Consider the following 288,358-nt stretch of genomic DNA (forward strand, 5'->3'; position numbering starts at 1 on the left):
AAGCCCCAGCCGAACCGAGGGTTGTGGTAGCGGGACCAGCAGCATGCAGAGGGGGATCAAGCCGATCCTCGGCTTGTGCATTATGCCTCTTCGACCGGCTCAACGCCCACAAGCTTGTTTCATGGGTTAACTTAGGCAAATAGAGTTCATTCCAAGTCTAAGATCGAGTTGGATCGAGGGTTATGGCAGCAGGATTGACAGCACGTAGGGGGGATCGGGCCGGCTCAATGCCTGCACGCTCGTTCCGAGGGTTGGCTTAGGCATACAGACTTTATTCCATGTCTAAGCATACAAAGTTCATTCCCAGTCTAAGATCAGATCGGACCGAAAGTTGCGGCAGCAGGACCAGCAGTAAGATTGGCAGCAAACAGGGGGGATCGGGCCGATCCTTGGCTTGCGCATTCTGCCTCTCCGATCGACTGAGCGCCCACACGCTCATTTCGTGGGTTGGCTTAGGCATACGGAATTCATTCCATGTCTAAGCCCCAGTCAGACCGAGGGTTGTGGCAGTAAGACTGGTAGCAGGATCAGTAGCACGCAGAGGGGGATCGGGTTGTTCCTCGGCTTACGCATTATGCCTCTCCGACCAGCCTCTCTGGTCGACTGAGCACCCGTACACTCGTGTCATGGGTTGACTTAGTTATGCAGAGTTCATCCCCAATCTAAGCATACGGAGTTCATTCCCAGTCTAAGATCGGACCAGTTTGAGGGTTGCGGTAGCAGGATCGATAGCATGCATGGGGGATCAAACCGATCCTCAACTTATGCATTCTGCCTCTCCGGTCGGCTGAGCACTCGTACGCCCGTTTCGTGGGTTGGCTTAGGCAAAGGGAGTTCATTCCATGTCTAAGCCCCAGTCGGACCAAGGGTTGTGGCAGCGGGATCGGTAGCACCTAGAGGGGGATCGAGCCGATCCCCGGCTTGCGCATTATGCCTCTCCGGCCAGCTCAGCGCCCAAATGCTCGTTCCGCGGGTTGGCTTAGGCATACGGAGTTCATTCCCAGTCTAAGATTGTACCGGACCGAGGGTTATGGCAGTAGGATCGACAGCATCCAGGGGGGACCAAGTCGGTCCTCGGCTTGCACATTCTGCCTCTCCGATCGGTTGAGCGCCCGCACGCTCGTTTCGTGGGTTGGCTTAGGTATACAGAGTTCATTCCATGTCTAAGCATACAGAGTTCATTCTGAGTCTAAGATCAGACCGGACTGAGGGTTACGGTAGTAGGATCGGTAGCACGTAGGGTGGATCGGGTCGATCCCCGGTTTACGCATTCTACCTCTCCGATCGACTGAACGCCCGTACGCTTGTTTCGTGAGTTGACTTAGGCATACAGAGTTCATCCCTAGTCTAAGCATACGGAGTTCATTCCCAGTCTAAGATCGAACCAGACCGAAGTTTGCGACAGCAGGATCGGCAGCACACAGGGGGGACCGGATCGATCCACGGCTTGCGCATTCTGCCTCTCTGATCGGTTGAGCGCCTGTATGCTCGTTCCGTGGGTTGGCTTAGGCATAGGGAGTTCATTCCATGTCTAAGCCCCAGTAGGACCAAGGGTTGTGGCAGTCAGATCAGCAGCACACAGAGGGGGACCAGGCCGATCCTCGGCTTGCGCATTCTGCCTCTCCGGCCAACTGAGCGCCTGCATGCTCATTTCATGGGTTGGCTTAGGCATACGGAGTTCATTCCATGTCTAAGCATATGGAGTTCATTCCTAGTCTAAGAGTTTGAGCCATGATGCACATGCTGGGCTCAGGCATGTGCTGGTGCCGCTATTTTTTAGCCCGGGGCACCATCATCGGAGCATCGTCGGAGAGCCTAACCGACGGCATTGGGGGTTCCGACGATTTGGGGGCTGGAGGGGTGGGCGCACATGATGTGCGATGGGTGCTGGTACTTGGCCCTTATATTGGCCCCCTATCCCTCATCAAACCTCGAGAACTTACACCCCCTTAAAGAGCATTTGAGATTTTATAGGTTTGCTACCAGTAGCCATTAAAGTGTCTGAAATGGTGACACTTTTTTCAAACGGTCACAAAATCTTCTCCACTTCGAGTGTTTAGCTGAATTTTTTTATGCATGCCAACAAAAATACAAGGATCTCCTCTACCAAATTTGGGGACAAAACTCTTTATAAAAAATTTTAAAAAATCTTGAACCGCATAAAATTTCAAAAATCATGAAAGATAGAAAACGATCGTCTTGCCATTAAAACTTCACATGAAGGCGTAGGGGACCATTGTATGAATTTACAAGCCATAAAAATGGCATTGGCAAGGCAGAAATATAAAGATGTGCATGAACCCACCTACCACCCGTTCAATCCCCGACTTACGCATCCTGCCTCTCTGGTCGGCTGAGCGTCCACATGCTCATTTCATGGGTTGACTTAGGCATATGGAGTTCATCCCTAGTCTAAGCATACGGAGTTCATTCCCAGTCTAAGATCGGACTGGACCAAAGGTTGCGGCAGCAGGATCGGCAACACGCAGGGGGGACCTTGTACATTTTACCTCTTTGGTCGGTTGAGCGCCCACAAGCCCGTTTCATGGGTTGGCTTAGGCATAGGGAGTTCATTCCATGTCTAAGCCCCAGTCAGACCGAGGGTTGTGGCAGCGGGATCGGCAGCACGTAGAGGGTGATCGGGCGATCCCCGGCTTGCGCATTATGCCTCTCCGATTGGCTCAGCGCCCGCACGCTTGTTTCATGGGTTGACTTAGGCATACGGAGTTGATTCCCAGTCGAAGATCAGGTCGGACCAAGGGTTGCGATAGTAGGAGGGTCCGACCGGCTTACGCATTCTGCCTCTCTGATTGGTTGAGTGCCCACACGCTCGTTTCGTGGGTTGGCTTAGGCATACGTAGTTCATTCCATGTCTAAGCATACGGAGTTCATTCCCAGTTTAAGATCGAACAGGGCCAAAGGTTGCGGCAGCAGGACCAGCAGCAGGATCGACAGCACGTAGGGGCGATTTGGGTCGATCCCTGGCTTGGGCATTCTGCCTCTCGGTCAGCTGAGTGCCCGCACGCTCGTTTTGTGAGTTGGCTTAGGCATACGGAGTTCATTCCATGTCTAAGCCCCAGCCAAACTGAGGGTTGTGGCAGCAAGACCGGTAACAGGGTCGGTAGCACACAGAGGGGGATCGGGCTGATCCTCGACTTATGCATTATGCCTCTCTAACCAGCTGAGTGCTCACATGCTCGTTTCATGGAATGACTTAGGCATACGTAGTTCATCCCTAGTCTAAGCATATGGAGTTCATTCCTAGTCTAAGATTGGACCGAATCGAGGGTTGCGATAGCAGGTTCGACAGCACGCAGGGGAGATCGGGCTGATCTCCGACTTGCGCATTCTACCTCTCCGACCAACTGAGCGCCCACACGCCCGTTTCGTGGGTTGGCTTAGGCATAGGGAGTTCATTCCATGCTTAAGCCCTAGTCAGACCGAGGGTAGTGGTAGCGGGACTGGCAGAATGTAGAGGGGGATCGGGCCGATCCTCGGTTTGCGCATTATGCCTCTTCGGCCAGCTCAGCATCCGAATGCTCGTATCATATTTTGATTGAGGCATACAGAGTTCATTCCCAATCTAAGATTGGACCGGACTGAGGGTTGCGGCATCAAGATCGATAGCACGTAGTAGGGATCGGGCCGATCCCCGACTTGCACATTCTACCTCTCCGGTCGACTGAACACCCACACGCTCGTTTCGTGGGTTGGCTTAGGCATACGGAGTTCATTCCATGTCTAAGCATACGGAGTTCTTTCCCAGTCTAAGATCAGACCAGACTGAGGGTTGCGACAGTAGGACCAGCAGTAGGATCGACAGCACGCAGGGGGGACCGGGTCGATCCTTGGTTTACGCATTCTGCCTCTCCGACCGGTTGAGCACCCGCACGCTCATTTCACGAGTTGACTTAGGCATACAGAGTTCATCCTCAGTCTAAGCATACAGAGTTCATTCCCAGTCTAAGACCAAACCAGACCGAGGGTTGCAGGTGCAGGATCGGCAGCACGCAGAGGGGACTGGACTGATCCCGACATGCGTATTCTGCCTCTCCGACCGACTGAGCACTCGTACGCCTGTTTCATGGGTTGGCTTAGGCATAGTGAGTTCATTCCATGTCTAAGCCCCAGTCAGACCGAGGGTAGTGGCAGCGGGACCGGGAGCATGTAGAGGGGGACCGGGTCGATCCCCAGCTTGCGCATTCTGCCTCTCCGACCGGCTGAGGGCCTGCACGTTCGTTTCGTGGGTTGGCTCAGGTATATGAAGTTCATTCCATGTCTAAGCATAAGGAGTTCATTCCCAGTCTAAGAGTTTGAGCCACGGTCACATGCTGGGCTCGGGCATGTGCTGGTGCCACATTTTTTTCTCTCGGGGCACCATCGCCGGAGCATTGTCGGAGAGCTTAACCGGCAGCATTGGGGGTTTCAGTGATTGGGGGGCCGAGGGGGTTTGCACACATGATGTGTGATGGGTGCTGGTACTTGGCCCTTATATTGGCCCCCTATCCCTCATCAAACCTCGAGAACTCACACCCCCTTAAAGAGCATTTGAGATTTTATAGGTTTGCTGCCAGTAGCCATTAAAGTGTCTGAAATGGAGACACCTTTTTCAAATGGTCACAAAATCTTCTCCACTTCGAATTTTTAGCTGAATTTTTTTTCACATGCCAAAAAAAATACAAGGATCACCTCTAACAAATTTGGGGGAAAAAATCTTTCTAAAAAAATTTTAAAAAATCCCGAACCGTAAAAAGTTTTAAAAATTGTGAAAAATAGAAAATGGGTCGTCTTGCCACGAAACTTCACATGAAGGCATAGGGGACCATTGTATGAATTTACAAGCCATCAAAATGGCATTGGCATGGAAGAAATATGAAGATGTGCTTGAACCCACCTACCATCCGTTCGATCCCCGACTTACGCATCCTGCCTCTCTGGTCGACTCAGCGTCCGCACGCTAGTTTCGTGGGTTGACTTAGGCATATGGAGTTCATCCCCAGTCCAAGCATACGGAGTTCATTCCCAGTCTAAGATCAGACTAAGGGTTGCGACAGCAGGATCGATAGCATGTAAGGGGGACCGGGCCGATCCCCGGCTTGCGCATTATGCCTTTCCGACCGGCTGAGTGCCCGCGTGCCCGTTTCATGGGTTGGCTTAGGCATAGGGAGTTCATTCCATGTCTGTGCCCCAATCAGACCGATGGTTGTGGTAGTGGGATCGATAGCACCCAGAGGAGGATCGGACTGATCCCCGACTTGCGCATTATGCCTCTCCGATTGGCTCAACGCCTGTAGGATCGTCTCGTGGGTTGACTTAGGCATACGGACTTCATTCCCAGTCTAAGATCGGACCGGATCGAGGGTTGCGGTAGCAAGATCGATAGCATGTAGGGGGGACCAGGCTGGTCCCCAGCTTGCGTATTCTGCCTCTCTGGTTGGCTGAGCACCCACACGCTCGTTTCGTGGGTTGGCTTAGGCATACGGAGTTCATTCCATGTCTTAGCATACGGAGTTCATTCCCAGTTTAAGATCGGACCGAACTGAGGGTTGCAGCAGCAGAATCGACAGCACGCAGGGGGGACCAGACCGATCCCCGGCTTGCTCATTCTGCCTCCCCGATCGGCTGAGCGCCTGCACGCTCACTTCGTGGGTTGGTTTAGGCGTATGGAGTTCATTCTATGTCTAAGCCCTAGCCGGATCAAGGGTTGTGGCAGCAGGACCGATAGTGGGATCGGTAGCACGCAGAGAGGGACCGAGCTGATCCCCGGTTTACATATTATACCTCTCCAGCAGGCCTCTTCGACCGGCTGAGCACTCGTACGCTTCTTTCGTGGGTTGACTTAGGCATACGAAGTTCATCCCCAGTCTAAGCATACGGAGTTCATTCCCAGTCTACGATCAAACCAGACCGAGGGTTACGGCAGCAAGATCGGTAGCATGCAGGGGGGATCGGGCCAATCCTCAGCTTGCGTATTCTGCCTGTCCGACCGGCTGAGCGCCCGCACGCCCGTTTCGTGGTTTGGCTTAGGCATAGGGAGTTCATTCCATGTCTAAGCCCCAGTCGGACTGAGGGTTGTGGCAGCAAGACGTGCAGCATGCAGAGTGGGACTGGGCTGATCCTCGACGTGCACATTATGCCTCTTCGATCGGCTCAGCACCCGAATGCTCGTTTCGTGGGTTGTCTTCGGCATACAGAGTTCATTTCCAGTCTAACATCGGAGCGGATTGAGGGTTGCGGCAGGAGGATCGACAGCACGCAAGGGGGGACCGGGCCGATCCTCGGCTTGCGCATTCTGCTTCCCCGATCGACTGAGTGCCCGCACGCTCGTTTCATGGGTTGGCTTAGGCATACAGAGTTCATTCCTTGTCTAAGCATACGGAGTTCATTCCCAGTCTTAGATCGGATCGGACTGAGAGTTACGGCAGCAAGACCAGTAGTAGGATCGATAGCATACAGGGGGGACCGGGCTGATCCCCAGCTTGCACATTTTGCCTCTTCGGCCGACCTCTCTAGCCGACTGAGTGCCTGCACGCTCGTTTCATGGGTTGACTTAGGTATACGGAGTTCATCCGCAGTCTAAGCATATGGAGTTCATTCCCAGTCTAAGAGTTTGAGCCATGGTGCACATGCTGGGCTCGAGCATGTGCTGGTGCTGCATTTTTTTTGCTCGGGGCACCATCGTCGGATCATCGCCAGAGAGCCTAACCGACGGCATTGGGGGTTCCAATGATTGGGGGCCGGGGGGTGTGCGCACATGATGTGTGATGGGTGCTGGTACTTGGCCCTTATATTGGCCCCCTATCCCTCATCGAACCTCGAGAACTCACACCCCCTTAAAGAGCATTTGAGATTTTATAGGTTTGCTGCCAGTAGCCATTAAAGTGTCCGGAATGGGGACACTTTTTTCAAACGATCACAAAATCTTCTCCACTTTGAGTTTTTAGCTGAATTTTTTTATGCAAGCTAACAAAAATACAAGGATCACCTCTACCAAATTTGGGGACAAATCTCTTTCTAAAAAAGTTTAAAAAAATCCCGAACCGTAAAAAGTTTCAAAAATCATGAAAAATAAAAAACGGGTTGTCTTGCCACAAAACTTCACATGAAGGCATAGGGGACCATTGTATGAATTTACAAGCCATAAAAATGGCATTGGCATGTCAGAAATATGAAGATGTGCTTGAACCCACCAACCACCCGTTCGATCCCCGGCTTACGCATCCTGCCTCTCTGGTCGGCTGAGTGTTTGCATGCTCGTTTCGTGGGTTGAGTCGAAGCATACAGAGTTCATTCCCAATCTAAGATCAGATCAGACCATGGGTTGTGGCAGTAGGATCGATAGCACGTAGAAGGGACAGGGCTGATCCCTAGCTTGGGCATTTTGCCTCCACGGTCGGCTGAGCGCCCGCACGCCCATTTCGTGGTTTAGCTAAGGCATAGGGAGTTCATTCCATGTTTAAGCCCTAGCCGGATTGAAGGTTGTGGCAGCAGGATTGACAACACGCAAAGAAGGATCGGGTTGATCCCCGGCTTGTACATTATGCCTCTCCGGTCGGCTCAGTGCCCGCACGCTCGTTTCGTGGGGTGACTTAGGCATATGGAGTTCATTCCCAGTCTAAGATTGGACCAGACTGAGGGTTGTGGCAGCAGGATCGACAATACGTAGGGGGAACCAGGCTGGTCCTTGGCTTGCACATTCTGCCTCTTCGACCGGCTGAGCGCCCGCACACTCGTTTTGTGGGTTGGCTTAGGCATACGGAGTTCATTCTGTGTCTAAGCATAAGAGTTAATTCCCAATGTAAGATCAGACTAAAGCAAGGGTCACGAAAGTAGGACCAACAGTAGGATCGACAACACGCAGGGGGGGATTGGGCTGATCCCCAACTTACGCATTCTGCCTCTCCGACCGGCTGAGCGCCTGCACACTTGCTTCATGGGTTGGCTTTGGCATATGGAGTTCATTCCATGTCTAAGCCCCAGCTGGACCGAGGGTTGTGGTAGCAGGACCGACAGTGGGATTAGCAACATGCAGAGAGGGATCAGGCTGATCCCCAGCTTGTGCATTATGCCTCTCTGACCGGCTTCTGCAACCGGCTGAGCGTCTGCACGCTCGTTTTATGGGTTGACTTAGGCATACGGAGTTCATCCCCAGTTTAAGCATACAAAGTCATTCCTAGTCTAAGATCAAATCGGACCGAGGGTTGGGGTAGCAGGATTGGTAGCACGCAGGGGGGACCGACCGATCCCCGGCTTGTGCATTCTACCTCTCCGGCCTACTGAGCGCCCGCACGCCCGTTTCTTGGGTTGGCTTAGGCATAGGGAGTTCATTCCATGTCTAAGCCCCAGTCAAACAGAGGGTTGTGGCAGCGGGACTGGTAGCATGCAGAGGGGGACCGTGCCGATCCCCGGCTTGCGTATTACGCATCTTCGGCCAGCTCAACGCGCGCAAGCTCGTTTTGTGGGTTGATTTATGCATATGGAGTTCATTCCCGCTCTAAGATCGGACCGCATCGAGGGTTACGGCAGCAAGATCGACAGCAAGCTCAAGATGTGCTTGAACCCACCAACCACCCGTTCGATCCCTGGCTTACGCATCCTGCCTCTCTGGTCGACTGAGTGTTTGCATGCTCGTTTCGTGGGTTGAGTGTAAGCATACAGAGTTCATTACCAGTCTAAGATCGGATCAGACCATGGGTTATGGCAGCAGGATCGATAGCACGTAGAGGGGATAGGGCCGATCCCCGGCTTGGGCATTCTACCTCCACGATCGATTGAGCGCCCGTACCCTCGTTTCGTGGGTTGGCTTAGGCATACGGAGTTCATTCCATCTCTAAGCATACGGAGTTCATTCCCAGTCTAAGATTTTGAGCCACAGTGCACATGCTAGGCTCGAGCATGTGCTGGTGCCACATTTTTTTCACCCGGGGCACCATCGCTAGAGCATCGTTGGAGCATCGTCGGAGAGCCTAATCGGCGGCATTGGGGGTTCCGACGATTGGGGGGGCTGGGGGGTGTGCGCACATGATGTGCAGTGGGTGCTGGTACTTGGCACTTATATTGGCCCCCTATCCGTCATCAAACCTCAAGAACTCACACCCCCTTAAAGAGCATTTGAGATTTTATAGGTTTGCTGCCAGTAGCCATTAAAGTGTCCGACATGGGGACACTTTTTTCAAACGGTCACAAAATCTTCTCCACTTCGAGTTTTTAGCTGAATTGTTTTGTGCATGCCATGAAAATATACAAGGATCACCTCTACCAAATTTGGGGACAAAACTCTTTCTAAAAAAATTTGAAAAAATCTTGAACCGTAAAAAGTTTCAAAAATCGTGAAAAATAAAAAATGGGTCGTCTTGCCACGAAACTTCACATGAAGGCTTAGGGGACCATTGTATGAATTTACAAGCCATAAAAATGGCATTGGCATGGTAGAAATATGAAGATGTGCTTAAACCCACCTACCACCCGTTCGATCCCCGACTTGCGCATCCTGCCTCCCTGGTCAGCTGAGCACCGCACACTCATTTTGTGGGTTGACTTAGGCATACGGAGTTCATCCCTAGTCTAAGCATGCAGAGTTCAATCCCAATCTAAGATCAGACCGGACCGAAGGTTGTGACAGCAGGATCGATAGCACGTAGAGGGGACCGGACCGATCCCCGGCTTGCGCATTCTGCCTCTTCGGCCTAGTTGAACGCCCGCACGCCCGTTTCATGGGTTGGCTTAGCCATAAGGAGTTCATTCCATGTCTAAGCCCCAGCCGGATCGAGGGTTGTGGCAGCAGGACCGGCAGCACGCAGAGCGGGACCGGGTCCATCCCCGGCTTGTGCATTATGCCTCTCCGGCCAGCTCAGCGCCCGTATGCTCAGTTTGTGGGTTGACTTAGGCATACGGAGTTCATTCCCAGTCTAAGATCAGACCAGACTGAGGGTTGCGACAGCAGGATCGACAGCACGCAGGGGGGACCGGGCCGATCCCCAGCTTGCGCATTCTGCCTCTCCGGTCGGCTGAGCGCCTGCACGCTCGTTTCATGGGTTGGCTTAGGCTTATAGAGTTCATTCCATGTTTAAGCATACAGAGTTCATTCCCAGTCTAAGATTAGATCGGACCGCGGGTTGCGGCTACAGGATCGACAGCACACAGAGGGGGACCGGGCCGATCCCTGGCTTGCGTATTCTGCCTCTCCAATCGGTTGAAAGCCTACACGCTCCTTTCTTGGGTTGGCTTAGGCATACAGAGTTCATTCCATGTCTAAGCCCCAGCTGAAATGAGGGTTGTGGTAGCGGCATTGGCAGCACGCAGAGGGGGACCGGGCTGATCCCCGGCTTGCGCATTATGCCTCTCTGACTAGCACCCGCACGCTCGTTTCGTGGGTTGACTTCGGCATATGGAGTTCATCCCCAGTCTAAGCATATAGAGTTCATTCCCAGTCTAAGATCGAACCAGACCGAGGGTTGCGGTAGCAGGATCGATAACACGAGGGTGGACCGAGTCGATCATCGACTTGCGCATTCTGCCTCTCTGACCGGTTGAATGCCCGCACGCCTGTTTCGTGGGTTGGCTTAGGCATACCGAGTTCATTTCATGTCTAAGCCTCAGCCAAACCGAGGGTGGTGGCAGCGGGATTGACAGCACGTAGAAAGGGATCGGGCCAATCCCCGGCCTGTGCATTATCCTCTTCAACCGGCTCAGTGCCCGTACGCTCATTTTGTGGGTTGACTTATGCATATGGAGTTCATTCCCAGTCTAAGATCGGATCAGACCGAGCGTTGCGATAGCAAGATCAATAGCACACAGGGGAGACCGGGCCGATCCCCAGCTTGCACATTCTACCTCTCCGGCCGGCTAAGCGCCCGAACGCTCATTTCGTGGGTTGGCTTAGGCATACAGAGTTCATTCCATGTCTAAGCATACGGAGTTCATTCCATGTCTAAGCATGTGCTGGTACCACATTTTTTTCGCCTAGGGCACCATCTCCAGAGCATCGCCGGCGCATCCCCGGAGAGCCTAACCGGCGGCATTGGGGGTTCTGACGATTGGGGGGGCCGGGGGGTGTGCGCACATGATGTGTGATGGGTGCTGGTACTTGGCCCTTATATTGGTGCCCTATCCCTCATCGAACCTCGAGAACTCACACCCCTTTAAATAACATTCGGGATTTTATAGGTTTGCTGCCAGTAGCCATTAAAGTGTCTGACATGGGGACACTTTTTTCAAATGATCACAAAATCTTCTCCACTTCGAGTTTTTAGCTGAATGTTTTTGTGCATGCCAACAAAAATACAAGGATAACCTCTACCAAATTTGGGGACAAAACTCTTTCTAAAAAAATTTTCAAAAATCCCGAACCATAAAAAGTTTCAAAAATTGTGAAAAATGGAAAACGGGTCGTCTTACCATGAAACTTCACAAGAAGGCATAGGGGACCATTGTATGAATTTACAAGCCATAAAAATGGCATTGGCATGGAAAAAATATGAAGATGTGCTTGAACCCACCTACCACCCGTTCGATCCCTGACTTGCGCATCCTGCCTCTCTGGTCGGTTGAGTGTCCGCACGATCGTTTCATGGGTTGACTTAGGCATATCGAGTTCATTCCCAGTCTAAGATTAGATCAGACCGAGGGTTGTGGCAGTAGGATTGACAGCACATAAGGGGGACTGGGCCGATCCCCGGCTTGCGCATTCTGCCTCTCCGGTCGACTGAGCGCTAGCACACCTGTTTGTTGGGTTGGCTTAGGCATAGGGAGTTCATTCAATGTCTAAACCCCAGTCGGACCGAGGGTTGTGGCAGCGGTATCGACAGCACGCAGAGGGGGATTGAGCCGATCCCCGGCTTGCGCATTATGCCTCTCCAGTCGGCTCAGCACCCCACGCTCGTTTCATGGGTTGACTTAGGCATACGGAGTTCATTCCCAGGCTATGATCGGACCGAACTGAGGGTTCTGATAGCAGGATGACAGCACGTAAGAGGGGACCAAGCCGATCCCCGACTTATGTATTCTGCCTCTCCGGCCGACTGAACGCCCGCACGCTCGTTTCGTGGGTTGGCTTAGGCAAACAGAGTTCATTCCATGTCTAAGCATACAGAGTTCATTCCCAGTCTAAGATCAGACCGAACCAAAGGTTGCGGTAGCAGGACCAGTAGCAGGATCACAGCACGCAGGGGGACCAGGTCGATCCCCGGCTTGCTCATTCTGCCTCTCCGACTGGCTGAGCGCCCGTACGCTCGTTTCATGGGTTAGCTTAGGCATACGGAGTTCATTCCATGTCTAAGCCCTAGCCGGACCAAGGGTTGTGGCAGCAGGACCGACAGCGAGATTGGTAGCACGCAGAGGGGGACCAGGCTGATCCCCGGCTTGTGAATTATGCCTTTTCTACCGGTTGAGCGCCCACACGCTCGTTTCATAGGTTGACGTAGGCATATGGAGTTCATCCCCAGTCTAAGCATACGAAGTTCATTCCCGGTCTAAGATCAGACCAGACCAATGGTTGCGACAACAGGATTGGCAGCATGTAGGGGGACCGGGCCAATCCTCAGCTTGCACATTCTGCCTCTCTGATCGGTTGAGCACCCGTACGCCCGTTTTATGGGTTGGCTTAGGCATAGGGAGTTCATTCCATGTCTCAGTCCTAGCCGGACCGAGGGTTGTGGTAGCAGGACTGGCAGTACGTAGAGGGGGATCGGATCGATCCTCGACTTGCACATTATGCCTCTCCGGCCTACTTAATGCCCGAACACTTGTTTTGTGGGTTGACTTAGGCATACGGAGTTCATTCCTAGTCTAAGATCGAACCGGACTGATGGTTGCAGCAACAGGATCGACAGCATGCAGGGTGGGATCGGGCCGGTCTCTGGCTTACGCATTCTACCTCTCCGGCCGACTGAGCGCCCGTACACTGGTTTCATGGTTGGCTTAGGCATACAAAGTTCATTCCATGTCCAAGCATACGGAGTTCATTCCCAGTCTAAAATTGGATCGAATCGAGGCTTACGACAGCAGGACCAGCACCAGGATCGACAGCACGTAGGGGGGATCGAGCCAATCCGCAGCTTGCGCATTCTGCCTCTTCGGTTGGCTGAGCGCCCGTATGCTCGTTTTGTGGGTTGACTTAGGCATACGGAGTTCATCCCCAGTCTAAGCATACGAAGTTCATTCCCAGTCTAAGATCATACCAGACCGAGGGTTACGGCAGCAGGATTGGTAGCACGCAGGGGGGATCAGGCCGATCCCTGGCTTGCGTATTCTGCCTCTCCGACTGGCTGAGCGCCTGTACGCCCGTTTCATGGGTTAACTTAGGCATAGGGAGTTCATTCCATGTCTAAGCCCCAGCCACACTGAGGGTTCTGGTAGCGGGACCGACAGCACGCAGCGGGGGACAGAGCCAATTCTCGACTTGCACATTCTGCCTTTCTGGCCGGTTGAGCACCCGCACACTTGTTTCATGGGTTGGCTTAGGCATACGGAGTTCATTCCATGTCTAAGCATACGTAGTTCATTTCCAGTCTAAGAGTTTGAGCCACGATGCACATGCTGGGCTCGGGCATGTGCTGGTGCCGTATTTTTTTCACCCGGGGCACCATTACCGGATCATCGTCGGAGAGCCTAACCGGCGGCATTGGGGTTTCTGGCGATGGGAGGGGCCGGGGGGTGTGCGCACATGATGTGCGATGGGTGCTGGTACTTGGCCCTTATATTGGCCCCCTATCCCTCATCAAACCTCGAGAACTCACACCCCCTTAAAGAGCATTTGAGATTTTATAGGTTTGCTGCCAGTAGCCATTAAAGTGTCTAAAATAGGGACACTTTTTTCAATCGATCACAAAATCTTCTCCACTTCGAGTTTTTTTTGTGCATGCCAAAAAAAATACAAGGATTACATCTACCAAATTTGGGGACAAAACTCTTTCTAAAAAAATTTTAAAAAATCCCAAACCGTAAAATGTTTCAAAAATCGTGAAAAATAAAAAACGGGTCGTCTTGCCACGAAACTTCACATGAAGGCATAGAGGACCATTGTATGAATTTACAAGCCATAAAACTGGCATTGGCATGGCAGAAATATGAAGATGTGCTTGAACCCACCTACCACCCATTTGATCCCTGGCTTGCACATCCTGCCTCTCTGGTCGGCTGAGCATCCGCATGCTCATTTCGTGGGTTGATTTAGGCACACAGAGTTCATCCCCAGTCTAAGCATACATAGTTCATTCCTAGTCTAAGATCGGATCGGGCCGAGTGTTGCGGCAGCAAGATCGACAGCACGTAAGGGGGACAGGGCCGATCCCCGGCTTGCGCATTTTGCCTGTTCGGCCGGCTGAACACCCGCATGCCCGTTTCATGGGTTGGCTTAGGCATAGGGAGTTCATTCCCTGTCTAAGCCCCGATCAGGCCGAGGGTTGTGGCAACGGGACCGACAACACGCAGAGGGGGATCGAGCTGATCCTCGGCTTGCGCATTATGCCTCTCCGACTGGCTTAGCACCCGCACGGTCATTTCGTGGGTTGACTTAGGCATACGAACTTCATTCCCAGTCTAGGATCGAATCGAACCGAAGGTTACGATCGTAGGATCTACAGCACGTAGGGGGCCCGAGTCAGTCCCTGGCTTACGCATTTTGCCTCTTCGGTCGACTGAGTGCTCGCACCCTCGTTTTGTGTGTTGGCTTAGTCATACGAAGTTCATTCCATGTCTAAGCATACGGAGTTCATTCCCAGTCTAGGATCAGACCGAACCGAGGGTTGTGGCAACAGGACCGGTAGTAGGATCGACAACACATTGTAGGGGACCAGATCGATCCTCGGCTTGTGCATTCTACCTCTCCGACCTGCCGAGCACCTGTACGCTCGTTCCGTGGGTTGGCTTAGGCATACGGAGTTCATTCCATGTCTAAGCCCCAGCTGGACGAAGGGTTGTGGTAGCAGGATCGGCAGCATGCAGAGAGGGACCAGGCTGATCCCCGACTTTCGCATTATGCCTCTCCGGCCAGCTGAGCGCCCACACGCTCGTTTTGTGGGTTGACTTAGGCATACGGAGTTCATCCCCAGGCTAAGCATACGGAGTTCATTCCCAGTCTAAGATCGGATCGGACCGAGGGTTTTAGCAGCAAGATCGACAGCACACAGAGGGGATCGGACCGATCCCTGGCTTGCGCATTCTGCCTCTCCGACCAGCTGAGCTCCCGCACGCCCATTTCGTGGGTTGGCTTAGGCATAGGGAGTTCATTCCATGTCTAAGCCCCAGCCGGACCGAGGGTTGTGGCAGCGGGACCGACAGCACACAGAGGGGGACCGGGTCGATCCCCGACTTGCGCATTATGCCTCTCCGATGGCTCAACACCCGAACGCTCGTTTAATGGGTTGACTTAGGCATACGAAGTTCATTCCCAATCTAAGATCAGACTAGACCGAGGGTTACGGTAGCAGGATCGACAGCACGTATGGGGGGATCGGGTCGGTCCCCGGCTTACGCATTCTGCCTCTCTGACTAGCTGAGCACCCGCACGCTCATTTCGTGGGTTGGCTTAGGCATACGGAGTTCATTCCATGTCTAAGCGTACGGAGTTCATTCCCAGTCTAAGATTGGATTGGACCGAGGGTCACGGCTGCAGGACCAGCAGTAGGATCGACAGCACGCAGGGGGGACCGGGTTGATCCCCGGCTTGTGCATTCTACCTTTTTGACAGACCTCTTCGACTGGCAGAGTGCCCGCACGCTCGTTTGTGGGTTGACTTAGGCATACGGAGTTCATCCCCAATCTAAGCATACAGAGTTCATTCCCAATCTAAGATCCAACCAGATCGAGGGTTGCGGCAGCAGGATCGACAGCACGTAGGGGGACCAATCTAATCCCCGGCTTGCGCATTCTGCCTCTCTGGCCTGCTGAGTGCCCGCACGCCCGTTTCATGGGTTGTCTTAGGCATAGGGAGTTCATTCCATGTCTAAGCCCCAACTAGATCGAGGGTTGTGGCAGTGGGACTGACTGCACGCAGAGGTGGACCCGACAGATCCCTAGCTTGCGCATTCTGGCTCTTCGATCGGCTGAGCTCCCGCACGCTCGTTTCATGGGTTGGCTTAGGCATACGGAGTTCATTCCATGTCTAAGCATACGAAGTTCATTCTCAGTCTAAGAGTTTGAGCCACGGTGCACATACTGGGCTCGGGCATGTGCTGGTGCCGCATTTTTTTTGCTCGAGGAACCGTTGTCGGAGCATCGTCGGAGAGCCTATCCGACGGCATTGAGGGTTTCGGCAATTGGGGGGGCCGGGGGGTGTGCGCACATGATGTACGATGGGTGCTGGAACTTGGCCCTTATATTGGCCCCCTATCCCTCATCAAACCTCAAGAACTCACACCCCCTTAAAGAGCATTTGAGATTTTATAGGTTCGCTACCAGTAGCCATTAAAGTGTCTAAAATGGGGACACTCTTTTCAAACGGCCACGAAACTTCACGCGAAGGTGAAGGGGACCATTGCATGAATTTACAAGCCATGAAAATGGCATTGGCATGGCAGAAATATGAAGATGTGCTTGAACCCACTTACCATCCATTCGATCCCTGGCTTGTGCATCTTGCCTCTCTGGTCGGCTGAGCGGCCGCACTCTCGTTTCGTGGGTTGACTTAGGCATATGGAGTTCAGCCCCAGTCTAAGCATATGGAGTTCATTCCCAGTCTAAGATCAGACTGGACCGAGGGTTGCGACAGTAGGACCGACAGCACGTAGGGGGGATCGGGTCGATCCCTGGCTTACGCATTCTGCCTCTCCGGCCGGTTGAGTGCCCGCATGCCCGTTTCATGGGTTGGCTTAGGCATACGGAGTTCATTCCATGTCTAAGCCCTAGCCAGACCAAGGGTTGTGGCAGCGAGACCGATAGCATGCAGATGGGGATCGGACTGATCCCCGGCTTGCGCATTATGCTTCTCTGACCGGCTCAATGCCCGCACGCTCATTTCATGGGTTGACTTAGGCATACGGAGTTCATTCCTAGTCTAAGATCAGACTGGATGGAGGCTTGCGGCAGCAGGATCGACAGCACGTAGGGGGGACCAGGCCGATCCTCGGCATGTGCATTATGCCTCTCCGGCCGGCTTAGTGCCCGCACGTTCATTTTGTGGGTTGACTTAGGCATACGGAGTTCATTCCCAGTCTAAGATCAGATCGGACCGAGGTTTGTGGCAGCAGGATTGACAACACGCAGGGGGGACCAGGTCAATCCTCGGCTTGCACGTTCTGCTTCTCCGACCGGCTGGGCACCCGCACGCTCGATTCGTGGGTTAGCTTAGGCATATGGAGTTCATTCCACGTCTAAGCATACGGAGTTCATTCCCAGTCTAAGATTTTGAGCCACAGTGCACATGCTGGGCTCGAACATGTGCTCATGCCGCATTTTTTTCACCCGGGGCACCATTGCCGGAGCATCGTCGGAGAGCCTAACCGATGGCATTGGGGGTTCCGACGATTAGGGGGCTGGGGGGTGTGCGCACATGTTGTGCGATGAGTGCTGGTACTTGGCCCTTATATTCGCCCCCTATCACTCATCAAACCTTGAGAACTCACACCCCCTTAAAGAGCAATTGAGATTTTATAGGTTTGCTGCCAGTAGCCATTAAAGTGTCTGAAATGGGGACACTTTTTTCAAACAGTCACAAAATTTTCTCCACTTCGAGTTTTTAGCTGAATTTTTTTGGGCATGCCAAAAAAAATACAAGATTCCCATCTACCAATTTTGGGGACAAAACTCATTCTCAAAAAATTTTAAAAATCTCAAACCGTAAAAAGTTTCAAAAATCGTGAAAAATAGAAAATAGGTCATCTTGCCACGAAACTTCACATGAAGGCTTAGGGGACCATTGTATGAATTTACAAGCCATAAAAATGGCATTGGCATGGCGAAAATATGAAGATATGCTTGAACCCACCAACCACCCGTTCGATCCCTGGCTTGCGCATCCTGCCTCTCTGGTCGGCTGAGCGCCCGCACGCTCGTCTCATGTGTTGACTTAGGCATACGAAGTTCATCCCCAATCTAAGCATATGGAGTTCATTCCTAGTCCAAGATCAGACCGGACCGAGGGTTACGACAGCAGGATCGGTAGCATGCAAGGGGACCGGGTCGATCCCCGACTTGCGCATTCTGCCTCTCCGGCCGGTTGAGCACCCGCACGCCCGTTTCGGCGGTTGGCTTAGGCATAGGGAGTTCATTGCATGTCTAATTCCCAGCCGGACTGAGGGTTGTGCCAGCGGGACTGGCAGTACACTGAGGGGGACAGGCTCGATCCTCGACTTGCGTATTATGCCTTTTCGACCGGCTTAGTGCCTGTACGCTCATTTTGTGGGTTGACTTAGGCGTACAGAGTTCATTCCTAGTCTAAGATCGACCAGACCGAGGGTTACGACAGCAGGATCGATAGCACGCAGGTGGGGATCGGGTCGATCCCCGACTTACGCATTCTGCCTCTCCGGCCAGCTGAGTGCCCGTATGCTCGTTTCGTGGGTTGGTTTAGGCATACGGAGTTCATTCCATGTCTAAGCATACGGAGTTAATCCCTAGTCTAAGATCGAACTGGATCGAGGGTTGTGGCAGCAGAACCAGCAGCAGGATCGACAACACGTAAGGGGACCGGGCCTATCCCCAGCTTGCGCATTCTGCCTCTTCGGCCGGCTGAGTACCCGCACGCTCATTTCATGGGTTGGCTTAGGCATACGGAGTTCATTCCATGTCTAAACCCCAGTCGGACCGAGGGTTGTGACAGCAAGACCAGAAGCGGGATCGGTAGCACGTAGAGGGGGACCAGGCTGATCCCCAGCTTGCGCATTATGCCTCTCCGGTCGGTTGAGTGCCCGTACGCTCGTTTCATGGGTTGACATAGGCATACGAAGTTGATCCCCAGTCTAAGCATACGGAGTTCATTCCCAGTCTAAGATCGAATCGGATCGAGGGTTGCGGCAGTAGGATCGGTAGCACGCAGGGGGGATCGAGCCGATCCCTGGATTGCGTATTCTGCCTCTTCGATCGATTGAGCGCCTGTACGCTTGTTTCATGGGTTGGCTTAGGCATACGAAGTTCATTCCATGTCTAAGCCTCAATCGGATCGAGGGTTATGGCAACAAGACCGACAGCACGCAGAGGGGGACCGGGTCGATCCCCGGCTTGCGCATTATGCCTTTTCGACCGACTCAGCGGCCGAACGCTTATTTCGTGGGTTGACTTAGGCATACAAAGTTCATTCCCAGTCTAAGATCAGACTGGACCGAGGGTTGCGGTAGTAGGATCGACAGGACGTAAGATGGGATCGGGTCGGTCCCTGGCTTGTGCATTCTGCCTCTCCGACCGATTGAGTGCCCACACACTCATTTCGTGGGTTGCCTTAAGCATACAGAGTTCATTCCATGTCTAAGCATACGGAGTTCATTCCTAGTCTAAGATCGGACTAGACTGAAAATTGCTGTAGTAGGACCAGCAGCAAGATCGACAGCACGCAAAGGGCGACCAGGCTAATCCCCGACTTACGCATTCTGCCTCTCGGACCGGCTGAGCGCCCGTACGCTCATTTCGTGTGTTGACTTAGGCATACGAAGTTCATCCCTAGTCTAAGCATACAGAGTTCATTCCCAGTCTAAGATCTAACCGGACCGAGGGTTGCGACAACAGGATCGGTAGCACGTAGGGGGGACCGGGCTGATCCCCGGCTTGCGCATTCTGCCTCTCTGGTCGTCTGAGCACCCGCACACCCATTTCGCAGGTTGGCTTAAGCATAGGGAGTTCATTCCATGTCTAAGCCCCAACCGGACTGAGGGTTGTGGCAGCGGGACCGGCAGTACGCAGAGGGGGACCGGACCGATCCTCGACGTGCGCATTCTGCCTCTTCGATCGCTGAGCACCCGTATGCCCGTTTCGTGGGTTGGCTTAGGCATAGGGAGTTCATTCCATGTCTAAGCATACGGAGTTCATTCCCAATCTAAGAGTTTGAGCCACGGTGCACATGCTGGGCTCAGGCATGTGCTGGTGCCACATTTTTTTTGCCCGGGGCACCATCACAAGAGCATCACCGAAGCATCGTCGGAGAGCCTAACACCGAAGCACCACTCTGGTAGGCTTGTTTTATGGGTTAACTTAGGCATACGGAGTTCATCCACAGTCTAAGCATACGAAGTTCATTCCAAGTCTAAGATCGAACTGGATCGAGGGTTACGGTAGTAGGATCTGTAGCACGCTAAGCGCCCGCACCTCCGATTCGTCGGTTGGCTTAGGCATAGGGAGTTCATTCCATCTCTCAGCCCCAGCCGAATCGAGGGTTGTGGTAGTGGGACCGGCAGCATGTAGAGGGGGATTGGGCCAATCCCCGGCTTGTGCATTCTGCCTCTCCGACCTATTAAGCACTCGCACGCTCGTTTCTTGGGTTGGCTTAGGCTTACGGAGTTCATTTCATGTCTAATCATACGGAGTTCATTCCCAGTCTAAGACTTTGAGCCATGGTACCAGGATCGACAGCACGTAGGGGGGACCAAGCCGGTCCCTGGCTTACGCATTCTGCCTCTCCGATCGACTAAGCGCCTGCACGCTCGTTTCATGGGTTGGCTTAGGCATACGGAGTTCATTCCCAGTCTAAGATCAGATCAGACCGAGGGTTACGACAGTAGGACCAGCAGCAAGATCAGTAGCACGTAGGAGGGGACCAGACCGATCCCCAGCTTGTGCATTCTGCCTCTCCGGCCGACTAAGCGCCTGCACGCTCGTTTCATGGGTTGGCTTAGGCATACGGAGTTCATTCCATGTCTAAGCCCTAGCTGAACCGAAGGTTGTGGTAGCGGGACTGGCAGCACGCAGGGGGGGATCGAGTTGATCCCCAACTTACGCATTATGCCTTTTCAGTCGGTTGAGCACCCGCACGTTCATTTCGTGGGTTAGCTTCGACATACGACGTTCATTCCATGTTTAATCATACGGAGTTCATTCCCAGTCTTAGATCGGACTGGACCGAAGGTTACAGTAGTAGGACCAGTAGCAGGATCGACAGCACGCAGATGGGGATCGAACCGATCCCTGGCTTGCTCATTCTGCCTCTCCGGTCGGTTGAGCGCCCGCACACTCGTTTTATGGGTTGGATGAGGCATACGGAGTTCATTCCATGTCTAAGCCCCAGCCAGACCGAGGGTTGTGGCAATAGGACTGATAGCGGGATCGACAGCACGTAGAAAGGGATTGGGCTAATCCTCAACTTATGCATTATGCCTCTCCGACCGGCTGAGCCCCCGTATGCTCATTTCGTGGGTTGACTTAGGCATACGGAGTTCATTCCAAGTCTAAGCATACGGATTTCATTCCCAGTCTAAGATCGGATCGGACTGAGGGTTGTGGCAGCAGGATCAACAGCACGCAGGGAGGACGGGTCGATCCCCATCTTGCGCATTCTACCTCTACGGCCAGTTGAGCACCTGCATGCCTGTTTCGTGGGTTGGCTTAGGCATAGGGAGTTCATTCCATGTCTAAGCCCCAGCCGAAATGAGGGTTATGGCAGTGGGACCGGTAGCACGCAGAGGGGGACCGGGCCGATCCTTAGCTTGCGCATTATGCCTCTCCGACTGGCTCAGAACCCGAACGCTCATTTCATGCATTGACTTAGGCATACGGAGTTCATTCCCAGTCTAAAATCAGATCGAACTGACGGTTACGCAGCAGGATCGACAGCATGCAGGGGGGACCGGGCCAGTCTTCGCATTACGCATTGTACATCTCCGGTCGACTGTGTGCCCGCACGCTCGTTTCGTGAGTTGGCTTAGGCATACGGAGTTCATTCCATGTCTAAGCATATGGAGTTCATTCCTAGTCTAAGATCGGATCGGACCGAGGGTTGCGACAGTAGGACCAACAGTAGGATCGGTAGCATATAGGGGGGACTGAGTCGATCCCCGGCTTGCGCATTCTGCCTCTCTAGCTGGATGAGCACCCGCATGCCCGTTTCGTGGGTTGGCTTAGGCATAGGGAGTTCATTCCATGTCTAAGCCCCAACCGGTTCGAGGGTTGTGGCAGTGGGACCGATAGCATGCAGAGGGGGACCTGGCCAATCCCCGGCTTACGCATTATGCCTCTCCGACTGGCTCAGCGGCCGAATGCTCATTTAATGGGTTGACTTAGGCATACAGAGTTCATTCCCAGTCTAAGATCAAACCAGATCGAGGGTTGCGACAGCAAGATTGACAGCACGCAGAAGGGATCGGGCTGGTCCTTAGCTTACGCATTTGCCTCTTCGGTCGGTTGAACGCCCGCACGCTAGTTTCGTGGGTTGGCTTAGGCATACGGAGTTCATTCCATGTCTAAGCATACGGAATTCATTCCCAGTTTAAGATCAGATCAGACCGAGGGTTACGGCAGTAGGACCAGCAATAGGATCGACAGCACGCATGAGGGATCGGGTCGATCCCCGGTATGCACATTCTGCCTCTCCGGCTGACTGAGCCCTCGCATGCTTGTTTCGTGGGTTGGCTTAGGCATACGGAGTTCATTCCATGTCTAAGCCCCAGTCGGACCGACGGTTATGGCAGCAAGATCGGCAGCGGGATCGGCAGCACATAGAAGGGGATCGGGCTAATCCCCGACTTGTGCATTATGGCTCTTCGGCCGGCCTCTCCGACCTCCTGAGTGCCTGCATGCTCATTTCGTGGATTGAGTTAGGCATACATAGTTCATCCCCAATCTAAGCATACGGAGTTCATTCCTAATCTAAGATCAAACTGGATCAAGGGTTATGGTAGCAGGATCGTCAACACGCAAAGGGGACTGAGTCGATCCCCGGCTTGCGCATTCTACCTCTCTGGCCGGGTGAGCACCCGCATGCCCGTTTCGTGGGTTGGATTAGGCATAGGGAGCTCACTCCATGTCTAAGCCCCTGTCGGATCGAGGGTTATGGCAGCGAGATCGGCAGCATACAGAGGGGGATCGGGCCGATCCCTGGCTTGCTCATTTCGAGGGTTGGCTTAGGCATACGGAGTTCATTCCCAGTCTAAGATCGAACCGGACTGAAGGTTACAGTAGTAGGACTAGTAACAAGATCGACAGCACGCAGGGGGGATCGGGTCGATCCCCGGCATGCATATTCTACCTCTCCGGCTGACTGAGCACCCGCATGCTCATTTCGTGGGTTGGCTTAGGCATACAGAGTTTATTCCATGTCTAAGCCCCAGTCGGACCGAGGGTTATGGCAGCAGGACCGACAGTGGGATCGGCAGCACGTAGAAGGGGATCGGGCTAATCCCCAACTTGCATATTATGCCTCTCCGGCTGGCCTCTCCGACCTCCTGAGCGTCTGCATGCTCGTTTCGTGGGTTGAGTTAGGCATACGGAGTTCATCCCCAGTCTAAGCATACGGAGTTCATTCCCAGTCTAAGATCGAACTGGATTGAGGGTTGCGACAGCAGGATCGTCAACACGTAGAGGGGACCGGGTCGATCCTCGGCTTACGCATTCTGCCTCTCTGGCCGAGTGAGCGCCCGCACGCCCGTTTCGTGGGTTGGCTTAGGCATAAGGAGTTCATTCAATGTCTAAGCCCCAATCAGACCGAGGGTTGTGGTAGTGGGACCGACAGCACGTAGAGAGGGACTGGGCCGATCCTCGGCTTTCGCATTATGCCTCTCCGATCAGCTCAGTGCCCGAATGCCCATTTCGTGGGTTGACTTAGGCATACGGAGTTCATTCCTAGTCTAAGATCGGATCGGACCAAGGGTTACGGTAGCAGAATCGACAGCATGCAGGGGGGATCGGGCCGATCCCCGCTTGCACATTCTGCCTCTTCGACTGGCTGAGCACCTGCACGCTCATTTCGTGGGTTGGCTTAGGCATACGGAGTTCATTCCATGTCCAAGCATACGGAGTTCATTCCCAGTCTAAGATCGGACCTGATCGAGGGTTGCGGCAGTAGGATTGGCAGCACGCAGGGGGGATCGGGTCGATCCCCAGTTTACGCATTCTGCCTCTTTGATTGGCTGAGCGCTCGCACGCCCGTTCCATGGGTTGGCTTAGGCATAAGAGTTCATTCCATATCTAAGCCCCAGTCGGACCGAGGGTTGTGGTAGCGGGACCGGCAACACACAGAGGGGGACCGGGTCGATCCTCGACTTGCTCATTTCGTGGGTTGGCTTAGGCATACGGAGTTCATTCCATGTCTAAGCAAACAGAGTTCATTCCCAGTCTAAGAGTTTGAGCCACGGTGCACATACTGGGCTCAGGCATGTGCTGGTGCCACATTTTTTTTGCTCGGGGCACCATCACAGGAGCATCACCGGAGCATCGCCGGAGAGCCTAACAGGCGGCATTGGGGGTTCCGACGATTGGGGGGGCCGGGGGGTGTGCGCACATGATGTGTGATGGTTGCTGGTACTTGGCCCTTATATTGGCCCCCTATCCCTCATCGAACTTCAAGAACTCACACCCTCTTAAAGAGCATTTGAGATTTTATAGGTTTGCTGCCAGTAGCCATTAAAGTGTCTGGAATGGGGATAATTTTTTCAAATGGTCACAAAATCTTCTCCACTTTGAGTTTTTAGCTAAATGTTTTTATGCATGCCAAAAAAAATACAAGGATCACCTCTACCAAATTTGGGGACGAAACTCTTTCTAAAAAAATTTTAAAAAATCCCGAATCATAAAAAGTTTCAAAAATCGTGCAAAATAGAAAACGGGTCGTCTTGCCACAAAACTTCACATGAAGGCGTAGGGGACCATTGTATGAATTTACAAGCCATAAAAATGGCATTGGCACTTTAGAAATTTGAAGATGTGCTTAAACCCACCTACAACTCATTCGATCCCCGGCTTGTGCATCCTGCCTTTCTGGTTGACTGAGCATCTGCACGCTCGTTTCGTGGGTTGACTTAAACATACGGAGTTCATCCCCAGTCTAAGCATATGGAGTTCATTCCCCGTCTAAGATTGGACCAGATCGAGGGTTGAGATAGTAGGATCGGTAGCACGCAGGGGGGACCGGACCGATCCCCGACATGCGCATTCTGCCTCTCCGGCCGGCTGAGCGCCCGCACGCCTGTTTCGCGGGTTGGCTTAGGGATAGGGAGTTCATTCCATGTCTAAGCCCCAGCGGGATCGAGGGTTGTGGCAGCGGGACCGGCAGTACGTAGAGGGGGACCAGCCGATCCCCGGTTTGCGCATTCTACCTCTCCGACCGACTGAGCGCCTGCACGCTCGTTTCGTGGGATGGCTTAAGCATACGAACTTCATTCCATGTCTAAGCATACGGAGTTCATACCCAGTCTAAGAGTTTGAGCCACGGTGGACATGCTGGGCTCGGGCATGTGCTGGTGCTGCATTTTTTTCGCCTGGGGTACCATTGCCGGAGCATCGCCGGAGAGCCTAACCGACGGCATTGGGGGTTCCGGCGATTGGGGGGGGCGGGGGGGTGTGCGCACATGATACGCGATGGGTGCTGGTACTTGGCCCTTATATTGGCCCCTTATCCCTCATTAAACCTCAAGAACTCACGCCCCCTTAAAAAGCATTTGAGATTTTATAGGTTTGCTGCCAATAGCTATTAAAGTGTCTGAAATGGGGACACTTTTTTCAAACGGTCACAAAATCCTCTATACTTCAAGTTTTTAGCTGAATTTTTTTGTGCATGCCAACAAAAATACAAGGATCACGTCTACCAAATTTGGGGACAAAACTCTTTCTAAAAGCATTTTAAAAAATCCCAAACCGTAAAAAGTTTTAAAAATCGAGAAAAATAAAAAACGGGTCGTCTTGCCACGAAACTTCACATGAAGGCGTAGGGGACCATTGTATGAATTTTCAAGCCATAAAAATGGCATTGGCATGGCAGAAATATGAAGATGTGATTGAACCCACTTACCACCCGTTCGATCCCCGGTTTGCGCATCCTGCCTCTATGGTCAGCTGAGCGTTTGCACGCTCGTTTCGCGGGTTGACTTATGCAAACGGAGTTAATCCCCAGTCTAAGCATACAGAGTTCATTCCTAGTCTAAGATTGGATCAGACCGAGGGTTACGACAGTAGGATCGGCAGCACGCAGGGGAGACTGAGCTGTTCCCTGGCTTGCGCATTCTGCCTCTCCGGTCGGCTGAGCGCCAGCACGCCCTTTTTATGGGTTGGCTTAGGCATAGGGAGTTCATTCCATGTCTAAGCCCCAGCCGGATCGAGGGTTGTGGTAGCAGGACCGGCAGCATGTAGAGGGGGACCGGGCCGATCCCCGACTTGCGCATTCTGCCTCTTCGGCCGACTAAGCGCCCGCACACTCGTTTCGTGGGTTGGCTTAGGCATACGGAGTTCATTCCATGTCTAAGCATACGGAGCTCAATCCCAGTCTAAGAGTTTGAGCCACGGTGCACATACTGGGCTCAGGCATGTGCTGGTGCTGCATGTTTTTCACTCGAGGCACCATCATCGGAGCATCGCCGGAGAGCCTAATCGGCGGTATTGGGGGTTCTGATGATTGGGGGGCCGGGGGTTGTGCGCACATGATGTGTGATGGGTGCTGGTACTTGGCCTTTATATTGGCCCCCTATCCCTCATCAAACCTCGAGAACTCACACCCCCTTAAAGAGCATTTGAGATTTTATAGGTTTGCTGCCAGTAGCCATTAAAGTGTCTGAAATGGGGACACTTTTTTCAAACGGTCACAAAATCTTCTCCACTACGAGTTTTTTGTTGAATTTTTTTGTGCATGCCAACAAAAATACAAGGATCACCTCTACAAAATTTGGGGACAAAACTCTTTCTAAAAACATTTTAAAAAATCCCAAACCACAAAAAGTTTCAAAAATCGTGAAAAATAGTAAACGGGTCATCTTGCCACAAAACTTCACATGAAGGCGTAGTGGACCATTGTATGAATTTACAAGCCATAAAAATGGCATTGGCATGATAGAAATATGAAGATGTGCTTGAACCCACCTACCACCCGTTCGATCCTCGGCTTACGCATCCTGCCTCTCTGGTCGGCTGAGCATCCGCACGCTCATTTCGTGGGTTGACTTAGGCATATGGAGTTCATCCCCAGTCTAAGCATACATAGTTCATTCCCAGTCTAAGATCAAATCGGATCGAGGGTTGCGGCAACAGGATCGACAGCACGCAGGGGGGACTGGGCCGATCCCCGGCTTGCACATTCTGCCTCTCCGATCGACTAAGTGCCCGCACGCTCGTTTCGTGGGTTGGCTTAGGCATACGGAGTTCATTCCTTGTCTAAGCATACAAAGTTCATTCCCAGTCTAAGATCAGACCAGACCGAGGGTTGCGACAGCAGGACCAGCAGCAGGATTGGCAGCATGCAAGGGGGACCGGGTCGATCCCTGGTTTGCAGATTCTACCTCTCCAGTCGGTTGAGTGCCCACACACTCGTTTCATGGGTTGGCTTAGGCATACGATGTTCATTCCGTGTCTAAGCCCCAGCTAGACCGAGGGTTATGGCAGCAGGACTGGCAACGGGATCGGCAACACGCAGAGGGGGACCGAATTGATCCCCGACTTGCACATTATGCCTCTCCGATCGACCTCTCCAGTCGGTTGAGCGCCCGTATGCTCGTTTCATGGGTTGACTTAGGCATACGGAGTTTATCCCCAGTCTAAGCATACGAAGTTCATTCCCAGTCTAAGATCGGTCTAGATCGAGTGTTGCGACAGCAGGATCGATAGCACGCAGGGGGGACCGGGTCGATCCGCTGCTTGTGCATTCTACCTCTCCGGTCGGCTGAGCACCCGCACGCCCATTTTGTGGGTTTGCTTAGGTATAGGGAGTTCATTCCATGTCTAAGCCCCAGTCGGACCGAGGGTTGTTGTAATGGGACCGACAACACGCAGAGAGGGACCAGGCTGATCCTCGACTTACGTATTACACCTCTCTGACTGACTCAGTGCCCGAACGCTCGTTTCATGGGTTGACTTAGGCATACAAAGTTCTTTTCCAGTCTAAGATCAGATTGAATCGAGGGTTGTAGCAGTAGGATTGACAGCATGCAAAGGGGACTGAGTCGATCCCTGGCTTGCGCATTCTACCTCTCTAGCCGACTGAGCGCCCGCACGCTCATTTCATGGGTTGGCTTAGGCATACGGAGTTCATTCCATGTCTAAGCATACGAAGTTCATTCCCAGTCTAAGATCAGACTGGATCGAGGGTTGCGGCAGCAGGATCAGCAGTAGGATCGACAGCATGCAGGGGGGACCAGGTCGATCCTTGACTTGCGCATTCTACCTCTCCGGTCGGCCTCTCCGACTGGCTGAGCGCCTGCACGCTTGTTTCATGGGTTGACTTAGGCATACGGAGTTCATCCACAATCTAAGCATATGGAGTTCATTGCTAGTCTAAGATCTAACCGGACCGAGGGTTACAGTGGCAGGATCGGCAGCACGCAGGGGGCTCGGGCCGATCCCCGGCTTGCGCATTTTGCCTCTCCCACCGGCTGAGCACCCGCATGCCCTTTTCGTGGGTAGGCTTAGGCATAGGGAGTTCATTCCTTGTCTAAGCCCCAGCCGAACCGAGGGTTGTGGCAGCGGGACCAATAGCACACAGAGGGGGACCGAGCCGATCCCTAACTTGCGCATTCTGCCTCTCCGACCGGCTGAGCGCCCGCACGCTCATTTCGTGGGTTTTCTTAGGCATATGGAGTTCATTCCATGTCTAAGCATACGGAGTTCATTCCCAGTCTAAGAGTTTGAGCCACAGTGCACATGCTAGGCTCGGGCATGTGCTGGTGCTGCCTTTTTTTCGCTCGAGGCACCATCACTGGAGCATTGCCGGAGCATCGCGGGAGAGCCTAACCGACGGCATTGGGGGTTCCAACGATTGGGGGGGCCGTGGGGGTATGCGCACATGATGTGCGATGGGTGCTGGTACTTGGCCCTTATATTGGCCCCCTATCCCTCATCAAACCTCAAGAACTCACACCGCCTTAAAGAGCATTTGAGATTTTATAGGTTTGCTGCCAGTAGCCAATAAAGTGTCTGAAATGGGGACACTTTTTTCAAACAGTCACAAAATCTTCTCCACTTCGAGTTTTTAGCTGAATGTTTTTGTGCATGCCAACAAAAATACAACGATAACCTCTACCAAATTTGGTTACAAAACTCTTTCTAAAAAATTTTAAAAAATCCCGAACCGTAAAAAGTTTCAAAAATCGTGAAAAATAGAAAATGGGTCGTCCTGCCACGAAATTTCACATGAAGGCGTAGGGGACCATTGTATGAATTTACAAGCCATAAAAATGGCATTGGCACGACAGAAATATCAGGATTTTCTTGAACCCACTTACCACCAGTTCGATCCCCGACTTGCGCATCCTGCCTCTCTGGTCGGCTGAGCGTCCGTACACTCGTTTCGTGAGTTGACTTAGGCATACGGATTTCATCCCCAGTCTAAGCATACGAAGTTCATTCCCAGTCTAACATCGGACCGGACTGAGGGTTGCGGTAGCAGGATCGACAGCACATAGGGTGTATCGGGCCTATCCCCGGCTTGCACATTCTGCCTCTCTGGCCGGTTGAGCGCTCGCACGCCCGTTTCATGGGTTGGCTTAGGCATAGGGAGTTCAATCCATGTCTAAGCCCCAGTCGAACCGAGGGTTGTGGCAACGGGACCGGTAGCACGTAGAGGGGTATCGGGCCGATCCTCAGCTTACGCATTATGGCTCTCTAACCGGCTCAGCACCCACACGCTCGTTTCATGGGTTGACTTAGGCATACGGAGTTCATTCCCAGCACCAGGACCAGCAGCAGGATTGGCAGCATGCAGGGGGGATCGAGCCGATCCTCGACTTACGTATTCTACCTCTCCGATCGACTGAGCGCTCGCACAGTCATTTCATGGGTTGGCTTAGGCATACAGAGTTCATTCCATGTCTAAGCCCCAGCCAGATGAGGGTTACGGTAGTAGGACCGACAGCGGGATCGATAGCACACAGAGGGGGATTGGGTTGATCCCTGGCTTGCACATTATACCCCTCCGACCGGCCTCTCTGGCCGGTTGTGCGCCTGCACGCATGTTTCGTGGTTGACTTAGGCATACGAAGTTCATCCCCAGTCTAAGCATACGGAGTTCATTCCCAGTCTAAGCATACGGAGTTCATTCCCAGTCTAAGATCGGACTGGATCGAACGTTGGGATAGCAGGATTGACAGCACACAGGGGGGACCGGGCTAATCCTTGGCTTGTGCATTCTGTCTCTCCGGTCGACTGAGCACCCGCACGTCCATTTCGTGGGTTGGCTTAGGCATAGGGAGTTCATTCCATGTCTAAGCCCCAGCCGGACCGAGGGTTGTGATAGTGGGACTGGTAGCATGTACAGGGCGACCGAGTCGATCCTCGGCTTGCGCATTATGCCTTTCTGGTCGGCTCATTTCGTGTGTTGACTTTGGCATACAGAGTTCATTCCTAGTCTAAGATCAGATCAGACCGAGGGTTGCGATAGCAGGATCGACAGCACGTAGGGAGGTACCGAGCTGATCCCCGACTTACGCATTCTACCTCTTCGGTCGGCTGAGTGCCCACACGCTCGTTTCGTGGGTTGACTTAGGCATACGGAGTTCATCCCTGGTCTAAGCATACGGAGTTCATTCCCAGTCTAAGATTGTATAGAACCGAGGGTTACGGTAGCAGCATCGAAAGCATGCAGGGGGGATCGGGCCAATCCACAGCTTGCGCATTCTGCCTCTCTGGTCGGTTGAGCGTCGCACACCCGTTTCGTGGGCTGGCTTAGGCATAGGGAGTTCATTCCATGTCTAAGCCCCAGTTGGATTGAGGGTTGTGGCAGTGGGACTGGCAGCACATAGAGGGGGATCGGGCCGATCCACGACTTGCACATTCTGCCTCTCCGGCCGGCAGAGCGCCCGCACGCTCGTTTCATCAGTTGGCTTAGGCATATGGAGTTCATTCCATGTCTAAGCATACGGAGTTCATTCCCAGCCTAAGAGTTTGAGCCACGGTGCACTTGCTGGGCTCGGACATGGGCTGGTGCCGCATTTTTTCGCTTAGGGCACCATCACCAAAGCATCGCCAGAGCATCATCGGAGAGCCTAACCGGTGACATTGGGGGTTACGACGATTGGGGGGGCTGTGGGGGTGTGCACACATGATGTGGGATGGGTGCTGGTACTTGGCACTTATATTGGCCCCCTATCCCTCATCAAACCTTGAGAACTCACACCCCCTTAAAGAGCATTTGAGATTTTATAGGTTTGCTGCCAGTAGCCATTAAAGTGTCTGAAATGGGGACACTTTTTTCAAACGGTCACAAAATCTTCTCCACTTTGAGTTTTTAGCTGAATTGTTTTATGCATGCCAACAAAAATATGAGGATCACCTCTACCAAATTTGGGGACAAAACTCTTTCTAAAAAAATTTTAACAAATCCCGAACCGCAAAAATTTTTGAAAATCATGAAAAATAGAAAATGGGTCGTCTTGCCATGAAACTTCACATGAAGGCATAGGGGGATCGAGCCGATCCCCGACTTGTGCATTATGCCTCTCTGGCCGGCTCAGCGCCTAGACGCTCATTTCGTGGGTTGACTTAGGCATACGAAGTTCATTCCCAGTCTAAGATCAGACCGGCCTGAGGGTTACGGCAGCAGGATCGATAGCACGCATGGGGATCGGGTTAGTCCTCGGCTTACGCATTCTACCTCTCTGGTCGGCTGAGCACCTAAACACTCATTTCTTAGGTTGGCTTAGGCATACGGAGTTCATTCCATGTCTAAGCATATAGAGTTCATTCCCAGTCTAAGATCGGACTAGACCAAGGGTTACGGCAGTAGGACCAGCAGGAGGATTGATAGCACGTAGCGGAAGAATGGGCCGATCCCCAGCTTACGCATTCTGCCTTTCTGACCGACCTTTCTGGTCGGCTGAGCGCCTGTATGCTTGTTTCATGGGTTGATTTAGGCATACGAACTTCGTCCCCAGTCTAAGCATACGGAGTTCATTCCCAGTCTAAGATCAGAACGGACCGAGGGTTGCGGTAGCAAGATCGACAACACGCAGGGGGGACTGGGCTGATCGTAGGCTTGTGCATTCTACCTCTCTGGCCAGCTGAGTGCCCGCACACCCGTTTGGTTCATTCCATGTCTAAGCCCCAGTCGAACCGAGGGTTGTGGCAGCGAGATTGGTAGCACACAGAGGAGGATCGGGCCGATCCCCGACTTGCGCATTATGCCTCTTCGGCCAGCTCAGTGCCCGAACGCTCATTTCGAGGGTTGACTTAGGCATACGGAGTTCATTCCCAATCTAAGATTAGACCAGACCGAGGGTTGTGACAATAGCATCGACAGCATGCAGAGGGGACTAGGACGATCCCCGGCTTAGGCATTCTACCTCTCCGGTCGGTTGAGCTCCCGCACGCTCGTTCCGTGGGTTGGATTAGGCATACGGAGTTCATTCGATGTCTAAGCATATAGAGTTCATTCCCAGTCTAAGATCGGATTGGACCGAGGGTTACAGCAACAGGATAAGCAGCAAGATCAGTAGCATGCAATGGGGGACTGAGTCAAACCACGGCTTGTGCATTCTGCCTCTCCTGCTGGCAGAGCATCCGCACGCTCATTTCGTGGGTTAACTTAGGCATATGGAGTTCATTCCCAGTCTAAGCATATGGAGTTCATTCCCAGTCTAAGATCGAACTAGATCGAGGGTTGCGGCAGCAGGATCTGCGGCACGCAAGGGGGACTGGGCTGATCCCCGGCTTGCGCATTCTGCCTCTTCGGCTGGCTAAGCGCCCGCACGCTCATTTCGTGGGTTGGCTTAGGCATATGGAGTTCATTCCATGTCTAAGCCTCAGCCAGACCGAGGGTTGTGGCAGTGAAATGATAGCACATAGAGGGGGATCAGGCCGATCCCTGACTTGCACATTATGCCTCTTCGATCGGCTCAACGCCCACACACTCGTTTCGTGGGCTGACTTAGGCATACAGAGTTCATTCCCAGTCTAAGATCAGATTGAACCAAGGGTTGTGGTAGAAGGATCGACAGCACACAGAGGGAGACTGGGTCGATCCTTGACTTATGCATTCTACCTCTCCGACCGATTGAGCACCTGCATGCTCATTTCGTGGGTTGGCTTTCATTCCATGTCTAAGCATACGGAGTTCATTCACGTCTAAGCATACGGAGTTCATTCCTAGTCTAAGATTGAACCAGACTGGGGGTTACGACAGTAAGACCAGCAGCAGGATCGATAGCACACAGGGGGGATCGAGTCGATCCCTGCCTTGCGCATTTTACCTCTCCGGCCGGTTGAGCGCCCGCACACTCGTTTCATGGGCTGGCTTAGGCATACGAGTTCATTCCATGTCTAAGCCCCAGTCGGACCAAGGGTTGTGGTAGCAGGATCGGCAGCGGGAACGGTAGCACGCAGAGGGGGACTAGGCTGATCCCTGGCTTGCGTATTATGCCTCTTCGACTGGCCTTTTTGACCGACTGAGCGCCCGCACGCCCGTTTCATGGGTTGGCTTAGGCATAGGGAGTTCACTCCAGTCTAAGCCCCAGCCAGACCGAGTGTTGTGGCAGCGGGATTAAAAGCACTTAGAGGGGGATCGGGCCGATCCCTGGCTTGTGCATTATGCCTTTCCAGCCGGCTCAGTGCCTGGATGCTCGTTTCATGGGTTGACTTTGGCATACGGAGTTCATTCCCAGTCTAAGATCAAATCAGACCGAAGGTTGAGGCAGCAGGATCGACAGCACGCAGGGGGGATCGAGTCGGTCCTCGGTTTGCGCATTCTGCCACTCCAGCCGACTGAGCGCCCGCACGCTCGTTTCGTTGGTTGGCTTAGGCATACGGAGTTCATTCCATGTCTAAGCATACGGAGTTCATTCCTAGTCTAAGATCGGATCGGACCAAGGGTTACGGTAGTAGGATCAGTAGCAGGATCGACAGCACACAAAGGGGGACCAGGCCGATCCCCGGCTTGTGCATTCTCCCTCTCCGACCGGTTGAGCACCTACACTTTCATTTCATGGGTTGACTGAGGCATACGGAGTTCATCCCCAGTCTAAGCATACAGAGTTCATTCCCAGTCTAAGATCAAACTGGACCGAGGGTTGCGGCAGCAGGATCGACAGCACACAGGAGGGACCAGGCCAATCCCTAGCTTGTGCATTCTACCTCTCCGGTCGATTGAGCGCCCGCACGCTCGTTTCATGGGTTGGCTTAGGCATAGGTAGTTCATTCCATGTCTAACCCCCAGCCGGACTGAAGGCTGTGGTAGTGGGACTAGTAGCATGTAGAGGGGGATCGAGCTGATCCCCGGTTTGCGCATTCTTCCTCTCCGACCGACTGAGCGCCCACACGCTCGTTTCGTGGGTTGGCTTGGGCATACGGAGTTCATTCCATGTCTAAGCATGCGGAGTTCATTCCCAATCTAAGATTTTGAGCCACAGTGCACATGCTGGGCTCGGGCATGTGTTGGTGCCACATTTTTTTCGCCTGGGGCACCATCGTCGGAGCATCACCGAAATATCGTCGGAGAGCCTAACCGACGGCATTGAGGTTTCTGACGATTAGGGTGCCGGGGGTGTGCACACATGATGTGCGATGGGTGCTGGTACTTTTCCCTTATACTGGCCCCTATCCCTCATCAAACCTCAGAACTCACACCCTCTTAAAGAGCATTTGAGATTTTATAGGTTTGCTACCAGTAGCCATTAAAGTGTTTGAAATGGGGACACTTTTTCCAAATAGTCACAAAATCTTCTCCACTTCGAGTTTCTAGCTGAATTTTTTTTTGCATGCCAACAAAAATACAAGGATCACCACTACCAAATTTGGGGTTAAAACTCTTTGTAGAAAAATTTTTAACAATCTTGAAAGGAAAAAAGTTTTAAAAATCAGACCGAATTGAGGGTTGCGACAACAGGATCGACAGCACGCAGGTGGGGATTGGGCCGATCCCCAGCTTGCTCATTCTGCCTCTTCGGCCAGTTGAGCGCCCACATGCACGCTTGTTTCATGGGTTGGCTTAGGCATACGGAGTTCCTTCCATGTCTAAGCATACGGAGTTCATTCCCAGTCTAAGATCGAACCAGATCGAGGGTTGCGGTAGCAAAACCAACAGCAGGATCGGCAGCACGTAGGAGGGACCAGGTCGATCCTCGGCTTGCGCATTCTACCTCTCCGACCGACTGAACGCCCACACGCTCGTTTCGTGGGTTGGCTTAGGCATATGGAGTTCATTCCATGTCTAAGCCCCAGCCGAACCGAGGGTTGTGGTAGCAGGACCAACAGTAGGATCGCCAGCACACAGAGAGGGATCGAGCTGATCCTCGACTTACGCATTATGCCTCTTTGATCAGCCTCTCTGACCGACTGAGCGCCCGCATGTTCGATTCATGGGTTGACTTAGGCATATGGAGTTCATCCCCTGTCTAAGCATACGAAGATCATTCCCAATCTAGGATCGAACTGGACTGAGGGTTGCAGCAATAGGATCGGCAGCACGTAGGGGGTACCAGGTCGATCCCCGACTTACGCATTCTGCCTCTTCGGCAGGCTGAGCGCCCACACACCCATTTCGTGGGTTGGCTTAGGCCTAGGGAGTTCATTCCATGTCTAAGCCCTAGCCGAACCGAGGGTTGTGGTAGCCGGACCAGCAGCATGCAGAGGGGTATCGGGCCAATCCCTGGCTTACGCATTATGCCTCTTCGGCTAGCTTAGCGCCCACACGCTCGTTTTGTGGTTTCACTTATGCATACAGAGTTCATTCCTAATCTAAGATCAGACCAGACCGAGTTTATTAGCAGTAGGATCGATAGCATGCAGGGGGGACCAGACCGATCCTCGATTTACGCATTCTACCTCTCTGGCCGACTGAGTGCCTACACGCTCGTTTCATGGGTTGGCTTAGGCATACGGAGTCCATTTCATGTCTAAGCATATGGAGTTCATTCCGAGTCTAAGATTGGATTAGACCGAGGGTTACGATAGTAGTACCAATAGCAGGATCGGTAGCACGTAGGAGGGACCGGGTCGATCCTCGACTTACGCATTCTGCCTTTCTGGTCGGCTGAGCACCCGCACGCTCATTTCGTGGGTTGGCTTAGGCATACAGAGTTCATTCCATATCTAAGTCCCAGCCAGATTCAGGGTTGTGGCAGTAGGATGGGCAATGGGATCGGCAGCACGTATAGGGGATCGGGCTGATCCCCAGCTTGCGCATTATGCCTCTCCGACCGGCTGAGCACCCGCATGCTCGTTTCGTGGGTTGACTTAGGCATATGGAGTTCATCTCCAGTCTAAGCATACGGAGTTCATTCCAAGTCTAAGATCGGACTGGACCGAGGGTTGCGACAATAGGATCGACAGCACACTGGGGGGACTTGGCCGATCCCCGACTTGCGCATTCTGCCTCTCTAGCCGGCTAAGCACCCGCACACCCGTTTCGTGGGTTGGCTTAGGCATGGGGAGTTCAATCCATGTCTAAGCCCCAGCCGGACCGAGGGTTATGGCAGCAGGACCGACAGCATGCAAAGGGGGACTGGGCTGATCCCCGGCTTGCGCATTATACCTCCTCGACCTACTCAACGCCCGGACGCTCGTTTCGTGGGTTGACTTATGCATATGGAGTTCATTCCCAGTCTAAGATCGGACCAGTCGAGGGTTGCTGCAGTAGGATCGATAGCATGCAGGGGGGACCAGGCTGATCCCCGACTTGTGCATTCTGCCTCTCCAGCCGGTTGAGCACCCACACGCTCGTTTCATGGGTTGGCTTAGGCATACAGAGTTCATTCCATGTCCAAGCCCCAGCCAGACCAAGGGTTGTGGCAGTATGACTGGCATCGGGCTGATCCCCGACTTGCGCATTATGCCTCTCCGGTCGGTTGAGCGCCAGTACACTCATTTTATGGGTTGGCTTAGGCATACGGAGTTCCTCCCTAGTTTAAGTATACGAAGTTCATTCCTAGTCTAAGATCGGATCGAACCGAGGGTTGCGGCAGCAGGATCGACAGCACGCAGGGGGGACCGGGCCTATCCCCGTCTTGCGCATTCTACCTCTCCGACCGGTTGAGCGACCACACACACATTTTGTTTGTTGGCTTAGGCATAGGGAGTTCATTCCATGTCTAAGCCCCAGCTGGACTGAGGGTTGTGGTAGTGGGACCGATAGCACGTAGAGGGGGACCGGGTTGATCCCCGGCTTGGGCATTATGCCTCTTCGGCCGGCTCAGTGCCCGTACACTCGCTTCATAGGTTGACTTATGCATATAGAGTTCATTCCCAGCCTAAGATCGGATCGAAATGAGGTTTGCAACAGTAGGATCGACAATACGCAGGAGGGACCAGGCCGATCCCTGGCTTGCGCATTCTTCCTCTTCGACCAATTGAGCGCCCGCATACTCGTTTCGTGGGTTGGCTTAGGCATACAGAGTTCATTTCACGTCTAAGCTTGCGGAGTTCATTCCCAGTCTAAGATTTTAAGCCAGGGTGCACATGATGGGCTCAGGCATGTGCTGGTGCCACATTTTTTTCGCTCGGGGCACCATCACCGGAGCATCGTTGAAGCATCACCGAAGAGCCTAACCGACGGCACTGGGGTTCTGGCGACTGGGGGGGCGGGTGGTGTGGGCACATGATGTGCGATGGGTGCTGGTAGTTGGCCTTTATATTGGCCCCCTATCTCTCATCAAACCTTGAGAACTCACACCCCTTTAAAGAGCATTTGAGATTTTATAGGTTTGCTGCCAATAGCCATTAAAGTGTCTTAAATGGGGACACTTTTTTCAAATGATCACAAAATCTTTTCCACTTTGAGTTTTTAGCTGAATTTATTTGTGCATGCCAACAAAAATACAAGTATTACCTCTACCAAATTTGGGGATAAAACTCTTTCTAAAAAAATTTTAAAAAATCCTGAACCGCAAAAAGTTTCAAAATTTGTGAAAAATAGAAAATGGGTCGTCTTGCCACGAAACTTCACATGAAGGCTTAGGGGACAATTGTATGAATTTACAAGTCATAAAAATGGCACTGGCATGGCAGAAAAATGAATATGTGCTTGAACCCACTTACCACCCGTTCGATCCCCGGCTTGCGCATCCTGCCTCTCTTGTCGGCTGAGCATCCGCACGCTCATTTCGTGCATTGACTTAGGCCTACGGAGTTCATCCCCAATCTAAGCATATGGAGTTCATTCCCAGTCTAAGATCGGATCGGACGGAGAGTTGTCGTAGTAGGATTGACAGCATATAGGGGGACTGGGTCGATCCCTGGCTTGCACATTCTGCCTCCCCAGCCGGCTGAGCGCCCGCTCGCCCGTTTCGTGGGTTGGCTTAGGCATAGGGAGTTCATTCCATGTCTAAGCCCTAGTCAGATCGAGGGTTGTGGCAGCGGGACCGGCAGCATGCAGAGGGGGATCGGGTCGATCCTTGGCTTGCGCATTATGCCTCTCCGACTGGCTCAGCGCCCACACGCTCATTTCGTGGGTTGACTTAGGCATACGGAGTTCCTTCCCAGTCTAAGATCAGACCAGACTGAGGGTTGCAGTAGCAGGATCGATAGCACACAGGGGGGATCGGGGTCGATCCCCGACTTGCGTATTCTGCCTCTCCGGCCGGCTGAGCGCCTGCATGGTCGTTTCGTGGGTTCGTTTAGGCATATGGAGTTCATTCCATGTCTAAGCCCGAGCCGGACCGAGGGTTATGGTAGTAGGATCGATAGCACCCAGAGGGGGACTGGCAATATCTTTAGAATAAAGGTTAAAATCATGGGATTATACAAATTACAATCAATCAGGATGCTAACTCCTGATTTTCAGTGTTAACCAAATCTGCTAGGATCTACTGCTGATCCTGCCTGCTTCCAGAAGCTTCCCTTGCGTGTCCAACACCTTGGGCCCTTCTGGATGTGGTGTGGGTAGCTTGTATGCAAGGCCTTGGTCTCACGGGTTAGCCTGCAAGTTGGGCGGGCATTCTGAACTCGTTTGCTAGGCTTTGCGCGCAGATACCCACCAACACGCCTGGTCTACGGGCCTCAACCTCTGGCTCACCTACTGGTGTGCCTGATGTGCCTGGCGCGCCCACCCAAGGTGTAACATTCTCCCCCACTTGATTACGCAACACCCTCATTGCATCTTCTGCATGGTACTACCTGATCTGGTCCTCGAACTGCCATAAGTCATCTACTAGTTCCTAGCTCACCTCACTGTCTGAAAGTCTCTTCCAGCGTACCAAGTACTCTTATCTTGGCTGATAGTTCTTTCGTCTTACCTCCCAATCAGCTATGATGCTGTGGACCTCCTTTTCATATGAGGCCCTTGCTCTCAATGGCACATGCTTTGACTCTGCTTGTCCTCGATCTCCCTCATCCTCATGGAACGGCTTGAGCATGCTCACATGGAACACCGGGTGTACCCTTGGCTTGGGTGGCATATCCAGCTTGTAGGCAACTTTGCCTACCCTCTTGACTACTCAGAAAGGTCCCTCATACCTCTGGACTAGGCCTTTGTGCAGCCCCCTATGGCACACAATAGGATGCAGCTTCACCAACACCAAGTCTCCAACCTGGAACTGCACATCCCGCCTATTCTGGTCTGCCCACTTCTTTGACCTCTTGGCCGCCTTGTGTAGACAAACTCTGGCCAAGTCAGTTTGCTACTACCATGCCTTGGCAAACTTGTATGCTGCTGGATTCGACCCTGTATAACGTGTAGCAATCGAATCGGGTGTTCGTGGTTGTTGCCCTATCATAACCTCAAATGGCCTCTAGTTCATTGCCTCGCTCCTTTGCAAGTTGTAGGAAAACTGCACAATATCTAGCAGCTTTGGCCAGTCCCTTTGTGTGGCACTCACATAGTGCCTGAGGTAGACCTCTAATAGTCCATTCACTCATTCTGTCTGCCCATCGGTCTGTGGATGCATGCTGGTGGAAAAGTTCAAGTCTGACCCCAACAGCTTGAACAACTCAATCCAGAACCTACCCGTGGAACGCCCGTCCTGATCACTAACAATGGTCCTCGGCACTCCCGAGTACTTAACCATGTTCTTCAGGAACAATTGAGCTGCCTCCTTGGCTGGGCACTCCTTGGTTGCTGGAATGAAGATTCCATACTTGGAAAACCTGTTCACCGCTACCATGATGCTTCCAAACCCTTCTGCTTTGGTTACACCGACTATAAAGTTCAGAGAAACACTCTCCCATGGTCGCTCTGGCACTGGTAATGGCTCCAAGAGACCGCCTGGTTTCTTGAGCTCCACCTTGTCCTGTTGGCACATAAGACAAGTCTTCACATAGGCCTCCACATCATCCCTTATGTGCGGCTAGTAGTACCGGTCCTCGATCAGTGCTAAGGTACGGCTCACTCCGGGGTGTCCAACCCACCTTGAATCATGGCATTCTTGTAAAACTTCCTTGCGAAGCTTCTTGTGCTATGACACAAATAGTCTACTGCCCCTAGTGTACAGCAAGCCATCCTGCAACTAAAACTACCTAGTCTTACCTTGCTGGGCATACTCCATCAAAGCCTTGGCTGTAGGATCATGCGTAAGTCCCTCATTGATGCGCGGCACTAGTGACCCCTCTAGTTGGCTAATGGTAGCAAGGTTAGCCTTCCTGCTCAGGGTGTATGCACCTCCTATGGCTTGGCATGGTCTGGCAAGGCCAAGACTGGCTCCTCAGTCACAGCCCGCTTCAACCTATCAAAGGCTTCCTGGCACACTGTGCTCCACTCCCATGCTTTCCCTCTCTTGAGCAAGTTAGTTAATGGCGTGGCTATTGCTGAGTGACCTTTGATGAAGCGCCTGTAGTAGTTGACCAGCCCAAGGAATGATCTCAACTCAGTGACCTTGGCTGGCGGTTGCCACTCCAAGATGGCGTGTATGTTGCCTTCATCCATGCGTATCCTGCCACCTCCCACTATGTGGCCAAGGAATGGGATCTCCTGTCGGGCGAATGAGCACTTCTTCCTCTTGACAAATAGCTTGTGCGCCCGCAACACCTCGAACACCTGTCTCAAGTGGTCTACATGCTCTCCCAAAGTCTGGCTGTAGATCACAATGTCATCCAAATAAACCACAACAAACCGATCAAGGAATGACTGAAGTACCTTGTTCATAAGGGTACAGAATGTTGCTGGGGTGTTCGTGAGTCTGAAAGGCATCTCCAAGAACTCATACGAACCATACCAGTGACACAAGCTATCTTTGGCTCATCTCTTTTCACGATCCTGACTTGATAGTAGCCTGACCTCAAATCCAGCTTGGTGAATCACCTGTGTTCCCAAGTTGATTGAACAAGTCCGCAATGAGTGGGATAGGGTACTTGTTCTTAATGCTCAGCTTGTTCAAAGCCCGATAGTCTATACATAGCAGCAACGACCCATCATGCTTGCATTGAAATAGAACCGGTGCACCATAAGGTGCCTTCGATGGCCAGATGAAGCCGACATCAACTAACTCTTTGAGCTGCTTCCTCAACTCCTCCAACTCTGGTGGAGACATTTGGTAAGGGGCTCTAGCTGGTGGCTTGGCCTCAGACACCAGCTCGATCTTGTGGTCCACCTCCCTCTTAGGTGGTAGTTGCTAGGTAGCTTTATGGGCATCACATCACTAAAGGTCTTTAGCACCTCCAAGGGTGACTCGGTCTCCTTCTCCCTTGGCTCATCATATTTCAAGGCTACCAAGAAGGTGTCTTCTTGTCTGCTTACCGCCTTGGCAAATTGGATGGCTGACACCACCTGCGACCCAACTCCAGACCCTTTCCTCAATGGCACTAGGCATTGGCACCGTGCATCCAAGATGCAAACACAATCGGTAAAAGGCACAAGGAGGGCGTTAATCCAAACAAGAAAATCCAACCCAATCATAAACTCATAGTCATCAAGGGGTATTACCTCAATGGTCTCTTTGCCTTTCTAGTCTCCAAGCTGCAACTCCACTCCTCGCGCTACTCCAATGGCTGAAACTTCCTTGGAGTTCATCATTTTGATGGCACCAGACCCTTTCTGTACCTTTAGTCTGAGCTTTCAGGCTCTATCAACTAAAATAAAAAGATGTGAGGCACCTGTGTCCACCAGTGCGCTCACCTTCTGACTCGTAACCATCAGATCCACAAACATCAAGCCCTTTGGCTTACGGCTCCCTTTACTCTGGACAGCATTGAGCACCAACGACCCAAGCTTTGTTGCCCCTGACTCAGGCTCCTCGTTAGACTCCTTGTCTACAACAGCCAGCTTATCCTTCTGTGGGTAATTGCACGCTATGTGGCTCCCTCCACATAGGTAGCATGCTAGTGGCTCTCGACCCCCTTTGCTTTCCACTTGCCTGCTGGTGGCTTCCTCTCGCCATCCTCTCACCATCTAAGATCGGACCGGACCGAGGGTTACGACAACAGGATCGGCAGCACGCAGGGGGGACCGGGCCAATCCTCGGCTTACACATTCTGCCTCTCCGGCCGGCTGGGTGCCCGTACACCCGTTTCGTGGGTTGGCTTAGGCATAGGGAGTTCATTCCATGTCTAAGCCCCAGTCGGACGGAGGGTTGTGGCAGTGGGACCGGCAGCACGCAGAAGGGGACTGAGCCAATCCTTGGCTTGTGCATTATGCCTCTCCGACCAGCTCAGCGCCCGCACGCTCGTTTCATGGGTTGACTTAGGCATACGGAGTTCATTCTCAGTCTAAGATCAGACTGGACTGAGGGTTGCAGCAGTAGGATCGACAGCATGCAGGAGGGGACCGGGTCAATCCCTAGTTTGTGCATTCTGCCTCTCCGGCCAGCTGAGTGCCCGTATGCTCGTTTCGTGGGTTGGCTTAGGCATACGGAGTTCATTCCATGTCTAAGCATATAGAGTTCATTCCCAGTCTAAGATCGAACTGGACCGCGGGTTGCCACACCAAGACTGAAGTAGGATCGATAGCACATAGAGGGGGATTGAGCCGATCCCCGGCTTGCGCATTCTGCCTCTCCGACTGGCTGAGCGCCCGCACGCTCGTTTCGTGGGTTGGCTTAGGCATACGGAGTTCATTCCATGTCTAAGCCCCAGCCGGATCGAGGGTTGTGGTAGCAGGATCGGCAGCACCCAGAGGGGGACTAGGCTGATCCCCGACTTGTGCATTATGCCTCTTCGGTCGACCTCTCCGATCGGCTGAGCGCCCACACGCTCGTTTCGTGGGTTGACTTAGGCATACGAAGTTCATCCCCAATCTAAGCATACGGAGCTCATTCCCAGTCTAAGATCAGACCGGACCGAGGGTTGCGGCAGCAAGATCGACAGCACGCAGGGGGGACCGAGTCGATCCCCAGCTTGCGCATTCTGCCTCTTCGGTCGACTGAGCGCCCACACGCCCGTTTCATGGGTTGGCTTAGGCATAGGGAGTTTATTCCATGTCTAAGCCCCAGTCGGACCGAGGGTTGTGGCAGCGGGATCGGCAGCACGCAGGGGGGCCCCAACTTGCACATTCTACCTCTCCGGCCAGCTGAGCGCCCGTACGCCCGTTTCGTGGGTTGGCTTAGGCATAGGGAGTTCATTCCATGTCTAAGCCCCAACTGGACGGAGGGTTGTGGCAGCGGGATGGTAGCACGCAGAGGGGGACCAAGTCGATCCCTGGCTTGCGCATTATGCCTCCTCGGTCGGCTCAACGCCCGTGCGATAGTTTCATGCATTGACTTATGCATACGGAGTTCATTCTGAGTCTAAGATCAGACTGAATCGAGGGTTGCGACAACAAGATCGATAGCACGTAGGGGGGCCGGGCCTATCCCCGGTTTGTGCAATCTGCCTCTCTGGCTAGCTGAGCGACCGCACACTCGTTTCGTTGGTTGGCTTAAGCATACGGAGTTCATTCGCAATCTAAGATTTGAGCCACGGTGCACATGCTGGGCTTGGGCATGTGCTGGTGCCACATTTTTTTCGCCCGGGGCACCATCGTTGGAGCATCGCCGGAGAGCCTAACAAGCGGCATTAGGGGTTCCGGTGATTGGGGGGCCAGGGGTTTGTGCGCACATGATGTGCGATGGGTGCTGGTACTTGTCCCTTATATTGGCCCCCTATCCCACATCAAACCTCGAGAACTCACACCCCCTTAAAGAGCATTTGAGATTTTATAGGTTTGCTGCCAGTAGTCATTAAAGTGTCTAAAATGGGGACACTTTTTTCAAACGGTCACAAAATCTTCTCCACTTCGAGTTTTTGGCTGAATTTTTTTGTGCATGCCAACAAAAATACAAGGATCACCTTACCAATTTTGGGGACAAAGCTCTTTCCAAAAAAATTTTAAACAATCCCGAACCGTAAAATGTTTCAAAAATCATGAAAAATAGAAAATGGGTCGTCTTGCCATGAAACTTCACATGAAGGCTTAGGGGACCATTGTATGAATTTACACGCCATAAAAATGGCATTGGCATGGCAGAAATGTGAAGATGTGCTTGAACCCACCTACCACCCGTTCGATCCCCAGCTTATGCATCCTGCGTCTCTGGTTGGCTGAGCGCCCGCACGCTTGTTTCGTGGGTTGACTTAGGCATACGAAGCTCATCCCCAGTCTAAGCATACGGAGTTCATTCCCAATCTAAGATCAGACCAAACCGAGGGTTACGGTAACAGGATTGACAGCACGCGAAAGGGATCGGGCCAATCCCTGGCCTACGTATTCTACCTCTCCGGTCGACTGAACGCCCCGTATGCCCACTTCGTGGGTTGGCTTAGGTATAGGGAGTTCATTCCATGTCTAAGCCCCAGCCGGACCGAGGGTTGTGGCAGCAGGATCGACAGCAGGATCGGCAACACGCAGAGAAGGACCGGGCTAATCCTCGACTTGCACATTATGCCTCTCCGGCCGGTTGAGCACCCACACGCTCGTTTCGTGGGTTGACTTAGGCATACGAAGTTCATCCCCAATCTAAGCATACGGAGTTCATTCCCAGTCTAAGATCGGATCGGACCGAGGGTTGCGACAGTAGGATCGACAGCACGCAGGGGGACCGAGCCGATCCCTGACTTGCTCATTCTACCTCTCCGGCCAGCTGAGGGCCCGTACGCCCATTTCGTGGGTTGGCTTAAGCATAGGGAGCTCATTCCATGTCTAAGCCCTAGCCAGACTGAGGGTTGTGGCAGCGGTATCGACAGCACGTAGGGGGACCGAACCGATCCTCGGCTTGCGCATTATGCCTCTCTGATCGGTTGAGCGCCATCACACCCGTTTCGTGGGTTGGCTTAGGCATAGGGAGTTCATTACATGTCTAAGCCCCAACCGGACAGAGGGTTGTGGCAGCGGGACTGGCAGCACACAGAGGGGGATCGGGCCGATCCTCGGCTTGTGCATTATGCCTCTTCGACCGACTCAACGCCCGTACGCTCATTTCGTAGGTTGACTTATGCATACGAAGTTCATTCCGAGTCTAAGATCAGACCGGATGGAGGGTTGCAGCAGCAGGATCGACAGAACATAGGGGGGGATCAGGCTGGTCCCTGCCTTGCACATTCTGCCTCTCCGGCCAGCTGAGCGCCCGCATGCTCGTTTCGTACGTTGGCTTAGGCATACAGAGTTCATTCCATGTCTAAGCATACGGAGTTCATTCCCAATCTAAGATTTTGAGCCACAGTGCACATGCTGGGCTCGGGCATGTGCTGGTGCAGCATTTTTTTCGCTCGGGGCACCATCACCGGAGCATTGTCGGAGCTTCGTCGGAGAGCCTAACCGGCGGCAATGGGGTTCCGGCGATTGAGGGGGCCGGGGGGTTGTGCGCACGTGATGTGCGATGGGTGCAAGTACTTGGCCCTTATATTGGCCCCCTATCCCTCATCAAACCTCGAGAACTCACACCCCCTTAAAGAGCATTTGAGATTTTATAGGTTTGCTGCCAGTAGCCATTAAAGTGTTTGAAATGGGGACACTTTTTTCAAACGGTCACAAAATCTTCTCCACTTTGAGTTTTAAGCTAAATTTTTTTGTGCATCCCAAAAAAATACAAAGATCACCTCTACCAAATTTGGGGACAAAACTCTTTCTAAAAAAATTTTAAAAAATCTTGAACCGCAAAAAGTTTCAAAAATCATGAAAAATAGAAAACGGGTTGCCTTGCCACAAAACTTCACATGATGGCTTAGGGGACCATTGTATGAATTTACACACCATAAAAATGGCTTTGGCATGGCAGAAATATGAAGATGTGCTTGAACCCACCTACCACCCGTTCGATCCCCGGCTTGCGCATCCTACCTCTCTGGTCGGCTGAGCGCCCGCATGCTCATTTCGTGGGTTGACTTAGGCATACGGAGTTCATCCTTAGTCTAAGCATACGGAGTTCATTCCCAATCTAAGATCGGACCAGATCAAGGGTTGCGACAATAGGATCGACAGCAGGCAGGGGGGACCGGGCTGATCCCCAGCTTGTTCATTCTACCTCTCCGGCCGACTGAGCGCCCGCACGCCCGTTTCGTGGGTTGGCTTAGGCATAGGGAGTTCATTCCATGTCTAAGCTCCCGCTGGATCGAGGGTTGTGGTAGCGGGACTGGTAGCACACAGAGGGGGATCGGGTCGATCCCCGGCTTGCACATTATGCCTCTCCGATCGGCTCAGCGCCCGCACGCTCATTTCATGGGTTGACTTAGGCTTGCGGAGTTCATTCTCAGTCTAAGATTGGACCAGACTGAGGGTTGCGACAGCAAGATTGACAGCATGTAGGGGGGATCGGGCCGATCCCTGACTTTCACATTCTGCCTCTTCAGTCGGTTGAGCGCCCGCACGCTCGTTTCATGGGTTGGCTTAGGCATACAAAGTTCATTCAATGTATCAGCATACGGAGTTCATTCTCAGTCTAAGATCGGACTGGATCGAGGGTTGATTCCCAGTCTAAGCATACGGAGTTCATTCCCAGTCTAAGATTGGACCAAACCAAGGTTTGTCGTAGCAAGATCGGCAGCATGCAGGGGGGACTGAGTCGATCCCTAGCTTACGCATTCTGCCTCTTCGACCGGCTTAGCACCTGCACGCTCGTTTCATGGGTCGGCTTAGGCATAGGGAGTTCATTCCATGTCTAAGCCCCAGTCGGACCGAGGGTTGTGGCAGTGGGACCGACAGCACAGAAAGGGGAACCGGGCCGATCTTCGGCTTGCGCATTATGCCTTTTCGACCGGCTCAGCACCCGCACACTCGTTTCGTGGGTTGACTTAGGCATATAGAGTTCATTCATAGTCTAAGATCGGATCAGACTGAGGGTTGCTGCAATAGGATCGACAGCACGCAGGGGGGACTGGGTCGATCCCCAGCTTACGCATTCTGCCTCTCCGATCGGCTGAGTGCCCGCACACTCCTTTTATGGGTTGGCTTAGGCATACGGAGTTCATTCCATGTCTAAGCATATGAAGTTCATTCCCAGTCTAAGATCGGACCAATTTTGAGGGTTGCGGTAGCAGGACCAGCAGCAGGATCGGTAGCACACAAGGGGGGACCGGGTCGATCCCCGACTTGCGCATTCTGCCTCTCCGGTCGGTTGGGTGCTCGTACACTCATTTCGTGGGTTGGCTTAGGCATACGGGGTTCATTCCATGTCTAAGCCCCAGCCGGACTGAGTGTTGTGGCCGCAAGACCGGCAGCGGGATCGACAGCACCCAGAGAGGGATCAGGCTAGTCCCCGACTTGCACATTATGCCTCTCTGGCCGACTGAGCACCCGTACGCTCATTTTGTGGGTTGACTTAGGCATACGGAGTTCATCCCCAGTCTAAGCGTACAGAGTTCATTCCCAATCTAAGATCGATTAGACCAAGGGTTGCGACAACAAGATCGGCAGCACGCAGGGGGGACCGGGCCGATCCCTGGCTTGCGCATTCTGCCTCTCCAGTCGGCTGAGCGCCCGCACGCCCAGTTCGTGGGTTGGCTTAGGCATATGGAGTTCATTCCATGTCTAAGCCCCAGCCGAACCTAGGGTTGTGACAGCAGGACCGGTAGCACGGAGAGGGGGATCGGGTCGATCCCCGGCTTGCGCATTATGCCTCTTCGGCCGGCTTAGCTCCCGCATGCTTGTTTCATGGGTTGACTTATGCATACGGAGTTCACTCCTAGTCTAAGATCAGACCGGACAGAGGGTTGTGGCAGCAGGATCGATAGCACGCAGGGGGGATCGGGCTGATCCCTGGTTTGTGCATTCTACCTCTCCGAGCGGCCGAGCGCCCGCACGCTCGTTTCGTGGGTTAGCATAGGCATACGGAGTTCATTCCATGTGTAAGCATACAGAGTTCATTCCTAATCTAAGATTTTGAGCCACGGTGCACATGCTGGGCTCGGGCATGTGCTGGTGCCCCATTTTTTTCGCTCGAGGCACCATCGTCGGAGCATCGTCGGAGAGCCTAACCAGAGGCATTGGATGTTTCGACGATTGGGGGGCCGGGGGGGGTGTGCGCAAATGATGTACGATGGGTGCCGGTACTTGGCCTTATATTGGCCCCCTATCCTTCATCAAACCTCGACAACTCACACCCCTTTAAAGAGCATTTGAGATTTTATAGGTTTGCTGCCAGTAGCCATTAAAGTGTTTGAAATGGGGACACTTTTTTCAAACGATCACAAAATCTTCTCCACTTCGTGTTTTTAGCTGAATTTTTTTTGCCAGCCAACAAAAATATAGGGATCACCTCTACCAAATTTGGGGACAGAACTCTTCGTAAAAAAATTTTAAAAAATCCCGAACCGCAAAAAGTTTCCAAAATCGTGAAAAATAGAAAACTGGTTGTCTTGCCACGAAACTTCACATGAAGGCTTAGGGGACCATTGTATGAATTTACAAGCCATAAAAATGGCATTGGCATGGCAGAAATATGAAGATGTGCTTAAACCCACCTACCACTCGTTCGATCCCCGGCTTGCGCATCCTGCCTCTTTGGTCGGCTGAGCACCCGCACGCTCGTTTCGTGAGTTGACTTAGGCATACGGAGTTCATCCCCAGTCTAAGCATACAGAGTTCATTCCCAGTCTAAGATCGGACCGGACCGAGGGTTGCGATAGCAGGATCGGCAACACGCAGGGGGGATCGGGTCGATCCCTGGCTTACGCATTCTGCTTCTTCGATCGACTGTGTGCCCGCACGCCCGTTTCGTGGGTTGGCTTAGGCATAGGGAGTTTATTCCATGTTTAAGCCCCAGCCAGATTGAGGGTTGTGGCAGCAGGACCGGTAGCACATAGAGGGGGACCGGGTCGATCCCTGACTTTCGCATTACGCCTCTTCGGTCGGCTTAGTGCCCGCACGCTCGTTTCATGGGTTGACTTATGCATACGGAGTTCATTCCCAGTCTAAGATCAGACCGAACCGAAGGTTGTGACAGTAGGATCGACAGCACGTAGGGGGGACCGGGTCGATCCCCAGCTTGCGCATTCTTCCTCTTCGGTCGGCTGAGCACCCGCACACTCGTTTCGTGGGATGGCTTAGGCATACGGAGTTCATTCCATGTCTAAGCATATGGAGTTCATTCCCAGTCAAAGATTTTGAGCCACAGTGCACAGGCTAGGCTCGGGCATGTGCTGGAGCCGTATTTTTTTCGCCCGGGGCACCATCGTCGGAGCATCACCGGAGAGCCTAACCGATGGCATTGGGTGTTCCGGTGATTGGGGGGCCAAGGGGGGTGTGCACACATGATGTGCGATGGGTGCTGGTACATGGCCCTTATATTGGCCCCCTATCCCTCATCAAACCTCAAGAACTTACACCCCCTTAAAGAGCATTTGAGATTTTATAGGTTTGTTGCCAGTAGCGATTAAAGTGTCTGAAATGGGGATACTTTTTTCAAACGATCACAAAATCTTCTCCACTTCGAGTTTTTAGCTGAATTTTTTTGAACATGCCAACAAAAATGTAAGGATCACCTCTACCGAATTTTGGGACAAAACTCTTTCTAGAAAAATTTTAAAAAATCCGAACCCCAAAAAGTTTCAAAAAACATGAAAAATAGAAAACGGATCGTCTTGCCACGAAACTTCACCCGAAGGCTTTGGGGACCATTGTATGAATTTACAAGCCATAAAAATGGCATTGGCATGGCAAAAATATGAAGACATGCTTCAACCCACCTACCATCCGTTCGATCCTCGGCTTACGCATCCTGCCTCTCTGGTCGGTTGAGCGCCCGTACGCTCGTTTCGTGGGTTGACTTGGGCATACAGAGTTCATCCCCAATCTAAGCATACGGAGTTCATTCCCAGTCTAAGATCAGATCGGACCGAGGGTTGCGACATTAGGATCAGCAACACGCAGGGGGATCGGGTCGATTCTTAGCTTGCACATTCTGGCTCTCCGGTCGGTTGAGCACCCGTACGCCTGTTTCATGGGTTGGCTTAGGCATAGGGAGTTTCCATGTCTAAGCCCCAGTCGGACCTAGGGTTGTGGTAGTAGGATCGGTAGCATGCAGAGGGGGATCGGGTCGATCCCTGGCTTGTGCATTACGCCTCTCCAATCGGCTGAGTGCCCAGACGCTTGTTTCATGGGTTGGCTTAGGCATACGGAGTTCATTCCCAGCCTAAGATCAGATCAGACTGAGGGTTGTAGTAGCAGGATCGACAGTATGCACGGGGGGATCAGACCGGTCCCCAGCTTGCGCATTCTACCTTTCCGGCTGGCTGAGCGCCCGCACGCTCGTTTCATGGGTTGGCTTAGGCATACAGAGTTCATTCCATGTCTAAGCATATGGAGTTCATTCCCAGACTAAGATCGAATCGGATCGAAGGTTGCGGCAGCAAGACCTACAGTAGGATTGACAGTACGCAGGGGGGACTAGGTCGATCCTCGGCTTTTGCATTCTACCGCTCCAGCCGACTGAGGTTGGCTGAGTGCCCGCACGCTCGTTTCATGGGTTTGCTTAGGCATACAGAGTTCATTGCATGTCTAAGCCCTAGCCGGATCGAAGGTTGTGGCAGCAAGACCGGCAGCAGGATCTACAGCACATAGAGGGGGATTGGGCTGATCCTTGACTTGCGTATTATGCCTCTCTGGCCAGCCTCTCCGATCGGCTGAGCGCCCGTACGCTCGTTTCATGGGTTGACTTAGGCATATGGAGTTCATCCCCAGTCTAAGCATACGGAGTTCATTCCCAGTCTAAGATCGGACTAGATCGAGGGTTGCGACAGTAGGATCGACAGCACACAAGGGGGATCGAGCCGATCCTCGGCTTGCACATTTCACCTCTCTGGCCGACTGAGGACCCGCATGCCTATTTCGTGGGTTGGCTTAGGCATAGGAAGTTCATTCCATGTCTAACCCCAGTCAGCCCGAGGGTTGTGGCAGCGGGACCGATAGCATGCAGAGGGGGATCGGGTCGATCCCCGGCTTGCGCATTATGCCTCTCCGATCGACTCAGCGCCCGAACGCTCATTTCGTGGGTTGACTTAGGCATACGGAGTTCAATCCCAGTCTAAGATCGGACCGAAACGAGGGTTACGGTAGTAGGATCAACAGTATGCGGGGGGGATCGGGTCGGTCCCCGGCTTGCGCATTCTGCCTCTCCGGTCGGTTTAGCGCCCGCACACTCATTTCGTGGGTTGGCTTAGGCATACGGAGTTCATTCTCAATCTAAGATCAGACCGGACCAAGGGTTACGTTAGTAGGACCAGTAGCAGGATCGACAGCATGTAGGGGGGACCGGGCTGATCCCTGACTTTTTCATTCTGCCTTTCCGGCCAGCCTCTCTGGTCGGCTGAACGCCTACACACTCGTTTCATGGGTTGACTTAAGCATACGGAGTTCATCCCCAGTCTAAGCATACGGAGTTCATTCCCAGTCTAAGATCAGACCGGACAGAGGGTTGCGGCAGCAGGTTCGGTAGCACATAGGGGGGACCGGGCCGATCCCTGGCTTACGCATTCTACCTCTCTAGCCGACTGAGTGCCCGCACGCCCGTTTCGTGGGTTGGCTTAGGCATAGGGAGTTCATTCCATGTCTAAGCCACGACCGGACCAAGGGTGGTGGCAGTGACATCGGTAGCACGTATAGGGGGACCGGGCTGATCTTCGGCTTGCGCATTCTATCTTTTTAGCCGGTTGAGCGCCCGTACGCTCGTTTCATGGGTTGGCTTAGGCATACGGAGTTTATTCCATGTCTAAGCATATGTAGTTCATTCCCTGTCTAAGAGTTTGAGCCACGATGCACATGCTGGGCCCGGGCATGTGCTGGTGCCACATTTTTTTCGCTCGGGGTGCCATCGTCGGAGCATCGTTGGAAAGCCTAACCGACGGCATTGGGGGTTCCAGCAATTGGGGGGGCCGGGGGGTGTGCGCACATGATGTGTGATGGGTGCTGGTACTTGGCCCTTATATTGGCCCTCTATCCCTCATCAAACCTTGAGAACTCACACCCCCTGAAAGAGGATTTGAGATTTTATAGGTTTGCTACCAGTAGCCATTAAAGTGTCTGAAATGGGGACACTTTTTTCAAACGGTCACAAAATCTTCTCCACTTCGAGTTTTTAGCTAAATTTTTTTGTGCATGCCAAAAAAAATACAAGGATCACCTCTACCAAATTTGGGGACAAAACTCTTTCTAAAAAAAGTTTAAAAAATCTGGAACTGTAAAAAGTTTCAAAAATCATGAAAAATAGAAAACGGGTCGTCTTGCCACGAAACTTCACATGAAGGCTTAGGGGACCATTGTATGAATTTACAAGCCATAAAAATGGCATAGGCACAGCAAAAATATGAAGATGTGCTTGAACCCACCTACCACCCATTCGATCCCCGGCTTACGCATCCAGCCTCTCTAGTCGGCTGAGTGTCCACACGCTTGTTTCATGGGTTGACTTGGGCATACGGAGTTCATCCCCAGTCTAAGAAAATGAAGTTCATTCCCAGTCTAAGATCAAACCGGACCGAGGGTTGCGGCAGTAGGATCTACAGCACGAAGGGGTGATCGGGCTGATCCTCGACTTACGTATTCTACCTCTCCGATAAGCTGAGCGCCAGCATGCCCATTTCATGGGATGGACTAGGCATAGGGAGTTCATTCCATGTCTTAGCCGCAGCTCGATCAAGGGTTGTGGCAACGGGACCTACAGCACGTAGAGGGGGACCAGGTCGATCCCCGGCTTGCGCATTATGCCTCTCCGGCCGGCTCAGCACCCGCATGCTCGTTTCATGGGTTTACTTAGGCATACGGAGTTAATTCCTAGTCTAGGATCAGACCGGACTGAGGGTTGCGGTAGCAGGATCGATAGCACGTAGGGGGGATCGGGTCGATCCCCGATTTTGGTATTCTACCTCTCCGATTGGCTGAGCACCCGCACGCTCGTTTCATAGGTTGGCTTAGGCATACGGAGTTCATTGCATGTCTAAGCATATAGAGTTCATTCCAATCTAAGATCGGACCAGACTGAGGGTTGCGGTAGCAGGACCAGCAGTAGGATTGGTAGCACGTAGGGGGGGATCGGGCCGATCCCTGACTTGTACATTATGCCTCTCCGGCCGGCCTCTTCGATCGACTGAGCACCCGCATGCTTGTTTCATGGGTTGACTTAGGCATACGAAGTTCATCTCCAGTCTAAGCATATGGAGTTCATTCCCAGTCTAAGATCAGATCGGATCAGGGGTTGCGATAGTAGGATCGGCAACACATCGGAGGTTGCGACGGTAGGATCAACAGCATGCAGGGGGGGACCAGGTCGATCCCCGACTTGCATATTTTGCCTCTCTGGCTGACTGAGCCCCTGCATGCTCGTTTCATGGGTTGGCTTTGGCATACAGAGTTCATTCCATATCTAGGCATACGGAGTTCATTCCCAGTCTAAGATCGAGCCGGACGACGGTTGTGGTAGCAGGACCAGTAGTAGGATGGTAGCATGCAAGGGGGACCGGGCTGATCCCCAGCTTGCGTATTCTGCCTCTTCATTCGGCCTCTCCGACCGGTTGAGCGCCTGCACGCTAGTTTAGTGGGTTGACTTAGGTATACGGAGTTCATCCCCAGTCTAAGCATTCAGAGTTCATTCCCAGTCTAAGATTTTGAGCCATGGTGCACATGTTGGGCTCGAGCATGTGCTGGTGCCGCATTTCTTTCACCCAGGGCACCATCGTCGGAGCATCGCCGGGGAGCCTAACCGACAGTATTTGAGGTTCCGATGATTGGGGGACCGGAAGGGTGTGCGCATGTGCGATGGGTGCTGGTACTTAGCCCCTATAGTGGGCCCCTATCCCTCATCAAACCTCAAGAACTCACACTCCCTTAAAGGGCATTTGAGATTTTATAGGTTTGCTGCCAGTAGCCATTAAAGTGTTTGAAATGAGAACACATTTTTCAAAGGGTCACAAAATCTTCTCCACTTTGAGTTTTTAGCTGAATTGTTTTGTGCGTGCCAACCAAAAAAAAAGGATCACCTCACCAAATTTGGGGACAAAAGTCTTTCTAAAAAAATTTTAAAAAATCCTGAACCGTAAAAAGTTTCAAAAATCGTGAAAAATAGAAAACGGGTCGTCTTGCCATGAAACTTCACATGAAGGCTTAGGGGACCATTATATGAATTTACAAGCCATAAAAATGGCATTGGCATGGCAGAAATATGAAGATGTGCTTGAACCCACCTACCACCCGTTCGATCCCCGGCTTACGCATCTTGCCTCTCTGGTCGACTGAGCGTCTGCATGCTCATTTAATGGGTTGACTTAGGCATACAGAGTTCATCCCCAGTCTAAGCATACAGAGTTTATTCTCAGTCTAAGATCAGACCGAATCAAGGGTTACGACAACAGGATCGATAGCACGCATGGGGGACCAGGTCGATCCCTGGCTGGCGCATTTTGCTTCTCCGGCCAGCTGAGTGCCCGCACGCCCGTTTCGTGGGTTGGCTTAGGCATAGGGAGTTCATTCCATGTTGAAGCCCCAGTCAGACCGAGGGTTGTGGTAGCGGGACTGGCAGCACGCAGAGGCAGACCGAGTCGATCCTCGACTTGCGCATTATGCCTCTCCAGCTGGCTCAACGCCTGCATGCTCATTTCGTGTGTTGACTTAGGCATACAGAGTTCATTCCCAGTCTAAGATTGGACCGAACCGATGGTTGTGGTAGCAGGATTGACAGCACAAATGAGGGGATCGGGCCGATCCCTACTTGTGCGTTTTGGCTCTCCGACCGACGGAGTGCCCGCATGCTCATTTCGTGGGTTGGCTTAGGCATACGGAGTTCATTCCATGTCTAAGCATACGGAGTTCATTCCCAGTCTAAGATTAGACTGGATCGAGGGTTGCGATAGCAAGACGAGCAGTAGGATTGACAGCACGCAGGTGGGGACTGGGTTGATCCCCGGCTTGCGCATTCTACCTCTCAGGTTGGCTGAGTGCCCACATGCTCGTTTCGTGGGTTGTTTTAGGCATACGAAGTTAATTCCATGTCTAAGCCCCAGTCGGACTGAGGGTTGTCGTAGCAGGACCAGCAGCGGGTTCTGTAGCATGCAAAGGGGAACGGGGCTAATCCCTGGCTTGCACATTATCCTCTCCGACCGACCTCTCCGACCGGCTGAGTGCCCGCATGCTCGTTTCATGGGTTGACTTAGGCATACGGAGTTAATCCCCAGTCTAAGCATACGGAGTTCATTCCCAGTCTAAGATCGAATCAGACTGAGGGATGCAGCAGCAGGATCGGTAACACGCAGGGGGGACCGAGTTGATCCCCAGCTTGCGCATTCTGCCTTTCCGACCGACAGAGCGCTCGCACGCCCGTTTCGTGGGTTGGCTTATGCATAGGGAGTTCATTACATGTCTAAGCCCTAGTCGGACTGAGAGTTGTGGCAGCAGGACCAGCAGCATGTAGGGGGGGATCAGGCTGATCCCCAACTTGCGTATTTTGCCTCTCCAACCGGCTCAGTGCCCAAACGCTCGTTTCATGGGTTGAATTAGGCATACGGAGTTCATTCCCAATATAAGATCGGATCAGACCGAGGGTTACGGCAGTAGGATTGACAGCACGTAGGGGGGATCGGGCCGGTCCTCGGCTTACGCATTCTACCTCTTCGACTGGCTGAACGCCCGCACGCTCGTTTCGTGTGTTGGCTTAGGCATACGGAGTTCATTCCATGTCTAAGCATACGAAGTTCATTCCCAGTCTAAGATCGGACCGGACCGAGGGTTGTGATAGCAGAACCAGTAGCAGGATCGATAGAACATAGGGGAGACCGAGCCGATCCCTGGCTTACGCATTCTACCTCTCCGACCGACCTTTCCGGTGGGCTGAGTGTCCGTACGCTGTTTCGTGAGTTAACTTAGGCATACGAAGTTCATCCCCAGTCTAAGCATACGGAGTTCATTCCCAGTCTAAGATCAGACTAGACCGAAGGTTGCGGCAGTAGGATCGATAGCACGCAAGGGGGACCAGGCTGATCCCCAGCTTACGCATTCTACCTCTTCGACCAGCTAAGCAGCCGCACGCCCGTTTTGTGGGTTGGCTTAGGGATAGGGAGTTCATTCCATGTCTAAGCCCCAGTCGGACTGAAGGTTATGGCAACGGGACCAGCAGCATACAGAGGGGGACCGAGCCGATCCCCAACTTGCTCATTCTGCATCTTCAGCCGACTGAGCGCCCGCATGCTCGTTTCGTGGGTTGGCTTAGGCATACGGAGTTCATTCCATGTCTAAGCATACAGAGTTCATTCCCAGTCTAACAGTTTGAGCCACGGTGCACATGATGGGCTCGGGCATGTGCTGGTGCCACATTTTTTTCATTCGGGCACCATCATCAGAGCATCATCGGAGTATCGTCGGAGAGCCTAACTGGTGGCATTAGGGGTTTCGATGCATATGAAGATGTGCTTGAACCCACCTACCACCCGTTCGATCCCCGGTTTACACATCCTACCTCTCTGGTCGGCTGAGCATTCGCACGCTCGTTTCATGGGTTGACTTAGGCATACGGAGTTCATCCCCAGTCTAAGCATACGGAGTTCATTCCCAGTCAAAGATCGGACCAGACCAAGGGTTGCGGTAGCAGGATCAACAGCACGCAGGGGGGACCGAGCTGATTCCCGGCTTGTGCATTCTGCCTCTATGGCAGGCTAAGTGCCCGCACACCCATTTCATGGGTTGGCTTAGTCGAACCGAGGGTTGTGGCAGTGGGATCGACACCACGTAGAGAGAGACCGAGCCAAACCTCGATTTACGCATTATGCCTCTCCGACCGACCTTAACACCCGCACGCTCATTTCGTGGGTTGACTTAGGCATACGGAGTTCATCCCCAGTCTAATATCAGACTGGACCGAGGGTTGTAACAAGATCGGCAATGGGATTAGCAGCATACAGATGGGGACCGGGCTGATCCCTGACTTGCACATTATGCCTCTCCGACGACCTCTCCGACTAGCTGAGTGCCTGTACGCACGTCTCTTGGGTTGACTTAGGCATACGGAGTTCATCCCGAGTCTAAGCATGCGGAGTTCATTCCTAGTATAAGATCAGATCGGACCGAGGGTTGCGACTACAGGATCGATAGCACACAAGGGGGACCGATCCGATCCCTTGCTTGCGCATTCTGCCTCTTCGGCCGGTTGAGCACCCGTATGCCCATTTCGTAGGTTGGCTTAGGCATAGTGAGTTCATTCCATGTCTAAGCCCCAGTCGGACTGAGGGTTGTGGGAGCGGGATCAGGCCGATCCTCAGCTTGCACATTATGCCTCTCTGGCTGGTTCAACGCCCGAATGCTCGTTTCGTGGGCATACAGAGTTCATTCCCATTCTAAGATAGGACCGGACCAAGGGTTGCGATAGCAGGATCGATAGCATGCAGGGGGGGATCGGGCCGATCCTCGGCTTGCGTATTCTGCCTCTCCGATCGGTTGAGCACCCGTACGCTCATTTCATGGGTAGGCTTAGGCATATGGAGTTCATTCCATGTCTAAGCATACAGAGTTCATTCCTAGTCTAAGAGTTTGAGCCATGATGCACATGCTGGGCTCGGGCATTTGCTGGTGCTGCATTTTTTTCCCCTAGAGCACCATCGTCGGAGCATCGCCAGAGAGCCTAACTGGTGGCATTGGGGGTTCCGACGATTGGGGGGCCAGGGGGTGTGCGCACATGATGTGCGATGGGTGCTAGTACTTGGCCCTTATATTGGCCCCCTATCCCTCATCAAACCTCGAGAACTCACACCCCCTTAAAGAGCATTTGAGATTTTATAGGTTTGCTACCAGTAGCCATTAAAGTGTCTGGAATGGGGATACTTTTTTCAAACGGTCACAAAATCTAAGCATATGGAGTTCATTCCCAATCTAAGATCAGACCGGACCGAGGGTTGCGGTAGTAGGACCAGCAACCAAATTCGTAGCACGCAGAAGGGATCGGGCCAATGCCTGACTTGCGCATTCTGCCTTTCTGACTAGCCTCTCCGGTCGGCTGAGCGTCCGTACGCTCGTTTCGTGGGTTGACTTAGGCATACGGAGTTCGTCCCCAGTCTAAGCATACGGAGTTCATTCCCAGTCTAAGATTGGATCGAACTGAGGGTTGCGACTGCAGGATCGACAGCACGAAGGGGGGATCGAGCCGATCCCTGGCTGCCACATTCTGCCTCTTCGATCGGCTGAGCGATCGCATGCTCGTTTCGTGGGTTGGCTTAGGCATAGGGAGTTCATTCCACGTCTGAGCCCTGGCTATGCCGATGGTTATGGCAGCAGGACCAGCAGCACGTAGAAGGGGACCAAGCCGATCCCTGGCTTGTGCATTATGCCTTTCCGACCAGCTCAACGCCCTCACGCTCGTTTCGTGGGTTGACTTAGGCATACAGAGTTCATTCCCAGTCTAAGATCAGATCGGATCGAGGGTTGCGAGAGCAAGATCGATAGCACGTAGGGGGACCAGGCTGATCTTCAACTTGTAAATTCTACCTCTGCGGTCGGTTGAGTGCCTACACGCTCGTGCGGAGTTCATTCCATGTCTAAGCATGCGGAGTTCATTCCCAGTCTAAGATTTTGAGCCACGGTGCACATGTTGGGCTCGGGCATGTGCTGGTGCCACATGTTTTTTACCCGGGGCACCATCACCAGAGCATCATCAAATGAGAGCCTAACCGGCGGCATTGGGGGTTTCGATGATTGGGGGGTTGGGGGGTGTGCGCACATGATGTGCGATGGGTGCTGGTACTTGTGTCATGGGCTCTGACATTAGACTAAGAAATCGTGCGGCTTTAGGCTTGGAATCCCGTCCTTTATGCCTAAGTCAGGCTAAAACTCAAGCGTAAGGGCACTAGAACAATGGGAAGGGCTGATTATGCAAGTTAAAGAGAAACAGGATAAGAAGGCAGAATTTTGGAAATGCTTTTGTATTCACTGAAACGGAAGTGTTTGATGGTGTACAAATGAGGGAGGAGCAGCCCTCTATTTATAGTTGAGGCTCCAGCTTACACTTCATGGCAATATCCCTAGAATAAAGGCTAAAATCATGGGATTATACAGATTACAATCAATCAGGATGCTAACTCCTGATTTTCAGGGTCAACCAAATCTACGAGGATGCTACTACTGATCTTGCCTGCTTCCAGAAGCTTCCCTTGCGTGTCCAGTACCTTGGGCCCTTTTGGATGTGGTACAGGCAGTTTGTATGCCAGGCCTTGGTCTCACGGGCTGGCCTGCATGTTGGGCTGGCGTTCTGAACTCGTTTGCTAGGGTTTGCACATAGATACCCGCCAGCACGCCTGGTCTGCAAGCCTCAACCTCTGGCTCGCCAATTGGTGCACCTAATGTACCTGGCGCACCCTCTCAGGGTATGACATTCTTCCCCGCCTGATTGTGCAATGCCCTCATTGCATCTTCTACATGGTACTACCGATCTGGTCCTCGACCTACCATAAGTCATCTGCTGGTTCCCAGCTTGCCTTACTATCTGGAAGTCCCTTCCAATGCACCAAGTACTCTTATCTTGGCTGATAGTTCTTCCATCTCACCTCCCAGTCAGCTATGATGTTGTGGACCTCCTTCTCATATGAGGCCCTTGCTCCCAATGGTGCACACTTTGACTCTGCCCGTCCTGGATCTCCCTCATCCTCATGGAACGGCTTGAGCATGCTCACATGGTACACCAAGTGTACCTTCAGCTTGGGTGGCATATCCAGCTTGCAGGCAACCTTGACTACCCTCTTGACTACTCGAAAAGGTCTCTCATACCTCCGAACTAGGCCTTTGTGCAGCCCCGTATGGTGTTCAATGGGATGCAGCTTCACCAACACCAAGTCTCCAACCTGGAACTACATGTCTCGCCTATTCTAGTCTGCCCACTTCTTCGACCTCTTGGTCGCCTTGTGTAGACAAACTCTGGCCAAGTCAGTTTACTCCTGCCATGCCTTGGTAAACTTGTATGCTATTGGATTCGGCCCTGTATAACCTGCAGCAATCGAATCGGGTGTTAGTGGTCGTTGCCCTGTCACAACCTCAAATGGGCTCTAGTTTGTTGCCTCACTCCTTTGCAAGTTGTAGGAAAACTATGCAATATCTAGTAGCTTTGGCCAATCCCTTTGTATGGCACCACATAGTGCCTGAGGTAGACCTCCAATAGTCCATTCACTCATTCTGTCTGCCCATCGATCTGTGAATGCAAGCTGGTGGAAAAGTTCAAGTCTGACCCTAATAGCTTAAACAACTCAGTCTAGAACCTACCCGTGAAATGCCCATCCCGATCACTAACAATGATCTTCGGCACTCCCCAGTACTTAACCATGTTTTTCAGGAACAATCGAGCTGCCTCTTCAGCTGGGCACTCCTTGGTTACTGGAATGAAGATTCCATACTTGGAAAACCTGTCCACCACTACCATGATGCTTCCAAACCCTTCTGCTTTGGGTAGACCGACTATAAAGTCCAGAGAAACACTTTCCCATGGTCACTCTGGCACTGGCAATGGCTCCAAGAGATCACCTGGTTTCTTAAGCTCCATCTTGTCCTGTTGGCACACAAGACAAGTCTTCACATAGGCCTCCATATCGTCCCTCATGTGCGGCCAGTAGTACCGGTCCTTGATCAACGCCAAGGTACGGCTCACTCTGAGGTATCCAGCCCACCTTGAATCATGGCATTCTTGCAAAACTTCCTTGCAGAGCTTCCCGTGCTATGGCACAAATAGTCTACTACCCCTGGTGTACAGCAAGCCATCCTGCAACCAAAACTGCCTAGTCTTACCTTGTTGGGCGTACTCCATCAAAGCCTTGGCTGTAAGATTATGCGCAAGTCACTTCTTGATGCGTGGCACTAGTGACCCCTCTAGTTGGCTAATGGCAGCAAGGTTAGCCTTCCTGCTCAGGGCGTCTGCCACTAGGTTCACCCGCCCCGGCTTGTACTCCATCTGGAAATCAAATTCTGCAAGAAAATTTTGCCATCTCGCCTGCTTGGGGGATAGCTTCTTCTGCGTCTGGAAGTAGCTGGTCACCACATTGTCCGTCCTAACCATAAACCTCGACCCCAACAGGTAATGGCACCAAGTGCGCAAGTAGTGCACCACTGCAGTCATCTCTTTCTCTTGGACCGTGTACTTACGCTCAGTCTCGTTCAGCTTCCTGCTCTCGAACACGACTGAACGTCCCTCCTGCATCAACACCCCCCTATGGCAAAGTCTGATGCATCCGTATGCACCTCATACGGCTTGGCATGGTCTGGCAAGGCCAAGACTAGTTCCTCGATCACAGCCCACTTCAACCTGGTAAAGGCTTCCTGGCACCCTACTTTCCTTTTCTTTAGCAAGTTAGTCAATGGTGTGGCTATTGCTGAGTGACCTTTGATGAAGCACCTGTAGTAGTTAACCAGCCCAAGGAATGATCTCAACTCAGTGACCTTGGCTGACGGTTGCCACTCCAGGATGGCGTGTATCTTGCCTTCATCCATGCGTATCCTGCCACCTTCCACTATGTGGCCAAGGAACGGGATCTCCTACTGGGCGAATGAGCACTTCTCCCTCTTGACAAACAGCTTGTGTGCCCGCAACACCTCGAACACCTATCTCTAGTGGTCTACATGCTCTCCCAAAGTCTGGCTGTAGATCACAATGTCATCCAAATAAACCACAATAAATCGATCAAGGAATGACTGAAGTACCTTGTTCATAAGGGTGCAGAATGTTGCTGGGCCGTTCGTGAGTCCGAAAGGCATCACCAAGAACTCATACGAACCATACCGAGTGACACATGCTGTCTTTGGCTCATCTCCCTCCGTGATCCTAACTTGATAGTAGCCTGACCTCAAATCCAGCTTGGTGAACCACCTTACTCTCCCAAGTTGATCGAACTAGTCCGTAATGAGTGGGATGGGGTACTTGTTCTTGATGGTCAGCTTGTTCAAAGCTCGGTAGTCTATGCACAGCCACAACGACCCATCATACTTGTGCTGAAATAGAACCGGTGCACCATAGGGTGCCTTCGATGGCCTGATGAAGCCAGCATCAACTAACTCTTTGAGTTGCTTCCTCAACTCCTCCAACTTTGGTGGAGACATTCGGTAAGGGGCTCTAGCTGGTGGCTTGGCATCAGACACTAGCTCGATCTTGTGGTCCACCTCCCTCTTAGGTGGTAGCTTGCTAGGTAGCTTTACGGGCATCACATCACTAAAGGTCTTCAGCACCTTTAGCACCTCCAAGGGTGACTCGGTCTCCTTCTCCCTTGGCTCATCATATTTTAGGGCTGCCAAGAAGGTGTCTTCTTGTCTGCTTACCACCTTGGCAGATTGGATGGCTAACACCACCCACGACCCAACTCCAGACCCTCTTCTCAATGGCACTAGGCATTGGCACCATGCATCCAAGATGCAAACACAATCGACAAAAGGCACAAGGAGGGTGTTAATCTGAACAAGGAAATCCAACCCAATCACAAACTTATAGTCGTCAAGGGGTATTACCTCAATGGTCTCCTTGCCTTTCCAGTCTCCAAGCTACAACTCCACTCCCCGCGCTACTCCAATGGCTGGAACTTCATTGGAGTTCACCGTTTTGATGGTATCAGTCCCTTTCTGCACCTTTAGTCCGAGTTTCCAGGCTCTATCACCTGAAATAAAAAGATGTGAGGCACCTGTGTCCACCAGTGCGCTCACCTTCTGACCTGTAACCATCAGATCCGTAAATATCAAGCCCTTTGGCTTGCGGCTCCCCTTACTTTGAACAGCATTGAGCACCAATGACCCAAGCTTTGCTGCCTCTGACTTTGGCTCCTCGTCAGACTCCTTGTCTACAACAGCCAGCTTGCCCTTCTGTGGGCAATTACGTGCTACATGGCTTCCTCCACATAGGTAGCATGCTAGTGGCTCTCGGTCCCCTTTTGCTTTCCACTTGCCTGTTGGTGGCTTCCACTCGCCATCCTTGGTTGAACGGTCTCGATCTCCATCCTTGGACTCCCGATCATGATCTTTCCCTTTGGACTGCTTCTTTCGATCCCTATCGTCCCTGCCCTTACCCTTGGGCTTGGTAGACTCGAACTTGTTTAGAGGTTTGAACTCTATCAAGGCCTTGACAGTAGTCATGGCTTTAGCCAAGTCATGAACTCCTCTCTTTTGTAGCTCATGCTTCACCCACGGCTTCAGCCCATCCATGAAAGCAAATAAGGCATCCTTCTCGCCCAGATCTGAGATCTGTAGCATCGACTTAGAGAATTTTTGGACATACTCCCTTATGTCCCCTTGCTAACTCAGCCTGCGTAACTTTGCCCGCGCCTCATCATCGGTATACTCTGGGTAAAATTATTCTCTGAACTCCTTTTGGAACTTTGCCCAGGTTCCAATCTTGGCGCTTCCACGCCTAACATCATCACACCTGTGCCTTGACCACAATAAGGTTACATCAGTGAGATACATAGTAACGGTGCTTACCTTTATCGCCTCGTCTTGCATGCCCATGGCCTAGAAGTACTGCTCCATACCCCAAAGGTAGTTATCTACTTCCTTGGCCACCCTAGTCCCCTTAAACTCCTTAGGCTTGGGGACATCCAATCTCGACTTGGACACTCCAGCAAACATGCCATTCCCAATGGCAGTCTTGCAAGCAACGAGCTCACTGGTAAGCTCCTCCATCCGCTGGCGCATGGCCTCCATGCCATCGCGCAAGGTCAGCATTTCAGCCTCGAAGGTCTGATTCTTTTGGGTGAACACGTCCGAGCCTTTGTTGAGAGCAGCTTACAGCTCACTTTGGATCTCTTCCCTCATGGAGTCTAGCGATGCAATGTAAGTCTCTACCCTCTCAAGCTTCTCCCGCATGTCACACATGGTCACCCCTACCTTGGCCAGCCTATCGTCCATGGTAGACCAGATATATCTAGAACTGGCTTTCCTTCCTCTTCCACGCCCATGCTCCTGGGCCTCTGGTTGTTGGTTAGCAGCGTCACTTTGGGATGCCATCTCCTCTAACCTGCACAACACAAACACGCAGAATCGAACTTGCTCTGATACCAACTGTCACGGGCTTCGACCTTAGACTCAGAAACCGTGTGACCTTAGGCTTGGAATCTCCTCCTTTATGCCTAAGTCAACCTAAAACAAAACTGTACGGGCACTAGAACAACAGGAAGGGCTAATTACCCAAGTTAAAGAGAAACAGGATAAGAAGGCAGAATTCTGGAAATGCTCTTGTATTCACTGAAACAGAAGTGTTTGATGGTGTACAAATGAGAGAGGAGCAGCCCTCTATTTATAGTTAAGGCTCCAGCTTACACTTAATGGCAATATATCTAGAATAAAGGCTAAAATCATGGGATTATACAGATTACAATCAATTAGGATGCTAACTCCTGATTTTTAGGGTCAACCAAATCTGCCAGGATGCTACTACTGATCCTGCCTGCTTCTAGAATCTTCCCTTGTGTGTCCAGCACCTTGGGCCCTTCTGGATGTGGTGTGGGCAGCTTGTATGCCAGGCCTTGGTCTCATGGGCTGGCCTGCAAGTTGGGTGGGCGTTCTAAACTCGCTTGCTAGGCTTTGAGCGCAGATACCCACCAGCACACCTGGTCTGCAGGCCTCAACCTCTGGCTCGCCAGCTGGTGGACCTGATGTGCCTGGCGTACCCCTTCCAGGGCATGACACTTGGCCCTTATATTCACCCTCTATCCCTCATCAAACCTCGAGAACTCACACCCCCTTAAAGAGCATTTGAGATTTTATAGGTTTGCTGCCAATAGCCATTAAAGTGTTTGAAATGGGGACACTTTTTTCAAACGGTCACAAAATCTTCTCCACTTCGATTTTTTAGCTGAATTTTTTTATGCATGTGAACAAAAATACAAGGATCACCTTTACCAAATTTGGGGACAAAACTCTTTCTAAAACAATTTAAAAAAATCCCAAACCTTAAAATGTTTCAAAAATAGAAAACGAGTCGTCTTGCCACGAAACTTCACATGAAGGCCTAGGGGACCATTGTATGAATTTACAAGCCATAAAAATGGCATTGGCACAACAGAAATATGAAGATGTGCTTGAACCCACCTACCACCCGTTCAATCCCCGGCTTGCGCATCCTGCCTCTTTGGTCAGCTGAGCGCCTGTACGCTCATTTTGTGGGTTGACTTAGGCATACAGAGTTCATCCCCAGTCTAAGCATATAGAGTTCATTCCCAGTCTAAGATCGGATCGGACTGAGGGTTGTGGTAGCAAGATCGATAGCACGTAGGGGCGACCGAGCCAATCCCCAGCTTGCGCATTCTCTCTCTCCGGCCGGCTGAACTCCCGCATGCCTGTTTTGTGGGTTAGATTAGGCATAGGGAGTTCATTCCATGTCTAAGCCCCAGTTGGACCGAGGGTTGTGGCAGCGGGACCGGTAGCACGCAGAAGGGGACCGGGCCAATCCCCGGCTTGCGCATTATGCCTCTCCGGCCTACTCAGTGCCCATATGCTCATTTCATGGGTTGACTTAGGCATACGGAGTTCATTCCCAGTCCAAGGTCAGACTAGACCGAGGGTTGTGGCAGCAGGATCGACAGTACACAAGGGGGACAGGCTGAGTGCCTGCATGCTCGTTTCCTAGGTTGGCTTAGACATACGGAGTTCATTCCATTTCTAAGCATACGGAGTTCATTCCCAGTCTAAGATCAGACCTGATCGAGGGTTACGGTAGCAGGATCGACAACACACAGGGGGGACCAGGCCGATCTTCGGCTTGCGCATTCTACCTCTCTGGCCGACTGAGCGCCCGCACGCTCGTTTCGTGGGTTGGCTTAGGCATATGGAGTTCATTCCATGTCTAAGCCCCAATCGGATAGAGGGTTGTGGCAGCAGGACCGACAGTGGGATCGGCAGCACGCAGAGGGGGGCCGGGCTGATCCCCGGCTTGCGTATTATGCCTCTCTGGCTGGCCTCTTTGGTCGGCTGAGCGCCCACACCCTCGTTTCGTGGGTTGACTTAGGCATATGAAGTTCATCCACAATCTAAGCATACGGAGTTCATTCCTAGTCTAAGATCGGATCGGACCAAGGGTTGTGACAGCAGGATCGGCAGCATGCTAGGCTTTGTGTGCAGATACCCGCCAGTACGCCTGGTTTGCGAGCCTCAACCTTTGGCTCACCTGTTGGTGTGCTTGATGTGCCTAGCGCACCTCTCCCAGGGCATGACACTTGGCCCTTATATTAGTCCCCTATCCCTCATCAAACCTCGAGAACTCACACCCCCTTAAAGAGCATTTGAGTTTTATAGGTTTGCTGCCAGTAGCCATTGAAGTGTCTGAAATGGGGCACTTTTTTCAAATGGTCACAAAATCTTTTCCACTTCGAGTTTTTAGCTGAATTTTTTTATGCATGCCAACAAAAATACAAGGATCACCTCTACCGAATTTGGGGACAAAAATCTTTCTAAAAAAATTTTAAAAAATTTGGAACCGCAAAAAGTTTCAAAAGTCATGAAAAAATAGAAAACGGGTCGTCTTGCCACGAAACTTCACATGAAGGCTTATGGGGCCATTGTATGAATTTACAAGCCATAAAAATGGCATTGGCATGGCAGAAATATGAAGATGTGCTTGAACACACCTACCACCCGTTCGATCCCCGGACTGTGCATCCTACCTCTCTGGTCGGCTGAGTGCCCGCACACTCATTTTGTGGGTTGACTTAGGCATACGGAGTTCATCCCCAGTCTAAGCATATGGAGTTCATTCCCAGTCTAAGATCGGATCGGACCGAGGGTTGTAGCAGCAGGATCGACAGCACGTAAGGGGGCTCGGGCCGATACCCGGCTTGCGCATTCTGCCTCTCTGCTGACTGAGATCCTGTAGGCCCGTTTCATGGGTTGGACCAAGGGTTGGGGCAGCAGGAATGGCAGCACACAGCGGGGGCCTGGGCCAATCTTCGGCTTGCGTGTTATGCCTTTTCGACTGGCTCAAGGCTCGCACGCTCGTTTCATGGGTTGACTCGGGCATACAAAGTTCATTCCCAGTCTAAGATCAGACCAGACTGGACCGAGGGTTACTCAGCAGGATCGATAGCATGTAGGGGGGACTAGGTCGATCCCTGGCTTGTGCATTCTACCTCTCCGGCCGGTTGAGCGCCCGTATGCTCGTTTTATGGGTTGGCTTTGGCATACGGAGTTTATTCCATGTCTAAGCATACAGAGTTCATTCCCAGTCTAAGATCAAATCAAATCGAGGGGTACGACAGCAGGACTAGTAGCAGGATCAACAGCACGCAGGGGGGATCAGGCCGATCCCCAGCTTGCGCATTCTGCCTGTCCAACCGGTTGAGCACCCGCACGTCCGTTTTGTGGGTTGGCTTAGGAATAGGGAGTTCATTCCATGTCTAAGCCCCAGTCGGACTGAGGGTTGTGGTAGCAGGATCGACAGCACGTAGAGGGGGATCGGGTCGATCCCTGGCTTACGCATTATGCCTCTTCGGTCGGCTCAGCACCTGCATGCTCGTTTCGTGGGTTGACTTATGCATACGTAGTTCATTCCCAGTCTAAGATTAGACCAGACTGAGGGTTGCGTTAGTAGGATCGACAGCACACAGGGGGGACCGGGCCGATCCCCGACTTGCGCATTCTGCCTCTTCGACCGGCTAAGTGCCCGCACGCTCGTTTCGTGGGTTGGCTTAGGCATACGGAGTTCATTCCATGTCTAAGAATATGGAGTTCATTCCCAGTCTAAGATTTTGAGCCACGGTGCACATGCTGGGCTCGGGCATGTGCTGGTGCCACATTTTTTTCGCTTGGGGCACCATCGCCGGAGCATCGTCGGAGAGCCTAACTGATGGCATTGGGGGTTCCGGTGATTAGGGGGACCGGGGGGTGTGCGCACATGATGAGCAATGGGTGCTGGTACTTGGCCCTTATATTGGCTGCCTATCCCTCATCAAATCTCGAGAACTCACACCCCCTTAAAGAGCATTTGAGATTTTATAGGTTTGCTGCCAGTAGCCATTAAAGTGTCTGAAATGGGGACATTTTTTTCAAATGGTCGCAAAATCTTCTCCACCTCGAGTTTTTAGCTGAATTTTTTTATGCATCCCAACAAAAATACAAGGTTCACCTCTACCAAATTTGGGGACAAAACTCTTTCTAAAAAAATTTTAACAAATTCCGAACCGTAAAAAGTTTCAAAAATCATGAAAAATAGAAAACGGGACGTCTTGCCACGAAACTTCACATGAACAAGAAATAAAAATGGCATTGGAATGGCAGAAATATGAAGATGTGCTTGAACCCACGTACCACCCGTTCGATCCCCGGCTTGTGCATCCTACCTCTATGGTCGACTGAGCGCCCGCACGCTCGTTTTGTGGGTTGACCTAGGCATACGAAGATCATCCCCAGTCTAAGCATACGGAGTTCATTCCCAGTCTAAGATCAGACCAGACCGAGGGTTACGGTAGCAGGATCGACAGCACGTAGGAGGGACCGGGTCGATCCTCGACTTGCGCATTCTGCCTCTTCGATCGGCTGAGCACCCGCACGCCCATTTCGTGGGTTGGCTTAGTTATAGGGAGTTCATTCCATGTCTAAGCCCCAGTCAGACTGAGGGTTGTGGTAGCGGGACCGGTAGCATGCAGAAGGGGATCGGGTCGATCCCTGGCTTGCACATTATGCCTCTCCGACCAGCTCAGCGCTCGCACGCTCATTTCGTGGGTTGACTTAGGCATACGGAGTTCATTCCCAGTCTAAGATCGAACCGGACTGTGGGTTGTAGCTGCAGGATTGGCAGCACGCAGGGGGGACTAGGCCAGTCCCTGGCTTACGCATTCTGCCTCTCCGGTTGGCTGAGCACCCGCACATTCGTTTCATGGGTTGGCTTAGGCATATGGAGTTCATTCCATGTCTAAGCATAAGGAGTTCAATCCCAGTCTAAGATCAGACCAGACTGAGGGTTGCGGCAGTAGGACTAGTAGCAGGATTGATAGCACACAGGGGGGATCGGGCTGATCACCGACTTGCGCATTCTAGCTCTCTGGCCGGCTGAGCGCCCGCACGCTCGTTTCATGTGATGATTTAGGCATACGGAGTTCATTCCCAGTCTAAGATCAGACCGGACTGAGGGTTACTGTAGCAGGATCAACAGCACACCAGAGGGGATGAGGCCAGTCCCCGGCTTGTGCATTCTACCTCTCCGATCGGTTGAGCGCCCGTACGTTAGTTTCATGGGTTGGCTTAGGCATACAGAGTTTATTCCATGTCTAAGCATATGGTGTTCATTCCTAGTCTAAGATCGAACCGGACCGAGGGTTGCGGCAGCAGGACCAGCAGTAGGATCGGCAGCGCAGGGGGGATCAGACCGATCCCCAGCTTGCTCATTCTGCCTCTCTGATTGGCTGAGCACCCACACGCTCGTTTCATTTGTTGGCTTAGGCATACGGAGTTCATTCCATGTCCAAGCCCCAGCCGGGCTGAGGGTTGTGGTAGCAGGACTGGTAGTGGGATCGACAGCACGCAGAAGGGGACCGGGCTGATCCCCGCCTTACGCGTTATACCTCTCTGGTTGGCTGAACGCCCGCACGTTCCTTTCGTAGGTTGAGTTAGGCATATGAAGTTCATCCCTGGTCTAAGCATACGGAGTTCATTCCCAGTCTAAGATCAAACCAGACCGAGGGTTGCGGCAGCAGGATCGGTAGCATGCAGGGGTGATCGGGCCGACCCTCGGCTTGCACATTCTGCCTCTCCGGCTGGCTGAGCACCTGCACACCTGTTTCGTGGGTTGGCTTAGTAATAGGGAGTTCATTCCAAGTCTAGGCCATAGCCAGATCAAGGGTTGAGGCAGCGAGACCGGAAGCACGCAGAGGGGGATTGGGTCGATCCCTGGCTTGCGCATTATGCCTCTTCGGCCGGTTTAGTGCCCGCCCGCTCGTTTCATAGGTTGACTTATGCATACGGAGTTCATTCCCAGTCTAAGATTAGATTGGACGGAGGGTTGCGGTAGCATAATCAACATCATGCAGGGGGGATCGGGCCGATCCCCAGTTTGCGCATTCTGTCTTTCCGGTCGGCTGAGCGCCCGCACGCTCGTTTTGTGGGTTGGCTTAGGCATACGGAGTTCATTCCCAGTCTAAGATTTTGAGCCACGGTGCACATACTGGGCTCGGGCATGTGCTGGTGCCGTATTTTTTTTACCCGGGGCACCATCGTCGGAGCATCGTCGAAGAGCCTAATTGGCGGCATTGGGGGTTTCGATGATTGGGCGGGCCGGGGGGTGTGCGCACATGATGTGCGATGGGTGCTGGTACTTGGCCCTTATATTTGCCCCCTATCCTTCATCAAACCTCGAGAACTCACACCCCTTAAAGAGCATTTGAGATTTTATAGGTTTGCTGCCAGTAGCCATTAAAGTGTCTGAAATGGGGATACTTTTTTCAAACGGTCACAAAATCTTCTCCACTTCGAGTTTTTAGCTGAATTGTTTTGTGCATGCCAACAAAAAAAATTTAGGGATAAAACTCTTTCTAAAAAAATTTTAAAAAATCTCGAACCGTAAAATGTTTCAAAAATCATGAAAAATAGAAAACGGGTCATCGTGCCACGAAACTTCACATGAAGGCTTAGGGGACCATTGTATGAATTTATAAGCCATAAAAATGGCATTGGCATGGCAGAAATATGAAGATGTGCTTGAACCCACCTACCACCTGTTCGATCTTCGGCTTGCTTATCATGCCTCTCTGGTCGACTGAGCGCCCGCACGCTCGTTTCGTGGGTTGACTTAGGCATACGGAGTTCATCCCTAGTCTAAGCATATGGATTTCATTCCCTGTCTAAGATCAGATCGGACCAAGGGTTGCGGCAGCAGGATCGACAGACGCAAGGGGGACCAGTCCGATCCCCAGCTTAGGCATTCTACCTCTCCGACCGACTGAGAGCCCGCATGCCCGTTTCGTGGGTTGGCTTAGGCATAGGGAGTTCATTCCATGTCTAAGCCCCAGCCAGACCGAGGGTTGTGGCAGCGGGACCGACAGCACACAGAGGGGGACCGATTCAATCCTCGGCTTGCGTATTATGCCTCTCCGACCGGCTCAGCGCTCGCACGCTCGTTTCATGGGTTGACTTAGGCATACGAGTTCATTCCCAGTCTAAGATTGGACCGGACCAAGGGTTGCGGCAGCAAGATCGATAGCACACAAGGGGGGACCGGGCCGGTCCCTGACTTGCGCATTCTACCTCTCCGGTCGACTGAGCGCCTGCAAGCTCGTTTCGTGTGTTGCCTTAAGCATATGGAGTTCGTTACATGTCTAAGCATACGAAGTTCATTCCTAGACTAAGATCGGACAAAATTGAGGGTTGTGGCAGTGGGACCGGTAGCAGGATCGACAGCACGCAGGGGGGATTAGGTCGATCCCCAGCTTGTGCATTCTGCCTCTCCGACCGGCTGAGCGCCCGCACGCTCGTTTCATGGGTTGGCTTAGGCATACGGAGTTCATTCCATGTCTAAGCCCCAGTCGGACCGAGGGTTGTGGCAGCAAGATCGGCAGCGAGATCGGTAGGATGCAGACGGGGACCGGGTTGATCCCCGGCTTGCGCATTATGCCTCTCCGGTCGGCTGAGCACCCGCACGCTCGTTTCGTGGGTTGACTTAGACATAGGAGTTCATCGCCAGTCAAAGCATACAGAGTTCATTCCCAGTCTTAGATCGGTCCGGACCGAGGGTTACGATAGCAGGATCGACAGCACGTAGGGCAGACCGGGCCGATCCCCGGCTTGCGCACTCTGCCTCTCCGGGCGACTGAGCGCCCGTGCGCCCGTTTCATGCATTGGCTGAGGCATAGGAGTTCATTCCATATCTAAGCCCCAGCCAGACCGAGGGTTGTGGTAACGAGACCGGGAGCACGCAGAGGGGGACCGAGCCAATCCCCAACTTGCGCATTATGCCTCTTCGGTCGGCTCAGTGCCCGCACGCTCGTTTCGTGGGTTGACTTATGCATACAGAGTTCATTCGCAATCTAAGATCAGACCGGACCGAGGGTTGTGACAGCAGGATCGACAGCTTGCAGGGGGATCAGGCCAATCCCCGACTTGCACACTCTGCCTCTCCGACCGGCTGAGCGCTCGTACGTTCATTTTGTCGGTTGGCTTAGGCATACGGAGTTCATTCCATGTCTAGGCATACGGAGTTCATTCCCAGTCTAAGATTTTGAGCCACGGTGCACATGCTGGGTTCAGACATGTGTTGGTGCCACATTTTTTTCGCCCGGGGCACCATCGTCGGAGCACCACGGGAGAGCCAACCGGCAATATTAGGAGTTTCGGCGATTGGGGGGCCGAGGGGTGTGCGCACGAAGGCATGAAGGGTCATCTTGCCACGAAACTTCACATGAAGGCATAGGGGACCATTCTATGAATTTACAAACCATAAAAATGGCATTGGCATGGCAGAAATATGAAGATGTGCTTAAACCCACCTACCACCCGTTCGATCCCCGACTTACGCATCCTGCCTCTCTGGTCGACTGAGCGTCTGCACGCTCATTTCATGGGTTGACTTACGCATACGGAGTTCATCCCCAGTCTAAGCATACAGATTTCATTCCCAGTCTAAGATCAGACCGGACCAAGGGTTACGGCAGCAGGATCGACAGCACACAGAGGGGACCAAGCCGATCCCCAGCTTGTGCATTCTGCCTTTCTGATCGGATGAGAGCCCGCATGCCCGTTTCATGGGTTGGCTTAGGCATAGAGAGTTCATTTCATGTCTAAGCCCCAGTCGGACCGAGGGTTGTGGTAACGGGATCGACGACACGCTAAGGGGGATCGGGTCGATCCCCAGCTTGCGCATTATGCCTCTCCAACCAGCTCAGCACCTGCACGCTCGTTTTATGGGTTGACTTAGGCTTACGGAGTTCATTCCCACTCTAAGATTAGATCAGATCAAGGGTTACGATAGCAGGATCGACAGCACGCATGGGGAGGATCGGGTCGGTCCCCAACTTGTGTATTCTGCCTCTCAGGCTGGCCGTACGCCCGTACGCTCGTTTCGTGGGTAGGCTTAGGCATACGAAATTCATTTCATGTCTAAGCATACGGAGTTCATTCCCAGTCTAAGATCGGATTGAACTAAGGGTTGCGATAGCAGGACCAGCAACAGGATCAACAGCACGCAGGGGGGGACCGAGCCGATCCCCGGCTTACGCATTCTGCCTCTCCGACCGGTTGAGCGCCCACATGCTCATTTCGTGGGTTGGCTTAGGCATACAGAGTTCATTCCATGTCTAAGCCCTAGTCGAACCGAGGGTTATGGCAGCAGGACCAGCAGCGGGATCGGGCTGATCCCCGGCTTGCACATTATGCCTTTCGATCGGCTGAGCGCCCCCACGCTCGTTTCATGGGTTGACTTAGGCATACGGAGTTCATCACTAGTCTAACCATACAGAGTTTATTCCCAGTCTAAGATCAAACCAGACCGAGGGTTGCGGCAGCAGGATCGACAGCACGCAGGAGGGACCGGGCCTATCCTCGGCTTGCGCATTCTGCCTCTCCTGTCGGTTAAGTGCTCGCACGCCCATTTCATGGGTTGGCTTAGGCATAGGGAGTTCATTCCATGACTAAGCCCCAGCCGAACCATGGGTTGTGGCAGCGGGACTGACAGCACGTAGAGGGGGACCGGGCCGGTCCCTAACTTACGCATTTTACCTTTCCGGTCGACTGAACGCCCGCACGCTCGTTTTGTGGGTTGGCTTAGGCATACGGAGTTCATTCCATGTCTAAGCATACGGAGTTCATTCCTAGTCTAAGATTGGATCGGACTGAGGGTTACGATAGTAGGACCAGTAGTAGGATCGATAGCACGCAGTGGGGGACCGGGTCGATCCCCGGCTTGCGCATTTTACCTCTTCGATCGACCTCTTCGGTCGGTGAGCGCCCGCACGCTTATTTCATGGGTTGACTTAGGCATACGGAGTTCATCCCCAGTCTAAGCAAACGGAGTTCATTCCCAGTCTAAGATTGAACTAGACCGAGGGTTGTGGCAGCAGGATCGACAACACGCAGGGGGGACCGGGTTGATCCCCGGCTTGCGCATTCTACCTCTCCGACCGACTGAGTGCCCGCTCGCCCGTTTCGTGGGTTGGCTTAGGCATAGGGAGTTCATTCCATCTCTAAGCCCTAGCCAAACCGAGGGTTGTGGCAGTGGGACTGGCAGCACGTAGAGGGGGACCAGGTCAATCCCCGGCTTGCGCATTCTGCCTCTCCGGCTGACTGAGCGCCAGCACGCTCGTTTCGTGGGTTGGCTTAGGCATACAGAATTCATTCCATGTCTAAGCATATGGAGTTCATTCCCAGTCTAAGAGTTTGAGCCACGGTGCACATGCTGGGCTCGGGCATGTGCTAGTGCCACATTTTTTTCACCCGGGGCACCATCGTCGGAGCATCACCGAGAGCCTAACCGGCTACATTGGGGGTTCCGACGATTGGGGGGGCCGGGTGGGTGTGTGCACATGATGTACGATGGGTGCCGATACTTGGCCCTTATATTGGCCCCATATCACTTATCAAACCTCGAGAACTCACACTCCCTTAAAGAGCATTTGAGATTTTATAGGTTTGTTGCTGGTAGCTATTAAAGTGTCTAAAATTGGGACACTTCTTTCAAATCAAAATCTTCTCCACTTCGAGTTTTTAGCTGAATGTTTTTGTGCATCCCAACAAAAATATGAGGATCACCTCTACTAAATTTGGGGACAAAACTCTTTCTAAAAAAATTTTAAAAAATCCCGAACCGAAAAAGTTTCAAAAATCATGAAAAATAGAAAACAGGTCGTCTTGCCACGAAACTTCACATGAAGGAGTAGGGGACCATTGTATGAATTTACAAGCCATGAAAATGCCATTGGCACGACAGAATATGAAGATGTGCTTGAACCCACCTACCACCCGTTCGATCCCGGGCTTGCGCATCCTGCCTCTCTGGTCTGCTAAGCGTCCGCACGCTCGTTTCGTGGGTTGACTTAGGCGTACGGAGTTCATCCCCAGTATATGCATATGGAGTTCATTCCTAGTCTAAGATTGGATGAGACCGAGGGTTGCGACAGTAGGATCGGCAGCACGTAGAGGGGACCGGACCGATCCCCGGCTTACGCATTCTGCCTCTCCGACCGGCTGAGCGCCCGCCCGCCCGTTTCATGGGTTGGCTTAGGCATAGGGAGTTCATTCCATGTCTAAGCCCCAGCCGGATTGGGGGTTGTGGCAGCAGGATCGGCAGCACTCAGAGGGGGATCGGGCCGATCCCCGGCTTGCGCATTATGCCTCTCCGACCGACTCAGCGCCCGCACGCTTGTTTCGTGGGTTGACTTAGGCATACGGAGTTCATTCCCAGTCTAAGATCAGACCAAACCGAGGGTTGCTGCAACAGGATCGATAGCACACAGGGGGGACCGGGCCGATCCCCTGCTTGCGCATTTTGTCTCTCCGATCGACTGAGCGCCCGTACGTTCGTTTCATTGATTGGCTTAGGCATATGGAGTTAATTCCGAGTCTAAGATCATACCAGACTGATGGTTGCAGCAGCAGGATCGGTAGCACGCATTCTACCTCTCCGGCCAGCTGAGCGCCCGCACGCTCGTTTCATGGGTTGGCTTAGGCACACGGAGTTCATTCCATGTCTAAGCATATGAAGTTCATTCCCAGTCTAAGATCAGATCGGACCGAGGGTTGCAACAGCAGGACCAGTAGCTGGATCGGCAGCACGCAGAGGGGGATCGAGCCTATCCTCGACTTACGCATTCTGCCTCTCCGCCGGTTGAGCGCCCGTACGCTCGTTTCGTGGGTTGGCTTAGGCATACGGAGTTCATTCAATGTCTAAGCCCCAATCAGACCGAGGGTCGACAGCATACAGAGGGGGACTGGGCTGATCCCCTGCTTGCGCATTATGCCTCTCTGGCTGACCTCTACGGTCGGCTGAGCGCCCGCACGCCCATTTCATGGGTTGACTTAGGCATACGGAGTTCATCCCCAGTCTAAGCATACAGAGTTCATTCCCAGTCTAAGATCAAACCAGACCAAGGGTTGCAGCAATAGGATCGGCAAAAAATAGGGGGGATCGAGCCAATCCCCGGCTTGCCCATTCTGCTTCTCCGGCCGACTGAGCGCCCGTACGCTTGTTTTGTGGGTTGGCATAGGCATAGGGAGTTCATTCCATGTCTAAGCCCCAGTCGGAGTGAGGGTTGTGGCAACGAGACTGGTAGCACACAAGGGGGACTGAGCAGATCCCCTGCTTGCGCATTATGCCTCTCTGGCCAGAGCATCGCCGGAGAGCCTAACCGGCGGCATTGGGGGTTCTGACGATTGGGGGGGCCGGGGGTGTGCGCACATGATGTGTGATGGGTGCTGGTACTTGGCCCTTATATTGGCCCCCTATCCCTCATCAAACCTCGAGAACTCACACCCCTTAAAGAGCATTTGAGATTTTATAGGTTTGCTACCAGTAGCCATTAAAGTGTTTGAAATGGGGCCACTTTTTTCAAACGGTCACAAAATCTTCTCCACTTCGAGTTTTCAGCTGAATTTTTTTGTGCAAGCCAAAAAAAATACAAGGATCACCTCTACCAAATTTTGGGACAAAACTCTTTCTAAAAAAATTTTAAAAAATCCCGAATCGTAAAAAGTTTTAAAAATCGTGAAAAATAGAAAACGGGTCGTCTTGCCACAAAACTTCACATGAAGGCTTAGGGGACCATTGTATGAATTTACAAGCCATAAAAATGGCATTGGCATGGCAGAAATATGAGGATGTGCATGAACCCACCTTCCACCCGTTCGATCCCTGGCTTGCATGTCCTGCCTCTCTGGTCGACTGAGCGTCCGCACGCTCGTTTCGTGGGTTGACTTAGGCATATGGAGTTCATCCCCAGTCTAAGCATACGGAGTTCATTCCCAGTCTAAGATCAGACCAGACCGAGCATTGCGGTAGCAAGATCGACAGCACGCAAGAGGGACCAGGTCGGTCCCCGACTTGTGCATTCTACCTCTCCGACCAACTGAGTGCCCGCACGATTGTTTCATGGGTTGGCTTAGGCATACGGAGTTCAATCCATGTCTAAGCATACAGAGTTCATTCCTAGTCTAAGATCAAACCAGATCGAAGGTTGCGACAGTAGGACCAGTAGCAGGATCGGCATCACGCAGGGGGGATCGGGTCGATCCCCGGCTTACGTATTCTGTCTCTCCGATCGGCCTCTTCGGCTGGTTGAACACCCGCGCGCTCGATTTGTGGGTTGACTTAGGCATACAGAGTTCTTCCCCAGTTTAATATCGGATCAGACCGAAGGTTGCGGCAGCAGGATCGACAGCACGCATGGGGGATCGGGCCGATCCTCGGCTTGCACATTTTGCCTCTCCGATCAGCTGAGCGCTCGCACGCCCGTTTCGTGGGTTTGCTTAGGCATAGGGAGTTCATTCCATGTCTAAGCCCTAGCCAGACTGAGGGTTGTGGCAGCGGGACCGGCAGCACGCAGAGGGGGGCTGGACCGATCCCCGACTTGCGCATTCTGCCTCTCTGACTGGCTGAGCGCCCGCACACTCGTTTCATGGGTTGGCTTAGGAATACGGAGTTCATTCCATGTCTAAGCATACAGAGTTCATTCCCAGTCTAAGAGTTTGAGCCACGGTGCCCATGCTAGACTCGGGCACGTGCTGGTTCCGCACTTTTTTCACCCGGGGCACCATCGCTGGAGCATCACCAGAGAGCCTAACCGGTGGCATTGGGGTTCCAGCGATTGGGGGGGCCGGGGGTATGCGCACATGATATGCCATGGGTGCTGGTACTTGGCCCTTATATTGGCCCCCTATCCCTCATCAAACCTCGAGAACCCACACCCCCTTAAAGAGCATTTGAGATTTTATAGGTTTGCTGCCAGTAGCCATTAAAGTGTCTAAAATGGGGACACTTTTTTCAAATGGTCACAAAATCTTCTCCACTTTTGCGTTTTTAGCTGAATTTTTTTGTGCATGGCAACAAAAATACAAGGATCACCACTACCAAATTTGAGTACAAAACTCTTTCTAAAAAAATTTTAAAAAATCCCGAAGCGTAAAAAGTTTCAAAAATCATGAAAAATAGAAAACGGGTCGTCTTGCCACGAAACTTCACATGAAGGCTTAGGGGACCATTGTATGAATTTACAAGCCATAAAAATGGCATTGGCATGATAGAAATATGAAGATGTGCTTGAACCCACCTATCACCCACTCGATCCCCGGCTTGCGCATCCTGTGTCTCTGGTCGACTGAGCGTCCGCACACTCATTTTGTGGGTTGACTTAGGGATACGGAGTTCATCCTCAGTCTAAGCATACAGAGTTCATTCCCAGTCTAAGATCAGACCGGATCGAGGGTTACGATAGTAGGATCGACAGCACGCAGGGGGACCGGGCCGATCCTCGGCTTGTGCATTCTACCTCTCCCACTGACTTAGCGCCCGCACGCCCGTTTCGTGGGTTGGCTTAGGCATAGGGAGTTCATTCCATGTCTAAGCTCTAGTCGGATCGAGGATTGTGGCAGTAGGACCGGCACCACGCAGAGGGGGATCGGGTCGATCCTCGACTTACGCATTATGCCTTTTCGATCAACTCAGTGCCCGAATGCTCGTTTCATGGGTTGACTTAGGCATATGGAGTTCATCCCCAGTCTAAGCATATGGAGTTCATTCCCAGTCTAAGATCAGACCAGATCGAGGGTTGCGACAGCAGGATCGGCAGCACGCAGGAGGGATCGGGCCGATTCTCGGTTTACGCATTCTGCCTATCCGACCGACTGAGCGCCCGCACACCCGTTTCGTGGGTTGGCTTAGGCATAGGGAGTTCATTCCACTTTTAAGCCCCAGCGGGACTGAGGGTTGTGGCAGCGGGACCGACAGCATGTAAAGGGGGATCGGGGCGGTCCCTGGCTTACGCATTATGCCTTTCCGACCGGCTCAACGCCCGTACACTCATTTAGTTGGTTGACTGAGGCATACGGAGTTCATTCCCAGTCTTCGATCGGATCGGATCGAGGGCTGTGGTAGCAGGATCGATAGAACGCAGGGGGGACTAGGTCGGTCCCTGGCTTGCGCATTCTGCCTCTCCGACTGGCTGAGCGCCTGCACTCTCATTTCTTGGGTTGGCTTAGGCATACGTAGTTCATTCCTTGTCTAAGCATACGGAGTTCATTCTGAGTCTAAGATTGGATCGGATCGAGGGTTGCGATAGCAAAACGAGCAGCAGCATCGGTAGCACGTAGGGGGGGCCGGGCCAACCCCGCACTCTCTTTTCGTGGGTTGGCTTAGGCATACGGAGTTCATTCCATGTCTGAGCCCCAACTGGACCGAGGGTTATGGCAGCAGGACCGGTAGCGGGATCGACAGCTCGTAGATGGGGATCGGGTTGATCCACGGCTTGTGCATTATGCCTCTTTGGCCGGCCTCTCCGATCGGCTGAGCGTAATCTACCTCTCCGATCGGCTTAGCACCCGTACGCTCGTTTCGTGGGTTGACTTATGCATATGGAGTTCATTCCCAGTCTAAGATCAAACCAGACCGAGGGTTGCAGCAGCAGGATCGATAGCACGCAAGGGGGGATCGGGCCGATCCCCAGCTTGTGCATTCTGCCTCTCCGGTCGGCTGAGCGCCCGCACGCTCGTTTCGTGGGTTGGCTCAGGCATACGGAGTTCATTCCATGTCTAAGCATACGGAGTTCATTCCCAGTCTAAGATTTTGAGCCATGGTGCACATGCTCGGCTCGGGCATGTGTTGGTGCTGCATTGTTTTTGCCCGGGGCACCATCGCCGGAGCATCGTCGAAGAGCCTAACTAGCAGCATTGGGGTTTTCGATGATTGGGGGGGCGGGGGTGTGCACACATGATGTGTGATGAGTGCTGGTACTTTTCCCTTATATTGGCCCCCTATCCCTCATCAAAGTTTGAGAACTCACACCCCCTTAAAGAGCATTTGAGATTTTATAGGTTTGCTGCCAGTAGCCATTAAAGTGTCTGGAATGGGGACACTTTTTTCAAACGATCAAAAAATCTTCTCCACTTCGAGTTTTTAGCTGAATTTTTTTGTGCATGCCAACAAAAGTACAAGAATCACCTCTACCAAATTTAGGGACAAAAATCTTTCTAAAAAAAATTTAAAAAATCTTGAACCGTAAAAAGTTTCAAAAATCGTGAGAAATAGAAAACGGGTCATCTTGCCACGAAACTTCACATGAAGGCTTAGGGGACCATTGCATGAATTTACAAGCCAAAAAAATGGCATTGGCATGGCAGAAATATGAAGATGTGCTTGAACCCACCTACCACCCGTTCGATCCCCAGCTTGCGCATCCTACCTCTTTGGTCGACTGAGCGCCCGCACGCTCGTTTCGTGGGTTGACTTAGGCATACAAAGTTCATCCCCAATCTAAGCATACGAAGTTCATTCCAAGTCTAAGATCAAACCGGATCGAGGGTTGTGGCAGCAAGATTGGCAGCACGTAGGGGGTACCGAGCCGATCCCCGGCTTGCACATTCTGTCTCTCCGGCTGACTGAGTGCCTGCACGCCCGTTTTGTGGGTTGGCTTAGGCATAGGGAGTTCATTCCATGTCTAAGCCCCAGCCGGACTGAGGGTTGTGGCAGCAGAACCGATAGCACACAGAGGGGGATCGGGCCGATCCCTGGCTTGCACATTATGCCTCCCCGGTCGGCTCCGCACCCGCACGCTCATTTCATGGGTTGACTTAGGCATATAGAGTTCATTCCCATTCTAAGATCGGACCAGACCGAGGGTTGTGGCAGCAGGATCAACAGCACACAGGGGGGGATCGAGCCAATCCTCGGCTTGCGCATTTTGGCTCTTCGATCGACTGAGCGCCCGCACACACGCTCATTTCATGGGTTGGCTTAGGCACACAAAGTTTATTCCACATCTAAGCATACAGAGTTCATTCCCAGTCTATGATCTGATCGGATCAAGGGTTACAGCAGCAAGACCAGCAACAGGATCGACAGCATGTAGAGGGGATCAGACCGATCCTTGGCTTGCTTATTCTGCCTTTCCGATCGGCTGAGCACCGACACACTCGTTTCGTGGGTTGGCTTAGCCATACGGAGTTCATTCCATGTCTAAGCCCCAATTGGACCGAGGGTTGTGGCAGCAGGATAGGTAACGGGATTTGTAGCACATGGAAAGGGATCGGGCTGATCCTCGGCTTGCATATTATGCCTCTTTGATCGGCCTCTCCAATCGGTTGAGCGTCTGCACGCTCGTTTCATGGGTTGACTTAGGCATACGGAGTTCATCCCCAGTCTAATCATATGGAGTTCATCCCCAGTCTAAGCATACAGAGTTCATTCCCAGTCTAGGATTAGACCAGACCGAGGGTTGCGGTAGTAGGATCACCAGCACGCAGGGGGGATCGGGTCGATCCTCGGCTTATGCATTCTGCCTCTCCAGTCGGCTGAGCGCCCGCACGCCTGTTTCGTGGGTTGGCTTAGGCATAGGGAGTTCATTCCATGTCTAAGCCCCAATCGGATCGAGGGTTGTGGCAGCTGGACCAACAGCACGCAGAGGGGGACCGAGCTGATCCCTAGCTTGCGTATTATGCCTTTTCGACCGGCTCAGTGCCCGCAAGCTCATTTCATGGGTTGACTTATGCATATGGAGTTCTTTCCCAGTCTAAGATTGGATCAGACCAAAGGTTGTGGCAGCAAGATCGATAGCACGCAGGGGGGACTGAGTCAATCCCTGGCTTGCGGATTCTGCCTCTCTGGCCTGCTGAGCGCCTGCACGCTCATTTTGTAGGTTGGCTTAGGCATACGGAGTTCATTCCATGTCTAAGCATACGAAGTTCATTCCCAGTCTAAGATTTGAGCCACAGTGCACATGCTGGGCACGGGCATGTGCTGGTACCATATTTTTTTAGCCTGGGGCACCATCGTCAGAGCATCGCCGGAGCATCGCCGAAGAGCCTAACCGACGGCATTAGGGGGGGCCAGGGGTGTGCGCACATGATGTGCGATGGGTGTTGGTACTTGGCCCTTATATTGGCCCCGTATCCCATATCAAACCTTGAGAACTCACACCCCCTTAAAGAGCATTTGAGATTTTATAGGTTTGCTGTCAGTAGCCATTAAAGTGTCTGAAATGGGGACATTTTTTTCAAACGGTCACAAAATCTTCTCCACTTCTAGTTTTTAGCTGAATTTTTTTGTGGATGCCAACAAAAATACAAGGATCACTTCTACCAAATTTTGGGACAAAACTCTTTCTAAAAAAATTTTAAGAAATCCCAAACCGTAAAATGTTTTGAAAATCATGAAAAATAAAAAACGGGTCGTCTTGCCACAAAACTTCACATGAACGCTTAGGGGACCATTGTATGAATTTACAAGCAATAAAAATGGCATTGGCATGGAAGAATTATGAAGATGTGCTTGAACCCACCTATCACCCGTTCGATCCTCGGCTTGCGCATCCTGCCTCTCTGGTGAGCTGAGCGCCCGCATGCTCATTTTGTGGGTTGACTTAGGCATACGGAGTTCATTCCTAGTCTAAGATTGGATCGGACTGAGGGTTGTGACAGCAGGATCGGCAGCATGCAGGGGGGACCAAGCCAATCCCTGGCTTACGCATTCTACCTCTTCGACCGGTTGAGCCCCCGCACGCCCGTTTCATGGGTTGGCTTAGGCATAGGGAGTTCATTCCATGTCTAAGCCCCAGTCAAACCGAGGGTTGTGGCAGCGGCACCGACAGCACGCAGAGGGGGGCCGGGCCAATCCCCGGCTTGCACATTATGCCTCTCTGTCTGCTCAGCGCCCGCACGCTCGTTTCGTTGGTTGACTTAGGCATACGAAGTTCATTCCCTGTCTAAGATCAGACCAGTCTGAGGGTTACGACAACAGGATCGATAGCACGTACGAGGGACCGAGTCGATCCCCGACTTGCACATTTTGTCTCTCCGATCGGTTGAGCGCCCGCACGCATGCTCGTTTCATAGGTCGACTAAGGCATACGGAGTTCATTCCATGTCTAAGCATACGGAGTTCATTCCCAGTCTAAGATCGGACTGGACCGAGGGTTGCAGTAGCAGGACCAACAGCAGGATCGGCAGCACGCAGGGGGGACCAAGCCAATCCCCAGCTTGCGCATTTTGCATCTCCGGTCGGCTGAGCACCCGCACACTCATTTCGTGGTTTGGCTTAGGCATACGGAGTTCATTCCATGTCTAAGCCCCAGTCGGACTGAGGGTTGTGGCAGTAAGATTGACAGCAGGATCGATAGCATGCAGAAGGGGACCGGGCTGATCCCCGACTTGCACATTATGCCTCTTCGACCAGTTGAGCGCCTGCACACTCGTTTAATGGGTTGACTTAGGCATACGGAGTTCATCCCTAGTCTAAGGATACGAAGTTCATTCCCAGTCTAAGATCAGACCGAACCAATGGTTACGGTAGCAGGATCGACAGCACGCAGGGGGGATAGGGCTGATCCCGGCTTGAGCATTCTACCTCTCTGGCCGGTTGAGCGCCCGTACACCCGTTTTGTAGGTTGGCTTAGGCATAGGGAGTTCATTCCATGTCTGAGCCCCAGTCAGAACGAGGGTTGTGGCAGTGGGACTGACAGCACGCAGAGGGGGACCGAGTTGATCCTCGACTTGCGCATTATGCCTCTTTGGCTGGCTCAGCACCTGCACGCTCATTTCGTGGGTTGACTTATGCATACGGAGTTCATTCATAGCCTAAGATCATACCAGATCGAGGGTTAAGATAGCAGTATCGATAGCATGCAGGGGGGATCAGGCCGATCCCCGGCTTGCACATTCTGTCTCTCCGGTCGGTTGATCACCTGCACACTCGTTTTGTGGGTTGACTTAGGCATATAGAGTTCATCCCCAATCTAAGCATACGGAGTTCATTCCCAGTCTAAGATCGGACCGGACCGAGGGTTGCGACAGCAGGATCGATAGCAAGCAGGGGGGATCGAGCCGATCCCCGACTTACGCATTCTACCTCTCTTATCGGTTGAGCCTCCGTACACCCATTTCGTGGGTTGGCTTAGGCATAGGGAGTTCATTCCATGTCTAAGCCCCAGCCGGACCGATGGTTGTGGCATGGGATTGACAGCACACAAAAGGGGACTGGGATGATGCCCAGCTTGCGCATTATGCCTCTTCGACCGGCTCAGCGCCCGCACGCTCGTTTTGTGGGTTGACTTATGCATACGGAATTCATTCTTAGTCTAAGATCAGACCGGACTGAGGGTTGCAGTAGCAGGATCGACAGCACGTAGGAGGGATCGGGCTGATCCCTGGCTTGCACATTCTGCCTCTCCGGTCGGCTGAGTGCCTGCACACTCGTTTCGTGGGTTGGCTTAGGTATACAGAGTTCATTCCATGTCTAAGCATAAGGAGTTCATTCCCAATCTAAGATCAGACTGGATCGAGGGTTATGGTAACAGGACCAGTAGCAGGATCGACAGCATGTAGGGGGGACCAAGTCGATCCCCAGCTTACGCATTCTGCCTCTCCGGTCGGTTGAGCACCGCACGCTTGTTTTGTGGGTTGGCTTAGGTATACGGAGTTCATTCCATGTCTAAGCCCCAACCGGATCGAGGGTTGTGGCAGCAGGACCGACAGTGAGATCGACAGCATGTAGAGAGGGACCAGGCTGATCCTCGGCTTACGCATTATGCCTTTCTGATCGACCTTTTCGATCGACTGAGCGCTTGTACACTCGTTTCGTGGGTTGACTTAGGCATACGAAGTTCATCCCCAGTCTAAGCATACGGAGTTCATTCCCAGTCTAAGATCAAACTGGATTGAGGCTTACGACAGTAGGATCGACAGTAAGCGGGGGGGATCGGGCCGATCCTCGGCTTGCGTATTCTGCCTCTCCGACCTGCTGAGCGCCCGCACGCTCTTTTCGTGGGTTGGCTTCATAGGGAGTTCATTCCTTGTCTAAGCCCCAGCCAGACCGAGGTTTATGGCAGCAGGATCGATGACATGTAGAGGGGGACTGAGTCGATCCTCGACTTGTGCATAATGCCTCTTCGACCGGCTCAACACCTGCACGCTCGTTTCGTGGGTTGGCTTAGGCATACAGAGTTCATTCCATGTTTAAGCATACGGAGTTCATTCCCAGTCTAAGATTTTGAGCCACGGTGCACATGCTGGGCTCAAGCATGTGCTGCTGCCACATTTTTTTTGCTCGAGACACCATCACCAGAGTATCATCGGAGAGCCTAACCGACGGTATTGGGGGTTCTGACGATTGGGGGGGTCGGGGCGATGTGTGCACATGATGTGCGATGGGTGCTGGTACTTGTGTCATGGGCTTCGACCTTAGACTCAGAAATCGTGTGACCTTAGGCTTGGAATCTCCTCCTTTATGCCTAAGTTAGCCTAAAACTCAAGCGTACGGGCACTAGAACAACGGAAAGGGTCGATTACGTAAGTTAAAGAGAAACAGGATAAGAAGGTAGAATTCTGGAAATGCTCTTATTTTCACTAAAATGAAAGTGTTTGATGGTGTACAAATGAGGGATGAGCAACCCTCTATTTATAGTTGAGGCTCCAGCTTACACTTAATGGCAATATCCCTAGAATAAAGGCTAAAATCATGGGATTATACAGATTACAATCAATCAGGATAGTAACTCCTGATTTTCAGGGTCAACCAAATCTGTCAGGATGCTGCTGATCCTGCCTACTTCTAGAAGCTTCCTTTGCATGTCCAGCACCTTGGGCCCTTCTGGATGTGGTGCGGGCAGCTTGTACGCCAGGCCGTGGTCTCACGGGTTGGCCTACAAGTTGGGCGGGCGTTCTGAACTCGTTTGCTAGGCTTTGCGTGTAGATACCAGCCAGCACACCTGGTCTACGGCCTCAACCTCTGGCTCGCCTGCTGGCGCGCCTGATGTGCCTGGCGCACTCGCCCAGGGCGTGACATTCTCGCCCACATGATTATGCAATGTCCTCGTTGCGTCTTCTGCATGGTACTGCCTGATCTGGTCCCCGAACTACCATAAGTCATCTGCTGGTTCCCAGCTCCCCCCACTATCTGGAAGTCCCTTCCAACGCACCAAGTACTCTTATCTTGGCTGATAATTCTTTTGTCTCACCTCCCGATTAGCTATGATGCTGTAGACCTCCTTCTCATATGAGGCCCTTGCTCCCAATGGCGCACGCTTTAACTCTGCCCATCTTGGATCTCCCTCATCCTTATGGAACAACTTGAGCATGCTCACATGGAACACCGGGTGTACCCTCAGCTTGGATGGCATATCCAGCTTGTAGGCAACTTTGCCTACCCTCTTGACTACTCGAAAAGGTCCCTCATACCTCTGGACTAGGCCTTTGTGCAGCCCCCTATGGCACACAATGGGATGCAGCTTCACCAACACCAAGTCTCTAACCTGGAACTGCATGTCCCACCTATTCTGGTCTGCCCTCTTCTTCGACCTCTTGGTCACCTTGTGTAGACAAACTCTGGCCAAGTCAGTTTGCTCCTGCCATGCCTTGGCAAACTTGTATGCTATTGGATTCGGCCCTATATAACCTGTAGCAATCGAACCGGGTGTTAGTGGTTGTTGCCCTGTCATAACCTCAAATGGGCTCTGGTTCGTTGCCTCGCTCTTTTGCAAGTTACAAGAAAACTGCGTAATATCTAGCAGCTTTGGCCAGTCCCTTTATGTGGCACTCACATAGTGCCTGAGGTAGACCTCCAATAGTCCATTCACTCGTTTTGTCTGCCCATCAGTCTGCGGATGCATGCTAGTGGAAAAGTTCAAGTCTGACCCCAACAGCTTGAACAACTCAGTCTAGAACCTGCCCGTGAAACGCCAATCCCGATCACTAACAATGGTCCTCGGTACTCCCCAGTACTAAACCATGTTCTTCAGGAACAATCAAGCTACTTCCTCGGCTGGGCACTCCTTGGTCGCTGGAATGAAGATTCCATACTTGGAAAACCTATCCACCACTACCATGATGCTTCCAAACCCTTCTGCTTTGGGTAGACTGACTATAAAGTCCAGAGAAACACTCTTCCATGGTAGCTCTGGCACTGGCAATGGCTCCAAGAGACTGCCTGGTTTCTTGAGCTCCACCTTGTCCTGTTGGCACACAAGACAAGTCTTCACATAGGCCTCCACATCATCCCTCATGTGCGGTGAGTAGTACCGATCCTCGATCAGCACTAAGGTACGACTCACTTTGGGGTGTCCAGCCCACCTTGAATCATGGCATTCTTGCAAAACTTCCTTATGGAGCTTCTCGTGCTGTGACACAAACAGTCTACTGCCCCTGGTGTACAGCAAGCCATCCTGCAACTAAAACCACCCAGTCTTACATTGCTAAGCGTACTCCATCAAAGCCTTGGCTGTAGGATCATGCGTAAGTCCCTCCTTGATGTACGGCACCAGTGACCCCTCTGGTTGCCTAATGGCAGCAAGGTTAGCCTTCTTGGTCAGGGTGTCTGCCACTAGGTTCACCCGCCTCGGCTTGTACTCCATTTGGAAATCAAATTCTGTAAGAAAATCTTGCCATCTCGCCTGCTTGGGGGATAGTTTCTTCTGCGTCTGGAAGTAGCTGGTCACCACATTGTCCGTCCTAACCATGAACCTTGACCCTAACAGGTAATGGCACCAAGTGCGTAAGTAGTGCACCACTACAGTCATCTCTTTTTCTTAGACCGTGTACTTGCACTCAGTCTCGTTCAGCTTCCTGCTCTTAAACGAGACTGGACGTCCCTCCTACATCAACACGCCTTCTATGGCAAAGTCTGATGCATCCGTATGCACCTCATACGACTTGGCATGGTCTGGCAAGGCCAAGACTGGCTCCTCGATCACAGCTCACTTCAACCTATCAAAGGCTTCCCCGTACCCTACGCTCCACTCCCATGCTTTCCTTTTCTTGAGCAAGTCAGTCAATGGCGTGGCTATTGCTGAGTGACCTTTGATGAAGCGCCTGTAGTAGTTGACCAACCCAAGGAACGATCTCAACTCAGTGACCTTGGCTGGCGGTTACCACGCCAAGATGGCGTGTATCTTGCCTTCATCCATGCGTATCCTGCCACCTCCCACTATGTGGCCAAGGAACGGGATCTCTTGTTGGGCGAATGAGCACTTCTTCCTCTTGACAAACAGCTTGTGCACCCACAACACCTCGAACACCTGTCTCAAGTGGTCTACATGCTCTTCCAAAGTCTGGCTGTAGATCACAATGTCATCTAAATAAAGCACAACAAATCCATCAAGGAATGACTGAAGTACCTTGTTCATAAGGGTGCAGAATGTTGCTAGGGTGTTAGTGAGTCCGAAAGGCATCACCAAGAACTCATACGAGCCATACCGAGTGACACATGCTATCTTTGGCTCATCTCTCTCTGTGATCCTGACTTGATAGTAACCTGACCTCAAATCTAGCTTGGTGAACCACCTGCGCTCCCAAGTTGATCGAACAAGTCTGTAATGAGTGGGATGGGGTACTTGTTCTTGATGGTTAGCTTGTTCAAAGCCTGGTAGTCTATACACAGCCACAACGACCCATCATGCTTGCACTGAAATAGAACCGGTGCACCATAAGGTACCTTCGATGGCTTGATAAAGCCAGCATCAACTAACTCTTTAAGCTGCTTCCTTAACTCCTCCAACTCTGGTGGAGACATTCGGTAAGGGGCTCTAGCTGGTGGCTTGGCCTTGGACACCAGCTTGATCTTGTGGTCCACCTCCCTCTTAGGTGGTAGCTTGCTGGTAGCTTTGCGGGCATCACATCACTAAAGGTCTTCAGCACTTTTAGCACCTCCAAGGGTGACTCGGTCTCTTTCTCCCTTGGCTCATCATATTTCAAGGCTGCCAAGAAGGTGTCTTCTTGTCTGCTTACCACCTTGGCAAATTGGATGGCTGACGCCACCCATGACCCAACTCTAGACCCTCTCCTCAATGGCACTAGGCATTAGCACCGTGCATCCAAGATGCAAACACAATCGGTAAAAGGCACAAGGAGGGCATTAATCCGAACAAGGAAATCCAACCCAATCACAAACTCATAGTCGTCAAGGGGTATTACCTCAATGGTCTCCTTGCCTTTCCAGTCTCCAAGCTGTAACTCCACTCCCCGCGCTACTCCAATGGCTGAAACTTCCTTGGAGTTCACCGTTTTGATGGTACCAGTCCCTTTCTACACCTTTAGTCTGAGCTTCCGGGCTCTATCACCTAAAATAAAAAGATGTGAGGCACCTGTGTCCTCCAGTGCGCTCACCTTCTGACTCGCAACCATCAGATCCGTAAACATCAAGCCCTTTGGCTTGTGGCTCCCCTTACTCTGGACAACATTGAGTACCAACGACCCAAGCTTTGCTACCCCTGACTCTGGCTTCTCGTCAGACTTCTTGTCTACAGTAGGTAGCTTGCCCTTCTGTAGGTAATTGCACGTTATGTGGCTCCCTCCACATAGGTAGCATGCTAGTGGCTCTCGATCCCTCTTTGTTTTCCAGTTGCCTGCTGGTGGCTCCTCTCGCCATCCTTTGTTGAACGATCTCGGTCTCTATCTTTGGACTCCCGATCACGGTCTTTCCCTTTGGACTACTTCTTCCGGTCCCTATCATCCCTACCCTTACCCTTGGGTTTGGTAGACTCGAACTTGTTCAGAGGCTTGAACTCTATCAAGGCCTCGGCAGTAATCATGGCTTTAGGCAAGTCATGAACTCCTCTCCTTTGTAGCTCATGCTTTACCCACGACTTCAGCCCATCCATGAAAGCAAATAAGGCATCCTTCTCACCTAGATCCAAGATCTGTAGCATCAGTTCAAAGAATTTCTGGACATACTCCCTTATGTCCTCTTGCTGGCTCAACCTGCACAACTTTGGCCGTGCCTCATCATCAGCATACTCCAGGTAAAATTGTTCTCTGAACTCCTTTTGGAACTCTACCCAGGTTCCAATCTTGGCGCTCCCATGCCTGACATCATCACACCTGCGCCTCTACCACAATAAGGCTACATCAGTGAGATACATAGTAGCGGTGCTTACCTTTATTGCCTTGTCTTGCATGCCCATGGCCTGGAAGTACTGCTCTATACCCCAAAGGTAGTTATCTACTGTCTTGGCTGCCCTAGTCCCCTTAAACTCCTTAGGCTTGGGGACATCCAATCTGGACTTAGACACTCCAGCAAACATGCCATTCCCAATGGCAGTCTTGCAAGCAACGAGCTCACTGGTAAGCTCCTCTATCCGCTGGCGCATGGCTTCCATGCCATCGTGCAAGGTCAGCACTTCAGCCTCCAAGGTCTGATTCTTTTGGGTGAACACATCCAAGCCTTTGTTGAGAGCAGCTTGCAGCTCACTTTGGATCTCCTCCCCTATGGAGTCTAGCGATGCAATGTGATTCTTTACCCCCTCAAACTTCTACCCCATGTCACCCATGGTCACCTCCACCTTGGCCAGCCTACCGTCCATGGTAGACCAGATATCTCTAGAACTAGCTTTCCTCTCTCTTCCATGCCCATGCTCTTGGGCCTCTGGTTGTTGGTTAGCAGCGTCACTTTGGGATGCCATCTCCTCTAACCTGCACAACACAAACACACAGAATCGAACTTGCTCTGATACCAACTGTCACGGGCTCCGACCTTAGACTCAGAAACCATGCGGCCTTAGGCTTGGAATCTCTCCTTTATGCCTAAGTCAGCCTAAAACACAAGCATACGGGCACTAGAACAACAGGAAGGGCTGATTACTCAAGTTAAAGAGAAACAGGATAAGAAGGCAGAATTTTGGAAATGCTCTTGTATTCACTGAAACAGAAGTGTTTGATGGTGTACAAATGAGGGAGGAGCAGCCCTCTATTTATAGTTGAGGCTCCAGCTTACACTTAATGGCAATATCCCTAGAATAAAGGCTAAAATCATGGGATTATACAGATTACAATCAATCAGGATGCTAACACCTGATTTTCAGGGTCAACCAAATCTGCCAGGATGTTGCTGCTGATCCTGCCTGCTTCCAGAAGCTTCCCTTGTGTGTCCAACACCTTGGGCCCTTCTGGATGTGGTACGGGCAGCTTGTATGCCAGGCCTTGGTCTCACAGGCTGGCCTGCAAGTTAGGCGGGCGTTCTGAACTCGTTTGCTAGGCTTTGCGTGCAGATACCCGCCAGCACGCCTAGTCTGCAGGCTTCAACCTCTGGCTCACCTACTGGTGCACCTGATGTGCCTGGCACGCCCGCCTAGGGCGTGACACTTGGCCCTTATATTGGCCTCCTATCCCTCATCAAACCTCGAGAACTCACACCCCCTTAAAAAGCATTTCAAATGGTCACAAAATCTTCTCCACTTTGAGTTTTTAGCTGAATTTTTATGTTCATGCCAATAAAAATACAAGGATCACCTCTACCAAATTTGGGGACAAAACTCTTTCTAAAAAAATTTTAAAAAATCCCGAACCGTAAAATGTTTTGAAAATCATGAAAAATAGAAAATGGGTCGTCTTGCCATGAAACTTCACATGAAGGCTTAGGGGACCATTGTATGAATTTAAAAGCCATAAAAATGGCATTGGCATGGCAGAAATATGAAGATGTTCTTGAACCCACCTACCATCCGTTCGATCCTCGGCTTGCGCATCCTGCCTCTCTGGTCGACTGAGTGCCCGCACACTCATTTCGTGGGTTGACAAAGGCATACGGAGTTCATCTCCAGTCTAAGCATACAGAGTTCATTCCCAATCTAAGATCGGACCGGACCGAAGGTTACGGCAACAGGATCGACAGCACGTAGAAGGGACCAGGCCAATCCTCGGCTTGCGCATTCGGCCTCTCCGGCTGGTTGAGTGCCCATACACCCGTTTCATGGGTTGGCTTATTTATAGGGAGTTCATTCCATGTCTAAGCCCTAGCCAGACCGAGGGTTGTGGCAGTGGGACCGACAGCACGTAGAGGGGGACCGAACCGATCCCCAGCTTGCGTATTATGCCTTTCCGGCCGGCTCAGCACCCGTATGCTCATTTCGTGGGTTGGCTTAGGCATACAGAGTTCATTCCCAGTCTAAGATTAGACCAGACCAGATCGAGGGTTACAGTAGCAGGATCAACAGCACGTAGGGAGATCGAGCCAATTCTCGGCTTGTGCATTCTACCTCTCCGGCCGGCTGAGCGCCCGCACTCTCATTTCGTGGGTTGGCTTAGGCATATGGAGTTCATTCCGTGTCTAAGCATACGGAGTTCATTTTCAATCTAAGATCAGACCAGACCGAGGGTTGCGGTAACAAGACTAGTAGCAGGATCGGCAGCACATAGGGGGGACCAGGTTGATCCCCGGCTTGCGTATTCTGCCTCTTCGGTCGGCTTAGCACCCGCATGCTTGTTTCATTGGTTGGCTTAGGCATACGAAGTTCATTCCATGTCTAAGCCCCAGCTGGATCGAGGGTTGTGGCAGCAGGACCGGTAGCGGGATCAACAGCACACAAAGAGGGATTAAGCTGATCGTCGGCTTACGGATTATGCCTCTTCGGTCGGCCTCTCTAGCCGGCTGAGTGCCCGCACGCTCGTTTCGTGGGTTGACTTAGGCATACGAAGTTCATCCCCAATCTAAGCATACGAAGTTCATTCCCAGTCTAAGATCAAACCAGATCGAGGGTTGCGACAATAGGATCGGCAGCACGCAGGGGGGATCGAGTCGATCTCCGACTTCTGCATTCTGCCTCTCCGGTCGACTGAGCACCCGCATGCCCGTTTCGTGGGTTGGCTTAGGCATAAGGAGTTCATTCCATGTCTAAGCCCCAGTCGGACCAAGGGTTGTGGCAGCGGGATCGGCAGCACGCAAGGGGGACCGAGCCGATCCCTGGCTTGTGCATTCTCCCTCTCCGGCCGGCTAAGTGCCCGCACGCCCGTTTTGTGGGTTGAATTAGGCATAGAGAGTTCATTCCATGTCTAAGCCCCAGCTGGACTGAGGGTTGTGGCAGCGGGGCCGGCAGCACGCAGAGGGGGAACAGGCCAATCCCTGGCATGCGCATTATGCCTCTTCGACTGACTCAGCGCCTGCACGCTTGTTTCGTGGGTTGACTTATGCATATGGAGTTCATTCCGAGTCTAAGATCAGATCGGACCGAGGGTTGCGGCAGCAAGATCGACAGCATGTAGGGGAGGATCGGGCCGATCCCTGGCTTGCGCATTCTACCTCTCCGGTCGACTGAGCGCCCGCACTCTTGTTTAGTAGGTTGGCTTAGGCATACGGAGTTCATTCCATGTCTAAGCATACGGAGTTCATTCCCAATCTAAGATTTTAAGCCATGGTGCAGATGCTAGGCTCAGGCATGTGCTAGTGCTACTTTTTTTTCACCCGAGGCACCATCGTCGGAGCATCACCGGAGAGCCTAACCGGTGGCATTTCGGGTTCTGGCGATTGGGGGGTCGGGGGGTTGTGCGCAAATGATGTGTGATGGCTGCTGATACTCAGCCCTTATATTGTCCCCCTATCCCTCATCAAACCTTGAGAACTCACACCCCCTTAAAGAGCATTTGAGATTTTATAAGTGTGCTGCTAGTAGCCATTAAAGTGTCTGAAATAGGGACACTTTTTTGAAACGGTCACAAAATCTTCTCCACTTCGAGTTTTTAGTTGAATGTTTTTGTGCATGCCAACAAAAATACAAGGATCACCTCTACCAAATTTGGGGACAAAACTCTTTCTAAAAAATTTAAAAAAAACCCGAACCGTAAAAAGTTTTGAAAATCATGAAAAATAGAAAATGGGTCGTCTTGCCACGAAACTTCACATGAAGGCTTAGGGGACCATTGTATGAATTTACACACCATAAAAATGGCATTGGCACGGTAGAAATATGAAGATGGCTTGCGCATTATGCCTCTCCGGCCGGTTGAGTGCCCGCACGCTCGTTTCGTGGGTTGACTTAGGCATACGTAGTTCATTTCCAGTCTAAGATCGGATCGGACCGAGAGTTACGGTAGCAGGATCGACAGCACACAGAGGGGGATCGGGTTGATTCTCAGCTTGCGCATTCTGCCTCTCCGGCTGGCTGAGCCCCCGCACGCTCATTTCATGAGTTGGCTTAGGCATACGGAGTTCATTCCATGTCTAAGCATACGAAGTTCATTCCCAGTCTAAGATCAGACTGGACCGAGGGTTGTGACAGTAGGACCAGCCGTAGGATCGACAGCATGCAAGGGGGACCGGGCCATTCCCCGACTTGTGCATTCTGCCTCTCCGTTCGACTGAGCGCCCGCACGCTCGTTTCGTGGGTAGGCTTAGGCATACGGAGTTCATTCCATGTCTAAGCCCCAGTCGGATCGAGGGTTGTGGTAGCAGGACCAACAGCGGGATCGACAGCACGCAGAAGGGGCTGGGTTGATCCCCGGCTTGCGCATTATGCCTTTTTGACCTGCCTCTCCGGCTGGTTGTGCGTCCGAACGCTCGTTTTGTGGGTTGACATAGGCATACGGAGTTCATCCCCAGTCTAAGCATACGGAGTTCATTCCTAGTCTAAAAGCAGATTGGACCGAGGGTTGCGGTAGCAGGATCGACAGAACGCAGGGGGGACCGGGCCGTTCCTCGACTTGTGCATTCTGGCTGTCCGGCCGGTTGAGCAGCCAGATGCACGTTTCGTGGGTTGGCTTAGGCATAGGGAGTTCATTCCATGTCTAAGCCCCAGCTGGATTGGTGGTTGTGGCAACGGGACTGGCAGCCCGCAGAGGGGGACCGGGTCGATCCCTGGCTTGCGCATTAAGCCTTTTCGGCCAGCTCAACGCCCGCACGCTCGTTTCGTGGGTTGACTTACGCATACGGAGTTCATTCCAAATCAAAGATCAAACCAAACTGAGGGTTGCGGTAGCAGGATCAACAGCACACAGGGGGGACCGAGTTGATCCCTGACTTGCGCATTTTACCTCTCCGACCCGCTGAGCACCCGCACACCGGTTTCGTGGGTTGGCTTAGGGATACGAAGTTCATTCCATGTCTAAGCCCTAGCCGGACCTAGGGTTGTGGCAGCGGGAATGGTAGCACGCAGCGGGGGACCGGGCTGATCCCTGGCTTTTGCATTATGCCTCTCCGATCGGCCGAGCGCCCGCACGCTCGTTTCGTGGGTTGACTTAGGCATACAGAGTTCATCCTTAGTCTAAGCATACGAAGTTCATTCCCAGTCTAAGATCGGACGGGACCAAGGGTTGTGGCAGCAGGATCGACAGCACATAGGGGGGACCAGGCTGATCCTCGGTATGCTCATTCTGCCTCTCCGGTCGGCTGATCACCTGCACGCCCATTTCGTGGGTTAGCTTAGGCATAGGGAGTTCATTCCATGTCTAAGCCCCAGCCAGACCGAGGGTTGTGGCAGTGGGACTGACAGCACGCAGAGGGGGATCGGGGTCGATCCCTGGCTTATGCATTATGCCTCTCCGGTCGGCTGGGCGCACGCACGCTCATTTCATGGTTGGCTTGGGCATACGGAGTTCATTCCATGTCTAAGCATAGGGAGTTCATTCCCAGTCTAAGATCGAATCAGACCGAGGGTTACGACGGTAGGACCAGCAGCAGGATTGGCAACGCGCAGGGGGGGATCGGGCCAATCCTCGGCTTGCGTATTCTACTTCTTCGGCCGATTGAGCACCCGCACGCTCGTTTCGTGGGTTAGCTTAGGCATACGGAGTTCATTCCATGTCTAAGCCCCAGCCGAACTGACGGTTGTGGCAGTAGGACCGGTAGCCGGATCGACAGCACACAAAGAGGGATTGAGCTGATCGCCGGCTTATGGATTATGCCTCTTCGATCGGCGTTTCTAGCCGGCTAAGTGCCCGCATGCTTGTTTCATGGGATGACTTAGGCATACGGAGTTTATCCCCAGTCTAAGCATATGGAGTTCATTCCTAGTGTAAGATCAGACCAAACAGAGGGTTGCGGCTGTAGGATCGATAGCACACAGGGGGGATCGAGTCGATCCTTGGCTTGCGCATTCTATCTCTCCAGCCGGCTGAGCGTCCGTACGCCCGTTTCGTGGGTTGGCTTAGGCATAAGGAGTTCATTCCATGTCTGAGCCCTAGTCGGACTGAGGGTTGTGGCAGCGGGACCGACAGAACGCAGAGGGGGACCGGTCCGATCCCCGGCTTACGTATTATGCCTCTTCGGTAGGCTCAGTGCCCACACGCTCGTTTTGAGTTATATATACGGAGTTCATTCGCAGTGTAAGATCGGACCGGATCGAGGGTTGTGGCAGCAGGATCGACAGCACGCAGGGGGGGATCGGGCCGATCCTCGGCTTGCGCATTCTACCTCTTCGACCGGCTGAGCGCCCAGACACTCGTTTCATTTGTTGGCTTAGGCATACAGACTTCATTCCATGTCTAAGCATACAGAGTTCATTCCCAGTCTAAGATCGAACCGAACTGAGGGTTACGGTAGCAGGACAGCAATAGGATCGATAGCACGCAAGGGGGATCGGCCCGATCCCCAGCTTGCGCATTTTGCCTCTTCGACCGGTTGAGTGCCCACACGTTGATTTCATGGGTTGGCTTAGGCATACGGAGTTCATTCCATGTCTAAGCCCCAGTCGGACCGAGGGTTGTGGCAGCAGGACCTACAGCGGGATCGACAGCACACAGAGGGGGACTGGGCTGATCCCTCGCTTGCGCATTATGCCTCTCCGGCCGGCTGACCACCCGCATGCTCGTTTCGTGGGTTGACTTAGGCATACGGAGTTCATCCCCAGTCTAAGCATACAGAGTTCATTCCCAATCTATGATCGAATTGGACTGAGGGTTGCGGCAACAGGATCGACAGCACGCAGTGGGGACCGGGTCGATCCTCGGCTTGCACATTCTGCCTCTCCGATCGGCTGACCGCTCGTACGCCCATTTCATTGGTTGACTTAGGCATAGGGAGTTCATTCCATGTCTAAGCCCCGACCGGACGGAGGTTTGTGGCAGCAGGACTGGCAGCACGTAGAGGGGGACCAGGCTGATCTCCGACTCGTGCATTATGGCTCTCCAGTTGGCTCAGCGCCCGTATGCTCATTTCATGGGTTGACTTATGCATACGGAGTTCATTCCCAGTCTAAGATTGGATCAGGCCGAGGGTTGCCATAGCAGGATCGACGGCATGAAAGGGGAGGACCGAGCTGATCCCCGGCATGTACATTCTGCCTCTCTGATTGGCTGAGCGCTCGCACGACCGTTTCATGGGTTGGCTTAGGCATAGGGAGTTCATTCCATGTCTAAGCCCCAGCCAGACTGAGGGTTGTTGCAGCGGGACTGGCAGCACGCAGAGGGGGATTGGGCCGATCCCCGACTTACGCATTATGCCTCTCTGGTCGGCTCAGTGCCCACACGCTCGTTTCATGGGTTGACTTAAGCATACAGAGTTCATCCCCAGTCTAAGCATACGGAGTTCATTCCCAGTCTAAAATTGGACTGGACTGAGGGTTCCAGTAGCAGGATCAGCAGCACATAGGGGGGCTCGGGTTGAACTCCGGCTTGCGTATTCTGCCTCTCCGATTAGTTGAACGCCCGTATGCTCGTTTCGTGGGTTAGCTTAGGCATACGAAGTTCATTCCATGTCTAAGCATACGGAGTTCATTCCCAGTCTAAGATTTTGAGACACGGTGCACATGCTGGGCTCAGGCATGTGTTGGTGCCGCATTTTTTTTGCTTAAGGCACCATCGCCGGAGCATCGTCGGAGAGCCTAACCGGCGGCATTGGGGGTTCCGACGATTGGGGGCCGGGGGGTGTGCGTACATGATGTGCGATGGGTGCTGGTACTTGGCCCTTATATTGTTCCCCTATCCCTCATCAAACCTCAAGAACTCACACCCCCTTAAAGAGCATTTGATATTTTATAGGTTTGCTACCAATAGCCATTAAAGTGTCTGAAATGGGGACACTTTTTTCAAACGATCACAAAATCTTCTCCACTTCGAGTTTTTAGCTGAATTTTTTTGTGCATGCCAAAAAAAATACAAGGATCTCCTGTACCAAATTTGGGGACAAAAATCTTTCTAAAAAAAATTTAAAAAATCCCAAACCGCAAAAAGTTTCCAAAATTGTGAAAAATAGAAAACGGGTCGTCTTGCCACGAAACTTCACATGAAGGCTTAGGGGACTATTGTATGAATTTACATGAAATAAAAATGGCATTGGCATGGCAGAAATATGAAGATGTGCTTGAACCCACCTACCACCCGTTGGATCTCCGGCTTGCGCATCCTGCCTCTCTGGTCGACTGAGTGCCCGCACGCTCGTTTCGTGGGTTGACTTAGGCATACGGAGTTCATCCCCAGTCTAAGCATACAGAGTTCATCCCCAGTCTAAGCATACGTAGTTCATTCCTAGTCTAAGATCAAACTGGACTGAGGGTTACAGCAGCAGGATCGGCAGCACGCAGGGGGGACCGGGGCAATCCCCGGCTTGCGCATTCTACCTTTTTGACTGGCTGAGTACCCGCATGGCCGTTTCGTGGGTTGGCTTAGGCATAGGGAGTTCATTCCATGTCTGAGCCCCAGCCGGACCGAGGGTTGTGGTAGCGGAATCGGTAGCACGCAGAGAGGGACCGAGCTGATCCCCGACTTGTGCATTATGCCTCTCCAATCGGCTCAGCGCCTGCACGCTCATTTCGTGGTTTGACTTAGGCATACGGAGTTCATTCCCAGTCTAAGATCAGACCGAACTGAGGGTTGCGGCTGCAGGATCGACAGCACGCCAGTCCCCTGCTTGCGCATTCTGCCTCTGCGGTCGGCTGAGCGCTCACATGTTCGTTTCGTGGGTTGGCTTAGGCATACGAAGTTCATTCCATGTCTAAGCATACTGAGTTCATTCCCAGTCTAAGATCGGACCGGACTGAGGGTTACGGCCACAAGACCAGCAGTAGGATCGATAGCACCCAGGGGGTACTGGGTCAATCCCTGTCTTGCGCATTCTGCCTCTCCGACTGGTTGAGCGCCCGCACGCTCGTTTCATGGGTTGACTTAGGCATACGGAGTTCATTCCTAGTCTAAGATCAGACCAGACTGATGGTTGCGATGGTAGGATCGACAGCACGCAGGGGGGAATCGGGCCAATCCCCGGCTTGTGCATTCTGCCTCTTCGGCCGGTTGAGTGCTCGCACGCTCATTTCGTGGGTTGACTTAGGCATACGGGGTTCCTTCCCAATCTAAGATCAGACCAGATTGAAGGTTGTGATAGCAGGATCGACAGCACGTAGGGGGGATCGGGCCAGTCCCCGGCTTATGCATCTACCTCTCCGATCAGTCGAGCGCCCGTATGCTCGTTTCATGGGTTGGCTTCGGCATACGGAGTTTATTCCTTGTCTAAGCATATGGGGTTCATTCCTAGTCTAAGATCAGATCGGATCGAGGGTTGCGGTAGCAGGACTAGTAGCAAGATCGATAGCACGTAAGGGGGGACTGGGCCGATCCCCGGCTTGCACATTCTACCTCTACGGTCGGTTGAGCACCCGCACGCTTGTTTTGTGGGTTGGCTTAGGCATACAGAGTTCATTCCATGTCTAAGCTCTAGCCAGACCGAAGGTTATGGTAGCAGGACTGGCAGCGGGATCTGTAGCACGTAGAGGGGGACCAGGCTGATCCCTGGCTTACGCATTATGCCTCTCCGGTCGGTTGACTGCTTGCACGTTCGTTTCGTGGGTTGACTTAGGCATATGGAGTCATCCCAGTCTAAGCATACGGAGTTCATTCCCAGTCTAAGATCAGACCGGACCGAGGGTTGTGATAGCAGGATCGACAGCACGCAGGGAGGACCAGGCCGATCCCCGGCATGCGCATTCTGCCTCTGCGGCCGGTTGAGCACCCACACGCCCATTTCGTGGGTTGGCTTAGGTATAGGGTGTTCATTCCATGTCTAAGCCCCTGCCAGACCAAGGGTTGTAGCAACGAGACTGGCAGCAAGCAGAGAGGGACCGGGTCAATCCTCAGCTTGCACATTATGCCTTTTCATTGGCTCCGCGCCCGCACGCTCGTTCCGTGGGTTGACTTATGCATACGGAGTTCATTCCCAGTCTAAGATCGGACCAGATGGAGGGTTGCAGCAGCAAGATCGACAGTATGCAGGGGGGACTGGGCCAATCCTCGGCTTGCGCATTCTGCCTCTCCAGTCGACTGAGCGCCCGCACGCTCGTTTCGTTGGTTGGCTTAGGCATACAGAGTTCATTCCATGTCTAAGCATACGGAGTTTATTCCCTGTCTAAGATTTTGAACCACGGTGCACATGCTGGGCTCGGGCATGTGCTGGTGCCGCATTTTTTTTGCCCGGGGCACCATCGTCGGAGTATCGCCGGAGAGCCTAACCGACGATGTTGGAGGTTTCGACGATAGGGGTGGCCGAGGGGTGTGCGCACATGATGTGCGATGGGTGCTGGTACTTGGCCCTTATATTTGCCCCCTATCCCTCATCAAACCTTGAGAACTCACACACACTTAAAGAGCATTTGAGATTTTATAGGTTTGCTGCCGGTAGCCATTAAAGTGTCTGAAATGGGGACATTTTTTTCAAACGGTCACAAAATCTTCTGTACTTTGAGTTTTTAGCTGAATTGTTTTGTGCCTACCAATAAAAATACAAGGATCACCTCTACCAAATTTGGGGACAAAACTCTTTCTAAAAAAATTTTAAAAAATCTCGAACCGCAAAAAGTTTCAAAAATCATGAAAAATAGAAAACGGGTCGTCTTGCCACGAAACTTCACATGAAGGCTTAGGGGGCCATTGTATGAATTTACAAGCCATAAAAATGGCATTGGCAGGGCAGAAATATGAAGATATGCTTGAACCCACCTACCACCCGTTCGATCCCTGGCTTGCACATCCTGCCTCTCGGGTCGGCTGAGCGCCCGTACGCTTGTTTCGTGGGTTGACTTAGGCATACGGAGTTCATCCCCAGTCTAAGCGTACAGAGTTCATTCCCAGTCTAAGATTGGATCGGACCGTGGGTTGTGGCAGCAAGATCGATAGCACACAGGGGGGATCGGGCCGATCTCCGACTTGCGCATTCTACCTCTCCGGCCTATTGAGAGCCCGCACGCCCGTTTCGTGGGTTGGCTTAGGCATAGGGAGTTCATTCCTTGTCTAAGCCCAAGCCGGACCGAGGGTTGTGGCAGCGGGACTGGCAGCACGCAGAGGGGGACCAGGCCGATCCCCGACTTGCGCATTATGCCTCTCCAGCCGGCTAAGCGCCCGCACGCTTGTTTCATGGGTTGACTTAGGCATACGGAGTTCATTCCCAGTCTAAGATCAGATCGGACCAAGGGTTTCAATAGCAGGATCGACAACACACAAGGGGGGACCAGGTCGGTCCCCAGCTTGCGCATTCTGCCTCTCCGGCCGGTTGAGCGCCTGCACGCTCGTTTCATGGGTTGCCTTTGGCATACGGAGTTCATTCTATGTCTAAGCATATGAGGTTCATTCCCAGTCTAAGATCAGACCAAACCGTGGGTTGCAGTAGCAGGACCAGCAGCAGGATCGGCAGCACGCAGGGGGGGACCGAGTTGGTGCCCGACTTGCGCATTCTACCTCTCCGACCGACTGAGCGCCCGCACGCTCGTTTCGTGGGTTGGCTTAGGCATACGGAGGTCATTCCATGTCTAAGCATGCGGAGTTCATTCCCAATCTAAGATTTTGAGCCACGGTGCACATTCTGGGCTCAGGCATGTGCTGGTGCCTTTTTTTTTTGCCCGGGGCACCATCCTCGGAGCATCGTCGGAGAGCCTAACCGGCGGCATTGGGGGTTCCGGCGATTGGGGGGGTCGGGGGGTGTGCGCACTTGATGTGTGATGGGTGCTGGTACTTGGCCCTTATATTGGCCCCTTATCCCTCATCAAACCTCGAGAACTCATACCCCCTTAAAGAGCATTTGAGATTTTATAGGTTTGCTGCCAGTAGCCATTAAAGTGTTTGAAATGGGGATACTTTTTTCAAATGGTTACAAAATCTTCTCCACTATGAGCTTTTAGCTGAATTTTTTTGTGCATGCCAAAAAAAATAAAAGGATCACCTCTACCAAATTTGGGGAAAAAACTCTTTCTAAAAAAATTTTAAAAAATCCCGAACCGTAAAAAGTTTTGAAAATCATGAAAAATAGAAAACGGTTCATCTTGCCACGAAACTTCACATGAAGGCTTAGGGGACCATTGTATGAATTTACAAGCCATAAAAATGGCATTGGCATGGCAGATATATGAAGATGTGCTTGAACCCGCATACCACCCGTTTGATCCAGGGCTTGCGCATCCTGCCTTTCTGGTCAACTAAGTGCCCGCACGCTCGTTTCATGGGTTGACTTGGGCATACGGAGTTCATCCCCAGTCTAAGCATATGGAGTTCATTCTCAGTCTAAGATCATATTGGATCGAACGTTACGGTAGCAACATCGACAACACGTAGGGGGGCCGAGCCTATCCCCGGCTTACATATTCTGCCTCTCCGGTCGGCTGAGCACCCACACGCCTGTTTCATGGGTTGGCTTAGGCATAGGGAGTTCATTCCATGTCTAAGCTCCAGCCAGACCGAGGGTTGTGGCAGCAGGACTGGCAGCACACTAAGGGGGACCGGGCCGATCCCCGACTTGTGCATTATGCCTCTCCAGCCGGCTCAGCGCCCGCACGCTTGTTTCATGGGTTGACTTAGGCATACGGAGTTCATTCCCAGTCTAAGATCAGACCGGACCAAGGGTTGCGACAGCAGGATCGATAGCACACAAGGAGGGACCAGGTCAGTCCCCGGCTTGGGCATTTTGCCTCTTCGACCGGTTGAGCGCCCGCACGCTCGTTTCATTGGTTGCCTTAGGCATACGGAGTTCATTCCATGTCAAGCATATGAGGTTCATTCCCAGTCTAAGATCAGACCAGACCGTGGGTTGCAGTAGCAGGACCAGCAGCAGGATCGGCAGCACGCAGGGGGGACCGAGTTGGTGCCCGACTTGCGCATTCTGCCTCTCCGACTGACTGAGCGCCCGCACGCTCGTTTCGTGTGTTGGCTTAGGCATACGGAGGTCATTCCATGTCTAAGCATGCGGAGTTCATTCCCAATCTAAGATTTTGAGCCACGGTGCACATGCTGGGCTCAGGCATGTGCTGGTGCCTTTTTTCTTTGCCTGGGGCACCATCGTCGGAGCATCGCCGGAGAGCCTAACCGGCGGCATTGGGGGTTCCGGCGATTGGGGGGGTCGGGGGGTGTGCGCACTTGATGTGTGATGGGTGCTGGTACTTGGCCCTTATATTGGCCCCTTATCCCTCATCAAACCTCGAGAACTCATACCCCCTTAAAGAGCATTTGAGATTTTATAGCTTTGCTTCCAGTAGCCATTAAAGTGTTTGAAATGGGGATACTTTTTTCAAACGGTCACAAAATCCTCTCCACTACGAGCTTTTAGCTGAATTTTTTTATGCATGCCAAAAAAGATAAAAGGATCACCTCTACCAAATTTGGGGAAAAAACTCTTTCTAAAAAAATTTTAAAAAATCCCGAACCGTAAAAAGTTTTGAAAATCATGAAAAATAGAAAACGGTTCATCTTGCCACGAAACTTCACATGAAGGCTTAGGGGACCATTGTATGAATTTACAAGCCATAAAAATGGCATTGGCATGGCAGATATATGAAGATGTGCTTGAACCCGCCTACCACCCGTTCGATCCAGGGCTTGCGCATCCTACCTTTCTGGTCAGCTGAGTGCCCGCACGCTCGTTTCATGGGTTGACTTGGGCATACGGAGTTCATCCCCAGTCTAAGCATATGGAGTTCATTCTCAGTCTAAGATCATATTGGATCGAGCATTACGGTACCAAGATCGACAGCACATAGGGGGACCGAGCTTATCCCTGGCTTACACATTCTGCCTCTTCGGTCGGCTGAGCACCCACACGCCTGTTTCATGGGTTGGCTTAGGCATAGGGAGTTCATTCCATGTCTAAGCTCCAGCCAGACCGAGGGTTGTGGCAGCAGGACTGGCAGCACGCAGAGGGGAACCGGGCCGATCCCCGACTTGTGCATTATGCCTCTCCAGCCGGCTCAGCACCCGCACGCTTATTTCATGGGTTGACTTAGGCATACGGAGTTCATTCCCAGTCTAAGATCAGACCGGACCAAGGGTTGCGGTAGCAGGATCGATAGCACACAAGGGGGGACCAGGTCAATCCCCGGCTTGCGCATTTTGCCTCTTCGACCGGTTGAGCGCCCGTATGCTCGTTTCGTGGGTTGCCTTAGGCATACAGAGTTCATTCCATGTCTAAGCATATGAGGTTCATTCCCAGTCTAAGATTGGACCAGACCGTGGGTTGCAGCAGCAGGACCAGCAGCAAGATCGACAGCACGCAGGGGGGGACCGAGTTGGTGCCCGACTTGTGCATTCTTCCTCTCTGACCGATTGAGTGCCCGCACACTCGTTTCGTGGGTTAGCTTAGGCATACGGAGGTCATTCCATGTCTAAGCATAAAGAGTTCATTCCCAATCTAAGATTTTGAGCCACGGTGCACATGCTGGGCTCAGGCATGTGCTGGTGCTGCATTTTTTTCGCCCGAGGCACCACCGCCGGAGCATTGCCGGAGAGCCTAACCGGCGGCATTGGAGGTTCCGTTGGGGGGGTCGGGGGGTGTGCGCACTTGATGTGTGATGGGTGCTGGTACTTGGCCCTTATATTGGCCCCCTATCCCTCATCAAACCTTGAGAACTCATACCCCCTTAAAGAGCATTTGAGATTTTATAGGTTTGCTGCCAGTAGCCATTAAAGTATTTGAAATGGGGATACTTTTTTCAAACGGTCACAAAATCTTCTCCACTACGAGATTTTAGCTGAATTTTTTTGTGCATGCCAACAAAAATAAAAGGATCACCTCTACCAAATTTGGGGACAAAAGTCTTTCTAAAAAAATTTAAAAAAATCTTGAATCGTAAAAAGTTTTGAAAATCGTGAAAAATAGAAAACGGTTCATCTTGCCACGAAACTTCACATGAAGGCTTAGGGGACCATTGTATGAATTTACAAGCCATAAAAATGGCATTGGCATGGCAGATATATGAAGATGTGCTTGAACCCGCCTACCACCCGTTCAATCCACGGCTTGCGCATCCTGCCTTTCTGGTCAGCTGAGTGTCCGGATGCTTGTTTCATGGGTTGACTTGGGCATACAGAGTTCATCCCCAGTCTAAGCATATGGAGTTCATTCCCAGTCTAAGATCAGATCGGATCGAGGGTTACGGGCCTATCCCCGACTTACGCATTCTGCCTCTCCGGTCTGCTGAGCGCCCGCACACCCGTTTCATGGGTTGGCTTAGGCATAGGGAGTTCATTCCATGTCTAAGCCCCAGGTGGACCGAGGGTTGTGGCAACTGGACTGGCAGCACACAGAGGGGGATCGAGTTGATCCACGGCTTGCACATTTTGCCTCTCCGATCGGCTCAGCACCCGTACGCTCGTTTTGTGGGTTGACTTAGGCATACGAAGTTCATTCCCAATCTAAGATCGGATCGAATCGAAGGTTACGATAGCAGGATCGGTAGCACGCAGGGGGGACTGAGCCGATCCTCGGCTTGCGCATTTTGCTTTTTCGATCGGTTGAGCACCCACACGCTCGTTTCGTGCGTTGGCTTAGCCATATAGAGTTCATTCCATGTCTAAGCATACGGAGTTCATTCCCAGTATAAGATCGGACCGGATCGAGGGTTGCGGCAACAGGACCAGTAGCAGGATCGGCAGCACGCAGGGGGGGCCGGGTCGATCCTTGGCTTGCGTAATCTACCTCTCCGATCGGTTGAGCGCCCGCACGCTCATTTCGTGGGTTGGATTAGGAATACGGAGTTCATTCCATGTCTAAGCCCCAGTCGGACTGAGGGTTGTGGCAGCAGGACCAGTAGCAGGATCGAGCATGTGCTGGCATTGCATTTTTTTCACCCGGGGCACCATCGCCAGAGCATCACCAGAGCATCATCGGAGAGCCTAACCGACGGCATTGGGGGTTCTGACGATTGGGAGGGCGGGGGGTGTGCGCACATGATGTGCGATGGGTGCTGGTACTTGGCCCTTATATTGGCCCTTATCCCTCATCAAACCTTGAGAACTCACACCCTGTTAAAGAGCATTTGAGATTTTATAGGTTTGCTGCCAGTAGCCATTAAAGTGTCTGAAATGGGGACACTTTTTTCAAACGGTCACAAAATCTTCTCAAGTTCGAGTTTTTTAGCTGAATTGTTTTGTGCATACCAACAAAAATTCAAGGATCACCTCTACCAAATTTGGAGACAAAACTCTTTCCAAAAAAATTTAAAAAAATCTCGAACCGTAAAAGGTTTTGAAAATCATGAAAAATATAAAACGGTTCATCTTGCCACGAAACTTCACACGAAGGCGTAGGGGACCATTGTATGAATTTACAATCCATTAAAATGGCATTGGCACGGCAAAAATATGAAGATGTGCTTCAAACCCACCTACCACCCGTTCGATCCCCGACTTACGCGTCCTGCCTTTTTGGTTGGCTGAGCGTCCGCACGCTCGTTTCGTGGGTTGACTTAGGCATACGAAGTTCATCCCCAGTCTAAGCATACAGAGTTCATCCCCAATCTATGATCAGACCGGACCGAGCGTTGCGACAGGAGGATCGGCAGCATGCAGAGGGGACCGGGTCGATCCCCGGCTTGCGCATTCTGCCTCTCTGGCCGGCTGAATGCCCGCACGCCCATTTCGTGCATTGGCTTAAGCATAGGGAGTTCATTCCATGTCTAAGCCAGTCGGACCAAGGGTTGGGGTAGTGGCACCAGTAGCACGCAGAAGGGGATCAGGTCGATCCCCGGCTTACGCATTATGCCTCTCTGGTCGGCACAGCGCCCACACGCTCATTTTGTGGGATGACTTAGGCATACGAAGTTCATTCCCAGTCTAAGATTAGACCGGGTTGGGGGTTGTGACAGCAGGTTTGACAGCACGCAATGGGGGACCGGGTTGGTCCTCGGCTTGCGCATTCTTCCTCTTTGGTCGACTGAGCGCCCGCACGCTCGTTTCATGGGTTGGCTTAGGCATATGGAGTTCATTCCATGTTTAAGCATACGGAGTTCATTCCCAGTCTAAGATCAGACCGGACCGAGGGTTGCGGCAGTAGGACTAGCAGCAGGATCGGCAGCACGCAGGGGGGACCAAGTCGATCCTCGGCTTGTGCATTCTGCCTCTCCGGCCTGCTGAGTGCCCGCACGCTCGTTTCGTGGGTTGCCTTAGGCATACGGAGTTCATTCCATGTCTAAGCCGCAGTCGGACCGAGGGTTGTGGCAGCAGGACCGGGAGCGGGATCGACAACACGCAGAGGGGGACCGAGCTGATCCTCAGCTTACGCATTATGCCTCTTCAGTCGGTTGAGTGCCCGCATGCTTGTTTCATGGGTTGACTTAGGCATACGGAGTTCATCCCAAGTCTAAGCATACGGAGTTCATTCCCAGTCAAAGATGGGACCAAACTGAAGGTTGCGATAGCAAGATCGGTAGCATGCAGGGGGGACCAGGCCGATCCTCGGCTTACGCATTTTGCCTCTTCGGTTGGCTGAGCAGCCCGTTTCTTGGGGTGGCTTAGGCATAGGGAGTTTATTCCATGTCTAAGCTCCAGTCGGACCGAGGGTTGTGGCAACGAAACCAGCAGCATGCAGAGGGGGACCGAACTGATCCCCGGCTTATGTATTATGCCTCTCCGGCCGGCTCAGCGCCCGAACGTTCGTTTCATGGGTTGACTTAGGCATATGGAGTTCATTCTCAATCTAAGATCAGACTAGACCAAGGGTTGTGGCAGCAGGATTGACAGCACGCAGGGGGGACAAGGCCAGTCCTCGGCTTGCGCATTCTGCCTCTCTGGCCGATTGAGCGCCCGTACGCTTATTTCGTGGGTTGGCTTAGGCATACGGAGTTCATTCCATGTCTAAGCATACGGAGCTCATTCCCAATCTAAGATTGGACCGCACCAAGGGTTATGGCAGCAAGATTGACTGCACTCAGGAGGGGACCAGGCCGGACCCCGACTTGCGCATTTTGCCTCCCTGGCAGGCTGAGTGCCAGCACGGTCATTTCGTTGGTTGGCTTAGGCATACGGAGTCCATTCCATGTCTAAGAATACAGAGTTCATTCCCAGTCTAATATTGGACCAGACCGAGGGTTGTGGTAGCAGGACCAGCAGTAGGATCAACAGCACACAGAGGGGGACCGAGCCAATCCTCGACTTGCACATTTGCCTCTCCGGCTAGCTGAGCACCCGCACACTTGTTTCGTGGGTTGGCTTAGGCATACGGAGTTCATTCCATGTCTAAGCATACGGAGTTCATTCCTAGTCTAAGAGTTTGAGCCATGGTGCACATGCTGGGCTTGGGCATGTGCTGGTGTCACATTTTTTTCGCCCGGGGCACCATCATCGGAGCATCGTCGGAGAGCCTAACCGACAGCATTGGGGGTTCCGATGATTAGGGGGCCGGGGGGTGTGCGCACATGATGTGTGATGGGTGCTGGTACTTGGCCTTTTTATTGGTCCCCTATCCCTCATCAAACCTCGAGAACTCACACCCCCTTAAAGTGCATTTGAGATTTTATAAGTTTGCTGCCAGTAGCCATTAAAGTGTCTAAAATGGGGACACTTTTTTCAAATGGTCACAAAATCTTCTCCACTTCGAGTTTTTAGCAGAATTTTTTTGTGCAAGCCAACAAAAATACAAGGATCACCTCTATGAAATTTTGGGGACAAAACTCTTTCTAAAAAAATTTAAAAAAATCTTGAACAGTAAAAAGTTTCAAACCTGGTGCGTGCTGTCGATCCTACAGTCAAAAAACCGTAAAAAATCCCCAGCTTACGCATTCTGCCTCTCCGACAGAGTGCCCACACGCTCATTTCATGGGTTGACTTAGGCATACGAAGTTCATCTCCAGTCTAAGCATACGGAGTTCCTTCCCAGTTTAAGATCGAACCGGACCGAGGGTTACTGTAGCAGGATCGGTAGCACACAGGAGGAACCAGGCCAATCCCCGGCTTGCACATTCTACCTCTTCAACCGACTGAGTGCCCGCACGCCTGTTTCGTGGGTTGGCTTAGGCATGGGAGGTTCATTCCATGTCTAAGCCCCAATCGGACCTAGGGTGGCAGCGGGACCGGTAGCACGCAGAGGGGGATCGAGCTGATCCCCGGCTTGCGCATTATGCCTCTCCAACCGGTTCAACGCCCGTACGCTCGTTTCATGGGTTGACTTAGGCATATGAAGTTCATTCCCAGTCTAAGATCAGACCGGACCAAGGGTTGCGGTAGCAGGATCGACAGCATGTACGGGGGATCGGGCCGATCCCTGGCTTATGCATTCTGCCTCTTTGGTTGGTTGAGCACCCGTACGCTCATTTCATGGGTTGGCTTAGGCATACAGAGTTCATTCCATGTCTAGGCATACGGAGTTCATTTCCAGTCTAAGATCGTACCGAATCGATGGTTGCGGCAGTAGGACCAGTAGTAGGATTGGCAGCACGCATGGGGGACCGGGTTGATCCCTGACTTGCGCATTCTGCCTCTCCAGCCGACTGAGCGCCTGCACGCTCGTTTCGTGGGTTGGCTTAAGCATACGAACTTCATTCCATGTCTAAGCCCCAGCTGGATCGAGGGTTGTGCCAGGAGGACTGGCAGTGGGATCGACAGCACGTAGAGGGGGATCAGGCTAATCCCCGACTTGCGCATTATGCACCTTCGGCCGACTGAGCGCCCGTACGCTCATTTGGTGGGTTGACTTAGGCATACGGAGTTCAAAGCCAATCTAAGCATACGGAGCTCATTCCCAGTCTAAGATCAGACTAGACCGAGGGTTGGGACAGCAGGATCGGTAGCACGTAAGGGGGATCGGACCGATCCTCAGCTTGCACATTCTGCCTTTCCGGTCGGCTTAGCGCCCGCACGCTCGTTTCATGGGTTGGCGTAGGCATAGGGAGTTCATTCCATGTCTAAGCCCCAGCCGGACCGTTGGTTGTGGCAGCGGGACTGGCAGCACGCAGAGGGGGATCGGGCTGATCCTCAGCTTGTGCATTATGCCTCTCCGGTTGGCTTAGTGCCCGAACACTTGTTTCATGGGTTGACTCAGGCATATGAAGTTCATTGCCAGTCTAAAATCAGGCCGAACCATGGGTTGTGACAGTAGGATCGATAGCACGCAGGGGGGATCGATCTGGTCCTCGACTTGTGCATTCTGCCTCTCCGGTCGGCTTAGCGCCCACACGTTCGTTTCATGGGTTGGCTTAGGCATACGGAGTTCATTCCATGTCTAAGCACATGAAGTTCATTCCCAGTCTAAGATCGGATCGGACTGAGGGTTGTGGCAGCAGGACCAGTAGTGGGATCGACAGCATACAGGGGGGACCGAGCCGATTCCTGACTTGTGCATTCTGCCTCTCCGACCAGTATGCTCATTTCATGGGTTGACTTAGGCATACGGAGTTCATCCCCAGTCTAAGCATATGGAGTTCATTCCCAGTCTAAGATTGAACCAGACAGAGGGTTGCGGCAGTAGGATCGATAGCACGTAGGGGGGACCGGGTCGATCCCCAACTTGTGCATTTTGCCTCTCTGACTGGCTGAGCGCCCGCACGCCCGTTTCGTGGGTTGGCTTAGGCATACGGAGTTCATTCCATGTCTAAGCCCCAGCCGAACCGAGGGTTGTGACAGCGGGACCGATAGCACGAACAGGGGGACCGGGTCGATCTTCGGCTTGCGCAATCTACCTCTCCGACCTGCTGAGCGCCCGCACGCTCATTTTTTGGGTTGGCTTAGGCATACAGAGTTCATTCCATGTCTAAGCATACGGAGTTCATTCCCAGTCTAAGAGTTTAAGCCATGGTGCACATGCTGGGCTCGGGCATGTGTTGGTGCCGCATTTTTTTTGCCCGGGGCACCATCGCCGGAGAGCCTAACCGGTGGCATTGGGGGTTTCGACGATTGGGGGGGCCGAGGGGTGTGCGCACATGATGTGCGATGGGTGCTGGTACTTCACCCTTATACTGGCCCCCTATCCCTCATCAAACCTCAAGAACTCACACCCCCTTAAAGAGCATTTGATATTTTATAGGTTTGCTGCCAGTAGCCATTAAAGTGTGTGAAATGGGGACACTTTTTTCAAATAGTCACAAAATCTTCTCCACTATGATTTTTTAATTGAATTTTTTTGTGCATGCCAAAACAAATACAAGGATCACCTCTAACAAATTTGGGGACAAAAATCTTTCTAAAAAAATTTTAAAAAATGTCGATCTGCAAAAAGTTTAAAAATTCATGAAAAATAGAAAACGGGTCGTCTTGCCACGAAACTTCACATGAAGGCGTAGGGAACCGTTGTATGAATTTACAAGCCATAAAAATGGCATTGGCATGGCAGAAATATGAAGATGTGCTGGAACCCACCTACCACCCATTTGATCCCCGGCTTGCGCATCCTACCTCTTTGGTCGGTTGAGCATCCGCACACTCGTTTCGTGGGTTGACTTAGGCATACAGAGTTCATCCCCAATCTAAGCATACGAAGTTCATTCCCAATCTAAGATCAGATGGGATCGAGGGTTGAGGCAGCAAGATCGGCAGCACGTAGGGGGGACCTCGTCGATCCCCGACTTACGCATTCTGCCTCTAAAGCCGATTGAGCACCCGCACGCCCGTTTCATGGGTTGGCTTAGGCGTAGGGAGTTCATTCCATGTCTAAGCCCCAGCCGGACTGAGGGATGTGGTAGTGGGACTGACAGCACGTAGAGGGGGACCAGGTTGATCCCTGGCTTACGCAATATGCCTCTTCGACTGACTCAGCACCAGAACGCTCGTTTTGTGGGTTGACTTAGGTATACAGAGTTCATTACCAGTCTAAGATCAGACTTGACTGAGGGTTGTGGCGGTAGGATCGACAGAATGCAGGGGGGACCGGGCCGGTCCCCGGCTTGCGCATTCTGCCTCTCCGATCGGCTAAGCGCCCGTACGCTTATTTCCTGGATTGGCTTAGGCATACGGAGTTCATTCGCAGTCTAAGATCGAACTGGACCGAGGGTTGTGGCAACAGGACCACCAGCAGAATCGGCAGTACGTAGGGGGGGACCAGGCCGATCCTCGACTTGCGCATTCTACCTCTCTGGTCGGTTGAGCACCCATACACTCGTTTCGTGGGTTGACTTAGGTATACGGAGTTCATCCCCAGTCTAAGTATACGGAGTTCATTCCCAGTCTAACATCTAATCGGACTGAAGGTTGTGGCAGTAGGATCAACAGCACGCAGAGGGGGATCGAGCCGATCCCCAGCTTGCACATTCTGCCTCTTCGACCGGTTGAGCACCCGCACGCTCGTTTCGTGGTTTAGCTTAGGCATAAGGACTTCATTCCATGTCTAAGCATACGGAGTTCATTCCCAATCTAAGAGTTTGAGCCACGGTGCACATGCTGGGCTCGGGCATGTGCTGGTGCTACATTTTTTTCGCCCAGGGCACCATCGCCAGAGCATCGCCAGAGCATCGCCAGAGCATCGTCAAAGAGCCTAACTGATGGCATCGGGGGTTCTGCCGATTGGGAGGGTGTGCGCACATGATGTGCAATGGGTACTGGTACTTGGCCCTTACATTGGCCCCCTATCCCTCATCAAACCTCAAGAACTCACACCCCCTTAAAGAGCAGTTGAGATTTTATAGGTTTGCTGCCAGTAGCCATTAAAATGTCTGAAATGAGGACACTTTTTTCAAATGGTCACAAAATCTTCTCCACTTCAAGTGTTTAGCTGAATTTTTTTGTGCATGCTAAAAAAAATATAAGGATCACCTCTACCAAATTTGGGGACAAAAATCTTTCTAAAAAAATTTTAAAAAATCCAGAACTGCAAAAAGTTTAAAAAATCATGAAAAGTAAAAAACGGGTCGTCTTGCCACGAAACTTCACATGAAGGTGTCGGGGACCATTGTATGAATTTACAAGCCATAAAAATGGCATTGGATCAGCAGAAATATGAAGATGTGCTTGAACCCACCTACCACCCGGTCGATCCCCAGCTTGCGCATCCAACCTCTCTGGTCGACTGAGCGTCTGCACGCTCGTTTCTTGGGTTGACTTAGGCATACGGAGTTCATCTCCAGTCTAAGCATACAGAGTTCATTCCCAGTCTAAGATCGAACCAGACCAAGGGTTACGACAATAGGATCGACAGCACGTAGGGGGGACCGGGCTGATCCCTGGCTTACGCATTTTGCCTCTCCGGCCGGCTAAGTGCCACACGCACGTTTCGTGGGTTGGCTTAGGCATAGGGAGTTCATTCCATGTCTAAGCCCCAACTGGACCGAGGGTTATGGTAGCGGGACCAGTAGCACGTAGAGGGGGACCGGGCCGATCCCTGGCTTGTGCATTCTGCCTCTCCGTTTGGCTGAGCGCCCGCATGCTCGTTTCGTGGGTTGGCTTAAGCATACGGAGTTCATTCCCAGTCTAAGAGTTTGAGCCAGGGTGCACATGTTGAGCTTAGGCATGTGCTGGTGCCGCATTTTTTTCGCCCAGGGCACCATCGCCGGAGCATCGTCGGAGAGCCTAACCGACGGCATTGGGGGTGTGCGCACATGATGTGCGATGGGTGCTGGTACTTGGCCCTTATATTAGCCCCCTATCCCTCATCAAACCTCGAGAACTCACACCCCCTTAAAGAGCATTTGAGATTTTATAGTTTTGCTGCTAGTAGCCCTTAAAGTGTCTTAAATGGGGACACATTTTTCAAACGGTCTCAAAATCTTCTCCACTCCGAGTTTTTAGCTGAATTTTTTTGTGCATGCCAAAAAAAATACATGGATCACCTCTAAAAATTTGGGGGCAAAACTCTTTCTAAACAAATTTTAAAAAATCTCGAACCGTAAAAATTTTCAAAAATCATGAAAAATAGAAAATAGGTCGTCTTGCCACGAAACTTCACATGAAGGCGTAGGGGACCATTGTATGAATTTACAAGCCATAAAATGGCATTGGCATGGCAAAAATATGAAGATGTACTTGAACCCACCTACCACCTGTTCGATCCCCGGCTTGCGCATCCTGCCTCTCTAGTCGGCTGAGCATCCGCACACTCGTTTCATGGGTTAACTTAGGCATACGGAGTTCATCCCCAGTCTAAGCATACGAAGTTCATTCCCAGTCTAAGATCGAATCAGACTAAGGGTTGCGACAGCAGGATCGGTAGCACGTAGAGGGGACCGGGTCGATCCTCGGCTTACGCATTCTACCTCTCCGATCCGCTGAGCGCCCGGACGCCCGTTTCGTGGGTTAGCCTAGGCATAGGGAGTTCATTCCATGTCTAAGCCCCAGTAGGATCGAGGGTTGTGGCAGCGAGATCGGTAGCACGCAGAAAGGGGTCAGGTCAATCCTCAGCTTACGCATTATGCCTCTCCGGTCGGCTTAGCGCCCGCACGATCATTTTGGGGGTTGACTTAGGCATACGGAGTTCATTCCTAGTCTAAGATTGGATCAGACCAAGGGTTGCAGTAGCAGGATCGACAGCACGTAGGGGGCACCGGGCTGATCCCCGGCTTGCGCATTCTACCTATTCGGCCGGCTGAGCGCCCGTACGCTCGTTTCATGGGTTGGCTTAGGCATACGAAGTTCATTCCATGTCTAAGCATACGGAGTTCATTCCTCGTCTAAGATCAGATTGGACCGAGGGTTGTAGCAGCAGGACTAGCAGTAGGATCGGTAGCACGTAGGAGGGGACCGAGCTGATCCTCGGCTTGCGCATTCTGCCTTTCCAGCCGATTGCATGCCCGTACGCTCATTTCATGGGTTGGCTTAGGCATACGGAGTTCATTCCATGTCTAAGCCCCAATCGGACCGAGGGTTGTGGTAGCAGGACCGACAACGAGATTGACAGCATGTAGTGGGGGATCGAGCTGATCCCCAACTTGCGCATTATGCCTCTCTGGCCGGCTGAGCACCGCACGCTCATTTCATGGGTTGACTTAGGCATACGAAGTTCATCCCCAGTCTAAGCATATGAAGTTCATTCCCAGTCTAAGGTCGAAATGGATCGAAGGTTGCTGCAGCAGGATCGGCAGCATGCAGGATGGATCGGGCCGATCCTCGACTTGCACATTCTGCCTCTCTAGCCGGTTGAGCACCCGCACACCCATTTCATGGGTTAGCTTAGGCATTGAGAGTTCATTCCATGTCTAAGCCACAGTCAGACCAAGGGTTGTGGCAGCGGGATCGATAGCACGTAGAGGGGGACCGAGACGATCCCCGGCTTGCACATTATGCCTCTCCGGCTGGCTCATCACCCGCACGCTCATTTTTTGGATTGACTTAGGCATACAGAGTTCATTCCCAATCTAAGATCAGACTGGACCGAGGGTTGCAGAAGTAGGATTTATAGCATGTAGGGGGGACCGGGCCGGTCCCCGACTTACGCATTTTACTTTTCGGGCGGTTGAGCGCTCGCATGCTCGTTTTGTGGGTTGGCTTAGGCATACGGAGTTCATTCCATGTCTAAGCATATGGAGTTCATTCCTAGTCTAAGATCGGACTGGATCAAGGGTTGTGGCAGTAGGACCAGTAGTAGGATCGGTAGCATGCAGGGGGGGATCGGGTCGATCCGTGGGTTGTGCATTCTGCCTCTCCAGTTGATTGAGCCCCCGTACGCTCGTTTCATGGGTTGGCTTAGGCATGCAGAGTTCATTCCATGTCTAAGCCCCAGTCGGACTGAGGGTTGTGGCAGTAGGACCGGCAGTGGAAACGGCAGGACGCAGAGGGGGATCGAGCTGATCCTTGACTTGTGCATTATGCCTCTTCGATCGGCCTTTCCGATCGACTGAGCGCCCGCATGCTCATTTCATGGGTTGACTTAGGCATACAAAGTTCATCCCCATTCTAAGCATACGGAGTTCATTCCTAATCTAAGATCGAACCGGACCGAAGGTTGCAGTAGCAGGATCGACAGCACACAGGGAGGATCGAGCCAATCCTCGGGTTGCCCATTCTGCCTTTCGGGCTGGTTGACTGCCCGCACGTCCGTTTCGTGGGTTGGCTTAGGCATAGGGAGTTCATTCCATGTCTAAGCCCTAGCAGGACCGTGGGTTGTGGCAGCGAGACTGACAGCACGCAGAAGGGTATCGGGCTGATCCCCGACTTGCGCATTATGCCTCTTCGGCCGGTTCAGTGCGTGAACGCTCATTTCATGGGTTGACTTAGATTGGACCGGACCGACGGTTACGGTAGCAGGATCGACATCACGTAAGGGGGACCGAGCCAGTCCCAGACTTGTACATTCTACTTTTCCGATCGGTTGAGCGATCGCACGTTCGTTTCGTGGGTTGGCTTAGGCATACGGAGTTCATTCCATGTCTAAGCATCCGAAGTTCATTCCCAGTCTAAGATCGAACTGGACTGAGGGTTATGGCAGCAGGATCAGCAGCAGGATCGGCAGCATGCAGGGGGTGATCGGGTCGATCCCCAGCTTGTGCATTCTACCTCTTTGGTCGACCTCTCCGATCGACTGAGCGTCCGTACGCTCGTTTTGTGGGTTGACTTAGGCATACGGAGTTCATCCCCAGTCTAAGCATACGGAGTTCATTCCCAGTTTGAGATCAGATCGAACCGAGGGTTGTGACAGCAGGATCGGTAGCACGCAAGGGGGATCGGGCCGATCCTCGGCTTGCACATTCTACATCTCTGACCGACTGAGCGTCCGCACGCTCGTTTCATGGGTTGGCTTAGGCATACGGAGTTCATTCCATGTCTAAGCATACGGAGTTCATTCCTAGTCTAGGAGTTTGAGCCACGGTGCACATGTTAGACTCGGGCATGTGCTGGTGCTGCATTTTTTTCACCCGGGGCACCATCGTTGGAGCATCACCGGAGAGCCTAACCGACGGCATTGGGGGTTCATTCCATGTCTACGCCCCAGCCAGACTGAGGGTTGTGGTAGCGGGATTGGCAGCACATAGAGGGGCACCGAACCGATCCCTGGCTTGCGCATTATGCCTCTCCGGCCAGCTCAACGCTCGCATGCTCGTTTCATGGGTTAACTTAGGCATGCAGAGTTCATTCCCAGTCTAAGATCGGACCGGACCAAGGGTTACCGCAGTAGGATCGACAGCACGTAGGGGGGATCAGGCCGATCCCCGACTTGGGCATTCTACCTCTCTGGCCGTCTGAGAGCCCGTACACTCGTTTTGTGGATTGGCTTAGGCATACGAAGTTCATTCCATGTCTATGATCAGACCAGACCGAGGGTTGCGGCAGCAGGACCAGCAGCACGCAAGGGGGGATCGGGCCGAACTCCGACTTGCAGATTCTACCTCTCCGGTCGGCTGAGCACCCACACGCTCGTTTCGTGGGTTGGCTTAGGCATATGGAGTTCATTCCATGTCTAAGCCCCAGTCAGACCGAGGGTTGTGGTAGCAGGACCGGTAGCGGGATCGGTAGCACATAGAGGGGGATCGGGCTGATCTAGGGCTTGCGTATTATGCCTCTCCGACCGGCCTCTTCGGCCGGCTGAGCACCCGCATGCTCATTTCATGGGTTGACTTAGGCATACGGAGTTCATCCCCAGTCTAAGCATACGGAGTTCATTCCTAGTTTAAGATCGGACCGGATCAAGGTTTGCGACAACAGGATCGACAGCACGCAGGGGGGATCGGGCCAATCCTCGGCTTGCACATTTTGCCTCTTCGGCCGGCTGAGTGCCCGCACGTCTGTTTTGTGGGTCGACTTAGGCACAGGGAGTTCATTCCATGTCTAAGCCCCAGCCTACCAAGGGTTGCGGCAGCGGGACCGACAGCACCCAGAGGGGGATCGAGCCGATACCTGGCTTGCGTATTATGCCTTTCCGATCGACTCAGCGCTCGAACGCTCATTTCGTGGGTTGACTTAGGCATATGGAGTTCATTCCTAGTCTAAGATCGGATCGGACTAAGGGTCGCGATAGCAGGATCGACTGCACGCAGGGGTGGATCGGGCCTGTCCCCGGCTTGCGCATTCTGCATCTTCGGCCAGCTGAGTGCCCGCACGCTCGTTTCTCGGGTTGGCTTAGGCATATGGAGTTCATTCCATGTCTAAGCATATAGAGTTCATTCCCAGACTAAGATCAGACCGGACCGAGGGTTGCGACAGCAGGACCAGCAGCAGGATCAGCAGCACACAGGGAGTGACCGGGTCGATCCCTGGCTTACGTATTCTGCCTCTCTGATCGGCCTCTCTGGTCGGTTTAGCACCCGTACGCTCGTTTCGTGGGTTGACTTAGGCATACGGAGTTCATCCCCATTCTAAGAATACTAAGTTCATTCCCAGTCTAAGATTAGACTAGACCGAGGGTTACGGCAGCAAGATTGGCAACACGTAGGGGGACCCAACGATCCCTAGCTTGCACATTCTGCCTCTTCGACCGACCTCTCCGATCGACTGAGCGCCCACATGCTCATTTCGTGGGTTGAGTTAGGCATACAAAGTTCATCCCTAGTCTAAGCATACGGAGTTCATTCCCAGTCTAAGATCGGACCGGACCGCGGGTTGCGCCGGCAAGATCGACAACACGTAGGGGGGACTGGGCCGATCCTAGGCTTGCGCATTCTGCCTTTCCGATCGGCTGAGCGCCCGTACGCCCGTTTCGTGGGTTGGCTTAGGCATAGGGAGTTCATTCCATGTCTAAGCCCCAGCCAAACTGAGGGTTGTGGCAGCGGGACCGACAGCATGTAGAGGGGGACTGGGCCAATCCCCGGCTTGTGCATTCTGCCTCTTCGGTCGACTGAGTGCCCTCACGCTTGTTTCATGGGTTGGCTTAGGCTTACGGAGTTCATTCCATGTCTAAGCATACAGAGTTCATTCCTAGTCTAAGAGTTTGAGCCACAGTGCACATACCGGGCTAGAGCATGTGCTAGTGCCATATTTTTTTTGCCCGAGGCACCATCGTCGGAGCATCGCCGGAGAGCCTAACCGACGGCATTGGGGGTTCTAGCGATTGGGGGGCCGAGGGGTGTGCGCACATGATGTGCGATGGGTGCTAGTACTTGGCCCTTATATTGGCCCCCTATCCCTCATCAAACCTCAAGAACTCCCACCTCCTTAAAGAGCATTTAAGATTTTATACGTTTGCTGCTAGTAGCCATTAAAGTGTCTAAAATGGGGACACTTTTTTCAAACGATCACAAAATCTTTTCCACTTCAATTTTTTAGCTGAATTTTTTTGTGCATGCCAAAAAAAATATAAGGATCACCTCTACCAAATTTGGGGACAAAACTCTATCTAAAAAAATTTTGAAAAATCCCAAACTGTAAAAAGTTTTGAAAATCTTGAAAAATAGAAAACGGGTCCTCTTGCCACGTAACTTCACATGAAGGCTTAGGGGACCATTGTATGAATTTACAAACCATAAAAATGGCATTGGCATGACAGAAATATTAAGATGTGCTTGAACCCACCTACCACCCGTTCGATCCCCGGCTTACGCATCATGCCTCTCCGGTCGGCTGAGCGTCTGCGCGCTCATTTCATTGTTTGACTTAGGCATACAGAGTTCATCCCCAGTCTAAGCATACAGAGTTCATCCCCAGTCTAAGCATACAGAGTTCATTCTGAGTCTAAGATCGGATCAGACCGAGGGTTGCGACAGCAGGATCGGCAGCACGTAAGGGGGATCGGGCCGATCCCCGACTTATGCATTCTGCCTCTTCGGCCGGCTGAGCGCCCGCACGCCCGTTTCATGGGTTGGCTTAGGCATAGGGAGTTCCTTCCATGTCTAAGCCCCAGCGGGATCGAGGGTTGTGGCAGTGGGACCGACAGCACGTAGAGGGGGATCGGGTCGATCCTCAGCTTGCGCATTATGCCTCTTCGGCCGGCTTAGCGCCTGCACACTCGTTTCATGGGTTGACTTAGGCATACGGAGTTCATTGCCAGTCTAAGATCGAACCAGACCAAGGGTTGCGACAACAGGATTGACAGCACGCAGAGGGGACCAGGTCGGTCCCCAACTTGCTTATTCTACCTCTCCGGTCGGCTGAGCACCTGCACGCTCGTTTCATGGGTTGGCTTAGGCATACGGAGTTCATTCCATGTCTAAGCGTACGGAGTTCATTCCTAGTCTAAGATCGGGTCAGACCAAAGGTTACGGTAGTAGGACCAGTAGCAGGATCGACAGCACGCAGGGAGGGATCGAGTTGATTCCCTACTTGCGCATTCTGCCTCTCCGGCCGGTTGATCACCCACACGCTCGTTTCATGGGTTGGCTTAGGCATACAGAGTTTATTCCATGTCTAAGCCCCAGTCAGATCGAAGGTTGTGGTAGCAAGATCAACAGCGGGATCGACAGCATGCAGAGGGGTCCGGGTTGATCCTCGACTTACGCATTATGTCTCTCCGGTCGACCTTTACAGCCGATTGAGTGCCTGCACACTCGTTTCATGGGTTGGCTTAGGCATACGGAGTTCATCCCTAGTCTAAGCATGCGGAGTTCATTCCCAGTCTAAGATCGGACTGGACCAAGGGTTGCGGCAGCAGGATCGGTAGCACACAGGGGGGACCAGGTCGATCCCCGGCTTGCGCATTCTGTTTCTCTGACCGGCTGAGCGCCCACACGTTCGTTTCATGGGTTGGCTTATGCATAGGGAATTCATTCCATGTCTAAGCCCCAGTTGGATCGAGGGTTGTGGCAGCAGGACCGGTAGCACGTAGAGGGGGATCGAGTCGATCCCCAGCTTGTGCATTATGCCTCTCCGATCGGCTCAGTGCCCGAACGCTCATTTCGTGGGTTGACTTAGGCATACAGAGTTCATTCCCAATCTAAGATCGGACCGGACCGAGGGTTGGGGTAGCAGGATCGACAGCACGCAGTGGGGGACCAGGTCGATCCCTAGATTATGCGTTCTACCTCTCCGACCGGCGAAGCACCTGCACGCTCGTTTCGTGGGTTGGCTTAGGCATACGGAGTTCATTCCATGTCTAAGCATACGGAGTTCAGTCCATGTCTAAGATCGGATCAGACCGAGGGTTACGATAGCAGGACCAGCAGCAGGATAGGTAGCACGTAGGGGGGACCGGGTCGATCCTTGGCTTGCATATTCTACCACTCCGGTCGACCTCTCTAGCAGGTTGAGCACCCACACGTTCATTTCATTGGTTAACTTAGGCATACAGAGTTCATCCTCAGTGTAAGCCTATGAAGTTCATTCCCAGTCTAACATCGGATTGGACCGAGGGTTGCAGCAGCAAGATCGACAACACGTAGGGGGGATCGGGTCGACTAAGTGCCCGCACGCTCGTTTCGTGGGTTGACTTTGGCATATGGAGTTCATCCCCAGTCTAAGCATACGGAGTTTAGTCCCAGTCTAAGATCGAACAGGACCGAGGGATTCGGTAGTCAGATCGGTAGCACGCAGGGGGGACCGGGCCGATCCTCGGCTTGTGCATTTTACCTCTCCGACCGACTGAGCACCCGCACGCCCGTTTCATGGGTTGGCTTAGGCATAGGGAGTTCATTCCATGTCTAAGCCCCAGCCAGACCGAGGGTTGTCGTGACAGGACCGACAGCACGCAAAGAGGGATCGGGTCGATCCCCGACTTATGCATTATGCCTCTCCGACCGGCTCAACGCCTGCACGCTCGTTTCATGGGTTGACTTAGGCATTCGGAGTTCTTTCCCAGTCTAAGATCGGACCGGACCATGGGGTGCGGCAGCAGGATCGACAGCATGTAGGGGGGACCGGGCCGATCGTCGACTTGCGCATTCTGCCTCTCCGATCGGTTGAGCACCCATACACTCGTTTCGTGGGTTGGCTTAGGCATACGGAGTTCATTCCATGTCTAAGCATACAGACTTCATTCCCAGTGTAAGATCAGATCGGACCAAGGGTTGCGAGAGCAAGACCAGTAGCATGATCGACAGCATGTAGGGAAGGACCGGGCTGATCCTCGGCTTGTGCATTCTACCTATCCAGCCAGCCTCTCTAATCGGTTGAGTGCCCGTACGCTCGTTTCGTGGGTTGGCTTAGGCATACGAAGTTCATTCCATGTCTAAGCATATGGAGTTCATTCCCAGTCTAAGATCGAACCGGATCGAGGGTTGCGACAGCAGGATCGGTAGCACGCAGGGGGGGATCGGGCCGATCCCTGGCTTACGCATTCTGCCTCTCCAATCGACTGAGCACCCGCACGCTCATTTTATGGGTTGACTTAGGCATACAGAGTTCATCCCCAGTCTAAGCATACGGAGTTCATTCCCAGTCTAAGATCGAATTGGATCGAGGGTTGCGGTAGTAGGATCGGCAGCACGTAGGGGGGACTGGCTGATCCCCGGCCTACGCATTCTACCTCTCCGACCGACTGAGCACCCGCACGCCCGTTTCATGGGTTGGCTTAGGCATAGGGAGTTCATTCCATGTCTAAGCCCCAGCCTGATCGAGGGTTGTGGCAGCGGGACTGGCAGCACACAGAGGGGGACCGAGCCGATCCTCGGCTTACGCATTCTGTCTCTCTGGCCTGCTGAGTGCCCGTACGCTCGTTTCGTTGGTTGGCTTAGGCATACGGAGTTCATTCGTGTCTAAGCATACGGAGTTCATTCCTAGTGTAAGAGGTTGAGCCACGGTTCACATGATGGGCTCGGGCATGTGCTGGTGCCACATTTTTTTCGCCCAGGGCACCATCGCCGGAGAGCCTAACCGACGACATTGGGGGTTTCAACGATTGGGGGGGTCGGGGGATGTGCGAACATGATGTTCGATGGGTGCTGGTACTTGGCCCTTATATTGGCCCCCTATCCCTCATCAAACCTTGAGAACTCACACCCCCTTAAAGAGCATTTGAGATTTTATAGGTTTGCTGCCAGTAGCCATTAAAGTGTTTGAAATGGGGACAATTTTTTCAAACGATCACAAAATCTTCTCCACTTCGATTTTTTATCTGAATTTTTTTGTGCGTGCCAACAAAAATACAAGGATCACCTCTACCAAATTTGGGGACAAAACTCTTTCTAAAAAAATTTTAAAAAATCTCGAACCACAAAAAGTTTCAAAAATCATGAAAAATAGAAAACGGGTCGTCTTGCCCCGAAATTTCACATGAAGGAGTAGGAGACAATTGTATGAAGATGAAGATGTGCTTGAACCCACCTACCACCCGTTCGATCCCCAGCTTATGCATCCTGCCTCTCTGGTCGACTGAGCGTCCGCACGCTCATTTCGTGGGTTGACTTAGGCATATGGAGTTCATCCCCCGTCTAAGCATACGGAGTACATTCCTAGTCTAAGATTGGACTGGACTGAGGGTTGCGACAGCAGGATCGACAGCACGAAGGGGGGACCGGGTCGATCCCCGACTTGCACATTTTACCTCTTCTATCGGTTGAACGCCAACACGTCCGTTTCGTGGGTTGGCTTAGGCATTGGGAGTTTATTCCATATTTAAGCCCCAGCCAGACCGAGGGTTGTGGTAGCAGGATAGGCAGCACGCAGAGGGGGACCAGGTCGATCCTCGACTTACGCATTATGTCTCTCCGGTCGACTCAATGCCCGAACGCTCGTTTCATGGGTTGACTTAGGCATACGAAGTTCATTCCCGATCTAAGATCGAACTGGACTGAGGGTTACAGTAGCAGGATCGATAGCATGCAGGAGGGATCGGGTCGATCCTCGATTTACGCATTCTGCCTCTCTGGTCGGCTGAGCGCCCGTACGCTCATTTCATGGGTTGGCTTAGGCATACGGAGTTCGTTCCATGTCTAAGCATACGGAGTTCATTCCCAGTCTAAGATCGAACCAGACCGAAGGTTACGGCAGCAGGATCAACAGCACGCAGGGGTGGACCTGGCCGGTCCTCGACTTACGAATTCTGCCTCTCTGACCAGCTGAGCGCCCGCACGCTTGTTTCATGGGTTGGATTAGGCATACGGAGTTCATTCCATGTCTAAACATGCGGAGTTCATTCCCAGCCTAAGATTGGACCGGACCAAAGGTTACGGTAGTAGAAGCAGCACCAGGACTGACAACATGTAGGGGGAGACTGAGTCGATCCTTGGCTTACGCATTCTGCCTCTCCGGCTGGCTGAGTGCTCGCACACTAGTTTCGTGGGGTGGCTTAGGCATATGGAGTTCATTCCATGTCTAAGCCCCAGCCGAACCGAGGGTGGTGGTAGTAGAACCGACAGCAGGATTGACAGCACGTAGAGAAGGATCAGGCTGATCCTCGACTTACGCATTTTGCCTCTCCGATCAGCCTCTCCAGTCGGCTGAGCACCCGCACGCTCGTTTCATGGGTTGACTTAGGCATACGGAGTTCATCCCCAGTCTAAGCATACGGAGTTCATTCCCAGTCTAAGATCAAACCAGACCGAGGGTTGCAGTAGTAGGATCATCAGCACGCAGGGGGGACCGAGCCGATCCTCGGCTTACGCATTCTACCTCTCCAATCGACTGAGTGCCCACACGCCCGTTTCGTGGGTTGGCTTAGGCATAGGGAGTTCATTCCATGCCTAAGCCTCAGCCAGACTGAAGGTTGTGGCAACGAGACCCGCAGCACGCAGAGAGGGATCGGGCTGATCCCCGACTTGTGCATTATGCCTCTCCGCCTGGCTCAACGCTTGAACGCTCATTTTGTGGGTTGAATTAGGCATACAGAGTTCATTCCCAGTCTAAGATTAGATCAGATCGAGGGTTACGATAGTAGGATCGGCAGGATCCAGGGGGGATCGGGTCGATCCCCGACTTGCCCATTTTGCCTCTCTGTCCTGCTGGGCGCCCGTACATTCGTTTCGTGGGTTAACTTAGGCATACTGAGTTCATCCCCAGTCTAAGCATACGGAGTTCATTCCCAGTCTAAGATCGAATCGAACCGAGGGTTGTGGCAGTAGGATCGGTAGCATGCAGAGGGGATTGGGCCGATCACCGGCTTGCGCATTCTGCCTTTTCGTTCGGCTGAGCGCCCGCACGCCCGTTTCGTGGGTTGGCTTCGGCTAGGGAGTTCATTCCATGTCTAAGCCCCAGCTGGACTGAGGGTTGTGGCAGCAAGACCGATAGCACATAGAGGGGGACCGAGCCAATCCCTGGCTTGCGCATTCTACCTCTCCGATTGGCTGAACGCCCGCACGCTTGTTTCGTGGGTTGGCATAGGCATACGGAGTTCATTCCATGTCTAGGCATACAGAGTTCATTCCCAGTTTAAGAGTTTGATCCATGGTGCACATGCTGGGCTCGGTCATGTGCTGGTGCCGTATTTTTTTTGCCAGGGGCACCATCATCGGAGCATCGTTGGAGAGCCTAACCGGTGGCATTGGGGGTTCCGACGATTAGGCGGGCTGGGGGGTTTGCGCACGTGATGTGCGATGGGTGTTGGTACTTCACATGAAGGCGTAAGGGACCATTGTACGAATTTACAAGCCATAAAAATGGCATTGGCATGACAAAAATATGAAGATGTGCTTGAACCCACCAACCACCCGTTCGATCCCCGGCTTACGCATCCTGCCTCTGTGGTTGACTGAGTGTCCGCACGCTCGTTTCATGGGTTGACTTAGGCATACGAAGTTCATCCCCAGTCTAAGCATACGGAGTTCATTCCCAGTCTAAGATCGGACTGGACCGAGGGTTACGGTAGCAGGATCGACAGAACGTCGGGGGGATCGGGTCGATCCCCAGCTTGTGCATTCTATCTCTCCAGTCGGTTGAGCACCCACACGCCTGTTTCATGGGTTGGCTTAGGCATAGGGAGTTCATTCCATGTCTAAGCCCCAGCCGAACTGAGGGTTGTGGCAGCGGGACCGACAGCATGCAGAGGGGGATCAAGCCGATCCCCGACTTGCGCATTATGCCTCTCCGGCAGGCTCAGCGCCTGCACACTCACTTTGTGGGTTGACTTAGGCATCAAAGTTCATTCCCAGTCTAAGATTGGACCGGACCGAGGGTTACGACAACAAGATCGGGTCGGTCCCTTGCTTGGGCATTCTACCTCTCTGGCCAGTTGAGCACCCGCACGCTCGTTTCGTGGGTTGGCTTAGGCATACGTAGTTCATTCCCAGTCTAAGATCGGACTGGACTGAGGGTTGTGATAACAGGACCAGTAGTAGGATCGACAGCACGCAAGAGGGGACCGGGCCGATCCTCGGCTTACGCATTCTGCCTCTCCGACCAGCTGAGCGCCCGCACGCCCATTTTGTGGGTTAGCTTAGGCATAGGGAGTTCATTCAATGTCTAAGCCCCAGCCGGACCGAGGGTTGTGGCAGCAGGTTCGGCAACATGCAGAGGGGGACCAGGCCTATCCTCGGCTTACGCTTTCTGCCTCTCCAACCAGCTGAGTGCCCGCATGCTCGTTGCATGGGTTGGCTTAGGCATATGGATTTCATTCCATGTCTAAGCATACGGAGTTCATTCCTAGTCTAAGAGTTTGAGCCATAGTGCACATCCTGGGCTCGAGCATGTGTTGGTGCCACATTTTTTTTACCCGGGGCACCATCACCGAAGCATCATCGGAGAGCCTAACCGGTGGCATTGAGGGTTTCGATGATTGGGGGGGTCGGGGGGTGTGCGCACATGATGTACGATGGGTGCCGATACTTGGCCCTTATATTGGCCCCCTATCCCTCATCAAACCTCGAGAACTCATACCCCCTTAAAGAGCATTTGAGATTTTATAGGTTTGCTGCCAGTAGCCATTAAAGTGTCTGAAATGGGGACACTTTTTTCAAACGATCACAAAATCTTCTCCACTTCGAGTTTTTAGCTGAATTGTTTTGTGCATGCCAAAAAAAATACAAGGATCACCTCTACCAAATTTGGGGACAAAACTCTTTCTAAAAAAATTTTAAAAAATCTCAAACCGCAAAAAGTTTTAAAAATCGTGAACAATAGAAAACGGGTCGTCTTGCCACGAAACTTCACATGAAGGTGTAGGGGACCATTGTATGAATTTGCAAGCCATAAAAATGGCATTGGCGTGGTAGAAATATGAAAATATGGTTGAACCCACCTACCACCCGTTCGATCCCTAGCTTGTGCATCCTGCCTCTCTGGTCGACTGAGCGTTCACATGCTCATTTTCGAGGGTTGACTTAGGCATACGGAGTTCATCCCCAGTCTAAGCATACGGAGTTCATTCCCAGTCTAAGATCGAACCAGACCGAGGGTTGCGGCAGTAGGATCGACAGCACGCAGGAGGGATCGGGCCAATCCCTGGGTTGCGCATTCTGCCTTTTCGATCGGCTGAGCGCCCGCACGCCCGTTTCGTGGGTTGGCTTAGGCATAGGGAGTTCATTTCATGTCTAAGCCCGAGCTAGACCGAGGGTTGTGGCAGTAGGACCGATAGCATGCAGAAGGGGATCGGGTTGATCCGCGGCTTACGCATTATACCTCTCCGGCTAGCTCAGCGCCTGCACGTTCGTTTCATGGGTTAACTTAGGCATACAAAGTTCATTCCCAGTCTAAGATCGGACCAGACTGAGGATTGCGACAGCAGGATCGATAGCACGCATGGGGGGACTGGGTCGATCCCCAGCTTGCACATTCTGCCTCTCCGACCAACTGAGCACCCGCACGCTCGTTTCGTGGGTTGGCTTAGGCATACTGAGTTAATTCCCAGTCTAAGATCAGACCAGACCGAAGGTTGCGGCAGTAGGACCAGCAGCAGGATCGATAGCAAGCAGAGGGGGACCAGGTCGATCCCTGACTTGCGCATTCTACCTCTCCGACAGGCCTCTCTGGTCGGCTAAGCATCCGCATGCTCGTTTCGTGGGTTGACTTAAGCATACGGAGTTCATTCCTAGTCTAAGATCAAACCAGACCGAGGGTTATGGTAGCAGGATCAACAGCACGCAGGGGGGACTGAGCCAATCCCCGGCTTGCGCATTCTACCTTTTCGACCGACTGAGCACCTGTACGCCCGTTTCGTGTGTTGGCTCAGGCATAGGGAGTTCATTCCATGTCTAAGCCCAAATCGGACTGAGGGTTGTGGCAGCAGGACCGACAGCACACAGAGGGGGTCCGTGTCGATCCCTGGCTTGCGTATTCTGCCTTTTCGGCCGGTTGAGAACCCGTACACCCGTTTCGTGGGTTGGCTTAGGCATAGGGAGTTCATTCCATGTCTAAGCCCAAATCGGACCGAGGGTTGTGGCAGCAGGACCGATAGCACATAGAGGGGGACCATGTTGATCCCCGGCTTACGCATTCTGCCTCTCCGGTCGGCTAAGAGCCCGCATGCTTGTTTCGTGGGTTAGCTTAGGCATACGGAGTTCATTCCCAGTCTAAGAGTTTGAGCCACGGTGCACATGCTGGACTCGGGCATGTGCTGGTGCCACATTTTTTTCACCCGGGTCACCATCGCCGGAGCATCGTCGGAGAGCCTAACCGACGGCATTGGAGGTTCCGACGATTGGGGGGGCCGGGGGGTGTGCGCATATGATGTGCGAAGGGTGCTGGTACTTGGCCCTTATATTGGTCCCCTATCCCTCGTCAAACCTCGAGAACTTACACCCCCTTAAAGAGCATTTGAGATTTTATAGATTTGCTGCTAGTAGCCATTAAAGTGTCTGAAATGGGGACACTTTTTTCAAACATACACAAAATCTTCTCCGCTTCGATTTTTTAGCTGAATTTTTTTGTGCATGCCAATAAAAATACAAGGATCACCTCTACCAAATTTGGGGACAAAACTCTTTCTAAAAAAATTTTAAAAAATCCCAAACCATAAAAAGTTTTGAAAATCGTGAAAAATAGAAAACGGGTCGTCTTGCCACGAAACTTCACATGAAGGAGTAGGGGACCATTGTATGAATTTACAAGCCATAAAAATAACATTGGCACGGTAGAAATTTGAAGATGTGCTTGAACCCACCTACCACCCGTTCGATCTATGGCTTGCGCATCCTACCTCTCTGGCCGTCTAAGTGTCCGCACGCTCATTTCATGGGTTGACTTTGGCATACAGAGTTCAACCCCAGTCTAAGCAGAAAGTTCATTCTGAATCTAAGATCAGACCGGACTAAAGGTTACGGCAGCAGGATAGATAGCATGCAGGGAGGATCGGGTCGATCCCCAGCTTTCGCATTCTGCCTCTTCGGCCGACTGAGTGCCCGCACGCCCGTTTCATGGGTTGGCTTAGGCATTGGGAGTTCATTCCATGTCTAAGCCCCAGCCGGACAGAGGGTTGTGGCAACAGGACCGACAGCACGTATAGGGGGATCGGATCGATCCCCGACTTGTGCATTATGCCTCTCTGATCGGCTCAGTGCCCACATGCTTGTTTCGTGGGTTGATTTAGGCATACGAAGTTCATTTCCAGTCTAAGATCGGATCGGACCGAGGATTGTGGCAGCAAGATCGACAGCACGCAGGGGAGACCAGGTCGGTCCCCAGCTTGCGCATTCTGCCTCTCCGACCGACTGACCGTCGTTTCGTGGGTTGGCTTAGGCATACAGAGTTCATTCCATGTCTAAGCATACGGAGTTCATTCCCAGTCTAAGACTGGACTGGACACAGGGTTGCAGCAGCAGGACCAGCAACAGGATCGATAGCACGCAAGGGGGATCGAGCTGATCCCTGGCTTACGGATTCTGCCTTTCCAGTCGGCTGAGCACCTGCATGCTCATTTCGTGGGTTGGCTTAGGCATACGGAGTTCATTCCATGTCTAAACCCCAGCCGAACCGAGGGTTGTGGCAGCAGGATTGGTAGTGGGATCGACAGCACACAGAGGGGGATCAAACTTATCCTCGGCTTGCGCATTATGCCTCTCTAACTAGCCTCTCCGACCAGCTGAGCACCCGCAAGCTCATTTCGTGGGTTGACTTAGGCATACAGAGTTCATCCCAGTCTAAGCATACAGAGTTCATTCCCAATCTAAGATCGTACCGGACCGAGGGTTATGGCAGCTGGATCGGCAACAAGCATGGGGGACCAGGTCGATCCCTGACTTATGCATTCTACGTCTTCGACCGACTGAGCACCTGCATGCCCGTTTCGTTGGTTGGCTTAGGTATAGGGAGTTCATTCCATGTCTAAGCCCCAGTCGGACCGAGGGTTATGGAAGCGAGACCGACAGCACGTAGAGGGGGACCAGGCCGATCCCTAACTTACGTATTTTGCCTCTCCAACCGGCTCAGCAATTGAACCCTCGTTTCATGGGTTGACTTAGGCATACGGAGTTCATTCCCAGTCTAAGATCAGACCGGACCGAGGGTTGCGACAGCAGGATCGACAGCACGCAGGGGGGACTGGGTTGGTCCCCGACTTACGCATTCTGCCTCTTCGGCCGACTGAGTGCCCACACGCTCTTTTCGTGGGTTGGCTTAGGCATACGGAGTTCATTCCATGTCTAAGCATACGGAGTTCATTCCCAATCTAAGATTGAACTGGACCGAGGGTTACGGTAGCAGGACCAGTAACAGGATCGGTAGCACGCAGGGGGGACCAGGTTGATCCCCAGCTTATGTATTCTGCCTCTCCGATCGGTTGAGCACCCGCATGCTTGTTTCGTGGGTTGGCTTAGGCATATGGAGTTCATTCCATGTCTAAGCCCCAGTCAGACCGAGGGTTATGGCAGCAAGACCGACAGCACACAGAGGGGAATGGGTTGATCCTCGACTTGATCATTATGCCTCTCCGGTCGGCCTTTTCGGTTGACTGAGTGCCCGTACGCTCGTTTTGTGGCTTGACTTAGGCATACGGAGTTCATCCCCAGTCTAAGTATCCGGAGTTCATTCCCAGTCTAAGATCAGACTAGACCAAGGTTGCGACAATAGGATTGATAGCACGCAGGGGGGATCGAGCCGATCCCCGTCATGTGCATTGTACCTCTCCGGTGGGTTGAGCACCCACACGCCCATTTTGTGGGTTGGCTTAGGCATAGGGAGTTCATTCCATGTCTAAGCCCCAACCGGATCGAGGGTTATGGCAATAAGACCGGCAGCACGCAGAGGGGGATCGTGCCGATCCCCGACCTGTGCATTTTATCTTTTCGACCGGCAGAACGCCTGCACGCTCGTTTCGTGGGTTGGCTTAAGCATACGAAGTTCATTCCATGTGTAAGCATACGAAGTTCATTCCCAGTCTAAGATCGGGCCGAACCGAGGGTTACGGTAGTAGGACCAATAGCAGGATCAGTAGCACGCAGGGGGGACCGAGCTGATCCCTGACTTGCGCATTTGCCTCTCCGGCCGACTGAGTGCCCGTATGCTCATTTCGTTTGTTAGCTTAGGCATAGGGAGTTCATTCCATGTCTAAGCCCCAGTCGAACCGAGGGTTGTGGCAACAGTATCGGTAGCACGTAGAGGAGGACTGGGCCAATCCCCAGCTTGCGCATTCTGCCTCTCTGACCTGCTGAGCGCCCACACGCCCGTTTCATGGGTTGGCTTAGGCATAGTGAGTTCATTCCATATCTAAGCTCCAGTCGGATCGAGGGTTGTGGCAGCGAGACCGACAACATGCAGAGGGGGATCGAGCCGATCCCGAGGCTTGTGCATTATGCCTCTCCGGCCGGCTTAGCGCCCGCACACTCATTTCGTGGCTTGACTTAGGCATACGGAGTTCATTCCCAATCTAAGATCAGACCGGACCGAGGGTTACGGCAGCAGGATCGACAGCACGTAAGGGGGACCGGGCTGATCCCTGACTTGCGCATTCTACCTCACCGACCGACTGAGCACCCACACGCTGGTTTTGTGGGTTGCCTTAGGCATACGGAGTTCATTCCATGTTTAAGCCCTAGTCGGACTGAGGGTTGTGGTAGCAGGACTGGCAGCGGGATCGATAGCATGCAGAAGGGGGTCGGGTTAATCCTTGGCTTGTGCATTATGCCTCTCTGGTCGGTTGAGCGCCCGCAGGCTCGTTTCCTGGGTTGACTTAGGCATACGGAGTTCATCCCCAGTCTAAGCATATGGAGTTCATTCCTAATGTAAGATCAGACCGAACCGAGGGTTGTGGCAGCATGCAGGGGGCCCGAGCTGATCCCCGACTTATGCATTTTGCCTCTCCAATCGACTGAGCACCCGTACGCCCGTTTTGTGCGTAGACTTAGGCATAGGGAGTTCATTCCATGTGTAAACCCCAGTTAGACCGAGGGTTGTGGCAGCGGGACTAGCAGCACGCAGAAGGGGATCGGGCCGATCCCTGGCTTACGCATTATGCCTCTCCGGTTGGCTTAGCGCCCGAACGCTCATTTCCTGGGTTGAGTTAGGCATACGGAGTTCATTCCCAGTCTAAGATCGAATCAGACCGAGGGTTACGACAGTAGGATCGACTGCACGTAGGGGTGACCGTGTCGGTCTCCGGCTTGAGCATTCTGCCTCTCCGGTCGGTTGAACGCCCGCACGCTCATTTCGTGGGTTGGCTTAGGCATACAGAGTTCATTCCATGTCTAAGCATATAGAGTTCATTCCCAATCTAGGATCAGACCAGATCGAGGGTTGCGACAGCAGGACCAGCAGCAAGATCAGTAGCATGCAATGGGGACTAGGTCTATCCTCGGCTTGTGCATTCTGCCTCTTCGGTCGGTTGAGCGCCCGCACGCTCATTTCGTGGGTTGGCTTAGGCATACGAAGTTCATTCCATGTCTAAGCCCCAGCTGGACCGAGGGTTGTGGCAGCAGGACTGGCAGCGAGATCGACAGCACACAGAGGGGAACCCGGTTGATCCCCAGCTTGTGCATTATGCCTCTCCGATCGACCTCTCCACAGATTTTATAGGTTTGCTGCCAATAGCCATTAAAGTGTCTCAAATGGGGACATTTTTTTCAAACGGTCACAAAATCTTCTCCACTTCATGTTTTTAGCTAAATTTGGGGACAAAACTCTTTCTAAAAAAATTTTAAAAAATCCTAAACCGTAAAAAGTTTTGAAAATTGTGAAAAATAAAAAACGGGTCATCTTGCCACGAAACTTCACATGAAGGCGTAGGGGACCATTGTATAAATTTACAAGCCATAAAAATGGCATTGGAATGGTAGAAATATGAAGATGTGCTTGAATCCACGTACCATCCGTTCGATCCCCGGCTTGCGCATCCTGCCTCTCTGGTCGGCTGAGCGTCCGCACGCTCATTTCGTAGGTTGACTTAGGCATACGGAGTTCATCCTCAGTCTAAGCATACGGAGTTCATTCCCAGTCTAAGATTGGATCAGACTGAGACTTGCGGCAGTAGGATCTACAGCACGCAGGGGGGACCAGGCCGATCCCCGATTTACGCATTCTACCTCTCTGGTCGGTTGAGCTCCCGCACACCCGTTTTGTGGGTTGGCTTAGGCATAGGGAGTTCATTCCATGTCTAAGCATACGGAGTTCATTCCCAGTCTAAGAGTTTGAGCCATGGTGCACATGCTGGGCTTGGGCATTTGCTGGTGTCGCATTTTTTTTGCCCGAGGCACCATCGTCGGAGCATCATCAGAGAGCCTAACCGGGGGCATTAGGGGTTCCAACGATTGGGGGGTCCGGGGGGGTGTGCTTACATGATGTACGATGGGTGCCAGAACTTGGCCCTTATATTGGCCCCCTATCCCTCATCAAACCTCGAGAACTCACACCACGTTAAAGAGCATTTGAGAATTTATAGGTTTGCTGCCAGTAGCCATTAAAGTGTCAGAAATTGGGACACTTTTTTCAAACGGTCACAAAATCTTCTCCACTTCGAGTTTTTAGCTGAATTTTTTTGTGCATGCCAAAAAAAATACAAGGATCAGCTCTACCAAATTTGGAGACAAAAATCTTTCTAAAAAAATTTTAAAAAATCCCAAACCACAAAAAGTTTCAAAAATCGTGAAAAATAGAAAACGGGTCGTCTTGCCACGAAACTTCACATGAAGGCTTAGGGGACCATTGTATGAATTTAAAAGCCATGAAAATGGCATTGGCATGGCAGAAATATGAATATGTGGTTCAACCCACCTACCACCTGTTCCATCCCCGGTTGGCGCATCCTGTCTCTCTAGTCGACTGAGCGTCTGCACGCTCATTTCATGGGTTGGCTTAGGCATACGGAGTTCATCCCCAGTCTAAGTATGCCGAGTTCATTCCCAGTCTATGATCAGATCGGACCGAGGGTTACGGCAGCACGTAGGGTGACCGAACTGATCCCCGGCTTGTGCATTCTGCTTCTCCGACCGACTAAGCGCCCGCACACCCGTTTCATGGGTTGGCTTAGGCATAGGGAGTTCATTCCATGTCTAAGCCCCAGGCGGATCAAAGGTTGTGGCAGCGAGATCGACAACACGTAAAAGGGGACCGAGCCGATCCCTAGCTTGCGCATTATGCCTCTTCGACCAGCTCAACACCCGTACGCTCGTTTCGTGGGTTGACTTAGGCATACAGAGTTAATTCCCAGTCTAAGATAAGATCAGATCGAAGGTTGTGGCAGTAAGATCGATAGCACGCAGGGGGGGATCGAGTCGATCCCCGACTTACGCATTCTACCTCTCTCATCGACTGAGCGCCTGCACGCTCATTTCATGGGTTGCCTTAGGCATACGAAGTTCATTCTATGTCTAAGCCCCTGTCAGACCGAGGGTTATGGCAGCAGGACTGGCAGCGAGATCGACAGCACACAGAGGGGGACTGGGCTGATTCTTGGCTTGCACATTATGGCTCTCCGACCGGCCCCTCTGGCTGGCTGAGCTATCGCACACTCGTTTCATGGGTTGACTTAGGCATGCGGAGTTCATCCCTAATCTAAGCATAGGGAGTTCATTCCCAGTCTAAGATCAGACCGGACCGAGGGTAGTGGCTGTAGGATCGACAGCACGCAAGGGGGATCGGGTCTATTACCGACTTACGTATTCTACCTCTCCGGCCGGTGGAGTGCCTGTATGCCCGTTTCGTGGGTTGGTTTAGGCATAGGGAGCTCATTCCATGTCCATGCCCCAGTCGGACCAAGGGTTGTGGTAGCGGGACTGACAACACGCAGAAGGGGACCGGGTCGATCTTCGGCTTGTGCATTATGCCTCTCCAACCGACTCAGCGTCTGCAAGCTTATTTCATGGGTTGACTTAGGCATACGGAGTTCATTCCCAGTCTAAGATCAGACCGGATTGAGGGTTACGATAGTAAGATCGACAGCACGCAGGGGGGATCGCATCGATCCCTGATTTTTGCATTCTATCTCTCCAGTCAGCTGAGCGCCTGCACACTCGTTTCATGGGTTGGCTTAGGCATACGGAGTTCATTCCATGTCTAAGCATATGCAGTTCATTCCCAATCTAAGATCGGATCAGACCGAGGGTTACGGTAGCAGGACCAATAGCAGGATCGACAGCACGCAGTGGGGATTGGGTCGATCCTCAGCTTGTGTATTCTGCCTTTCCGGTCGGCTGAGCCCCTGTATGCTCGTTTCATGGGTTGGCTTAGGCATACGGAGTTCATTCCATGTCTAAGCCCCAGTCAGACCGAGGGTTGTGGTAGCGGGATCGACAGCACGCAGAGGAGGACCAGGCTAATCCTTGGCTTACGTATTATGCCTTTTCGGTCGGCCTTTCCGGTCGGTTGAGCACCTGCATGCTTGTTTCGTGGGTTGACTTAGGCATACGGAGTTCATCCCCAGTCTAAGCATACGGAGTTCATTCCTAGTCTAAGATCGGACAGGACCGAGGGTTGCGGCAGCAGGATCGACAGCACGCAGGGGGGATCGAGCAGATCCATTGCTTGCGTATTCTGCCTCTCCGGCCGACTGAGCACCCACACGTCCGTTTCGTGGTTTGGCTTAGGCATAGGTAGTTCATTCCATGTCTAAGCCCCAGTCAGAAAAAGGGTTGTGGCAGCAGGATCGACAGCAAACAGAGGGGGACCGGGCTGATCCTCGGCTTACACATTATGCCTCTCCTACCGACTCAGTGCCCGAACGATCAATTTTTGGGTTGGCTTAGGCATACGAAGTTCATTCGCAGTCTAAGATCAGACTAGACCAAGGGTTGTGATAATAGGATCGACAGCACGCAGAGGGGGATCCAATCGGTCCCCGACTGGTGCATTCTGCCTTTCCGATCGGATGAACGCCTGCACGCTCGTTTCGTGGGTTGACTTAGGCATACAGAGTTCATCCCCAATATAAGCATACAGAGTTCATTCACAATCTAAGATCAGACCGGATCGAGGGTTGCGGTAACAGGATCGGCAGCTCGCAGGGGGGACCAAGCCGATCCCCGGCTTGCTCATTCTGCCTCTCCGACTGGCTGAGGGCCCGCACGTCGGTTTTATGGGTTGGCTTAGGCATAAGGAGTTCATTCCATGTCTAAGCCCCAGCCGGACCGAGGGTTATGGCAGCAAGACCGACATCACGCAGAGGGGGATCTGGTTGATCCTCGGCTTGCACCTTATGCCTTTTCGGTCGGCTCAACGCCCGCACGCTCATTTCACGGGTTGACTTAGGCATACGGGGTTCACTCCCAGTCTAAGATCGGATCGGACTGAGGGTTGCGGTAGCAGGATCGACAGCACATAAGGGGGAATAGGACAGGTCCCGGCCTTGCGAATTTTGCCTCTCTGGCCGACTGAAAGCCCGTACGCTCATTTCGTGGGTTGGCTTAGGCATACAGAGTTCATTCCATGTCTAAGCATACAGAGTTCATTCCCAGTCTAAGATCAGATTAGACCGAGGGTTGCGACAGCAGGACCAGCAGTAGGATCGATAGCATGTAGGGGGAGCAGGCCGATCCCCAGCTTTCGCATTTTGCCTCTCCGACTGGCTGAACGTGTGCACGCTCGTTTCATGGGTTGGCTTAGGGATACAGAGTTCATTCCATGTCTAAGCCCAGTCGAACCGAGGGTTGTGCTAGCAGGACTGGCAGTGGGATCGACAGCATGCAGAGGGGGATTGGGCTGATCCCCGAGTTGCGCATTATGCCTCTCCGACCTGCTGAGCGCCCGTACGCTCATTTCGTGGTTTGACTTAGGCATACGAAGTTCATCCCGAGTCTAAGCATATAGAGTTCATTCCCAGTCTAAGATCAGACCAGACCGATGGTTGTGGCAGCAGGATCGACGCTCGTAGGGGGGACCGAGCCGATCGCCAGCTTGCGTATTTTGCCTCTTTGGTCGGCTGAGGGCCCGCATGCTCGTTTCTTGAGTTGGCTTAGGCATACGGAGTTCATTCCATGCCTAAGCATACAGAGTTCATTCCCAGTCTAAGAGTTTGAGCCACGGTGCACATGCTGGGCTCAGGCATGTGCTGGTGCTGCATTTTTTTCGCCCGAGGCACCATCGTCGGAGCATCGCCAGAGCATCACCGGAGAGCCTAACTGACGGCATTGGGGGTTCCGGTGAATGCGGGGCTTGGGGGTGTGTGCACATGATGTGCGATGGGTGCTGGTTCTCAGCCCTTATATTGGCCCCCTATCCCTCATGAAACCTCAAGAACTCACACCCCCTTAAAAAGCATTTGAGATTTTATAGGTTTGCTACCAGTAGCCATTAAAGTATCTGAAATAGGGACACTTTTTTCAAACGGTCACAAAATCTTCGCCACTTCGAGTTTTTAGCTGAATTTTTTTGTGCATGCTGAAAAAAAATACAAGGATCACCTCTACCAAATTAGGGGACAAAACTCTTTCTAAAAAATTTTTAAAAAATCCCAAACCGTAAAAAAATTTCAAAAATCCTGAAAAATAGAAAACGGGTCGTCTTGCCATGAAACTTCACATGAAGGCTTAGGGGACCATTGCATGAATTTACAAGCCATAAAAATGGCATTGGCATGGTAGAAATATGACGATGTGCTTTAGCCCACCTACCACCCGTTCGATCCTCGGCTTGCGCATCTTACCTCTATGGTCAGTTGAGCATCCGCACGCTCGTTTCGTGGGTTGACTTAGGCATACGGAGTTCATCCCCAATCTAAGCATACGAAATTCATTCCCAGTCTAAGATCAAACCAGACCGATGGTTGCGACAGCAGGATCGACAGCACGTAGGGGGGACCGAATCGATCCCCTGCTTGCGCATTCTGCCTCTTCGGCCTGCTGAGCGCTCGGACATCCATTTTTTGGGTTGGCTTAGGCATAGGGAGTTCATTCCATGTCTAAGCCCCAGCCGGAATAAAAGTTGTGGTAGCGGGATCAATAACACGTAGAAAGGGATCGACTCGATCCCCTGCATGCGCATTATGCCTCTTCGGTCGGCTCAGTGCCCGAACGCTCATTTCATGGGTTGACTTAGGCATACGAAGTTCATTCCAAGTCTAAGATCAGATCGGATCGAAGGTTGCGACAACAGGATCGACAGCACGCAGTGGGGAATCGGGTTGGTCCCTGGCTTCGCATTCTGCCTCTCCGATCGACTGAGCGCCCGTACGCTCGTTTCGTGGGTTGGCTTAGGCATACGGAGTTCATTCCATGTCTAAGCCGCAGTCAGACCGAGGGTTGCGGCAGCAGGACTGGTAGCGAGATCGACAACACACAGAGAGGGATCGAGCTGATCCCCGGCTTGCCTATTATGCCTCTTCGACCGACTTCTCCGGCCGGTTGAGAGCTCGCACGCTCATTTCGTAGGTTGACTTAGGTATACGGAGTTCATCCCCAATGTATGCATATGGAGTTCATTCCCAGTCTAAGATCGGACTGGACCGAGGGTTGTAACAGCAAGATCGATAGCACGCAGGGGGACCGGGCCGATCCCCAGCTTGTGCATTCTACCTCTCCGATCGGCTGAGCACCTGCACCCCCGTTTCATGGGTTGGCTTAGGCATAGGGAGTTTATTCCATGTCTAAGCCCCAACCAGACCGAGGGTTGTGGCAATGGGACTGACAGCATGTAGAGGTAGACCGGGACGATCCCCGGCTTGCGCATTATGCCTCTCAGGTCAGCTCAGTGCCCAAACACTCGTTTAATGGGTTGACTTAGGCATACAATGTTCATTCCATGTCTAAGCATACAGAGTTCATTCCTAATCTAAGATCAGATCAAACCGAGGGTTACGGCAGTAGGACCAGCAGTAGGATCGACAGCACGTAAGGGGGGACCGAGCTGATCCTCGACTTGTGCATTTTGCCTCTCTGGCTGGCTAAGTGCCCGCACACTTGTTGTGTGGGTTGGCTTAGGCATACGGAGTTCATTCCATGTCTAAGCCCCAGCTGGATCGAGGGTTGTGATAGCAGGATCGACAGTGAGATCAATAGCACGCAGAGGGGGATCGAGCTGATCCTCGACTTATGTATTATGCCTCTTCGGCTGACCTTTTCGGCCGGCTGAGCGCCCGCACGCTCATTTTGTGGGTTGACTTAGGCATATGGTGTTCATCCCCAATCTAAGCATATGGAGTTCATTTCCAGTCTAAGATCGGATCGGACCGAGGGTTGCGACAGCAAGATCGACAGCACGCAGGGGGGACTGGGCCAATCCCCGGCTTGTACATTCTACCTCTCCGGCCGGCTGAGCACCCGCACGCCCGTTTCATGGGTTGGCTTAGGCATAGGGAGTTCATTCCATCTCTATGCCCCAGCTAGACCGAGGGTTGTGGCAGCGGCACCTGCAACACGTAGAGGGGGACCGAGTCGATCCTCGGCTTGCACATTAAGCCTCTCCGGCTGGCTGAGTACCCGAACGCTCATTTCGTGGGTTGACTTAGGCATACGAAGTTCGTTCTCAGTCTAAGATCAGACCGGATCGAGGGTTGTGGCAGTAGGATCAACAGTACCCAAGAGGGAATTGGGTCAGTCCCAGGCTTGCGTATTCTGCTTCTCCAGTCGGTTGAGCACCCGCACGCTCATTTCATGGGTTGACTTAGGCATATGAAGTTCATTCCCAGTCTAAGATCGGATCGGACCGAGGGTTGCAGCAACATGATCGACGGCACGTAGGGGGGACTGGGCCGGTCCCCAGCTTACGCATTCTGCCTCTTCGGTCGGTTGAGAGTCGACAAACTCGTTTTGTGGGTTGGCTTAGGCATACGGAGTTCATCCCCAGTCTAAGCATACAGACTTCATTCCCAGTCTAGGATCGGATCGGATCGAGGGTTACGACAGCAGGATCGATAGCATGCAGGGGGGATCAGGCCGATCCCCAGCTTGCGCATTCTGCCTCTTCGGCCGACTGGGCGCCCGCATGCCCGTTTCGTGGGTTGGCTTAGGAATAGGGAGTTCATTCCATGTCTAAGCCCCAGCCGAACTAAGGGTTGTGGCAGTGGGATCGACAGAACGCAGAGGAGGACCGGGCCGATCCTCAGCTTACGCATTATGCCTCTCCCATCGGCTTAACACCTGAACGCTCGTTTTGTGGGTTGACTTAGGCATACGAAGTTCATTCCCAGTCTAAGATCGAACCAAACTGAGGGTTGCAGTAGCAGGATCGACAGCACGTAGGGGGCTCAGATCGATCCCGGGCTAGCGCATTTTGCTTTTCCGATCCACGGTAGCAGACCGAGGGTTATGGCATCAGGACCAATAACAGGATCGACAGCACACAGGGGGGACTGGGCCGATCCCCGGCATGCGTATTCTGCCTCTTCGATCGGCCTCTGCAGTTGGTTGAGTGCCTGCATGCTCATTTCGTGGGTTCACTTAGGCATACAGAGTTCATCCCCAATCTAAGCATACGGAGTTCATTCCCAGTCGAAGATCAGACCGGACTGAGGGTTGCGGCAACAGGATCGGCAGCTCGCAAGGGGGATCGAGCCGATCCCCGGCTTGCACATTCTGCCTCTATGACTGGCTGAGCGCTCGCACGCCCGTTTCGTGGGTTGGCTTAGGCATAAGGAGTTCATTCCATGTCTAAGCCCCAGCCGGACCGAGGGTTATTGCAACGGGATCGACATCATGCAGAGGGGGATCTGGTTGATCCCCGGCTTGCACCTTATGCCTTTTCGGTCGGCTCAACGCCTGCACGCTCATTTCACGGGTTGACTTAGGCATACGGGGTTCACTCCCAGTCTAAGATCGGATCGGACCGAGGGTTGCGGTAGCAGGATCGACAGCACATAAGGGGGAATAGGACAGGTCCCGGCCTTGCGAATTTTGCCTCTCTGGCCGACTGAAAGCCCGTACGCTCATTTCGTGGGTTGGCTTAGGCATACAGAGTTCATTCCATGTCTAAGCATACAGAGTTCATTCCCAATCTAACATCAGATTAGATCGAGGGTTGCAATAGCAGGACCAGCAGTAGGATCGATAGCATGCAGGGGGGAGCAGATCGATCCCCAGCTTCCGCATTTTGCCTCTCCGACTGGCTGAGCGTGCGCACGCTCATTTCGTGGGTTGGCTTAGGCATACAGAGTTCATTCCATGTCTAAGCCTAGTCGGACCGAGGGTTGTGCTAGCAAGACTGGCAACAGGATCGACAGCACACAAAGGGGGACTGGGCTGATCCCCGACTTGCGCATTATGCCTCCCCGACTTGCTGAGCGCCCGTATGCTCGTTTCGTGGGTTGACTTAGGCGTACAAAGTTCATCCCCAGTCTAAGCATACGGAGTTCATTCCCAATCTAAGATTAGACTAGACCGCTGGTTGTGGCAGCAGGATCGACAGCTCGTAGGGAGGGACCGGGCTGATCGCCAGCTTGCGCATTTTGCCTCTCCGATCGACTGAGCGCCCGCACGCTTGTTTCTTGGGTTGGCTTAGGCATACGGAGTTCATTCCATGTCTAAGCATACAGAGTTCATTCTCAGTCTAAGAGTTTGAGCCACGGTGCACATGCTGGGCTCAGGCATGTGCTAGTGCTGCATTTTTTTCGCCCGAGGCACCATCGCCAGAGCATCGTCGGAGAGCCTAACTGACGGCATTGGGGGTTCCGGTTAATGGGGGCCTGGGGGTGTGCGCACATGATGTGTGATGGGTGCTGGTTCTCAGCCTTTATATTGGTACCCTATCCCTCATCAAACCTCGAGAACTCACACCCCCTTAAAGAGCATTTGAGATTTTATAGGTTTGCTGCCAGTAGCCATTAAAGTGTCTGAAATGGGGACACTTTTTTCAAACGGTCACAAAATCTTCTCCACTTCGAGTTTTTAGCTGAATTTTTTTGTGCATGCCAAAAAAAAATACAAGGATCACCTCTACTAAATTTGGGGACAAAACTCTTTCTAAAAAAATTTTAAAAAATCCCAAACCGTAAAAAGTTTCAAAAATCGTGAAAAATAGAAAACGGGTCGTCTTGCCATGAAACTTCACATGAAGGCTTAGGGGACCATTGGATGAATTTACAAGCCATAAAAATGCCATTGGGATGGTAGAAATATGAAGATGTGCTTCAGCCCACCTACCACTCGTTCGATCCCCGGCTTGCGCATCCTACCTCTCTGGTCAGTTGAGCTTCCGCACACTCGTTTCGTTGGTTGACTTAGGCATACAGATTTCATCCCCAGTCTAAGCATACAAAATTCATTCCCAGTCTAAGATCAAACCAGACCGATGGTTGCGGTAGCAGGATCGACAGCACGTAGGGGGGACCGGATCGATCCCCGGCTTGCGCATTCTGCCTCTTCGGCCGGTTGAGCACCCACACACCCATTTTTTGGGTTGGCTTAGTCATAGGGAGTTTATTCCATGTCTAAGCCCCAGCCGGACCGAAGGTTGTGGCAGCAGGATTGGCAGTACGCAGAGGGGGATCGACTCGATCCCCTGCGTGCGCATTATGCCTCTTCGGTCAGCTCAGTGCTCGAACGCTCGTTTCATGGGTTGACTTAGGCATACAAAGTTCATTCCTAGTCTAAGATCAGACCAGATCGAAGGTTGCGATAGCACACAGGGGGGAACCGAGCTGGTCCCTGGCTTGCGCATTCTGCCTCTCCGAATGTAAGCATATGGAGTTCATTCCCAGTCTAAGATCAGACTAGACCAAGGGTTGCAACAGCAAGATCAATAACACACAGGGGGGACCGGGTTGATCCTCGGCTTGCGCATTCTGCCTCTTCGATCGGCTGAGCACCTGCACGCCTGTTTCGTGGGTTTGCTTAGGCATAGGGAGTTCATTCCATGCCTAAGCCCCAGCCAGACCGAGGGTTGTGGCAACGGGACCGACAGCACGCAGAGGCAGACCGGGTCGATCCCCGACTTGCGCATTATGCCTCTCAGGTCGGCTCAGTGCCCGAATGCTCATTTAATGGGTTGACTTAGGCACACAGTGTTCATTCCATGTCTGCGCATACAAAGTTCATTCCCAATCTAAGATCAGATCGAACTGAGGGTTGTGGCAGTAGGACCAGCAGTAGGATCGACAGCACATAAGGGGGGACCGGGCTGATCCTCAACTTGTGCATTCTGCCTCTTCGACTGGCTGAGCACCCACACACTTGTTTCGTGGGTTGGATTAGGCATACGGAGTTCATTCCATGTCTAAGCCCCAGCTGGATCGAGGGTTGTGGTAGTAGGACCGACAGTGAGATCGGCCGCACGTAGAGGGGGACTGGGCTAATCCTCGACTTACGTATTATGCCTCTTCGGTCAGCCTCTCTGGTCGGCTGAGCGCCGGCACGCTCGTTTCATGGGTTGACTTAGGCATATGGTGTTCATCCCCAATCTAAGCATATGGAGTTCATTTCCAGTCTAAGATTGGATCGGACTGAGGGTTGCGACAGTAGGATCGATAGCACACGGGGGGGACCGGGCTAATCCCCGGCTTATAGATTCTACCTCTCCGATCGACTGAGCACCCGCACGCCCGTTTCGTGGGTTGACTTAGGCATAGGGAGTTCATTCCATGTCTAAGCCCCAACCAGACCGAGGGTTGTGGCAGCGACACCGACAGCACACAGAGGGGGACCGAGTTGATCCTCGGCTTGCACATTATGCCTCTTCGGCTGGCTCAGTGCCCGAACGCTCGTTTCATGGGTTGACTTAGGCATACGAAGTTCATTCTCAGTCTAAGATCAGATCGGATCGAGGGTTGCGACAGTAGGATCGACAGCACCCAAGGAGGGATTGGGCCGATCCCAGGCTTACGTATTCTACTTCTCCAGTCGGCTGAGCGCCCGCACGCTCGTTTCATGGGTTGAGTTAGGCATACGAAGTTCATTCCCAGTCTAAGATCAGACCGGACTGAGGGTCGCAGCAACAGGATCGACGGCACGTATGAGGGGACTGGGTCGGTCCCCAGCTTGCGCATTCTGCCTCTCCGGTCGGCTGAGAGTCGGCACGCTCGTTTCGTGGGTTGGCTTAGGCATACGGAGTTCATTCCCAGTCTACGCATACGGACTTCATTCCTAGTCTAAGATTGGATCGGATCGAGGGTTACGACAGCAGGATCGGCAGCACGCAAGGGGGACCGGGCTGATCCCCAACTTGCGCATTCTGCCTCTTCGGCCGGCTGAGCTCCCGCATGCCCGTTTCGTGGGTTGGCTTAGGAATAGGGAGTTCATTCCATGTCTAAGCCCCAACCGAACTGAGGGTTGTGGCAGTGGGATCGACAGCACGCAGAGAAGGACCGGGCCGATCCTCAGCTTACGCATTATGCCTCTCCCACTGGCTTAGCACCTGAACGCTCGTTTCGTGGGTTGACTTAGGCATACGGAGTTCATTCCCAGTCTAAGATCTAATCGGATTGAGGGTTACAGTAGCAGGATCGATAGCTTGTAGGGGGCTCAGATCGATCACGGGCTAGCGCATTCTGCCTCTTCGATCCACGATAGGAGACCGAGGGTTACGGCATCAGGACCAACAGCAGGATTGGTAGCACGCAGAGGGGGACTGGGCCGATCCCCGGCATGTATATTCTACCTCTTTGATCAGCCTCTGTGATTGGTTGAGCGCCTGCATGCTCATTTCGTGGGTTGACCTATGCATACAAAGTTCATCCCCAGTCTAAGCGTACGGAGTTCATTCCTAGTCTAAGATCAGACCGGATCGAGGGTTGCGACAACAGGATCGACAGCACGTAGGAGGGACAGGGTTGATCCCCGGCTTACACATTCTGCCTCTCCGACCGACTGAGCACCCACACGTCCGTTTCTTGGGTTGGCTTAGCCATAAGGAGTTCATTCCATGTCTAAGCACCAACTGGACCGAGGGTTGTGGCAGCGGGACCAATAGCACGCAGAAGGAGACCGAGCTAATCCTTGGCTTGTGCATTCTGCCTCTCCAGCCGACTGAGCGCCTGCACGCTCGTTTCATGGGTGGGCTTAGGCATACGGAGTTCATTCCATGTCTAAACGTATGGAGTTCATTCCTAGTCTAAGAGTTTGAGCCTCGGTGCACATGCTGGGCTCGGGCATGTGCTGGTGCCATATTTTTTTCGCCCGAGGCACCATCACTGGAGCATCGTCGAAGCATCACCGGAGAGCCTAACCGACGGCATTTGGGGTTCTGACGATTGGGGGGGCCAGGGGGTGTGCGCACATGATGTGCGATGGGTGCTGGTACTTGGCCCTTATATTGGCCTCCTATCCCTCATAAAACCTTGAGAACTCACACCCCTTTAAGGAGTATTTGAGATTCTATAGGTTTGCTGCCAGTAGCCATTAAAGTGTCTGAAATGGGGACACTTTTTTCAAACGGTCACAAAATCTTCTCCACTTTGAGTTTCTTGCTGAATTGTTTTGTGCATGCCAACAAAAATACAAGGATCACCTTTACCAAATTTGGGGATAAAACTCTTTCTAAAAAAATTTTAAAAAACCCTAAACCGCAAAAAGTTTCAAAAATCGTGAAAAATAGAAAACGGGTCGTCTTGCCACGAAACTTCACATGAAGGCTTAGGGGACCATTGTATGAATTTACAAGCCATAAAAATGGCATTGGCATGGCAAAAATATGAAGAGTGCTTGGACCCACCTACCACCAGTTCGATCCCCGACTTGTGCATCCTGCCTCTCTCGTCAGCTGAGCGTCCGCACGCTCGTTTTATGGGTTGACTTAGGCATACGGAGTTCATCCCCAGTCTAAGCAAACAGAGTTCATTCTCAGTCTGAGATCGGATCAGACTGAGGGTTACGGTAGCAGGATCGATAGCACGCAGGGGGGATCGGACCGATCCTCGACTTACGCATTTTACCTCTCCGACCGGCTGAGCACCCGCACACTCGTGTCGTGGGTTGGCTTAGGCATAGGGAGTTCATTCCATGTCTAAGCCTCAGCTGGACTGAGGGCTGTGGCAGCGGGACTGGCATCACACAGAGGGGGACCAGGTCGATCCCCGGCTTGCACATTATGCCTCTCCGACTGGCTCAGCGTCCGCACGCTGGTTTTGTGGGTTGACTTAGGCATGCAGAGTTAATTCTCAGTCTAAGATCGGATCAAACCGAGGGTTGCGGTAGCAAGATCCACAGCACGTAGGTGGGGACCGGGTCAATCCCTGGCTTGCTCATTCTGCCTCTTCGATCGGCTGAGCGCCCGCACGCTCGTTTCGTGGGCTGGCTTAGACATACAGAGTTCATTCCATGTCTAAGCATATGGAGTTCATTCCCAGTCTAAGATCAGATTGGACCGAGGGTTGCAGTAGCAGGACCAACCGTAGGATAGGCAGCACGCAGGGGGGACTGGGCCGATCCCTGGCTTGCGCATCTGCCTCTCCGATCGGTTGATTGCCCGTACGCTCGTTTCGGGGGTTGACTTAGGCATACGAAGTTCATCCCCAGTCTAAGCATACGGAGCTCATTCCTAGTCTAAGATTAGACTAGATCGAGGGTTGCAATAGCAGGATCGACAGCACGCAGGGGGAATTGGGTCGATCCCCGGCTTACGCATTCTACCTCTTCGGTCGACTGAGCGCCCACACGCCCGTTTCGTGGGTTGGCTTAGGCATAGGGAGTTCATTACATGTCTAAGCCCTAGCTGGACTGAGGGTTGTGGTAGCAGGATCGAAGCACATAGAGGGGGACCGGGCTGATCCTCGGCTTGCGCATTATGCCACTCCGGCCAGTTCAATGCCCACACGCTCGTTTCGTGGGTTGACTTTGGCATATGGAGTTCATTCCCAGTCTAAGATTGGACTGGACCGAGGGTTGTGGCAGCAGGATTGACAGCACGCAGGCGGGACCAGGCCAGTCCCCGGCTTGCGCATTCTACCTCTCTAGCCGGCTGAGCACCTGTACGCTCATTTCGTGGGTTGGCTTAGGCATACGGAGTTCATTCCATGTCTAAGCATAGGGAGTTCATTCCCAGTCTAAGATTTTGAGCCACGGTGCACATGCTAGGCTCGGGCATGTGCTGGTGCCGCATTATTTTCGCCCGGGGCACCATCGTCGGAGCATCGCCGGAGAGCCTAATCGACGGCATTGAGGGTTCTGGCAATTGGGGGGGCCGGGGGGTGTGCGAACATGATGTGCGATGGGTGCTGGTACTTGGCCCTTATATTGGCCCCCTATCCTTCATCAAACCTCAAGAACTCACACCCCCTTAAAGAGCATTTGGGATTTTATAGGTTTGCTACCAGTAGCGATTAAAGTATCTGAAATGGGGACACTTTTTTCAAATGGTCACAAAATCTTCTCCACTTTGAGTTTTTAGCTGAATTTTTTTTTGGATACCAACAAAAATACAAGGATCACCTCTACCAAATTTGGGGACAAAACTCTTTCTAAAAAAATTTAAAAAAATCCCGAACCGCAAAAAGTTTTGAAAATCATGAAAAATAAAAAACGGGTCGTCTTGCCACGAAACTTCACATGAAGGCTTAAGGACCATTGTATGAATTTACAAGCCATAAAAATGGCATTGGTACGGTAGAATATGAAGATCTGCTTGAACCCACCTACCACTCGGTCGATCCCCGGCTTGCGCATCCTGCCTCTCCGATCGACTGAGCGTCGGCACACTCGTTTCGTGAGTTAACTTAGGCATATGGAGTTCATCCCCAGTCTAAGCATACGGAGTTCATTCCCAATCTAAGATCAGACTGGACCGAGGGTTGCGACAGCAGGATCAGCAGCACGCAAGGGATACCGGACCAATCCTCAGCATGTGCATTCTGTCTCTCTGGCCAGCTGAGCGCCCGCACTCCCGTTTCATGGGTTGGCTTAGGCATAGGGAGTTCATTCCATGTCTAAGCCCCAGCCAGACCAAGGGTTGTGGCAGCGGGACCAACAGCATGCAGAGGAGGACCGGGCCGATCCCCGGTGTCACGGACTTAGCTTTCTCTCAGCAAGTAATAGATCGTGCGGCACTTGAATGGGCGTTCCCAACCAAGTCAGCCTTCAGTAGATCGATATCTGAACAAATAACCATAAGCCATGGTTAGTCCCAAGCATTCACAATAAGACACAATATATCGAGATCGATCTCAAGCACACACACAAGAAGGCATATTCGCATCGAGAAAAAGAAAAACACATCAAGGCAACAATCGAGACATTCAATTGGGGTGAGTTTTATTATAGTCGAGAATCGTACATCAAGACCTTCCACCATCACCAAGGCCAGGGGCAGCCCTTGGTGGGTGGCCTAGGCTCGCATAGCAACCGATGAGATAGCCCAACACTATGCTGCCGACTCACCCCCCTAAAGAGCCTTAGAGATTTTAGAGCTATACTACCAGTAACCATTACAATGTTTGAAATGGGGACACTTTTCCTAGCACAAGGGATCTACCCGGCCATGGCCCTATACGTGGGTGGCTTATGGCAACCTAAGTCCCGGTCATGGCCCTATACAAGGTTGGGTCATGACATCTTCCCCCACCTATTCTATCGACGTCCTCGTCGACTTGCTGGCTTGAAATTCTTTGATCTTCCTTTGAAATCTTTGAAGGTCGTGTTCTCTCTCCCAACTGGTTTCTTCTAGTCTTAATCCCTCCCACTTCACTAAGTACTCTCGAACTAGTCTTCAAGATATCTTGGTTTCCCTATCAGCTAAGATTTCTTCGACTCGATGCTTTGAGGGTGGCTTCATGGTGATGGCGGCTCTGGTTGGCTCTCTTTGGCTAGCATCTGTAGGATCTGCATAGAAAGGTTTCATGTTGCTCACATGAAATACTGGGTGCACCTTCATCTACTTTGGTGGGTCGATTTTGTAAAAAGCATTCCCCACCTTGGAAAGGACCCTTACTGGACCTTCATATTTACACACCAGTCTATGATCTCTCTTTCTTAGGAACCTGGTTTGTTCAGGAACTAGTCGGACAAGAACCAAATCACCAACTTGAAATTGTTAAGCCCTACGACCCTTGTCTGCCCATTTTTTCATCCGCTTTGATGCTTTCTCCAGGTAGGCTTATGCAATCTCTGTGTTTTGTTTCCACTCTTTGCTGAGATTGAAGGCTCTCAGATTTTTTCCTCTATATTGTTCCAAGAAAGTGTGGGGTAGCCTTGGTAATTATCTGGTGACCACCTCAAATGGGCTCTTATTGGTGGAAGAGCTTTTGTTGGAATTAAAACAGAGTTGAGCCATGTCCAATAATGAAGGCCAGTCTTTCTGATTGGCTTAAACAAAGTGCCTCAAGTATTCTTCTAATAATCCATTGAACTGTTTCGTTTGACCATCGATTTGAGGGTGATAGCTTGAAGAGATGTTGAGTTGGGACCCCAATATCTTGAAAAGTTCTCTCCAGAAGGACCCCATGAATCTTGGATCTCGATCGCTGACAATGTTTTGAAGGAGGCCCCAGTATTTGACCACATGTTTGAACAATAGTTGAGCTGTGTCTTCCACTGTGCAATACTTGTGAGCGAGAATGAATGTGGTGTACTTAGAGAACCGGTCAATCACCACCAAAATAGCTCTAAAGTCACCAACCTTGGGTAGGCTCGAAATTAAATCGAGGGAGATGCTTTCCCACGGTTTGGCAGGTACTGGTAGTGGTTGAAGCATGCCTGCAGGTTTTCTCCTTTCAACCTTGTCTTGTTAGCAAATGAGGTAAGTCTTCGTATAGTCCATCACATCTTGTCGCATGTGAGGCCAATAGTATCTCTGTTTCAATAATGCCAAAGTGCGTTGCTAGCCCGGGTGTCCCACCCATGGTATGTCATGACAATCTCTCATCAACATCTGTCTCAGACCTTCTGCTCTCAGCACAAACACTCGAGGCCCCTTGGTCCATAAGATTCCATTTTCTTGCCAGAAGTATTTGGACTTCCCTTCTTCCACTAGCTTTAGGATGGCACAAGCTTGCGGGTCCTTCCCTAAGTGATCTTTAATCAACTTGTGAATATTTGTAGTGGCTCTGCTAGCCGCCATTAGGGTAATTCTTCTAAGGGCCACTAAATCTGCTCACTTGCTCAATGCATCGGCCACTTGATTGGTCTTTCCAACGGTGTGCTCAAAACAAAAGTTGAACTCTGCTAAAAATTCCTACCACCTAGCTTGTTTTGCCGTAAGCCTTGGTTAGGTGAGAAAATGGCTAACGGCCGCATTGTCTGTCTTCACAACAAAGTGTGAACCCAACAAGTAATGTCGCCAAGCCCTCAAGTAGTGAACCACTACCAGGAGTTCTTTTTCTTGGGCTGTATATTTCCTTTCAGCTTCAATTAGCTTCCTACTTTCAAACGCTATCAGTTGATGTTATTACAAAAGCACTCTTCCAATAGCAAAATCAGATGCATCCATCTGAACTTCAAAAGGCTTTTCAATATCAGGGAGAGCTAAGATGGGATCTTTCATAATAGCATCTTTCAATCCCTCAAAGGCCTCTTGGCACTCACTCATCCAACACCATTTATGCTCCTTCTTCAATAGCTCCGTGAGGGCCGTGGTCTTGCGAGAGTACCCTTCCACAAACCTTTTATAATAGTTGGCTAGTCTCAAAATGAGTGGAGCTCACTAACGTTCTTCGGTGTTGTCCACTCCTTGATGGCCCTAACCTTTTCCATGTCCATTCGAATGTGGCCACGTTCAACAATGTGACTGAGAAAATGGATTTGGGTCTGAGCAAATGCACACTTCTCCCTTTTTACGTATAACTAGTGGTCCTATAATCTTTGAAGTACCTGGCACAAGTGTTCTTGATGTTCTTCCAAGGTGGAGCTAAATACCATTATATCGTCTAAATAGATGACTACAAATTTATTTAGGTAGTCATGGAATACCTGATTCATCAATGTACAAAATGTGGCAGGAGCATTGGTCAGTCCAAAGGGCATAACAAGAAATTCGAATGCACCATACCATGTCACACAAGTGGTCTTTGGCTCATCTCCCTCAACGATTCTGACCAGATGGTAGCCAGATCTCAGGTCCAATTTGGAGAATTACTTGGCCCGGCTCAATTGATCAAACAAGTCTGCTATAAGGGGGATGGGATATTTGTTTCTTATGGTGACTTTGTTCAGGGCCCTGTAGTCAACACATAATTGCAAACTTCCATCATGCTTCTTCTGAAATAGCATTGGCGCTCTGAAAGGAGCCTTTGATGGTCTGATGAACCTGACTTGTAGCAACTCATCTAACTGTTTTCTTAGTTCAGCCAACTCTGGTGGGGCCATGTGGTAAGGAGCTCTAGTAGGGGGTTTCACTATTGGGAGGAGCTCAATTTCATGGTCCACTGCTCATCGAGGGGGTAGAACCTTAGGCAACATCTCTGGCATCACCTCTTCGAATTCTTCCAACACTTTTCCCACACCATCAGGTATTGGTTCTACTTTCGACCCTTCTTTGTAGATCGACATAGCCACAAAAGAGGGTTCCCCTCTTTTTACCCCTTTCTTGAACTGCAAAGTTGAAATCATTTTCTTCCCACTCTTTGGTAAGATGTTGGCTGGCACCACACATGGGTTTTCCTCTAAGAACAACAAGCAGCTAGCGGCAGGGATAGGGATGACCTGAGCTAACATCACGAAGTTCAATCCGAGAACAACATCAAGGTCATCCATGGAGGAAACTGTAAAGTCTACCTTCCCTTCCCATGGCCTCAATCGGGTTGTCACACTCTTGGAGCTTCCACTGATCGTAAAGGCTGGCGAGTTGACCGCCTTCATTCGTCCACAGTCTTTACTAATCTGAAGACCACACCTTTTTGCTTCTTTTGGTGTGATGAAAGTGTCGGTTGCACCCGTATCCACCATAGCCTTAGTGGCTTTCTCATTGATCGTCAAGTTCACATACATCAAGCTTCTACTCTGGTCTTTCTTTATAGTGTTCAATTGGGTGCGAAGGGCATTGAAGAACCTTATTGAACCCATCCTGGCTAGCTCCTCTTCAGTTTCTTCAACGTTCTCTGATGCTTTTGTGGACTCTTGAAATGAGGTCCTTAAGGCATTAAGGGCTCCCCTGTGCGGGCATTTAGCCACCCGATGCGGCCCCTGCAAAGAAAGCTAGCTAGCGGTTGCCTAGGCTTGAAAATCCCTGTGTTGCTTGTCTTGGGTTGGGTGCTATCTTGACCAAAGGACCTCCTGTCTGATCCCCCACTGAAGGGTCGGTCCAATCTGGTCATTTTTCCCCCACTCCCAAAGTTGAAGATACTGCCAGCTGATGGAGGATTTTTTCATTTTGAAGAGCCATCATTGTAATCATGGAGACGTTCAGCTGCAGCCATGGCCGTGGCCACATCTTGCACTTTCTGCCTTTGTAGTTCGATCCTCGCCCAAGGCTTGAAGCCCTCAAGAAAATAAAACATCTTGTCCTTTTCGGACATGTCCCGAATATCCAACATTAGGGTAAAAAAGCTCCTTACAAACTCTCGCACCATTCCTGTTTGCACCAATTCTCGAAGTCTCTTTCGAGCCATATACTCCACATTCTTAGGGAAAAACTGGTTTTTCAATTCTTGCTTCAGATCCGTCTAAGTCTTAATCGGGCACTCATCATCGACAAACTTGGAGTGCCACCACAGCTTGGCATCCCCTGCGAGGTACATCGACGCCATTGCTACCTTGTCTTCCTCTGAATTCGTGTGTACAGCTCGAAAGTACTACTTCATGTCAAACAAGAAATTTTCAAGTTCCTTAGCATCCCTTGCCCCCTCATCGCATCGAGGCTCCGACACCTTGGGCCTTTTTCCTCTTTTCATCGAGCTCAAACCCGATCTGGCCACAGCCATTTGTAGGATACTCACTTGTGCTCTGAGCTCCTCAAACTCCTTTTGGAGAATGTTCAAGGCATCTCTAGCCTCTTCGCTCACGTTGTGGAGAGTATCGGATAACTCCCGCTGGGTTGTCTCGATCTCCCTCACTTGGTCTTTAGTCGCCATAGGAGTTTTCATTGCAGCCACTGCTGCCTCAAGTTCCTCAATTCTCTGTTGATGATTGGGTCCACCACTTGTGGCCATCTCATCCATTTTTCTAGCACTTCTCAACCGTGCTCTAATACCACATGTCATGGACTAAGCTTTCTTTCAGCAAGCAATAGACCATACGGCACTTGAATGGGTGCTCCCAACCAAGTCAGCCTTCAATAGATAGATATCTAAACAAATAACCATAAGCCATGGCTAGTCCCAAGCATTCACAATAAGACACAATATATCGAGATCGATCTTAAGCACACACACAAGAAGGCATATTCGCATCGAGAAAAAGAAAAACACATCGAGGAAACAATCAGGACATTCAATCGGGGTGAGTTTTATTATAGTTGGGAATCATACATCAGGACCTCCCACCATCACCAGGGCCAGGGGCAGCCCTTGGTGGGTGGCCTAGGCTCACATAGCAACCGGTGAGATAGCCCAACACTATGCTACCGACTCACCCCCTAAAGAGCCTTAGAGATTTTAGAGCTATGCTACCAGTAACCATTACAATGTTTGAAATGGGGACACTTTTCCTAGCACAAGGGATCTACCCAGCCATGGCCCTATACATGGGTGGCTTATGGCAACCTAAGTCCCGGTCATGGCCCTATACAAGGTTGGCTCATGACACCCGGCTTGTGCATTATGCCTTTCCGGTCGGCTCAGTGCCCGCACGCTCGTTTCGTAGATTGACTTAGGCATACGGAGTTCATTCCCAGTCTAAGATCGGACCAGACCGAGGGTTGCGACAGTAGGATCGACAGCACACAGGGAGGACCGGGTCGATCCCCAGCTTAAGCATTCTACCTCTCCGGTCGGCTGAGTGCCTGTATGCTCGTTTCGTGGGTTGACTTAGGCATATGGAGTTCATTCCATGTCTAAGCATACAGAGTTCATTCCATGTCTAAGATCAGACCAGATTAAGGGTTGCGGCAGCAGGACAAGCAGTAGGATTGACAGCACACAGGAAGGGACCGGGTTGATCCCCGACTTGCGTATTCTACCTCTCGACCGGCTGAGCGCCCGTACGCTCGTTTCGTGGGTTGACTTAGGCATACGGAGTTCATCCCCAGTCTAAGCATACGGAGTTCATTCCCAGTCTAAGATCGGACTGGACTGAGGTTACGGCAGTAGGATTTGCAGCATGCAGGGGGGATCGGGCCGATCCCCGACTTACGCATTCTGCCTCTCCGGTCAGCTGAGCACCCGCACGCTCGTTTCATGGGTTGGCATAGGCATAGGGAGTTCATTCCATGTCTAAGCCCCAGCCAGACTGAGGGTTGTGGTAGCGAGACTGGCAGCACGCAGAGGGGGACCAGGCCGATCCTCGGCTTGCGCATTATGCCTCTTCGGTCGGCTCAACGCTCGTACGCTCGTTTCGTGGGTTGACTTATGCATACGAAGTCATTCCCAGTCTAAGATCAGACCGGAATGACGGTTGCAGCAGCAGGATCAACAACACCCAGGGGGGATCGAGTCGATCCCTGGCTTGTGCATTCTACCTCTCCGGCCTGCTGAGCGCCCGCACGCTCATTTCGTTGGTTGGCTTAGGCATACGGAGTTCATTCCATGTCTAAGCATACGGAGTTCATTCCCAGTCTAAGATTTTGAGCCACGGTGCACATGCTGGGCTCAGGCATGTACTGGTGCCGCATTTTTTTCACCTGGGGCACCATCACCGGAGCATTGTCGGAGAGCCTAACCGACGGCATTAGGGGTTTCGGCGATTAGGGGGCCAGGGGGTGTGCACACATGATGTGCGATGGGTGCTGGTACTTGTCCCTTATATTGGCCCCCTATCACTCATCAAACCTCGAGAACTCACACCCCTTTAAAGAACATTTGAGATTTTATAGGTTTGCTGCCAGTAGCCATTAAAGTGTCTGAAATGGGGACACTTTTTTCAAACGGTCACAAAATCTTCTCCACTTTGAGTTTTTAGCTGAATTTTTTGTGCATGCCAAAAAAAATACAAGGATCACCTCTACCAAATTTGGGGACAAAACTTTTTCTAAAAAAATTTTAAAAAATCCCGAACCGTAAAAAGTTTCAAAAATCATGAAAAATAGAAAACAGGTCGTCTTGCCACGAAACTTCACATGAAGGCTTAGGGGACCATTGTATGAATTTAAAAGCCATAAAATGGAATTGGCATGGTAGAAATATGAAGATGTGCTTGAACCCACCTACCACCCGTTCGATCCCCGGTTTACGCATCCTGCCTCTCTGGTCGACTGAACGCCCGCACGCTCGTTTCATGGGTTGACTTAGGCATATGGAGTTCATCCCCAGTCTAAGCATACAGAGTTCATTCCTAGTCTAAGATCAGATTGGATCGAGGGTTACGACAGTAGGATCGGTAGCACGCAGGGGGGACCGAGCTGATCCCCAGCTTACGCATTCTGCCTCTCCAGTCGACTGAGCGCCCGAATGCCCGTTTTGTGGCTTGGCTTAGGCACAGGGAGTTCATTCCATGTCTAAGCCCTAGTCAGACTGAGGGTTGAGGTAGCGAGACCGGTAGCACGCAGAGGGGGATCGAGCCGATCCCCGACTTGCGCATTATGCCTCTCTGGCCGGCTCAGCGCCTGCACGCTCATTTTATGGGTTGACCTAGGCATACGGAGTTCATTCCCAGTCTAAGATCAGACCAGACTGAGGGTTGTAGTAGCAGGATTGACAGGACGTAGGGGGACCAGGCCGATCCCCGGCTTACACATTCTGCCTCTCCGGTCGGCTGAATGCCCGTACGCTCGTTTCATGGGTTGGCTTAGGCATATGGAGTTCATTCCATGGCTAAGCATACAGAGTTCATTCCCAGTGTAAGATGGGACCAGATCGAGGGTTGCGGCAGCAAGAACAGCAACAGGATCGATAGCACGCAGGAGGGGATCGGACTGATCCCCGGTTTACGCATTCTACCTCTTCGACCGGTTGAGCACCTGCACGCTCATTTTGTGGGTTGGCTTAGGTATACGGAGTTCATTCCATGTCTAGGCCCCAGCCGGACCGAGGGTTGTGGTAGTAGGATTGACAGCGGGATCGACAACACGTAGAGGGGGGCCGGGTCGATCCTCAGCTTGCGCATTTTACCTCTCCGATCGATTGAGCACCCGCACGCTCGTTTCGTGGGTTGGCTTAGGCATACGGAGTTCATTCCATGTCTAAGCCCCAGTCGGACCGAGGGTTGTGGCAGTAGGACCGGCAGCGAGATCAGCAGCACGCAGAGGGGGATCGGGCTGATCCCCGACTTTCGCAATACGCCTTTCCAGCCGGCTGAGCACCCGCACGCTCGTTTCATGGGTTGGCTTAGGCATACGGACTTCATCCCCAGTCTAAGCATACAGAGTTCATTCCCAGTCTAAGATCAGACCAGACCGAGGGTTGCGGCAGTAGGATCGGTAGCACGCAGAGGGGACCAGGTCGATCCCCGACTTGCGCATTCTGCCTTTTCGGCCGGCTGAGCGCCCGCACGCCCGTTTCATGGGTTGGCTTAGGCATAGGGAGTTCATTCCATGTCTAAGCCCTAACCGGACCGAGGGTTGTGGCAGCGAGATCGATAGCACGCAGAGGGGGACCAGGCCGATCCCCGACTTGCGTATTATGCCTCTTCGGTAAGCTCAACGCTCGTACGCTCATTCCGTGGGTTGACTTTTGCATACGGAGTTCATTCCCAGTCTAAGATCGAACCAGACTGAGGGTTACGATAGCAAGATTGATAGCACACAGGGGGGTTCGGGCTGATCCCCGGCTTGCGCATTCTACCTTTTCGACCGACTGAGCGCCCGCACGCTCGTTTCATGGGTTAGCTTAGGCATATAGAGTTCATTCCATGTCTAAGCATACGAAGTTCATTCCCAGTCTAAGAGTTTGAGCCACGGTGCACATGCTGGGCTCAGGCATGTGCTCGTGCCGTATTTTTTTCGCTTGGGGCACCATCGTCGGAGCATCACCAGAGAGCCTAACCGGTGGCATTGGGGGTTCCGATGATTAGGGGGATGGGGGATGTGCGCACATGATGTGTGATGGGTGCTGGTACTTGGCCCTTATATTGGCCCCCTATCTCTCCTCAAACCTCGAGAACTCACACCCCCTTAAAGAGCATTTCAGATTTTATAGATTTGTTGCCAGTAGCCGTTAAAGTGTCTGAAATGGGCACACTTTTTTCAAATGGTCACAAAATCTTCTCCACTTGGAGTTTTTAGCTGAATTGTTTTGTGCATGACAACAAAAATACAAGGATCACCTCTACCAAATTCGGGGACAAAAATCTTTCTAAAAAAATTTTAAAAAATCTTGAACCGCAAAAAGTTTCAAAAATCATGAAAAATAGAAAACGGGTCGTCTTGCGACGAAACTTCACATGAAGGCTTAGGGGACTATTGCATGAATTTACAAGCCATAAAAATGGCATTGGCATGGCAGAAATATAAAGATGTGCTTGAACCCACCTACCACCCGTTCAATCCCCGACTTACGCATCCTGCCTCTCTGGTCGGCTGAGCGCCTGTACGCTCGTTTCATGGGTTGACTTAGGCATACAGAGTTCATCCCCAGTCTAAGCATACGGAGTTCATTCCCAGTCTAACATGGGACTGGATTGAGGGTTGCAGTAGCAGGATCGATAGCACACAGAAGGGATCGGGTCGATCCCCAGCTTACGCATTCTGCCTCACCGGTCGGTTGAGCACCCGCAAGCCCGTTTCATGGGTTGGCTTAGGCATACACAGTTCATTCCATGTCTAAGCCCTAGCCGAACCGAGGGTTATGGCAGTGGGATCGACAGTACACAGAGGGGGACCGGGCCGATCCCCTGCTTGCGCATTATGCCTCTCCGATCGGCTCAGTGCTCGAATGCTCGTTTCATGGGTTGGCTTAGGCATACGGAGTTCATTCCATGTCTAAGCGTATGGAGTTCATTCCCAGTCTAAGATCAGACCGGACCAAGGGTTACGACAGCAGGACCAGCAACAGGATCGACAGCACACAGGAGGGATCGGGCCGATCCCCAGCTTACACATTCTGCCTCTCCGGCTGGCTAAACGCTCACACGCTCGTTTCCTGGGTTGGCTTAGGCATACAGAGTTCATTCCATGTGTAAGCATACGAAGTTCATTCCCAGTCTAAGATCAGACCAGATCAAGGGTTGCGGCAGCAGGACCAACAGTAGGATCGGCAGCACGCAGGGGGGGATCGGGTCAATCCCCGACTTACGTGTTCTACCTTTTCGATCGATCGAGCACCCGCACGCTCATTTCGTGGGTAGGCTTCGGCATACGGAGTTCATTCCATGTCTAAGCATACAGAGTTCATTCCCAATCTAAGATCGGATCGAACCGAGGGTTGCGACAGTAGGATCGATAGCATGTAGGGGGATCGGGCTGATCCTCGACTTACGCATTCTGCCTCTCCGATCGGCTGAGCACCCACACGCTCGTTTCGTGGGTTGGCTTAGGTATACAGAGTTCATTCCATGTCTAAGCATACAAAGTTCATTCCCAGTCTAAGATCGGATCGGATCGAGGGTTACGACAGCAGGATTGACAGCACGTAGGGGGGATTAGGTCGATCCCCGGCTTGCGCATTCTGCCTCTCCGGTCGATTGAGCACCCGCACGCTCGTTTCCTGGGTTGGCTTAGGCATACGGAGTTCATTCCATGTCTAAGCCCCAGCCGGATCGAGGGTTGTGGTAGCAGGACCAGTAGTGGGATCGACAGCACATAGAGGGGGACCGACCTGATCCTCGGCTTGCACATTATACCTCTCTGACCGGCCTTTTGGTTGGTCGAGCGCCCACACACTCATTTTGTGGGTTGACGTAGGCATACGGAGTTCATCCCCAGTCTAAGTATACGGAGTTCATTCCTAGTCTAAGACCAGACCGAACCGAGGGTTATGACGGTAAGATCGATAGCATGCAGAGAGGATCGGGTCAATCTTCGACTTGTGCATTCTGCCTATCCGATCGGCTAAGCACCCAATTGAACCGAGGGTTATGGCAAAGGGACCGGTAGCCTGCAAAAGGGGATCGGGCCGATCCTCGGCTTACGCATTATGCCTCTCCGGCTGACTCAACGCCCGCACGCTTGTTTCGTGGGTTGACTTAGGCATACAGAGTTCATTCCCAGTCTAAGATCAGACCAGACCGAGGGTTGCGACAGCAAGATCGACAGGACGTAGGGGGGATCGAGTCAATCCCCGACTAGCGCATTCTACCTCTCCGGTCGGTTGAGCGTCCACACGCTCGTTTCGTGGGTTGGCTTAGGCATACGGAGCTCATTCCATGCCTAAGCATATGGAGTTCATTCCCAGTCTAAGATCGGATCAGACCGAGGGTTACGATAGCAGGAACAGCAGTAGGATCGGCAGCACGCAGAGGGGATCGAGTCGATCCCCGGCTTGCGTATTTTACCTCTCTGGCCGGTTGAGCGCCCGTACGCTCATTTCATGGGGTGGCTTAGGCATACGGAGCTCATTCCATGTCTAAGCCCCAGCTGGACCGACGGTTGTGGCAGTAGGATCGGTAACAGGATTGGTAGCATGCAGAGGGGGATCGGGCTGATCCTCAGCTTACGCATTATGGCTCTCTGACCGACCACTCCGGCCAGCTGAACGTCTGCACGCTCATTCCGTTGGTTGACTTATGCATACGGAGTTCATCCCCAGTCTAAGCATACGGAGTTTATTCGTAATCTAAGATCAGACCAGATCGAGGGTTGCGGTAGCAAGATCGGTACCACGTATGGGGGATCGGGTCGATCCCCGGCTTTCGCATTCTGCCTCTCCGACTGGCTGAGCGCCAGCACGCCCGTTTCATGGGTTGGCTTAGGCATAGGGAGTTCATTCCATGTCTAAGCCCCAACCAGATCGATGGTTGTGGCAGCAAGACTGGTAGCATGCAGAAAGGGACCGGGCTAATCCTCGACTTGCGCATTATGCCTCTCCGATTGACTCAGCACCCAAACGCTCGTTTCATGGTTGACTTAGGCATACAGAGTTTATTCCCAGTCTAAGATCAGACCGGACCGAAAGTTGCGGTAGTAGGATCAACAGCACGTAGGGGCCACCGGACTGGTCCCCGGCTTACGCATTCTGCCTCTCCGACTGGCTGAGCACCCGCACGCTCATTTCGTGGGTTCGCTTAGGCATACAGAGTTCATTCCATGTCTAAGCATACGGAGTTCATTCCCAATCAAAGATCGGATCAGACCGAGGGTTACGGCAGCAAGATCGACAGCACGTAGTGAGGGACCAGGCCGATCCCCAGCTTGAGCATTCTGCCTCTTCGATCGGCTGAGCACCCACACGCCCGTTTCGTGGGTTGGCTTAGGCATAGGGAGTTCATTCCATGTCTAAGCATACAGAGTTCATTCCCAGTCTAAGATCGGATCGAAAAGAAGGTTACGGCAGCAGGACCAGTAGTAGGATTGGCAGCACGTAGGGGGGACTGGGTCTATCCCTAGCTTTCGCATTCTACCTCTTTGGCCGGTTGAGCACCCGCACGCTCATTTTGTGGGTTGGCTTAGGCATACGGAGTTCAATCCATGTCTAAGAGACAGCCAGACTGAGGGTTATGGTAGCAGGACCGGAAGCGAGATCGGTAGCACGTAGAGGGGGGCTGAGCTGATCCCTGGCTTGCACATTATGCCTCTCCGGCCGACCTCTCCAGTCTCAGATCAGACCGGACCAAAGGTTACGGCAGCAGGATCGACAGCATGCAGGGGTGGACCGGGCTAATCCCTGGCTTGCGCATTCTGCCTCTCCGGCCGACTGAGTACCCGCATGCCCATTTCGTGGGTTGGCTTAGGCGTAGGGAGTTCATTCCATGTCTAAGCCTCAGCCGGACCGATGGTTGTGGCTGCAGGACTGGCAGCACGCAGAGGGGGATCGGGTCGATCCTCGGCTTGCACATTATGCCTCTCTGGTCGGCTTAGCACCCTCACGCTCGTTTCATGGCTTGACTTAGGCATACGGAGTTCATTCCATGTCTAAGCATATGGAGTTCATTCCTAGTCTAAGATCAGATCGGATCGAGGGTTGTGGCAGCAGGACTAGTAGCAGGATCAACAGCACACAGGGGGGGATTGGGTTGATCGCTAGCTTGCGTATTCTGCTTCTCCAGTCGGCTAAGCGCCCGAACGCTCGTTTCGTGGGTTGGCTTAGGCATATGGAGTTCATTCCATGTCTAAGCCACAACCGGATCGAGGGTTGTGGCAGCAGGATCGGTAGCGGGATCAACAGTACGTAAAGGGGGATCGAGCCGCTCCCCGGCTTGCACAGTATGCCTCTCCAACCGACCTCTCAGGCCGACTGAGCGCCTACACTCTCGTTTCGTGGGTTGGCTTAGGCATACGGAGTTCATTCCATGCCTAAGCATACAGAGTTCATTCCCAATCTAAGATCAGACTAGACTGATCGTTGCCACAGCAGGACTAGCGCAGGATCGATAGGACATAGAGGGGATCGAGTCGATCCCTGACTTGCACATTCTACCTCTCCGATTGGCTGAGCGCCCTCACACCCGTTTCATGGGTTGGCTTAGGCATACGGAGTTCATTCCATGTATAAGCATACGAGTTCATTCCCAGTCTAAGATCCAACTGGACTGAGGGTTACGGCAGCAGGACCAGCACAGGATCGACAGCACGCAAGGGGGACCGGGCCAATCCACGGCTTGCTCATTCTACCTCTCCGGCCGGTTGAACGCCTGCACACACGTTTCATGGGTTGGCTTAGGCATACGGAGTTCATTCCATGTCTTAGCCCCAGCCAAACTGAGGGTTGTGGCAGCAGGACAGGCAGCGAGATTGGCAGCACGCAGAGGGGGATCAGGCTGATCCCCGACTTGCGCATTATGCCTCTTCGGCCAGCTCAGAGCCCTCACGCTCATTTAATGGGTTGACCTATGCATACAGAGTTCATTCTCAGTCTAAGATTAGACCGAACCAAAGGTTGCAGCAGCAAGATCGACAGCACGCAGGAGGGACCAGACTGGTCCCTGGCTTGCGCATTCTGCCTCTCCGACCGGTTGAGCACCCGCACGCTCATTTCGTGGGTTGGCTGAGGCATACGGAGTTCATTCCATGTCTAAGCATACGGAGTTCTTTCCCAGTCTAAGATCAGACTGGACCAAGGGTTGCGGTAGCAGGACCAGCATAGGATCAACAGCACGCAGGAGGGATCGGGCCAATTCGTGGCTCGCACATTTTGCCTCTTTGGCCGGTTGAACGCCCGCATGCTTGTTTTATGGGTTGGCTTAGCCATACAGAGTTCATTCCATGTTTAAGCCCCAGTCGAACCGAGGGTTGGGGTAGCAGGACTGGTAGTGGGATCTGTAACATGCAGAGGAGGACCGGGCTAATCCCCGGCTTACGTGTTATGCCTCTCTGATCGGCCTTTACGGCCGACTGAGTGCCCGCACGCTCATTTCATGGGTTGACTTAGGCATACAGAGTTCATTCCCAATCTAAGATTGGATCAGACTGAGGGTTGCGGTAGCAAGATCGACAGTACGCATGGGGGACCGAGCTGATCCCCGGTTTATGCATTCTGCCTCTCCGGTCGACTGAGCGCCCACACGCTCGTTTCGTGGGTTGGCTTAGGCATACAAAGTTTATTCCATGTCTAAGCCCCAGTCGGACTGAGGGTTGTGGTGGTAGGACCGACAACGAGATCAGCAACATACAGAGGAGGACCGGGCTGATCCCCGGCTTGTGCATTATGCCTCTTCGATCGGCCTCTATGGCCGACTGAGCGCCCGCACACTCGTTTCGTGGGTTGACTTAAGCATACAGAGTTCATCCCCAGTCTAAGCATACGGAGTTCATTCCCAGTCTAAGATCGGATGGGACTGAAGGTTACGACAGCAGGATCCGCAGCATGCAGGGGGGATCGAGTCGATCCTCGACTTGTGATTCTGCATTTTCGGCCGGTTGAGCGCCCGCACGCCCGTTTCGTGGGTTGGCTTAGGCATAGGGAGTTCATTCCATGTGTAAGCCCCAGCCGGACTGAGGGTTGTGGTAGCGAGACCGGCAACTCTTAAAGGGGGAGCGAGTTGATCCCCGGCTTGTGCATTATGCCTCTTCGGCCGGCTCAGCGCCCGTACGCTCGTTTTGTGGGTTGACTTATGCGTACGAAGTTCATTCCCAGTCTAAGATCGAACCGGACCGAGGGTTGCGGCAGTAAGATCGATAGCACGTAGAGGGGGATCGGGCCGATCTTTGACTTGTGCATTCTACCTCTCTGGCCAGCTGAGCGCCCGCACGCTCGTTTCGTGGTTTGGCTTAGGCATACGGAGTTCATTCCATGTCTAAGCATACGAAGTTCATTCCCAACCTAAGATTTTGAGCCACAGTGCACATGCTGGGCTTGGGCATGTTCTGGTGCCGCATTGTTTTTGCCTGAGGCACCATCATCGGAGCATCGTCGGAGAGCCTAACTGGCGGCATTGGGGGTTTCGATGATTGGGGGGGCCGAAAGGGTGTGCGCACATGATGTGCGATGGGTGCTGGTACTTGCGTCACAGGCTTTGACCTTAGACTCAGAAACCATGTGGCCTTAGGCTTGGAATCTCTTCCTTTATGCCTAAGTCAGCCTAAAACACAAGCGTACAGGCACCAAAACAATGGGAAGGGCTGATTATGCAAGTTAATGAAAAATAGGATAAGAAGGCAGAATTCTAGAAATGCTTTTGTATTCACTGAAACGGAAATGTTTGATGGTGTACAAATGAGGGAGGAGCAGCTCTCTATTTATAGTTGAGGCTTTAGCTTACACTTAATGGCAATATCCTTAGAATAAAGGCTAAAATCATGGGATTATACAGATTACAATCAATCAGGATGCTAACTCCTGATTTTCAAGGTCAACCAAATCTGCCAAGATGTTGCTGTTGATCCTGCCTACTTCCAGAAGCTTCCCTTGCATGTCTAGCACCTTGGGCCCTTCTGGATGTGGTGCGGGCAACTTGTATGCCAGGCATTGGTCTCACAGGCTGGCTTGCAATTTGGGCAGGCGTTCTGAACTCGTTTGCTAGGCTTTGTGCACAGATACCCGCCAGCACGCCTGGTCTGCTTGCCTAAACCTCTGGCTCACCTGCTGGTGCACCTGATGTGCCTGGCGTGCCCACCCAGGGTGTGACATTCTTCCCCACCTGATTGCACAACACCCTTATTGCGTCTTCTGCATGGTACTACCTGATCTGGTCACCGAACTGCCATAAGTCATCTGCTGGTTCCCAACTTGCCACATTGTCTGAAAGTCCCTTCCAGCACACCAAGTACTCTTGTCTTGGCTTATAGTTCTTCTGTCTCACCTCTCGATCAGCTATGATACCGTGGACCTCCTTCTCATATGAGGTCCTTGCTTCCAATGGCACACGCTTTGACTCTGCCCATCCTGGATCTCCGTCATCCTCATGGAACGACTTGAGCATGCTTACATGGAACATCGGGTGTACCCTCAGCTTGGGTGGCATATCCAGCTTGTAGGCAACCTTGCCTACCCTCTTGACTACTCAAAAAGGTCCCTCATACCTCCGGACTAGGCCTTTGTGCAGCCCCCTATGGCACACAATGGGATGCAGCTTCACCAATACCAAGTCTCCAACCTGGAACTGCATGTCCCGCCTATTTTGGTCTACCCACTTCTTCGACCTCTTGGCCGTCTTGTGTAGACAAACTCTGGCCAAGTCAGTTTGCTCCTGCCATGCCTTGGCAAACTTGTATGCTGCTGGATTTGGCCCTGTATAACCTGCAGCAATCGAATCGAGTGTTAGTGTTTGTTGCCCTCTCACAACCTCAAATGGGCTCTGGTTCGTTACCTCGTTCCTTTGTAAGTTCTAGGAAAACTGCACAATATCTAGCAGCTTTGGCCAGTCCCTTTGTGTGGCACTCACATAGTGCCTGAGGTAGACCTTCAATAGTCCATTCACTCATTCTGTCTGTCTATCGGTCTACGGATGCATGCTGGTGGAAAAGTTCAAGTCTGACCCCAACAGCTTGAACAACTCAATCCAGAACCTGCCCGTGAAACGCCCGTCCCAATCACTAACAATGGTCCTCGGCACTCCCCAGTACTTAACCATGTTCTTCAGGAACAATCGAGCTGCCTCCTCAACTGGGCACTCTTTGGTTGCTGGAATGAAGATTCCATACTTGGAAAACCTGTCCACCACTACCATGATGCTTCCAAACCCTTCTGCTTTGGGTAGACCGACTATAAAGTCCATAGAAACACTCTCCCATGGTCGCTCTGGCACTGGCAATGGCTCCAAGAGATCACCTGGTTTCTTGAGCTCCACCTTGTCTTGTTAGCACACAAGACAAATCTTCACATAGGCCTTCACATCGTCCCTCATGTGTGGCCAGTAGTATCGGTCCTTGATCAACACCAAGGTACGACTCACTCCGAGGTGTCCAGCCCACCTTGAATCATGGCATTCTTGGAAAACTTCCTTGCAGAGCTTTCCGTGCTGCGACACAAACAGTCTACTTCCCCTGGTGTACAACAAGCCATCCTACAACCAAAACCGCCTAGTCTTACCTTGCTAGGCGTACTCCATCAAAGCCTTGGTTGTAGGATCATGCACAAGTCCCTCCTTGATGTACGGCACCAGTGACCCTTCTGGTTGGCTAATGGTAGCAAGGTTAGCCTTCTTGCTTAGGGCATCTGCCACTAGGTTCACCCGTCCCGGCTTGTACTCCATCCGGAAATCAAATTTCATAAGAAAATCTTGCCATCTCGCCTGCTTGGGGGACAGCTTCTTCTACATCTGGAAGTAGCTGGTCACCACATTGTCCGTCCTAACCACGAACCTCAACCCCAACAGGTAATGGCACCAAGTGCACAAGCAGTGCACCATTACAGGCATCTCTTTTCTTGGACTGTGTACTTGCACTCAGTCTCGTTCAGCTTCCTGCTCTCGAACGCGACTGGACGTCCCTCCTGCATCAACACGCCCCTTATGGCAAAGTCTGATGCATCCGTATGCACCTCATACTGCTTGGCATGGTCTAGCAAGGCCAAGACTGGCTCTTCTATCATAGCCCGCTTCAACCTGTCAAAGGCTTCCTGGCACCCTACGCTCCACTCTCATGCTTTCCCTTTCTTGAGCAAGTCAGTCAATGGCATGGCTATTGCTGAATGACCTTTGATGAAGCGCCTGTAGTAGTTGACCAGCCCAAGGAACAATCTCAACTCAGTGACCTTGGCTGGCAGTTGCCACTCCAGGATAGCGTGTATCTTGCCTTCATCCATGCGTATCTTACCACCTCCCACTATGTGGCCAAGGAACAGGATCTCCTGCTGGGCGAATGAGCACTTCTCCCTCTTGACAAACAGCTTGTGTGCCTGCAACACCTTGAACTCCTATCTCAAGTGGTCTACATGCTCTCTCAAAGTCTGGCTGTAGATCACAATGTCATCCAAATAAACCACAACAAATCGATCAAGAAATGACTGAAGTACCTTATTCATAAGGGTGTAGAATGTTACTGGGGCATTCTTGAGTCTGAAAGGCATCACCAAGAACTCATACAAACCATACCGAGTGACACATGCTATCTTTGGCTCATTTCCCTCTGCGATCTTGACTTGATAGTAGCCTGACCTCAAATCCAGCTTGGTGGACCACCTTACGCTCCCAAGTTGATCAAACAAGTCCGTAATCAGTGGGATGGGGTACTTGTTCTTGATGGTTAGCTTGTTTAAAGCCCGGTAGTCTATGCACAGCTGCAACAACCCATCATGCTTACGCTGAAATAAAATCGATGCACCATAGGGTGCCTTCGATGGCCTGATAAAGCCAGCATCAACTAACTCTTTGAGCTGCTTCCTCAACTCCTCCAACTCTGGTGGAGACATTTGGTAAGGGGCTCTAGCTGGTGGCTTGGCCTCGGACACCAGCTCGATCTTGTGGTCCACCTCCCTCTTAAGTGGTAGCTTGCTAGGTAGCTTTACGGGCATCACATCACTAAAGGTCTTCAGCACCTTTAGCACCTCCAAGGGTGACTCGATCTCTTTTTCCCTTGGCTCATCATATTTTAGGGCTGCCAAGAAGGTGTCTTCTTGTCTGCTTACCATCTTGGCAAATTGGATGGCTGACACCACCTGCGACCCAACTCCAGACCCTCTCCTTAATGGCACTAGGCATTGGCACCGTGTATCCAAGATGCAAACACAATCGATAAAAGGCATAAGAAGGGCGTTAATCCGAACAAGGAAATCCAACCCAATCACAAACTCATAGTCGTCAAGGGGTATTACCTCAATGGTCTCCTTGCCTTTCCAGTCTCCAAGCTGCAACTCCACTCCCCGCGCTACTCCAATGGCTGAAACTTCCTTGGAGTTCACCGTTTTGATGGTACCAATCCCTTTCTGCACCTTTAGTTTGAGCTTCTAGGCTCTATCACCTAAAATAAAAAGATGTGAGGCACCTGTGTCCACCAGTGCGCTCACTTTCTGACCCGCAACCATCAGATCCACAAACATCAAGCCCTTTGGCTTGCGGCTCCCCTTACTCTGGACAACATTGAGCACCAACGACCCAAGCTTTGCTACCCCTAACTCTGGCTCCTCATCAGACTCCTTGTCTACAGCAGCCGGCTTGCCCTTCTGCTGGTAATTACGCGCTATGTGGCTCCCTGCACATAGGTAGCATGCTAGTGGCTCTCGGTCCCCTTTTGTTTTCCACTTGCCTGCTAGTGGCTTCCTCTCGCCATCCTTGGTTGAATGGTCTCGGTCTTCATCCTTAGACTCTTGATCATGATTCTTCCCTTTGGACTGTTTCTTTCGATCTCTATCATCCCTGCCTTTACCCTTGGGCTTGGTAGACTCGAACTTGTTTAGAGACTTGAACTCTATCAAGGCCTCGGTAGTAGTCATGGCTTTAGCCAAGTCATGAACTCCTCTCTTTTGTAGCTCATGCTTCACCCACAGCTTCAGCCCATCCATGAAAGCAAATAAGGCATCCTTCTCGCCTAGATCCGAGATCTATAGCATCAGTTCAGAGAATTTCTGGACATACTCCCTTATGTCCCCTTGCTGGCTCAGCCTGCGTAACTTTGCCTGTGCCTCATCATCGGCATACTCCGGGTAAAATTGTTCCCTGAACTCCTTTTGGAACTCTGCCCAGGTTCCAATCTTGGCGCTCCCATGCCTGACATCATCACACTTACGCCTCTACCACAATAAGGCTACATCAGTGAGATACATAGCAGCGGTGCTTACCTTTATCACCTCGTCTTGCATGCCCGTGGCCTAAAAGTACTGCTCCATACCCAAAGGTAGTTATCTACTTCCTTGGCTGCCATAGTCCCCTTGAACTCCTTAGGCTTGGGGACATCCAATCTTGACTTGGACACTCCAGCAAACATGCCATTCCCAATGGCAGTCTTGCGAGCAACGAGCTCACTGGTAAGCTCCTCCATCCGCTGGTGCATGGACCATGCCATCGTGCAAGGTCAGCACTTCAACCTCCAATGTCTGATTCTTTTGGGTGAACAGTCCAAGCCTTTGTTAAGAGCAGCTTGCAGCTCACTTTGGATCTCTTCCCTCATGAAGTCTAGCGATGCAATGTGAGTCTCTACCCCCTCAAGCTTTTCCCCCATGTCGCCCATGGTCACCTCCACCTTGGCCAGCCTACCGTCCATGGTAGACCAGATATCTCTAGAACTGGCTTTCCTCCCTCTTCCATGCCCATCCTCCTGGGCCCCAGGTTGTTGGTTAGTAGCGTCACTTTGGGATGCCATCTCCTCTAACCTGCACAACACAAACACGCAGAATCAAACTTGCTCTGATACCAACTATCATGGGCTCCGACCTTAGACTCGGAAACCGTGTGGCCTTAGGCTTGGAATCTCCTCCTTTATGCCTAAGTCAGCCTAAAACACAAGCGTACGGGCACTAGAACAACAGAAAGGGCTGATTATGCAAGTTAAAGAGAAATAGGATAAGAAGGCAGAATTCTGGAAATGCTCTTGTATTCACTGAAACAGAAGTGTTTGATGGTGTACAAATGAGGGAGGAGCAGCCCTCTATTTATAGTTGAGGCTCTAGCTTACACTTAATGGAAATATCCCTAGAATAAAGGCTAAAATCATGGGATTATATAGATTACAATCAATCAGGACGCTAACTCCTGATTTTTAGGGTCAACCAAATCTGCCAGGATGCTACTGCTGATCCTGCCTGCTTCTAAAAGCTTCCTTTACGTGTCCAGCACCTTGGGCCCTTCTGGATGTGGTACGGGCAGCTTGTATGCCAGGCCTTGGTCTCATGGGTGGGCCTGCAAGTTGGGCGGGCATTTCTAAACTCGTTTGCTAGGCTTTGCGTGCAAATACCCGCCAGCACACTTGGTCTGCGGGCCTCAACCTCTGGCTCACCTGCTAGTGCGCCTGATATGCCTGGCGTGCCTGCCCAGGGTGTGACACTTGGCCCTTATATTGGCCCCCTATCCCTCATCAAACCTCAAGAACTCACACCCCTTTAAAGAGCATTTGAGATTTTATAGGTTTGCTGTCAGTAGCCATTAAAGTGTCTGAAATGGGGACACTTTTTTCAAACGGTCACAAAATCTTCTCCACTTCGAGTTTTTAGCTGAATTTTTTTATGCACACCAAAAAAAATACAAGGATCACCTCTACCAAATTTGGCGACAAAATGCTTTCTAAAAATTTTTTAAAAAATCCAAAACCGAAAAAGGTTTTGAAAATCGTAAAAAATAAAAAACTGGTCGTCTTGCCATGAAACTTCACATGAAGGCTTAAGGGAAAATTTTAAGAATTTACAAGCCATAAAAATGGCATGGCTGAGCACCCGTACACTCGTTTGGTGGGCTAGCTTAGGCATATGGAGTTCCTTCCATGTCTAACCATACAGAGTTCATTCCCAGTCTAAGATCAGATCGGACTGAGGGTTGTGGCAGCAAGACCAGCAGCAGGATTGATAGCACGCAGGGGGGACCGGGTCGATCCCCAGCTCACGCATTCTACCTCTCTAGCCGACTGAGTGCCCGCACACTCGTTTCGTCTGTTGGTTAAGGCATACGTAGTTCATTCCATGTCTAAGCCCCAGCCAGACCGAGGGTTGTGACAGCAGGATCGACAGCGGGATCAGCAGCATGCAGAGGGGGATCGGGTTGATCTTCAGTTTGTGCATTATGCCTCTCCGGCCGACTGAGCACCTGCACGCTCATTTTGTGGGTTAACTTAGGCATATGAAGTTCATCCCCAATCTAAGCATACGGAGTTCATTCCCAGTCTAAGATCAGACCGAACCGAGGGTTACGGTAGCAGGATCAAAAGCACGGAGGGGGGACCAGGTCGATCCCCAGCTTGCACATTCTGCCTCTTCGACCGATTGAGCACCCTGCACGCTCGTTTCGTGGGTTGCCTTAGTCATAGGGAGTTCATTCCATGTCTAAGCCACAACTTGACCGAGGGTTTTGGCAGCGGGATCGACATCACGTCGGGGGGACCGAGCTGTCCCCAACTTGTGCATTCTGCCTCTCCAGCCGGTTGAGTGCCCGCACACCCGTTTCATGGGTTGGCTTAGGCATAGGGAGTTCATTCCATGCCTAAGCCCCAGCCAAACCAAGGGTTATGGTAGCGGGACCAGCAGCACGCAGAGGGGGACCAGGCCGATCCCTGGCTTGCGCATTATGCCTCTTCGATCGGTTCAGCGCCCGCACGCTCGTTTCGAGGGCTGACTTATGCATATGGAGTTCATTCCCAGTCTAAGATCAGACCAGACCGAGGGTTGCGACAGTAGGATCGACAGCACACAGGGGGGACCGGGCTGATCCTCGACTTGCACATCTGCCTCTCTAGCCGGTTGAGCACCCGCACGCTCATTTCGTAGGTTGGCTTAGGCATACGGAGTTCATTCCACATCTAAGCATACGAAGTTCATTCCCAGTCTAATATTTTGAGCCACGATGCACATGCTGGGCTTGGGCATGTGCTGGTGCCGCATTTTTTTCGCTCGGGGCACCATCGTCAGAGCATCGTCGGAGAGCCTAACCGGCGGCATTGGGGGTTCCGGCGATTGGGGGGGATGGGGAGGTGTACGCACATGATGTGCGATGGGTGCTGGTACGTGGCCCTTATATTGGCCCCCTATCCCTCATCAAACCTCGAGAACTCACACCCCCTTAAAGAGCATTTGAGATTTTATAGGTTTGCTGCCAGTAGCAATTAAAGTGTCTGAAATGGGGACACTTTTTTCAAACGGTCACAAAATCTTCTCCACTTTCAGTTTTTAGCTGAAGTGTTTTATGCATGCCAACAAAAATACAAGGATCACCTCTACCAAATTTGGGGACAAAACTCTTTGTAAAAAATTTTAAAAAATCCCGAACAGCAAAAAGTTTTGAAAATCGTGAAAAATAGAAAATGGGTCGTCTTGCCACGAAACTTCACATGAAGGGTTAGGGGACCATTGTATGAATTTACACGCCATAAAAATGGCATTGGCATGGCAGAAATATGAAGATGTGCTTGAACCCACCTACCACCCATTCGATCCCCGGCTTGTGCATCCTGCCTCTCTGGTCGGCTGAGTGCCCGCACGCTCATTTCGTGGGTTGACTTAGGCATACGGAGTTCATCCCTAGTCTAAGTATACGGAGTTCATTCCCAGTCTAAGATTGGACTAGACCAAGAGTTACGGCAGCAGGATCGACAGCACGCAGAGGGGACTGGGCTGATCCCCAGCTTAAGTATTCTGCCTCTTTGGTCGACTGAGCGCCTACATGCCCGTTTCGTGGGTTGGCTTAGGGATACGGAGTTCATTCCATGTGTAAGCATACGGAGTTCATTCCCAGTCTAAGATTGGACCGGACCAAAGGTTACGATAGTAAGACCAGTAGCAGGATCGACAGCATACAGGGGGGACCGAGTTGATCCTCGACTTGCGCATTCTGCCTCTCTGACCGGCTGAGCACCCACACGCTCGTTTCGTGGGTTGGCTTAGGCATATGGAGTTCATTCCATGTCTAAGCCCCAGCCGGACTGAGGGTTGTGGCAGCAGGACCAGCAGCGTGCAGAGAGGGACCGGGTCGATCCCTGGCTTACGCATTATGCCTCTTCGGCCGGCTCAGCGCCTGCACGCTCGTTTCGTGAGTTGACTTATGCATACGGAGTTCATTCCCAATCTAAGATCAGACCGGACCGAGGGTTGCGATAGCAGGATCGACAGCACGTAGGGGGGATCGGGCCAATCCTCGGCTTATGCATAGGGAGTCCATTCCATGTCTAAGACCTAGTCGGACTGAGGGTTGTGGTAGTGGGACCAGTAGCACGTAGAGGGGGACCGGGCCGATCCCCGACTTGTACATTATGCCTATTCGATCGGCTCAGCGCCCGCACGCTCATTTCATGGGTTGACTTAGGCATACGGAGTTCATTCCCAGTCTAAGATTAGACCAGATTGAGGGTTACGGCAGTAAGATCAACAGCACACAGGGGGGGACCGGGCCATCCTCGACTTGTGCATTCTACCTCTTTGGTCAGCTGAGGCCCGCACGCTCGTTTCATAGGTTGGCTTAGGCATACGGAGTTCATTCCACATCTATGCATACGAAGTTCATTCCCAGTCTAAGATTTTGAGCCGTGATACGCATGCTGGGGTCGGGCATCTGCTGGTGCCGCATTTTTTTCACTCGGGGCACCATCGTCGGAGCATCGCCGGAGAGCCTAACCAGCGGCATAGGGGGTTCAGGCGATTTGGGGGGCCGAGGGGTGTGCACACATGATGTGCGATGGGTGCTAATACTTGGCCCTTATATTGGCCCCGTATCCCTCTTCAAACCTCGAGAACTCACACCCCCTTAAAGAGCATTTGAGATTTTATAGGTTTGCTGCTAGTAGCCATTAAAGTGTCTGAAATGGGGACATTTTTTTCGAACGGTCACAAAATCTTCTCCACTTTGGGTTTTAAGCTGATTTTTTTTTGTGCATGCTAACAAAAATACAAGGATCACCTCTACCAAATTTGGGGACAAAACACTTTCTAAAAGAATTTAAAAAAATCTCAAACCGCTAAAAGTTTCAAAAATCGTGAAAAATAGAAAACGGGTCTTCTTGCCACGAAACTTCACATGAAGGCTTAGGGACCATTGTATGAATTTACAAGCCATAAAAAAGGCATTGGCACGATAGAAATATGAAGATGTGCTTGAACCCACCTACCACCTGTTTGATCCCTAGCTTGCGTATCCTGCCTCTCTGGTCGGCTCGGCGCTCGCACGCTCGTTTCGTGGGTTGAGTTAGGCATACGAAGTTTACTCCCAGTCCAAGATCGAACCGCTCCGAGGGTTGCAGCTGTAATATTGACAGCACGCAGGGGGGACCGGGTCGATCCGCGGCTTGCACATTCTGCCTCTCCAATCGGCTGAGTGCCCGCACGCTCGTTTCGTGGGTTGGTTAGGGATACGGAGTTCATTCCATGTGTAAGCATACGGAGTTCATTCATAGTCTAAGATTGGACCGGATCAAGGGTTGCGGCAGTAGGACCAGCAGCAGGATCGATAGCATGCAAGTGGGGACCGAGTTGATCCTCGGCTTGCGCATTCTGCCTCTCTGACCGGGTGAGCACCCGCACGCTCGTTTCATGGGTTGGCTTAGGCATATGGAGTTCATTCCATGTCTATGCCCCAGCCGGACTGAGGGTTGTGGCAGCAGGACCAGCAGCACGCAGAGAGGGACCAGGTCGATCCCTGGCTTGCGCATTATGCCTCTTCGACCGGCTCAGCGCCCGCACGCTCGTTTCGTGAGTTGACTTATGCATACGGAGTTCATTCCCAGTCTAAGATCAGACCGGACCGAGGGTTACGACAGCATGATCGACAGCACGTAGGGGGGACTGGGCCAATCCCCAACTTGTGCATAGGGAGTCCATTCCATGTCTAAGCCCCAGTGGGACTGAGGGTTGTGGCAGTGGGACCAGTAGCACGTAGAGGGGGACCGGGCCGATCCCCGGCTTGCACATTATGCCTATCCGATCGGCTCAACGCCCGCACACTCATTTCATGGGTTGACTTAGGCATACGGAGTTCATTCCCAGTCTAAGATTAGACCGGACCGAGGGTTGCGGCAGCAAGATCAACAGCACACAGGGGGGGACTGGGCCATCCTCGGCTTGCACATTCTACCTCTTCGGTCGGCTGAGCGCCCGCACGCTCGTTTCGTAGGTTGGCTTAGGCATACGGAGTTCATTCCACATCTATGCATACGAAGTTCATTCCCAGTCTAAGATTTTGAGCCACGATACGCATGCTGGGGTCGGGCATGTGCTGGTGTCGCATTTTTTTCACCCAGGGCACCATCGTCGGAGCATCGCTGGAGCATCGCCGGAGAGCCTAACCAGCGGCATAGGGGGTTCAGGCGATTTGGGGGGCCGGGGGGTGTGCGCACATGATGTGCTATGGGTGCTGGTACTTGGCCCTTATATTGGCCCCGTATCCCTCTTCAAACCTCGAGAACTCACACCCCCTTAAAGAGCATTTGAGATTTTATAGGTTTGCTGCCAGTAGCCATTAAAGTGTCTGAAATGGGGACATTTTTTTCAAACGGTCACAAAATCTTCTCCACTTCGGGTTTTAAGCTGAATTTTTTTTGTGCATGCTAACAAAAATACAAAGATCACCTCTACCAAATTTGGGGACAAAACTCTTTCTAAAAAAATTTAAAAAAATCTCAAACCGCTAAAAGTTTCAAAAATCGTGAAAAATAGAAAACGGGTCTTCTTGCCATGAAACTTCACGTGAAGGCTTAGGGGACCATTGTATGAATTTACAAGCCATAAAAAAGGCATTGGCATGACAGAAATATGAAGATGTGCTTGAACCCACCTACCACCGGTTCGATCCCTAGCTTGCGTATCCTGCCTCTCTGGTCGGCTCGGCACTCGCACGCTCGTTTCATGGGTTTAGTTAGGCATACGAAGTTTACTCCCAGTCCAAGATCGAACCACTCTGAGGGTTACGGTTGCAATATTGACAGCATGCAGGGGGGATCGGGTCGATCCGCGGCCTGTGCATTCTGCCTCTCCAATCGGCTGAGTGCCCGCACGCTCGTTTCGTGGGTTGGTTAGGGATACGGAGTTCATTCCATGTGTAAGCATACATAGTTCATTCACAGTCTAAGATTGGATCGGATCGACGGTTGCGACAGTAGGACCAGCAGCAGGATCGATAGCATGTAGGGGGGACCGAGTTGATCCTCGGCTTACGCATTTTGCCTCTCTGACCGGGTGAGCACCCGCACGCTCGTTTTGTGGGTTGGCTTAGGCATATGGAGTTCATTCCATGTCTAAGCCCCAGCCGGACTGAGGGTTGTGGCAGCAGGACCAGCAGCACGCAGAGGGGGATCGGGTTGATCCCTGGCTTGCGCATTATGCCTCTTCGACCGGCTCAGCGCCCGCACGCTCGTTTCGTGGGTTGACTTATGCATATGGAGTTCATTCCCAGTCTAAGATCAGATCGGACTGAGGGTTGTGACAGCAGGATAGACAGCATGTAGGGGGGACCGGGCCGATCCCCGGCTTGTGCATTCTGCCTGTTCGATCGGTTCAGTGCGCGCACGCTCGTTTCGTGGGCTGGCTTAGGCATACGGAGTTCATTACATGTCTAAGCATACGGAGTTCATTTCCAGTCTAAGATTTTAAGCCATGGTGCACATGCTGGGCTCGGGCATGTGCTGGTGCCGCATTTTTTTCGCCCGGGGCACTATCGTCGGAGCATCACCGGAGAGCCTAACTGACGGCATTGGGGGTTCCGATGATTGGGGGGCAGGGGGTGTGCGCACATGATGTGCGATGGGCTGGTACTTGGCCCCTATATTGGCCCCCTATCCCTCATCAAAACTTGAGAACTCACACCCCCTTAAAGAGCATTTGAGATTTTATAGGTTTGCTTCTAGTAGCCATTAAAGTGTCTGAAATGGGGACACTTTTTTCAGACGGTCACAAAATCTTCTCCACTTTGAATTTTTAGCTGAATTTTTTTGCGCATGCCAACAAAAATACAAGAATAACCTCTACCGTATTTGGGGACAAAACTCTTTCTAAAAAAATTTTAAAAAATCCCGAACCGCAAAAAGATTCAAAAATCGTGAACAATAAAAAAAGGGTCCTCTTGCCACGAAACTTCACGTGAAGGCTTAGGGGACAATTGTATGAATTTACAAGCCATAAAAATGGCATTGGCATGGTAGAAATATGATGATGTGCTTGAACCCACCTACCACCCATTCGATCCCCGGCTTACGCATCCTACCTCTCTGGTCGGCTGAGCGCCCGCACGCTCGTTTCGTGGGTTCACTTAGGCATACAGAGTTTATCCCCAGTCTAAGCATATGAAGTTCATTCCCAGTCTAAGATCAGACTGGACCGAGAGTTGCGGCTACAGGATCGACAGCACGCAGAGGGGATCAGACCAATCCCCGGCTTGCGCATTCTGCCTCTCCGATCGGCTGAGTGCTTGCACACCCGTTTCATGGGTTGGCTTAGGCATAGGGAGTTCATTCCATGTGTAAGCCCTAGCTGGACCGAGGGTTGTGGTAGTGGGACCGACAGCACGTAGAGGGGATCGAGCCGATCCCCGACTTGCGCATTATGCCTCTTCGGCCGTCTTAGCACCCGCACGCTCATTTTGTGGGTTGACTTATGCATACGGAGTTCATTTCCAGTGTAAGATCGGACCGGATCGAGGGTTGCGACAGTAGGATCAACAGCACGCAAGGGGGACTGGGCCGATCCCCGGCTTGCGCATTCTACGTCTCCGGCCGACTAAGGCCCGCACGCTCGTTTTGTGGTTTGGCTTAGGCATACGGAGTTCATTCCATGGCTAAGCACACGAAGTTCATTCCCAGTCTAGGCATACGGAGTTCAGCCCCAGTCTAAGCATATGGAGTTCATTCCTAGTCTAAGATCGGACCAGACCGAGGGTTGCGACAGCAGGATCGGTAGCACGTAAGGGGGATCGGGCCGATCCTCGGCTTGCACATTCTGCCTCTCCGATCGGTTGAGCGACCGCACGCCCGTTTTGTGTGTTGGATTAGGCATAGGGAGTTCATTCCATGTCTAAGCCCCAGTCGAACCGAGGGTTGTGGCAATGGGACTGGCAGCACATAGAGGGGGACCGGATCAATCCTCGGCTTGCGCATTATGCCTCTTCAGTCGGGTCAGTGCCCGCACGTTCATTTCATGAGTTGACTTATGCATACGGAGTTCATTCCCACTCTAAGATCAGACCGAACCGAGGGTTGTGACAGCAGGATCGACAGCATGCAGGGGGGACCGGGCTGATCCCCGGCTTGTGCATTCTGCCTCTCCGATCGGCTGAGCGCTCGCACGCTCGTTTCATGGGTTGGCTGAGGCATACAGAGTTCATTCCATGTCTAAGCCCCAGTCAGACCAAGGGTTGTGGCAGCGGGACTGACAGTACGCAGACGGGTACTGGGCTGATCCTCGGCTTGCGCATTATGCCTCTTCGACTGGCTCAACGCCTGCATGCTCGTTTCGTGGGTTGAGTTAGGCATACGGAATTCATTCCCAATCTAAGATCGAACCAGACTAAGGGTTACGGTAGCAGGATCGACAAAACGCAGGGGGGACCGGGTCGGTCCCCGACTTGCGCGTTCTGCCTCTTCGGCCGGTTGAGCGACCGCACGCCCATTTTATCGGTTGGCTTAGGCTTAGGGAGTTCATTCCATGTCTAAGCCCAGTCGGATCGAGGGTTGTGGCAGTGGGACCGATAGCACGCAGAGTGGGATCGGGTCGATCCCCGGCTTAAGCATACAGAGTTTATTCCATGTCTAAGCATACGGAGTTCATTCCTAGTCTAAGATCAGACCGAACCGTAGGTTGCAGTAGCAGGATCGATAGCATGCAGGGGGGATCGGGCTGATCCTCGGCTTGTGGATTCTACCTCTCCGATCGGCTGAGTGCCTGCATGCTAATTTCGTAGGTTGGCTTAGGCATACGGAGTTCATTGCATGTCTAAGGCCTAGTAGAACTGAGGGTTGTGGTAGCAAGACCGGCTGCGGGATCGGCAGCACACAGAGGGGGACCGGGCTGATCCTCGACTTGCACATTATGCCTCTCTGACCGGCCTCTCCGGCCGACTGAGCGCCTGCACGCTCATTTCGTGGGTTGACTTAGGCATACGGAGTTCATCCCCAGTCTAAGCATACGAAGTTCATTCCCAGTCTAAGATCGGACCAGACTAAGAGTTGCGACAGCAGGATCAGCAGCACGTAAGGGGGACTGGGCCGATCCCCGGCTTTCGCATTCTGCCTCTCCGGTCGGCTAAGCGACCGTACGCCCATTTCATGGGTTGGCTTAGGCATAGGGATTTCATTGCATGTCTAAGCCCCAGTCGGACCGAGGGTTGTGGCAGCGGGACTGGTAGCACTCAGAGGGGGACCGAGCTGATCCCCAGCTTATACGTTATGCCTCTTTGGCCAGCTCAACGACCAGATGCTCGTTTCGTGGGTTGACTTATGCATACGGAGTTCATTCCCAGTCTAAGATCAGACTGGACCGAGGGTTACGGTAGCAAGATCGACAGCACGCAGGGGGGACCGGGCTGATCCCCGTCTTGCATATTATGCCTCTCTAGCCGACTAAGTGCCCGCACGTTCGTTTCATGGGTTGACTTAGGCATACGAAGTTCATCCCCAGTCTAAGCATACGGAGTTCATTCCCAATCTAAGATCAGATTGGACCGAGGGTTGAGGCAGCAAGATCGGTAGCACGTAGGAGGGACCGGGCGGATCCTTGGCTTGCGCATTCTGCCTCTCCGGTCGGCTAAGCGCCCACGCGCCCTTTTCGTGAGTTAGCTTAGGCATAGGGAATTCATTCCATGTCAAAGCCCCAGTCGGACCAAGGGTTGTGGCAGTGGGACTGGCAGCACGTAAAGGGGGACCGGGCTGATCCTCGACTAACGCATTATGCCTCTTCGGTCGGGTCAATGCCCGCACGCTCATTTCATGGGTTGACTTATGCATACGGGGTTCATTCCCAATCTAAGATCAGATCTGACCGAAGGTTGCGGTAGCAGGATCGACAGCACGCAGGGGGGACCAAGCCGATCCCCTGCTTGCTCATTCTGCCTCTCCGACCGACTGAGCGTCCGTACGCTCGTTTCGTGGGTTGGCTTAGGTATACGGAGTTCATTCCATGTCTAGGCATACAGAGTTCATTCCCAATCTCAGATTTTGAGCCACGATGCACATGCTGGGCTCGGGCATGTGTTGGTGTCGTATTTTTTTCGCCCGAGGTACCATCGTCAGAGCACCACCGGAGAGCCTAACCGGTGGCACTAGGGGTTCCGACGATTGGGGGGGCCGGGGGTTGTGCAATGGGTGCTGGTACTTGGCCCTTATATTGGCCCCCTATCCCTCATCAAACCTCGAGAACTCACACCCCCATAAAGAGCATTTGAGATTTTATAGGTTTGCTGATAGTAGCCATTAAAGCGTCTAAAATAGGGACACACTTTTCAAACGGTAACAAAATCTTCTCCACTTCGAATTTTTAGTTGAATTTTTTTGTGCATGCCAAAAAAAATACAGGGATCACCTCTACCAAATTTGGGGACAAAACTCTTTCTAGAAAAATTTTAAAAAATCCTAAACCATAAAAAGTTTTAAAAATCATGAAAAATAAAAAATGGATCATCTTGCCACGAAACTTCACATGAAGGCTTAGGGGACAATTGTATGAATTTACAAGTCATAAAAATGGCATTGGCACAGCAGAAATATGAAGATGTGCTTGAACCCACCTACCATCCGTTCGATCCCCGACTTACGCATCCTGCCTCTCTGGTTGGCTAAGCGCCTGCATGCTCGTTTCGTGGGTTGACTTAGGCATATGGAGTTCATCCCCAGTCTAACCATACGGAGTTCATTCCCAGTCTAAGATCAGATCGGACTGAGGGTTATGGCAGCAGGATCGGCAGCACGTAGGGGGGACCGAGCCGATCCCCGGCTTACGCTTTTTGCCTCTCCGGCCGGCTGAGCACCCGCACGCCCATTTCGTGGGTTGGCTTAGGCATAGGGAGTTCATTCCATATCTAAGCCCCAGTCCAACCGAGGGTTGTGGCAGTAGGACCGACAGACGCAGAGGGGGACCAGACCGATCCCTGACTTACGCATTATGCCTCTTCGGTCGGCTCAGCACCCGCATGCTCATTTCGTGGGTTAACTTAGGCATACAGAGTTCATTCCCAATCTAAGATCGGATCAGACCGAGGGTTATGACAGTAGGATCGACAGCACGTAGGGGGGATCGGGTCGGTCCCCGGCTTACGCATTCTACCTCTTCAGCCACTGAGCGCTCGCACGCTCGTTTCGTGGGTTGGCTTAGGTATGCAGAGTTCATTCCATGTCTAAGCGCCAGTCGGACCGAGGGTTGTGGTAGCAGGATCGACAGCGGGATCGACAGCATACAGAGAGGGATTGGGCTGATCCTCGGCTTGCACATTATGCCTCTCCGACTGGCTGAGTGCCCCCACGCTCATTTCGTGGGTTGACTTAGGCATATGAAGTTCATCCCCAGTCTAAGCATACGGAGTTCATTCCCAGTGTAAGATCGGATCGGACCGAGGGTTGCGGTAGCAAGATTGACAGCACACAGGGGGGATCGGGTCGATCCCTGGCTTGTGCATTCTGCCTCTCTGGTCGGTTGAGTGCCCGCATGCCCGTTTCATGGGTTGGCCTAGGCATAGGGAGTTCATTCCATATCTAAACTCCAACCGAACTGAGGGTTGTGGCAGTAGGACCAGCAACACGCAGAGGGGGACTAGGCCGATCCCCGACTTGCGCATTATGCCTTTTCGGCCTGCTCAGTGCCCGTGCGCTCATTTCGTGGGTTGACTTATGCATACGAATTTCATTCCCAGTCTAAGATCAGACCAGACCGAGGGTTGCAGCAGTAGGATCGACAGCACGCAGGGGGGCCGGGCCGATCCCTGGCTTGTGCATTCTGCCTCTTCGGTCGGCTGAGCACCCGCACACTTGTTTCTTGGGTTGGATTAGGCATACGGAGTTCATTGCCAGTCTAAGATTTTGAGCCATGGTGCACATGCTAGGCTCGGGCATGTGCTAGTGCCACATTTTTTTCACTCGGGGCACCATCGTCAGAGCATCGTCGGAGGGCCTAATCGGCGGCATTGGGGGTTCCGACGATTGGAGGCCCGGGGGGGTGTGCGCACATGTTGTGCGATGGGTGCTGGTACTTGGCCCTTTTATTGGCCCGTTATCCCTCATCAAACCTCAAGAACTAACACCTACTTAAAGAGCATTTGAGATTTTATAGGTTTGCTGCCAGAAGCAAAGTGTCTAGAATGGGGACACTTTTTTCAAAGGGTCACAAAATATTCTCCACTTCAAGTTTTTAGCTGAATTTTTTTTGTGCAAGCCGACAAAAATACAAGGATCACCTTTACCAAATTTGGGGACAAAACTCTTTCTAAAGAAATTTTAAAAAATCCCGAACCGCAAAAAGTTTCAAAAATCATGAAAAATAGAAAATGGGTCGTCTTGCCACGAAACTTCACATGAAGGCTTAGGGGACCATTGTATGAATTTACAAGCCATAAAAATGGCATTGGCATGGCAGAAATATGAAGATGTGCTTGAACCCACCTACCACCCGTTTGATCCCCAGCTTACGCATCCTGCCTCTCTGGTCGGCTGAGCGCCCGCACTTTTGTTTGGTGGGTTGACTTAGGCATACGGAGTTCATCCCCAGTCTAAGCATACAGAGTTCATTCCCAGCCTAAGATCAGACTAGGCTGCGGGTTGTGACAGTAGGATTAGCAGCACGTAAGGGGGATCGGGTCGATCCCGGCTTTCGCATTCTGCCTCTCCGACTGGCTGAGCCCCCGCACGACCGTTTCGTGGGTTGGCTTAGGCATAGGGAGTTCATTCCATGTCTAAGCCCTAGTTGGATCGAGGGTTGTGGCAATGGGACCGGCACCACGCAGAGGGAGACTGGGTCGATCCTCGGCTTATGCATTATGCCTCTCCGATCGACTTAGCACCCGTACGCTCATTTCGTGGGTTGACTTAGGCATATGGAGTTAATTCCCATTCTAAGATCGGATCGGACCAAGGGTTGTGGCAGTAGGATCGACAGCATGCAGGGTGGGATCGGGCTGGTCCCTGGCTTGTGCATTCTACCTCTCTGATCGGCTGAGCGGCCGCACGCTCGTTTTGTGGGTTGGCTTAGGCATAGGGAGTTCATTCCATGTCTAAGCATACGGAGTTCATTCCCAGTCTAAGATCGGATCGAACCGAGTGTTGCTGTAGAATGACCAGCAGTAGGATCGGTAGCACGCGGGGGGGATCGGGTCGGTCTCCGGCTTGCGTATTATACCTCTTCAGTTGGCTCAGCACCTGCCCGCTCATTTCATGGGTTGACTTATTCATATGGAGTTCATTCCCAGTCTAAGATTAGATCGAACTGAGGGTTGCGACAGCAGGATCGACAGCACGTAGGGGGGATCGGGCCGATCCCGGCTTCCACATTCTGCCTCTCCAGCCGACTGAGCGCCCGCACGCTTGTTTCATGGGTTGGCTTAGGCATGCGGAGTTCATTCCATGTCTAAGCCCCAACCGAACCGAGGGTTGTGGAAGCAGGACCGACAGCGGGATCGACAGCATGCAGAGGGGAATTGGGTTGATCCTCAACTTGCGCATTATGCCTCTCCAGCTGGCAGAGCGCCCGCACACTCGTTTCATGGGTTGACTTAGGCATACGGAGTTCATCCCTAGTCTAAGCATACGAGTTCATTTCTAGTCTAAGATCAGACCAGATCGAGGGTTACGATAGCAGGATCGACAGCACGCAGGGGGGATCGGGCCGATCCCTGACTTGCGTATTCTGCCTCTCCGGTCGGCTGAGCGCCCGCACACCCGTTTCATGGGTTGGCTTAGGCATAGGGAGTTCATTCCATGTCTAAGCCCTTGTCGGAGTGAGGGTTGTGGCAGCAGGACTAACAGCACGCAGAGGGGGACCAGGCCGATCCCCGGCTTGCGCATTATGCCTTTTCGGTTGGCTCAGCGCCCGTACGCTTGTTTCGTGAGTTGACTTATGCGTACAGAGTTCATTCCTAGTCTAAGATCAGACTGGATCAAGGGTTGGGGGAGTAGGATCGACAGCACACAGGGGGGACCAGGTTGATCCCCGACTTGCGCATTCTGCCTCTCTGACGGACTGAGCGCCCGCACGCTCGTTCTGTGGGTTGGCCTAGGCATACGGAGTTCATTCCATGTCTAAGCATACGGAGTTCATCCCCAGTCTAAGATTTTGAGCCACGGTGCACATGCTGGGCTCGGGCATGTGCTGGTGCGACATCTTTTTCACTCGGGGCACCATCGCTGGAGCATCGCCTAAGCATCGTCGGAGAGCCTAACCGGTGGCATTGGGGGTTCCGGCGATTGGTGGTCCGGGGTGGTGTGCGCACATGATGTGCGATGTGTGCTGGTACCTGGCCCTTATATTGGCCCCCTATCCATCATCAAACCTCTAGAACTCACAACCCCTTAAAGAGCATTTGAGATTTTATAGCTTTGTTGCCAGTAGCCATTAAAGTGTCTAAAATGGGGACACTTTTTTCAAACGGTCACAAAATCTTCTCCACATCGAGTTTTTAGCTGAATTTTTTTGTGCAGCCCAACAAAAATACAAGGATCACCTCTACCAAATTTGGGGACAAAACTCTTTCTAAAAAAATTTTAAAAAATCCCGAACAGCAAAAAGTTTTGAAAATCGTGAAAAATATAAAACGGGTCGTCTTGCCACGAAACTTCACATGAAGGCTTAGGGGACCATTGTATGAATTTACAAGCCATAAAAATGGCATTGGCATGGCAGAAATATGAAGATGTGCTTGAACCCAACTACCACCCGTTCGATCCTCGGCTTGCGCATCCTACCTCTCTGGTCGGCTGAGCGCCCGCACGCTCGTTTGGTGGGTTGACTTAGGCATATGGAGTTCATCTCCAGTCTAAGCATACAGAGTTCATTCCTAGTCTAAGATCAGATCAGATCAAGGGTTGCGGCAGTAGGATGACAGCACGCAGGGGGGACCGGGCCGATCCCCGGCTTGCGCATTCTGCCTCTCCATCCGGTTGAGCGCCTGCACATCCGTTTCGTGGGTTGGCTTAGGCATAGGGAGTTCATTCCATGTCTAATCCCCAGTCGGACTGAGGGTTGTGGCAGCGAGACCGGCAGCATGCAGAGAGGGGTCGTGTCAATCCCTGGCTTGCGCATTATGCCTCTTCAGTCGGCTCAGCCCTCGCATGCCCGTTTCATGGGTTGACTTAGGCATACAGAGTTCATTCCCAGTCTAAGATCGGACCGGACTGAGGGTTGTGGCAGCAGGATCGATAGCACGCGGGGGGACCAGGTCGGTCCCTGGCTTGCGCATTCTACCTCTCTGGCCGACTGAGCGCCCGTTCGCTCGTTTCGTGGGTTCGCTTAGCCATACGGAGTTCATTCCATGTCTAAGCATATGAAGTTCATTCCCAGTCTAAGATCGGATCAGACCAAAGGTTGCGGCAGCAGGACCAGCAACAGGATCGACAGCACGCAGGGGGGATCGGGCCGATCCCCGGCTTGCACATTCTGCCTCTCCGACCGGCTGAGCAGCCGCACGCTCATTTTGTGGGTTCGCTTAGGCATACAGAGTTCATTCCATGTCTAAGCCCTAGTCAGACTGAGGGTTGTGATAGCAGGACCGACAGCGGGATCGACAGCACGCAGAGGGGGATCGGGCTGATCCCCGGCTTACACATTATGCCTCTCCGACCGACTGAGCACCCGTACGCTCGTTTCATGGTTTGACTTAGGCATACAGACTTCATCCCCAGTTTAAGCATACAGAGTTCATTCCCAGTCTAAGATCGAACCAGACTGAGGGTTGCGACAACAGGATCGGTAGCACGCAGGGGGGACCAGGCCGATCCCTGGCTTGTGAATTTTACCTCTTCGATCGGCTGAGCGCCCGCATGCCCATTTCATGGGTTGGCTTAGGCATACGGAGTTCATTCTATGTCTAAGCCCCAACCAGATCAAGGGTTGTGGCAACAGGACCGATAACACGCAGAGGGGGACCGGGCTGATCCCCAGCTTGCGCATTATACCTCTTCGATCGGCTCAGCACCTACATGCTCATTTCGTTGGTTGGCTTATGCACACGGAGTTCATTCCCAGTCTAAGATCAGACCGGACCGATGGTTACGGTAGTAGGATCGACAGCACGTAGGGGGGACCAAGCTGATCCCTGGCTTGTGCATTCTACCTCTCCGATCGACTGAGCGCTCGTACGCTCGTTTCATGGGTTGGTTTAGGCATACGGAGTTCATTCCATGTCTAAGCATACAGAGTTCTTTCCCAGTCTAAGATTTTGAGCCATGGTGCACACGCCGGGCTCGGGCATGTGCTGGTGCCGCATTTTTTTCGCCTGGGGCACCATCGCCGGAGCATCGTCGGAGAGCCTAACCGACGGCATTGGGGGTTTCGACGATTGGGGGGTGGGGGGTGTGCGCACATGATGTGTGATGGGTGCTGTTACTTGGCCCTTATATTGGCCTCCTATCCCTCATCAAACCTTGAGAACTCACACCCCCTTAAAGAGCATTTGAGATTTTATAGGTTTGCTGCCAGTAGCCATTAAAGTGCCTAAATGGGGACACTTTTTTCAAACGGGCACAAAATCTTCTCCACTTCGAGTTTTTAGCTGAATTTTTTTTTTGCACGCCAAGGAAAATACAAGGATTACCTCTAACAAATTTGGGGGCAAAACTCTTTCTAAAAAAATTTTAAGAAATCCCGAACCGTAAAAAGTTTCAAAAATCATGAAAAATAGAAAACAGGTCATCTTGCCATGAAACTTCACATGAAGGCTTAGGAGACCATTGTATGAATTTACAAGCCATAAAAATGGCATTAGCATGGTAGAAATATGAAGATGTGCTTGAACCACCTACCACCCGTTCGATCCCCGACTTACGCATCCTGCCTCTCTGGTCAGCTGAGCGCCCGCACGCTCGTTTCATGGGTTGACTTAGGCATACGAAGTTCATCCCCAGCCTAAGCATATGGAGTTCATTCCCAGTCTAAGATCGGATCGAACTGAGGGTTGCAGCAGCACGCAAGGGGACTGGGTCGATCCTCGACTTACGCATTCTGCCTCTCCGATTGACGGAGCGCCCGCATGCTCGTTTCATGGGTTGGCTTAGGCATACAAAATTCATTCCATGTCTAAGCCCCAGCCGGACCGAGGGTTGCGGTAGCAGGACCGGCAGCGGGATCGACAGCTCGCAGAGGGGGATCGGGCTGATCCTCGGTTTACACATTATGCCTCTCCGACCGACAGAGCACCCGTACGCTCGTTTCATGGGTTGACTTGGGCATGCAAACTTCATCCCCAGTCTAAGTATACAGAGTTCATTCCCAGTCTAAGATCGAACCAGACCGAGGGTTGCGACAGCAGGATCGATAGCACGCAGGGGGAACCGGGCCGATCCCTGGATTACGAATTCTACCTCTCCGATCGGTTGAGCGCCCGCATGCCCATTTCGTGGGTTGGCTTAGGCATACGGAGTTCATTCCATGTCTAAGCCCCAGCCAGACCGAGGATTGTGGCAGCGGGACCGGTAACATGTAGAGGGGGACCGGGTTGATCCCCAGCTTGCGCATTATGCCTCCTCGGCCGGCTCAGCACTTGCACGGTCGTTTCGTGGGTTGGCTTATGCACACGGAGTTCATTCCCAGTCTAAGATCAGACCAAACCGATGGTTGCTGTAGTAGGATCGACAGCACGTAGGGGGGACTGGGCTAATCCCTGGCTTGTGCATTCTGCCTCTCCGACCGACTGAACGCCCACAGGCTCGTTTCGTGGGTTGGCTTAGGCATACGGAGTTCATTCCATGTCTAAGCATACAGAGTTCATTCCCAGTCTAAGATTTTGAGCCATGGCACACATGCTGGGCTCTGGCATGTGCTGGTGCCGCATTTTTTTTGCCCGGGGCACCATCGTCGGAGCATCGTCGGAGAGCCTAACCGACGGCATTGGGGGTTTCAGTGATTGGGGGGGCGGGGGGTGTGCGCACATGATGTGCGATGGGTGCTGTTACTTGGCCCTTATATTGGCCTCCTATCCCTCATCAAACCTCAAGAACTCACACCCCCTTAAAGAGCATTTGAGATTTTATAGGTTTGCTTCCAGTAGCCATTAAAGTGTCTGAAATGGGGACACTTTTTTCAAATGGCACAAAATCTTCTCCACTTCCAGTGTTTAGCTGAATTTTTTTGTGCACACCAAGGAAAATACAATGATTACCTCTAACAAATTTGGGGGCAAAACTCTTTCTAAAAAAATTTTAAAAAATCCCGAACCGCAAAAAGTTTCAAAAGTCATGAAAAATAGAAAACGGTTCATCTTGCCATGAAACTTCACATGAAGGCTTAGGAGACTATTGTATGAATTTACAAGCCATAAAAATGGCATTAGCATGGCAGAAATATGAAGATGTGCTTGAACCACCTACCACCCGTTCGATCCCCAGCTTGTGCATCTTGCCTCTCTAGTCGGCTGAGCGCCCTCACGCTCGTTTCATGGGTTGACTTAGGCATACGGAGTTCATCCCCAACCTAAGCATACAGAGTTCATTCCCAGTCTAAGATCGGATCGGACCGAGGGTTGCGGCAGGAGGATCGACAGCACGCAGGGGGACTGGGCCGATCCCCAGCTTGCGCATTCTGCCTCTCTGACCGGTTGAGCACCCACACGCCCGTTTCATGGGTTGGCTTAGGCATAGGGAGTTCATGCCATGTCTAAGCCCCAACCAGACCGAGGGTTGTGGCAGCGGGACCGGCAGCACGCAGAAGGGGACCGGGCCGATCTTCGACTTACACATTATGCCTCTCCGGCTGGCTCAATACCTACATGCTTGTTTCGTGGGCTGACTTAGGCATACAGAGTTCATCCCCAGCTTAAGCATACAGAGTTCATTCCCAATCTAAGATCGAACCGGACCGAAGGTTGCGGTAGCAGGACCAGCAACAGGATTGGCAGCACGTAGAAGGGATCGAGTCGATCCTCGGCTTACGCATTCTACCTCTCCGATCGGTTGACCGCCCATGTCACACCCTGGGCAGGTGCACCAGGCACATCTGGTGCACCAGCAGGCGAGCCAGAGGTTAAGGCCCGTAGACCAGGCATGCTGGTGGGTATCTGTGTGCAAAGCCTAGCGAACGAGTTTAGAACACCCACCCAACTTACAGGCCAGCCCGTGAGACCAAGGCCTGGCATACAAGCCACCCGTACCACATCCAGAAGGGCCCAAGGTGCTGGACATGCAAGGAAAGCTTCTGGAAGCAGGCAGGATCAGCTAGAGCATCCTGGCAGATTTGGTTGACCCTGAGAATTAGGTGTTAGCATCCTGATTGATTGTAATCTGTATAATCCCATGATTTTAGCCTTTATTCTAGGGATATGCCATTAAGTTGTAGCTGGAGCCTCAATTATAAATAGAGGGCTACTCTACCCTCATTTGTACACCATCAAACACTTCTGTTTCAGTGAATACAAGAGCATTTCTAGAATTCTATCTTCTTATCCTGTTTCTCTTTAACTTGCGTAATCAACCCTTCCCATTGTTCTAGTACCCGCACACTTGTGTTTTAGGCTGACTTAGGCATAAAGGAAGAGATTCTAAGCCTAAGGCCGCACGGTTTCTGAGTCTAAGGTCGAAGCCCGTGACAGTTGGTATCAGAGCGAGTTTGATTCTGCGTGTTTATGTTGTGTAGGTTAGATCGTGATTAAGGAGATGGCATCCGAAAGCGATGTTGCTAGCCAACAACAAGAGGCCCAGGAGCATGGGCGTGGAAGAGGCAAGAAAGCCAGTTCTAGAGATATCTGGTCTATCATGGATGGTAGGCTGGCCAAGGTGGAGGTGACCATAGGCAACATGGGGGAGAAGCTTAAGAAGGTAGAGACTCACATTGCATCGCTAGACTCCATGGGGGAGGAGATCCAAAGTAAGCTGGAAGCTGCTCTTAACAAAGGCATGGACGTGTTCACCTGAAAGAATCAGACCTTGGAGGCTGAAGTGCTGACCCTGCGCGATGGCATGGAGGCCATGCGCTAGCGGATGGAAGAGCTTGCCAGTGAGCTTTTTGCTTGCAAGACTGCCATTGGGAATGGCATGTTTGCTGGAATGTCCAAGTTCAGATTGGATGTCCTAAAGCCTAAGGAGTTCAAGGGGACTAGGGCAGCCAAAGAAGTAGACAACTACCTATAGGGTATGGAGCAGTACTTCCAGGCCATGGGCATGCAAGACAAGGTGATAAAGGTAAGCACCGCTGCTATGTATCTCACTAATGTAGCCTTATTATGGTGGAGGTGCAAGTGTGATGATGTCAGGCGTGGGAGCGCCAAGATTGGAACCTGGGCAAAGTTTCAAAAGGAGTTCAGAGAATAATTTTACCCGAAGTATACAGATGATGGGCACGGGCAAAGTTATGCAGGCTGAGCCAACAAGGGGACATAAGGGAGTATGTCTAGAAATTCTCTAAACTGATGATACAAATCTCAGATCTAGGCAAGAAGGATGCCTTACTTGCTTTCATGGATGGGCTGAAGCCGTGGGTGAAGCATGAGCTACAAAAGAGAGGAGTTCATGACTTGGCTAAAGCTATGACTACTGCCGAGGCCTTGATAGAGTTCAAGCCTCTGAACAAGTTCGAGTCTACCAAGCCCAAGGGTAAGGGCAGGGACGGTAGGGATCGAAAGAAGTAGTCCAAGGGGAAGGACCATGACCAAGAGTCCAAGGATGGAGATCGAGACCGTTCAACCAAGGATGGCAAGAGGAAGCCACCAGCAAGCAAGTGGAAAGTAAAAGGGGACCGAGAGCCACTAGCATGCTACCTATGTGGAGGGAGCCACATAGCACGTAATTGCCCACAAAAGGGTAAACTGGCTGCTGTAGACAAAGAGTCTAACAAGGAGCCAGAGTCAGGGGTAGCAAAGCTTGGGTCATCGGTGCTCAATGCTATCCAGAGTAAGGGGAGTCGCAAGCCAAAGGGCTTGATGTTTACGAATCTAATGGTTGTGGGTCAGAAGATGAGTGCACTAGTGGACACAGGTGCCCACATCTTTTTATTTCAAGTGATGGAGCCCAGAAGCTCGGACTAAAGGTGCAGAAAGGGACTGGTACCATCAAAACGATGAACTCCAAGGAGGTTCTAGCCATTGGAGTAGCACGAGGAGTGGAGTTGCAGCTTGGAGACTGGAAAAGCAAGGAGACCATAGAGGTAATACCCCTTGACGACTATGAGTTTGTGATTGGGTTGGATTTCCTTATTTGGATTAATGCCCTCCTTGTGCCTTTTGTCGATTGTGTTTGCATCTTGGATGCACAGTGCCAATGCCTAGTGCCATTGAGGAGAGGGTCCAGAGTTGGGTCACGGGTGGTGTCAGCCATCTAATTTGCCAAGGCGGTAAGCAGACAAAAAGACACCTTTTTGGCAGCCCTGAAATATGATGACCCAAGGGAGAAGAAGATCGAGTCACCCTTGGAGGTGCTAAAGGTGCTAAAGACTGTTAGTGATGTGATGCCCGTAAAGCTGCCTAGCAAGCTACCACCTAAGAGGGGGGTGGACCACAAGATCGAGCTGGTGTCCGAGGCTAAGCCACCAGTTAGAGCCCCTTACCGAATGTCTCCACTAGAGTTGGAGGAGTTGAGGAAGCAGCTCAAAGAGTTAGTTGATGCTGGCTTCATCAGGCCATCGAAGGCACCCTATGGTGCACCGGTTCTATTCCAGTGCAAACATGATGGGTCATTGCAGCTGGGCATAGACTACCAAGCTTTGAACAAGCTAACCATCAAGAACAAGTACCCCATCCCACTCATTGCAGACTTGTTCGATCAACTTGGGAGCGCAAGGTGGTTCACCAAGTTGGATTTGAGGTCGAGCTACTATCAAGTCAAGATCACAGAGGGAGATGAGCCAAAGACAGCATGTGTCACTCGGTATGGTTCGTATGAGTTCTTGGTGATGCCTTTCGGACTGACGAACGGCCCAGCAACATTTTGCACCCTTATGAACAAGGTACTTTAGTCGTTTCTTGATCGATTTGTTGTGGTTTATTTGGATGACATTGTGATCTATAGCCAGACTTTAGGAGAGCATGTAGACCACTTGAGACAGGTGTTCGAGGTGTTACGGGTGCACATGCTGTTTGTCAAGAGGGAGAAGTGCTCATTCGCCCAGTAGGAGATCCCGTTCCTAGGCCACATAATGGGAGGTGGCAGGATACGCATGGATGAAGGCAAGATACACGCCATCCTGGAGTGGCAACCGCCAGCCAAGGTCACTGAGTTGAGATCGTTCCTTAGGCTGGTTAACTACTACAGGCACTTCATCAAAGGTCACTCAGTAATAGCCACGCCATTGACTGACTTACTCAAGAATGGGAGAGCATGAGAGTGAAGCGTAGGGTGCCAGTAAGCCTTTGATAGGTTGAAGCAGGTTGTGATCGAGGAGCCAGTCTTGGCCTTGCCAGACCATGCCAAGCAGTATGAGGTACATATAGATGCATTAGACTTTGCCATAGGGGGCTGTTGATGCAAGAGGGACGTCCAGTCATGTTCGAGAACAAGAAGCTGAATGAGACTAAACACAAGGACACAGTGCAAAAGAAAGAAATGATTGTAGTGGTACACTGCTTGCGCACTTAGCGCCATTACCTATTGGGGTCGAGGTTGGTGGTGAGGATGGACAATGTGGTGACCAGCTACTTCCAGACACAGGAGAAGCTGTCCCCCAAGCAGGCGAGATGGCAAGATTTTCTTGCAAAATTTGATTTTCAGATGGAGTACAAGCTAGGACGGGTGAACCTAGTGGCAGACGCCCTGAGCAGAAAGGCTAACCTTGCTACCATTAGCCAACCAGAGGGGTCACTGGTGCCACGCATCAAGGAGGGATTTGTGCATGATCCTACAGCCAAGACTTTGATGGAGTACGCCCAGCAAGGTAAGACTAGGCAGTTTTGGTTGCAGGATGGGTTGTTGTACACTAGGGGTAGTAGACTGTTTGTGCCGCAGCACGGGAAGCTCCATAAAGAAGTTTTGCAAGAATGCCATGATTCAAGGTGGGCTGGACACCCCGGAGTGAGCCACACCCTGGCGCTGATCGAGGATCGGTACTACTGGCCGCACATGAGGGATGATGTGGAGGCCTATGTGAAGACTTGTCTTGTGTGCCAACAGGACAAGGTGGAGCTCAAGAAACCAGGGGGTCTCTTAGAGCCATTGCCAGTGCCAAAGCGACCATGGGAGAGTGTTTCTCTAGACTTTATAGTCGGTCTACCCAAAGCAAAAGGGTTTGGAAGCATCATGGTAGTGGTGGACAGGTTTTCCAAGTATGGAATCTTCATTCCAGCAACCAAGGAGTGCCCAGCCGAGGAGGCAGCTCGATTGTTCCTGAAGAACATGGTTAAGTACTGGGGAGTGCCGAGGACCATTGTTAGTGATCGAAATGGGCATTTCACGGGCAGGTTCTTGACTGAGTTGTTCAAGCTGTTGGGGTCAGACTTGAACTTTTCCACCAGCATGCATCCACAGACCGATGGGCAGACAGAGCGAGTAAATGGACTATTGGAGATCTACCTCAGGCACTATGTGAGTGCCACACAAAGGGACTGGCCAAAGCTACTAGATATTACGCAGTTTTCCTACAACTTGCAAAGGAGCAAGGCAACGAACTAGAGCCCATTTGAGGTTGTGACAGGGCAACAACCACTAACACCCGGTTTGATTGCTGCAGGTTATACAGGGTCGAATCCAGCAGCATATAAGTTTACCAAGGCATGGCAGGAGCAAACTGACTTGGCCAGAGTTTGTCTACACAAGACGGCCAAGAAGTCAAAGAAGTGGGTAGACCAGAATAGGCGGGATGTGCAGTTCCAGGTTGGAGACTTGGTGTTGGCGAAGCTGCATCCCATTATGCGCCATAGGGGGCTACACAAAGGCCTAGTCCAAAGGTATGAGGGGCCTTTCTGAGTAGTCAAGAGGGTAGGCAAGGTTGCCTACAAGCTGGATATGCAACCCAAATTGAGGGTACACCTGGTGTTCCATGTGAGCATGCTCAAGCCGTTCCATGAGGATAAGGGAGATCTAGGATAGGCAGAGTCAAAGCGTGCACCATTGGGAGCAAGGGCCTCATATGAGAAAGAGGTCCACAGCATCATAGCTGATCGGGAGGTGAGACAAAGTACTTGGTGAGACAAGAGTACTTGGTGCACTGGAAGGGACTTCCAGACAGTGAGGTGAGCTAGGAACCAGCAGATGACTTAGGGTAGTTCGAGGACCAGATCAGGCAGTACCATGCAGAAGACGCAACGAGGGCATTACACAATTAGGTGGGGGAGAATGTCACACCCTAGGTGGGTGCGCCAGGCACATCAGGCGCACCAGCAGGCGAGCCAGAGGTTAAGGCCCACAGACCAGGCGTGCTAAAGGGTATCTATGCGCAAAGCCTAGCAAACGAGTTCAGAATGCCCGCCCAACTTGCAGGCTAGCCCGTGAGACCAAGGCTTGGCATACAAGCTGCCCGCACCATATCCAGAAGGGCCCAAGGTGCTGGACACGCAAGAAAAGCTTCTGGAAGCAGGCAGGTTCAGCTGGAGCATCCTGGCAGATTTGGTTGACCCTAAAAATCAGGAGTTAGCATCCTGATTGATTGTAATCTGTATAATCCCATGATTTTAGCCTTTATTCTAGGGATATGCCATTAAGTTGTAGCTGGAGCCTCAACTATAAATAGAGGGCTGCTCCACCCTCATTTGTACACCATCAAACACTTCTGTTTCAGTGAATACAAGAGCATTTCCAGAATTCTGTCTTCTTATCCTGTTTCTCTTTAACTTGCATAATCAGCCCTTCCCATTGTTCTAGTGCCCGTACGCTTGTGTTTTAGGCTAACTTAGGCATAAAGGAGGAGATTCCAAGCCTAAGGCCGCACAGTTTCTGAGTCTAAGGTCGGAACCCGTGATAGTTGGTATCAGAGCGAGTTTGATTTTGCGTGTTTGTGTTGTGCAGGTTAGATCGTGATTAAGGAGATGGCATCCCAAAGCGACGTTGCTAGCCAACAATCAGAGGCCCAGGAGCATGGGCGTGGAAGAGGCAAGAAAGCCAGTTCTAGAGAACATTATGCCTCTCTGGCTGGCTCAGTGCCTGAATGCTCATTTCGTGGGTTGACTTAGGCATACAGAGTTCATTCCCAATCTAAGATCGGATCCGACCAAGGGTTACAGCAATAGGATCGATAGCATGTAGGGGGATCGGGTCGGTCCCCGGCTTACGCATTCTGCCTCTCTAACCAGTTGAGCACCCGCACGCTCGTTTCATGGGTTGGCTTAGGCATACGGAGTTCATTCCATGTCTAAGCATACGGAGTTCATTCCCAGCCTAAGATTAGACCGGATCGAAGGTTGCAATAGCAGGACTAGCAATAGGATCGGTAGCACGTAGCGGGCGACCGGGTTAATCCACGACTTGTGCATTCTGCCTCTACAGCCGGCCTCTCCGACCGGTTGAGCGCCCGCATGCTCGTTTCGTGGGTTGACTTAGGCATACGGAGTTCATCCCCAGTCTAAGCATACAGAGTTCATTCCCAGTCTAAGATTGGACCGGACCGAGGATTCCGATAGCAGGATCGATAGCATGCAGAGGGGATCGGGCTGATCCCCGGCTTGCGCATTCTGCCTCTACGACTGGCTGAGCGCCTGCACGCCCATTTTACGTGTTGGCTTAGGCATAGGGAGTTCATTCCATGTCTAAGCCCCAACTGGACCGATGGATGTAGCAACGACCGACAGCACACAGAGGGGGACCGAGCCATTCCTCGGGTTACGTATTCTGCCTCTCTGGCCGGCTGAGGGCCCGCATGCTCGTTTTGTGGGTTGGCTTAGTCATACGGAGTTCATTCCATGTCTAAGCATACGGAGTTCATTCCCAGTCTAAGAGTTTGATCCACGGTGTAGATGCTGGGCTCAAGCATGTGCTGGTGCTGCATTTTTTTTGCCCAGGGCACCATCTCCAGAGCATCGTCGGAGAGCCTAATCGACAGCATTGGGGGTTCAGGCGATTGCGGGGGCCTGGGAGTGTGCGCACATGATGTGCTATGGGTGCTGGTACTTGGCCCTTATATTGGCCCCCTATCCCTCATCAAACCTCGAAAACTCACACCCCCTTAAAGAGCATTTGAGATTTTATAGGTTTGCTGCCAGTAGAAATTAAAGTGTTTGAAATGGGGACACCTTTTTCAAACGGTCACAAAATATTCTCCACTTCGAGTTTTTAGCTGAAATGTTTTGTGCATGTCAAAAAAAATACAAGGATCACCTATACCAAATTTGGGGAAAAAACTCTTTCTAAAAAAATTTAAAAAAATCTTGAACCGTAAAAAGTTTCAAAAATCATGAAAAATAGAAAATGGGTCGTCTTGCCACGAAACTTCACATGAAGGCTTAGGGGACCATTGTATGAATTTACAAGCCATAAAAGTGGCATTAGCATGGCAAAAATATGAAGATGTGCTTGAACCCACCTACCACCCGTTCGATCCCCGGCTTGCGCATCCTGCCTCTCTGGTCGGTTCAACATCTGCAAGCTCGTTTCATGGGTTGACTTAGGCATACGGAGTTCATTCCCAGTCTAAGATCAGATCAGACCAAGGGTTGTGGCAGAGGGTCGATCCCCGGCTAGCGCATTCTACCTCTCTGATCGACTGACCGCCCGCACGCCCGTTTCGTAGGTTGGCTTAGGAATAGGGAGTTCATTCCATGTCTAAGCCCCAGCCAGATCGAGGGTTGTGGCAGCCAGACTGGCAGCAAGCAGAGGGGGACTGGGCTGATCCCCGGCTTGCGCATTCTACCTTTTCGATCGGCTGAGCGCCTGCACGCTCATTTCATGGGTTGGCTTAGGCATACGGAGTTCATTCCATGTCTAAGCATACAAAGTTCATTCCCAGTCTAAGAGTTTGAGCCACGGTGCACATGTTGGGCTTGGGCATGTGCTGTTCCACATTTTTTTCGCCCGGGGCACCATCGCCGGAGCATCGTCGGAGCATCGCCGGAGAGCCTAACAGGCGACATTGGGGTTCCGACGATTGGGGGGACCGAGGGGGTGTGTGCACATGATGTGTGTGGGTGCTGGTACTTGGCCCTTATATTGGCCCCCTATCCCTCATCAAACCTCAAGAACTCACACCCCCTTAAAGAGCATTTGAGATTTTATAGGTTCGCTGCCAGTAGCCATCAAAGTGTCTGAAATGGGGACACTTTTTTCAAACAGTCACAAAATCTTCTCCGCTTCGATTTTTTTGCTGAATTTTTTTGTGAATGCCAAAAAAAATGCAGGGATCACCTCTACCAAATTAGGGGATAAAAATCTTTCTAAAAAAATTTAAAAAAATCTTGAACCGTAAAAAGTTTCAAAAATCATGAAAAATAGAAAACGGGTCGTCTTCCCACGAAACTTCACATGAAGGCTTAGGGGACCATTGTATGAATTTACAAGCCATAAAAATGGCATTGGCATGGCAGAAATATGAAGATGTGCTTGAACCCACCTACCACCCGTTCGATCCCCGGCTTGCGCATCATACGGAGTACATCCCCAGTCTAAGCATACGGAGTTCATTCCCAGTCTAAGATCGGATCGGGCCGAGGGTTGTGACAGCAGGATCGATAGCACGTAGGAGGGACTGGGTTGATCCCTGACTTGCACATTTCGCCTGTTCGGTCGGTTGAACACCCGCATGTCAGTTTCATGGGTTGGCTTAGGCATAGGGAGTTCATTCCATGTCTAAGCCCCAGTCGAACCAAAGGTTGTGGCAGTGAGATCGGTAGTACGCAGAGGGGAACCGGATTGATCCCCGACTTGCACATTATGCCTCTCCAGCCAGCTCAGTGCCCGCACGCTCGTTTCATGGGTTGACTTAGGCATACGAAGTTCATTCCCAGTCTAAGATCAGACCAAACTGAGGGTTGTGACAGTAAGATCGATAGCACGCAGGGGGGATCGTGCCGGTGCCCGACTTACACATTCTGCCTCTCCGATCGGCTGAGTGCCCACACGCTCGTTTCATGGGCTGGCTTAGGCATACAGAGTTCATTCTATGTCTAAGCACACGGAGTTCATTCCAAGTCTAAGATCAGATCGGACCGAGGGTTACGACAGCAGGATCGACAGCACGTTGGGGGGGAATCGGCCCAATCCTCGACTTGCGCATTCTGCCTCTCCTATCGATTGAGCGCCCGCACGCTCATTTCTTTGGTTGGCTTAGGTATATGGAGTTCATTCCATGTCTATGCCCCAACCAGACCGAGGGCTATGGTAGTAGGACCGGTAGTGGGATCGACAGCACGTAGAGGGAGACCAGGCTGATCCCTGGCTTGCACATTATGCCACTCTGGCCGGCCTCTTCGGTCGGTTCAGCACCCGTACGCTCGTTTCATGGGTTGACTTAGGCATACGGAGTTCATCCCCAGTCTAAGCTTATGGAGTTCATTCCCAGTCTAAGATCAGACTGGACCGAGGGTTGCAGTAGTAGGATCAGCAGAACGTAGGGGGGGATTCGATCGATCCTCGGCTTGCTCATTCTGCCTCTTCGACCGACTGAGTGCCCGCATGCTGGTTTCGTGGGTTAGCTTAGGCATACGAAGTTCATTCCATGTCTAAACCCCAGCCGAACCAAGGGTTACGGTAGCAGGACCGGCAGCGAGATTGGTAGCACGCAGAGGGGGATCGGGCTAATCCCTGACTTGTGTATCATGCCTCTTGGACTAGCCTCTCCAGCCGGTTGAGCGCCCGTACGCTCGTTTCGTAGGTTAACTTAGGCAAACGGAGTTCATCCCCAGTCTAAGCATATGGAGTTCATTACTAGTCTAAGATCAGACCAGACCGAGAGTTGCAGCAGCAGGATCGGTAACACACATGAGGGATCGAGCCGATCCTCGACTTGCGCATTCTACCTCTTCGGCCGGCTGAAAGCCTGCATGCCCGTTTCGTGGGTTGGCTTAGGCATAGGGAGTTCAAACCATGCCTAAGCATATGGAGTTCATTCCTAGTCTAAGATTAGACCAGACCGAGGGTTGGGCAGCAAGTCCAGCAGCTAGATCGGCAGCATGAAGGGGGGATCGGGCCGATCCCTAACTTGTGCATTCTGCCTCTTCGATCGACCTCTATGGTTGGCTGAGTGCCCGTACGCTCGTTTCATGGGTTGACTTAGGCATACGGAGTTCATCCCTAGTCTAAGCATATGGAGTTCATTCCCAGTCTAAGATCGGGCCGGACCGAGGGTTGCGATAGCAGGATCGATAGCACGCAGGAGGAACGGGCCGTTCCCTGGCTTGCGCATTCTGCCTCTCAGACCGACTGAGTACCGCACGCCCGTTTCGTGGGTTGGCTTAGGCTTAGGGAGTTCATTCCATGTCTAAGCCCCAACCAGATTGAGGGTTATGGCAGCGAGACTGGCAGCATGCAGATGGGGATCGGGTCGATCCCTGGCTTGTGCATTCTGCCTCTCCGGTCGGCTGAGCGCCCGCACGCTCATTTCGTGGGTTGGTTTAGGCATATGGAGTTCATTCCATGTCTAAGCATATGAAGTTCATTCCCAGCCTAAGAGTTTAAGCCACAGTGCACATGCTGGGCTCGGGCATGTGCTGGTGCTGCATTTTTTTCGCTCGGGGCACCATCGTCGGAGCATCACCGGAGAGCCTAACCGACGGCATTGGGGGTTCCGACGATTAGGGGGGCCGGGGGGTGTGCGTACATGATGTGCGATGGGTGCTGGTACTTGTCCCTTATATTGGCCCCCTATCCCTCATCAAACCTCGAGAACTCACACCCCCTTAAAGAGCATTTGAGATTTTATAGGTTTGCTGCCAGTAGCAATTAAAATGTCTGAAATGGGGACACTTTTTTGAAACGATCTCAAAATATTCTCCACTTTGAGTTTTTAGCTGAATTTTTTTGTACATGCCAACAAAAATACAAGGATCCCCTCTACCAAATTTGGGGACAAAACTCTTTCTAAAAAATTTTTAAAAAATCTCAAACCGTAAAAGGTTTCAAAAATCATGAAAAATAGAAAACGGGTCGTCTTGCCACGAAACTTCACATGAAGGCTTAGGGGACCATTGTATGAATTTACAAGCCATAAAAATGGCATTGGCATGGCCGAAATATGAAGATGTGGTTGAACCCACCTACCACCCATTCGATCTCCCGCTTGCGCATCCTGCCTCTCTGGTCGGCTGAGCGTCTGCATGCTCGTTTTGTTTGTTGACTTAATCATACGGAGTTCATCCCAGTCTAAGCATACGAAGTTCATTCCCAGTCTAAGATCGAATCGGATCGAGAGTTATGACAGCAGGATTGGTAGCATGTAGGGGGGACCGGATCGATCCCTCACTTATGAATTTTGCATCTTCGACCGACTGAGCGCCTGCACGCCCGTTTCGTAGGTTGGATTAGGCATAGCGAGTTCATTCCATGTCTAAGCCCCAGCCAGATCGAAAGTTGTGGCAACGGGACCGGCAGCACACAGAGGGGCACCAGGCTGATCCCCGACTTCGCATTATGCCTCTTCGACTAGCTCAGCGCCCGTACACGTATTTCATGGATTGACTTAGGCATACAGAGTTCATTCCATGTCTAAGCATATGGAGTTCATTCCCAGCCTAGGATCATACCAGACCGAGGGTTGCGATAGTAGGATTGACAGCACACAGGGGGGGATCGAGCAGTTCCCCGGCTTGCGCATTCTGCCTCTCCAGCCGGTTGAGCGCCTGCACGCTCGTTTCGTGGTTTGGCTTAGGCATACGGAGTTCATTCCAAGTCTAACCCCTAGTCAGGCCGAGGGTTGTGGCAGCAGGACCGGCAACGGGATCGGCAGCAAGACCGGCAACTGGATCGGCAGCACGCAGAAGGGGATCGAACTGATCCTCGGCTTGCACATCCGCCAACCTCTTCGGCCGGCGTCTCTACCAACCTCTCCGGCCGGTTGAGCGCCCGCATGCTCATTTCATGGGTTGACTTAGGCATACGGAGTTCATCCCCAGTCTAAGCATACGGAGTTCTTTCCCAGTCTAAGATCAGATCGGATCGGGCTGATCCTTGGTTTACGTATTCTGCCTCTCCGATCGGTTGAGCGCCCACACGCCCGTTTCGTGGGTTGGCTTAGGCGTAGGGAGTTCATTCCATGTCTAACCCCCAGCTAGACCAAGGGTTCTGGCAGTGAGACCGGCAGCATGCAGAGGGGAAACGGGTTGATCCCTGACTTACGCAGTCTGTCTTTCCGGTCGGTTCAGCGCCCGCACGCTCGTTTTGTGGGTTGGCTTAGGCATACGGAGTTCATTCCATGTCTAAGCATACAGAGTTCATTTCCAGTCTAAGAGTTTGAGCCATGGTGCACATGCTGGGCTCAAGCAGGTGCTGGTGCCACTTTTTTTTCGCCCGGGGCACCATCGTCGGAGCATCGTCGGAGCATCATCGGAGAGCCTAACCGACGGTATTGGGGGTTCCGACGATTGGGGGGGCCGGGGGGTGTGCGCACATGATGTGCGATGGGTGCTGGTACTTGGCCCTTATATTGGCCCCCTATCCCTCATCAAACCTCGAGAACTCACACCCCCTTAAAGAGCATTTGAGATTTTATAGGTTTGCTGCCAGTAGCCATTAGAGTCTGAAATGGGGACACTTTTTTCAAACGGTCACAAAATCTTCTCTACTTCAAGTTTTTAGCTGAATTTTTTTGTGCATGCCAACAAAAATAAAAAGATCACCTCTACCAAATTTGGGGACAAAACTCTTTCTAAAAAAGTTTAAAAAAATCCCAAACCACAAAAAGTTTCAAAAATCATGAAAAATAGAAAACGAGTCGTCTTGCCATGAAACTTCACATGAAGGATTAGGGGAAAATTGTATGAATTTACAAGCCATAAAAATGGCATTGGAATGGCAGAAATATGAAGATGTGCTTGAACCCACCTACCATCTGTTCGATTCTCGACTTGCGCATCCTGCCTCTGTGGTCGGTTGAGCGTTCGCACGCTCATTTTGTGGGTTGACTTAGGCATACGGAGTTCATCCCCAATCTAAGCATACGGAGTTCATTCCCAGTCTAAGATCAGACAGGACCGGGGGTTACGACAGCAGGATCGACAGCATGTAAGAGGGATAGGATCGATCCTCAGCTAGCGCATTTTGCCTCTCTGACCTGCTGAGTGCCCGTACGCTCGTTTCATGGGTTGGCTTAGGCATAGGGAGTTCATTCCATGTCTTAGCCCCAGCCAGACCAAGGGTTGTGGCAACGGGACCGGCAGCACGCAGAGGGGGACTGGGCTGATCCTCGGCTTGCACATTATGCCTCTCCAACCGGCTCAGTGCCCGCACGCTCGTTTCATGGGTTGACTTAGGCATACAGAGTTCATTCCCAGTCTAAGATCAGATCGGATTGAGGGTTGCATTCCTAGGCCCAGTCAATCCCCGGCTTGTGCATTCTGCCTCTCCGGCCGACTGATCGCCCACACGCTCGTTTCGTGGGTTGGCTTAGGCATACGGAGTTCATTCCATGTCTAAGGATACGAAGTTCATTCCTAGTCTAAGATTGGACTGGACTGAGGGTTGCGATAGCAGGACCAGCAGTAGGATCGATAGCACACAGGGGGGACCGTGTCGGTCCCTGGCTTGCGCATTCAGCCTCTCCTACCGATTGAGCACCCGCACACTCGTTTCGTGGGTTAACTTAGGCATACGGAGTTTATCCCCAGTCTAAGCATATGGAGTTCATTCCTAGTCTAAGATCAGACCGGATGGAGGGTTGCGACAGCAAGATTGATAGCACGTAGCATGGACCAAATTGATCCCCGACTTACGCATTCTGCCTCTCCGATCGACTGAGCACCCCATACGCGTTTCATGGGTTGGCTTAGGCACAGGGAGTCCATTCTATATCTAAGCCCCAGCTGGACCGAGGGTTGTGGCAGCGGGACCGGTAGCATGCTGAGGGGGACCAGGCTGATCCCCGGCTTGCGCATTATGCCTCTCCGACTGGTTGAGCACCTACACGCGTGTTTCGTGGGTTGGCTTAGGCATACGGAGTTCATTCCATGTCTAAGCATACGGAGTTCATTCCCAGTCTAAGAGTTTGAGCCATGGTGCACATGCTGGACTCAAGCATTTGCTAGTATCGCATTTTTTTCGCCTGAGGCACCATCATCGGAGCATCACCGGAGAGCCTAACTGGCGGCATTGGGGGTTCCGACGATTGGGTGGCCAGAAGGGTGTGCGCACATGATGTGCGATGGGTGCTGGTACTTGGGCCTTATGTTGCCCCCTTATCCCTCATCAAACCTCGAGAAGTCACACCCCCGTAAAGAGCAGTTGATATTTTATAGGTTTGCTGCCAGTAGCCATTAAAGTGTCTGAATGGGGACACTTAGTTCAAATGGTCACAAAACCTTCTCCACTTTGAGTTTTTAGCTGAATTGTTTTGTGCATGCCAACAAATATACAAGGATCACCTCTACCAAATTTGGGGACAAAAATCCTTCTAAAAAAATTTTAAAAAAATCTCGAACCGTAAAAAGTTTTGAAAATCGTGAAAAATAGAAAACGGGTCGTCTTGCCACGAAACTTCATATGAAGGCTTAGGGGACCATTGTATGAATTTACACGCCATAAAAATACAATTCGCATGGCGAAAATATGAAGATGTGCTTGAACCCACCTACCACTCGTTCGATCCCCGGATTGCACATCCTGCCCCTCAACTGAGTGCTCGCACGCTCGTTTCGTCGGTTGACTTAGGCATATGAAGTTAATCCCCAGTCTAAGCATACGGAGTTCATTCCCAGTCTAAGATCGGATTGGATCGAAGGTTGCGACAGCAGGATCGGCAGCATGTAGGGGGGATCGGGCCGATCCTCGACTTACGCATTCTGCCTCTCCAGCCGACTGAGCGCCCGCCTCCCGTTTCGTGTGTTGGCTTAAGCATAGGGGGTTCATTCCATGTCTAAGCCCCAGCTGGACTGAGGGTTGTGGTAGCAGGACTCGCAGCACGCAGAGGGGATCGGGTCGATCCTCGGTTTACGCATTATGCCTCTCCGGTCAACTCATCGCCCGCACGCTCTTTTCTTGGGTTGACTTAGGCATACAGAGTTCATTCCCAGTCCAAGATCAAACAGGATCGAGGGTTACGGTAGTAGGATCGACAGCATGCAAAGGGGTACCGGGCCGATCCCCGGCTTGCACATTCTGCCTCTTCGGCCGGTTGAGTGCCCGTACGCTCGTTTTGTGGGTTGGCTTAGTCATACAAAGTTCATTCCATGTCTAAGCATACGAGTTCATTCCCAGTCTAAGATCGGACCAGACTGAGGGTTGCGACAATAGGACCAGCAGCAGTATTGACAACACACAGGGGGACCGGGTCGATCCTCGGCTTACGCATTCTGCCTCTTCGACGGGCTGAGCACCCGTAAGCTCATTTCATGGGTTGGCTTAGGCATACGGAGTTCATACCATGTCTAAGCCCCAGTCGGACCGAGGGTTGTGGCAGCAGGATCGACAGCGGGATCGACAACACGTAGAGGGGGATCAAGCCGATCCCCGACTTGCACATTATGCCTCTTCGACCGGCTCAGCACCCGCACGCTCGTTTCATGGGTTGACTTATGCATACGGAGTTCATTCCTAGTCTAAGATCAGACCGGACTAAGGGTAGTGGTAGCAAGATTGACAGCATGCAGAGGGGGACCGGGCTGATCCCTAGCTTATGCATTCTACCTCTCCGACCGACTGAGCACCCGCACTCTCATTTTGTGGGTTGGCTTAGGCATACGGAGTTCAATCCATGTCTAAGCATACGAAGTTCATTCCTAGTCTAAGATTTTGAGCCACGGTGCACATGCTGGGCTCGAGCATGTGCTGGTGCCACATTTTTTTCGCCCGGGGCACCATCGTCGGAGCATCGCCGGAGAGCCTAACCGGCGACATTGGGGGTTCCGACGATTGGGGGGCCGGGGGGGTGTGCGCACATGATGTGTGATGGGTGCTGGTACTTGGCCCTTATATTGGCCCCCTATTCCTCATCAAACCTCAAGAACTCACACCGCCTCAAAGAGCATTTGAGATTTTATAGGTTTGCTGCCAGTAGCCATCAAAGTGTCTAAAATAGGGACATTTTTTTCAAACGGTCACAAAATCTTCTCCACTTTGAGTTTTTAGCTTAATTTTTTTGTGCATGCCAAAAAAAATACAAGGATCACCTCTACCAAATTTGGGGACAAAACTCTGTCTAAAAAAGTTTTAAAAAATCCCGAACTGTAAAAAGTTTTAAAAATCATGAAAAATAGAAAACGGGTCGTCTTGCCTCGAAACTTCACATGAAGGCTTAAGGGACCATTGTATGAATTTACAAGCCATAAAAATGGCATTGGCACATCAGAATTATGAAGATGTGGTTGAACCCACCTACCACCCGTTCAATCCCCAGCTTGCGCATCCTGCCTCTCTGGTCGGCTGAGTGTCCGCACGCTCGTTTCATGGTTTGACTTAGGCATACGGAGTTCATCCCCAGTCTAAGCACACAGAGTTCATTCCTAGTCTAAGATCAGACCGGACCGAGGGTTGTGGCAGCAGGATCGACAGCACGCATGGGGGAACTAGGTCGATCCCCGGCTTAATCATTCTGCCTCTCCGGTGGGCTGAGTGCCCACATGCTCATTTCATGGGTTGGTTTAGGCATACGGAGCTCATTCCATGTCTAAGCATATGGAGTTCATTCCTAGTCTAAGATCTGACTGGATCGAGGGTTGCGACAGTAGGATCAACAGCATACAGAGAGAGACCGGGTCGATCCCTGACTTACGCATTCTACCTTTTTGGCCAGCTTAGCGCCTGCACGCTCGTTTTGTGGGTTGGCTTAGGCATACGAAGTTCATTCCATGTCTAAGCCCAGTCAGACCGAAGGTTGTGATAGCAGGATCGGCAGCGAGATCGACAGCACGTAGAAGGGGACCAAGCTGATCCTCGGCTTGCGCATTATGCCTCTTCGGTCGGCCTCTCTGATCGGCTGAGTGCCCGCACGCTCGTTTCGTGGGTTGACTTAGGTATACGGAGTTCATCCCCAGTCTAAGCAAACAGAGTTCATTCCCAGAGGGTTGTGGCAACGAGACCGATAGCACGCAGAGGCTGACCGGGCTGATCCTTGACTTACGCATTATGCTTCTTCGACCGGCTCAATGCCTGCACGCTCGTTTCATGGGTTGACTTAGTCATACTGAGTTCATTCCCAGTCTAAGATTGGACTGGACCGAGTGTTGTGGTAGTAGGATCGATAGCACGCAGGCGGGGACCGAGTCGGTCTCCAACTTGTGCATTCTGCCTCTCTGATAGGCTGAGTGCCCACACGCTCGTTTCATGGGTTGGCTTAGGCATACGAAGTTCATTCCATGTCTAAGCATACAGAGTTCATTCCCAGTCTAAGATCGGACCGGACCGAGGGTTACGACAGCATGACCAGTAGCAGGATCGGCAGCACGCAGGGGGGATCGAGCCGATTCCTGACTTGTGCATTCTGCCTCTCCGGCTAGTTGAGCGCCTGCACGCTCGTTTCATGGGTTGGCTTAGGCATACGGAGTTCATTCCATGTCTAAGCCCAAGTCGGACCGAGGGTTGTGGCACAGGACTGACAGCGAGATTGGTAGCACGCAGAGGGGGATCGGGTTGATCCCCGACGTGCGCATTATGCCTCTCCGACCAGCCTTTTCGGCTGGCTGAACGCCCATATGCTCATTTCATGGGTTGACTTAGGCATACGGTGTTCGTCCACAGTCTAAGCATATGGAGTTCATTCCCAGTCTAAGATCGGACGGGATCGAGGGTTGCGATAGCAGGATCGACAACATGCAGGGGGGACCGTGTCGATCCCCGGCATGCGCATTTTGCCTCTCCGGCCGGCTGAGTGCCCGCACGCCCATTTTGTGGGTTGGCTTAGGCATAGGGAGTTCATTCCATGTCTAAGCCCCAGCCGGACCGAGGGTTGTGGCAGCGGGATTGGCAGCACGCAGAGAGGGATCGGGTCGATCCCCGGCTTGTGCATTATGCCTCTTCGGTTGGCTCAGCGCCTGCACGCTCGTTTCGTGGGTTGACTTATGCATACGGAGTTCATTCCCAGTCTAAGATCAGACTAGACTGAGGGTTATGGCAGCAGGATCGACAGCACGCATGGGGGGTCGGGTCGATCCCTGGTTTGCGCATTCTACGTCTCCAACTGGCTAAGCGCCTGCACTCTCGTTTCGTGGGTTGGCTTAGGCATACGGAGTTCATTCCATGTCTAAGCTTACGGAATTCATTCTCAGTCTAAGATTTTGAGCCATGGTGCACATGCTGGGCTCAAGCATGTGCTGGTGCCACATTTTTTTTGCCCGGGGCACCATCGTCGGAGCATCGTTGGAGAGCCTAACTGGCGGCGTTGGGGGTTCCGACGATTGGGGGGGCCAGGGGGTGTGCGCACATGATGTGCGATGGTTGCTAGTACTTGGCCCTTATATTTCCCCCCTACCACTCATCAAACCTCGAGAACCCACACCCCCTTAAAGAGCATTTGAGATTTTATAGGTTTGCTGCCAGTAGCCATTAAAGTATCTGAAATGGGGACACTTTTTTCAAATAGTCACAAAATCTTCTCCACTTTGAGTTTTTAGCTGAATTTTTTTATGCATACCAACAAAAATACAAGGATCACCTCTACCAAATTTGGGGACAAAACTCTTTCTAAAAAAAGTTTAAAAAATCTCGAACCACACAAAGTTTCGAAAATCATGAAAAATAGAAAACAGGTTGTCTTGCCACGAAACTTCACATGAAGGCTTAGGGGACCATTGTATGAATTTACAAGCCCTAAAAATGGCATTGGCATGGTAGAAACATGAAGATGTGCTTGAACCCACTTACCTCCCGTTCTATTCCCGGCTTGCACATCCTGCCTCTCTGGTCGACAGAACGCTTGCACGCTCGTTTCGTGGGTTGACTTAGGCATACGGAGTTCATCCCCGGTCTAAGCATACGAAGTTCATTCCCAGTCTAAGATAGGATCAGACCGAGGGTTGCGACAGTAGGATCAGCAGCATGCAGGAGGGATCGGGTCGATCCCCAGCTTGCGCATTCTGCCTCTCCGGCCAGTTGAGCGCCCACACGCCCGTTTCGTGGGTTGGCTTAGGCATAGGGAGTTCATTGCATGTCTAAGCCCTAGTTGGACCGAGGGTTATGGTAGTGGGACCGACAGCATGCAGAGGGGGACTGAGTCGATCCCCGGTTTGCGCATTATGCCTCTCCGACCGACTCAACGCCTGCACGCTCGTTTCGTGGGTTGACTTAGGCGTACAGAGTTCAGTCCTAGTCTAAGATCAGACCAGACCGATGATTGCGGTAGCCGGATCGAAAACACGTAGGGGGATCGGGCCAATCCTCGACTTAAGCATTCTACCTCTTCGACCGGTTGAGTGCCCGCACGCATGCTCGTTTCATGGGTTGGGTTAGGCATACGGAGTACATTCCATGTCTAAGCATACAGAGTTCATTCCTAGCCTAAGATCAGATCGGATTGAGGGTTACGGCAGTAGGACCAGCAGCAGGATCGGTAGCCTGTAGGGGGGAACCGAGCCGATCCCTGGCTTACGCATTTTGCCTCTCTGGTCGGCTGAGCGCCCGCACGCTCGTTTCATGGGTTGGCTTAGGCATACGGAGTTCATTCAATGTCTAAGCCCCAGCCAGACCGAGGGTTGTGGCAACAAGACTGACAGCGGGATTGACAGCACGCAGAGGGGGATTGGGCTGATCCCTGGCTTATGCATTATGCCTTTCCGACCGGCTGAGCGCCCACGCGCTCCTTTCGTGGGTTGACTTAGGCAAACGGAGTTCATCCCCAGTATAAGCATACGGAGTTCATTCCCAGTCTAAGATCAGACAGGATCGAGGGTTGCAGCAGTAGGATCGGCAGCACGCAGGGGGGATCAGGCCGATCCCTAGCTTGCGCATTCTGCCTCTCAAGCCGACTGAACGCCTGTACGCCCGTTTCGTGGGTTGGCTTAGGCATAGGGAGTTCATTCCATGTCTATGCCCCAATCGGACCGACGGTTGTGGCAGCGGGATCGACAGTACGTAGAAGGGGACCGGGCTGATCCCCGGCTTGCACATTATGCCTCTTCGGCCAGCTCGGCACCCGCATGCTCGTTTCATGGGTTGACTTATGCATACGGAGTTCATTCCTTGTCTAAGATCGGGTCAGACCGAGGGTTGTGGCCATAGGATTAACAACACGCAAGGAGGGATTGGGTTAATCCCCGACTTACGCATTCTACCTCTCCGGTCGGCTGAGCGCCCGCACGCTCGTTTTGTAGGTTGGTTTAGGCATACGGAGTTCATTCCATGTCTAAGCATACGGAGTTCATTCCATGTCTAAGCGTATGGATTTCATTCCCAGTCTAAGATTTTGAGCCACGGTGCACATGCTGGGCTCAACCATGTGCTGGTGCCATATTTTTTTTGCCCGGGGCAGCATCGCGGAGCATCGTCGGAGAGCCTAACTGGCGGTATTGCGGGTTTCGACGAGTGGGAGGGCCGGGGGGTGTGGCAGCGAGACCGATAGCACGCAGAGGGGGATCAGATTGATCCCCGGCTTGCGCATTATGCCTCTCCGATGGCTGAGCGCCCGCATGCCCGTTTCGTGGGTTGGCTTAGGCATAGGGAGTTCATTCCATGTCTAAGCCCCAGGCAGACCGAGGGTTGTGGCAGCGAGACCAACAGCACATAGAGGAGGACCGGGTCGATCCCTGACTTGTGCATTATGCCTCTTCGGCCGGCTCAGTGCCTGCACGCTCGTTTCGAGAGTTGACTTGCGCATATGAAGTTCATTCCCAGCCTAAGATTGGACTAGACCGAGGGTTGTGGCAGCAGGATCGATAGCACGCAAGGGGGATCGGGCCGATCCCAGCTTGCGCATTCTACCTCTTCGATTGACTGAGCGCCCGCACGCTAGTTTCGTGGGTTGGCTTAGGCATACGGAGTTCATTCCATGTCTAAGCTTGCGGAGTTCATTCCATGTCTAAGCATGCGGAGTTCATTCCATGTCTAAGCATACGGAGTTCATTCCTAGTCTAAGATTTTGAGCCACGGTGCACATGCTGGGCTCGAGCATGTGCTGGTGCCGCATTTTTTTTGCCCAGGGCACAATCGCCAGAGCATCACCGGAGAGCCTAACCATCGGCATTGGGGGTTCCGACGATTGGGGGGGCCGGGGGGTGTGTGCACATGATGTGCTATGGGTGCTGGTACTTGGCCCTTATATTGGCCCCCTATCCCTCATCAAACCTCGAGAACTCACACCCCCTTAAAGAGCATTTTAGATTTTATAGGTTTACTGCCAGTAGCCATTAAAGTGTCTGAAATGGGGACACTTTATTCAAACGGTCACAAAATCTTCTCCACTTCGATTTTTTAGCTGAATTTTTTTATGCATGCCAAAAAAAATACAAGGATCATCTGTACCAAATTTAGGGACAAAACTATTTCTAAAAAAGTTCTAAAAAATCTCAAACCGTAAAAAGTTTCAAAAATCATGAAAAATAGAAAACGGGTCGTCTTGCCACGAAACTTCACATGAAGGCATAGGGGACCATTGTATGAATTTACAAGCCATAAAAATGGCATTAGCATGGAAGAAATATGAAGATGTGCTTGAACCCACGTAACACTCGTTTAATCCCCGGCTTGCACATCCTGCCTCTATGGTTGGCTGAGCGTCCGCATGCTCGTTTCGTGCGTTGTCTTAGGCATAGGGAGTTCATCCCCAGTCTAAGCGTATGGAGTTCATTCCTAGTCTAAGATCGGACCGAACTGAGGGTTGCGACAATAGGATCGACAGCTCACAGGAGGGACCGGGTCGATCCCCGGCTTGCGCATTTTGTCTCTCCGGCCGACTGAGCACCCGTACGCCCGTTTCGTGGGTTGGCTTAGGCATAGGGAGTTCATTCCATGTTTAAGGCCCACCCGAACTGATGGTCATGGTAGCGAGATCGACAGCACGTAGAGGGGGATCAGATCGATCCCCGGCTTGCGCATTATGCCTCTCCAATCGGCTCAACGCCCGTAAGCTCATTTCATGGGTTGACTTAGGCATACGGAGTTCATTCCCTGTCTAAGATCAAATCAGACTGAGGGTTGCGACAGCAGGATCGACAGCACGCAGGGGGGACCGAGCCGATCCCCGACTTGCGCATTCTACCTCTCCGACCGGTTGAGTGCCTACATGCTAGTTTCATGGGTTGGCTTAGGCATATGGAGTTCATTCCATTTCTAAGCATACGGAGTTCATTCCCAGTCTAAGATCGGACCGAACTGAGGGTTGCGATAGCAGGACCAGCAGCAGGATCGATAGCACACAAAGGGGATCGGACCGATCCCCGACTTGCGCGTTCTGCCTCTCCGGCCGGCTGAGCGCCTGCACGCTCATTTCGTGGGTTGGCTTAGGCATACGGAGTTTATTCCATGTCTAAGCCCTAGCCGGATCGGTAGCCGGATCGGCAGCACGCAAAGAGGGATCGGGCTGATCCTCGACTTGTGCGTTATGCCTCTCCGATCGGCTGAGCGCCCGCACACTTATTTCGTGGGTTGACTTAGGCATACGGAGTTCATCCCTAGTATAAGCATACGGAGTTCATTCCCAGTCTAAGATCAAAATGGAATGAGGGTTGCGGCAGCAGGATCGACAGTATGCAGGGGGGATCGGATCGATCCCTGGCTTACGCATTCTGCCTCTCCGACAGGCTGAGCGCTCGCATGCCCGTTTCATGGGTTGGCTTAGGCATATGGAGTTCATTCCATGTCTAAGCCCCAACCGGACCGAGGGTTGTGGTAGTAGGACCGGCAGTGGGATCGGCAGCACGTAGAGAAGGACCGAGCTGATCCCTAACTTGCGCATTACGCCTCTCCCACCAGCTTCTCCGACCGGTTGAGCACCTGCACGCTCATTTCGCGGGTTGACTTAGGCATACGGAGTTCATCCCCAGTCTAAGCATATGGAGTTCATTCCCAGTCTAAGATCAAATCAGATCGAGGGTTGCGGTAGCAGGATCGGCAGCACCTTGGGGGGACCGGGCGGATCCCTGGCCTGCGCATTCTGCCTCTCCGGTCGGTTGAGCGCCCACATGCCAGTTTTATGGGTTGGCTTAGGCATAGGGAGTTCATTCCATGTCTAAACCTCAGCCGGACCGAGGGTTGTGGTAGCGAGACCGGTAGCATGCAGAAGGGGACCGAGCTGATCATCGACTTGCGCATTATGCCTCTCCGATCGGCTCAACGCCCGAACACTCGTTTTGTGGGTTGTCTTAGGCATACAAAGCTCATTCTCAGTTTAAGATCGGACTGAAGATTGCGGCAGTAGGATTGACAGCACGCAAGGGGGATCGGGTTGATCCCCGACTTGCGCATTCTGCCTCTCCAACCGACTGAGTGCCTACACACTCGTTTTGTGGGTTGGCTTAGGCATACAGAGTTCATTCCATGTCTAAGCATACAGAGTTCATTCTAGTCTAAGATTGAATCAGATCGAGGGTTGTGGCAGCAGAACCAGCAGTAGGATCGGCAGCTTGTAGGGGGTCCTGGGCAGATCCTCAGCTTACGCATTCTGCCTCTCCGACCGGTTAAGCACCCGCACGCTCGTTTCATGGGTTGACTTAGGCATACGGTGCTCATCCCTAGTCTAAGCATATGGAGTTCATTCCCATTCTAACATTGAACCGGATCGAGGGTTACGACAGTAGGATCGGTAGCATGCAAGGGGGATCAGGCCGATCCCCGACTTGCGCATTCTACCTTTTTGGTCGACTGAGCGCCCACACGTCCATTTCGTGGGTTGGGTTGGGTTGGGTTGTGGCAGCGGGACCGACAGCACGCAAAGGGGGACTGAGCCATTCACCGGCATACGTATTATGCCTCTCCGGCTGGCTCAGCACCCGAACGCTCGTTTCATAGGTTGTCTTAGGCATAGGAGCTCATTCCCAGTCTAAGATCAGACCGAGGATTACGGTAGCAGGATCGATAGCACACAAGGGGGATCGGGCTGATCCCCGGCTTGTGCATTCTACCTCTTCGATCGACTGAGCACTCGTACGCTCGTTTCATGGGTTGGCTTAGGCATACGGAGTTTATTCAATGTCTAAGCATACAGAGTTCATTCCCAATCTAAGATCAAACTGCACCAAGGGTTGCGGCAGCAGGACCAACAGCAGGATCGACAGCATGTAGAGGGGCCCGAGCCGATCGTTGACTTATGCATTCGGCCTCTCTGACCGACCTCTCTGACCGGTTGAGCACCCGCCCGCTCGTTTCGTGGGTTGACTTAGGCGTACGGAATTCATCCCCAGTCTAAGCATATGGAGTTCATTCCCAGTCTAAGATCGAATCGGATCGAGGGTTGCGGTAGTAGAATCGGTAGCACGGACTGAGGGTTGTGGCAGCGGGACCGACAGCACACGTAGAGGGGGACCGAACCGATCCCTGGCTTACGTATTCTACCTATCCAACCGGCTGAGCACCCGCACGCTCATTTGGTGGGTTGGCTTAGGCACACAGAGTTCATTCCATGTCTAAGCATATGGAGTTCATTCCCAGTCTAAGAGTTTGAGCCACGGTGCACATGCTGGGCTCGAGCATGTGCTGGTGTCGCATTTTTTTTGCCCGAGGCACCATCGTTAGAGCATCACCGAAGAGCTTAACCGACAGCATTGCGGGTTTCGATGATTGGGGGGTCGGGGGGTGTGCGCACATGATGTGCGATGGGTGCTGGTACTTGGCCCTTATATTGGTCCCCTATCCCTCATCAAACCTCGAGAACTCACACCCCCTTAAAGAGCATTTGAGATTTTATAAGTTTCTTGCCAGTAGCCATTAAAGTGTCTGAAATGGGGACACTTTTTTCAAACAGTCACAAAATCTTCTCCACGCAAGATCGGTAGCACGCAGAGGGGATCGGGCTGATCCCCGACTTGCGCATTCTACCTTTCCGGCCAGCTGAGCACCCATATGCCCGTTTCATGGGTTAGCTTAGGCATAGTGAGTTCATTCCATGTCTAAGCCCCAGTCAGACTGAGGGTTGTGGTAGCAGGACCGACAAAAAGTAGAGGGGGATCAGGCCGATCCCTAGCTTACGCATTCTGCCTCTCCGACCGGCTGAGTGCCCGGACACTTGTTTCATGGGTTGACTTAGGCATACGGAGTTCATTCCATGTCTAAGCATACAGAGTTCATTCCTAGTCTAAGATCGAACCAGACCGAGGGTTACAGCAGCAGGACCACCAGTAGGATTGGTAGCATGCAGAGGGGATCGGGTCGATCCCTGGCTTGCACATTCTACCTCTTCGACCGGCCTCTCTAACCAGCTGAGCGCGCGCACACTTGTTTCATGGGTTGACTTAGGCATACGAAGTTCATCCCCAGTCTAAGCATACGGAGTTCATTCCCAGTCTAAGAGTTTGAGCCATGTTGCACATGCTGGGCTCAGGCATGTGCTGGTGTGGCATTATTTTCGCCCGGGGCACCATCTCCGGAGAGCCTAATCGATGGCATTGGGGTTTCCGACGATTGGGGGGGCCGGGGGGTGTGCGCACATGTATGCGATGGGTGCTGGTACTTGGCCCTTATATTGGCCCCCTATTCCTCATGAAACCTCGAGAACTCACACCCCCTTAAAGAGCATTTGAGATTTTATTGGTTTACTGCCAGTAGCTATTAAAGTGTCTGAAATGGGCACACTTTTTTCAAACGGTCACAAAATCTTCTCCACTTCGAGTTTTTAGCTGAATTGTTTTGTGCATGCCAACAAAAATACAAGGATCATCTCTACCAAATTTGGGGACAAAACTCTTTCTAAAAAAATTTTAAAAAATCCTGAACCGTAAAAAGTTTCACAAATCATGAAAAATAGAATCAGATCGAGGGTTGCGATAGCAGCATCGACAGCACACAGGGGGCACCGAACCGATCCCCGGCTTGTGTATTCTGCCTCTTCGACCAGTTGAGCGCCCGCACACCTGTTTCGTGGGTTGGCTTAGGCATAGAGAGTTCATTTCATGTCTAAGCCCTAGCTGGACCGAGGGTTATGGCAGCGAGATCGGCAGCATGCAGAGGGGGACCAGGCCGATCCTTGACTTACGCATTCTGCCTCTCTGGTCGGTTGAACGCCCGCACGCTCGTTTCATGGGTTGGCTTAGGCATACGGAGTTCATTCCATGTCTAGGCATACAGAGTTCATTCCCAGTTTAAGAGTTTGAGCCACGGTGCACATGCTGAGCTTGGGCATGTGCTGGTGCATCATTTGTTTCGCCCGGGGCGCCATCGTCGGAGTATCGCCAAAGAGCCTAACCGGCGGCATTGGGGGTTTCGATGATTGGGGGGGCCGGGGGTGTGCGCACAGGACGTGCGATGGGTGTTGGTACTTGGCCCTTGTATTGGCCCCCTATCTCTCATCAAACCTCAAGAACTCACACCCCCTTAAAGAGCATTTGAGATTTTATAGGTTTGCTGCCAGTAGCCATTAAAGTGTCTGAAATGGGCACACTTTTTTCAAATGGTCACAAAATCTTCTCCACTTCGAGTTTTTAGCTGAATTGTTTTGTGCATGCCAACAAAAATACATGGATCATCTCTACCAAATTTGGGGACAAAACTCTTTCTAAAAAATTTTTAAAAAATCCTGAACCGTAAAAAGTTTCACAAATCGTGAAAAATAGAAAACGGGTTATCTTGCCATGAAACTTCACATGAAGGCATAGGGGACCATTGTATGAATTTACAAGCCATAAAAATGGCATTGGCATGGCAAAAATATGAAGATGTGCTTGAACCCACCTATCACCCGTTCGATCCCTGACTTGTACATCCTACCTCTCTGGTCGGCTGAGTGCCTACACACTCGTTTCGTGGGTTGACTTAGGTATATGGAGTTCATCCCCAGTCTAAGATTATGGAGTTCATTCCCAGTCTAACATTAGATCGAACTGAGGGTTGCGACAGTAGGATCGACAGCACGCATGGGGGACCAGACCGATCCCTGGCTTGCGCATTCTGCCTCTCCGGCCGGTTGAATGCCCGCACACCCGTTTCATAGGTTGGCTTAGGCATAGGGAGTTCATTCCATGTCTAAGCCCTAGTCGGACTGAGGGTTGTGGCAGTTGGATCGGTAGCACTCAGATTGGGATCTGGCCGAACCTCGGCTTACGCATTATGCCTCTTCGACTGGCTCAGCGCCCGCACGCTCATTTCATGGGTTGACTTAGGCATACGGAGTTCATTCCCAGTCTAAGATCAAACCGGACTGAGGGTTGCAGTAGCAGGATCGACAGCACGTAGGGGCCCCGTCTTGCTCATTCTGCCTCTCCGACCGACTGAGCGCCCATACGCTCGTTTCATGGGTTAGCTTAGGCATATGGAGTTCATTCCATGTCTAAGCATACGGAGTTCATTCTCAATCTAAGATCAGACCGGATCGAGGGTTACGGTTGCAGGACCAACAGCAAGATCGGCAGCATGCAGGGGGGATCGGGTCGATCCCTGGTTTACTCATTCTGCCTCTCTGGTCGACTGAGCTCTTGCACGCTCGTTTCATGGGTTGGCTTAGGCATACGGAGTTCATTCCATGTCTAAGCCCCAGTCAGACCGAGGGTTGTGGCAGTAGGACCGGTAGCAGAATCGACAGCACGAAGATGAGGATCAGGTTGATCCCCAGCTTGTGCATTATGCCTCTCCAGTCGACCTCTCCGATCGGCTGAGTGCCCGCACTTTCGTTTCATGGGTTAACTTAGGCATACGAAGTTCATCCCCAGTCTAAGCATATGGAGTTCATTCCTAGTCTAAGATCAGATCGGACCGAGGGTTGTGGCAGTAGGACCGACAGCATGTAGGGGGGATCGAGCCGACCCCGGCTTGCGCATTATGCCTCTCCAGCCAGTTTTATGCCCGCATGCTCATTTCATGGGTTGACTTAAGCATACGAAGTTCATTCTTAGTCTAAGATCGAACCAGATCGAGGGTTGCAGTAGTAGGATCGACAGCACGCAGGCGGGGACCGAACCGGTCCCCAGCTTGTGCATTCTGCCTCTCCGGTCGACTAAGCGCCTGCACGCTTGTTTCGTGGGTTGGCTTAGGCATACGACGTTCATTCCATGTCTAAGCATACGGAGTTCATTTCCAATCTAAGATTGGACCGGATCGAGGGTTGCGGCAACAGGACCAACAGCAAGATCGACACTACATAGGGAGGATCGGGCCGATCCTCGGATTATGTATTCTGCCTCTCAGGCCAGTTGAGTGCCCTTACGCCCATTTCGTGCGTTGGCTTAGGCATAGGGAGTTCATTCCATGTCTAAGGCCCAACTAGATTGAGGGTTCTGGCAGCGGGACCAGCAGTACGCAGAGGGGGACCAGGCTGATCGTCGGCATACGCATTCTGCCTTTTCAGCTGGCTGAGCACCCGCGCGCCCGTTTCATGGGTTGGCTTAGGCATAGGGAGTTCATTCCATGTCTAAGCCCCAGCCGGACCGAAGGTTGTGGCAGCGGGACCGATAACACGCAGAGAGGGATTGGGCCGATCTTCGGCTTGCACATTATGCCTTTCCAGCCGGCTCAGCGCCCGCACGCTCGTTTCATGGGTTGACTTAGGCATACGAAGTTCATTCCCAGTCTAAGATTGGATCAGATCGAGGGTTGTGGCAGTAGGATCGATAGCACACATGGAGGATCGGGCTGATCCTCGGCTTACGCATTTTGCCTCTCTGGCCGGTTGAACACCCGAACGCTCGTTTTGTGCGTTGGCTTAGGCATACAAAGTTCATTCCGTGTCTAACCCAGTCAAATCGAGGGTTGTGGCAGCAGGACTGGCAGTGGGATCGATAGCACGCAGAGGGGGACGAAGCTGACCCCCGGATTGCGCATTATGCCTCTTTGATCGGCTAAGCGCCCGTACACTCGTTTCATGGGTTGACTTAGGCATACGGAGTTCATCCCCAATGTAAGCATATGGAGTTCATTCCCAGTCTAAGATCAGACTGGACAGAGGGTTGTGGCAGCAAGATCGACAGCAAGCAGGGGGATCAGGCCGATCCCCGGCTTGTGCATTCTACCTCTTCGATCGACTGAGTGCCCGTATGCCCATTTCGTGGGTTAGCTTAGGCATAGGGAGTTCATTCCATGTCTAAACCCTAGCCGGACCGAAGGTTGTTGTAGCGAGACCAGCAGCACACAGAGGGGGACCGGGCCGATCCCCGACTTGCGCATTATGTCTCTCCGACTAACTCAGTGCCCGAACGCTCGTTTCGTGGGTTGACTTAGGCATACAGAGTTCATTCCCAGTCTAAGATCGGACTGAACCGAGGGTTGCGACAGTAGGATCGAGAGCACACAAGGGGGACCAGGTCGATCCTCATCTTACGCATTCTGCCTCTCTAGCCGGTTGAGCGCCCACAAGCTCATTTCGTGGGTTGGCTTAGGCATACGAAGTTCATTCCATGTCTAAGCATACGGAGTTCATTCCCTGTCTAAGATCAGATCGAATCGAGGGTTGCGATAACAGGACCAGCAACAGGATCGGTAGCATGTAGGGGGGACCGGGCTGATCCCCAGCTTACGCATTCTGCATCTCTGGTCGGCTGAGCACCCGCATGCCCATTTAATGGGTTGGCTTAGGCATAGGGAGTTCATTCCATGTCTACACCCTAGCTGGATCGAGGGTTGTGGCAGCGAGATCGATAGCATGCAGAGGGGGAGCGGGCCGCTCCTCGGCTTGTGCATTCTGCCTCTTCGGTCGACTGAGCACCCACACGCTCATTTCGTGGGTTGGCTTAGGCATACGAAGTTTATTCCATGTCTAAGCTTACGGAGTTCATTCTCAGTCTAAGAGTTTGAGCCACGGTGTACATGCTGGGCTCGGCCATGTGCTGGTGTCGCATGTAGGGAGGGACCGACAGAATGCAGGGAGGGCATGAGCCACGGTGCACAGTAGGATCGACAGCATGCAGGGAGGGACCGGGCCCATCCCTGGCTCGTACATTCTGTCTCTTTGGCCAGTTGAGCACCCGCACGCTTGTTTCATGGGTTGGCTTAGGCATACAGAGTTCATTCCATGTCTAAGCCCCAGCAAGATCGAAGGTTGTAGTAGCAGGATCGGCAACTGGATCGACAGCACGTAGAGGGGGACCGGGTTGATTCCCGACTTGTGCATTATGCCTCTCCGGCCAACTTGTCCAACATGCTGAGTGCCCGGACGCTCATTTCGTGGGTTGACTTAGGCATACGGAGTTCATCCGCAGTCTAAGCATATGGAGTTCATCTCCAGTCTAAGCATACAGAGTTCATTCCCAGTCTAAGATCAGGCCAGATCAAAGGTTACGGTAGCAAGATCGACAGCACGCAAGGGGGACTGGACCGATCCCCAGCTTACGCATTCTGCCTCTCTGATCGATTGAGCACCCGCACGCTCGTTTCGTGGGTTGGCTTAAGGTGCCCGTTTCATGGGTTGGCTTAAGCATAGGGAGTTCATTCCATGTCTAAGCCCCAATCGGACCGAAGGTTGTGACAGCGGGACCGACAACATGCAGAGGGGGATTAGGCCGATCCCCGGCTTACGTAATATGTCTCTTCAATCAGCTCAGGTATACGAAGTTCATTCCCAATCTAAGATCGAACCGGACCGAGGGTTACGGCAGTAGGATCAACAGCATGCAGGGGGGACTGGGTTGGTCCCTGGCTTGCGCATTCTACCTCTCTGGCTGGCTGAGTGCCCGCAAGCTCGTTTCATGGGTTGGCTTAGGCATAGGGAGTTCATTCCATGTCTAAGGCCCAGCTGGACTGAAGGTTGTGACAGTGGGACCGGCAGCACGTAGAGGGGGATCGGGCCAATCCCCAGCCTGCGCATTATGCCTTTCCGACCAGCTCAGGCATACGAAGTTCATTCCCAATCTAAGATTGGACCAGATCAAGGGTTGCAGCAGTAGGATCAACAGCACACAAGGGGGACGGGGCTGGTCCCCAGCTTGCGCATTCTGCCTCTCTGGCCGGCTGAGCGCCCCAAAGCTCGTTTCATGGGTTGGCTTAGGCATACGGAGTTCATTCCATGTCTAAGCATACAGAGTTCATTCTCAGTCTAAGATCGGATCGGACTGAGGGTTACGGTAGCAGGACCAGCAGCAGGATCGATAGCAGGCAAGGCGGATCGGGTCCATCCTCGACTTACGCATTCTGCCTCTCCGGCTGGTTGAGCGCCCGCACGCTCGTTCCGTGGGTTGGCTTAGGCATACGGAGTTCATTCCATGTCTAAGCCCCAGTCGGACTTAGGGTTGTGGCAACAGGACCAACAGCGGGATCGATAACACGCAGAGGGGGACCAGGCTGACCCCTGACTTACGCATTATACCTCTCCGACCGGTTGAGTGCTCGTACGCTCGTTTCGTGGGTTGACTTAGGCATACAGAGTTTATCCCCAGTCTAAGCATACGGAGTTCATTCCCAATCTAAGATCAAACCGGACAAAGGGTTGGGGCAGCAAGATCGACAGCACGTATGGGGGACTAGGCCGATCCCCAGCTTGTGTATTCTACCTCTCTGACTGGCTGAGCGCCCGCACACCCGGTTCATGGGTTGGCTTAGGCATAGGGAGTTCATTCCATGTCTACGCCCCAGTCGAACTGAGGGTTGTGGCAGTGGGATCGACAGCACACAGAGGGAGAGCGGGCCGATCCCCGTCTTACGCATTCTGCCTCTCCGGTCGGCTTAGCGCCCACATGCTCATTTCGTGGGTTAGCTTAGGCATACGGAGTTCATTCCATGTCTGAGCTTATGAAGTTCTTTCCCAGTCTAAGAGTTTGAACCATGGTGCACATGCTGGGCTCGGGCATGTGCTGGTGCCGTATTTTTTTCTCCTGGGTTACCATCATCAGAGCATCACCGAAGAACCTAACCGACGGCATTGGGGGTTCCGTCGATTGGGGGGCTGGGGGGTGTGCGCACATGATGTGCGATGGGTTGGCTTAGGCATACGGAGTTCATTCCATGTTTAAGCCCCAGCTGAATCGAGGGTTGTAGTAGCAGGACTGACAGCGAGATCGACAGTAAAGAGGGACCGGGTTGATCCCCGGCTTGTGCATTATGCCTCTCCGATCGACTGAGCGCTCGCACGCTCGTTTCATGGGTTGACTTAGGCATATGGAGTTCATCCCCAGTCTAAGCATACGGAGTTCATTCCCAGTATAAGATCGGACTGGACCGAGGGTTGCAGGAGCAGGATCGACAGCACGCAGGGGGGACTGGGCTGATCCCTGGCTTACGCATTCTGCCACTCCAGCCGGCTGAGTGCCCGCACGCCCGTTTCATGGGTTGGCTTAGGCATAGGGAGTTCATTCCATGTCTAAGCCCCAACCGAGTCGAGGGTTGTGGCAGCGGGACCGACAGCACGTAAAGGGGGACCAGGCCGATCCCCGACTTCCGCATTATTCCTCTCCGACCGGCTCAGCACCCGCACGCTCTTTTAATGGGTTGAATTAGGCATACAGAGTTCATTCCCAGTCTAAGATTGGACCAGATCGAGGGTTGCGGTAGCAGGATCGACCGCACGCAGGGGGGACCCGGTCGGTCCCCGACTTGTGATTTTGCCTCTTCGACCGATTGAGCGCTCACACACTCGTTTCGTGGGTTGGCTTAGGCATAGGGAGTTCATTCCATGTCTAAGCCCCAGCCGGACCGAGGGTTGTGGCAGCGGGATCAGCAGCACGCAGAGGGGGACCAGGTCGATCCTCGGCTTACACATTATGCCTCTCCGATCGGCTCAGTGCCCTCACGTTAATTTCGTAGGTTGACTTAGGCATACAGAGTTCATTCCCAGTGTAAGATCGGACCAGACTGAGGGTTACGGCAGCAGCATCGACAGTACGCAGGGGGGACCGTGTTGATCCATGGCTTGCGCATTCTACCTCTCTGATCGGCAGAGCGCCTGCACGCACACTCGTTTCGTGGGTTGGCTTAAGCATACGAAGTTCATTCCATGTCTAAGCATACGGAGTTCATTCCCAGTCTAAGATCAGATCGGATCGAGGGTTGCGAAAGTAGGACCAGCGGTAGGATCGACAGCACGTAGGGAGGTACCGAACCGATCCCCGACTTGCGCATTCTCTCTTTTCGGCCAGCTGAGAGCTCACATGTTCGTTTTGTGGGTTGGCTTAGGCATACGGAGTTCATTCCAAGTCTAAGCCCCACCCGGATCAAGGGTTGTGACAGCAGGACTGGTAGCCAGATCGATAACACACAGAGGGGTACCAGGCTGATCCCTGGCTTACACATTATGCCTCTCCGGTCGGCCTCTCCAGCTAGTTGAGCGCCTGCACACTCGTTTCGTGGGTTGATTTAGGCATATGGAGTTCATCCCCAGTCTAAGCATACGAAGTTCATTCCTAGTCAAAGATCAAAACGGACCGAGGGTTGCCACAGCAGGATTGACAGCATGCAAGATGCATCGGGTCGATCCCCAGCTTGCGTATTTTGCCTCTTCGGCCGGCTGAGCGCCCGCACGCCCGTTTCGTAGGTTGGCTTAGGCATAGGGAGTTCATTCCATGTCTAAGCCCCAGCCGGACAAAGGGTTGTGGCAGCGGGACCAACAGCATGCAAAGGGGGATCGAGCTGATCCCCGGTTTGTGCATTATGCCTCTTCGGTTGGCTCAGCGCTCGCACGCTTATTTCATGGGTTGACTTATGCATACGAAGTTCATTCCCAGTCTAAGATCGGATCGGATCGAGGGTTATGGCTGATCCCTGGGTTGTGGCTGATCCTCAGCAATAGGATCGACAACATGCAGGGGGGACCGGGCCGATCCCCAGCTTGTGCATTTTGCCTCTCCGATCGGCTGAGCACCCGCACGCTCGTTTCGTGGGTTTGCTTAGGCATACAGAGTTCATTCCATGTCTAACGATACGGAGTTCATTCCCAGTCTAAGATTTTCAGCCATGGTGCACATGCTGGGCTCGAGCATGTGCTGGTGCCACATTTTTTTCGCCCGGGGCACCATCGCTGGAGCATCGCCGGAGAGCCTAACCGACGGCATTGGGGGTTCCAACGATTTGGGGGGCCGAGGTGGTGTGCGCACATGATGTGCAATGGGTGCTGGTACTTGGCCCTTATATTGGCCCCTATCCCTCATCAAACCTCGAGAACTCACACCCCCTTAAAGAGCATTTGAGATTTTATAGGTTTGCTACCAGTAGCCATTAAAGTGTTTGAAATGGGGATACTTTTTTTGAAATGGTCACAAAATCTTTTCCACTTCGATTTTTTAGCTGAATTTTTTTATGCATGCCAAAAACAATAAAAGGATCACCTCTACTAAATTTGGGAACAAAAATCTTTCTAAAAAAATTTTAAAAAATTCTGAACCGTAAAAAGTTTTGAAAATCGTGAAAAATAGAAAAGGGTCGTCTTGCCATGAAACTTCACATGAAGGCTTAGGGGACCATTGTATGAATTTAAAAGCCATAAGAATGGCATTGGCATGGCCGAAATATGAAGATGTGCTTGAACCCACCTACCACCCGTTCGATCCCCGACTTGCGCATCCTGCCTCTCTGGTCGGCTGAGCGCCCGCATGCTCGTCTAATGGGTTGACTTAGGCATACGGAGTTCATCCCCAATCTAAGCATACGAAATTCATTCCCAATCTAAGATCGGATCGGACTGAGGGTTGTGGCAGCAGGATCGACAGCACCCAAGGGGATCGGGCCAGTCCCCGGCTTACGCATTCTTCCTCTCCGGTCAGCTGAGCAGCCACACTCCTGTTTCATGGGTTGGCTTAGGCATAGGGAGTTCATTCCATGTCTAAGCCCCAGTCGGACCAAGGGTTGTGGCAGCGAGATCGACAGCACGCAGAGGGAGATCGGGTCGATCTTTGGTTTACGCATTATGCCTTTTCAGCCGGCTCAATGCCCGCATGCTCGTTTCGTGGGTTGACTTAGGCATACGGAGTTCATTCCAAATCTAAGATCAGACCGGATTGAGGGTTGTGGTAACAAGATCGACAGCACGCAGAGGGGGACCGGATCGGTCCTCGACCTATGCATTCTGCCTCTCCGACTAACTAAGCTCCTGCACACTAGTTTCGTTGGTTGGCTTAGTCATACGGAGTTCATTCCATGTCTAAGCATATGGAGTTCATTCCCAGTCTAAGATCAGAGCAAACTGAGGGTTGCGGTAGCATGACCAGCACAGGATCGACAGCATGCAGGGGGGACCAGGCCAATCCACAGCTTGCGTATTCTGCCTTTCCAGCCGGTTGAGTGCCCATATGCTTGTTTCGTGGGTTGGCTTAGACATACGAAGTTCATTCCATGTCTAAACCCCAGTCGGACCGAGGGTTGTGATAGCTAGACCGACAGCACGTAGAGGGGGATCGAGCTGATCCTCAGCTCGTGCAGTATGCCTCTTCGGTTGACTGCTCCGACCGGCTGAACGCCCACACGCTCATTTCGTGGGTTGACTTAAGCATACGGAGTTCATCCCCAGTCTAAGCATACGGAGTTCATTCCCAATCTAAGATCGGATCGGATCGAGGGTTGCGGCAGTAAGACCAGTAGCAGGATCGACAGCTCGTAGGGGGGCCCGGGCCAATCCCCAGCTTACGCATTCTGCCTCTCAATCGACTGAGCGCCCACACGCTCGTTTCGTGGGTTGGCTTAGGCATACGGAGCTCATTCCATGTCTAAGCTTACAGAATTCATTCGCAGTCTAAGATTTTGAGCCACGGTGCACATGCTAGGCTCAGGCATGTGCTGGTGCTACTTTTTTTTGCCTAGGGCACCATCACCGGAGCATCACCGGAGCATCGTCGGAGAGCCTAACCGGTGGCATTGGGGGTTCCGACGATTGGGGGGCCGGGGGGGTGTGCACACATGATGTGCGATGGGTACTGGTACTTGTGTCACGGGCTCCAACCTTAGACTCAGACACCGTGTGGCCTTAGGCTTGGAATCTACTCCTTTATGCCTAAATCAGCCTAAAACACAAGTGTATGGGCACTAGAACAACGAGAAAGGCTGATTACGCAGGTTAAAGAGAAATAAGATAAGAAGGCAGAATTCTGGAAATTCTCTTGTATTCACTGAAACAGAAGTGTTTGATGGTGTACAAATGAGGGAGGAGCAGCCCTCTATTTATAGTTGAGGCTCTAGCTTACACTTAATGGCAATATCCCTAGAATAAAGGCTAAAATCATGGGATTATATAGATTACAATCAATCAGGATGCTAACTCCTGATTTTCAGGGTCAACCAAATCTACCAGGATGTTGCCGCTGATCTTGCCTGCTTTCGGAAGCTTCTCTTGCGTGTCCAGCACCTTGGGCCCTTTTGGATGTGGTACGGGCATGTATGCCAAGCCTTGGTCTCACGGGCTGGCCTACAAGTTGGGTGGGCATTCTGAACTCGTTTGCTAGGCTTTGCGCACAGATACCCGCCAGCACGCCTAGTCTGCGGGGCCTCAACCTCTAGCTCACCTGTTGGTGCACCTGATGTGCCTAGTGTACCCTCCCAGGGCGTGTCATTCTCCCCTACCTGATTGCCCAATGCCCTCGTTGTGTCTTCTGCATGGTACTGCCTGATCTGGTGCCTGAACTGCCATAAGTCATCTGCTGGTTCCCAGCTCGCCTCACTGTCTGGAAGTCCCTTCCAACGCATCAAGTACTCTTGTCTTGGCTGACAGTTCTTCCGTCTCACCTCTCGATTAGCTATGATGCTGTGGACCTCCTTCTCATATGAGGCCCTTGCTCCCAATGGCACACGCTTTGACTCTGCCTGTCCTGGATCTCCCTCATCCTCATGGAACGGCTTGAGCATGCTCACATGGAACACCGGGTGTACCCTCGGCTTGGGTGGCATATCCAGCTTGTAGGCAACCTTGCCTACCCTCTTGACTACTCAGAAAGGTCCCTCATACTTTTGGACTAAGCCTTTGTGCAGCCCCCTATGGTGCACAATGGGATGCAGCTTCACCAACACCAAGTCTCCAACCTGGAACTGCACGTCCCGCCTATTCTGGTCTGCCCACTTCTTCGACCTCTTGGTCGCCTTATGTAGACAAACTCTGGCCAAGTCAGTTTGCTCCTGCCATGCCTTGGCAAACCTGTATGCTGCTAGATTCAGCCCTGTATAACTTGCAGCAATCGAACCGGGTGTTAGTGGTTGTTGCCCTATCATAACCTCAAATGGGCTCTGGTTCGTTGCCTCGCTCCTTTGCAAGTTGTAGGAAAACTGTGCAATATCTAGCAGCTTTGGCCAGTCCCTTTGTGTGGCACTCACATAATGCCTGAGGTAGACCTCCAATAGTCCATTCACTCGTTCTGTCTGCCCATCGGTCTGCGGATGCATGCTGGTGGAAAAGTTCAAGATAGCTTGAACAACTCAGTCCAGAACCTACCCATGAAATGCCCATCCCGATCACTAACAATGGTCCTTGACACTCCCCAGTACTTAACCATGTTCTTCAGGAACAATCGAGCTGCCTTTTCGGCTGGGCACTCCTTGGTTGCTGGAATGAAGATTCCATACTTGGAAAACCTATCCACCACTACCATGATGCTTCCAAACCCTTCTGCTTTGGGTAGACCGATTATAAAGTCCAAAGAAACACTCTTCCATGGTCGCTCTGGCACTGGCTCCAAGAGACTACCTGGTTTCTTGAGCTACACCTTGTCCTGTTGGCACACAAGATAAGTCTTCACATAGGCCTCCACATCATCTCTCATGTGCGACCAGTAGTACTGGTCCTCAATCAACGCCAAGGTACGGCTCACTCCGGGGTGTCCAACCCACCTTGAATCATGGCATTCTTGTAAAACTTCCTTGCGGAGCTTTCCGTGCTGTGGCACAAACAGTCTACTTCCCCTGGTGTACAGCAAGCCATCCTGCAACCAAAATCGCCTAGTCTTACCTTGTTGGGCGTACTCCATCAAAGCCTTGGCTGTAGGATCATGCGCAAGTCCCTTCTTGATGCGTGGCACCGGTGACCCCTCTGGTTGGCCTATGGCAGCAAGGTTAGCCTTCCTGCTCGGGGCGTCTGCCACTAGGTTCGCCCGCCCCGGCTTGTACTCCATCTGGAAATCAAATTCCATAAGAAAATCTTACCATCTCGCCTGCTTGGGGGATAGCTTTTTCTGCGTCTGGAAGTAGCTGGTCGCCACATTGTCCATCCTAACCATGAACCTCGACCCCAATAGGTAATGGCACCAAGTGCATAAGTAGTGCACCACTGCAGTCATCTCCTTCTCTTGGACCGTGTACTTGTGCTCAGTCTCATTCAGCTTCCTTCTTTCGAACGCGATTAGATGTCCCTCCTGCATCAACACGCCCCCTATGGCAAAGTCTGATGCATCTGTATGCACCTCATACGGCTTGGCATGGTCTGGCAAGGCCAAGACTGGCTCCTCAGTCACAGCCCGCTTCAACCTATCAAAGGCCTCCTGGCACCATGTGCTCCACTCCCATGCTTTCCCTTTCTTGAGCAAGTCAGTCAATGGTGTGGCTATTGCTAAGTGACCTTTGATGAAGTGCCTGTAGTAGTTGACCAGCCAAAGGAACGATCTCAACTCAGTGACCTTGGCTGGCGGTTGCCACTCCAGGAAGGTGTGTATCTTACCTTCATCCATGCGTATCCTGCCACCTCCCACTATGTGGCCAAGGAACGGGATCTCCTGCTGGGTGAATGAGCACTTCTCCCTCTTGACAAATAGCTTGTGCACCCACAACACCTCGAACACCTGTCTCAAGTGGTCTACATGCTCTTCCAAAGTCTGGCTGTAGATCACAATGTCATCCAAATAAACCAGAACAAACTGATCAAAGAATGACTGAAGTACCTTGTTCATAAGGGTGTAGAATGTTGTTGGGGCGTTTGTGAGTCCGAAAGGCATCACCAAGAACTCATACGAACCATACCGAGTGACACATGCTATCTTTGGCTCATCTCCCTCCGTGATCCTGACTTGATAGTAGCCTGACCTCAAATCTAGCTTAGTGAACCACCTTGCACTCCTAAGTTGATCGAACAAGTCTGCAATGAGTGGGATGGGGTACTTGTTCTTGATGGTCAGCTTGTTCAAAGCCCGATAGTCTATGCACAATCACAACGACCCATCATGCTTGCGCTGAAATAGAACCGGTGCACCATAGGGTGCCTTCGATGGCCTAATGAAGCCAGCATCAACTAACTCTTTGAGCTGCTTCCTCAACTCCTCCAACTCTAGTGGAGACATTCGGTAAGGGGCTCTAGCTGGTGGCTTGGCCTTAGACACCAGCTCGATCTTGTGGTCCACCTCTCTCTTAGGTGGTAACTTGCTAGGTAGCTTTGCGGGCATCACATCACTAAAGGTCTTCAGCACCTTTAGCACCTCCAAAGGTGACTCAATTTCTTTCTCCCTTGGCTCATCATATTTCAGGGCTGCCAAGAAGGTGTCTTCTTGTCTGCTTACCACCTTGGCAAATTGGATGGCCGACACCACCCGCGACCCAACTCCAGACCCTCTTCTCAATGGCACTAGGCATTGGCACCGTGCATCCAAGATGCAAACACAATCAGTAAAAGGCACAAGGAGGGCATTAATCCGAACAAGGAAATCCAACCCAATCACAAACTCATAGTCGTCAAGGGGTATTACCTCAATGGTCTCCTTGCCTTTCCAGTCTCCAAGCTACAACTCCACTCCCCGCGTTACTCCAATGGCTGGAACTTCCTTGGAGTTCAACATTTTGATGGTACCAATCCCTTTCTGCACCTTTAGTCTGAGCTTTCGGGCTCTATCACCTAAAACAAAAAGATGTGAGGCACCTGTGTCCACCAGTGCACACACCTTCTGACTCACAACCATCAGATCCGTAAACATCAAGCCCTTTGGCTTGCAGCTCCCCTTACTCCGGACAACATTGAGCACCAACAACCCAAGCTTTGCTACCCTTGACTCTGGCTCCTTGTCAGACTCGTTGTCTACAACAGCTAGCTTGCCCTTTTACGGGTAATTATGTGCTATGTGGCTCCCTCCACAGAGGTAGCATGCTAGTGGCTCTTGGTCCCCTTTTGCTTTCCACTTGCCTGTTTGTGGCTTCCTCTTGCCATCCTTGGTTGAATGGTCTTGGTCCCATCCTTGGATTCCGGTCACAATCCTTCCCCTTGGACTACTTCTTTCGATCCTTATCGTCCCTACCCTTACCCTTGGGCTTGGTAGACTCGAACTTGTTCAGAGGCTTGAACTCTATCAAGGCCTCAGCAGTAGTCATGGCTTTAGCCAAGTCATGAACTCCTCTCCTTTGTAGCTCATGCTTTACCCACGACTTCAGCCCATCCATGAAAGCAAATAAGGCATCCTTCTTGCCTAGATCTAAGATCTGTAGCATCAGTTCAAAAAATTTCTGGACATACTCCCTTATGTCCCCTTGTGGCTCAGCCTGCGCAACTTTGCCCTTACCTCATCATCGGCATACTTTGGGTAAAATTGTTCTCTGAACTCCTTTTGGAACTCTACCCAGGTTCCAATCTTGGTGCTCCCACGCCTGACATCATCACACCTGCGCCTCTACCACAATAAGGCTACATCAGTGAGATACATAACAGTGGTGCTTACCTTTATCGCCTCGTATTGCATGCCCATGGCCTGGAAGTACTGCTCCATACCCTAAAGGTAGTTATCTACTTCCTTGGCCACCCTAGTCCCCTTGAACTCCTTAGGCTTGAGGACATCCAATCTGGACTTGGACACTCCAGCAAACATGCCATTCCCAATGGCAGTTTTGCAAGAAATGAGCTCACTGGTAAGCTCCTCCATCCACTGGCGCATGGCCTCTATGCCATCACACAAGGTCAGCACTTCAGCCTCCAAGGTCTGATTCTTTTGGGTGAACACATCCAAGCCTTTGTTGAGAGCAGCTTGCAGCTCACTTTGGATGTCCTCCCTCATGGAGTCTAGCGATGGAATGCGAGTCTCTACCCCTTCAAGCTTTTCCCCCGTGTCGCCCATGGTTACCTCCACCTTGGCCAGCCTACCGTCCATGGTAGACCAGATATCTTTAGAACTGGCTTGCCTCCCTCTTCCACACCCATGCTCCTGGGCCTCTGATTGTTGGTTAGTAGCATCACTTTGGGATGCATCTCCTCTAACCTGCACAACACAAACACGCAGAATTGAACTTGCTCTGATACCAACTGTCACGGGCTCTGACCTTCGACTCAGAAACCATTCGGCCTTAGGCTTGGAATCTCCTCCTTTATGCCTAAGTCAACCTAAAACACAAGCGTACGAGCACTAGAACAATAGGAAGGGCTGATTATGCAAGTTAAAGAGAAACAAGATAAGAAGGCAGAATTCTAGAAATGCTTTTGTATTCACTGAAACAGAAGTGTTTGATGGTGTACAAATGAGGGAGGAAAAGCTCTCTATTTATAGTTGAGGCTCCAGCTTACACTTAATGGCAATATCCCTAGAATAAAGGCTAAAATCATGGGATCATACAGATTACAATCAATCAGGGGGGACCGAGCTGATCCCCGGCTTATGCATTCTACCTCTCCGGTCGGCTGAGCACCCGCACGCTCATTTCGTGGGTTGGCTTAGGCATAGGGAGTTCATTCCATGTCTAAGCCCCAGCCAGACCGAGGGGGACCGGGTCGATCCTTGGCTTGCGCATTATGCCTCTTCGGTCGTTTCAGCGTCCACACGCTTGTTCCGTTGGTTGACTTAGGCAAACGGAGTTCATCCCCAGTCTAGGCATATGGAGTTCATTCCCAGTCTAAGATCGGACTGAGGCACATAAAAATGGCATGTGCTGGTGGTGCACTTTTTTTACCTGGGGCACCATCGTCGGAGGATCGACGGAGCATCGTCGGAGAGTCTAATCGATGGCATTGGGGGTTCCGACGATTGGGGGGCCGGGGGGTGTGCATACATGCTGGCGATGGGTGCTGGTACTTGGCCCTTATATTGGCCCCTTATGCCTCATCAAACCTCAAGAAGTCACACCCCCTTAAAGAGGATTTGAGATTTTATAGGTTTGCTGCCAGTAGCCATTAAAGTGTCTAAAATGGGGACACTTTTTTCGAACGATCACAAAATCTTCTCCACTTCGAGTTTTTAGCTGAATGTTTTTGTGCATGCCAAAAAAAATACAAGGATCACCTCTACCAAATTTGGGGACAAAACTCTTTCTAAAAAAAGTTTAAAAAATCCTGAATCGCAAAAAATTTCAAAAATCATGAAAAATAGAAAATGGGTCATCCTACCACGAAACTTCACATGAAGGCTTAGGGGACCATTATATGAATTTACAAGCCATAAAAATGGCATTGGCATGGTAGAAATATGAAGATGTGCTTGAACCCACCTACCACCCGTTCGATCCTCGGCTTGCGCATCCTGCCTCTCTGGTCGACTGAGTGTCCGCATGCTCGTTACGTGGGTTGACTTAGGCATACGGAGTTCATCCCCAGTCTAAGCATACGGAGTTCATTCCCAGTCTAAGATCGAACCGGACCGAGGGTTCCGGTAGCAGGATCGGCAACACGTAGAGGGGACTGGGTCGATCCATGGCTTACGCATTCTGCCTCTCCGATCGACTGAGCACCCGTATGCCTGTTTCATGGGTTGGCTTAGGCATACGGAGTTCATTTCATGTCTAAGCCCCAGCTGGACCAAGGGTTGTGGTAGCGGGATCTGCAGCACGCAGAGGGGGACCGGGCCGACCCCCGGTTTGTGCATTACGCCTCTCCGGTCGGCTCAATGCCCGCACGCTCAATTCATGGGTTGACTTAGGCATACAAAGTTCATTCCCAATCTAAGATCAGACTGGACAGAGGGTTACGGCAGCAGGATCGACAGCACGTAGGGGGGACCGGGTCAATCCCTGACTTGCGCATTTTGCCTCTCCAGTCGGCTGAGCTCCCGTACGCCTGTTTCATTGGTTGGCTTAGGCATACGGAGTTCATTTCATGTCTAAGCCCCAGTTGGACCGAGGGTTGTGGCAACGGGATCTGCAGCACGCAGAGGGGGACCAGGCCGATCCTCGATTTGTGCATTACGCCTCTCCAGTCGACTCAACGCCCGTATGCTCGTTTCGTGGGTTGACTTAGGCATACGGAGTTCAGTCACAGTCTAAGATCGGACCAGATAGAGGGTTGTGGCAGTAGGATCGACAGTACGTAGGGGGGACCAGGTCAGTCCCTGACTTACGCATTCTGCCTCTCTGGTCGGCTGAGCGCCTGCACGCTTGTTTCGTGGGTTGGCTTGGGCACACGGAGTTCATTCCATGTTTAAGCATACGGAGTTCATTACCAGCATAAGATCGAACCAGACCGAGGGTTGCGACAGTAGGACCAGCAGTAGGATCGGCAGCACACAGGGGGGGACCAGGCCGATCCCCGGCTTACGCATTCTGCAGCTCCGACCGGCTGAACACCCGCATGCTCGCTTCATGGGTTGGCTTCGGTATAGGGAGTTCATTCCATGCCTAAAACCCAGTCGGACGAAAGGTTGTGGCAGTAAGACTGGCAGCGGGATCGGTAGCACGCAGAGGGGGATCGGGCTGATCCCCGACTTGCGCATTTGCCTCCCCGGCCGGCTGAGCACCCGTACGCCCGTTTCGTGGGTTGGCTTAGGCATAGGGAGTTCATTCCATGTCTAAGCGCCAGTCGGACCGAAGGTTGGGGCAGCGAGACCAGTAGCATGCAGAGGGGGACCAGGTCGATCTTCGGCTTGCGCATTATGCCTCTTCGACCGACTCAGGGCCCGCACGCTTGTTCCATGGGTTGACTTAGGCATACGGAGTTCATCCCCAGTCTAAGCATATGGAGCTGATTCCCAGTGTAAGATCAGACCAGAGCGAGAGTTGTGACAGCAGGATCAACAGCACGGAGGGTAGACCGAGCCGATCCCCAGCTTAAGCATTCTGTCTCTCCGATTGGCTTAGCGCCCGCACGCCCGTTTTCTGGGTTGGCTTAGGCATAGGGAGTTCATTCCATGTCTAGGCCCCAGCCGGACCAAGGGTTGTGGCAGCGGGACTGGCAGCATGCAGAGAGGGATCGGGCCGATCCCCGGCTTGCGCATTATGCCTCTTCGGTCGGCTCAGTGCCTGCACGCTCGTTTTATGGGTTGACTTATGCATACGGAGTTCATTCCCAATCTAAGATCAAACCAAACTGACGGTTGCAACAGTAGGATCGACAGCATACAGGGGGGACCAGGCTGATCCCCGACTTGCGCATTCTACCTCTTCGGTCGGCTGAGCGCCCGCACGCTCATTTCGTGCGTTGGCTTAGGCATACGGAGTTCATTCCATGTCTAAGCATATGGAGTTCATTCCCAGTCTAAGATTTTGAGCCAGGGTGCACATGCTGGGCTCGGGCATGTGCTGGTGCAGCATTTTTTTCACTCGGGGCACCATCGTCGGAGCATCACCGGAGAGCCTAATCGACGGCATTGGGGGTTCCGACGATTGGGGGGGCCGGGGGGGTGTGCGTACATGATGTGCGATGGGTGCTGGTACTTGGCCCTTATATTGGCCCCTTATGCCTCATCAAACCTCGAGAACTCACACCCCCTTAAAGAGCATTTGAGATTTTATAGGTTTGCTGCCAGTAGCCATTAAAGTGTGTAAAATGGGGACACTTTTTTCCAATGGTCACAAAATATTCTCCACTTCGATTTTTTAGTTGAATTTTTTTGTGCGTGCCAAAAAAAATAAAAGGATCACCTCTACCATATTTGGGGACAAAAATCTTTCTAAAAAAATTTTAAAAAATCCCGAACCGCAAAAAGTTTCAAAAATCATGAAAAATAGAAAACGGGTCGTCTTGCCACGAAACTTCATATGAAGGCTTAGGGGACCATTGTATGAATTTACAAGCCATAAAAATGGCATTGGCATGGCAGAAATATGAAGATGTGCTTGAACCCACCTACCACCCGTTCGATCCTCGACTTACGCATCCTGCCTCTCTGGTCGACTGAGTGCCCGCACACTCGTTACATGGGTTGACTTAGGCATACGGAGTTCATCCCTAGCCTAAGCATACGGAGTTCATTCCCAGTCTAAGATCAGACGGGATCGAGGGTTACGGCACCAAGATCGGTAGCATGTAGGGGGGACCAGGCTGATCCTTGGCTTGCGCATTCTTCCTCTCCGGTATGCTGAGCGCCCGTATGCCTGTTTCATGGGTTGGCTTAGGCATACGAAGTTCATTTCATGTCTAAGCCTCAGTTGCGGCAGCGGGATCTGTAGCACGCAGAGGGGGATCGGGCCGATCCGCGGCTTGTGCATTACGCCTCTCCGGTCGGCTCAACGCCCGCACGCTCGTTTCATGGGTTGACTTAGGCATACAGACTTCATTCCTAGTCTAAGATCGGACCGGATCGAGGGTTGCGGTAGCAGGATCGACAGCACGCAGGGGGGGACCGGGTCGGTCCCCGACTTGCGCATTCTGCCTCTTCGGTCGGCTGAGCGCCCGCACACTTGTTTCGTGGGTTGGCTTAGGCACACGGAGTTCATTCCATGTCTAAGCCCCAGTTGGACTGAGGGTGTGGCAACGGGATCTGTAGCACGCAGAGGGGGACCAAGCCGATCCTCGGTTTGTGCATTACGCCTCTTCGATCGGCTCAGTGCCCGCACGCTCATTTCGTGGGTTGACTTAGGCAGACGGAGTTCATTCCCAGTCTAAGATCAGACCGGATAGAGGGTTGTGGCAGCAGGATCGACAGCACGCAGGGGGGCACCGGGTCAGTCTCTGGCTTTCGCATTCTGCCTCTCCGGTCGACTGAACGCCCGCACGCTTGTTTCGTGGGTTGGCTTAGGCACACAGAGTTCATTCCATGTTTAAGCGTACAGAGTTCATTACCAGCATAAGATCAAACCAGACCGAGGGTTACGACAGCAGGACCAGCAGCAGTATCGGCAGAACGCAGAGGGGGACCAGGTCGGTCCCCGACTTACGCATTTTGCCTCTTCGATCGGTTGACCGCCCGCATGCTCGCTTTGTGGGCTGGCTTAGGCATAAGGAGTTCATTCCATGCCTAAGACCCAACCAGACCGAGGGTTGTGGCAGTAAGACTGGCAGCTAGATCGATAGCATGCAGAGGGGGATCGGGCAGATCCCTGGCTTGCGCATTATGCCTCTTTGACCGGTATCTCAGGTCGGCTGAGCGTCCGTACGCTCATTTCGTGGGTTGACATAGGCATACGGAGTTCATCCCCAGTCTAAGCATATGGAGTTCATTCCAAGTCTAAGATCGAACCGGATCGAGGGTTACGGTAGCAGGATCGGTAGTACGTAGGGGGTGTCGGGTCAATCCCTGGCTTGCGCATTCTGTCTCTTCGACCAACTGAGCGCCCGAACGCCCGTTTCGTGGGTTGGCTTAGGTATAGGGAGTGCATTCCATGTCTAAGCCCCAGTCAGATCGAGGGTTGTGGCAGCAAGATCGATAGCCTGCAGAGGGGGACCGAGTCGATCCTCGGCTTACGGATTATGCCTCTATGACCAGCTTAACACCCGCACGCTTGTTCCATGGGTTGACTTAGGCATACGGAGTTCATTCCCAGTCTAAGATCAGACCAAACTGAGGGTTGTGACAGCAGGATCGACAGCACGGAGGGCAGACCGAGCCTATCCCCAGCTTACGCATTCTGCCTCTTCGATCGGTTGAGTGCCCGCACGCCCGTTTTCTGGGTTGGCTTAGGCATAGGGAGTTCATTCCATGTCTAAGCCCCAGCCGGATCGAGGGTTGTGGCAGCGGGATCGGGCCGATCCCTGGCTTACGCATTATGCCTCTTCAGCCGTCTCAGCACTCGCACGCTCGTTTTATGGGTTGACTTATGCATACGGAGTTCATTCCCAGTCTAAGATCAGACCGAACTGAGGGTTGCGGTAGTAGGATCGATAGCATACAGGGGGGACCAGGCTGATCCCCGGCTTGCGCATTCTGCCTCTTCGGTCGACTGAGCGCCCGCTCGCTCGTTTCGTGCGTTGACTTAGGCATACGGAGTTCATTCCATGGCTAAGCATACGAAGTTCATTCCCAGTCTAAGATTTTGAGCCACGGTGCACATGCTGGGCTCGGGCATGTGCTGGTGCCACATTTTTTTCACCCGGGGCACCATCGTCGGAGAGCCTAATTGGCGGCATTGGGGGTTCCGACGATTGGGGGGGCCGGGGGGTGTGCGTACATGATGTGCGATGGGTGCTGGTACTTGGCCCTTATATTGGCACCTTATCCCTCATCAAACCTCGAGAACTCACACCCCCTTAAAGAGGATTTGAGATTTTATAGGTTTGCTGTCAGTAGCCATTAAAGTGTCTAAAATGGGGACACGTTTTTCAAACGGTCACAAAATCTTCTCCACTTCGAGTTTTTAGCTGAATTTTTTTTTGCATGCCAACAAAAATAAAAGGATCACCTCTACCAAATTTGGAGACAAAACTCTTTCTAAAAAAATTTAAAAAAATCCTGAACCGAAAAAAGTTTCAAAAATCATAAAAAAGAGAAAACGGGTCGTCTTGCCACGAAACTTCACATGAAGCTTAGGGGACCATTGTATGAATTTACAAGCCATAAAAATGGCATTGGCATGGTAGAAATACGAAGATGTACTTGAACCCACCTACCACCCGTTCGATCCACGGCTTGCGTATTCTGCCTCTCCGATCAGTTGAGCGCCCGCACGCTCGTTTTGTGGGTTGGCTTAGGCATACGGAGTTCATTCCAAGTCTAAGCCCCAGTCGGACAGACGGTTGTGGCAGCAGGACCGGCAGCGGGATCGACAGCACGCTGAGGGGGACTGGGCTGATCCTCGGCTTGTGTATTATGCCTCTCCGGCTGGCTGAGCGCCCGCACGCTCATTTCGTGGGTTGACTTAGGCATATGGAGTTCATCCACGATCTAAGCATACGGAGTTCATTCCCAGTCTAAGATCGGATCAGACCGAGGGTTGCGGTAGTAGGATCGACAGCACGCAGGGGAGACCGTGTCAATCCCCGGCTTGTGTATTTTACCTCTCCGGCCGGCTGAGCACCCGTACGCCCGTTTCGTGGGTTGGCTTAGGCATAGGGAGTTTATTCGATGTTTAAGCCCTAGTCGGACCAAGGGTTGTGCCAGTGGGACCGGCCGCACTCAGAGGGGGATCAGGCCGATCCCCGGCTTACGCATTTTACCTCTCCGGCCGACTGAGCACCCATACGCCCGTTTCATGGGTTGGCTTAGGCATAGGGAGTTCATTCCATGTCTAAGCCCCAGTCGGACCGAAGGTTGTGGCAGCGGGACCGATAGCACGCTGAGGGGACCGAGGCGATCCCCTGCTTGTGCATTATGCCTCTCCGACTGGCTTAGTGCCCGCACGCTCTTTTCATGGGTTGACTTAGGCATATGGAGTTCATTCCCAGTCTAAGATCGGACTGGACCAAAGGTTGCGGCAACAAGATAATCAGCACGCAGGGGGACCGGGCCAATCCTTAGCTTGCGCATTCTGCCTCTCCCACCGGCTGAGAGCTCGTACGCTCGTTTCGTGGGTTGGCTTAGGCAAATGGAGTTCATTCCCAGTCTAAGATCAGACCAGACCGAGGGTTACAACAATAGGTCCAGTAGCAGGATCGGCAACACGCAGGGGGGGACCGAGTCGATCCTCGGCTTACGTATCTGCCTCTTCGGCCGGTTGAGCACATGTACGCTCGTTTTGTGGGTTGGCTTAGGCATATGGAGTTCGTTCCATGTCTAAGCCCCATTCGGACCAAGGGTTGTGGCAGCAGGATCGGCAGCAGGATCGGTAGCACGTAGAGGGGGACCGGGCTGATCCCCAGCTTGCGCATTATGCCTCTTCGGCCGGTTGAGCGCCTGCACGCTCATTTCGTGGGTTGACTTAGGCATACGGAGTTCATCCCTAGTCTAAGCATACGGAGTTCATTCCCAGTCTAAGATCAGATCGGACCGAGGGTTGCAGCAGCAGGATCAACAGGACACAAGGGGGATCGGGCTGATCCTCGGCTTGCATATTCTGCCTTTCTGGCCGGTTGAGCACCCATACACCCATTTCGTGGGTTGGCTTAGGCATAGGGAGTTCATTCCATGTCTAAGCCCCAGTTGGACCGAGGGTTGTGGCAGCGGGACCGGCAGCACGCAGAGGGGGACCGAGTCGATCATTGGCTTGCGCATTATGCCTCTTTGGCCGGCTCAACGCCCGCACGCTCGTTTCGTGGGTTGACTTATGCATAAGGAGTTCATTCCCAATCTAAGATCAGGTCAGACCGAGGGTTGTGGCAGTAGGATTGACAACACGTAGGGGGGACTGGGCCGATCCCCGGCTTACGCATTCTGGCTCTCCGGTCGGCTGAGCGTCCGCACGCTCGTTTCGTGGGTTGGCTTAGGCTTATGAAGTTCATTCCATGTCTAATCATACGGAGTTCATTCCCAATCTAAGATTTTGTGCCACAGTGCACATGCTGGGATCGGGCATGTGCTGGTGCCACATTTTTTTTGCCCGGGGCACCATCGTCGGAGAGCCTAACCTACGGCATTGGGGGTTCTAGCGATTGGGGGATCGGGGGGTGTACGCACATGATGTGCGATGGGTGCTGGTACTTGGCCCTTATATTGGCCCCCTATCCTTCATCAAACCTCAAGAACTCACACCCCTTAAAGAACATTTGAGATTTTATAGGTTTGTTGCCAGTAGCCATTAAAGTGTCTAAAATGGGGACACTTTTTTCAAACGGTCACAAAATCTTCTCCACTTCGAGTTTTTAGCTGAATTTTTTTGTGGATACCAATAAAAATACAAGGATCACCTCTACCAAATTTGGGGACAAAATTCTTTCTAAAAAAATTTAGAAAAATCCTGAACTGTAAAAAGTTTCAAAAATCGTGAAAAATAGAAAACGGGTCGTCTTGCCACGAAACTTTACATGAAGGCTTAGGGACCATTGTATGAATTTACAAGCCATAAAAATGGCATTGGCATGGCAAAAATATGAAGATGTGCTTGAACCCGCCTACCACCTGTTTGATCCCTGGCTTGCGCATCCTGCCTCTCCGGTCAACTGAGTGCCCGCACGCTCATTTCATGGGTTGACTTAGGCATACAGAGTTCATCCCCAGTCTAGGCATACAAAGTTCATTCCTAGTCTAAGATCATATCGAACCAAGGGTTGTGACAGCAGGATCGGCAGCACACAGGGGGGATCGGGCCGATCTTCGGCTTGCGCATTCTGTCTCTCTGGCCGGCTGAGTGCCCGCACACCCGTTTCGTGGGTTGGCTTAGGCATAGGGAGTTCATTCCATGTCTAAGCCCCAGCTGGATCGAGGGTTGTGGCAACGGGATCGACAGCACGCAAAGGGGGACCGGGCCGGTCCTCGGTGTCACAGACTAAGCTTTCTCTCAGCAAGCAGTAGACCGTGCAGCATTTGAATAGGCACTCCCAACCAAGTCAGCCTTTAATAGATCGATATCTGAACAAATAACCATAAGCCATGGTTAGTCCCAAGCATTCACAATAAGACACAATATATCGGATCGATCTCAAGCACACACACAAAAAGGCATATTCGTATCGAGAAAAAGAAAAATACATCGAGTTAACAATCGAGACATTCAATCGGGGTGAGTTTTATTATAGTCGAGAATCGTACATCGGGACCTCCCACCATCACCAGGGCTAGGGGGCAGCCCTTGGTGGGTGGCCTAGGCTCACATAGCAACCGGTGAGATAGCCCAACACTACGCTGCCGGCTCACCCCCCTAAAGAGCCTTAGAGATTTTAGAGCTATGCTACCAGTAACCATTACAATGTTTGAAATGGGGACACTTTTCCTAGCACAAGGGATCTACCCGACCATGGCCCTATACATGGGTGGCTTATGGCAACCTAAGTCCCAATCATGGCCCTATACAAGGTTGGCTCATGACATCTTCCCCCATCTATTCTATCGACGTCCTCATCGACTTGCTGGCTTGAAATTCTTTGATCTTCTTTTGAAATCTTTGGAGGTTGTGTTCTCTCTCCTAGATGGTTTTTTCTAGTCCTAATCCCTCCCACTTCACTAAGTATTCCCGAACTAGTCTTCGAGATATCTTGGTTTCCCTATCAGCTAAGATCTCTTCGACTCGACGCTCTGAGGGTGGTTTCATGGTGATGGTGGCTCTGGTTGGCTCCCTTTGGCTAGCATCTGTAGGATCTGCATGGAAAGGTTTCAGGTTGCTCACATGAAATACTGGGTGCACCTTTATCCACTTTGGTGGGTCAATTTTGTAAGAAGCATTCCCCACCTTAGAAAGGACCCTTTCTGGACCTTCATATTTGTGCACCAGTCTACGATCTCTCTTTCTCAAGAACCTGGTTTGTTTAAGAACTAGTCAGACAAGAACCAAATCACCAACTTGAAATTGTTGAGCCCTACAACCAAGGCTCTCAAATTCTTTCCTCCATATTGTTCCAAGGAAGTGTGGGGTAGCCTTGGTAATTATCTGGTGACCACCTCAAATGGGCTCTTATTGGTGGAAGAGCTTTTGTTGGAATTAAAGCAGAGTTGAACCATGTCCAATAATGAAGGCCAGTCTTTTTGATTGGCTTGAACAAAGTGCCTTAAGTATTCCTCTAATAATCCGTTGAATCGTTCCATTTGACCATCGATTTGAGGGTGATAGCTTGAGGAGATGTTGAGTTGGGACCCCAATATCTTGAAAAGTTCTCTCCAGAAAGACCTCGTAAATCTCAGATCTTGATCGCTGACAATGTTTTAAGGGGAGGCCCCAGTATTTGACCACATGTTTGAACAATAGTCGAGCTGTGTCTTCCACTGTGCAATACTTATGAGCGGGAATGAATGTGGTGTACTTAGAGAACCGGTCAATCACCACTAAAATAGCTCCAAGGTCACCAACCTTGGGTAGGCTCAAAATTAAATCGAAGGAGATGCTTTCCCATGGTTTGGTGGGTACTGGTAGTGATTCAAGCATGCCTGCAGGTTTCTTCCTTTCAACCTTGTCTTGTTGGAAAATGAGGCAAGTCTTCGTATAGTCCATCACATCTTGTCGCATGTGAGGCCAATAGTATCCCTATTTCAATAACGCCAAAGTGCATAGCTAGCCCGGGTGTCCCGACCATGATGTGTCATGACATTCCCTCATCAACATCTGTCTCAAACCTTCTGCTCTTGGCACAAACACTCGAGGCCCCTTGGTCCATAAGATCCCATTTTCTTGCCAGAAGTACTTGGACTTCCCTTCTTCCACTAGCTTCAAGATGGCACAAGCTTGCAGGTCCATCTCTAAGTGATCTCCAATCAACTTATGAATGTCTGTAGTGGCTCTACTAGTCGCCATTGGGGCAATTCTTCTAAGGGCTGCTAAATCTTCTTGCCTGCTCAATGCATTGGCCACTTGATTGGTCTTTCCAGCGATGTGCTCAAAATAAAAGTCGAACTCCGCTAAAAATTCCTGCCACCTAGCTTGTTTTGCCATTGTATGTCTTCACGACAAAGTATGAACCCAACAAGTAATGTCGCCAAGCCCTCAAGCAGTGAACCACTGCCAGGAGTTCTTTTTCTTGGGCCGTATATTTCCTTTCAACTTCACTTAGCTTCTTACTTTCAAATGCTACCGGTTGATGTTGTTGCAAAAGCACTCCTTTAATAGCAAAATTAGATGCATCCATCTGAACTTCTAAAGGCTTTTCAATATCAGGGAGAGCTAAGATGGGATCCTTCATAATAGCATCTTTCAATCTCTCGAAGGCCTCTTGGCACTCACTCGTCCAACACCATTTATGCTCCTTCTTTAATAGCTCTGTGAGGGCCCTGATCTTACGAGAGTACCCTTTCACAAACCTTCTATAATAGTTGGCTAGTCCCAAAAATGAGTGGAGCTCACTAACGTTCTTTGGTGTTGTCCACTCCTTGATGGCCCTAACCTTTTCCATGTCCATTCGAATGTGGCCACGTTCGACAATGTGATCGAGAAAATGGATTTGGGTCTGAGCAAATGCACACTTCTCCCTTTTTACGGATAACTGGTGGTCCTATAATCTTTGAAGTACCTGGCGTAGGTGTTCTTGATGTTCTTCCAAGGTGGAGCTATATACCACTATATCGTCTAAATAGATGACTACAAATTTGTCTAGGTAGTCATGGAATACCTGATTCATCAATGTACAAAATGTGGTAGGAGCATTGGTCAGTCCAAAGGGCTTAACAAGAAATTCAAATGCACCATACCGTGTCACACAAGTGGTTTTTGGCTCATCTCCCTCAACAATTCTGACCTGATGGTAGCTAGATCTCAGGTCCAATTTGGAAAAGTACTTGGCCCAGCTCAATTGATCAAACAAGTCTGCTATAAGGGGGATGGGATATTTGTTTCTTATGGTGACTTTGTTTAGGGCCCTGTAGTCAACACATAATCGCAAACTTTCATCATGCTTCTTCTGAAATAGCACTGGCGCTCCGAAAAGAGCCTTTGATGGTCTGATGAACCTAACTTGTAGCAACTCATCTAACTATTTTCTTAGTTCAGCCAACTCTGGCAGGGCCATGCGATAAGGAGCTCTAGCATAGGGTTTCACTCTTGAGAGGAGCTCAATTTCATGGTCCACTACTCATCGAAAGGGTAGAACCTTAGGCAATATCTCTCGCATCACCTCTTCGAATTCTTCCAACACTTTTCCCATACCATCAGGTATTGGTTCTACTTTTGACCCTTCTTTGTAGATCGGCCCTCTCTTTACCCCTTTCTTGAACTACAAAGCTGAAATCATTTTCTTCCCACTCTTTAGTAAGATGTTGGCTGGCATCACACATGGGTTTTCCCTTAAGAACAACAAACAACTAGCGATGGGGATAGGGATGACCTGAGCCAACATCATGAAGTCCAATCCGAGAACAACATCAAAGTCATCCATGGGGGAAACTATAAAGTCTACCTTCCCTTCCCATGGCCCTAATCGGGTTGTCATACTCTTGGAGCTTCCACTGATCGTAAAGGCTGGCAAGTTGATCGCCTTTATTCATCTACAGTCTTTACTAATCTGAAGACCACACCTTTTTGCTTCTTCTGGTGTGATTGTCATAACGTCTAAATCTGGAGACCTATCGCTAGACATTGACTTTAGGGAGTCACTACCAATCTTTTTTATTTAGGTGCGATTGGCCACCTAAAAAATCTGTCCTTTCAAGGAACACCTAAATTTAAGGGTCCCTAAAAGAATAGGTTCAGGTCTACTAACCAGAACAAGGTTCGAGAGTTTGATTACGTGTGAGGAAGGTTATAGCACCCTCACAATGCCCATCAAAAGATGGTACCATCATAATTTTGTATTATCCAAAGAGCCTTAAAATTTTACCAAGTAATTAATTATTGAAAATTATTCTCAATTGACTCTAATACTTTTAGCAAAAAATTGAGAAAATTCCCTCACCTCAGGAGTATGCAAGAAAAACTACTGTTTCACTTACAGAGGCTCCGTCGTCGGATTATTTAAAGAAAAATCAAAATCAAAATCAAAATAAAAAGGGAGGAAAGAATGATTGTTCTTGTACAGGGAGAATTGATACTTTCAACTTTTCCCCAAAAATACTTTTTTTAGAAATTTTGATTTTAAAGGAAAATTGATACTTTCAACTTTTCCCCAAAAATATTTTTTGGAAATTTATTTTTAAGGAAAATTGATATTTTCAACTTTTCCTCAAAAATATTTTTTTTGAAACTTTGATTTCCAAGGAAAATTGATACTTTCAACTTTTCCCTAAAAATATTTTTCGAAAATTTTGATTTTCAAGGAAAATTGATACTTTCAACTTTTCCCTAAAAATATTTTTTTTGAAAATTTTGATTTTCATTTAAAGAAAATAGAATAATAAAAAAATAAAGAAAAATAAAAAAATAAAGAAAAGTAAAAATAAAATAAAAATAAAATAAAGATAAAAAGAATATTAAATAAACCTAATCTAATAAATAAAAAAATAAAAAAAAATAAACAAAGAAATGAAAATAAAAAAAAATTCAAAAAAGAAAAAACTGGAGCGGCTCGGCTTGGCTCGGCTCAAGAAAGAAAAAACGGCTCAGAGAAGCGGCTTTGGAGCTCGGCTCGGCTCGGCTCGGCTTGGAGGGGGGCAGACACACGCGGGTCAGGAAGTGGGTCGATGCTCGGGTCGGGTCGGATCTCAACAAAACGCGTGGATCCTCTGGGTTACTTAAGGCCAAAATGACGTCATTTTGAGAGGGTATAAAAGGTACTTCCCTTTGTTTTTCGGTAGAACGCTCCTCCCCTCTCTCTCTCTCTTTTTCTTTTTTCCTCTCCCTTCTCTCTAAAAGGCCGAAGAACTCCAGTTGAAGATTCATCGAATTCTAGGTTTTATCGTCGAAATCTGGGTTTTTTCGTCGGAAGTTCGTCGGAAGGTCACCGATTTTTGGAAATCTTCACCGAAAACTGGGCAGGTCACCGAAAACTTCAAGGTTGGCTGGAATTTTTGTCGAAAAATTCAAACTTCGTCGGAAAATTCCAGAAAATTCTCCGAAATCTGGAATTTTCCAAAATTTCCCAGAAAAAAAAAATCCCAAAAATTCTCAAAAAATTTCTGCTAACTCCCCAAACACTCCTAAACCTTTTCTCAGCTTCCTATATGCCTCCTTTTCTCTCAAATCAGTAGCTTTGCTCACTGTTTTTTCTATGTTCTTCATTCTGTTCCAGAGGTCCCTTTTATAGGGATTGATCAGGAGTTCCTGATCAATCCCAATTCCTCCTTGGACGGGAATTCAATCTTTGAATCCAATCTGGACTCTTCTGATTGAATTCTCATTCACAATAGGATTCTTTAACTTTCAATCACAGCCATCAAAAAAAGAAAACAAAAAAATAATAATACTAATCAGATAATCAAGAAAAAAAATCAGATAAAATTAACAGATAATTTAAAAAAATAATAAAAAAAAATAAAATAAGATAAACCCAAAAATATATTACAAAAAAAAATAATATAATAATAAATATGTAACTATATAAATAAAATACATATAAATATTAACAAAAAATAAATAAATAAATAAAGATATACATATGTTAATACATAATAATAATAATAAATAATAAAATACATAAAATACAAAAGGAAAAATATAATAATAATACAGGATAAAAATTGAATTGGGCCTTACCCATTTGGGCCATGCCCAATTGATCTGGGCCTGGACCCAATTGGGTGTCTACAGCTGCCCCTCTTTGCACATTTTCTGTGAAACAGAAATTGCGCAAAGACGTAGATACCCAATCAAGACTCAACTCAACATTGTCATTTTTTGTTTTTTTTTTGTTTTTTTGTGTTTTTTTTGTTTTTGTTTTTTTTTTTGACCAAAGCTCCTCTAAACAGAGGCTCAACGACTTTGAGAAACATAAATTGCTCCTCTAAACAGAGGCACCACAACTTTGAAAATAAATTGATCCTCTAAATAGAGGCACCACGACTTTGGAAAGTAAATTGCTCCTCTAAACAGAGGCACCACGACTTTGAAAGTAAATTGCTCCTCTAAACAGAGGCACCACGACTTTGAGAAAGTAAATTGCTCCTCTACACAAAGGCACCACGACTTTGAAAAATAAATTGCTCCTCTAAACAGAGGCACCACAACCTTGAAAGTAAATTGCTCCTCTAAATAGAGGCACCACGACTTTGGAAAATAAGTTGCTCTTCTAAACAGAGGCACCACAACTTTGAGAAAGTAAATTGCTCCTCTAAACAGAGGCACCACGACTTTGAGAAAGTAAATTGCTTTTCTAAACAGAGGCACCATGACTTTGGAAAAGTAAATTGCTCCTTGACAATCATGTCCAAAGGAGTTGAAAGTTGTGTTTGAAGGAATTTCAGGAGAATATGCCCAAAGGTCTTATAAATCAACCCTGATACCACAAGACATCCTATTTCAAGGATTAGGAACTTACCTGACAAATTTTTTCTCGAATTTGCAAGATCTCAAGATTTGCACTTGCAACCTGTAAGACTCGCATCAAAGATCCTCATTTGAATTTTGGAGGCTCACATCCAAAAGTTCAAAGCTTTTTTAAAGGTTCTTATTTGGCAAACTTGGAATTCATATCCAAAAGTCTAAAGCTTTTCATTTGAATTTTGGAAATTCACATCCAAAAATTCAAAGCTTTTCATTTGAGTTCAAAGGCTCACATGCAATAAAACTTAGAGTTTCACATCTAAGTTCAAAGGCTCTCATTTAAAACATTGGAAATTCATATCCAAAAGGTTGAAGTTTTGTATTTTGGAGATCCACATCCAAAAGTTCAAAATTTTTCATTTGTTCAAAAATTCACATTCGATGAACTTTAGGGTTTCACTCCTCCAAGATTCTCATTTTGAAATTCAAAGATTCTCATTTGAGTTCTCAAAAATTCTCATCAAAACATTCACAATTTCTTTTTCAAGTGACTCAAAATTTTGCATGAATGAATGTTATGACCAAAGATGCAAATGTTTTCTTAATGATGCAAGTGTGGCAACCTATATTCTCATAGTGCCATGCATGTCCAATCAAATCATGTGCATGTACTATTCAAGTGACGATACCACCATGATGCATGTAATGCAAATGTCTATGCAACAAAATTCTAAATAATTATGGTGATATAGCTCTCAAAACTCCACCATTTCGCATGTCTTCCTTGTTTAGTTTTTTCATATTTTGAAACAAGTTTTATCAATCAATCATCACTTGACCACTGTTCATAGACTTCTCAGCACTAAAAATTTTAGAACAAGTTTCACCCACCATCACTGGGTCATTACTTATAGGTGTCTTAGCATTAACCATTCCAAAACAAACTTTGTCCACTGATTGTTCTCATCATTCAATCATAACTTGCAAGTGATATCGACCAATTCATCCTTGTACTCATCACTTGGTTATATCACTTTTCAAGATTTGCCCCATTATATTCTCCATTTGGTCACATCATATATCCTTCCAAATCATCTCTTTTAGGTTTCTACCATTTCTTCATTTTGCTACCACCATCATCTTAGATTTTCTTTTCAAATGAATGTAAGACTCTTTTAAGCACATATTCATTCATTCATTATCATTTCAATTCTTGACAAATACAATGCAATCAAGCATTTTTTCAATTCATTCTAGAGGTGAAACGATAAAAGAACACAAGGTGAATTATGGTAAAGATAATCAATGAAGATCTATTTTGGTACAAAGCAGATGGGAAAGGAAATGAATTGGATACATGTCATTGGGATGGATGGTATGTCCAAATGATGAATATTCAAACAATTCTCAACATTAATCTAGGATTCTTTTTCAAAAACTCATTCCATTTACAATTGAAGTCATATGGAGTTTGGCAAACTTTGTCCCAGTCTTTGAGGGATCTTCAGATGTCTTTGATCTTCCGTTCATGTGAGCTATTGGACATGGATCTTTTTTTCCTACCAAAATCACCCTTTCAGGTTTTCAATTTGAATCTCTTTTTTTCATTTTCTCATTTTTTCCTTCTTTTTTTTCTTTTTTTTTTCTTTTTTTCATCATCTGTTTTTCTTTTTGCTCGTTTTTCATCCATTGTTGATATCTTCCATACATCCAACTTTAGAGCAATGTAGCATGATTCCATTGCTTCATCGCTCAACATATGATCATTCAAGTTGAGTATTCACACTTGATCCAAATGGACTTTTCAAGGTTGTAATGTAGGCCAAGGTGAAGGGTTATAAAAAAAAATAGATATAATAGGCTCAAAACATGTATTATTAAAAAAAAGGTTCAAAACCAAAGGATCATTTACAACTTGGCATTTTGCCCCACATCATTTCACTGCTTTTTCACACAAAGGATTCTCATTACTTTACCCCAAATCATGTGTGGCATTTATTTTTCTTTTTCTTTTCTTTCTCTTTCCATCTTTGAGACCTTTTGTGGTGTTTTTTTTTTCTTTTTTTCTTTTTTTTTTCATTTTTGAGACCTTTTGTAAAAATTTTTTTAAAAATTGCCCCCCAGTGTAGAGGGTGATCTTTAGTTAGGATTCTTCAAAAAAAAAATCATAACAGGCTCAAAAGGGTAGCAATAAATGGTTCTTTGAATGGTAAAAGAAAAATGGCCATTTTTCATCTTAATGGTGAATACCTTTCTTGAACATCATCCATTGAACAAAGGTCATGAATCTGTATAAAAAATTACACATCTTCAAGACATATCTATTTCACCTCCGGTAACAGCCTATTTTTGCTCAAATCATCTTCTCATATTAATATGGATGAGTTCTCAAAATTAAATCTTAGAATTATTATTATCATTGTTAAATATTCATCATCTGAAATTTGAGAATGGAAGTATAAAGTTATGATAGGTAATAGAGCATGGAGTAATGGTCAAGTGAAAGAGAAAGATGTAATGAAATGCATTAACTTGCCTTTATTAAGATGATAACAAGTGAAGTCATATTGCAAAAAGAAATCCAACAATCACTCGAAAAGAAATCCTAACATGACAAAAGAAACCTTCAACCAGCCTTATCTCCATTTTTTAAAATTGTCCCCCTATGTGATCAGGTGAAGAATCTCTATTGACATCTTACCCCTCAAGTCATTGCGACTCTCCGGACCCTTTTTGTTCTTGACTTTCACTCAGAACGCTAACATTAGGTGTTGTTGCTTTCCCTTGATCAAAACTTACCAATCCATGATTGATCAACCGTTGCACCTTATACTTTAAAGCAATACAATTTTTAGTAGAATGACCAGAAATTCCATAGTGGTAGTCGCAGTGGGCTGTAGGATCATACCACTTTGGATAGGGTGGTTTAAGCGGCTCTACATGGCTGGGGGCAATCAAATGGCTATTATAGAGTTCTCGATATAAATCTGTATAAGCCATAGGGATTGGATCAAATACAAGTTTTTCTCGAGTAGTTCGTTGTTCTCATGAACCACTTGCTGGGTTAACAGGGTGAATTTGGGTTCTTGCAGGAGCTTGAATGTTCAGGCTATATGTAAGATCTTAAGGGTTAAAACTTGATCGGTATGTAGATGAATAAGGTGGTTGTGGAGCTAGCTGGTATGAGTAGGATGAGGCATTATTCACAGTAGATAGTATGGAGAGTAACCTTGGGATGGATAGGGTTGATAACCCCTGAATTGTCGTTTATCAAAGTTCACAGCTTGAGCTTGAGCTTCTTTCTTTTCTGATGTCTTCTTGGTTTCTCTTCCTCTCAACTTACCATTTTTTATAGCACTTTCAATAATTTCTCCAGAGATTACCATGTCAGCGAAATTTTTTGTTGCATTCCCTATCATCTTTTCATAATAGAAAGGTTTTAAAGTGCTAACAAATAGCACTGTGGTCTCTTTCTGTGTCAGTGGAGGTTGTACCTATAAAAGCTATATCTCTCCATCTCTGGGCATACTCTTTAAAAGACTCGTTTGTCTTTTTCTCTAGATTCTGTAAAGACAAACGATCAGGGGCCAAATTGATAATATGTCGATACTGACCGATGAAATCATGTGCCATATCACTCCAAGAGCGAATGCAGGTTTTGTCCAGCTGAACATACCACTTGGCCGCTGAACCTGTAAGGCTATCCTGAAAGACATGCATCAAGAGCTTTTCATCATGAGCATGAGCTGCCATTTTTCGACAATACATTGTGATGTGAGTTTTGGGGCACTTTGTACCATCATATTTTTCAAATTTTGGTACTTTAAACTTATGAGGGATAACCACATCAGGAACTAGGCAAAGCCCAGTAGCATCAACTGACCCATAAAAGCTAAATCCTTCCACAGCCCTTAGCTTTTGCTCTAGCATGCTAATTTTGGAATTTTCCTCAGCTTCTACTCTCATCTTTTCCTTCTCTTTCTCTTTTAAATCATCTAGATCAGGAATTGGTTCTGCTGTCTTTTAAGTGAAAACATGATTTATATAGCTATTATACTGCCTTGGGTTGAAAGCTGATGGCATTCCAGGATATGTTGGATATACGAAGCATTGTGACGGGACCTCTTGAGCAGACTGGGCCTGAGGTGGGCCAAAACCTGAAGGGTACAAAGGGTCAGCCACTTATTGTAATGGGGGAACTTGCTGGCTTGTATTTTCTGCAACTCTTTTTCCTTTATTCATATTAGTAAGAGCCTCCAGAATCTTGCTTAGCTCACTTTCAATCTTCTTTTGTGCTTTTTCTATCTTTTCAAATCTATGAGAACTTTCCTCCTCCATTTGCCTCGATCTGGATCTTGTATTGTATCGATGGACAGGGTTTTCGCTAGATGGAGCTATCCTGGGACCTTTAGTACCATATTTATGATTAGAAGTGTTATGTTATGCTTTATGTATGATGCTTTGATGCACGAATGAAATGCACATTTTCCTGAATGAAATCTAGTATGAAATAGATGCAAATGATTGTGTTAAAACATGATCATGAAAATAATGCAGATGCATAAAATCAGACAAACAATATAGTTAGTTTCATGGATGAAATGAAAATGATGCTAATGCATAATATTACACATGATACTGAAAATGATACACAAAGTTAAACAATCAAAATGGTTAGATAAACACCCTTTTTGTGTCCTAATTTCAGGGTATATCTATCATTGGGTAGAAAAAGCTTTATCCTAGGTTTAGGCATTCTTAAGGTTCACTATATACGGTTTTAAAGTCAAAGTCTAAAGGTCTTCAAATTGTTCCTTACATCCTTGTCCATCACAGACTAGTAAGGCACCCTAATCCTCACCCATTACAGGCTACAAGTGGAAAAGGTTCAATTTGAGTGGGAGTATTTCGCTAGCCATTGCGGAGGCATTAGACCTCACGAAAGCAATAGGTATTTTACTCCTTCCTAGAGGGACGGAGCTCGGGTGTAGAGCTCATGTCATGCACATGCATATGAATGACATAATTAACAAGATAAATAAACAGGAATGAATAATAACACATATATACAAAAATGGTTCAATTTTATTAGGCTTTTGGATAACACAAATTATTTGCTGGCCTGACTCTCAAAGTACCCAGTGGAGTCACCAAGCTGTCATAATGTCTAAATCCGGGGATCTATCGCTAGACATTGACTTTAGGGAGTCACCACCAATCTTTCTTATTTAGGTGCGATTGACCACCTAAAGAATCTGTCCTTTCAAGGAACACCTAAATTTAAGGGTCCCTAAAAGAATAGGTTCAGGTCTACTAACCAGAACAAGGTTTGGGAGTTTGATTACACGTGAGGAAGGTTATAGCACCCTCACAATGCCCATCAAAAGATAGTACCAGCATAATTTTGTGTTATCCAAAGAGCCTTAAAATTTTACCAAGTAATTAATTATTGGAAATTATTCTCAATTGACTCTAATACTTTTAGCAAAAAATTGAAAAAATTCCCTCACCTCAGGAGTATGCAAGAAAAACTACTGTTTCACTTGCAGAGGCTCCGTCGTCGGATTATTTAAAGAAAAATCAAAATCAAAATCAGAATAAAAAAGGAGGAAACGATGATTGTTCTTGTACAAGGAAAATTGATACTTTCAACTTTTCCCCAAAAATACTTTTTTTGGAAATTTTGATTTTAAAGGAAAATTGATACTTTCAACTTTTCCCCAAAAATATTTTTTGGAAATTTATTTTTAAGGAAAATTGATATTTTCAACTTTTCCTCAAAAATATTTTTTTTGAAACTTTGATTTCCAAGAAAAATTGATACTTTCAACTTTTCCTCAAAAATCCTTTTTTTGAAAATTTATTTCTAAGGAAAATTGATACTTTCAACTTTTCCCTAAAAATATTTTTTTGAAAATTTATTTTTAAGGAAAATTGATACTTTCAACTTTTTCTCAAAAATATTTTTTTTTGAAACCTTGATTTCCAAGGAAAATTGATACTTTCAACTTTTCCTTAAAAATATTTTTTTTGAAAATTTTGATTTTCATTTAAAGAAAATATAATAATAAAAAAATAAATAAAAATAAAAAAATAAAGAAAAGTAAAACAAAAAGAAAAATAAAATAAAGATAAAAAGAATATTAAATAAACCTAATCTAATAAATAAAAAAATAAAAAAAACAAATAAACAAAGAAATGAAAATAAAAAAAATTAAAAAAAAAAAAACCTGGAGCGGCTCGGTTCGCGGCTCAGCTCAAAGAAGAAAAAATGGCTCGGAGAAGCGGCTTTGGAGCTCGGTTCGGCTCGGCTCGACTTGGAGGGGAGCAGACATGCATAGGTCAGAAAGCGGGTCGACACTCGGGTTGGGTCGGATCTCGGCAAAACGCGCGGATCCTCTGGGTTACTTAAGGCCAAAACGACGTCGTTTTGAGAGGGTATAAAAGGCACTTCCCTCTGTTTTTCAACAGAACGCTCCTCCTTTTTCTCTCTCTTCTTCTTTTTTCCTCTCCCTTCTCTCTAAAAGGTCGAAGAACTCCGGTTGAAGATTCATCAGATTCTGGGTTTTGTCACCGAAATCTGGGTTTTTTCGCCAGAAGTTCGTCGGAAGGTCACCGGTTTCTGGAAATCTTCGCCAGAAACTGGGCAGGTCGTCGAAAAATTCATCGAAATCTGGAATTTTCCAGAAATTCCCAAAAAAAAAAATCCCAAAAATTCTCAAAAAATTTTTGCTAACTCCCCGAACACTCCTAAACCTTTTCTCAGCTTCCTATACGCCTCATTTTCTCTCAAATCAGTAGCTTTGCTCACTGTTTGTTCTGTGTTCTTCATTCTATTCCAGAGGTCCCTTTTATAGGGATTGATCAGGAGTTCCTGATCAATCCCAATTCCTCCTTGGACGGGAATTCAATATTTGAATCCAACCTGGACTCTTCTAATTGAATTCTTATTCACAATGGGATTCTTCAACTTTCAATCACAGCCATCAAAAAAAGAAAACAAAAAAATAATAATACTAATTAGATAATCAGGAAAAAAAATCAGATAAAATTAACAGATAATTTAAAAAAATAATAAAAAAAATTAAAATAAGATAAACCCAAAAATATATTACCAAAAAAAAAATAATATAATAATAAATATATAACTATATAAATAAAATACATATAAATATTAACAAAAAAATAAATAAATAAATAAAGATATAAATATGTTAATACATAATAATAATAATAAATAATAAAATACATAAAATACAAAAGGAAAAAAAATAATAATAATACAGGATAAAAATTGAATTGGGCCTTACCCATTTGGGCCATGCCCAATTGATCTGGGCTTGGACCTAATTGGGTGTCTACAGTGATGAAAGTGTCGGTTGCACCCGTATCCACCATAGCCTTAGTCGCTTTCTCATTGATCGTCAAGTTCACATACATCAGGCCTCTACTCAACTCTTTTTTTATAGTGTTCAATTGGGTGCGGAGGGCATTGAGGAACCTTATTGAACCCATCCTGGCTGGCTCCTCTTTAGCTTCTTCAACGCTCTCTGGCATTTTTGTGGACTCTTGAGACGAGGTCCTTAAGGCATTAAGGGCTCCCCTATGCGGGCATTCAGCCACCCAATGCAGCCCCTTGTAAAGAAAGCAAGCTAGCGGTTGCCTAAGCTTGAAAATCCCTGCGTTGCTTGTCTTGGGTTGGGTACTATCTTGACCAAAGGACATCCTGTCTGATCCCCCACTGAAGGGTCGGTCCAACCTGGTTATCTTTCCCCCACTCCCAAAGTTGAAGCTCCTGCCAGCTGATGGAGGATTTTTTCATTTTCAAGAGCCATCATTGTAATCGTGGAGATGTTCAGCTACAGCCATGGCCGTGGCCACATCTTGCACTTTCTGCCTTTGTAGTTCTGTCCTCGCCCAAGGCTTGAGGCCCTCAAGAAAATAGAACATCTTGTCCTTTTCGGACATGTCCCGAATATCCAATATCAGGGTAGAAAAGCTCCATACAAACTCTCGCACCGTTTTTGTTTGCACCAATTCTCGAAGTCTCCTTCGAGCCATATACTCCACATTCTTAGGGAAAAATTGGTTTTTCAATTCTCGCTTCAAATCCGTCCAAGTCTTAATCGAGCACTCATCATCGACAAACTTGGAGTGCCACCACAGCTTGGCATCCCTTGCGAGGTACATCGATGCCATTGCTACCTTGTCTTCCTCTGAATTTGTGTGTACAGTTCAAAAGTACTGCTCCATGTCAAACAAGAAATTTTCAAGTTCTTTAGCATCCCTTGCCCCCTCATAGCATCGAGGCTCCGACACCTTGGGCCTTTTTCACCTTTCCATTGAGCTCGAACCCGATCTGGCCACAGCCATTTGGAGGATGCTCATCTGTGCTCTGAGCTCCTCAAACTCCTTTTTGAGAATGTTCAAGGCATCTCTAGCCTCTTCGCTCACGTTGTGGAGAGTATCGGACAACTCTCGCTAGGTTGTCTCGATCTCCCTCACTCGATCTTTAGTCGCCATATGAGTTTTCATTGCGGCCACCGATGCCTCAAGTTCCTCAATTCTCTGTTGATGATTGGGTCCACCACTTGTGGCCATCTCATCCATTTTTCTAGCACTTCTCAACCGTACTCTGATACCACGTGTCACAGACTAAGCTTTCTCTCAGCAAGCAATAGACCGTGCGACACTTAAATAGGTGCTCCTAACCAAGTTAGCCTTCAATAGATTGATATCTGAACAAAAAACCATAAGCCATGGTTAGTCCCAAGCATTCACAATAAGACACAATATATCGAGATCGATCTCAAGCACACACACAATAAGGCATATTCGCATCGAGAAAGAGAAAAACACATCAAGGCAACAATCGGGACATTCAATCGATGTGAGTTTTATTATAGTTGAGAATCATACATCGGGACCTCCGACCATCACCAGGGCCAGGGGGCAGCCATTGGTGGGTGGCCTAGGCTCGCATAGCAACCGGTGAGACAGCCCAACGCTACGCTATCGGCTTACCCCCCTAAAGAGCCTTAGAATTTTAGAGCTATGCTACCAGTAACCATTACAATGTTTGAAATGGGGACACTTTTCCTAGCACAAGGGATCTACCCGGCCATGGCCCTATACATGGGTGGCTTATGGCAACCTAAGTCCCGATCATGGCCCTATACAAGGTTGGCTCATGACAACTGACTTGCGCATTATGCTTCTCCAGCCGGCTCAGCGCCCGCACGCTCGTTTCGTGGGTTGACTTAGGCATACGGAGTTCATTTCCAGTCTAAAATCAGATCGAACCGAGGGTTGTGGCAGCGGGATCGATAGCACGTAGAGAGGGATCGAGCTGATCCTCGGCTTGCGCATTATGCCTCTCCGATCAGCTCAGCACCCGAACGCTCGTTTCGTGGGTTGACTTAGGCATACAGAGTTCATTCCCAATCTAAGATCAGACCAGACCGAGGGTTGCAGTAGCAGGATTGATAGCACACAGGGGGACCAGGCCGGTCCCCAACTTACGCAATCTGCCTTTCCGATCGGTTGAGTGCCCACACGCTCGTTTCATGGGTTGGCTTAGGCATACGGAGTTCATTCCATGTCTAAGTATACGGAGTTCATTCCCAGTCTAAGATCAGACCAGATTGAGGGTTACGACAGTAGAACCAGAAGAAAGATCGATAGCACGTAAGGGGGGACCGGGCTGATCCACGGCTTGCGCATTCTACTCTCTGATCGGCCTCTCCGACCGGCTGAGTGACCGCCCGCTTGTTTTATGGGTTGACTTAGGCATACGGAGTTTATCCCCAATCTAAGCATACGGAGTTCATTCCCAGTCAAAGATCAAATCGGATCGAGGGTTGAAGCAATAGGATCAGTAACACGCAGGGGGGACCGGGCTGATCCCCGACTTGCGCATTCTACCTTTCCGGCCGACTGAGTGCCCGCACGCCCATTTCATGGGTTGGCTTAGGCATAGGGAGTTCATTCATGTCAAAGCCCCAGCCAGACCGTGGGTTGGGGCAGTGGGACCGGTAGCACGTAAAAGGGGACCGGGCTGATCTTTGGCTTGCACATTCTACCTCTCCGGTCAGCTGAGTGCCCGCACACTCGTTTCGTGGTTTGGCTTAGGCATACAGAGTTCATTCCATGTCTAAGCATACGGAGATCATTCCCAGTCTAAGAGTTTGAGCCACGGTGCACATACTGGGCTCGGGCATGTGCTGGTGCCGCATTTTTTTTGCCTGAGGCACCATCGCCGGGGCATCACCAGAGAGCCTAACCGGCGATATTGGGGGTTTCGACGATTGGGTGGGCCGGGGGGGTGTGCACACATGATGTGCGATGAGTGCTGGTACTTGGCCCTTATATTGGCCCCCTATCCCTCATCAAACCTCGAGAACTCACACCCCCTTAAAGAGCATTTGAGATTTTATAGGTTTGCTGCAGTAGCCATTAAAGTGTCTGAAATAGGGACGCTTTTTTCAAATGGTCACAAAATCTTCTCCACTTCGAGTTTTTAGCTGAATTTTTTTGTGCAAGCCAACAAAATACAAGGATCACCTCTACCAAATTCGGGGACAAAACTCTTTCTAAAAAAATTTTAAAAAATCCCGAACCGCAAAATGTTTCAAAAATCATGAAAAATAGAAAATGGGTCGTCCTGCCACGAAACTTCACATGAAGGCTTAGGGGACCATTGTATGAATTTACAAGCCATAAAAATGGCATTGGCATGGCAGAAATATGAAGATGTGCTTGAACCCCGACTTGCACATCCTGCCTCTCTGGTCGGCTAAGCGCCCACACGCTCGTTTTGTGGGTTGACTTAGGTAGACGGAGTTCATCCCTAATCTAAGCATACAGAGTTCATTCCCAGTCTAAGATCAGACCGGACCGAGGGTTACGACAGCAGGATCGATAGCACGCAGAGGGGATTGGGCCAATCCCCAGCTTGTGCATTCTACCTCTTCGACTGGCTAAGCGCCCGTATGCCCATTTCATGGGTTGGCTTAGGCATAGGGAGTTCATTCCATGTGTAAGCCCCAGCCGGATTGAGGGTTGTGGCAGCGGGATTGGCAGCACGCAGAGAGGGACCGAATCGATCCTCGGCTTGCGCATTATGCCTTTCTAACCGGCTCAGCGCCCGCATGCTCATTTCATGGGTTGACTTAGGCATACGAAGTTCATTCCCAATCTAAGATCTGACCGGACCGGGGGTTGTAGCAGTAGGATCGACAGCATGCAGGGGGGACCGAGTCAATCCCCGACTTGCGCATTCTACCTCTTCGACCGACTGAGTGCCCTCATGTTCGTTTCATGGGTTGGCTTAGGCATACGGAGTTCATTCCATGTCTAAGCATACAGAGTTCATTCCCAGTCTAAGATCGGACCGGATCGAGGGTTGCGGCAGCAGGATCGGCAGCACGCAGGGGGGACCGGGTTGATCCCTGGCTTACGCATTCTGCCTCTTCGACTGGCTGAATGCCTACATGCCCGTTTCGTGGGTTGGCTTTGGCCGAGCGCCCGCATGCTCGTTTCATGGGTTGTCTTAGGCATAGGGAGTTCATTCCATGTCTAAGCCCCAGTTAGACTGAGGGTTGTGGCAGTGGGACCGGTAGCATGCAGAGGGGGACTGAGCCAATCCCCGACTTGTGCATTATGCCTCTCCGGTCGGTTCAGCGCCCACACGCTCGTTTCATGGGTTGGCTGAGGCATACGGAGTTCATTCCCAATATAAGATCGGACCGAACCGAGTGTTGCAGCAGTACGACCAGTAGCAGGATCGACAACACGCAAGAGGGGATAGGGTCAATCCCCGGCTTGCGCATTCTGCCTCTCTGGCCGGTTGAGCGCCCGTACGCTCATTTTATAGGTTGGCTTAGGCATACAGAGTTCATTCCCAGTCTAAGATTGGACCGAATCGAGGGTTGTGGTAGCAAGATCAACAGCACACGGGGGGAGAACCGGATCGATCCCCGGCTTACGCATTCTGCCTCTTCGGTCGGTTGAGCACCCGCACGCTCGTTTCATTGGTTGGCTTAGGCATACAAAGTTCATTCTGTGTCTAAGCATACAGAGTTCATTCCCAGTATAAGATCAGACCGAACTGAGGGTTGCAGCAGCAGGATCGATAGCATGCAGGGGGGGACCGGGCTGATCCTCGACTTGCGTATTCTGCCTCTCCGACCGGTTGAGCACCCGCACGCTCATTTTATGGGTTGGCTTAGGCATACGGAGTTCATTCTATGTCTAAGCCCCAGCCAAATTAAGGGTTGTGGCAGCAGGATCGGCAGCGAGATTGACAGTATGTAGAGGGGGACCGGGCTTATCCCTGGCTTGTGCATTATGCCTCTCTGGCCGGCTGAGCGCCCGCACGCTCGTTTCATGGGTTGACTTAGGCATACGGAGTTCATCCCCAATCTAAGCATATGGAGTTCATCCCCAATCTAAGCATACGGAGTTCATTCCCAGTCTAAGATCGGATTAGATAGAAGGTTGCAATAGTAGGATCGACAGCACGCAGGGGGGACCGGGTCGATCCCCGGCTTGTGCATTCTGCCTCTCCGATCGACTGAGCGCCCGTACACCTGTTTTGTGGGTTGGCTTAGGCATAGGGAGTTCATTCCATGTCTAAGCCCCAGTCGGACCGAAGGATGTGGCAGCGGGACCGGCAGCCTAACCGGCGGCATTAGAGGTTCCAACGATTAGGGGGGCTGGGGGTGTGTGCACATGATGTACGATGGGTACTGGTACTTGGCCCTTATATTTGCCCCCTATCTCTCATCAAACCTCAAGAACTCACACCCCCTTAAAAGAGCATTTGAGATTTTATAGGTTTGCTGCCAGTAGCCATTAAAGTGTCTGAAATGGGGACACGTTTTTAAAACGGTCACAAAATCTTCTCCACTTTGAGTTTTTGGCTGAATGTTTTTGTCCATGCCAAAAAAAATACAAGGATCACCTCTACCAAATTTGGGGACAAAACTCTTTCTAAAAAAATTTTAAAAAATCCTAAACCGTAAAAAGTTTCAAAAATCGTGAAAAATAGAAACCGGGTCGTCTTGCCATGAAACTTCACATGAAGGCTTAGGGGACCATTGTATGAATTTACAAGCCATAAAAATGGCATTGGCACTACAGAAATATGAAGATGTGCTTGAACCCACCTACCGTCTATTCAATCCCCGGCTTGCGCATCCTACCTCTTTGGTCAGCATAGCACCCGCACGCTCGTTTCATGGGTTGACTTAGGCATACGGAGTTCATCCCCAGTCTAAGCATATGGAGTTCATTCCCAGTCTAAGATCGAACCGGACCGAGGGTTGCGGTAAGAGGATTGACAGCACCCAGGGGGGATCGGGCCGATCCCCGACTTGCGCATTCTGCCTCTCCAGCCGGCTTTGGCTAGTCCCTTTGTGTGGCACTCACATAGTGCCTGAGGTAGACCTCCAATAGTCCATTCACTCGTTCTGTCTGCCCATCGGTCTGCGGATGCATGCTGGTGGAAAAGTTCAAGTCTGACCCTAACAGCTTGAACAACTCAGTCCGGAATCTGCCTGTGAAATGCCCGTCTCGATCACTAACAATGGTCCTCGACACTCTCCAGTACTTAACCATGTTCTTCAGGAACAATCGAGCTACCTCCTCGATTAGGCACTCCTTGGTTGCTGGAATGAAGATTCCATACTTGGAAAACCTGTCCACCACTACCATGATGCTTCCAAACCCTTTTGCTTTGGGTAGACCGACTGTACAGTCCAGAGAAACACTCTCCCATGGTCGCTCTGGCACTGGCAATGGCTCCAAAAGACCGTCTGGTTTCTTGAGCTCCATCTTGTCTTGTTGGCACACAAGACAAGTCTTCACATAGGCCTCCACATCATCCCTCATGTGCGGCCAGTAGTATCGATCCTCGATCAACGCCAAGGTACGGCTCACTCTGGGGTGTCCAACCCACCTTGAATCATGGCATTCTTGCAAAACTTCCTTGCGGAGCTTTTCGTGCTGCGGTACAAACAATCTACTTCCTCTGGTGTACAGCAAGCCATCCTGCAACTAAAACCGCCTAGTCTTACATTGTTGGGTGTACTCCATCAAACCCTTGGCTGTAGGATCATGCGTAAGTCCCTCCTTGATGCGTGGCACCAGTGACCCCTCTGGTTGGCTAATGGCAGCAAGGTTAGCCTTCCTACTCAGGGCATCTGCCACTAGGTTCACCCACCCTGGCTTGTACTCTATCTGGAAATCAAATTTCGTAAGAAAATCTTGCCATTTCGCCTGCTTGGGGGACAGCTTCTTCTGCGTCTGGAAGTAGCTGGTCACCACATTGTCTGCCCTAACCATGAACCTCGACCCCAACAGGTAATGGTGCCAAGTGCGTAAGTAGTACACCACTGCAGTCATCTCCTTCTCTTGGACCATGTACTTGCACTCAGTCTCGTTCAGCTTCCTGCTCTCGAACGTGACTGGACGTCCCTCCTACATCAACATACCCCCTATGGCAAAGTCCAATGCATCAAATGCACCTCATACGACTTGGCATGGTCTGGCAAGGCCAAGATTGGCTCCTCGTTCACAGCCCACTTCAACCTGTCAAAGGCTTCCTGGCACCCTGCGCTCCACTCCCATGCTTTCCCTTTCTTGAGCAAGTCAGTCAATGGCGTGGCTATTACTGAGTAACCTTTGATGAAGTGCTTGTAGTAGTTGACCAACCCAAGGAATGATCTCAACTCAGTGACCTTGGCTGGCGGTTGCCACTCCAGGATGGCGTGTATCTTGCCTTCATCCATGGGTATCCTGCCACCTCCCACTATGTGGCCAAGGAATGGGATCTCCTATTGGGCGAATGAGCACTTCTCACTCTTGACAAACAGCTTGTGTGCCCGCAACACCTCGAACACCTGTCTCAAGTGGTCTACATGCTCTCTCAAGTCTGGCTGTAGATCACAATGTCATCCAAATAAACCATAATAAACCGATCAAGGAATGATTGAAGTACCTTATTCATAAGGGTGCAGAATGTTGCTGGGGCATTCGTGAGTCCGAAAGGCATCACCAAGAACTCATACGAACCATACCGAGTGACACATGCTGTCTTTGGCTCATCTCTCTCCATGATCCTGACTTGATAGTAGCCTGACCTCAAATCTAGCTTGGTGAACCACCTTGCACTCCCAAGTTGATCGAACAAGTCCACAATGGGTGCGATGGGGTACCTGTTCTTGATGGTCAGCTTGTTCAAAGCCTGGTAGTCTATGCACAGCCACAATGACCCATCATGCTTGCACTGAAATGGAACTGGTGCACCATAGGGTGCCTTCGATGGCCTGATGAAGCCAACATCAACTAACTCTTTAAGCTACTTCTTCAACTCCTCCAACTCTGGTGGAAACATTCGGTAAGGGGCTCTAGCTAGTGGCTTGGCCTCGGACACCAGCTCGATCTTGTGATCCACCTCCCTCTTAGGTGGTAGCTTGCTAGGTAGCTTTATGGGCATCACATCACTAAAGGTCTTCAGCACCTTTAGCACCTCTAAGGGTGACTCGGTCTCCTTCTCCCTTGGCTCATCATATTTCAGGGCTGCCAAGAAGGTGTCTTCTTGTCTGCTTACCGCCTTAGCAAATTGGATGGCTGACACCACCCGCAACCCAACTCCAGACCCTCTCTTCAATGGCACTAGGCATTGGCACCATGCATCCAAGATGCAAACACAATCGGTAAAAGGCACATGAAGGGCATTAATCCGAACAAGGAAATCCAACCCAATCACAAACTCATAGTCATCAAGGGGTATTACCTCAATGGTCTCCTTGCTTTCCAGTCTCCAAGCTGCAACTCCATTCTCTGCGCTACTCCAATGGTTGGAACTTCCTTGGAGCTCACCATTTTGATGGTACCAGTCCTTTTTTGCACCTTTAGTTTGAGCTTTTGAGCTCTATCACCTGAAATAAAAAGATGTGAGGCACCTGTGTGCACCAGTGCGCTCACCTTCTAACCCGTAACCATCAGATCCGTAAACATCAAGCCCTTTGGCTTGCTGCTTCCCTTACTCTGGACAGCATTGAGCACCAACGACCCAAGCTTTGCTGCCCTTGACTCTGGCTCCTCGTCAGAGTCCTTGTCTATAGCAGCCAGCTTGCCCTTCTGTGGGTAATTGCACACTATGTGGCTCCCTCCACATAGGTAGCATGCTAGTGGCTCTCGGTCCCCTTTTGCTTTCCACTTGCCTGCTGGTGGCTTTCTCTCGCCATCTTTGGTTGAACGGTCTCGGTCTCCATCCTTGGACTCCTGGTCACAGTCCTTCCCCTTGGACTGCTTCTTTCGATCCCTATCGTCCCTGCCCTTACCCTTGGGCTTGGTAGACTCGAACTTGTTCAGAGGCTTGAACTCCTCTCCTTTGTAGCTCATGCTTCACCCACGACTTTAGCCCATCCATGAAAGCAAAGAAGGTGTCCTTCTCACCTAGATCTGAGATCTATAGCGTCAGTTCAGAGAATTTCTGGACATACTCCCTTATGTCCCCTTGCTGGCTCAGCCTGCGCAACTTTGTCCGTGCCTCATCATCAGCATACTCTGGGTAAAATTGTTCTCTGAACTCCTTTTGGAACTCTGCCTAGGTTCCAATCTTGGCGCTCCCACGCCTGACATCATCACACCTACACCTCTACCACAATAAGGCTACATCAGTGAGATACATAGCAGCGGTGCTTACCTTTATCGCCTCGTCTTGCATGCCCATGGCCTGGAAGTACTACTCCATACCTCAAAGGTAGTTATCTACTTCCTTGGCCACCCTAGTCCCCTTGAACTCCTTAGGCTCAGGGACATCCAAACTGGACTTGGACACTCCAGCAAACATGCCATTCCCAATGGTAGTCTTACAAGCAACGAGCTCACTGGTAAGCTCTTCCATCCACTGGCGCATGGCCTCCATGCCATCGTGCAAGGTCAGCACTTCAGCCTCCAAGGTTTGATTCTTTTGGGTGAACACATCTAAGCCTTTGTTGAGAGCAGCTTGCAACTCACTTTGGATCTCTTCCCCTATGGAATCTAGCGATCCAATGTGAGTCTCTACCCCTTCAAGCTTCTCCCCCATGTCGCACATGGTCACCTCCACTTTGGCTAACCTACCGTCCATGGTAGACCAGATATCTCTAGAACTGGCTTTCCTCCCTCTTCCATGCCCATGCTCCTAGGCCTCTGGTTGTTGGTTAGCAGCGTCACTTTGGGATGCCATCTCTTCTAACCTGCATAACACAAACACGTAGAATTAAACTTGCTCTGATACCAACTGTCACAGGCTTTGACCTTAGACTCAGAAACCATGAGACCTTAGGCTTGGAATCTCCTCTTTTATGCCTAAGTCAGCCTAAAACACAAGCATACGGGCACTAGAACAACCGGAAGGGCTGATTATGCAAGTTAAAAAGAAACAGGATAAGAAGGCAGAATTTGAGAAATGCTCTTGTATTCACTGAAACAGAAGTGTTTGATGGTGTACAAATGAGGGAAGAGCAGCCCTCTATTTATAGTTGAGGCTCCAGCTTACACCTAATGGAAATATCCCTAGAATAAAGGCTAAAATCATGGGATTATACAGATTACAATCAATCAGGATGCTAACTCTTGATTTTCAGGGTTAACCAAATCTACCGGGATACTGCTGTTGATACTGCCTGCTTCCAGAAGCTTCCCTTGCATGTCTAGCACCTTGGGCCCTTCTGGACATGGTGCGGGCAGCATGTATGCCAGGCCTTGGTCTCACAGGCTGGCCTGCAAGTTAGGCGGTCATTTTGAACTCGTTTGCTAGGCTTTGCGCGTAGATACCAGCCAGCATGCCTGGTCTGCGGGCCTCAACCTCTGGCTTGCCTGCTGGTGCGCCTGATGTGCCTGGCGCGCTCGCCTAGGGCATGACACTTGGCCCTTATATTGGTCCCCTATCCCTTATCAAACCTCGAGAACTCACACCCCCTTAAAGAGTATTTGACATTTTATAGGTTTGCTGCCAGTAGCCATTAAAGTGTCTGAAATGGGGACACTTTTTTCAAACGGTCACAAAATCTTCTCCACTTCGAGTTTTTAGCTGAATTTTTTTATGCATGCCAAAAAAAATACAAGGATCACCTCTACCAAAATTGGGGACAAAATACTTCCTAAAAAATTTTTAAAAAATCCTGAACCGCAAAATGTTTCAAAAATCATGAAAATTAGAAAACGGGTCGTCTTGCCATGAAACTTCACATGAAGGCTTAGGGGACCATTGTACAAATTTACAAGCCATAAAAATGGCATTGGTAGGGCAGAAAGATGAAGATGTGCTTGAACCAACCTCCCACCCATTCGATCCTCGACTTGCGCATCCTGCCTCCCTTGTCGGCTGAGCACCCGCATGCTCGTTTTGTGGGTTGACTTAGGCATACGGAGTTCATCCCCAGTCTAAGCATGTGGAGTTCATTCCCAGTCTAAGATGAAACCGAACCGAAGGTTGCGACAGTAAGATCGGCAGCACGCAGGGGGACTGGGCCAATCCCCGACTTACGCATTCTGCCTCTCCGATCGGGTGAGCGCCCGCACGCCCGTTTCATGGGTTGGCTTAGGCATAGGGAGTTCATTCCATGTCTAAGCCCCAGTCGGACTGAGGGTTGTGGCAGCGAGACCGGCAGCACGTAGAGGGGGACCGAACCGATCCCTGCCTTGCGTATTATGCCTCTCTGGCTGGCTCAACGCCCGCACGCTCATTTCGTGGGTTGACTTAGGTGTACGGAGTTCATTCCCAGTCTAAGATCAGACCAGATCGAGGGTTGCGATAGCAGGATTGACAGCACGTAGGGGGGACCGGGCCAGTCCCCAGCTTGCGCATTCTGCCTCTCCGGCCAGCTGAGCGCCCGCACGCTCGTTTTGTGGGTTGGCTTAGGCATACAGAGTTCATTCCATGTCTAAGCATACGGAGTTCATTCCCAGTTTACGATCGGACTGGATCGAGGGTTGCAGCAGCAGGACCAGCAACAGGCAAGGAGGGACCGAGCCGATCCCCGGCTTGCGCATTCTACCTCTCTGGCCGGTTGAGCACCCGTACGCTCATTTCGTGGGTTGGCTTAGGCATATGGAGTTCATTCCATGTCTAAGCCCCAGTCGGATCGAGGGTTGTGGTAGCAGGACCGGCAGCGGGATCGACAACATGCAGAGGGGGACCGGGCTGATCCCTGGCTTGCACATTATGCCTTTTCGGCCGATTGAGCGCCCGGACACTCGTTTTGTGGGATGACGTAGGCATACGAAGTTCATCCCTAATCTAAGCATACAAAGTTCATTCGCAGTCTAAGATCGGACAGGACTGAGGGTTACGATAGCACGCAAGGGGGACCGGGCCAATCCCTAACTTGCGTATTCTGCCTCTCCGATCGACTGAGTACCCTGCACGCCCATTTCATGGGTTGGCTTAGGCATAGGGAGTTCATTGCATGTCTAAGCCCCAGCTGAATCGAGGGTTGTGGCAGCGGGACTGACAATACGTAGAGGGGGACCAGGCCTATCCTCGACTTGCTCATTATGCCTTTTCGGTCGGCTCAGCACCGACACGCTCATTTCATGGGTTGACTTAGGCTTACGGAGATCATTCCCAGCCCAAGATCAGACCGGACCTAGGATTGTGGCAGTAGGATTGACAGCACGCAGGGGGGATCGGGCCAATCCCTAGCTTGCGCATTCTACCTCTCCGACTGACTGGTGGCCGCACACTCGTTTCATGGGTTGGCTTAGGCATTCGGAGTTCATTCTATGTCTAAGCATATGGAGTTCATTCTCAATCTAAGATCGGACCGGACCGAGGGTTGCGGCAGCAGGATCGGCAGCACGTAGGGGGATCAGGCCGATACCCGACTTGTGCATTCTGCCTCTCTGACCAGCTGAGTACCGGCACGCTCATTTTGTGGGTTGGTTTAGGCATACGGAGTTCATTCCATGTCTAAGCCCCAGTCGGACTGAGGGTTGTGGCAGCAGGACTGGCAGCGAGATCGACAGCACGCAGAGGGGGATCGTGTTGATCCCCAGCTTACGCATTATGCCTCTCCGATCGGCTGAGCGCCCACACGCTCGTTTCATGGGTTGACTTAGGCATACGGAGTTCATCCCTAGTCTAAGCATACAGAGTTCATTCCTAGTCTAAGATCGGACTGGATCGAGGGTTACGGTAGTAGGATCGACAGCACGCAAAGGGACCGGGCAGGTCCCCGACTTACGCATTCTGCCTCTTCGGGTGGTTGAGCGCCCGCACGCCCGATTCGTGGGTTGGCTTAGGCATAGGGAGTTGATTCCATGTCTAAGCCCCAGTCGGATCGAGGGTTGTGGCAGCGGGATCGGCAGCACGCAGAAGGTGACCAGGCCGATCTCCGGCTTGCGCATTATGCCTTTTCGGCTGGCTTAGCATCTGCACGCTCGTTTCCTGGGTTGACTTATGCATACAGAGTTCATTCCCAGTCTAAGATCAAACTGGACCAAAGGTTGCGATAGTAGGATCGCAGCACGTAGGGGGGGATCGGGCTAATCCTTGACTTACGCATTCTGCCTCTCCGGCCAGCTGAGCGCCCACACGCTCGTTTCATGGGTTGGCTTAGGCATACAGAGTTCATTCCATGTCTAAGCCCCAGTCGGACCAAGGGTTGTGGTAGTAGGACCGATAACGAGATCAACAGCACGTAAAGGGGGACCGGGCTGATCCCCAGCTTGCGCATTATGCCTCTTCGACCGGCTGAGCACCCGCACGCTCGTTTCATGGGTTGACTTCGGCATACGGAGTTCATCCCTAGTCTAAGCATATGAAGTTCATTCTCAATCTAAGATCGGATCAGACCGAGGGTTACGGCAGCAAGATCGAAAGCACGTAGGGGGGACCGAGCTGATCCCTGACTTGTGCATTCTGGCTCTCCGACTGACTGAGCGCCCGTACGCCCATTTTGTGGGTTGGCTTAGGCATCGGAAGTTCATTCCATGTCTAAGCCCCAGCCAGACCGGGGGTTGTGGCAACGGGACCAGCAGCACGCAGAGGGGGATCGGGTCGATCCTCAGCTTGCGCATTATGCCTCTTCGATCGGCTCAGCACCCGCACGCTCGTTTCGTGGGTTGACTTATGCATACGGAGTTCATTTCCAGTCTAAGATCGGATCAGACCAAGGGTTGCGATAGTAGGATCGACAGCACGCAAGGGGGACTGGTTCGATCACCGGCTTACGCATTTTGCCTTTTCGGCCAGCTGAGTGCTCGCGCGTTCGATTCATGGGTTGGCTTAGGCATACGGAGTTCATTCCATGTCTAAGCCCCAGCCGGACTGAGGGTTGTAGCAGTATGACCAGCAGCGGGATCGACAGCATGTCGTGGGGGACCAGGCTGATCCCTGACCTTCGCATTATGCCTCTCTGGTCAGCCTCTCCTGTCGGTTGAGCGCTCGCACGCTCGTTTCGTGGGTTTACTTAGGCATACGGAGTTCATCCCCAGTCTAAGCATACGGAGTTTATTCCCAGTCTAAGATCAGATCAGACCGAGGGTTGTGGCAGCAGGATGGGTAGCACGCAGGGGGGATTGGGCCAATCCCTAGCTTGTGCATTCTACCTCTCTGATCGGCTAAGCGCCCGCACGCCCGTTTCATGGGTTGGCTTAGGCATAGGGAGTTCATTCCATGTCTAAGCCCCAGTCAGACCGAGGGTTGTGGTAGTAGGACCAGCAGTGGGATCGACAGCATGCCGAGAGGGACCAGGCTGATCCCCGACTTGCGCATTATGCCTCTTCGATCGGCCTCTCCTGTCGGCTGAGCGCTCGCACGCTCATTTCGTGGGTTTACTTAGGCATACGGAGTTCATCCCCAGTCTAAGCATACGGAGTTCATTCCCAATCTAAGATTAGATCGGACCGAGGGTTGTGGCAGCAGGATCGGCAGCACGCAGGGGGGATTGGGCCAATCCCTGGCTTGCGCATTCTACCTCTCCGACCGGCTGAGCGCCCGCACACCCGTTTCATGGGTTAGCTTAGGCATAGGGAGTTCATTCCATGTCTAAGCCCCTGCCGGACCGAGGGTTGTGGCAGCAGGATGGGCAGCACGCAGAGGGGGATTGGACCGATCCCTGGCTTACGTATTATGCCTCTCCTGCTGGCTCAGTGCCTGCATTCTCATTTTGTAGGTTGACTTAGGCGTACGGAGTTCATTCCCAGTCTAAGATCAGACCAGACCGAGGGTTGCGGCAATAGGATCGACAGCACGCAAGGGGGATCGAGCCGATCCCTGGCTTGCGCATTCTGCCTCTCCGGCCAACTGAGCGCCCGCACGCTCGTTTTGTGGGTTGGCTTAGGCATACGGAGTTCATTCCAAGTCTAAGCATACGAAGTTCATTCCCAGTCTACGATCAGACCGGACCGAGGGTTGCAGCAACAGGACCAGCAGTACGTAAGGAGGGATCGAGCCGATCCCCTGCTTACGCATTCTACCTCTTCGACTGGCTGAGCGCCCGCAGGCTCGTTTCGTGGGTTGGCTTAGGCATACGGAGTTCATTCCATGTCTAAGCCCCAGTCGGATCGAGGGTTGTTGCAGCAGGACCGACAACGGGATCGGCAACACGCAAAGAGGGACCAGGTTGATCCCCCACTTGTGTATTATGCCTCTCCAATCGGTTGAGTGCCCGTACGCTCGTTTCATGGGTTGACATGGGCATACGAAGTTCATCCCTAATCTAAGCATACGGAGTTCATTCCCAGTCTAAGATCAGACCAGACTGAGGGTTGCGATAGCACGCAGGGGGGATCAGGCCGATCCCCGACTTGCGCATTCTGCCTCTTCGATCGGCTGAGCGCCCTACACGCCCGTTTCGTGGGATGGCGTAGGCATAGGGAGTTCATTGCATGTCTAAGCCCCAGCTGAACCGAGGGTTGTGGCAGCTGGACTGACAACACATAGAGGGGGACCGGGCCAATCCCCGACTTGCTCATTATGCCTTTTCGGCCAGCTCAGCACCCGCACGCTCATTTCGTGGGTTGACTTAGGCTTATGGAGATCATTCCCAGCCCAAGATCGGACGAAACCTAGGGTTGTGGCAGTAGGATTGACAGCACGCAGGGGGGACTAGGCCAATCCCTGGCTTGCGCATTCTACCTCTCCGACCAACTGGTGACCGCACGTTCGTTTCATGGGTTGGCTTAGGCATACGGATTTCATTCCATGTCTAAGCATACGGAGTTCATTCCATCTTTAAGACTGGACCGGATCGAGGGTTGCGGTAGTAGGATCGAAAACACACAGGGGGGATCGGGCCGATACCCGGCTTGCGTATTCCGCCTCTCTGGCCGGTTGAGCACCGACACGCCTATTTTGTGGGTTGGTTTAGGCATACGGAGTTCATTCCATGTCTAAACCCCAGTCGGACTGAGGGTTGTGGCAGCAGGATCGGTAGCAGGATCGACAGCACGTAGAGGGGGACCGTACTGATCCCCAGCTTACGCATTATGCCTCTTCGGCCAGTTGATTGCCCGCACGCTCATTTCGTGGGTTGATTTAGGCATACGGAGTTCATCCCCAATCTAAGCATACAGAGTTCATTCCCAGTCTAAGATCAGACCGGACGGAGGGTTGCGACAGTAGGATCGACAGCACGCAGGGGGACCAGGCAGGTCCCCGGCTTGCGCATTTTGCCTCTCCAGGCGGCTGAGCGCCCGCACGCCCGTTTCGTAGGTTGGCATAGGCATAGGGAGTTGATTCCATGTCTATGCCCTAGTCGGACTGAGGGTTGTGGTAGCGGGATCGACAGCATGCAGAAGGGGACCAGACCGATCTTCGACTTACGCATTATGCCTTTTCGGTCAGCTTAGCGACCGCACGCTCGTTTCGTGGGTTGATTTATGCATACAGAGTTCATTCCCAGTCTAAGATCGAATCGGATCGAAGGTTACGATAGCAGGATTGGCAGCACGCAGGGGGGACCAAACCGATCCTCGACTTGTGCATTCTACCTCTCCGGCCAGCTGAGCGCCCGCACGCTCATTTCGTGGGTTGGCTTAGGCATACGGAGTTCATTCCATGTCTAAGCCCTAGCCGGACCAAGGGTTGTGGTAACAGGACCGATAGTGGGATCGGCAGCACGTAGAGGGGGATCGGGCTGATCCTCAACTTGTGCATTATGCCTCTCCGGTCGGTTAAGCGCCCGCACACTTGTTTCATGGGTTGACTTCAACATACGGAGTTCATCCCTAGTCTAAGCATACGAAGTTCATTCTCAGTCTAAGATCAGACCGGACCGAGGGTTACAGTAGCAAGATTGACAGCACGCAGGGGGGATCGGGCTGATCCCCGGCTTGCGTATTCTACCTCTCCGATCGACTGAGCGCCCGCACGCCCGTTTCATGGGTTGGCTTAGGCATCGGGAGTTCATTCCATGTCTAAGCCCCAGCCGGACCGAGGGTTGTGGAAGCCGGACCAGCAGCACGCAGAGGGGGATTGGGCCGATCCTCAGCTTGCGGATTATGCCTCTTCGGTCGGTTCAACGCCCGTACGCTCGTTTCGTGGGTTGACTTATGCATACGGAGTTCATTCCCAGTCTAAGATCAGACCGAACCGAAGGTTGCGACAGTAGGATCGACAGCACGTAGGGGGGACTGGTCCGATCCCCAGCTTTCGCATTCTGCCTCTTCGACCAGCTGAGTGCTAGCGCACTTGATTCGTGGGTTGGTGCATTCGTGCATACGAAGTTCATTCCATGTCTAAGCCCCAGCCAGACCGAGGGTTGTGGCAGCAAGACCAACAGCGGGATCGACAGCATTCAGAGGGGGACCAGGCCGATCTTTGACTTGCGCATTATGCCTCTCCGATCGGCCTCTCCGACCGGTTGAGCGCTTGCACACTCATTTCATGGGTTGACTTAGGAATACGGAGTTCATCCCTAGTCTAAGCATACGGAGTTCATTCCTAGTCTAAGAGCGGACCAGACAGAGGCTTGCATCAGTAGGATCGGTAGCTCACAGGGGATACTGGGCTGATCCCTGGCTTACGCATTCTGCCCCTCCAGTCGGCTAAGCACCCGCACACCCGTTTCGTGCGTTGGCTTAGGGATAGGGAGTTCATTCCATGTCTAAGCCCCAGCCAGACCGAGAGATGTGGCAGCGGGATCGACAGTACGCAGAAGGGGACCAGGTCAATCCTCGGCTTGCGTATTATGCCTCTTCGGCCGGCTCAATGTTCGAACACTCCTTTCGTGGGTTGACTTATGCATAAGGAGTTCATTGCCAGTCTAAGATCAGATTAGATCAAGGGTTACGGTAGTAAGACCTACAGCATGCAGGAGGGACCGGGCCGATCCCCGACATGCACATTCTACCTCTCCAATCGACTGAGTGCCCGCACGCTCGTTTCATGGGTTGGCTTAGGCATACGGAGTTCATTACATGTCTAAGCCCAGGTCAGACCGAGGGTTGTGGTAGCAGGACCGACAGTGGGATCGGTAGCACGCAGAGGGGGACCGGGCTGATCCCCGACTTGACATTATGCCTCTCCGACCGGCCTCTCCTGTCGATTGAGCACCCGCACGCTCACTCTAAGCATACGAAGTTCATTCCAAATCTAAGATCGGATCGAACCGAAGGTTGTAGCAGCAGGATTAGCAGCACGCAAGGGGGACCGGGCCGATCTTCGGCTTACGCATTCTTCCTCTCCGGCCGGCTGAGCACCCGCACGCCCGTTTCGTGGGTTGGCTTAGGCATAGGGAGTTCATTCCATGTCTAAGCCTTAGCCAAACCGAGGGTTGTGGTAGCGGGACCGGCAGCACACAGAGAGGGACCAAACTGATCCTCGGTTTGCGCATTATGCTTCTTCGACCGGCTTAGTGTGCGCACGCCCGTTTCATGGGTTGACTTATGCATACGAAGTTCATTCCCAGTCTAAGATCGGACTGGACTGAGGGTTGCTGCAGCAGGATTGACAGCACGTAAGGGGCATCGGGCTAATCCCCGGCTTGTGCAATTTGCCTCTCCAGCCGGCTGAGTGCCCGCATGCTCGTTTCGTGAGTTAGCTTAGGCATACGGAGTTCATTCCATGTCTAAGCATACAGAGTTCATTCCCGGTCTAAGATTTTGAGCCATGGTGCACATGCTGGGCTCGGGCATGTGTTGGTACCGTATTTTTTTTACCCGGGGCACCATCGTCGGAGCATCGTTAGAACATCACCGGAGAGCCTAACCGACGATATTGGGGGTTCCGACGATTAGGGGGGCCGGGGGATGTGCGCACATGATGTGCGATGGGTGCTAGTACTTGGCCCTTATATTGGCCCCTTATCCCTCATCAAACGTCGAGAACTCATACCCCCTTAAAGAGCATTTGTGATTTTATAGGTTTGCTGCTAGTAGCCATTAAAGTGTCTAAAATAGGGATAAATTTTTGAAACGATCAAAAAATCTCGAACCGTAAAAAGTTTCAAAAATCGTGAAAAATAAAAAACGGGTCGTCTTGCCACAAAACTTCACATGAAGGCTTAGGGGACCATTGTTTGAATTTACAAGCCATAAAAATGGCATTGGCATGCAGAAATATGAAGATGTGCTTGAATCCACCTACCACCCGTTCGATCCCCAGCTTACGCATCCTGCCTCTCTGGTCGCTGAACGCCCGCATGCTCGTTTTGTTGGTTGACTTAGGCATACAAAGTTCATCCCCAGTCTAAGCATACGGAGTTCAATCCCAATCTAAGATCGGATCGGATCGAGGGTTATGGTAGCAGGATCGACAGCACGTAAGAGGGATCGGGCCGATCCCCGGCTTACGCATTCAACCTCTCCAGTCGACTGAGCGCCCGCACGCCCGTTTGATTGGTTGGCTTAGGCATAGGGAGTTCATTCCAAGTCTAAGCCCCAGCCAGACTGAGGGTTGTGGTAGCGGGACCGGCAGCACGCAGAGGGGGACCGAGCCGATCCCTGACTTGCGTATTATGCCTCTCCTGCAGGCTTAGGGCCCGCATGCTCGTTTCGTAGGTTGACTTAGGCATACGGAGTTCATTCCCAGTCTAAGATCGAACCGGACCGTGGGTTGCAACAGCAAGATCGACAGCACGTAGGGGGGATCGGGCCGGTCCCCGACATATGCATTATGCCTCTCCGATCGGCTGAGCGCCCGCACGCTCGTTTCGTGGGTTGGCTTAGGCATACGAAGTTCATTCCATGTCTAAGCATACGGAGTTCATTCCCAATCTAAGATAGGACCGAATCGAGGGTTGTGGCAGTAGGACCAGCAGCAGGGTCGACAGCACGAAGGGGGGGACTAGACCGATCCTCGGCTTACGCATTCTGCCTCTTCGGCCGACTGAGCACTCGTACGCTCATTTTGTGGGTTGGCTTAGGCATACGGAGTTCATTCCATGTCTAAGGCCCAGCCGGACCGAGGGTTGTGGCAGCAGGATCGACAGTACGCAGGAGGGACCTAGCCGATCCCTGGCTTATGCATTCTACCTCTCCGGTCGACTGAGCGCCTACACGCTCATTTTGTGGGTTGGCTTAGGCATAGGGAGTTCATTCCATGTCTAAGCCCAAGCCAGACCGAGGGTTGCGGCAGCAGGATCGATAGCACGCAGGGGGGATCCAGCCGATCCCTGGCTTGTGCATTTTGCCTCTCCAGTCAGCTGAGATCCCGCACGCTCATTTCATGGGTTGGCTTAGGCATACGGAGTTCATTCTGTGTCTAAGCATACGGAGTTCATTCCCAGTCTAAGATCAGACTGGACCGAGGGTTACGGCGACAGGACCAGCAGCAGGATCGACAGCATATAGAGAAGAACCGGACTGATCCCCGGCTTGTGTATTCTGCCTCTCCGGTCGGTTGAGCGCCCGCACGTTCATTTCGTGGGTTGGCTTAGGCATACGGAGTTCATTCCATGTCGAGGCCCCAACCGGACCAAAGGTTGTGGCAGAAAGATCGACAGCGGGATCGACAGCACGTGGAGGGGAACCGGGCTGATCCTGGCTTGCGTATTATGCCTTTCTGACCAGCCTCTTCGATTGGCTGAGTGCTCGCACGGTCGTTTCATGGGTTGACTTAGGCATACGGAGTTCATCCCTAGTCTAAGCATACGGAGTTAATTCCCAGTCTAAGATCGAACTGGACTGAGGGTTGCAGTAGCAGGATCGACAGCACGCAGGGGGGACCGGGCCAGTCCCCAACTTTCGCATTCTGCCTCTCCGGCTGGCTAAGCGCCCGCACTCCCGTTTCGTGGGTTGGCTTAGGCATAGGAGTTCATTCCATGTCTAAGCCCCAGTCGGATCGAGGGTTATGGCAGCGGGATTGGCAGCACGCAGAGAGGGACCGGGCTGATCCCCGGCTTGTGCATTATGCCTCTTAGACCGGTTCAGCGCCCGCACGCTCGTTTCATGGGTTGACTTCTGCATACGGAGTTCATTCCCAGTCTAAGATCGGACCGGACCGAGGGTTGCGACAGCAGGATCGACAGCACGCAAGAGGGACCGGGCCGATCCCCGACTTGCGCATTCTGCCTCTTCGATCGGATGAACTCTCGCACGCCCGTTTTGTGGGTTGGCTTAGGCATAGGGAGTTCATTCCATGTCTAAGCCCTAGCCAGACCGAGGGTTATGGCAGCGGGACTGGCAGCACGCAGAGAGGGACCGGGTTGGTCCCCGACTTGCGCATTATGCCTCTTCGATCGGCTCAACGCTCGTACGCTCATTTCGTGGGTTGACTTCTGCATACGAAGTTCATTCCCAGTCTAAGATCGGACCAAACCGAGGGTTGCGACAGTAGGATCGACAGCACGCAAGAGGGACCGAGCCGATCCCCGGCTTGCGCATTCTGCCTCTTTGGCCGGATGAACGCTCGCATGCCCGTTTTGTGGATTGGCTTAGGCATAGGGAGTTCATTCCATGTCTAAGCCCCAGTCGAACCAAGGGTTGTGGCAACGGGACCGACAGCATGCAGAGGGGGACCAGGCCGATCCTCGACTTACGTATTACGCCTCTCCGACTGGCTCAGCGCCCGCACGCTCGTTTTGTGGGTTAACTTAGTCATACGGAGTTCATTCCCAGTCTAAGATCAGACCGGACTGAGGGTTGTGATAGTAGGACCAGCAGCAGGATCGGCAACACGTAGGGGGGATCGGGCCGATCCTTGGCTTGCGCATTCTGACTCTTTGGTCGACTGAGCGCCCGCACGTTCATTTCGTGGGTTGGCTTAGGCATACGGAGTTCATTCTATGTCTAAGCCCCAATCAGACCGAGGGTTGTGGCAGCAGGACCAACAGCGAAATAGGCAGGACGCAGAGGGGGACCAGGCTGATCCCCGGCTTGCACATTATGCCTTTCCAATCGACCTCTCCATTCGACTGAGCACTCGCACGCTCGTTTTGTGGTTTGACTTAGGCATACGGAGTTCATCCAAAGTCTAAGCATACAGAGTTCATTCCCAGTCTAAGATTAGACCGGACCGAGGGTTGCGGCAGCAGGATCGACAACACGTAGGGGGGATCGGGCTGATCCCCGGCTTGCACATTCTGCCTCTCTAGTTGGCTGAGTGCCCGCACGCCCGTTTCATGGGTTGGCTTAGGCATAGGGAGTTCATTCCATGTCTAAGCCACAGCCAGACCGAGGGTTGTGGCAGCGAGACCGGCTGCACATAGAGGGGGATCGGGCCGATCCCCGGCCAACGCATTATGCCTCTTCGATCGGCTCAACGCCCGCACGCTCGTTTCGTGGGTTGACTTATGCATATGGAGTTCATTCCCAGTCTAAGATCAGACCGGATGGAGGGTTACGATAGCAGGATTGATAGCATACAGGGGGGTTCGGGCCGATCCTCGACTTGCGGATTCTGCCTCTCTGGCAGGCTGAGCACCCGCACGCTTGTTTCATCAGTTGGCTTAGGCATACGGAATTCATTCCATGTCTAAGCATATGGAGTTCATTCCCAGTCTAATATTTTGAGCCACGGTGCATATGCTGGGCTCGAGCATGTGTTGGTGTCGTATTTTTTTCGCTCGGGGCACCATCGTCGGAGCATCGCCGGAGAGTCTAACCGGCGGCATTGGGGGTTCCGATGATTGGGGGGGCCGAGGGGTGTGCACACATGATGTGCGATGGGTGCTGGTACTTGGCCCTTATATTGGCCCCTTATCCCTCATCAAACATCGAGAACTCACACCTCCTTAAAGAGCATTTGAGATTTTATAGGCTTGCTGCCAGTAGCCATTAAAGTGTCTGAAATGGGGACACTTTTTTCAAACGATCACAAAATCTTCTCCACTTTGAGTTTTTGGCTGAATTTTTTTATGCATGCCAACAAAAATACAAGGATCACCTCTACCAAATTTGGGGACAAAACTCTTTCTAAAAAAATTTTTAAAAATCCCGAACCGCAAAAAGTTTTCAAAATCGTGAAAAATAAAAAATGGGTCATCTTGCCACGAAATATCACATGAAGGCTTAGGGGACCATTGTATGAATTTACAAGCCATAAAAATTGCATTGGCATGGCAGAAATATGAGGATGTGCTTGAACCCACCTACCACCTGTTCGATCCTCCGCTTGTGCATCCTGCCTCTCTGGTCGGTTGAACGCTCGCACGCTCATTTCGTGGGTTGACTTACGCATACGGAGTTCATCCCCAGTCTAAGCATACAGAGTTCATTCCCAGTCTAACATCGGATCCGACCAAGGGTTGCAGCAGCAGGATCGGCAGCATGCAGCAGAGACCGAGCCGATCCCCGGCTTGCGCGTTCTGCCTCTCCGGCCAATTAAGTGCCCGTACGCCCGTTTCGTGGGTTGGCTTAGGGATAGGGAGTTCATTCCATGTCTAAGCCCTAGTCGGACCGAGGGTTGTGGCAGCGGGATCGGCAGCACGCAGAGAGGGATCGAGTCGATCCCTGGCTTGTGCATTATGCCTCTCTGACCGGCTCAGTGCCCGCACGCTTGTTTCGTGGTTTGACATAGGCATACGGAGTTCATTCCCAATCTAAGATCAGATGGGATCGAGGGTTGCAGTAGCAGGATCAATAGCACGCAGGAGGGACTTGGCCGATCCCCGACTTACGCATTCTACCTCTCCAGTCGGTTGAGTGCCCGCATGCTCATTTCGTGGGTTGGTTTAGGCATACGGAGTTCATTCCATGTCTAAGCATACGGAGTTTATTCCCAGTATAAGATCGGACCAGACCGAGGGTTGCAGCAGTAGGTCCAACAGCAGGAACGACAGCACACAGGGGGGACCAGACCGATCCTCAGCTTGCGCGTTCTGCCTCTTTGGCTGGCTGAGCACCTATACGCTCATTTCGTGGGTTGGCTTAGGCATATGGAGTTCATTCCATGTCTAAGCCCCAGCCAGACCAAGGGTTGTGGCAGCAGGATCGACAGCGGGATCGGTAGCACGCATAGGGGGACCAGGCTGATCCCCGGCTTGCGCATTATGCCTCTTCGACTGGTTGAGCCCCCGCACGCTCGTTTCATGGGTTGACTAAGGTATACGGAGTTCATCCCTAGTCTAAGCATATGAGTTCATTCCCAGGCTAAGATCGGACCAGATCGAAGGTTGTGGCAGTAGGATCGACAGCTCGCAGGGGGGACCAGACTGATCCCCGGCTTGCGTATTCTACCTCTTCAGTCGGTTGAGTGCACGCATGCCCATTTTGTGGATTGGCTTAGGCATAGGGAGTTCATTCCATGTCTAAACCCCACCCGGACCGAGGGTTGTGGCTGCGGGACTGGCAGCACGCAGAGGGGGATCGAGTTGGTCCCCGACTTATGCATTACGCCTCTTCGGCTGGCTAAGTGCCCGCACGCTCATTTCGTGGGTTGACTTATGCATACGGAGTTCATTCCCAGTATAAGATCAGACCGGACCGAGGGTTGTGGTAGCTGGATCAACAGCACGCTGGGGGAAGATTGGGCCGATCCCTGGCTTGCGCATTCTACCTCTCCGGTGGGCTGAGCATACGGAGTTCATTCCATGTCTAAGCATATGTTGTTCATTCCCAGTCTAAGATTTTGAGCCACAGTGCACATGCTAGGCTCGGGCATGTGCTGGTGCCGCATTTTTTTCGCCCGAGGCAGCATTGTTGGAGAGCCTAATCGATGGCATTGGGGGGGTCGGGGGGTGTGCGCACATGATGTGCAATGGGTGGTGGTACTTGGCCCTTATATTGGCCTCCTATCCTTCATCAAACCTTAAGAACTCACACCCCCTTAAAGAGCATTTGAGATTGTATAGGTTTGCTGCCAGTAGCCATTAAAGTGTCTGAAATGGGGACACTTTTTTCAAACAGTCACAAAATCTTCTCCACTTCGAGTTTTTAGCTGAATTTTTTTGTGCATGCCAAAAAAAATACAAGGATCACCTCTACCAAATTTGGGGACAAAACTCTTTCTAAAAAAATTTTAAAAAATCCTGAACTGCAAAAAGTTTTGAAAATCGTGAAAAATAGAAAATGGGTCGTCTTGCCACAAAACTTCACATGAAGGCTTAGGGACCATTTTATGAATTTACGTGCCATAAAAATGGCATTGGCATGACAGAAATATGAAGATGTACTTGAACCCACCTACCACCCGTTCGATCCCCGGCTTGCGCATCCTACCTCTCCAGTCGGCTGAGCGCCCGTACGCTCATTTCGTGGATTGACTTATGCATACGGAGTTCATTCCCAGTCTAAGATCAGACTGGACCGAGGGTTGTGGCAGTAGGATCAACAGCACGTTGGGGGAGGACTGGGCCGATCCCCGGCTTGCGCATTCTGCCTCTCCGGTGGGCTGAGCGCCCGCACGCTCGTTTCATGGGTTGGCTTAGGCATACGGAGTTCATTCCATGTCTAAGCATACGGAGTTCATTCCCAATCTAAGATTTTGAGCCATGGTGCACATGCTGGGCTCGGGCATGTGCTGGTGCCGCATTTTTTTCGCCTGAGGCAGCATCGCCGGAGAGCCTAATCGATGGCATTGGGGGGGCCGAGGGGTGTGCGCACATGATGTACGATGGGTGCTGGTACTTGGCCCTTATATTGGCCTCCTATCCTTCATCAAACCTCAAGAACTCACACCCCCTTAAAGTGCATTTGAGATTGTATAGGTTTGCTACCAGTAGCCATTAAAGTGTCTGAAATGGGGACACTTTTTTCAAACAGTCACAAAATCTTCTCCACTTCGAGTTTTTAGCTGAATGTTTTTGTGCATGCCAACAAAAATACAAGGATCACCTCTACCAAATTTGGGGACAAAACTCTTTCTAAAAAAATTTTAAAAAATCCCGAACCGTAAAAAGTTTTGAAAATCGTGAAAAATAGAAAATGGGTCGTCTTGCCATGAAACTTCACATGAAGGCTTAGGGACCATTGTATGAATTTACATGCCATAAAAATGGCATTGGCATGACAGAAATATGAAGATATACTTGAACCCACCTACCACCCGTTTGATCCCCGGCTTGCGCATCCTGCCTCTCCGGTCGGTTGAGCACCCGCACGCTCATTTCGTGGGTTGACTTAGGCATATGGAATTCATCCCCAGTCTAAGCATACAGAGTCCATTCCCAGTCTAAGATCGGACCGGACCGAGGGTTGCGGTAGTAGGATCGATAGCACGTAGGGGAGATCGGGTCGATCCCTGGCTTGTGCATTATGTCTCTCCGACCGACTGAGTGCCTGCACGCCCGTTTCGTGGGTTGGCTTAGTCATAGGGAGTTCATTCCATGTCTAAGCCCTAGTCGGATCAAGGGTTGTGGCAGCGGGAGCTACAGCACGCAGAGGGGGACCGGGCCGATCCCCGGTGTCACGAACTAAGCTTTCTCTCAGCAAACAATAGACCGTGCGGCACTTAAATGGGCGCTCCCAACCAAGTCAGCCTTCAATAGATCGATATCTGAACAAATAACCATAAGCCATTGTTAGTCCCAAGCATTCACAATAAGACACAATATATCGAGATCGATCTCAAGCACACACATAAGAAGGCATATTCGCATCGAGAAAAAGAAAAACACATCGAGGCAACAATCGGGACATTCAATCGAGGTGAGTTTTATTATAGTCGGGAATCATACATCGGGACCTCCCACCATCACCAGGGCTAGGGGGCAACCCTTGGTGGGTGGCCTAGGCTATCATAGCAATCGACGAGACAACCCAACACTATGCTATCGGCTCACCCCCCTAAAGAGCCTTAGAGATTTTAGAGCTATGCTACCTGTAACCATTACAATGTTTGAAATAGGGACACTTTTCCTAGCACAAGGGATCTACCCAGCCATGGCCCTATACATGGGTGGCTTATGGCAACTTAAGTCCCGCTTATGGCAACTTAAGTCCCGATCATGGCCCTATACAAGGTTGGCTCATGACATCCTCCCCCACCTATTCTATCGACGTCCTCGTCGACTTGCTGGCTTGAAATTCTTTGATCTTCCTTTGAAATCTCTGGAGGTCGTGTTCTCTCTCCCAGCTAGTTTCTTCTAGTCCTAATCCCTCCCACTTCACTAAGTACTCCCAAACTAGTCTTCGAGATATCTTGGTTTCCTTGTCAAATAAGATCTCTTCGACTCGACGCTCTGAGGGTGGCTTCATGGTGATGGTAGCTTTGGTTGGCTCCCTTTGGCTAGCATCTGTAGGATCTACATGGAAAGGTTTCAGGTTGCTCACATGAAATACTGGGTGCACTTTCATCCACTTTGGTCGGTCGATTTTGTAAGAAGCATTCCCCACCTTGGAAAGGACCCTTACTGGACCTTCATATTTGTGCACCAGTCTATGATCTCTCTTTCTCAAGAACCTAGTTTATTCAGGAACTAGTCGAACAAGAACCAAATCACTAACTTGAAATTGCTGAGCCCTACGACCCTTGTCTGCCCATTTTTTCATCCATTTTGATGCTTTCTCCAGGTAGGCTTGTGCAATCTTTGTGTTTTGTTTCCACTCCTTGCTGAGATTGAAGGCTCTCGGATTCTTTCCTCTATATTGTTCCAAGGAAGTGTGGGGTAGCCTTGGTAATTGTCTGGTGACCACCTCAAATAGGCTCTTATTGGTGGAAGAGCTTTTGTTGGAATTAAAGTAGAGTTGAGCCATGTCCAATAATGAAGGCCAGTCTTTCTGATTGGCTTGAACAAAGTGCCTCAAGTATTCCTCTAATAATCTATTGAACCGTTTCGTTTGACCATCGGTTTGAGGGTGATAACTTAAGGAGATGTTGAGTTGGGACCCCAATATCTTGAAAAGTTCTCTCCAGAAGGACCCCGTGAATCTCGGATCTCGATCATTAACAATGTTTTGAGGGAGGCCCCAGTATTTGACCACATGTTTGAACAATAGTCGAGCTGTGTCTTCTGCTGTGCAATACTTATGAGCGAGAATGAATGTGGTGTACTTAGAGAATCGGTCAATCACCACCAAAATAGCTCCAAGGTCACCAACCTTGGGTAGGCTTGAAATTAAATCGAAGGAGATGCTTTCCCTCGGTTTGGCGGGTACTGGTAGTGGTTCAAGCATGCCTGCAGGTTTTCTTCTTTCAACCTTGTCTTGTTGGCAAATGAGGCAAGTCTTCATACAATCCATCACATCTTGTCGCATGTGAGGCCAATAGTATCCCTATTTTAATAATGCCAAAGTGCGTTGCCAGCCTGGGTGTCCCACCCATGGTGTGTCATGACATTCCCTCATCAGCATCTGTCTCAGACCTTCTGCTCTTGGCACAAACACTCGAGGCCTCTTAGTCCATAAGATCCTATTTTCTTGCCAAAAGTACTTGGACTTCCCTTCTTCCACTAGCTTCAGGATGGCACAAGCTTGTGGGTCCTTCCCTAAGTGATCTCCACTCAACTTGTGAATGTCTATAGTGGCTCTGCTAGTCACCATTGGGGCAATTCTTCTAAGGGCCACTAAATCTGCTCGCCTGCTCAATGCATCGGCCATTTGATTGTTCTTTCCAGTGGTGTGCTCAAAACAAAAGTCGAACTCCACTAAAAATTCTTACCACTTAGCTTGTTTTTCCGTAAGCCTTGGTTGGGTGAGAAAATGGCTAACGGTCGCATTGTCTATCTTCATGACAAAGTGTGACCCCAACAAGTAATGTCACCAAGCCCTCAAGCAGTGAACCACCACCAAGAGTTCTTTTTCTTGGGTCGTATATTTCCTTTCAGCTTCACTTAGCTTCCTACTTTCAAATGCTACCCGTTGATGTTGTTACAAAAGCACTCCTCCAATAGCAAAATCAGATGCATCCATCTAAACTTCAAAAGGCTTTTTAATATCAGGGAGAGCTAAGATGGGATCCTTCATAATAACATCTTTCAATCCCTTGAAAGCCTTCTGGCACTCACTCATCCAACACCATTTATGCTCCTTCTTCAATAGCTCCGTGAGGGTCGTGGTCTTGCGAGAATACCCTTCCACAATCCTTCTATAATAGTTGGCTAGTCCCAAAAATGAGCGAAGCTCACTAACGTTCTTCGGTGTTGTCCACTCCTTGATGGCCCAACCTTTTCCATGTCCATTCGAATGTAGCCACGTTCGACAATGTGACCGAGAAAATGGATTTGGGTCTGAGCAAATGCACACTTTTCCCTTTTTACGTATAACTGGTGGTCCTGTAATCTTTGAAATACCTAGTGCAGGTGTTCTTGATGTTCTTCCAAGATGGAGCTATATACCACTATATTGTCTAAATAGATGACTACAAATTTGTCTAGATAGTCATGGAATACCTGATTCATCAATGTACAAAATGTGGCAGGAGCATTGGTCAGTCTAAAGGGCATAACAAGAAATTCAAATGCACTATACCGTGTCACACAAGTGGTCTTTGGCTCATCTCCCTCAACGATTCTGACCTGATGGTAGCCAGATCTCAGGTCCAATTTGGAGAAGTACTTGGCTTGACTCAATTGATCAAAAAATTCTGCTATAAGGGGGATGGGATATTTGTTTCTTACGGTGACTTTGTTCAGGGCCCTATAGTCAACACATAATCATAAACTTCCATCATGCTTCTTTTGAAATAGCACTGGTGCTCTGAAAGGAACCTTTGATGGTCTGATGAACCCAGCTTGTAGCAGCTCATCTAACTGTTTTCTTAGTTCGGCCAACTTTGGCGAGGCCATGTGGTAAGGAGCTCTAGCAGGGGGTTTCGTTCCTGGGAGGAGCTCAATTTCATGGTCCACTACTCGTCGAGGGGGTAGAACCTTAGGCAACATCTCTGGCATCACCTCTTCGAATTCTTCTAACATTTTTCCCACACCATCAAGTTTTGGTTCTACTTTTGACCCTTCTTTGTAGATCGGCACAGCCACAAAGGAATGTTCCCCTCTCTTTACCCCTTTCTTGAATTGCAAAGCTAAAATCATTTTCTTCCCACTCTTTGGTAAGATGTTGGCTGGCACCACACATGGGTTTTCCCCTAAGAACAACAAGCAGCTAGCGGTGGGGATAGGGATGACCTGAGCCAACATCATGAAGTCCAATCTGAGAACAACATCAAAGTCATCCATGGGGGAAACTGTAAAGTCTACCTTCCCTTCCCATGGCCCCAATCAGGTTGTCACACTCTTGGAGCTTCCACTGATCATAAAGGCTGGCGAGTTGACCACCTTCATTCGTCCACAGTCTTTACTAATCTAAAGACCACACTTTTTTGCTTCTTCTAGTGTGATGAAAGTGTCAGTTGCACCCGTATCCACCATAGCCTTAGTGGCTTTCTCATTGATCATCAAGTTCACATACATCAAGCCTCTACTCTGCTCTTTCTTTATAGTGTTCAATTGGGTGCGGAGGGCATTGAGGAACTTTATTAAACCCATCATGGTTGGCTCCTCTTCAGCTTCTTCAACGCTCTCTGGCACTTTTACGAACTCTTAAGATGAGGTCCTTAAGGCATTAAGGGCTCCCTTGTGCGGGCATTCAGCCTCCCGATGTGGCCCCTTGCAAAGAAAGCAAGCTAGCGGTTGCCTAGGCTTGAAAATCCCTACGTTGCTTGTCTTGGGTTGGGTGTTATCTCGACCAAAGGACCTCTTGTCTGATCCCCCACTAAAGGGCCGATCCAACTTGGTCATCTTTCCCCCACTCCCAAAGTTGAAGCTACTGCCAGCTAATGAAAGATTTTTCTGTTTTGAAGAGCCATCATTGTAATCGTGGAGACGTTCAGCTGCAGCCATGGCCGTGGCCACATCTTGCACTTTCTGCCTTTGTAGTTCTGTCCTCACCCAAGGCTTGAGGCCTTCAAGAAAATAGAACATCTTATCCTTTTTAGACATGTCCTGAATATCCAACATCAGGGTAGAAAAGTTCCTTACAAACTTTCACACCGTTCTTGTTTGCACCAATTCTCGAAGTCTCTTTCGAGCCATATACTCCACATTGTCAGGGAAAAACTGGTTTTTCAATTCTCGCTTCAGATTCATCCAAGTCTTAATCAGGCACTCATCATCGAGAAACTTGGAGCACCACCATAGCTTGGCATCCCCTACGAGGTACATCGACGCCATTGCTACCTTGTCTTCCTCTGAATCCGTGTGTACAGCTCGAAAGTATTGCTCCATGTCAAACAAGAAATTTTCAAGTTTCTTAGCATCCCTTGCCCCCTCATACCATCGAGGCTCCGGCATTCATTCCATGTCTAAGCATACGGAGTTCATTCCCAGTCTAAAAGTTTGAGCCATGGTGCACATGCTGGGCTCGGGCTTGTGCTGGTGCCGCATTTTTTTCACCCGGGGCACCATCGTCGGAGCATCATCAGAGAGCCTAACCGACGGCATTGGGGGTTTCGATAATTGGGGGGCCGGGGAGGTGTGCGCACATGATGTGCGATGGGTGCTAGTACTTGGCCCTTATATTGGCCCCCTATCCCTCATCAAACCTCGAGAACTCACACCCTTTAAAGAGCATTTGAGATTTTATAGGTTTGCTACTAGTAGCCATTAAAGTGTCTGAAATGGGGACACTTTTTTCAAACGGTCGCAAAATCTTCTCCACTTCGAGTTTTTAGCTGAATTTTTTTTGTGCAAGCCAACAAAAATACAAGGATCACCTCTACCAAATTTGGGGACAAAACTCTTTCTAAAAAAATTTAAAAAAAATCCTGAACCAGAAAAATTTTCAAAAATCGTGAAAAATAGAAAACGGGTCGCCTTGCCACGAAACTTCACATGAAGGCATACGGGACCATTGTATGAATTTACAAGACATAAAAATGGCATTGGCATGGCAGAAATATGAAGATGTGCTTGAACCCACCTACCACCCGTTCGATCCCCGACTTACACACCCTGCCTCTCTGGTCGGCTGAGCATCCGCACGCTCGTTTCGTTGGTTGACTTAGGCATATGGACTTCATCCCCAGCCTAAGCATATGGAGTTCATTCCCAGTCTAAGATCCGACCGGATCGAGGGTTACGGCATCGGTAGCACACAGGGGGGATCGGATCGATCCTCGACTTACGCATTCTGCCTCTTCGATCGACTGAGCACCCGCACGCCCGTTTCGTGGGTTGGCTTCGGCATAGGTAGTTCATTCCATGTCTAAGCCCCAGTTAGATCGAAGGTTGTGGCAGCGGGATCGACATCATGCAGAGGGGGATCGGGCCGATCCTCGACTTGCGCATTATACCTCTCCGGTCGGCTCAACGCCCGCATGCTCTTTTCATGGGTTGACTTAGGCATACAGAGTTCAATCCCAATCTAAGATCAGACCGAATTGAGGGTTGCGACAGTAGGATCGACAGCACACAGGGGGGACCGAGCTGAGGCCACGACTTGCGTATTCTGCCTCTCCGGCCGATTGAGCGCCTGCACGCTCGTTTTGTGGGTTGAATTAGGCATACGGAGTTCATTCAATGTCTAAGCATACGGAGTTCATTCCCAGCCTAAGATTGGACCGAACCGAGGATTACGGTAGCAGTATCGACAGCATGCAGGGGGGACCGGGTCGATCCCCAACTTGCGCATTCTACCTTTCCGGCAGCTGAGCACCCGCACGCTCGTTTTGTGGGTTGGCTTAGGCATACGGAGTTCATTCCATGTCTAAGCCCTAACCGGATCGAAGGTTGTGGCAGCAGGACCGGCAGCGGGATCGGTAGCACGTAGAGGGGGACTGGGCTGATCCCCGACTTATGCATTATGCCTCTTCGATCGGCCTCACCCGTCGACTGAGCGCCCACACGCTCATTTCATGGGTTGACTTAGGCATACGGAGTTCATCCCTAGTCTAAGCATACGAAGTTCATTCCCAGTCTAAGATCAGACCGGACCGAGGGTTGCGGTAGCAAGATCGACAGCACACAGGGGGGACCAGATCGTCTTCGATTTACGTATTTTGCCTCTCCGACCGGCTAAGCACCCGCACGCTCGTTTCGTGGGTTGGCTTAGGCATACAGAGTTCATTCCATGCCTAAGCATACGGAGTTCATTCCTAGTCTAAGATCGGATCGGACTGAGGGTTGCAGTAGCAGGACCAACAGCAGGAACGATAGCATGTAATAGGGACCGGGCCAATCCCCGGCTTGCTCATTCTGCCTCTACGACCGGCTGAGCACCCGTACACCCGTTTCGTGGGTTGGCTTAGGCATAGGGACTTCATTCCATGTCTAAGCCCCAGTCGGACCGAGGGTTGTGGCAGCGGGATCGGCAGCACATAGAGAGGGATCGGGTCGATCCCCTGCTTGCATATTATGCCTCTTCAATCGGTTCAGTGCGCGCACGCTCATTTCTTGGGTTGACTTAGGCATACGGAGTTCATTCCCAGTCTAAGATCGGACTGAACTGAGGGTTACGACAGTAGGATGGGTAGCACGCAATGGTGGACCTCATCGATCCCTGGCTTTCGCATTCTGCCACTTTGTCGGTTGAGCACCCGCACACCCGTTTCATGGGTTGGCTTAGGCATAGGGAGTTCATTACATGTCTAAGCCCCAGCCGGATCGAGGGTAGTGGTAGTAAGACCGACAGCACTTAGAGGGGGCCCGAACTGATCCCTGGCTTACGCATTATGCCTCTCTGGCAGGCTCAGCGCCTGCACGCTCGTTTCATGGGTTGACTTAGGCATACGGAGTTCATTCCCAGTCTAAGATCAGACTGGACCAAGGGTTGTGGCAGCAGGATCGACAGCACGTTGGGGGACTAGGCCAGTCCCCGACTTGCGCATTCTGCTTCTCCAGTCGGTTGAGCGCCCGCACGCTCATTTCATGGGTTGGCTTAGGCATACGGAGTTCATTCAATCTCTAAGCATACGGAGTTCTTTCTCAGTCTAAGATAGGGTCGGACCGAGGGTTGCAGTAGTAGGACCACTAGCAGGATCGACAGCATGCAGGGGGGACCGGGCTGATCCCCGGCTTACGCATTCTGCCTCTCCAGTTGACTGAGCACCCGCACACTCATTTCGTGGGTTGGCTTAGGCATACGAAGTTAATTCGATGTCTAAGCCCCAGCCGGATCGAGGGCTGTGGTAGCAAGATCGATAGCGAGATCAGTAGCACGCAGAAGGGGACCGGTCTGATCCCTGGCTTGTGCATTATGCCTCTCCGGTCGGCCTCTCTGGCCGGTTGAGCACCCACACGCTCGTTTCTTGGGTTGACTTAGGCATACGGAGTTTATCCCTAGTCTAAGCATACGGAGTTCATTCCCAGTCTAAGATCAGATTGGATCGAGCGTTGCAGTAGCAGGATCGGTAGCACACAAGGGGGATCGGGCTGATCCTCGACTTACGTATCTACCTCTCCGACCGACAAAACGCCCGCACGCCCGTTTCGTGGGTTGGCTTAGGCATAGGGAGTTCACTCCATGTCTAAGCCCCAGCCAAAATAAGGGTTGTGGCAGAAGGGCCGACAGCACGCAGAGGGGGACCGGGCCAATCCCCGACTTGCGCATTCTGCCTCTCCGGCCGACTAAGCGCTCGCACGCTCGTTTCGTGGGTTGGCTTAGGCATACGGAGTTCATTCCATGTCTAAGCATACGGAGTTCCTTCCCAGTCTAAGAGTTTGAGCCACGGTGCACATGCTGGGCTCGGGCATGTGCTGGTGCCGCATTTTTTTTGCCTGGGGCACCATCGTCGGAGCATCACCGGAGAGCCTAATCGGCGTCATTGGGGGTTCCGATGATTGGGGGGCCAGGGGGTGTGCGCACTAGATGTGCGATGGGTGCTGGTACTTGGCCTTTATATTGGCCCCCTATCCCTCATCAAACCTCGAGAACTCACACCCCCTTAAAAAGGATTTGAGATTTTATAGGTTTGCTGCCAGTAGCCATTAAAGTGTCTGAAATGGGGACACTTTTTTCAAACGATCACAAAATCTTCTCCACTTCGAGTTTTTAGCTGAATTTTTTGTGCATGCCAAAAAAAATACAAGGATCACCTCTACCAATTTTGGGGACAAAAATCTTTCTAAAAAAATTTAAAAAAATCTCGAACCGTAAAAAGTTTTGAAAATCGTGAAAAATAGAAAATGGGTCATCTTGCCATGAAACTTCACATGAAGGTTTAGGGGACCATTGTATGAATTTACAACCCATAAAAATGGCATTGGCATGGCAGAAATATGAAGATGTGCTAGAACTCACCTACCACCCGTTCGATCCCCGATTTACGCATCCTACCTCTCTGGTCGGTTGAGCGTCCGCATGCTCATTTCGTGGGTTGACTTAGGCATACGAAATTCATCCCCAGTCTAAGCATACGGAGTTCATTCCCAGTCTAAGATTGGATTGGACTGAGGGTTGTAGTAGTAGGATCGGCAGCACATAGGGGGGACCGGGCCGATCCCCGGCTTGCGCGTTCTGCCTCTCCGGTCGGCTGAGCGCCTGCACGTCCGTTTTGTGGGTTGACTTAGTCATACGAAGTTCATTCCCAGTCTAAGATCGGACCGGACCGAGGGTTGCTGCAGCAAGATCAACAGCACGCAGGGGGGATCAGGCCGAGTCACGGCTTGCACATTCTGCCTCTCGATAGGCTGAGCGCCCGTACGCTTGTTTCATGGGTTGGCTTAGGCATACAGAGTTCATTACATGTCTAAGCATACAGAGTTCATTCCTAGTCTAAGATCGGACCGGACCGAGGGTTGTGATAGCAGGACCAACAGCAAGATATATAGCACGCAAGGG

This window comes from Durio zibethinus, chromosome 8 (genome assembly GCF_047325235.1).
Source record: "Durio zibethinus cultivar Kanyao isolate XHJ-2024 chromosome 8, ASM4732523v1, whole genome shotgun sequence".
Taxonomy (NCBI): domain Eukaryota; kingdom Viridiplantae; phylum Streptophyta; class Magnoliopsida; order Malvales; family Malvaceae; genus Durio; species Durio zibethinus.